This window comes from Melopsittacus undulatus, chromosome 9 (genome assembly GCF_012275295.1).
Source record: "Melopsittacus undulatus isolate bMelUnd1 chromosome 9, bMelUnd1.mat.Z, whole genome shotgun sequence".
Classification (NCBI taxonomy): domain Eukaryota; kingdom Metazoa; phylum Chordata; class Aves; order Psittaciformes; family Psittaculidae; genus Melopsittacus; species Melopsittacus undulatus.
Window position 1 is genome coordinate 32,311,910 of NC_047535.1, and position 288,358 is coordinate 32,600,267.

The following is a 288,358-nucleotide window of genomic DNA, read 5'->3' on the forward strand; positions in this document are numbered from 1 at the left end:
TTTTTTTAGCTGGTCACCTCCTGTCCTGGCTGAATTCCTCTTGACATCTGACCACTGGCTGATAGTCCTGAAGATTTGCTTTTCTGTAGTGAGACCTCCCACAAGACTGCCACTCCTGAGAGAGGACCCACTTCAGACTGGCTCAAGGTGGGGAAGAATCACAAGCTAGCATACAGATCCTGTGAGAGGCTTGCAGTTGCTGCCTTTTGTAATATTCTCTGTTCACTGTGGGTGCTCATTTCTAAACCCTTTTAGCCCTCTTGCATGGTGTAGCTTCATCAGGCATTAATTGCTTTGGAGCAGTTCTACCTCTGCAGAGGAGAATAGGGTACCTCTGCCTGGGAATAGATTGTTCCCTTTTGCTTGCCACAACCATTTATGTATTTGATGAGCAGATGAGTTCTACCTGGTGTATCAGTCTTCAGAGAGTATTGACTTACCTTTCATAGGAAAGTGCTGGCTGCATTTGTGAGCATCATTGGAGTGAAGATTCTTAATTTGGTCCAAATGGATTTAAAAGAATTTGTTAGTACCTTTTCAGATGAGTGATGTGCTTGGTCACGGACCTTGTACATGTAAGTCTGTAAGTTGTGTTCCTGTTTGTTTTAACAAAAGAGTTTTGCTGCCTGAACTGATCAACCAGGAAAGTGACAAGAGAGGTGAGAGATGTTTGAGGGGTTGCTGGCATAGTTAAAGGAAAAAGGAGAATATTATGAAGTACTTTGCTGGGTGCCTTGCTACTGCTTGTGGGTTGGCACGTGGGTAACCTGAGTTGGAAGCAGGTTTCCTCCTCCTACTGTGGAGAGGATGAAAGTCTGAACTGCATTTTTAAGGCCACCTTGTTGCCTCAGATGTTGATGATGGCTTGAGGTTTAAAGCTGTGCTGGGAATACAGAAGCCCTTTGGCAGGCACTTGTTATTTAGCAGAATTACTGCATTTTGGGCTTGTGTACCCTGGCTGGTGACACTAATCTCCATGTCAGGAGACAGAGTACCAGCTGTGCCTGGTCCTGTTTGTACTACTTTAGCCACATGTATGTTCATCCATTTAATTTGGAAATATTTCTCTGCACTCATCAACAGCCACACACAGGCAATGGAAATTGCCACATTTATTCTGACTTAGTTTTGAAAACGACAGATGCTACAATGCCGTAAAACATGGTGAAAGGGTTTTCTAGCTTTGGTTTTGTTTCTCATTTGTGGGTGTTTGATATATAAGCTATTAATGCTCATGAGTGAAGCTACTTTTCTTCAGCAAGGTCTGCTCCCATAAAGTCAAGTGAAGCTTCCATTGTGGATGGGGACAACTGGTGCTGTTTATGCTTAGACAAAGGACTTGGAAACTGTACTGAGACTCAGGGAAGAGGAGAGTTGGTGCACATGTGACTCACAAATACACACAGATGTCTTGTATGATGGTTATTACTTTTTCTTAATAATGTGACTTTTCCCCCAGCCTGAATAATTCAAAAGAACAATACTGTTATGTGCACACCTGAAGGTGTGTAACCTTCTCTGTCCTCTGGGCGTGTGGTGTGTGTGCTGCTTCCAGTGCAGATATTTAAACAGGATAAATACAAAACCATCTGCCAAGTCTTGTGTGTCAAGTGCGAGCCTTGCATACTGCTTCTCCTCATGCCTGGCCGCATTCAGGGCTGTGGTACAACAGTTCTGCAGCAAGATGTGAAAGCCTGGCTCCCAGTCCTGGACACAGGGACCAGCTGTGGGGTGCCTGTGGTCACCGATGGGGACAGGGATGGTGCCACCATGCTGCTTACCTGGGTCCTGAGACCCAAGGGACTCTGGTTGGATGAAGCCTTGGGTGATATGGTTTAGTGTGAGGTGTCCCTGCCCATGGCAGGAGAGTTGGAACTAGATGATCTTAAGGTCCTTTCCAACCCTAACTATTCTATGATTCTATGATACAGATGAAGGGCCATTCACATCACCTTTCTAAAACTTGAGGCTCTGCCACTGTCTGCATTAGTAAAGCTGGTACAAAGAGTGCTTAATGAAAAGCCTGGCATGACTAGGACATGAAGAATATGCTGTAGTGTCTGGCAGAAAATGCTTGTGGAGAAGAGAGCTAGAGCCTGTGTTGAAACTGTTAATGCCCCCTTTAGTGCCTGCTTCATTGTGCCTTTGGGCTTTGTCTTAAGGTGTCACAGATTGCAGCTTTCTTTGTTTATCTCATGTTTAGTAATCCTTGATAATGTCATGTGGGAGCAGTGGATGGGGCTAGAAGATCTCCAGACCTTCCAGCCTCAGTTATTCTGTAGTACAGATGGGCAGAGATGCCTGCAAAGACTGCCAGAAAGAAAAAATGAAGGAATATAGGAAGGGTCAGTATTTCCTTACTAGAGATAGTTTTTGATGGCTTTGAAATAGAAATACTAAAAAAGGCTTAACAGTTCATTATTGAACACTCATGTAGTGCTTGCCTCTGCCTTGAGTTCAGTTTGTGAACAGAAGTCTGGAGTTTCTTTGAATCAAATTTCAAATGCACTAGAGCAGAGGTGCATTTTCTGGAATAGCTCTGTAAAATTGGCTTTGTTTTTTGTTACATTTGGCATCTGTGCTTGCCGGACCTTATGATATAACTGAGATATGCTGCTCGTGGAAATTATTACTGCTTTTATTTTGGCTGCTGCCTCGAGCCCTGTGGACTAGTAAATGTTGGATGCTTGCATTTAACTGGAGCTAAGTAGAAATTTGTCAAAGCTTGGGTGCTTTCAGTTCAGAGCCTTTTGATTTACTTTTATTAAACAATTATAGCTGGATTTGCCTTTTGGGGAGTCTTTGTTTATGGCATTCTAAGCTAACAAAGCCCAGCTAAGCTGAAGGATGGATTATTGAAAATCAAAGCTTGATCTCCTAATAGGGACAATGGAATCCCGCCTGGTCCGAGCCTCGTCATGACACCTGGGAGGCCTCCACTCCAGTATGATAAAGTATTTTCTTTGAGAGAAGGTCAACAAAAGTTCAGTTTTACAGAGAAGTTCTTTCTCTCGGTTAATGGGGCTCCCTGTTGCATGGTCCTGCAGTTGCTTCACATAAAAAGGATGGATTGTCAAAGAAATTACCTTTAAAGTTCCTCCCTGACAAACTTATGTGAAAGGACAGACCACGTGTTCTCTCCTGGCCAGACAGAGCAGTCCATGACCCAGCCAACCAAGCTATCACGCCCCTTTGCACTTCTGCAGTTTAGGATTTGTCAGCATTTGGATTTCAACCCCATGTTTCTGGGCAAGTGCCATTTCTTTAGGCTTGTATTATTTTATAATAGAATCTCCTACCTGGGTTTCAGAGCAAGCCATTTAATATTTTTATGTTGTGGAAATGAAGGCATTTCCAAGCCTTTGAGGATTTTTCTAGTCCCAACACAGCAGATTTATAATTTAACGTTAAATATTTTGTGGTTATCATATCACATGTGAGATGGACTAAATCCTTAAAGGCTAAACACAAAATCAAAACATGGAAGCAGAGCCAGACTTGGCCATGGTTTTTTTTTTTTTGTGTGCATGTTATGTATGTGATATCCTGCATATGTAATTGATCCCGAGTCATTGCTGGGCCCAGATCCAACTGCAAACCTGCAGGGATTGTTCTTTCAGGTCCCTTTCTGACTTCGCTGACTCATTTTTCCCAGTAAAGGGAGAGATGGGAGTAGGGTGTGAGAAAGCCATTACATAAGGCCAACATTACCTGCTGGGAGAGATGAGCATGGGCTGTTAGGGCTTGCTTTGACTTGATTTTTCATAGAGGTGCTAGAAGAAGACTTTGGAGAAATTTAGTTATCTTTTAAAAATCACTTTGATTTTATATAGAAAGAAAAGGTGAGACTGTCAGCCCAGAGTTTCATTCGAGCTTTGACTCTAGTGGAGCTACCCTGATTTTCTAATATTGGCATTATATTTGTGTAAATTAAGCCCACAGTTAGAGCATTGCTACTAAGTCATTATTTTCATTATTAACTGATTTGATAAAATCTCCTCTAAGAAGCATTCTGTGCCTCAGAAGAGGACAGTTTTCCATTGGAAACTAACAGAAGTTTGTTCCTATTTTGGACTTGCTCAGTTAAGAGCATTGCAATTATGCTGTTAGATCCATGATGCTGATTTTGGTAACAGAACTCAGATGGAGCTTTAATTTCCAATTTTCAAAGAGGTAGATTTCATCCAGTAGAGTAGGCATGTAGCTTTTAAATTCATTTTGATTTTGTTTTCTACCTAGTTTTCAGAGTGGGCCACTGCATGTTTTTCTGCCACAGAAATGAGGCTATTTCTAGTGTTCAGGACATTGTAGGATTCCGCAAGAAGGTTTAGGACACAGGTGGGAGGAGAGCTTGGCACAGGAACACTTGTAAGCAGCACCTGCTAACCTGTGAGCCTGGTTTATTGTCAGTCCTGCAACAGGAATAGTTGCACCGTTTATTTTGTAATGGGAGCTCTAACACAGTTCTCCTGGAGCAGGGCACAGCCTGGGGTGGCACTGTATTAGTAGGATGATTAATATTTTTAAGTGGCCATTAGCTGGTATGTGGGAGGTGTGGGCAGCAGCAGAAATGCAAGTTGTGCTCTGGGATACGAGGCTGTGATGGCCCTTCTCTTCATACCCTTCACTAATACAGTTTAGGATAATTAACTATGTAAGTTAATAGCCTGTTTTCAAACCCTCTGAGATTACTTGGGGTCTTTCAGATCACATAAGTGGGCTTTGAGTCAGGCCTGTGTATTAAAGCCTTCATGCTCGAGCATGGAATCAGCACAGCTAAACCTTGTATGTACTCCTCCTTCTTTTTTTAATGTATAATATACCACTGCCACGACTACCATCAGACCAGTCATGTTTCCAATGACATAAACTGGGAGTGAGATTTGCCCACAGAAGCCCTGAATCTGGTACTGTGTTGTGTCATGACAGACGGTGAGAGAAAAGAAACATTAATTCTGCATGTGCGCATTTGAACAGTGAGCACATCTTCACAAACCCTTTGTGGCTGAGGAGCTGTACTCATGCAAGACAGCCACCTCCCTTCCAGATTAACTCTGGATGGAAGCTCTTCTGATGGAGAAATGAAGCTGCTGGGATAAAATCCCAAGCAGAACCTTTGCTATTTTGTCACATTAAAGAATTTACATCTAATAAACACAGGGGCCTTGGGCTGGAGGTGCAATATCTGCTGTGACAGTTTTGGTCTTTCTTTTGTTTTTTTGAGCTTTCTCTCTAATTAGTTTATGTTCCAATAAATCCTTAATACAACAAGTGCTTTAAACCCAATTGAAAATGAAACAAAAAGAGGAGTTTAAATGGCTCATGGCTTGCTCTGTATGGCTCCCAGGCATCCGAGCATTTCTGCTAACAAGTATCCTGCAACCTATTTGCAAAGGCCACTAGCAGATAATTATATTTGGTTAATTTACATACTTTCAGTTTCTAATCCTAATGAGTTCTCAACCAGCAGTCCCTGGGCAATATGTTGTCTTACCTCATTCTATTTGCCATCCCTACTGTGCAAGTTCTCTTAATTTACAAAACAATGCTGTTAGGTTTGGTTCAGGGCTTTCCCATTTCAGCACACATCTACACTGGGTGATTCCATGCCAACTGAAACACTATTTGCAAATAAGTATTTTACATTTTTATAGATCTTCCATCTGGGAGCCATTCTGCAGTTTAGGGAACCTGACCCCAGTTTGACACAGAGCCTATTTTCATTGCAAAGAATCAGGCTAAATTCTGCACCAGCCAGTATCCAGGGCATCCGGGTGACATCTCTAGTTTGCTGAAGGGGGGTATGTGTTGGTCAAGGATGGGGACTGGGGTGTTGGTCTGTAATAGTGTCATGCTGCTACCACAGCAAAGGTGGAGTTGGGATGTGGGGTAGTAGGAATGAATAATGGCTGTGTGAGAGCCTCTGGAACATCTCAGGCTGCTTGGCAATTGCTCGTTCCCATTTTGTGCATTTAGGATTTAGGATCTTTCCCTGTGTACAGACTATTTTGGGATCAGCTATCAGCCAAGTCTGAGATAACACTCAGTCAAGTGGCTGAGGAGGAAGGGAACAGTAGGACAGAAAAGATTTATACTTTCAGGTGAGCAACACTCCATTTTGCTCCTTCCCTTCAAACACCACTTAGAATGGGCCCTCCTGATGAAAGGAGCACATCTGCCAGTGCTGATCCCTGCAGGAACCTGAGTAATTGGGATTGAAGCTGAGTGTCCAGCCAAGGACAATCCAGCACACTGAGTCAGCATCTTGCAGTCAGGCCCCTGTGCCCAGGCTGTGAGGATGGCTCTGTTGCTCTGCAGGGCTGTGCAGCACTTGGTGGAGAGCACTGGATTTCAGCTAAAGCCTGTTGTAAGACTAGTTGCATGGAGATTTCTTGAAAGTGATGTCCTGTAGGCAACTAGAGTAATTTCAGTTGTTACCTTTTAATCACTGGGGTACTTACTACGATGCAATCTTTTGAAAAGCTGTTGGATGAAATATTTCCTCTCAGGCATCAAAGGCTGCTTTCTGGTCTGATTTATTTCACTGTAATGAGGTCAGCTTTGGACTAACATTATGGTAATTTCCAATGTTCCCTTGCAAGCAAAAGAAAGACCCCAAACCTCCTTTTACAACACCACATTAAGTACTCTGATGAAAAAGAGTGTGTGATAAGGTACCTGAGAATGGGAAAGGAAAAGCTACAGTTCGCAAGGCTTTTGCCCAGATTTCCAGGAAAACTCATAGATTCTGTGAACTGCTGCTAGTTAATAAATCATCAGGAGAGGGGTGATTTTTAAGTGACCAAAATAAGAACAAATGTTTAGTGAGGAAAAACTCAGTGGTGTGAGAATAATTCTTATCCAATAATTTTATTTCAACATGTTAAAGAATGTGAACTTTATACTGTTGATGCTTTGGTGTAATTTCTGTATATCACACTTGAGTTCCCAAATACGTTTCTGTTGTTACACACATGCATGCAATGCTTGGCACTTAAGAACTGATGCCTAAAGGAAACATTACCTGTGAAATTATTCTAAAGCAGCCTGTTTTTGTGAGGAGCATCTTGATGATAATTCTTTCTCCTTAGAGCATTTAAAATCTTACTCTAGTATTTCCAGGTGGACTAAAGACGGCTTAACTGTCTTTTCATGCCTGATTGTTATTCCATGCTAATCATAGCTGTGCCTGTGCATCTGAACTTTAGGAGAGGCAGTATTTGGCAGTGGTTCTCACACCTGCAATTGGAATGAAAAGAACATGAACTCTGAGTAAAGCAGATTTAACCTACAGACAGCAAGTGTCTTAGGTTGAAGAGTCAGAGTGCTGTGAAAACCATGTGTTTTTCCTATTGTAACACTAATGATGATAATGGCTGGTAGCATGTCAGGTGAAATCTTGGCTCTAGCAAAGTCAACATAAAATCTTTCATAGACTATACCAGGATCAGTACTTTATCCCAAAGGAAAATATCATCTGAAGATAAATTTACAGAGGCTTATTGACAGGAGTGCCAGATTTCAAGGGGCACTGGCAATTTATAGGGCTGAAGATACACTTTTGGGTAGTAGTTTTTAGGTGGGTTTTAAATACCACTAAGAAACCACAAACCAAAGCAGAACAGGAGAGTAGAGACCTCACTTGGAGTATTGTGTGCAGTTCTGGTGTCCTCAACATAAAAAGGACATGGAGCTGTTGGAACAAAGCCAGAGGAGGGCCACGAGGATGATCAGGGGACTGGAGCACCTCCCATATGAAGACAGGCTGAGAAAGCTGGGGCTGTTCAGCCTGGAGAAGGCTGCGTGGAGACCTCAGCAGCCTTCCAGTATCTGAAGGGGGCCTACAGGGATGCTGGTGAGGGACTGTTCATTAGGGACTGTAGTGACAGGACAAGGGGTAACGGATTCAAACTTAAACAGCAGAGGTTTAGATTGGATATAAGGAAGAAATTCTTTACTTTTAGGGTGGTGAGGCACTGGAATGGGTTGCCCAGGGAGGTTGTGAATGCTCCATCTCTGGCAGTGTTCAAGGCCAGGTTGGATGAAGCTTTGGGTGATATGGTTTAGTGTGAGGTGTTGCTGCCCATGGCAGGGGGGTTGGAACTAGATGATCTTAAGGTCCTTTCCAACCCTAACTATTCTATGATTCTACTTCTTTCTCACAGGTCATCTTAAATGCCTTGTGAGTTGAAGTTATGCGTTGCTTGATTCTACTTTTAATATTCTTTGTGCTTCTTTCTTGCCTCTTACTTCCATCCCTCCTTCCCTCTAGAAAACCTCAATCCAAATTCCCCACAAAGTCATGATGCAGAATATTCCATCAGGTTTGTCTCTGGGAGGCTGTCGAGGCATTTCTGCAGCACAGGAGCTATGCTTGAGGGAAGAACACTTATGTGGTGAAACCTGAGGGGAGTCAAAAGAATTTAAACCAGTTTGAAATACAAAACAATAATTTATTTGACTTCATTTTACTTGTTAACGTTTATAGCTAATGATGATTTTATGGAACTGCTTTTATAATTCAATACATTCAAATCTATAAAGCAAACAGTTACTACCATGGGCTTTTCAAATTCCACAAACTGTCTTATAGAAAAAAATGAGCTGTACATGCACATCTTTTCAATAGGTTGCAACATTTGCAAACATGCTTTAAACTCCTTTAAAGCTGCAGGATAGTGTCCTCTGCATCAGGCTTTTCAGGTGAAACCTGTAGACTGTTTTCAGAAACCTTAAAAAGAAAACTGTTTAAATGTTGATCATAACTCTAAAAACTGCTGTTTGATAAATGTTAAATATTACAAGAGAATGACTCTGAGTTTAAACCATCAGCTAAATATTGATAAACAGCACTCTGTGTAGAAGTGAACAACAGCATAAGAATAGCACAAAATATGGTTTCACAAAAAATACATATGTGCAGTTGCCCCTGTGGGTTTTTGCAAACTTTTAGGCAAAGAAAAGCATGGGTACCTTTTAATATGAATATAGTCTAAGCAAATTACCTGTGTAAGTATGGTTAATACATTTCTGATATTTAAACACTTCATGTAAAAGGTAACAAGTAAAAAAGTACAATCAGTATTCCAAAAAGCACTGCTAGTATTGCCGTTGATGGACATGGGCAAGCTTCCTCTCCACTTTATAATGGAGATCCTGGCACCCACAGTTGTAGAGTTCAGTATTTGAACTATAAATTCGATGACTGTATCTTATATACAAAACTCTTGCCACATTGAACGAGGCATTGATTTCTACCCCAATGGTAGTGTTTTATGTACATAACTTAGCAATGGTGATTATACAGTAGTCACTGACAGGAAGGAATTGTACACCCGTGTGCCATCTGGTGACTTAGTGCCATGGGTTAGCAGTTCCTGGATTGTCATCCAATTGTCAAATATTTTTTTATTTCTCTTCTTCATCATTTTTTTGTGGCTCAGTTCAATGATATTCATCTCTTTCTTTTCTTCTGCACCTTGCTGTTCCTTTAAGCAATCTAACCTGCTCTGCATCATAAACTCACGCCTCTTCCTCTGCTCCTTCGCTTTCACTAAATGCTGCTTCCGCTCTTCCTTGCTCCAGTAACGGCCCATCTTCATTTCACTTATGGCATCATCATCGGTTGTCATACCACTGCGCTCCTCCTTAATCTTTATGGCACGTTCTCTCAGCAGCCTGTCCCTCACTGGCCTCTTCGTAATGTAGCGGGTCCCATCGCTTCTGACCTTGACTTTCCACTCCATCCTTGGTTCACTCTGGCTTGAATTAAAGTCTTTGCACATACTCACCAGACTCATTTGGCTCTGTGCATACTCCACTGCAGATTTCTGTTGGATCAGCTGCATGTAGCTCTGATAATGCTGTGCATGGGCAGGAATATGAGCATGCTTATACGGTGAGTGATGGTATGGGGAGACATAGGAACCAGAAGGCTTCTGACTGTGAGTAGGGCTTTTGCTTCCATCACTGGCTTTTCTCTCCTTGCTTTCCAGCTGCTTGCCAAGGTCGGGATCTTTCACAGAAGCATGGCATTTACCAGTGCTGGATTCATGACTTTCTGAGCTAGCAAATAAATTCTTTTGGGAGACATTATATGCCACTGCCCCCTCATTACCTTGACAGTTAATGCCTTCTGCAGTTCTGCGCAGTGAATTGTCAGGGGAGATCTCCAGCGTGAGTGGTGTGCTGCGGCAGCTTTCGCCTGTGTTATAGGCACTTGAGCTATCCTTGTCAGACTTCTCGGGGAGCTCCGTAATGTCTGAGAGCTCGTGCCTGCGAACATCGATGCTTGTGTTATAGTTGCGGAACCCGCTGTTATGCAACATCCAGGGCTCCCGGTACTGATCCTTCAGCTGCTGCATTTTATGAGCTCTCACAATATTCAGGCACTCCAGCTCGATATTGCGCAGCTCCTCGTTCAGCATCTCCAGCTCTCTGTCAACACTTTCTTGGTCGCTTTTGCTCATATCCAGAGTGCTGTTGTGGTAATACAGGCTGTAAGGGTTGGCAGACTTCACCTGGCACTTCAGTTCCAGCAGTTCCCGGAATCGCTCGCATTCATCCACAGGGATGCCAAGGAAGTCAACGTCTGTGCAGTCGGCCGAGATAAACGACTCATTGCTGAACTGCATATCACCACTTCCAAGGGTGTCATGACTGTACATCAGCTTCTTCTGGCTCCCTAAAGTGTTGGAGGAGGTGGTGTGATCATCCGCGTTGTTCTCCTGCTCGGAGCTCTCGTCGTTACGAGTGCTGTCATCTGTGCGCCCCACACCGCTGTCTTTCTCGTGATGGTTAGATAAGATAGTGGCTGTGTCTGTGGTACCTCCATCCTCCTCATGCTTCTTCTAACAGCAAAAATGAAAAGACAGAGTAATTATTGCAAGGACATGAAATGTTTCAGGGTGTTTATTATTCAATCATTTTATGAATCTTTGTTACACTTGCTGCATCTTTGCTTTTACTTGCGTGGTAAGAATACTATGAAGAACTTTTAGAAATGCTGACCAAACCCACAGCCTGCTGTCGAGGTCCTTTTCAGAAGAACCTGAGGTCTGCTTTTCAGCAGTTATATAGCAACAGTGGTAGAAGTCACATTTCCAAAATGTTTCTTCTCCCACTAAGAAGCACAAAAGTATCCAGTTTTGTCAGTGCCAAGAGAATATGGCTCTTCAAAACAAGCAGATGCCACAGAGGATGCAGTTTGAGAAAACTCTAGATAAAATTCTAGCCAAAACCACAGAAACTATTAATGAACTTTTATGATTGCATGAATTGTGGCAGAATGATGGGGAATAAAAGCCCATATCTGTGGCCCTGTATATAAACTTTGCTATATAAAACCTTCTTCTTTGCCTTACTCCCCATACCTAGACCTTACTTGAGTCATTTGCTTGAATCCTCTATCTGGATTTTAAGGTTTTGGGAGGTAGGGTGTTTTCAGTATGTGCACGCATATCAGATAGGGGATTTTATAAGTTAGCTCTCTGACTGCTCTATCTACTGTACATGTACCTTATACTGTCAGTGACCACAGACAGAATGGGTGGGTTTCTAACTGTGACCATTTGTTTTAGAGGCAAAAGTAAAAAAAAGGTAACATTTTAAAACCTTCTGGTCCCCAAGATGAGGTTTGGGGCAGTTGTGTAATATCTTGATTTTAGAGAAAGCCCTTTTGCCTTGATCGTCATTTGAGACACTAAGTGTATTCAGTCAAGTTCAGTGCTGGAATACGGACTGCAACGTGAAATTCTGACACTGCTGCACAACAGAGTGGCAGTACCTGCTGGAGCATGCTGGCAGTAAATTGCATTGCCTGGTGGTGCTGTTCCTCTAACATGTCCATGTGCAAGTCATCCAGAAAATCATTTCTGTCATCATCCATCCATCCTTCATCCAGCTATGTGAAAAGGGAGGGAAAAACCAAACCAAATGTTGTCAAAAGAATGAAGACTGACTTAAATTACACTCCTTTGTGGAAAGTGATTGAGAAATCTCAGGGGATTCCTTCCTGTGACAGTGCTGCCATTTCCTGAGGAGGAGCACACATCTCCTGTGCTAAGTGTAGGTACTGACTGTCCTACCTCCCCCCACAGCCACCTTCATCTCCAGCAGCATGGTTTTACCTTCAACAGATATAAAACAAACCCAGCTTTTTCATCCATGGAAATAATTCTAAGAGTTGGGGCTGTTCTGGTTTGTGCATGACTTGATTAGAATGTATAGAAATACTCCTGAGCCCAGAGCTTGAACACACCACATGCAAGGTGGCATCAAGGGCCAGAGGGAAAAATGCTGGCTAGGGGTCTGTGAGACTTCTTTGCTCCCAGCTTCAGTCATCCCCAAGGGGAAGATCAGAAACATCCAAGCTGACAGGATAGCCATGAGCCTGATCCTGTGTCTCCAGGTGTATTGGCAAGGGTTGCTCTCTCAGCAGGGGCAGCAGAGACAGATCAAAGAACAGTGCTCATGGCTGTTTGTTCAACATCTTTGTTGTGCTAATTCCTGCTCTACAAAGGGATCTGGTTCAACCTTTTATTACAGCTGAGGATGCTTCTTGACAGTATTTATCTACATTAAGAGATGGTGTATAAAGGGCTAAATAATAGGTGTTTTAATGAATGGATAATCAATAGCTATAGGAATTAAGAGTTCAGTATGTTCTTCAAAGCCATGGCTTGAAACCATCCATAATACCTTGCACTGATGTTTGTAATAGCATTGCAGCATATATAAATCACCAAACGCCTTATAAATTGAAGTTGAAAATATAGACATAAGTACCATGACTGCTGAATTCCATTATTTTAGATCATGTATATGTCCAGTCAAACTGTGTAATATGGTTTTGGGTAGATCTGGTAGATTTAAATAGATTAAAATTCTTAAAAAAAACCCTGCTTTCTACAAAACAGCAAATCTTTTGATGGACTCAAGAGAGGGTTTTTTTTATGTACTTCCTACAGTACCTGAAGTTCTGGTCTTGCAACAAGCAAGGAGATATTCTTGCTCTCTTCACTGGTGAGAAGTGCCACTGCTTCTTCTCGGTTCTGTACTTCTATGCCATTGATCTTTAAAGAAAAGAGCAACACAATGAAATCTTTTCATAAGGATACTTAAATGCTGCTGTGATGGTTCTACAGAGTGGCATGGCTGGACAGATCCCAGTGCTGTGTGGGCCAGGCACGCACTATGTTCACATCTCCAGCACGTAAGTATTGGATAAATGTATTGGTTTGGACATAAGAAGCTGTTCCACACCTCTGCATCTGATGTTCAGAGCTTTGTTACAAGAAGAAAAACTGGAGAAGCACAGTTAGGCAGGAGCAGAATCGTAACAGAAGGTCTGGTGGGTGGGAAGGAACAGGAGCATCCTAGCGTGGGACAAGTGTGGTTGAGGCTGTGCATGCTGCTGCCAGAGACTGGATGGGATGTGGACCTCTACTCATGTTAGTGTCTATGCAGACTTCTGACAAAGCCCCTGTGGTGGAGGATTGTTGCACTTGGAAGACAACCCATGCCTGCATACAGAACTGGGCATTCTGCCTTCTGAGCAAATACTAACATCCCTGTTAGTGCTGGCCAGGACTGTCAAAGTCTGACTGGGATATGGCAGAGGAAAGGGAAATACCCTCATAAAATTAGAATGAAGTACATGAATACCAGTCAGAAGGGAATAATTTGTAGAAATTATGCTGAAATAAAGGCATTGCAGCAGGTTGCAGTGTGTTAGCAGATTCCAACCATTTACACATGTACCTGAATAATGCGGTCCCCTTCTCGGAGTCGACCATCTTTTGCAGCAATACTGTTGGGATCAATCTGCAAAATAAAGAGAGCTGTGAGTGCTTTGGAGGTTTGAGAACTCAGTATTTACTTCCTGTTGTAAACCCAGTATTGGTAATATAACTGTTACTGTAAGCTAGTGTGTCTGTTGCTGCTGCTATATCTATAGTGTTATGTCCCGCTTAGTGATTGTAGGACTTACTCTTGCTTGTGTCAAAGTGAAATGCCGGTTAAAATGATGAAGTCAAACCCATTTCTTCCTGATATGTGTCTTCAGAGAATGTAGATTTATTGTGTTTGCATGATACTGAGTTACCTCATAATTTAACTTTTTCCTTTACAACACAGTGCTCTGATTAGAACCACTTTTTGCATACAGAACAGGAAGGATTATATCTTAAGTGATGCATTTTAATGGCAGATTTTAGATTCAGTTATGAGTTTCTTTCCCCAAACTGCTGTTACTAATTTGAAATGGATCTGCATGCTAAAAAGACTATGTATAAAATGCTACTCATTGCATGAAAGAGAGCAGGGAGAGACAAAAGGGCTCCAAATCTTTGCAAATAGAAGTGCGGAGTGGTGATTTTCTTCTTTATTTTATGTTGTTTCTGGGATATTAAAGGGGGAATATATATATGTTTTCAAAATATTTTGAAAACATCATCTGAAACTGAATGCTGAGACTGTGTTAGGGGAAAAATGAATACTAAATGCTAACAGAACGAAGTTTGGCTCAGTGGATGCAGGATTTCACTCTGTTTGGAGGAAAGGAAAAATAATTAGATTTCTTCCAATTACTGCATTCTGACTGCTTTTCACACATGGTACAAACAGAGGATGAATGTCTTACATGTCCAACACTGCAATTTTAAAGACAAATTGTATCTTATGGAAATCAGCTCAATCTTACCTCACTCACATAAATACCCATGTCATCTTCATCATCTGTTCTGTAACATACAGTAAGGCCAAGCTTGTCCTGGCTGTTCACTCGATGTAAATCCACTTCCTGAGGTTTGAAAAAAAGAAAGAAAAAGGGAAAGCAAACCCACTGTCAGTGAGACACTGGTGACTGATGGAAGCAATTTTTCAAATACAATGAATATATTTTGCTTAAGTGATATAGTGGATCTCTTTTCATTTCACTTGTAGACGAGGTTAACTTACTGAGCAAAACGTGATTATATGCAGACAATCAATACCTGGGGCATTTTTGACCCTTCAATCAATATGAAGTCATTTTGAAAACAGACCCTTTATTGATCTTAAAGAAGAAAAATTACCTATATTTCATGTAGTGGTAAGGCTTCAAACACTAAAATACTTATAAAGTATGATTTCAATATTTGCCATAGCTGATATATATTTCCTTATAAGCAGGGAAATTTTCTGGCTTTTTAGAGAAATACATAATACTTTATTACTTGAACTTGTCTAATCTTTATGAAATGATATAATAAATTTCTTAAAAGTGTGACTGAAGATCAATACATTGTCAGCAAAGCATTTGGTATTGGTAATAGAAATATAATAAGCACTTTAATCTCTTGCAAGGGTTTGTTTTCAGCAGGTCATGGTTTATTATTCTAGTGCTCTTTGGTGGTCTTGTTAAATCTTGGATACATTTAAGTGATCTTAAAACTATGTGCTTCCTCTGCTTTTTTTTTGCCATGAGGATTTCATGTGGGTTGTTTTTTCCTATATTTGCTGCTGCTCTGTGACATTGGGTTGTAAAATCCATGTAGATGCCCACAAGCTGCAGTATGCTCCTGCCTAGTGCACAGTCAGTGTGACCGTCCACCTTTCAGCTCTACTTTCTTGCTACTGAGGGACAGCCAGGAGCCTAAGGACCTTGAGGAGCCCAGTATGCTTAACCAGCTTGTTGCCACTACTGTGTCAGTCCTGAGGATATTGCCACAGGGAGAGAAGATGTTTCTTCATAGGTAGAGGTGTAGTTGTGTTTTTTACTTCCCTTATGTCGTGCTTTAAACTCAGTCAGCCATGCAGTCTCTCTCTCACTCCCCCCCTTCCTCCCCCACCCTGCTCCCAGAGGGATGGGAAGGAGAATGGAAAGAACGTAACTCCCATGGGTTGAGATAAGAACAGGCCAGTAACTAAGGTGTAACACAAACCATTGCTGCTACCACCAATAATAATAATAATAATAATAATAATAATGATAATGATAAGGGAAATAACAAGGGAAGAGAATACAACTGCTCACCACCCGCCTGCTGACACCCAGCCTGACCGAGCAGTGATCTAATCCTTCTGGGTAACTGCCCCCAGTTTACATAGTGGGCATGACGTGCTGTGGTATGGAATAACTCTTTGGCTAGTTTGGGTCAGGTGTCCTGTCTCTGCTTCCTCCCAGCTTCCCCTCCTCCCTGGCAGAGCATAAGACTCAGAAAGTCCTTGGTCAGACTAAACATTACTGAGCACCAACTAAAAACAGTGTTATCAGTGCTGTTCCCAGGCAGAAAGTCAAAAACACAGCACTGCACCAGCTACTAAGAAAGAAAAAATTACTGCTACTGCTGAACCCAGGACACCTTAGAAGAGTGCTTGGCAGCAAACAAGGCTCTGAAAGGTCCCACTCCTGTGCAGCTAACACCAGGCAGGATGGAGGAGGCAACTGTGGGACTCAAGCCCTATTACTGAGAAGGGAAAGAGTGGAACCAGGCAAAGATCCCTGTGGGGGATCTGAGGGGTGACCCAGCCCCAGGGCTGACCCTGAACCTCAAGTCTGTGCATGGCCCTGTCCCTTCCAGTGTAAAAGTTCTGATAACATGACTCATTATTTCTGAATGTGTCTCTATTTTGACCTGTGCTGTGCCATTTGTAAGGGGCAAGACAATAAAACAAGCTGATATGAATAATTTATTGGCATGTCTAGATGACAGCTGCCAAGATCAGCAATCTCATGTTATTTACTTGTCAACATTTGTAATTTCTTTTTTTCCCCAAAAAAGAGCTGTGGCTGTAAATGTCAGTGACATTTCAGATGGTATTTAAATGGTTTCAATCAATAGTATCTGTGGTGAACTGCTGCTCTTTTTCTCCCTCTTTTGTTAAGGGTTTGAACACAATGCTTTGGTAGTGGTTTTTTTTTTTTCAGACTTCTAAAGCTTTGGGGGCTTTTTAGAGAGGAGATGGAAATTCTTCAGAGGAAAAGATGAGACAAAGTGGATTCGATTGTGCTCTCATTTGATCCTTGGGAAAGCCACTGCAGCCAGTGCATTCATTCTGTATTTAACCAGGGTGTGAAATGGGAATGAGGTGGGAATTCATGAATTCAGGCCTAAGATGATTCCCATATTTGAAGCATACTTTTACAAAAAGATTTCATATCTTCAGGAAAGTATTTCTAAAGTTTACTGCTTTCACAATATGGCAATGAAATAGTGACAAGAAACTAGTGCTATAGCTCATTCTACTGTTTGTCACACTGGTAGTGAAAATGCATATATATATAACGTTAAAAAAAATCCACAAAACCAAACAATAAAGCATGGTGACCTTGGTCAGTATTTAAATAGGTCCTATGTAACCATAAACACTTGCCAGCACCTTTTGGAGCAGAAAGAATGGAAGGAGTAAGCTATCAGTTTCATTACTACCTGCCGCATGTTTTGAGTAGCAGTAAGTGTTTTCCCAACAGTGTACAACTATAAAGGGTATTACTGAAATAACTAAAAAGTACGCATGGGTTTCTATGTAAAATGCACCATCCAAGACATCACTTGTGCTATACTGGAAAGTAATAAATCACCTGGTAAATGAAATAATATGTACCTTAAAAGGAAAACAAATATATATTGTTTAAAAACAACTCACAAATAAAGCAGCAAAAAAGCTAAAGCAAACAAAAAAAATTTAGAGCAGGTGTTTAGAGCTTGAATTGTTATGAGTAAGGAGTTGACAGACCTACCCTTGGGTACAATCCCTCTAGTCCTTTGTTGGAACAGAATAAGTGGGTTTGATGCTACCCAAACATGATAATTTTGGGAACTTCAAGATAGAAACAGCTGCTTTCTGTAGGTCTTTGCGTCAGTGAAGTTTTAATATAATCATAAAGGTTTGAAATGTTTGAGAGATAAAAGTATGCAATTCCAGTTGGAGTTGAAGAATCAACACCAGAGTCTTCAAAGCAAAGATTATTTTCCATATTCAGAGTCAAGTCTGTATAATGTACACATACATGAAAGGGGGGAAATAGAAAACTGGCAGCTACAAGTACAAGGTGTTATGATTGGTTGTGTAACTGTACCAGAAATTAACATGGGTCTACAGAACTTTGTAGGTGTAGTTTTGCAGTGCCACAAGACTTGCTGTTTCTTACTCCTGTGTCTTAGTGCTGAGCATCTGGACAGCCCAAGGGCCTGATCCTGCAGTAGTCCTGCTGCAGAGAGCAGCCACTGCATGCGCAGAGACCCCACCAGGCCCTGCTCTTTCAGATCAGGCTGGTGCACTGTACAGTCACCATCTGAAAGCGTATTTACTGCTCAACTGGGGCTCTTTATAAAATAATATGAAACCTATCAGCCACCTACATTGCAGAAGGGAGACACTGAAGTTATTCAACACCTGGTCTAGATGTGCGGAAATTAATTAGCAGACAACAGTGGTATCCACAAAGTGTGATAATGCTGGGGCTGCATTAATACAATAAATGTAAAAATTTCATATAGGATGTAACTTTTAAACACACAAATAATGAAAAGCTGTTTCTGTAAAAGGTAAAAAAGTGACATTTTGAGAGATGTTCACGAGAAGTATTTGTATGCTATTACACAATAGAGTCTGCACAAGAGAACTGGCTGAAAGATTACTGGCTCTTTATCAAACGTTGAGTCAAGGAGGGCTCAAAGAGCTAGCTGCTGAAATCCATATGGCATTTGTAGCAAGACAAGAAGAAATGAACATGCTCTATGACATTATACCTGTAACCGCTCATAATAATGAATTATGAGTAAGTGATAATGGTAAATTAACCTCTCTAAGCTCAGAAGATCCTTCATTTGCAAGAGATTATTGAATTATTGTACTGCTGATTTAAATTTATGGCCTGCCTGTGAAGTTTAAAAATCTACGTCCTTTCTGTAACAAGACAGGAATGAGCAGTGGAACTCTGAAATGAGAGGACAATGGGTTAAGTAAGCTCAAACATTCACAAAGCATTATCCAAAGCCTGCATAGTAAGTACTCTGTCCTTTTGTGTCTCTCTAAGAAGTGCTGTTGTGTGTCCTGACACACCTGACCAGCAGAGTGCAAGTTTTTGCTATTCCATTAAGAAGTTTCACCCAGAAGAGCATGTCAGGGAAATAACTATCGATAAAGAACTATTTCCTTTTATAATACATGAGGCCTTCTCACTCATTTTGGCAACTGACCCTGATTCACCAGAAGGAAAAATCTTGTTCTTCTGTCTTGAAGATACAGAAAGTGATCTTTATATTTGTCTTTGCCCATAAATGTGGTTTCAATGTAGGTAAAAGCCAAAATCCAACCCCTCCAATTTTCAGAGAAGAAAATTTTGTAAAATAGGTTTTCTTTCAAACATTCTTCACACTAGAGAAGAAGTAAAAATCTGCCTGGAGGTTACTGTGCCAACCCAACGTTGGGATATTAGTTCTGTGATGGACCACAGAGACTGGTCTTAAGTCATTAGTGATGCCAGGGAAAGCTGGAGAAAACCGTTTCTCACCCTGGTGAAAAGAGTTCTAGGATGCCTAAGTAAGGTAACTTGAAGGATGCCCAGGCTCTTTGCCAAGCAGATGGCCAGCAGTCCGTGATTAAGACCTTTCTCATGCAGTAAGAAGTGTTAAGGCCAGTTTGAAGTCCTCCAGAGAGCCAGGGGAGAACAACCTTTCAGTATTAGCTTGTCAGCACATTGGAATGTTTTACCACTGTTGGATTTGTTCCAAACAAAGAACATACAAATACTTGTCTCAAAAAGCACAGTTATGAAGTTGAAGGAAGGTACTGCTTTTTAATCCTTTACAAATTCAATCACTGCCTTAGCAGCACTGCTACGGCTGAAGTCCTTTGTATTCAGAGACATTAATGACTTGAGAAGCTCCTGATCAGTGCAACTCCCTGCAGAGCAGGAGTTTTCATTGTAAAGAAATATATTCACATAAAATATGCTTTGAAATGCTTTACAGCCAAGATGGAATAAAAATTGCAGAGTGTGTGACGGAGCCTACTGATTCCCATGTGTCTTGCAAATAGATGGGAGAAGTAAAAGCAAACTTTCAACCAAAGTACTGAAGTACACAGTAAAGGGCAGAGCTTGAAACCCTGGTACTCAGCTTTATTTATGGTTTCCTGAAAGCAGTGAAGTATTAATTTCAAATTTTGAAGCCCAGATTTTCGTGCTCAGTGTGTTCATTTCTTGCTGATCAGATGTTATGGGTTCATGCTTGGAACACTGAGCTGTGTGCTGGGAGGGCAAAAAGCTATTTGCATGTATCTGTTGTACTTCACTCTTCTGATGTGAAGGCTCCACTTCTGTCCAAGATCGAGTGAGAGTATCAGAAGGGAGGCTTCTTAGCAGTTAGCAAACATTTAACATATTTTTCAGCCCCAAGTTTTACTTAGTCGCAACTAGCCATCCAGCTGAGTTCAGTTCTCAGAAAGAAAGCAAGACCTAAGTGCAAGTTGCATATAGGAAAGGGTAAAGACAGAAAGTCAAATGAGACAGAACAAGCTCCCTTTTTGATGTGGAATGTTCTCCCTTGTAATGTGAGAAAGTGAACACAGTGAGAAAGGCCTCACTTGGGCTGTGTGTCTAACAGCTGGACAGACTTGTTTGAATAAACATATTAAGGCATAATGCTGCCGAGGAATCCTGGAGTGACATTATTCTTCCTTTATGAGCCTGAAATGACTTCTGGCTGGGCCTCTGTGAAGAATGAATATACTTTTAATTTCTAATAAAACAGTAGTTGAGGATTTAGTCCCACTTTCCTTGCGGCATGGAAACTTCAAAGGAAAAGAAATGGTCTTTATTTATTTTTGTAGTAGGGAATATATGGTAGTTACCTCTGAGTCATCCATTTTAAGACAAATGTTGAGAGGTAAAACTGAGAGCACAATTTTGACATCTCAGCAATACTGCCAGCCTAAATTCTTTCCTATGGATATTTACATTAGAAGCTTGTCGTGAACTTGGGTATTTCACTGTTTTTGCCTTGTTTACTTGTTACAAATCACTAGCCAGTCAGTTATAGGCCATAAAAGTTTAGATGAGGAGCTTCTGATTGAAATTCAAAGCACACTTTATGGACACAGGATGCCAGAAGGCTGACTTGATGGCTTTCTTACTTTAGACATTCCTGCTGCAGTCAATGAAACAGTGCCTTTGTGGTCTTTTAAAACATATCTATCAAAAGGCAAACAAAAAAGCAACTAGCCAGTTGAGTCCCTGTTAGCACTTTGACCTTCCCATTGATCACAGTCTCTACAATTTGAACAAGAATCTTTAGTGGTTTTTAAGAAACACTATTAGGCTACAGAGACTTTCCTAATGTTCATCTCCCTGTGTTACTGAGCTGATCACCTCTTGCCATGAAGTACTATATCAATGTCAAAATTATTAATGTTGTGGTTTAAGGCATATTAACGTCTGGCTACTGAAGTGCATGTGTTTAAACTGTTTCCAGCTCAACTGGTTGATGTTCTAATGGAAGCAATATAATTTCTCTTCAGTATTAGATTTCCTAAAAAATAGTTTTTGAAAACACTGGCAGAAAATACTGATTTGTTATACATTTTCCCTTAAGACTGAAATCTATATTGTATTTGTTTTTCTTTAAGAAAAAAAAAGGCACTTGTTTGAAAAGTAAGGCCTTGAAGTCTGCTAAACAGCATTTGTTTTACTGGCACTTTGATTTTATCCTGCCTTTGATTCATGTTTGTATACTGAGATGAATTGCTACCAGATCTGCAGCATTTGAAAACAGCTTGCAAATTTTTTATGGGGTTTTAGTCCTTGATCCCACAAACACTTTTCGAGAAGAGAACAACTTTGTGCTTGTAGAACATCTGAACTCTGCTCCCACTGAAGCTGATGATAAATGTACCACTGATTTAAACAGAGCTACAGACAGGTCAGCATTGCTTGCTTTGACAAATAGGCATTAGCAGGGCGAGGATCTAAGAAATCAGAAGTGCAAGCAAGCTAAGAGTAAACTATTCACTTACTGATTATCTTGAATGGATTAGCTGGGTCAGACATTGCTGGCAGTATTTGAAGTATTGAGATACTTTACTGCTATTTATTACAAACAATTTAAAACACTTCAGTGGGTCAGTACAGCTTAAGTATCTTGCAGAACTAAGGCCCACAATTTATATGCTGTGCTCTGAATGGGTGGGAGCAGCTTATTAAAATTAAGTATGGGAAAGCTGAAGATGAACTTCTGATGGGATATACAAGTACTAAAATCCCAAGTGATGTTTAAAGATTTGGCAGGGAAATGGACTTGCATACCTTTGTGACTGGTTCAACTTTTATTATCTATAATTTTCATTACTTAGAAGTTACATATGTATACATATGAAAAGGGAGGAACAGCTTAGTATAGTGGCAAATCTATTCTGGTCTTGTCTTGTAAACTTACAATACTTCTAAATTATATGATCAAGAACATCTGTTTCTCAGCTGGGGAATATTTTAAGGGAAACTCACATTTTACTATGACTATGTGGAACAGTGCCTGCCACTCACAAACTTGGAAAGTCTAAATCAGCACAGTTATACAGAATTTAATGACTGGAATCAATGACTTCATTATTTATGTTAATTTCTTAGCTGAAGTTCTAGCTCATCAGTCCACAGTGCACAGTTAAATACACTGCTAAAGGTATCAATAAGGTTTGCAACCTGCAAAGTAACTAACAAGCAACTTTGTAAGTATCTGCTTTGAAATGTCTTTTTGCTTTATGTACAAATAAAAACCATGACAAGTGCATGTAAGCTGTCAGTGAATGAAATAGTTACTGAAGACCAAGTACCTCTAATTCCAACTCATCTCGGTCCATTTCTTGATGAATTCCTCCCATGTAGTCATTTGGGTCATAGTATTCATGCACTGATGGATGGCTGGGAAAGAAAAGGTGTTTTAGAACAGCACTCAGCACTCAGTACTAACTAGAGTTAGCACATTAATCCATTCTGAGCTTAGAGCAAGTCATTGTGAACATGATGGACTAACAACCACACCAAGAAGTTGCCACCACTTACACCAATAAATGTATTAAACAAAATTACATGTATTGTAAGAGAAGTCCACAGCATTTGGCACCTGTTGATGAATGAGAGACTTGGAAAAAGCTTTAAAATTTACCAATAGGTTTTCTCCAAATGTAAAGCTGACTTGGGGAAAAAATACACAGCCAGGTAGGGTCAGGGGTACCAGGTGATTGCTGAGAGGGCAGGTATTTGCCAGGTTTCAAGATGAGAGGGAATACTAGATTATTTATTTGCGAGCTCAGGTTATTTGCAGACATGAAAGTAAAACCATTCCTGGCCGGCTGCTTGGCATTTCTACTTTGCCTTAAAGACAGAAAACTTTATCCAACTGCTAAGTATTATAAAAATAATTTGCCATCCAACTGTTTGGATCAATGGCATTCTGTTGATTGGTTTGAATGCAACAGGCTGTGCCTAATGAGTTAAATACTATTTAAATATGCATCACTCTTCATATTGCCACTCACTACTGGCATGTTGCTTTTCACAGCTTGAGCTCTCCAACTCTTTGCTATCTATACTTTGAAAACTGTAAGCAGTAACACTCTCGTGATCACTCTTTTCTATGCTGGAATTACTTTCTGCAATGAAAGTAAACTCCCTTTAATTCTCCGTTAACTAGATACATGTTTCTTTGTAAGTGTGAGGCTATTTATGTAACAGCATCTGCTAACTGGCTGAGATACCCATCTTGTTATATGCAGGCTAGATTAATGTGAATGGGATTTGGAGAAGTTACAGGAAGCATTAGGAAAAAACAACTCTGTTTGCTTGCACATGCTGGGTGACAGCACACTCAAACAGCTAATGGATTGCCCTTGTGTGCAGGGAGAGCTGTGAGGCAGGCTGGGTGCCTGAGACCAAGATCTACAGCTCAAAGTAAGGCCACTGATAATACCAGCAGTTGCAACAATTAAGGGGCAATATGAAGTTTCTTGATAGAACTTATCAATACCAATAACACTGGTATTATCAGGCATGTGGCAACCTAAATAATTCATCACGAATTAATCTTTGCTGTTTTCCTAATGTATTGGTTTTGCAGTTGGGAAGTTGCAGCATTGAAAGTGTCTATTGTTTGGGGGTATGCAGGGTAGGTGATCTTTGTATAAGTGTGTCCGCTCCACAGTGTGCTAAGCTCTGCTGCTTGTTCACAACAAACAAGCTCAAAGCTACAGCCTTTTGTCAAACATTTCCATTAAGAAGTGCAGCTGCACTTGAATTTTCAATGGGCTGGGAATAGGTGGCCATGCAGTAATATCCAATGGAACAGTCTTTCAAATAATCAGCATTACTGAGAGTCGTGAAAGGAACAGACATTGTACACAGATGCCCAGTTCCTGTTAACATGCTATGAAAGTCACTTAGGAGCAGTACAGCATCAGTGCCTGTTGGTAGTCAAAGCCTATTTTCTAGGAGTGCTGACTGGGATGTCTGGAGGGGTGTGCTGGGATGTGTTTGTGTGCTGATCCAAGTTCAGAGCTTGTGCTGCTTGCAGGCTCCCCTTCCAGAGCGGTGCTGTGCAGCCAGGACACGTGCACACTGCTACTGCCTCTCACCAATGTACAGGATCATCTCAAAACTAGGTACTGCTGTGGACTGACCAGATCAGGGTCTCTCATACACAGCAACTGAGATGTTCAGAGTCCTTTCTATTCCTTTTTCCCCTGTGGAGATGCATGGCAAGATGACAGGCAATTTGCATGGGTTCCTTGGGGAGCTGTTTTCCTCTTGAACAGCATGTGAGGGCGTGGGGTGTGTGTGCCAGCAGATAATTGTCATTTTTATTTGTAAGCACAAAAGCATCAAACTACCATTAACAATAATTAAAATTTGATTCTAAAACATCCATGACAGCACTGGTAAGTAATTTTAGTCCTAGAAAATAACTTATTTGAGTAACATCGCTGCAGGGTTGTAATAAAGTAATTAATACACTGGAACAGAATGTAGCAGCTCTTAGCATTACACAATTTATGGCAGCCATAAAAAATAAAGTTAAAACATAAGCAACCCAAAGAGGCAGTGAGAGGAATTATAAGAAGCAATAACTTTATCCATCAAATGCCAGCAAAAAATAAGCTTTATGAGGCCATGTTGTGACTTAGTGGCATTACTCATGTGAGTAATGGCTTGCTAATGTGTAGGAAAAATGAAAATGTTTTGAGTTATGGCTCAGTGGCGTATGAATTCTGGCTACGCATTCACCAGCGAGTGAAGGTGAGTTGATGAACTATTTCTAAATGTCACATGAAGGAATGCAAGGATTTTCAGGGGCTTCACAAAATGGTACTTACTCTTCAGGTAGGAGGTATGGGTCTAGCACAGAGACAGGTGGTGCAGGTGAGCCCATCTTGCTTAGAGCCATGATGTGTTCGAAAGTGATGTCTGTCTGTGTGCCCACATCTACGAGCTGACAGTCGTGAGCAGGAGTGAAGCCCTTGGTGCGTGGAGTTCTTCTGAGGACCTGCACCACAATGGGCTCCTTTGCCGTCTTGAATGCTTCCACTGCCTGCTCATGTGTTGCTTTAGATAAATCCTTCCCATTGACCTGCGGGAAGAAAGCAGGCAAAGCAATGAGAGACACAGTCAGAAAGTAAAGGATGTCTTTGTTGGTTTTGGCTGTTAATGCAAAAGTCTCAGCTCTAAAGGTATATACAGCAAGAACTAGGAGCTATTGATATGTTGTTATGCATCTCTCATTTCCCACTTTCACTATGTAACTTTATGAATCTTGTGGTCTGCTTTTAATTTTGATAGTTTTATTTTACTGGACTCACTCTTCTAGCTAAAGTATAAAACAGCATCCCATTTGTTTCTTGCAGATTAGAAACCCCTCATCCCTTGTTTAAACAGAACAGTTACTGATTCTCTTGTAATTTTTCTAGATTTTGTTTATTTTTTAATCTTTTAACCTTTTTTGCTAAACAGAACTCCTGGGTCAAGACCTAAAATTGAAAAACTACGTATTTGTGTCTGATAAACAACATTTCAGATGAAGCACCATGGTGGTACCCAGTCACTGCAAGAAAAATCTGCATCTTAGGGAAGGGCATGAACATCATCTGGGGTACTGAAGGGAAATAATAAGGAAAAAACAGTCATGGGCTTTTTGGCTTTTAACTAATTTTTTGTCTGTGTAGCTTAGTCACTTCCCATCCCCAGATCTCACCACCATTCTCTCCTGACTTAATGAATCCTTGTACATTGCAAACCATCTTTGCTAAACATGACTGAGACCCCACTGAGACCTGCAAATACTTGAGATGGAAGGTGGGGGTCTGAGAAGATAATGTGAACACAGATCCCTCCTGTCTCAAAGTAGTGAAGCTTCTGTTCATAGCAGCAAAAGTAAAATGAGGTGTTAAACTCTATACACAGTTTTCAGTCTTTGGCAAGCAGAGGTGTCCTTCCTGATCCAGAGAGAGGTGTTGAGCACTTCCAGCCCACTGTGGCTTTGCATTTCACTCATGCTCAGCTTCCTTCCGCACATGGTTTCTTCTAATGATCTTTTCCGTAAGTATTAAAGTGTACCCAAGGGCTGTGAAGGAGATGAGGTCACATTGGTCAAAGTTTTTATAAAGCTGCAGAACTCTAATTCCCATTTTGAGTTCTGGTTTGTGAGAGGTTTTAATGTTTCTGTGTGTCTCCAACTGTACAAACTAATTTTATGGAAGCTAAACACAATGAACAGTTTGGAATGAATGGAAAACTGGCAACTGTAGTGAAAAGACAGTATGCCCACTTCCTGCTACTTCCAGCTCAATGTGAAAATCTCTCTTGAAATCTGGCCTGTTTATTGTTAAGATATCCACAGAACCAAATGCTCTATGGGCTCATATGCAAAAACTGTCACAGAAATAGTGGGAACCACTGGTAACTCCTGGAAGTTTTTATACTCTTTTAATATGCAAAGTGTTGTTCTTTGGACAGGGGCAAGCACTGGCTGACACGCAGAGATAAATTGCAATTCGAGATTAAAAGATCCTTATAGCAGTAACAGCAAGGACCCCTGTCACAGAAGTCCTTCTTATCAAGGAGCATGCTTTATATATAGATTTTCTTTGTGAATGATGTCTTGCATTGTACTCCTTGCAGTCAGACAGCTAATCACTCGATAAACTGCATTACAGTTATCTGTTATCAGAGGTGTGGGTTGCACACTGGAAACTGTTGCTGTCTGCATGGAAGAGTATAATTTTCTTTCCAAGGCATAAAGATAATGAATTGCCTTGATTGGACATAGATGCAATAGTGTCCAGCCTCAGGTATTATGGTGTCTGCTGCTCTGTCATTTAATCAGTTTTATCCATGTCTGAAATGTACACTAATGTGGCAACTCTGCCATATCACGTTCTTGAATATGACTGAATCTCTAAAATGTATGCCCAGATTCTGCTATCTTTACTTGTATCAGGTCACACTTAGTTCACATTGTCCTATGCCATGTTTAGTTCCATTAAAGTAAGTTGGGCAACTGAACGAGTAACATTACTCAGCTCAGTAACTGAATTTAGCCCATACTTAACATAATGCCTACAGCAAAATGCTGGGTGATAATGAAGAAGGTTAACTTGAGTGCAGAATAGATTGAAAAGGCTAAATTCCTGCTGAATTACCTTGTGCACATAACACTTTTTATGCTGTCATCTCTGGTTTATCTTAGAGAGGTGATGACACCAGGTTTTTTGTTAAGCCAGCCGAGAATGGAACGTGTTAGCATTACATTTACATTACAGAAACACTTGCACTGAACACAATGGCTCACAGTAATGCATGTAAAGTTTGGCCTGGTCGAATTAAATATCATTAACTCGCCCAATTGAGCAGATTACTTTAAAACAATTTGTACAGCTGTAAAATTAAGTTCAGTGTAATGTTTTCTCTGGAAAAAAAGAAATGCTGATTATGGTTCGAGTTTTATTATTTGCTGCAAATTAAATGTTGCACATTTTATTGTGTGCATCCTAATGGGTGGTTGTTTTTTTTTTTTGTACAACTAAATACAGCAAGCAATCAAAATCATAGAATCTAAACTGCATCCAGTGTAGTATTCTTCAGAAATGTGCTCTTGAATAGAATAACTCTTGAACAGGAAACTTTTCACATGAGCTGCTTTCTACATCTTTATGCTAAAGCCTGGCAAAATCAGGCAAAGGATATAGCTTCCTGGTTTATTCCCCAATATTGTGAGGAACTTGGATTACAGATACTTTGGTACAGGCCTGCATTTTAGTTCAGGTTACTTAGGACACTTTGTTTTTGCAAATCCATACACTGGCATCCTCTGTGCTTTTGTATGCAACTGCTATATAAATAATTGTAACTTCAAAGTCAGGCTGATATCGTGCAGGGAACAGGTGGCAGTCTGAATGTATCATAAGTTGTTACCTACAGGAGTTATTTCTAAGCAGTATTCTGACTGCTTTCTACAAGCTGATAATGCATTGAAAAAGAGGAGTGCTGCACAGCCAGGCAGAAGGACCTGAAACCATATTTTAGACTTAGGGATGAAAACCAGCTAAGTGTTAATCTAATACCTCTCCTCCTGCAAAGGAAACCTTGTGTAGAAAAGGTTTGTCACTTTCTGGCAATACTCAGCATTTTATAGGCCTGCCTACTGCATCACTGAGTGCCCTCTCTGCCAGCAGAACTGATACCTACAGGTTTCCACAAATGCTCATTCATCAGTGGCTTAACTGTAGGTCCTGGGCAGTGAATTAGACTGTTGAGGAGCATGTGCTCATCTCCTTCTGCTTCATTCGCTACAAGGATAGCCGCAGTGGAGGGGCTGGAGAAAACCTGCAGGCAGGGACGTTACAAGTGCTGGAAGTAATGGCATCAGGTCTGCTCTGTCAGAGCCTTTCATCTAGTATTGCTGGCTCCAGGTCAGAACTGATCATTTCTGTGGGTATTTGTATTCAACAATCTCTACGTGGGCATTTCAGAATACTAGGACTCTGCAGAGCATGATACATAAATAACTCTAAAGGGGGATTTATATTTGATGTATATACAATTTTATATCATGGGTTTGATAATATGGCAATGATTATAGTAAAATGAAAGCATAACTCACTGTACTGTTATTATTATGGGTTTCTTAACCCAATGCTAAATTATGATTGGGGATTTTGTCTTTATAAGTTAATAATTCTATGAAACCTCGGGAGTACCCACATACTATCAGGCTAGCTGTCCTATGGACTGTAGCCGTTCACACAGGGAATGGTTTCAGGCTCAGCCTGTGCATCTCTTCTAAGAGACCAATTCCTAAACCCAAACTGAGTAAAATCCTTTTAGCTCTTCAAGTTTCTGTTTCTGTCAGCAGTCTTGGTCAGTGTGGTGCACTGCTGACCTATTAGATGTGTTCAGAACTGCACTAACAAAATAAGAGTTAATGGATTGCACAGGGCTATCACTATTAACCATTTAGATTCTGAATGTGGAATGATGGAACAACTAGTAATGGTGCAAAAATGTGCTCTAAAGTGATTTACAGCAGGAAAATGACACTCTGAACCTGGCAACTGAAAAAATGGACACATTATGAGGTAAATACCAAGTAGTGAATAGTTTGTATTTACTGTGTTTTTTTCTTTTTAGTAATTCCCATCCCAGCACATCAATAATATAATTTTCCATTGAAATGAGGAAGGGAATGCTGAAATATCTGGATAACAAAACCTCATCATTCTCAAGTCAGCTTATGTATAACAGAGCTAAATTGCTTTTTCCAGCTAGAAAAAGTATCAAGTATTAGTATTTTATTTTTAGTAGTGCAGAAATGATGCAGAAGAAAAATATGATGATCCTAATGGCCTTATTTCTGGTATCCATGTAGAATTAGTACTTGTGGCTAATCCTGAATCCTTTGACACTTTAGCAAATAGATGATATTAAGATGTTTAGTTTCTGTCTGGAAAATTCATCACAATTGACAATTATTCCCAGTGCTTAAAAGCCAGTAAATATATCTGTATAGTTTCAGTTGTTAAAAAAAATCCCAGTGGTTCTATAATCATAGAATTCATTCCTAATGCTGTTCAATTGTGCTCAGCAAAATTCTTCCTTAAAAATAGTTACATCTGAAATAACACAGGAAAATATATCCATGCAAATGAATGCTTCAGAAGAGCGCCAAAAACTACGAATGTGCATAATTTCTTAAGAACATGCCATGTGACAGAGACAATGGGTTCTTTCATGGCACAAAAGATGGATAAATTAACTTGTCTGAAATGTTGAAATGCTGAATTTTGGATCTTCTTTGCATTGGAAATATACTGAATATGGAGAAAGCTGTAGTTATCTGCAGTGTATGATGTCAAACTGAACTGAATGGACCTTGATGAAATTTGTGGTGGAGCCAGACAGGCTCAGCATCTGCATGAGACACAGAGATAAATACTCTGAATTAAGGCCATACAGCAAATAAGGATGGGATGCTTATTTTTTTTTAAAATATAAATTATGTAATGATTATGAAATAGAATAGTATTTATAATATTTTAATTTATAGTATATACTGTATATTATGTTCTCTTGCACAAAAGTAGGCTGCAGAGAACACACCACCTTAAAATGTACATTGTAAAGGCAGCAAGAAATCTATACGTAAACACGGCATGATCCTGTCTGGGAGTTCAGTGTCTCCTGGAAGTTTTCTTTTAATACTTGGAATGAAAATAAGAGAGTGCCTTCAGCTTGATGTCAGGCTCACTAAAGTCGTTGGGAGTTTTGCCTTTGCAATAACTTAGTTCAGGCAGTGAGTGAAACAGAGATGAGTCTAATAAAAAAGCAAGATGTTGTGAAGCTGAGTGTGCCATCAGTATTCAACTGGCATGGCCAAACTGTGATAATGGAAAAAAAATGTCATCATAGCCAAATAAGGTAAAATTGCAAAGTAAAACTGTATGCTGTATCTGGCCAAAAATGGAAGCAGCAGATGAACTTCAGTGTCCAACCTTAAAGACCAGGTGAAACTGCTGAAGAACAACCCATGACAGGAGATGCAAAAGCAGTAAGTACAATGTGACTATACCTTAAGACCAAGCATCTAAGAGCCATGAAAAAGGCTGGAAATGTTTTAGTGCTGTCTTGGAGATAAAATGAGTAAAAATGTGCAGCAAGATCTTGCTGGGGGTAGTGTTGGTAAGACCCAAGTGCATTCTTGAGTCTCTGTTCAAACCTCTCTTGCATTGATAGCTACTTATTAAGTACGCTGTCAGATACAATATATTATGAACCTGCATCATCTAATGTTTTATATGTATTATAGAGTATACTAACAGTACACATGGCCACTAGAGAGGGAGAAAGAACATGTCAGTGGTGGGCAAATCAACAAGGACAAAAGGAAGTAAACCAGGAACTGACGTCTTTTTAGGCCTGTGAAGAATTTGCACTACTGAGCTAGGACATGGCTTTCCAGATAATTTTACGGTGCTGCAAGAGTGTAAGGCATTGGATATACAACAGCTTCTCCCTCTGTCAGAGCTGTGTGAAATGTTTGGCATCCATCCTGTGGAAATCTATTAATTCTGGCTATATGTCACGGTGAAATTCCTTTTGTGAGCATGGACTTTCTCATGTTGCTTTAAACTGTACGTACGTGCTTTTACTTTTACTTAACCAATTTTTGTACTGGCAGGTTTGGGATCCTCCAGCAAACCCTAAGCCAACTGCCGCTGTTTAGATGCTAATTTCAGGCCAGATCCTCCTGAGGTCAAATTTGGCACAGGTTCTGGATGCTGGGAGCCTTCCAGCCTTCTCACGGCAAGGACAAGGCTGGTCCTGGAAAAGGCAGAGAGAGTTTGCAGCCATGGCTGAGATTACAGAACTGCACTCTCTTCCTAGAAAACACACTCTTACTTTTGTCTGAGGCATGAGGAAAGTATTTTGATAGGGCAGTACATGGTTGTGTAGGCTACATACATGTCATTTTATCAGTAGCTGCTGTTTAATCATTCAGCAAAGTAAGCAATTTACATGTTTTACTTTTCTGAGTGGGTAGAGAAGCCTGATTGCCACTTTCTTGATGGCAGACATAAATTGTGGGCTTTCAGGTGTATCAAAATGTGTCACTTGTTTACACAGACAAAATTTCCCCCTGGTTACCACCAATTCTTATTTTCTGTTCCTTCTGATACAATGCTTATAGAAAATGTGGTGTCTGTTCTTTCTCTGTTCCTGTGCTAGCAGAATATACACACCTGTGTTACTTACACAAGAAAGGTGTTCCTTGAACTGACTTGGAGAGGTGATATATGAGCATCAGGACAGGGCTGTGCTAGAAAGAGCTCTGCAGAACCTAATGAGTCAGGATACTCAATGTAGGTGAGAAGTTCTGCATGCAAGCATGTGCAAACATCATTTGCAATAGTACAGATGAAGTAACTCTGGCCACTCATGAAGTAGTGAACTGAAAGGCTGAGCAGGCCAGAAAATCTCTATGCATGAAGAGTTTACGTGTGTAGTTATAATTATTTTGTATTTTATTTTTGCTTAAGTTGTTTGCTGGATGTTGGCAGTACACAACAGATACTAAAAAGGTTTTCAATACAAGAAAATTATTTTTCCATCCATCAAATTAGACTGATTTATATGGGTTTAATGTCATGAATGGTAAACATTTGTATGCATTGTACGGCTTGTTGGTTCTTCTGTGCTTCACAAATGTCACAGAGAAAAAAAACTTTTTTGCTTAAGAATGAGTAAGCAGCTTTTCTTTGTAGAAATTCATGCAAATCCTTGGGAAGTGCACTATAAAAATGCTAGTTCTTTTAGACTACAGACGTCTGTGCTCCATTTAAAACGCTCTTTATGGTCTGATTCACTTCTTTAGCAGTTCTTAAGAAGTCTGCATATTAAGAAAAAGCAACAGAACTTTAAAGATTTTTATAGAAACTGGAGCAGCAAAAAGCCCATTTTCTAAACCCCCTTTTCCTCAGGAATTGGAGAAAGCAGGTTCAAAATACAGGTTAATTCTTCTTGCAGCTCCATCTAATCCCTCTTTTATTTCCCTCATATGGACAGTCTCTCTCTTTTCCAAAAACCAGAATCATGTTGTTTAGTAATAGACTGTTTCCATGTGTGTGCATTTCCTTTCTGCTTTGTGAGCCATCCATGACAAAATAGTTAAGACCAAAGAAAAATTCTTTACTTCAGAGTACAGAATACATTTGTTCTCTAAACCTTTAACTTCCAAATGGAAAATCTTGGGAGAAAGACCCTTGAAATAAAGGATTTTTTATTCTGCTAGTAATTAGCACATTTACGTATTAACAGGGCAATGCTAGTACTGTTTATAGCATACTAAGATGTGCCTGCTTTTGGTTGGAGTCTCGGGCTCCACCCCTATGTATCACAACTCAAAACCAGAGGGAATGAAAACAGATTTAGACTAATGCTGGGGATTGTGAGACCTTGTACTTTCTTTAAAAACAAAGTTTATTTTGAACCCTTTTCCTGAACTATGTATTCATCATGTTAAATGGCTTTCTATCAGGGCAGAAGTACTTCTCTATATTCTTTCAGCATTAAAAAAGTAATCTTTCCTGTATCTGTTCATGGCTTAATAACCCTGGTCCATGTGAAAACCAGAAGTTTACAGGCGCTCCCTTTTTAATGACTGCCATTTCAGTAGCATGACCCTGAGGGAGCCAATCAATTATATTTGTGAGTGAGGTACAAATGACAGCCATAACTAATCATGAATTACTAATGACCAGAATCAGCAAGTGCAATTACCCCCCTTTTCTCATTCTTCAGATTTACCCATGTATAGCACTGTGCCTCCAGTTTGGCACCTTGGGCTGCTGCTGCTGGCACATTACATCGAAATGCTCTTGCCCTTCTCCTATGCACTCTTCCCAAGAGGCAAAACCTACATCTGTGTATTTGCCTAGTGAGAAAATTATGGTATTGGTATGAAGGAGAACTTCTAAAATAGCTGTGTTTTCCTATGTTTATGTTTATTAGAATACACAATGATAGTAAATAGCATAAAAGATTAATCTGTTCAGTTGAGGGTGTAATGTTACATGGATTTAAGCTATATTGGAGTAACATAAGAAAACAGTTACTTCCCTGACTCAGGCCAAAGTCCCTGTAGCCCTTTCTCCAACAGTGGCATGCAGAGGGTGCTTTGAAAATGGGGTAAGATGTATTTAGAGGGAGTTTTTCCCTGCCATGCTTTTGCAGCACCTACAGCTCAAATAGCTGATAGCCTAGAACTGTTTAACACCATACCTCAATTATAAACAGAGTAGTTCAAGTTGGTGTATAGACCAGGCCTTGAAGTAATACTAGTATTATTTTAGTAGCATTATCAGTCTATGCAAACAGAGAACAAAGTGTCTCCTCTGGAAAGCCTGCTCCAAGCAAAAAGACACAAAGTGTATTGTACAGATGAGAAAATGAAACACAATCCAAGTCAGTGATCTACCCAAGGTCCCATGAGAGTGCACCACAACAGAAATCTGGACACTGATCCACAAGACATTGTGTTTAAGACCATTTCAATTCATGACATTCCCATTTCAGCACTGTTGCTCATCGTTTGTAGCTTTTAAGTCCATCCTCCCACTCCCCCCTTCTTCCACAAATGTCTCAGTGATGTAAGACAGGGAAAGAGCAGTTGTGGGTAGCTCTGAAGATAATCTGGATTGAAGAGGGTTATTGAAGTTGGTGCCAAGAAAAGATGGAAAAATCACCCAGTGCTGTTATCTGGCAACCAGGCAGCAGTGACAGGTCCAAGTGGGTTTGTCAGTAAGAGGGCCTGCTGCTTCAGTAGCTACCTGGTACCTGCAGAGTAGGCTTTGTCATCTTGGGCCATATACTTCCTGAAGTAGAGCTGTGGTTTTGGCTGAAGAAAACTAACCTCAGAAGGTGTGTAGGTAGGAGTCCCACCACCTCCTCACTTTATCCTTCCAGTCCGTGCTGCCTGGCCATGGCATAATGTTCTCATAGTGTCCTATTGATAAAAACACCTTCATTCTCCTTTTTTTGGCAAAAATTGCTGGCAGTTAGGCAAATACTGTCAGGCCAGACACATTACTCACTGTAAATGCACATGATCCAGGAAAAGTATGCATAAATCAAATATGGTTTTAGTCTGACCATACAATTATTCTTTCTGTGAAGCAGAACACTTATTTCTCAAGGGTTCCCAGGGAGTCTGATGGTAGTGTTTGAGAAACAGAGTGCTACTGAATGCAGGTAAGGGGGCATCTCAGTGTAAAGCCAGTGGACAATGTGTCCAATCACCTACAACATGTCCATGTCCAGAATTATTGATACGAGTAAGAAAGCACTGCCATGATGTTTAACCGTGGGGTGGCCTCTGTTTTTTTTTCCTGGAGATACAATGTATTGACAGGAAGGCTTCCTTCAATAGTCAGTGTTTAAAGTACTGAATATTGTAGTCTTGTTTAAAGTTTATGTGTATTTTCTATTATTTATTCTGTCAAATCCCAAACTCATACTGAGCTTTGAAGGGCTGGCTGGACCTGTCTACTGACTGAGTTTCCAAAAGTAACAATCCCTATGTACGTATAAATGAAAAGTTGTCCCATCCTAGTGAAAATGAAACCTGACCTTTTGTTTCATTATTAATGAACACACCAAAACACATTTATTAAATCTGCACTTTTTCATTACTCCATATGTTTCCTTTTTCCCAGTCCATGTCTGACATGTGACAGTAAAGCACAGCGTGATTGTCCCTAGTGCCTTCTCCCTTGTGACTTCCTGCCACCTGCTTCATAGCGTTAAACAGATGTGTAAGTGTAAAGCATTACAAAACTCATCTTTTCAATCATTTATCATCTAAAAAAAATCCAAATAAATCTATGCTTTGGTTAAGCATTTTATCTGCTCAATGTGAAGAAGAAAGGCACCGTAGATTTTAGGAAGATTATGTAGCAATAAAATATTCCACATGCACAGCAAGTCAGATTATCCATTTATATTACAGGTGACCGTTAGGCATTTTATTTCATATCACATCTTGTTTATTTTCCTTTAGTGGCCAAAATGTTCCTCTAACATGCAATAAGATTTCTCTGGAAGATACTTTTTTGACAGAGGCATTGCATTATTCATCATCAAGTGAAGAGGAAAATTTCAATTGCCAGTTTCTGGTAAATGTCTAATTAAGAAAGGGGACTTCTGAGCCACAGACAGGCGCCACAATCATTAAAGGGCAGTTTTCTGAAGATTATGAGTCTCCAGTCTGTCAAGCAGAGTTTTTCTTCAGCTGAACTAATTCAGCAGTAGAAAACCTTGTCTAGAACAAAGCCCTTGGAATTAACATCTTGTTTAAGCAAACACATGCCTACTTTGAAGTAAGTGTGGTAGGTTCGCAACTGTTATTGAGGTCAAGTTTAATGGTAGTGAAGTGACAGAATATAACTTCAACACTACTCTTAATTTCAGCTGTGGCACAGATTGTACATACAGAGTATCTCAAACCATACAGTGTATTTCAAGCAGGCCAGTTTACTATAATTGGCACAACCAGTCCAGTTTTAACATGGAAAACTACTGATATGTAGACCAACTAATTCTCTGGCTGCCTAATTAAATTTGAGGGTGTGAAAAGTGCATGTACAGAGGCAATTATTTTTGTTTCCCAAATCTTACAGTTTTGATTAGAATTTTTTTTGAGCTGCATATTTATTTTGTCAACCTTCATTTTAGCCCTGATTTAGGATCACGTCACTGCTCAGTCGGTTTAAGTCTAGTTAGACTACATCCTTACATCAGGCTTTCTTAATGACTGATTATTTTAGTCTAATTTTTTGCAGATCTAAACACGTGAATGGAATTCTAATGGTGAAGGGACCTGAATCAATGATTATCTCAGTGCAACTGGTTTGTGTGCGAGTTCTGTTGAAGGAATAGTCTTCCTTGCAAGTGAAATATAGTGTCAGTTAGTTCCTCATCACTACCATCTTCTCATTAGAACAGCAATTTGTATGCTGACCTTGGTGCTTTATAACCTTGGCTGTGTCGTATCTTAGTCTAGTTTAAAAGACAAATCCAGCTTGCCCACTATTGTTTTTACCCACAGTCATTTGTACTTGTCTCAGAGATGTGCCAGGCCGACAGCATGTGAACGGGGCTTTCAAGTTACTAAAACACTAAAAGGTCACTACAACTGTTTATTTATATATGAACTTTAGTATTTGTGGAAGTTGCCAGCTCAACAACCATGGAGGCAGAAATCTTCTGACCTCGGCTTGTCTGAAGCAAGGGCAATGGCAACGTGAGCTTGTCTCCTGCCAGCGTCTCTGTCCTTATTCTGGAGGGACGGCCTGGAGGAAGGAGTTAGTCTCCATACTCACTGATTGCATGATTTTTCAGCTGGAGGTGCCAGTTTTGATGGGTAATTTTTATGGTATACTCCCACCATGAGAACTGGATGAACTCCCACCATTCTGGCTCCCAGGGGACAGCATTTTGAGCAATATTTGTGCAGTTTTGGTCATCTGTGATTTAAAATTCTATGTTCTGATCCTTGAAAATACCAAGTGTCCATTTATGAAACGATTTCACACCTCCCAGACTGTGTGTGAACATGGGCTTAGTGGGAAACAGGTACTGAGAAAGTTTCCTAAGCTGAGATCTGAATCTTTTTATTTTACAGACTCAGAAGTGCTCTCAGATGATTCCTTCTTCCGTAAGTTTCCTTCAATAAAAATTACGTTTTGGTCCTCCAGGAATTGGCCTTCAAAGGGAAAAGCCCTTATTTCTGTTATTGTTTGTATAGGAGCTGATGACATTGTGAAAAGTGAACTGGTCTAAAACACCCTCCCAATTTTCTGGTTTTCTTTCTTCCCCCTTCTCCTTCTATTTTCATAACCTTTAAAATCTTCTGAAGAAATTTTCCATTTAAGTAGAACCCCAAAATCTAATAGCATGTCATTACTTCGTTTCATATGCTGCATGCAACTGGGAAGCAAACCTCAGGATACATCTAAGATATTATGTGCATCATGTTGCTGCCACAAGCACGCTTATTGTCAGTGACATTGTTCTGCATCAAGATTTCAAGCTGCCTCAGTCCCCTTTGTATCTAATACAAAGCACTGATATGCACAGCCACAATAGACTTTAATGACGAGGTGTCTTAATTTGGTTTTTATGATGTGATTAAAGGTACAATAAGGTATGTGTTCAACAAGAGGGAAGACCATTGTTCTGCATCATTAAGCTCACAGCAGCCCAAAAAGAAATTGTAGGCAATGTGCCAAAGCCCTTAATGAAGAGGATCTCTTTGAATTATCTATGGATGAGGAAGGGATAAAGCCTGAGCCCTGGTATATTTGATCCTCTTTGTGCTCTCTGTTATGAGGACTTACGGAGCCAGACGTACTGGACCTTCTGGAATTGTAATTTATTGAAGCATTAATTTCCCAGCCACGCTAAAGCTCTTGGCCTAATAGAGAAAGTGCAGTTATGTCCTATTATTAATTCTTGCAAGTGTTTTCGGAATTCCCACATCTCGGAGTCATGAACTTATACAAAATAAGGCTAAGGAGATTTATTTGTAACAATGCTCGGTATTTCCTAAAACCAAGTTATGCAAATTGTCTAACTCAGACTTTAATAAAAGCTTCTTCTAGCTTTCTCAGAAATGGCAATGTCATCTTATCACCTGATATTAGGGTTACATGGATGATACCAAATAAAATCACTGTAAGAGGTCTTTGTTCTCACTAACATATATTGCAACTTTTGTCTTTTATATTCTGCTGTTTTACATGACAATGATTCTTCATTTCCCTCACCATTAAATTTTAAGTGATGGCTTTTATGTGTAGGTTACATTAGGATGCATTTTTATAGTTCCAGTGACATTTAATTATCTGGATGTAGTCCATAAGGTATAGGATTCCCTCCCTCCTATCTTGTGAAACAGAGAAATCAAAACAGCACCCTGCTAAAATAATTTTATGCAATAATTTATATTCTGGAATAATCGGGGATTATAGCCTTAAATAATTCAGCTTCTACTATGTTAGAAATCCCAGCTTTATAGGATTACATGCACCTCTCACTTCTGTGGAAGCTGGGGGTATTCCAACCATGTTTCCCAAAGGACTTCCCTGCTTAAAGTTAATCACAAGTGCTGTGCCCTGTGCTCCACACATTGTTGAAACAAGGCTGCAGCACTTTGCAGGTTCATTTCTAAATCCAGCCTAGTGTCAGGGGATCCGCACCTGCAGCCAGCACCGGATAGTTCAATCAGCTCAGATATCAGTGAGACTGTTCCTGTGACTGATTTTTAAGGATGTGTATTTAAAGAATGTTGTCCTGCATCTGTTGAGAGATGTCAGTAACTTGCAGAGGTTCTCTGCCACCTTCATTTCTCAGTAACAATTGTGCAAGCTTCCTAAGCAATCAAAACATTCATAAGTTGTTGCTGTCTGAGTTTGTTCTGGTTGTTGTGCTTCTGAATGTGACTCACAATCCTTAAACCCAGACTGAATGAAAACTTGGTGATTTTGTGGGTAAGTAACTACTACCACAGCCACTGCCTGATCTGAACAGAACATTCACACAAGTGATACCAGGCACCAGGTCTGCTGCTGTAGACTGCATCTGAAACTAGTTGTCAGTACTGAATAAAGTCTGAGAAACCTGATTACCTATCTCCGAAATTCTTCCCACCATCACATACATAAGAGCTTAGCAAGTGGAAGTGAGCCATTATAAATAGAAATGACAGTAGACATGTCTTCCTATTTGCTCTCACAAGTTTTTTTACTTCCACAAAGCATGAGTGTCCTTTGGGTGAGTGAGCAAAGATTAGATCAGACCTATGCCTTTAAAATTTAATCACTTCCCTACCAGCATAACATACAAACCACATATTTTATTCACTTTGTTGTCAGTGACATCAGTATCTGGGATGAGATGCAGGGGGTGACACAGCGAGGACACAGGATTTCTTTCATTCCACTGAGCAAACCCCTCTGCCGGTGAGCGCTGAACACAGCAGCGCAGGGAAATGCCAACCAGCTCGACACCCCTGTGACTGCCGTCATTGTCATTTACTCTAAACCACCTCAGGAGTGGCAAGGTGGCAGAGTACAGCTGGAAGGAGCTGGGTAGCTTCTGTGTATCATCTGGAGCGTTCATACAGAGAACCCACTTCACGTTTTCAGAGGTTAATGTAAGCTATCTGATTATTTCAAGAGAAAGCTGTAGGAGTGTGATCCTAAACACCTGGCCATTGCTATGCATGATTCCATCACACTATTTGGTCCAAACTGTACTGCAGATGTGACAGAGTGAGAAGTTTCAGAAACAGACAGAAGGAAAAAGCAGAAACAGGAATCAACATTTTTGTAATAGAGGATAATGTGTTATCACATTTTTAGAACACTTATCAGATGCTCAATACGAGCAAGTTGATATATAAAGATCTGTAGAACTGTCTTTGCTGTCAAATCTAACTTTTTTTAGCTGGCATGTCTACAAGGTGCAGAAACTACAACAACTAGACATAAACTTACATTGACAAGAATAGACACTTAAAGACCAGACTGAGCACTGAATGAGTGCCTTGCACAGAAAGAAGTGTCTGTATGTACTCCTAAACAGATACAATTCATTCCTTGCACATCTTCCCTAACTTGTTCAGAGTGTGTGACCAAGCCATGATCCTTGTTAAGAAATTTTCCCTAATGCTCACTGGAGAAATTAACAACAGAGTCCTGTTTTGTGATAGAAAGTTTTGTAAAAAGTCTGATGTATAATAGTATACATTTAAATACTGCATATTCTGCACGTGGAAATGGGAAGGTACATCATAAAAACATAGTCATTCTCATACCCTTATCAGTAAGGCAATCCCCCTTTCACTGCCACTTGTGTAAGCACTTTTTGGTATTCTGTTTTCCCTGTCACAATGGTGGTCACAAGCCCAAAAGAGAATATTTGTTTCTAGAAATGAAATCTAATTCTTTACCTGACAAACTTCATACAGTAACTTGTACTGTTCCTCTTGCTTCTGCAGAGTGCACAGGCTGCATCCCATGTTTAAGTAAGTGGCAGAAATAATCTTCCTTATTCACCAGAGCAGCCACAGCAATCTCTGTTAGCAAGCATGCATGCAGGTATCCCTGAGACCCCAGGTGAGCGGGCTGGACCGCAGCGCTTCCCGGTGGTCTCAACACAGGCTGCTGCAGAGCGACTGTGCTCTCTCCTTCCGTGCTCTCCCTCCGTCCTTCCCTGGCAGCACACAGCACTCCCTCTGCCGCTCTGCCGGCTGCCGCACTGTGCTCCAGTGCGCACACTATATACTGCTACTCATGCATATTAATCAGCTCTCATTGACTATTCATAACAGACAGTGATACAGAAGCTATAATTGCCAGCTATGACAGCTGAAATTTCTCTAATTAACAGGCAAGTGCTTCAGTAGCTGGCATAATAAAAGACACTAACAATTTTGTAAACCGTTTTGTAGCAATTACAAATAAACATGACTACGCTTTACTATGGTCCCTCAGGATAATTCTTAACATATTTAAGCAGGCTGCGAGTACAGTTTAAATGTAAGTCACAATGAAATGAATGTAATGGTACAAAACTCAGTGATGGCTGTGGCAAAGTTGAATATGCTTAGTAGCATTTATTTTCCTCTCCTACTGTGGTGCCATCTGAGAGCCTTGGTTTTACAGCAGGAGATGACTGAACAAGGCATTTAGCAAGCAGAGAAAGGGCATCTCTGTCCCTGAAAGCCTATGCGCAGCCTTAGGACCTGCTACAAAGCAGGAGAGACCTATGTGAATGTATATGAATCCAGGGAAAAAAAGAAAGGAAGGGGTGCCTTGGATTAATATTTATAATTTTCTTTAATATTTATACAAGTGGAAAATGGGCATCTATGCTACTGACTCTCACTGTATTTGAAGAGTGTAACTAATAGCTTCACATATAATTTGTTACATTAAAAATACGAACTTTACCAGATTATAAAAAGACATGCAACAAAATAAGGATGGCATTTATAAGTACGCAGTATGTGAGTGCCTAGATCCACACCGAACCTATGCCATAGATGCAAAGGATAAAACATCAGGGAACTGCTCAGTGAACTAGAAAAAGTACTCATAAGTCATAATCTTTATGGATATTTTCCAGTCTGTAGGAAACACTGCCTGGTGTTATGAGTTTGGATTGACCATGTGTTCTCCAATAGTTCAAGCATTCAAAAGGTATGCATTTTTACAATCCTTATTTCAATTCGTTCTGCTACAAAGAAGAGCAGATGATAGAACAGCTAGGAATGAGACCAAAGGTACAGTTCTAATGCAGGTGTTGCATGGCAGAGGTCCTGGATCTTGTGCTGTGCTTATCTAACTGGTTTCTGCCTATTTGCTTAGTGAGTTTCTGTGGATGACAATGGAAATGTTGTGCAAGGATTATCTGCAGCTTTTATGGCCAAACTCTGTACATAGATATCTTGCTGTAGGTATCTTGTAGGATACTCAGCTATTGCTATGCTTGTACCAACTCAAAGTTTGCATTAATATGATCAGCTCCTGAAACATGGTTCATGATGGCCATATGTGTTGGTACTAAGCTTCAGTAAACAGAGGCCGTGACAAGAAGAGGTCCCTTAACTCTGAGCCTGTGTTTTGGTAGCAAAATCCACCCACCTACAGGAAAAGAAAGAAATGAGACCTCTTCAAATTCCTGCCAAACATCTAAAAGCAGGTAGGGACTCCATCCCTGTGTGTGACTGGGATATTTCCCTGGCAAGATCACTGCTGCAATGGTGGTAGAACTTGCTTAGAGCAAGACAGATGTAGCCTGGACCTTACTCTTGGCCCTGTAAGCTGAAGAATGATTCATGTTATCCTGGTTAGAATCACTGAATACCAGGTTGGAAGGTCCAGTGTTTTTTAGCAAAGCTTATCTCAGTTTGATATAGCAACAACATACTACGGGCTTCTCCAAAGGTGGTTGAAAGCCGGTGGATGCGGATCCTGAACAACTGGAAAGTTCTTGCTTGAGGGAACTGGTGTTCCCCAAGAGCAGAAAAGATGATGATGATGATAACTGAATTAAGAAAAAAAAGAAGACCCTAGTGAAATGTTAGGAAAATCTATGGCTTTGATTAGCTGGTTTCTGATTCTGTAATTTAATTAAGCAACTTTGGATTAAACTTTCAAAACTGTTGTCTATGATTTGGAGTCTTTTCATGCAATTCAGTTTCTTCTTAAATACTATTTGCTATTGAAGTGTTATTGTTCAGTTCAGGTGCCTGAGTTCAGTCAGGATTTTCTTTAGCAATAGCACACAGCTGGATGTGATTAGAACAGAAACATGCAGGATATTTCATTTCCAGTTTCAGCGGAAATGCACCTATTGGTTATTTTCCTATAGTAACATGATAGACTACATGAGGTAACACTTCATCTGATTCAGAATGATAATCTGTAAATCAGGAGAATAAGCACAGGACTGTTGTTTTGATGTAGGAATGGAGGGATCCCATCCATGTGATGTTTCAGATTCTTCAGCTAACAAAGCCTAAGCATGCTGCTCAACACCAAACTGTGGCTTATCGATGCAGTTGGTTTCATTGCACTGTTGCTGTGGTAAATAAGCTATCCTGACAGTCAGGCCAAGGCTTATCTCAATGGAGATGTTTTCCATTATGGAAATCTAACTTGTATTTCTCTATTCATCTCATAGGCAGAAATGATAGTATTGCCTCAGGTTAATATAGACTAGTTTGGACAGTGCTTTGCCAAACTTTAAACATTTGGGCTGTAAACTTGTGTTCTGGGCATTGTCCAATGCTGATTTTTGCTTTTAATGGTACACTTGAGCCAAAGTGTTTCAGTCATTTCCAAGAGTAAGATTACAGAAAAAAACAGCATTGTTTGCCCATGTTAAGAAATTCTGGATATGTTTTCTTTGAGAAAGTTTTACTATCAACATAATTTGAAACAAGAATTTGAAGTTTGGCACAGGGACAGTTTGTGTTGTTCCTGTGAAATCTGCTAAATTTGGTCAGCTTTTAAGCTGTTGTGGTTTGCATGTTCTCGGTACAAAGTTCCTACGAGTTTCTGGTTTAATTCTCATGAGATTTCTGCCACAATAAATGAGTTTGGTGGGTGATGCCAGAAGGTCTGACAAGACCAGTTCCATTTCCTAATTGCTCTTTGTGAGGTTTGAGGACTGATACCAAGAACAAAGAGATCTTCTCAGTGCTCCTCACTGCTGGACCCAGCCAGCCAGAAAGAGCCCCCTGAGATGTCCAGGATGGAGCGGATGTTAAGTGTGTGATATTATAACATATGTATGAGTTACAGGAACCCTTGCCCGTGCATGCTGTACGTGGGGAAGGTAAATAGTCTTCCTTTGGTTTGTCCACATAAAGCAGCTTGTTACAGGATCTGTCATCTGCGTTAACAATGTGTCATGTGTGGTCTCACCAGTGTGCCACAGATAATGAGCTTAGCAAAATGTACGTGTAGTGGATGGCTTATATCACGTGTAATGTGAATATTATAGTGGTCCCAGCTGAATCTGAGCAAGCCAGACTGAATGGGAAGTTGGTGAGCCAGCTGACTGGGAACAATAGTAAATAGCCTTTGAATATACAAGGTGCCAGCAAAAGCTTTCATTAGCATTTATCTAGATTACTTGCTCCCTGACTGATCACATGTGACCAAGTCTGTGATAAACCCTTTTACCAAGATACCTGGCTCCAACTATCAGACATTTGGTTTTGTGTGGACAAGCTAATTCCCAAGGAACAGGGGAGTGGAAAGCAGCCAGCCTGTGTGGGCCACCATGAAGGGCAGGGTGCTGCTTTCATCTCTGGGAAGCTGGATGCCCCAGACAGACGGTGGGTGCTGGTGATGAGGGAATCCTGACACAGACCATAGGCTGGTTTTGCTATTTGTATTTGTCTTAGTTACAGCTCACAATTTCTCAGCTTGTAGCTACAAGCCCAGTATATAATTCACTATTTAAATGTTTTATTTATGTTACCATTAAGCCTGTCAGGTGTTGGCAGGTAAGGGGAATCTACAGGAGATCAATGCACTTGAGGCATCCTGCCTGTCTGCACGGGATGGTGCATCAGAATAAAGAGGGAAATAAAGCACTCATGAGGGACCTGCACCCTGGAGGGGAGCATTATTAGGGAACTCAAAGGCCAAAAAGCACTCTCTGCCAGCTTTTCAAGGGTAGGGGCTTCGGCTGCCAAGTGTTGGCTCTTAGACAACAGTTCCCACCAGCAAGAATAAACTCATGTCCTTTGTGCGAGGAGCAGATGGCACATAGCTACTTCACAGATCTGGGCAGACACCAAACCCTTGCACTCAGTTCTGGGAGTTCCTAATGTTTGAGTGGCTGAGTGCAATATTAGTAATGGTTTGGCATTGTTTATTTTGTTTCTTTAAATGCAAGTTCGCTTTCCCAGTACGCAGTAACCATTTAATGTTATATTTTTGTAGACATACTTAGCAAATTCTGTTTAAACAAATGATTCCTATTTAAGCCACACTATTAGGGAAATGTTTGCTTAATGTATCAATACTTTAATTACTTTTCTTGTTTTTACAAATATTTAAGACGTGAGAAACAAAAGCTAGGGAAGAGAACAGCTGTGACTATAAATAATTCTAACATTGGTGTGCTGTATAAACAGAAGTCAGGAAACTGTACAGATGATGAGTACATAGAGTGGTGCAAAAGGAAACTGTGCTACACAACTGTGCTTTAAAGTAAGTATCTGGAATTTTTTACTGTGTTAGGGTGCTTCTCAATTATAGTCACTGGGTTACCTCTATTAAAGCTTGAGTACCTCTGTTGAGAATGTGGTTAGATTGGAGTTGTTTCCCTGTGTTTATTTGCAGATTTTCAGTATTACAATCCACTGATAGCTCTGAAGTGTTGGATTCTTAATAATACATTTAATTAGTGTGGATCTCCTTTAAAAATACCCTTCTGAACAGTCCTTTGTTGAATACGTGAAAGCAAACCAGGATTTTCTATGGCATTGTGCAGACACACAGTTAAATGCATACGCTAAATATAACAGCAAGAAGATCTCAATTCTGTATTATTTTTTGCATGTGGGCACAGCAATCTGCCTGTGCATTGGAAGCCTCAAGTCTGGAGCCAAAATATTTAAACTAAAACATACCACACGAGAGGATGTGAAAGCAAATGTAAAACTTTGGCTTTATTCCCATCAGTTAATGTTGAAGTCTTGAGATCCTTATTTGCTCCACTTAGCATCTCTGAAAGGGTTCCAATTCTCAGAAGTAACTTAAATGAAATGATACTTCTTGTTAAACCACTGAAGGAACTGTTCTGTCCTGTGAGCTCTTTAGGGAGTCTGATACCTCTTTAATTTATGCCACTTGAGAAAGACAGTAACATTATAGGAACATTAGAGCAGCATCGCTGTAAGTGCTGCAAAGTCAGTAGATATGAGAACGCTATTGTGTTAATTCAGTCTTTCATGAAGCAGAAATGATGAGGTCAGCATAGGGTAAATAACTGTTTAATATGCCACTGAGACCTTACGATGGGGAGAATTAGGATGCTAAGAGCTGACCTATGGGCTATGAAACTCCTCCTACTGCTCGCTGCCTCTTTGGGTGTCTGTAACAGCAGTGCCAAGAGGCCTTGGTCAAAGATTAAGACAAAAGGTGATCTCTGAACCAGTGAATGTGCACGCTGGATTTACAGTGATGACATTGTGATGGAAGTGGGTGAAACAGGGTTTTAGCTACTGAGGACAGAGGATGAACTAATCAAAAGGGAGTGCTCTTTCACCTAATCATAAACCAGCTCCAAAATTACCATCTGCTAGCTACGATACTTCAAGCCTAGCAATGCGCAAGTGAGGGACCTGGAGGCAGATCACATCTTAAAGAGCTGTTCTTTAGCTCAAATCCCTGATACACTATCCTTGTCCATTTTCCCATTCATGACACAATGTAGTCAAGCCACTATGAACCACAAAAACAAAAGTATGGAAGACTTGCATGGAAATGAGAAAATCTGATTATAGGCTGGATCTGTGCTCTAAAAGCTTCTTAGCTGAAACCTCAGCTTCCTTGCAAAAAAGCAACTTTGATTTCCTGGGTTTGTTACTGGAACAGCCAAGCTCATATTTCTAATTTGTTACGGGTTATTTAACTAGATACATTCTGTTTAAGAAGAATGACAAATTTAAGCTTGGACAAATTGTCAGTTTTTCACATAGCAAAAGAGTTGTGATTATCGTTAGCAATTACATGAATAGGAAACAGAGAACTAAGAATATTTAAAGGAAGAAAGTCATACACTTGTGTTTATAAGGTTCATGTGCTCTCAAATCTATAATTACTTACAGAGCACGTATCTCCATTTTGATTTTGCTTTTTGCTATGAGATGTCACTTTAGAGGTATAGCATTGGTAAGCACAGACTGTTGAAAGTGATGGTTCATTTTAAAAGTGCTAATACACTTTTAATAATCTCGGAGCAAGCAAAATGATTCAGTGTGCTTGAATGCCGCATAAAAACTATTGACATAATGCTTAATCTTTAAAACTGATAGACACATACCCAAAAGCTAATAAAGTTCATTCTAATACAAACGATCAAGTAAAATAGTATATCATAGTCTGTGTTAGCTTTGGATCCTGATCATATAACTGTAGCCCAGGGACAAAGAAAATTGAAGTGATTTAGAAAGGTACCCAGTAGGATATATCTGATATTAGGCAGTTTGCTGAAGCAAAACAGTAATGTCAGAAAGATACAAAGGTGTAAAATCCATTTGACTGTGTCCAAATGCTTCTACTCTTTGACCTTTATGTCTCCGGATGAACTCCCATTAGGGTCAGCTGAATAATGCTTAATAATATATGGCCAGAAACTGCCAAGACCTGCTACGGATCATAGCCTCCACTTACTTCTGTATTTTAACTACTGTATTCATATTATGAATTTGAAGCCATTTCTATTTGAAAAGATATTAACTTTCATTTCTCAGTTTTTACTGCTCCACACTTAATTTGGAACAGAGCAAAACAGGAATCCCATCTATGGTTCATCAGGTTTTATACTAACCATCTAATGAAAAGTGTATTTGGAAATATTAACTATTAATAGTAAATGGCAGTCAAAATGGAAAGAATTGCTTATCTGTTTGCCTTTGTGTTCATTTCTAGGTTCAAGTGGACAACAAGGAATCTGACTGCAAATTCACTGGTAGAGCTCCTATGCTCCCAGAAGTTGAGCAGACCTTGAATGAAGCTGGATTTAAGACTTTTAGGAACAAAGGAAACGTAAGTGTTCATTTCTAGCTTTTGAGTTGGGAAAGATGCATTTGTGCTGAAGGAGACTGGCATTAGCTCCAGCACTGCTCAGTGTGATTAATTCCACTGTAGGCACACAGAGAGGCCAGCAGTGACGGCAGGACTCTGCTGGATGTGTAAAGCAGCAGTCATCTCTGCTTCAGCAAAAGTACAGTCAAGAGATTAGACATATGGGGTAAGAGGAAGGAGCAATAGAGGCAGTTTGCAATCCCAGAGGCAGGCTGTGCCTGTGCTGCAAACTTCACCTGTGCATTCACAGCACCAACTATGACTTAACCTTGAAACTGTGGAAGAATACAGAGGATGGCTGAGGTCCTATTGAGTGCTCAAGTGTTTAGCATATGAAATACATTAACAATATAGCATCATATTTGGCTTCCATTTTATCCTCCTTACAATATAATCTTACCAGCATATGAATTTGCAGCAAAGCTGGTTCATTTCTTGTTTCTTTATGAAATCAATACTATTGCAGTAACATTGATTTGATAAAAGACTCTCTAAGGCATTAATCTGATCTCTGATACAAGGAGGATACTTTTAATGCTAAACTTGGTTCATCTTGAATGAGGAATTCTAGTTCAATGAGTAAAGTCTGCTGTTGGAGGGCACACAGTGTCCAACTTTGTTCCTTTTATAGGTAACATCACTGAGCTTTATCTTCAATGGCAGTGGAAGTGATTTCCTCCTGTTATTAGCACTGTATTTCTGTGAAGTCCTGTGAATCAATGGGAGCTTACATGTTTACCTTAATGAGAAAGATAAATTACTTCCATAGGTTATTGTATTGGCCAACTGCATAGAGTTATTATGTAGATACACTTCCTCTGCAATTTCTTCCCTCAAAATACATATTCCAATAACCACTATTGATTACACAGTATTGAAATGAACACAGAAATAAAAACATCTGATACAAGAAATGGGAAAGTACACAGGCAATCAGACACAGTGATGAATAACAATAATAACCCAGGAATGCTCATTCCTATTGGAAGACACATTCCTCCACTAATCTTGTAATTTCCAATGAAGTTCCCGAGCTGCAGGCTTTCTGTGATGCACAAACTGTGCTCCACTTTTCCTGCACACTCGTCTTACTGAGTAAGTAAGACACACATGTGTTTCTCTGCATTTCTCTGCAGAATGACCAGTGTCCTTCATGAGAATTTTACAGGCAGAATGTAAGTTAGAAGACAAGTATTAATTAATTTATCTCGTAATGCACAAAATAAATGGTTGTGGTTCTTCTAAAGTCTTACTGCGTGTCTGGAGTTTCTGCCCTGCTGGTTATCTGCAGTATGACACTGGGCTGGGAAGCTTGAAAGTTTTTATGATTTATGGTATGAGTGTAGTTTTCAGGTTAGTTTTCTACGTTGTGGTTACTGTTATGGTGGGTTGTGGCTTGTCTAGTTTGGGGTATCAGGTGTAGTGAGAAATAAGTTAATGTTTGAGTGAAATTTCTTATCCCCTCTCCACTTTCGTTATCCTTTGTTGCTCCCCCAAATAAGAGGGTTCCTGCACACCTCCCTGCTTTCTGTTCAAATCATTTTTTGTCTCCTCTGACCATGATGATGATACAAAATTCATGCTTTTATTAGGCTAGTGCAATGTAATGAATGTACTGGATTGCATATACATGTTTAGAGGCACAATCGGTTCATGGCCAGGGGAAGAGACTCTAGATTTATCAGAAATACACCTATGAAAGGATTAAGTAACTCACAAATAAAGCACAGAAAATGGGGGTGTCTACTTAAAATATGAGACTGATTGCCAATGTGACAATCAACACAATTTCCTATGCTACTTATGATCTTTTTCTGTTTATCTGCTGTAGTTAGAAGGTTATAAACTACCAAGCGTGTATTCCTAAGTCCTTGAAATTCAGGTTTCTGTGTGCTTTCTTTGAGTTTCATGTTCTTAGAGAAGGAGAGAAGTTACAATAATTACAGCTTAAAATATTCTCATTTCATGGTGTGGCTAACAAGTGAAACTACAAGTAATGATGTAATCTAACATGTCAAAAACAAAAATGAAAAGAGGAGACAGAAGGCAGGATGGAGCCAAGGGATGCGATGTGCCATGTCATCTTCTAATTAACTAACTGATCCTTTAAACTGTCAAAATCAGCAAGGAACTCCATGGCCCAGTGTCTTATTAATATTCATATTAGGCCACTAGAAGCGATGATTCCAGTCCCAGTGGTTATAGTTAAACATTAAAAAAGAAGAAGCCAGGCTAGCCAGGGCTGCAACAGCTCCACATTCATAAAGAAATGAAGGCAGGCCACCCTGCTTCCGCCAAACCTCTGCTGGGGGATATTCTCTGAGGATGCATATTGATTTCTGGATTATTATGGGGGTTGTATATTGAAAAAAACAATTCTTTTTTCTTTTTGCCATGAGCTGCCACATTGTTAATCACATTGAGTTCCATGTTGTCAAATGGAAGATGCATGCAACTCTTTGTAATATGAGCCCATTCTTAATTTTGCACACACCAAATGAATCCACAGTTAATAAACCCGTCCTTTAGAGGAATGGGTGAACTCATTTTGCCTTGTAGGATGCAGTTCAGGATTGGTTTAGCAGAAATCTGGGGCCTGCAAGAAAAATAATTGTCCATAATCTTCTTATAATACAATTACTCTCTTACATTTCAGACTGCCAGTCTTTTCCTAACTCTCAGTTTCCTGAACCTTGAAGTCTAAGGGAGCAGCTGACATTTGGTTTCTCCATTAATTTTTTGTTTAATTCTTCATGGCAGGACAATGCTTTAAAAAGTAGAATCCTCTCTGCTCTTCATTACACATACTATTTTGGGGCCTCATACAGGTCTGCCATGGACAGGGATGTGCCTGTGTGCAGTAGATGGGGATGAGGAAGGAATTCATCACGCTCTGAAGTCAAAGGCAGTTTTGGCATCAGCCTTGTATAAGTCATTTTAACTATGAGGGGCAATTTAATAGTAATTTTAACTATTTTGAGGGCAGTTAATCCCATTTTACACTTGCCATTTCTATCTGTGCATGACACAGTAGAAAGCAATATATTATGCAGCACTTTATAGCAGTATGATCAGTAAAGGAGTAGCTGAGCCATAAATCAGGTGCTATACCTCTAAATGAAAAAGTAATTAAATAGTTTGAATCTCATTAATTGATATCTTTGATTTAATTGATCTACTAAAGGAAAATACCTTGGGTTACCACCCTGCTCCTGTTCTCTACTGTGCCCTTTACCAGTTTCCTTTGATCTAACTTTTTCACACTTTCACACAGCATCTAGAGGACATAAAGCTTTGCATCAACCACCTTTCACAGCCCTCTGTAGATCCTTGTCCCATGGGAGCAGGCAGGGGGAGGAGCAAGTGCTCCTCCTGATGCTGTGCATCTGTAGCTCTCCTGCATCCCTCACCAGCCACCAGCACCATAACAGACTGACTTTGGATTCTCAACACTAAGTCCTCTCAAGCTTAAGTCACAGGAGGCCAGTTTTTGGTAACTTAACTAACTGCCCCTGGGGCTTCTCTATCAAGCCACAGGCCATGCCACAGGACCAGCATAGTAAGGTCCTGCACAGGCCCCTGGGACCTTGGAAGTGGTGTGGAGCTCATGTCACTTCCTTGAGGACAGTCTTCCCTGATCATGAATACACTAAGCCTGCACCTAAGATGCGCATAAAAGTGTATAGGCTGTGCCTATGGAGATCTGGTATTTGTCTGGGTAGGCTCTCAGTGCTTTCTCACCCAGGAAAAAATGTAATCTCCAAGCAAAGATATCAACATCACAGATTTTATTCCACTGTTTAAGCTCTGCTATGGGTGAAAGGCTGGCTCAATAGGAAAAAAACAGAAATTAAATACTCTGTGTATCAGCCAGGTTAACATCAGACACTTAGCTGGAACTAAGATTTGTTTGGGATATTAAGGTCTATCTGTTTCCCTGCTGGCCTTCATATTAAATCTATTAAAGCGGTTTATAGTCGTTATCGTGAAAGCTGTCTGAATGAAACTATCTATGCACATTGGTAAATCATTAGGAAACAAGAATCTGGAGTCACAGCAATGCTGTATTCGGAGCTAGACTGTTTTTCTCCAGTGGTTTGTAGGCTTATTTTGCATTTCTGTCAAGCAGTTTAGTAGAATAGTATCTTGTTCACGTGCAGTTTTATAGCGATCCTTTATCTGAGAGTGTTGAACACCCTCTACTTGAAATCTGTTTTAAAGGAGAGGAAGCTGACTTCACCTTTTTTAGTCTTATCCAGTATTTTTCATATAGGATCACATACAGGTACAGTCATAAACACTTCCCTCTATTTAGTATGTGTTTCTTAATTAATACATGCTTCAGAAAACCTTCCCCATAGCTTGCATCGGAACATTTATGTTTCAAACATTATCCATTTAGTTTCAGTGTTTACTTGAAAGCATTTCAAACATTTGCTATCTCTGCACTTGTATTTTCTTCCTTACTGTAACATTAATTTTGTTTTGAATTAGAAAAGGGTAAAAAAACAACTTTGGATAATAAGACTTTCCTAAATTCAAGCTTTCCTGAAAATACTTCTTGTGCAGGAGGTAGCAGGGCCAATAGTGTGTGGGGATCCTCTGCTTGTAAACTGGGGGACCTGTACAGGTTACATTCAAATGCATCTGATTCTGTGGAAAGAATGGGATTCCCAGCACTCCTCTTTCTAGCTTCCAGAAAAGTCTCTGATTAAGCTCTGCTGAAAGGCTCCCGGTTCTGCCTGTCATTCAACAGTATTTTAATGTGTCCCCTACATGTTGAAAAGACAGCCGTCTTCTCTTCATAACAATATCCTGTTGATGCACACGCTATAGTTGTAAGTTAATGTATAATTTATGAATTAGGTTTTTCAATAGTCCATGAGGGGGTATATTAACTATACATGTTTTGTAAATTTTCCATCTCATTTTGGCACAGGATAAGTTATCAGTAATCTCAGAAGAGAGATCTATGTGTATGAGTGCATGTGCATATTTTATGTTGGTAATATGTATTTATATCATGGTTATCTAGAGAGCATGTCAGAAAATACACACACCTGCAATTTTGCCTGGTTTTATTGCAAAATGATATTAAGGGTTTTCTGAAGGAATAAACATTATTGTGTTTGGTAGATTTCTTTAACAAGCCACTGCTCAATTGTATTTGTCCTCGGTTTGTTCTTCTGCATAATTTAAAAGACAGCTGTCATAGCTACATGCTATCCTGTCTAAAATCTGACATTTGTACAGTGTTAAATAAACCCCATACTGTGCTCAGCACTCTAATGTGAGCCTTCCCCTTGCCAGCAGCCGTGGCTGGGGATGCCCGTGCAGGGTGGTAGGGCACAGAACTGTGCAGGCTGGGCTTAAAACAAAGCCGGCTGTACTTTGGGAAAGGGTTAGAAGTTAAGGGTGAGATGAGGCTGTACATTGCTGTTTGCTGGCTGAGACATGGTGCTGTGTCTGCCAGGGAGGAGGTCTGGGTGGTGAATGGCTGTGCCATCACTGAGCTACTCAGGTAGCACCCCATCACCTAAAGCTCACCCCAGGACTGGGGTATGTGGCTAATCCACAGACTGAAAATGATTTAGAGGAACAATACTGAGAGAGCTTGAATGGAACAAAATGCTGGAAGAATAACAGCAAAAACTCATCAAATCACATTACACTATGAGAATGACCGTGAGTTTCTGCAGAAAAAGAGTTCAAGTTAATTGCATAGTAGAGACCATGAGATCAGGATCCTGGGACTCAGGATCTGATTTATGCACTGCAAATGTATATATCCTTTGGAGAAAAGGCCATTTCCTGTTTAAAAATTTAAAAATGCTTGATTAGAATCTGTGGATACCAAACCAACACATTACACTACTTAGTCCATTAAAACTCTAAAAGCCCGTTACTTATCGTACAGTGATGGATTGATTGTATTTAATCTTTCCTCCTCTGAAGTTGTTTTCATTTCCTGCAGCAGTGTGCGCTCCCAGCAACAACACCCCAGCAGAGAGTGTTCACTGGCCACCGCTGCAGCTGATTATAAAAGTCTATTGTCACTTGTAGCTGTTTTCATATAAATATTGTCCATTTTATGAATCCTTATTATTCTCATTGTAAAGCAACATGAAAGCTGGAACTGGATGGTAATAAGGGTACCTGAGCAAGCAACACTGAAAACTTCTTATCTTTACCATTAAATTAAGTCAGTGTCATAAGCTCTAATAATATTCAAATGTTTGCTACACTACATTACTTATGAAAAGCACTCTTATCCTGAAGCTAACCACAGAGTAAGCATGTTTCTTAGAGGGGAGAGAAAAAGAAAGGCGATCTTGACATTTACTATATTTGTCCAATAATTGTTATTTACCAAGTAACAAAGGTAAATACTCTTCTTAGATTAACTTTCCCTGCTGAATAAATAACACACAGGCAATGCTGCAGCCAGACCCTTTCCTTCTCACACCTACTCGTGGATGTTTTGTACAGCTGAGGCTCTCTTAGAAGTGATGCTCAGGCCAGTTAAAAGAATCTGTGAAGTAGAAACAATCACTAAGTTGGAGCACAGTGCAAAGCCCTGGTATGGAACATTAGTGTCATAGATAATTCATTTCTGTACAGATAAAGCTCAGAAATTTTCCTGTGGAGTTTCTCAGTCAGGGCTAATTTCATAGAATCATAGAATAGTTAGGGTTGGAAAGGACCTTAAGATCACTGTTTATCCTTAGACTGATGAACATACAAGCTTCTTAAAGCTGTTTTCCCGGGCCTGTGCTTCTAAGTGATTTCCTATCCCTCTACCGCTCACACACTTAAAAAGACAGAGATGTAACAACAACAACAAAGTACTAAACTACAGTGTCCTGAGCTTACTCAATTTTAAAATAAGAGTAGTTTTTTTAAACAGGATGTGTTCTCAAAAAGGTGGAATACATACAGTAGGGATCACGTCCACAGTAAGTTTTAGACTGAGGTGGAAGTGTTTGCTTGGGTTTGGTTTTCATTTAAAGTATTCCTATTAAGCAGCATCCACCCTAATTTTCCTCTTAGTACCTTCTGTATAAATTCATTGGGAACTTTCTCTAACAAATTTGGGAAAAATGATGCCAGAGAGTCACTGACTTCACAGTTCAAGGAACAGTAAATCCTGTGCTTTTTCCTTTCTCCTAAGCAGAAATCTACCTGAAACTCAGGATTTACGTTAGTGCTTTTTCAAGTTAATGTGGTGATTCAGTAGGCAGAAATAAACAGATGGCTTCTGAGTTCTTCTGCAGAATCTGGATTTGTTGGGTTTTAGTTCAGACATCAAGAACAATAGGGAAGAAGAATGGGAAGACTTATTGTTGTTCCACACATCATCTCTGAATGTCAGGAGGGCAAGAACTGCCATTATAAAATATAATGTAGTCAGAAACCTCCAAAGGGTGTCATATTGGGATTTTTAAATGCCTAACATTGATTTAATTCAAAATGATGCCCCTATGGAAACAGGATTATTATATCTGTTAACATATCTCCAGGAATCTAAAAAGCATTGACTCATCAGTCAGGTATAGTTATTGTTGCATCTTTAAGTCCTTCAGTAAGTAATTTTTAAGATAATTCTATCTGATTGTGTGGTTTTTAATAATCGCCATTTGTTCAAAGAAGTAAATCAGCAAGAAGAAATCGTGTGAATCTTTTCCTTGCTACTGCAGATAGAGCCTTTTAGTTGCTCTGGTAATTACTCAGATCAGTCTACAGGACCTGTATGATTAGCCTGCAAACTTTGCTCCTCCCTAGAAGAGAAAGGATTAATCTTTTCCCCTGTCACAGCACACAGCCAGCATTGTACTTTTGCTCAGGGTGGCAATTTCTTAAGTCTCATGCTTAGAGTTAAAATCTTGCTCTTGAGTTACAATATGAGACTAGGATTTAAGTATCTGTTTTGTGTGATTAAGAGTAATTCTGAGCAATTAAAGAAAACAGTTCATTTGTGGCAGGTGGCAGAAAGCTAAAGCAGATAATTACTCTTTTTAGCCATCTGTGTTAACTGCCATTAGCGGAATTAAACTGAGATTCACCACTTTGAAATTTGAGGCAAAGTTCCTTTCCCTTAACTACATAATAGAACATTGTCTGAAGTCTAATTACCAAACAAAAGTAAGTTCCCCCTGCTTGCCATGAGGTGCCTATTTGTTATTTTTACTTAAAATGTTGGCACTTTGAGACATGATAAATTGAAGAACTGCTTGTACTGAATGTCTCTGAGTTACATGTTGGCTCTGAAAAACTGTTCAACTTTGAGTGAGTTTATTCCAGAAAGTCCTCATCTACACCATCAGCTACTGCCGAAATAAACCTTCTATTCAAAAGGAGAAACATTTCTATGCCTTGCATCAAGTGTCACAACTCTGAAATAACCCAGTACCCCTCCCTGTGTCTGCTGATGACCTGAGTGCTTACACTGCTGCTCGTAACGCTGTTAAATGATCAAGAGTCACATCACCGCTGAGGCATCTATGCTGCAGAAGGGGTATGAGCAGTTTTGGAAGTATTTGTTGCAATATGGAAAATGCACATCATCAGAGCAAAAAAGCGAGCATGGGAATGGGAAATCTTTCCTCATATAAACAGCAGCGGGAGGAATGTACACAGAGCATAGGTATTCCTGCCTCTGGAAACCACCAGAAGCTGGCTAGGGAATACAAACCCATTTTGTATCTCTCTAGCTCCATAAAGAGTATATAGCACCCACCAGTTACAGACTGATGTAAAGGAAAAACACAACTGTGGCAAAGCAGTCACATCTGAAATTCTAGTGTTTCTTCTGATGTCTCTAGTTCCTACAAACTGTAAGGAGGCAGCTTTTCATCCATATAGTACCTGGCTCATGTTTAACCCACTGGTAATTATCAATTCTGTCTCCTCTGTACTTTCACTTTGGGTATCAGCATTCTTATAAAATTCGTGTCTCACACTTGTAACCACACAAGAGACAGACGCAGGAGCTGTATTAGCTGGAGAAAAGGTTACTCTGGAACAATTATGTAAGTTTTCCAAGTACTAATGATACTTTTGAGTACTGAAGTTCTTGGGCTTGGGTTTTTTTATGGTAAACATTACGCTTAATCACGAGTAGGAGTTTCATTTTCACAGGATGATCCCAGCTAATTACTGAATCTTTCTCACTGATTAATACCAACTGCATTTCATTGAAAAATGGGTGGATTATGTTAAGGAAATTACATTGGACTTTAATGACTGTAATGACCATTTTTAAATTTAAGAGAACATTATGATTTCTCTCTTGTGTAAAATAGTTTACAGTTGTGTTTTTCAAAACCCAAATCTGTATTTAATGTCAGCACTTGTGTAATTGTGCTACAATTACTCTTTAGCTAGGAGAGAAAGAGAACACCTAGAAGAATACTGTACAACAGGTCTGGCTGCAGAAGGTACTGTTCTGTAAAGGCAGAACAGAATGGTCACCTGAGATGGTCTTTAAGTAAGGCATATGTTCATAGTCTGGTCTTTATTGTGAGCGTGGGGAGGCACTGGCACAGGTTACCCAGAGAGGCTGTGGTTGCCCCATCCCTGGCAATGTTCAAGGCCAGGCTGGATGGGGCTTGCAGCAACGTAGTCTAGTGGAAGGTATCCCTACCCATGGCAGAGGGTTGGAACTGGGTGAGCTTTAAGGTTCCTTCCAACTCAAACCAGTCTGGAATTTAGCTGACATAACAGACATACAAGAAATGAAGGACTGAGGATGGAATCCCCAAAATCTTAGCTCTTACCAGTATCTTAGGTATCTCTTAACAGCATTATTTGTATGATGGGCTCTCTGATGATAGCATGGGCTACTGCTGCTGGAGCAGCAACTCTGACTTTGCCAGGGTTTTTTTCTTTTCCTTTTTCAGCAGCATCAGTAAGAAGACAGTTCTGGGTGATTTGTAAATACATAGTCTGTGTTGGAAAACCGGGATTAACAAAAACTGCTTTCTGTTGCCAAGAAATAGGAAGTTTCTCTTAGCATAGTATTTGAAGTGGTTGGCAATATGTGAGGAAAACATATCCGGTTAGTGCAAGACCTCTTACTCTGTACAGTGACTTTGGGCATCTCTTAGATGTACCTCCTCCGGAGAAACAGTGTGCCTTCCTGAGTGCTTTTAGACTCCAGGTTTATGCAGTCTGAGGTGGAGACGCTATGGACTCTAATGGAGAGAGTATTTATCTTCATTTTTGCAATTACTGACAGGGAAGCAAAGGCTTGTACAGTTGGGTGTGCAGAAATAAATGATTTACAGCATAAAATGAGCCATGTTCTCAAGATGGAAATCTGGAGGGTTTATTCCCTTGCCTTCATTTCTGTGCCTTGTGAGTCACTTGTGTAAGGAAATAACATATTCTGTGTTTTCTCCGGAGTAACTTCACTGTTAGTCTATAAGGGCAGGGTTCACTTACAGAAACATAGATACAGATACCTGGTGCCATCTAAGATGCCTTAAGTCATCCACACACCTGGCAGATAAGATGCAGGACTTAGGAGGACCTGCAGCCATTTGCAGCAGCATCTGGGGGCCAGTCCCGATACTCCAGTGCCCAAAATGCTGATAAACTTGCAGCAAGATCCCTGTTTAGGTGTTGTATAAACACTATTGCCAAGCTGATCGGGCAGCTGGAACGAGCTGAGCTGTAGTTACATCTAGACAAATTAAATACGTGTTTGCATAGGTTAGATGTGGTTCTGTATAAAGCTTCTCCCTGTGTTAATTGTCCTTTGCTCCAGAAGTCATTGCAATGTTCCGTTAGCTAGTGAGATGTCTTTGTTTGAAATAAAGAAAATATTTGCTATGGAGGAAATATAAACAAGTTGAATTATAATGAACAGCTTTGTGTTAAATACACAGGACAGTTATTCAGATCTCCTCTATGAACCACAAATGCTGGAAGTGATATTGCTAAGCTTGCTTTGCTGTGTAGCTGTGTGTCCTTCCTAGATACTCCATTATTCCCTTTCTGAGCTGTGTTCTGGGACTTTAGTACAAAAGAAAGAAGGGAGGGGGAGGCAGAATTTGTGGAGGAGAACAAAAGCCCTTCAAATAACTCTTTTAGACACTTTTCACATTCTAATTTAATAAATTGTACAGAAAATCCTGTGCCTGTAGTATACAACTCCCCAGGTGCTCTCAGCTACTATATCCACAGCTGTTTATATTCAAACTAGGTGATTTAATACACTTACATCTATCTATATTGTACAGTGTCTTTTAAAATCAAATGGCTTTGAGTTTTGACTTAGAACAAAGCAAACACCCTGTGAAGAGACACTGCGTCTCTCCTTGGACCTTACTGCTCATCTCTGAATAGCTAAGTAACGTTAAAAATAGAGCATTATGCTGAGACATAAGCTCTGTTTTAAACCAGTGCGTAATGTCACTAACATGACATACATGCACAGAAAAATGTATGTATCATGTCAGTTGGCAAATCAGCTACTGCCTGGTGCTCCCCAAGGGCAGGGATTCATGCATGAGGCTGCCAAAAGAAGGGTCATGATTCAGTTTGGCAGGGGCATAGCCTGTCCACATTTTGCTTTAATTGCTCCTTGTCATGTGAGATGTGGTTCTGGGTGACACTGTGGCTAGAATAATACAGAAAATAAACACACATGATCTCATATATGCCAGAATCCCGAAATGCTCTGTTTATTTTGCCAGTGATCATTAAAAACAAAAATAATTAGTGTTTCATTTTTCTCCCATTTTTTTCCCATCATTTCTTCCTGAGTGATGCAGGAGTCAACATAAAGAAACCACAGTACATTAAACCAGGCTCATTTTTCCTGGCTGATTTCTAATCTTACAGCCAAACTGCTTGTGCCTCACTTTGTAACTTCATCAACCCAGGGAAGAAAGGCTAAAGATACTTACGTCTCCCTGTGAAGCCTGATGGCTAGGAATGTCCTACAGTTTATTCACAGCAGGAAGCAGTGTAATTGTCAGCTCCCTGTTTCTCCCCTAAAGAGCTGTTCTTTGGTGAAGGCAGGGAAAAAAACTGTGAACAAGAGTTTACAAATTTGGCATCTGGTATTGCAACTGTAGAGGCTGAAAATGGCTCAACAGCTACAAACTATGGAAAAGAACAGCACTCTGCATGTCATGACACCTCTCCTTTTGCCACTCTGCTATCTACAGAACAGGCTGGATTTATCGGAGGTGCAGTTTTTTGAACAGGGTAGACTGGGGAGGAAGAAACTGCATGGACTTTGGTGTGGCTTTGGAGATGAGGAAAATTATAGGAAAGACTGCAGGACAGTGGAGGGATGGAGTTTTTTTTATTAATGCATGACTGAGATACATTCACAGGTAATACGTAAGGCTTTATGCAATCCTATGGTGTGTATATTATTACAGTGATCATATAGTCCCTTTACTGAGCTCAGATCTCATAAAATGATGTAAACCGACCATGAACGACTGCAGAGGATTCCATTGTCATTACGGTACCTCCGGGTACAAATACATCCCAGCCTGTTTTACGTGTCCTACTGAGACAGGAGTGCTGCTTTGCGATAGGACCTCTTGCCTTGCCACAGGTCAGTGGGACATGTTATAGCCCAGGGCAAAGGTTACAGTGGCAGCAGATGTGGTGGAGTGGCAGAGGATGGCAGGACCCTTGGCAGAGCAGCAGGGCAGGCAAGCAGAGGGGGAACTTCGGGCACAACATGAGTGGTGATCCTAAAAGCTGCCCAGGACCTGGACATAATGTTCTGAGTCAAGCAAGGAACCAGTGCACAGAGCCCAGACACCCTGATTCTCCAGCTGATCATTTATAGGCACCAAGAGAAAGGTCTTTGTTCCACTTGTCCCCAGTAAGCTGACTCCTTGTGCAATTATCATTAAGAGTACATCCAGTGTTTGAAGGAGTCGGCCATTTAATTGTATAAAAGCAAAGGTTTAACCACAAAAGCTGCCAGGCACTCCCACAATTATCATTTATCAGCCAAACAGAATGTCCTCGGGTTATGTATTCATCAGATGTTTATTGATTTAAGCTTTGGACATTTTAAAGGATTAGAAATTATTACTTCTGATTTAAATAGCGTTTAGGCAACAGAAATTAAACACAAAACAGTGTTTTATAAAGGAACAGATTTTAAAAGAGTTGCACAACAGAAATAATAGTGAACATGAGCCCCTCTCCAGTGCTTTGGAACTAAAAGATGGTCTCTATATACAGCAAGTAGCCCAGGATTAAAGTAGGGCCATTTTTCACTTGAGGAGAGACTTTGCTCATCTCTGTGACTCCGTTCACAGAGTAGTAGAGGGTATTATATCCCCTGAAAATCTTTGCAATTAACAGATACAAGGAGGGCAGCTTCTGCTGCTCCTTACCCTGATCTGGTTCTAGCAGAGTAATTACTCATAAACACTTGAAAAATTGCAAAACTTCCTTGGTTTTAATTCAAAATGCAGACAACAATCATGGGTTGGGTATTTGAACTTTACTGGGACCAGTACTGGGTCACACAGGAGAGATGCTGTCTGCTTAGGAAGGAATCTTCCCACCCATTTTGGGGGAAGCTGATCACCACAGAGGTGCAGCCATCAGCATGCAGTCTGAAACAGAAATGACACATGGCTTGGGAAAACAAAGCACTTGCAAGCTTTGTCCAGGATGTACATATAAATATATTATCTATTGAACTGTGTCTCTGAAACAGCTTAATCAGATCAAATAATCCCCTGGACATAGAGCTGATCTTTATGGAGGGCTCAGCAGTGAGGAGTCACACGGGCTGATGAGCCACCAAACCAGCCCAGGATGGCCCCTGCCACCAAACACACATCGGTAGAACCAGCTGTGCCCTGAGCAGCCTGGGTACACTTTCTGCCTCACCTGCAGCCCTTATCTTCCCTTAAGGAAGTTCATCTAAGGATGTGTTTATATATACAAAGGGCATTATCATTTAACGTTTTACCTTGGCCTTTATGGGCTTGTCTTACATGTGGTGTGAAATTCATTTATAGCTGAAAGCTGTTTTGAGTGAAGGGCATCTTACACAGCAATTTATCACTGGCTAAAGAGCCTGGGGCTAGGAGTAGACATTTACTTACAGAATCTTTAGACTATTTTAAACAGGCCTTTGGGACCTCCCTACGACCAGCCTATAACATGCCCTTCTGTAGCATCTTTCTGTGCTATTTCTTTTAATTGACTAACCTCAACACTGGCTGTTCAAAATCACTTTAACCTAAACATGCCCCCGGTCTGAAGCTCCTAATGACCTTCCCCTGGCCCTAAACACATACGGCTGAGACAATGCAAACATCATTTGTAAGATGAGTAAATTCAATAACTCAATTACCACTGCACCAAAATAACATTTATCAAACACTGGCCACAGTGGTTTGTATCTTTAGCTCTCTCTGTTTCAATGGCACAGCATTTGGGTGAAAGTAACTAATCGATTTAGGAATGATTAAATAGAAATTTGTAACACTTGGCATTATTAAACCTTCAATCTTCATTACAACTGCTTAACAATTACATCATGGGCTGTGTAAAATAAATTAACAGTAGCTGGAAACAATCTTATCATAAATAAAGACAGCAAAGGTATTAGACTAGTGTTCAATAGGAAGTCTAATAAAAATACATATATTGTGGCATTATTGGTAGGTTGTAAATAACGAGGCTTGGAGGAATTTCCAAACTGGAGGATTTTTAAATCCCAACCTCCATCCCCTCCCCCCCCCGGCTGGTATCTAACATCAAACTCATTTATTTTAAAAGGTCTAATTTAGTGGTAGAGCCAGCTGCCTGAGGGCTAGAGATGAATAACAGGTCACCCCCTGCATCCTCCTCTGAACCAGAAGAAACACTCGTCTGAATCCCAGGTCCTCCTCATGACCTCCATGCTCTCACCCTCTGCCTGAAGTTCACTGAGTTTCTAGTTCTACCTTCTCCTTCAGACATCCATGAGGGTCTCTCCTTTTCCTCTTTCAGGACCAAATCATTCAGCATCTTACCTAAGTTAATTTTTGAAACAATTTGGGAAGTCCTGTAAAATTCTTTCACCTGTTTTCCTACATCTTTGTTCAAAGCCTGACTTTTCCACAAACATCCAAACTGGGCAAATCATTCTGCATATAAGGCACCTATTTTGAAACCTTCACTTCCCACTAAATGAAAACACAGCATTTCTTTAAAAATAACATTGGCGAGCTATTAAATAGATAGTGTTGGTCTGGGGACCACTACAGCTCTCTACTTGTTTATAACATGCTAAAATGGAAAATTATTGCGAGCTAAGCCAGACAGAAAGATGAGCCCAAGAGCACATTCAAGTGATGTGAAAGCAGCTCATGAGTACTGCCCTGTTTTACACTGTCAGCCAGATCACTCTGAGATCTGAGAGGCACTTTCCAGGTGCTGTAACCCATATTTGCTCGTCCCTCTTTGGACCTCCCCCCGGTATTGAAGAATGGTGACCAAAATGTTCCGAAAAGAAACCGTAATCTCTACCTCCACATGTAGGTTCCAAACAGAAAGTAGCCTTTTCTTTCATTTCCTATTACCACCGCAATGACCCTGATCCTGAATGACTAACGAAGTAAAAACAAAAACAGAAATAAGAAAATTTAGCAAATATTTACCGAAGAGTATTCAGCTGTTTTGATAGCTGAATGTTATAACATGTGTTATACATGTTATACATGTCTTATACAATACAGGGAAGTTTTCCAACACATCAGCTGCTACTATTACAATAAAAAATAGCTTATATCACTGTTCTTTTGTTAAAACTGGAGTGTAAATTTAAGCCACCACATACCATGACATATAATAAATAATAAATCATATGTTATCGACAGTGGTAAATACAGGCCCTTGCTTCTTTCTCAGAGATGAATTGAAATATGTCTACATTAAAACAGCTCAGGCCTATAATTTTCTTCCAGTCCCAAGCATATAGCAAATGCTGCTATTGTGTTCAAGTTGTGTTTTTTAAAAGCTCAGAAACCAGGTCATTAAGCAAAAGCCATCAGCATGGGGTATGACCACTCAAGGCCCTTTATTTATTTATTTAATTTAAAGAATTTTTTCTTGAATTAATGGAAAGGGGAAAGAAAAGCCCCAAAGATGAATGTTCAGGTGTAAAGGCAGCAAGCTGTGAACTGAGCTGTAAGATAAAACAAAGTAGTTCTTAATCCTCTAAAGTTACACACACATGCCTATGCTCCAGAAGGATAAATGAAGTGTGCATGTAAGGCTTGAATTCAAAGCTTAGCATTATTCAACCAAAGACCATAAAGTTAGTATCACAGTTCTGAACTGATTAACTGATTGTACACCACTTGATTAGAGTTCTTGCTTGTTTGCTTCTATCAAACCTTGCACGTGTATGTGCTCAAATCCATGCAAATATATGCTGTGAGAGTCCTTGCTATCAGGAGGGGGCCTCTTTATGTGAGTAATGCTTTGCCACAAAGGACACCAGTAACTCCTTTTAAAGTGAACGCATCCACTTCAAACTTTACTGCTATGGGTTGCTACAAGGTTAGCTTTTGTCCCTTTATCCCATCCCATAAACATCTTTAGTATGAAAATAATATGAAGAATGGATAGAACAGAAAGCTGAAGAAGGCTTTATTAACCTTTATCCTCAAGGAAGTACTCAGTGTTCCCAGGGAATGCTGCCCACTAACAGCCTTGTCATTACACAAACCTCTGGTTTTTCAGAGGAAGCTGTAGCACAACTAACAGCAAGAGGGTGTCCATATAAAACCATATCTAGAAAGATGGCACTGCTTTGCAGAACACCAATAATGCAAATCAAGGTGCTGTAATTAAGAAAGTGTAAGGTGACAGTTACCTCTAGCTCCTTGGCATTAGAATTTCAACAGTTAACTTTAAATATTTTAATGTATGTGTTTTAAATAGATTTAATCTAAAAATATATTTTGTCCTAAAACTTGGATGCTGATACAGCAGACTGCAAAGTGAAATATCTGCCTCAATGAAATCCATTTAATATTTACATTAACTTTTGGGTATCCTCAGTTAGCCCTAAACCAGCTCATTTCATAAACTGACAGATCTATTATTACAATAAAATATTTGGATGCTAGAATATTTCCAAAGCATGATTAACCCCCCCCCCCCCCCAACAGCATATTTAGACCATTTAAATTGAAATTTGGTATAAACTGTTACTAACTGTGTTGCAATTGTTAACATAAAATCCATAAAACACTTTCCCCATACAGAGGAACATGTGTACCGTATATCATTTAGTGCACAAGAAGGCTGTTATTAACTTTCCACAAATATGATTTTGGGAAGTTCTGCTCCTCTTACAAGCGAGTTCTGCTAATCAGCTGTGAAGTCTCACATGTTAAATAGAGCAGTGTTAAAACTATGGGTTGTCTGGGGTCTGGCAATTGGAAAAGCCTTGTTTTATCTCAAGGCTAGTGGTTTGATTTATCCCAGGCCAGTGGTTGCTGAAATTTGTTCCAGCTGTCACTGTCAGGGCCTGGGTGGGCTTGGATCAGGATCGGGGGATGTCATTAAAATCTAACATGAATCAGTATCCTGAAAACATATCTAAAATGATAAACCCCAAAGTATTAGCCTATTGTTCCAAAGCAACAGGTTTCCAAGTTGTACTGAACTTGGATGAATGGGGGAGGAGGTTTCTGCTGTTTCAGACTGTTTCATATCGTGCCATATTTCTCTAAAAACAGAGCTTGTCCTTAAAAGGCCAGGAAAGCTGATGACATGGATCCAGAAAGATGAAGCATGTTTCTACACCCACACCCTTAGGAGCCAAGTCCAAAGCTGTATGAAGTCAACAGAGGAATTTCCATAGACTTCAAATGCCTTCACATCAGGCTCTGGGGAGCACACATGTCCCATGAGAACCTGAGGAAAGAATCAAAGAGTCTAGAGATTCAGATGCTTCCACTTGGTTTATTTTATGACCACACCACACTGTATCAGAGATTATCTCTCTGACTGATATAACTGTAATTTGTATAGGGCAGGGCTAACGTCATCAGTGCCACAGCCTAAACAGCCCCCGTCCCAGAGCTGGCATCTCACTTCATTAAACCCTGCTGAGACAGATTTTGTTTTCATTATTTTTTAAAATAGTAATATCTCAACCAGAAAACGTGAAACATGTGCTGAGGTGTATTTGCATTAAGTCCCCAGGCTAGAATATGAATTTAGGATTCAGCTGGTGGCCTGTACTAATTCCCACTTCACTGTCTGCAGTCCTCAGGTTTTGAATATCGATGATTTCCAGGTTCATTACCTAAGAGTGATCCTGTATTCTGTTTCTTGGGCATTATAAGTAAACCATTTATGCCATACACCCGCGCTGCAGGAAGGTAGGATTCTGCATCTGAATTTTTGAATCTTTGTTTTGGTTAAAATATTTGCAAGATGTTACAAATCCCACAGTATCATGGCATCTAGTCAGTAGTTCAGGCATTGAAAACAACCAGTGGGAAGCAGACAGTTCTTTTGAAGTGTAGCAAAGGTGCTACAACCAAGACTTAAGAATCAGTAGTTGACCCTAGTCCCAAAGCTTGTAATCATGTGCATTATTTCCTCTCTCTGACTGGAAGGTGCTGTAACACCGAATTGTGTCTACTCGGACTTTTAGTTCAGTCCCAAGATGCTTGGACAGACAGCTGAGCTTGGTTATCAGTGACAATGTCTGGGCATCTTTTCAAATGTTTAACTTTGTTAAGCTTTGTTTAGCTTTTGCAGACAGTTTTAAGACTTGCTACTGACGTACATCCCACTACGTTTTGCTCTAAGCTAACTGCAGAGTAATTGGTAGCAGATGCAGGCCAATACTGCAACAAGCATGATTGTCGTGTTATCGGTTCACACGACAGCAGATGATCCTTCCTGACTTGGAAGAAAGAATCACTTTGAAATGATTACTAAACCAGAATGTGTCATGGTCATGGGGTGAGGCACACAATCCTGGGGATACTGGGCACGGTTAGGACTCAAACATAGTAAAGATGTTTGAGTTCAGCTCTCCACGCTTCCCTGTGGTAGTTCTCCTGGTTTTGTTTATTTATGGAGAAATAAAGAGTATAATGTGGAACAGTAAAGCTAATCTAAAACATCTCAGCTAGATGTGTTTTAGTTGGCAGGATAATAATAACTTAGTAATAAACTCACAACAGCACTAGGTGTATCAGAGAATGAATACAGCCTGTGCTCATAAATGTCCAAGTGTTTATGGAGCAGGATAAATTTATTCCCAGAGTTCACCAGCTGCTACTGAGCAAGTTATCACTATTCTGGTTCAGATTTTCTATAGATGTTGCTGGGGAGCTGTGCCTACTCAGACACTTCAGTCATCAGGATGCTGGGAGAAAGACACTACATGCTGCTTGCAAAGAACCATTAAGTTGTCAGCCGTCCTACTACCCGACACTGTTCTTATTTTGTGTAGAACATACACACCTACTCTTGTCAGTCTGGTGTTTGGAAGATGTTAGCACAGATACTCTGATTATGTTTGAATTCCAAAGGCAATGCAGCTACAACAGGGGATGCCTGTAATCGCATCTAAACTCTGAGAAAGCAGTACTGCAGCGTGCCTTCTCTGTACTGTTGTTATTCTCTAACTTACATTGGAAACGATGTTTGAATGCACAGCTGGTGGTAGATTAAGCAGCACCAAAGAGACATTGTCATGGGATATCCCGATCAGTTCAACAGTATAAAATTAACAAACTGGTTAAAGCAGAGGAGCACTAATGACTTTTCCTTGAGTTTCAGCTTCTCATGTTTCTTCTTTCTTCTAAACTCTTAAGGTTGGGTCTCAAAAAAGAGACAAAGACCTCAATTTAGATGGCTGTTTAAGTTGGCACATCTATCTCATCAATTTGCTAGAGCCTATGGTTGTTCTTAAAGAACATACAGCTCACATGCATCTGCGACCTCACTCTTTTTGTAATGCCTGTTTAAAGTCCAGTGTTACCAGGTGAACTTTGTTTAAAAGCAATTTTAGTTTCAGATGTAATGTTTGTATTGACATCTTTGGCATCTCAAAAGAACCCAAAACTGTAAATCTTAATTACAAACCCATGAAACATGAAGTTCCTGTGTAGGTACCAAACAGCCATACTTGTGTTGGTGCAAATGAGGCCATCCTGACACAATAATCAAATGAGTTTCTCATAAACTCTTCTGTAATCCAATAAAGTCACAGCCTTTTTTTTCAACCTTTATCAATCTCAATCTGCAGTATTTACATACGTATCACATATAGGGGATGAAAGGGAACTGGAATAACTGACAAGCAAACTGAGATAAATGAGAAATAACCAATCATTATGGCAAAGAAGCAAAAGGCAGCATTATGGAGAAACTTTATCGAGTAATTAATGATCTATCTGGGAATAATTACATATGACTCACTGCTACCATTTTCTTAAATGGATTTTAAAGCTATTAAATATCCCCTTAACAGTAAACAGCATGTGAGATACTGCTTTGGCGCTTTTGTCCACAAAATTTTATCTTAATCAGTGAATATGGATAGTCTTGAGGAGGAGTGGATGAGCGGATACAGCTGCCAGGTAGTGAGGGATGGGCATGCTTGCAAGAAAAAGGATGAGATAATGGATAAGAAGATACAGAGCCTTGCATATTAACAGTGTTAAAATCACCTACATTATGCAGATCCAACTAGCAGACTGTCTTTTTATGGCCAACACAGTATGGGTAGGAAAGTCCCAGTGAACGCCTGTCACAAACACTCTGTAACTGGCATTTCTGATGTGCACACACAGAATGATGTTGGAGAAGGAGGTCCCACCAGGGTCATGGGTTTGAGTGACCAAAATAATCTAAGGGGAATTTAACTGCAGAAGATGCTCTACAGAAACCCCTCCAAGAGTTTCAGTGCAACACTCATGGCATTACACTACATTTTTAATTGAAAAACATACATTCAAATGCTGATGAATGTAAACATGAGAGGGATCCAAGAGGACCCAGACTAGGGAGAATCTAACTCAGGGAGAGTCTCAAATTCCACAGAACAGCCAGAAAATGCATTTTCAGTCCCTTTTCCTATGCAAAACAATAAGGCATTACTCTAGTTTGTGGGTACTGCGGGTTTGAAGAGAGTACTGCATGTAGGTTTCTTATTGAGTATACTGAAGAGTAAATTATTATGGAAGTATTAGCTGCATTGTTTTAAAAATAAACCAATTCAACTAGTGTTTAAAGCACCCAATGCTTTCAGCAGGGATAGGGATGGGGGGAGATTACCTGACAGACTAAACTGCTCAGGTTAGGCGACTCTAGCAAGGAATGCTTTGTTGCATGCTCTAATCATCCATAAAGAATGTAGCAATCCAAAAGCAAAGAACATACCCCTCAACACAGAAGCCATCCTCATGGAGCAAACCTCTTGCAGCATACAGCTGTTTCACTTAATGGCTACAGCTGTTTTTTAATAAAGCTAAAATTTGCTTAAAATTGCACAGAAATTTCACTTGTGAGTCTATTTGAATGCCATTCACACACGAATTGAACATCCCACCAAAAATAATTCCATCGAAACATCAGCAACCTTTAAATGCTCTATTTCAAAAATCACAGCCTTTGCCATTAAATTCTTCCTTTTTCCCCCCTAAAATAGTGTATTATGCAGACATGGTAAGTATATGAGATGGGTTAATGTCATTATCGGTGTTCTGTATGAGTGCTAATGACCTTGCATAAAGCAGACATAAATTATTTTCACATACCATCCCTCGAGTAGCTTTATGAAAATGCATGTAGTGATTGTGTACTTAGCTCTTCAATTAAATGCCCGAGAAAAAGTGACTTTGGTATGGTTTTGCCACTTGATTTCATGGAATGATCATTCCCAAAAGTGACAGTAACCTACGTTTATGCTAAAGGGCAGTGATTTGAAGGACCATATTAACAAATCTTAGCTGTTGCATTTTGCATTTAATTTCAACTCCAAATGCAGTTTAATTTGGAAGACATTTATTTAAATATCCAAATGCAAGCAAAGACAATTTTTTAATCAGAAAGGAAGAAAAATTAATACTTCTGTATTCATATCATACATGATTGTCCTGGTTTCAACCACAATAATGATGTATATGAAATATGCAGAAAATATATGATAAAAATATGACTGAGTTTGATTTTGACAAACTGAAGGAAATATAGTGTATAGATCAGTTTTGTAGCTATTGCCAAGGTCATATAATGAGGAAAAGCCAGTTTTACATAGTTAGGTGCTTTGCATTCTACAAACTAAAACAGATGTACCAGTAAATGCATCAGTTGAGATCAGCTTTAACTGCAACTTTTAGATGCAGATGTGACTTTCTGTTGTTGGGGCGTTCACAGCTGCAGTGCAGGTTTGACCATGTGCTAACCTTTCACTTGAGCTGCCAGCTTTAGAAAGTGGCCTAAATAGTATCTCACTCAGATAAGCTTCCTGGAAGTCACATGCTGTGTTTAAAGGTTTCTTAATCAATTAAACAGAAATGCAACACAATGCAGGCACATGTGTGCAATCCTGCTTGTGAAACTTCTGATTCCACAGATGTTAGTGGATTAAATTCTCCCACTGTCAGCATTTTTTCTCAAAACCCCCTCAGATTTCTACATTGAGAAACAAATATGCAACAACTTGATTTATATTGCTTTAACTGTTTCATATATCAGGATCAACAAGAGCATAAGTGTAAGAAAACAGCTGAATTAAACATTTTTCATAATAGGCAACATATTCTGGCATATCCTCACAAAAGTTAGTTTTCATCTTGTGTCTGCTTAGTTTGAAGCAGAGCAACCCTCCTATGAAAATAACACCTGAGCTGAAGTGCAAGCCAGCTTGTGAGCTTCACTAGCTCAACCTGCAGCTTATAACAACATGCAGTTAAAACCAATGCTACACATGGACTGGGAATTAGTGTGTGGATAAACTTGAGACAGGGGAACACTTCATTTAAACTCCAGTTAATAGTGAGCAGCTGAGCTCCAAAAGACATGCCATGTGGGCTTAGGAGCAATGCACTGAACCCAGCCTACCTTGGCCAAGTCTTCTAGCTTCAACTTGAACACCCAGCTCTCAGCTGATACAATAGATCACTCTGTTCCCAGTGCCGGCTTTGCTAGCCAAGAAATGCATGCTGAATTGCATCATAAGTAAAATAGAACAGGGATTATTTAATTTTATTTCTATTTCTCCTGAATTCATAGCTGAACAATTGCATAGCGCAATGTATGAGCACCTAAATGTGTATGCTTTTCTGTATGTAAGAAATACAATAACCAGCTTGGAACAGTGTCGCCTTTTCTGCTTCCCCAGCATATAGGGAAAGTATGGCTAATTGTTATCTTTGGCCTCAGTATGACTTTATAAAAGCAATGCATAAAAATTGTGTTGACAGAAAGCTGAAGTGCCATGGTCTTTTCTTTTTGATCAACTTAACTTAAAATAGCTTTGACTCTATGTAATTCTTCCTTTCCATTTAATTCGTTGGTTGAAGACGTGAAAACAACTGTTTCCAGAGATAAACCCAAAGAATTAAAATTATAGTGTCCTTTAGTTCGTTACTCCTATGCTGGTAAATTAATTCATAAATGGGAATATTAATACTTCTGATGAAAATACATCCTATAATTGCCTTGCCTAATAGATAAAGGCCCAAGAGAAAGACAAAGGGAAAAAATGTATAAAAGAAAATTAGTGTTTTCATTTTGGTCATGAAGTTTTGAGTTGCAAATGAAGATAAGGAAATGAACCGTATTTCCTGTTTATGTTACCGAGATTCTCATTAGGTGTCTCCTCTTTGACCTGTGTTGTTATGAGAAAGAAACTAAGACAAGGAAGCTTATACTAATGAGAGGCAAGAATATCCCTGCATATTCACAATTAGAATAAATGTACTGGGGAGCCAGATGGGACCTTTAAAATCTTCCACAATTATATGCCTGCCACAGATAATGGCAAAGATTCCGCAATGGCTATTTAAAAGCAACAGTTAAATGAATAGATTAGCAGACTACTTTTGGCTTTTATTCATCTCCCCCCCCCCCCCTTGGTTGTGTTTTGATGTTTGGTGAGTTCTGGGGAAGGGATAAGGGTGGGAGAGAGGTGAGAGGTGATTTACTGCCATGTTGTCATTTAAAATGATGCATTTCATACAGCCCAACTGGAAACAGTTATTTGCTCGGTAGAAAGAGAGCTGAGGAGCTGAATAAATTGAGAAGAAAAAAAAAAAGCCTATGGTGGCTTTCATAAGCAGCAACTAATTCTGTCATTTTTATCTAACTAAAACACCAGTGTCCTTGTTTCTACCAAGCCTACGATATTGCTTCTGTGCTTATAATCCTCCCTTTCCTCATGCACCTTTCCTCTGAACCATATCATTGTTGGTTTTTGGTCTTTCTCTGTATTGAGTGCCTTTTGCATACGTGAATATGATTTTGTGCGCCTGCATCTTGCTGATCAAAGAATACCCATTTTTCTTCAGAATACACGTTTCCTGAATTGGTTATTCATGATGTTTCAAAAAAATCTGCTTGTGCTCAACTCTGTCACTTTTGTTTGGTGACTTCAGAGTGACTTGTACATTAGCTATTAGCAATCTCTGAAAATCAGACCCCTTCAAGGTATCTGTAACTGGACATGACCCCATAAAGTGGAAAGAGAGGTTAATCCCTACAGAGAGTGAGCGACCATCTTTTAATTGTGTGGTCTAGTGTAGTTCAAATATTTATTTCCAAACCCCAAAGATCCTGCCTGGGCTTCTGTCAGAGAGCCTGTGCCAAGAATTGGTAGGTGCGAGTGTGTTCAAATGCCCATGAGGAGCAGAACACTCCATGCAAGACATCTGTATCAGTATGAGCACAACAGAAAACAGTGAAAAACTACTTCAAAATTTGAAAACCAGTTGTGCTTCACTTGATTTAAATCTGAAGATAATGCAGAAGCAAATAACCAATACTAGTCTTAAATCTCTCTGTGGTATACGGACCATGGGTTTATTTAACTGCACCAACTGCTGAAAACAGTCATTCAGGAAAACATATTTTGGCACCATAAACAAAGTCCAATTACTTTATTTTACTGTGGCATTCAACAAAATAACCAATAAATAAAACCATTGGCAAGGCTTTAAGATCCACAAGAGTATCCAGCAGTGCAACAAACAAAACAGTCTAGTTCTGACTGTTATAAAGTGGGTAATAGACTCAGTGGGCCCAATTTTCCAAACTTTACAGTAATTTGAAGAGCCCTGCAGAGTGCTCACTTTTCACTTGTTTGCCTCGCCTCCTTCACTGGGGCTCATAATGAATTTAAACTGTATAATTCAAGAACAGTCGATTCATTGTACAGTCAACTTTGTGGAGTTTCTAAATTATAGGTACGCTCATTGGAAATAATGACGGAAAACCTGAAATTGCAATTGTATCTGCCTTGGGTCACTTGCATTTGAATTCAGCAGTGCTCCGTGAGCTTTACGCCAGCTCCCTTGGACCCAGGGCAGCAGACCACTGACTGCGACACAAAGCACAGCCTGAGCTCATTAACTGCGATGCTCAGTAGTGTAAATTAGACCACAGAGAGCACCTTGTTGGCAAAGCTAGATTGCTGCCTTTTTTGGTGTACCCTCTATATACTGTCCAAAGATAGCCCGAGAGCACACTGGCTTTCCATGGAGTAGAGCTAAGAAATGACCTGCCAGTAGGTGCTCCTCCCAGCAACTCAGCTTGTGCAGGCTTCATCCATTAATTGGTGGAGAAATAGATTTGTTTCCTTCTCATAAGAGATGCTGTTTGTCTAAAACGCAGTGTTGCCTGGTGGTGGCCCTGAAGGTGAATAAAGGCTGTTTGCACAGAAGTCCACAATAAGTGCTTAACAAATTTTGGGCTAGTCTAAACTTCAGAAGAATGGGGTAAAATTCAGAAGAATTTCAAGGCCATCAAGATGAAAAGACTACTTCCAGTCAGCTAGGCTGCTTGCCCTGTGCATGTGTAGGCTGTCAGCCCCCCACAATTACAAGGCAAATCCTGCAACGGTGGTGGAATGGGAGCTTATAGCCAAGAAGTTATTGACAGTCAGCTGACGAATGGTAACTCATTAAGCCGTGGTAATATTATTGCTTGCAATGCTCTGTCCATAGAGTTAATCAATTTTTCTAAGTGAATGAAACTGAATTAAGGCCACTTTAATTCCAAATTAGAATGTTGACACAAGCAGTTAGTGAAGTTTGACTAATCCATTTAAAACAAACTTATATTTGTTTCAGTAGCCATATGTAGGTAACTCTGGGATAGGTTCAACACAGCTACTTCAGTCTTAGTCCCTCTAAACAGCCCAACTTAACCCAGTCCTCACGCTATAAAAATGGAAATCCCGTACCATAAGATAAAACTATAAAGCTGAATATCTTAGCTCAGTATCTACTTGGCTGTGATTTAATATATGTTACATATGACAAATATTTAGGTATTTTTTATCAAGTGGATGATGAACAGGGCAAGATGAAACACTGAATGCAGAAAAAGAATATAAGCAATCATTACTTAAATCAGTTTATGCATTTACTCTTCATGTGTCATTGGCATCTTACCTCAAGTGTGCATGGACAAACAAAACCAAGTTGCAACAACAAAGCAGATTTGGTTAAGAAGTGATGCTGATAAAAATACAGGAAACAACACATAGCAAAAACTTACTGCAAGTTTTTTCTGTCCCTGAGGTATATTGGCCATTCAGTCTTCATTTGTGACCACTCTTAGAAATGTATGCACCTTGTCTCATTTTTAACTGCACAGCAGTGGAAGAATAATAGTGATACTCAGAGTGTTAATGCCCTTTGAACTACCATTATGCTTCAGAGTTAACAAGCCATTGCAAGGAATTCTACCATGTCTCATTTCTCTGAAAGCTTGTCTCACCTTAACATCTTTTAGATACAGCTTCAAGCATCTGCCCTTCAATTTATATGTTGAAGATTTACTTCAAATATAAGGCCTACAGACTTACTTTGCCTTCATGGTCGATATTTTACTTTTTTTAGTAAAGAAGGTTTAATACAGACCAGTAACTGTCATATCAAATAATTCACAGGAAACACTGGTAAAGTAAAAGCATTGGCACAGCGTGCCACACAGAAGAAATATCACACCAAGACTTGAGAAGACACCCTTGCCTCCTTAAAGCTGATGAGAATTTTGCCACTGACTTAGTGGAGAGAGGTTTACACCCACAGCATCTTAAAAGTGAATGCTTAGCTGCTGAAGCACATGATGGCAACCACCCCAGAAAAACACCAACTTGCTGAATCATGACATATGCTGACTCGATCCAAAACTTGTTCTTAGCTCATGGACTGAGGTTTTGGCATGACTTTGTACCTGCTCTCATTTGATTTGCCACAACCTTACGCAGGGATGGCACAAAGCTAAGTGAAGGAAATCTTCTAACAAACACAAAATGGAGATGACAGCATCACAGAATAGTCAGGACACTGAACAATGGCAGGACACAAGATGACTGGAAGCAACAGCTAAAGGAAATAAAGACTTATTTCCTGCCCTGAAATATGTGGAAAAAATCAATTTATTAATTTTTATTTCATCCCATGAGAAGATACATTTCTGAAATGCATTTCCTGTGTTCAAAATATTCTGAACACAGGCTCAGATTATTCTTCTCCATTTAGTTCCTTTCTACAGAAGCAGTTTGTGTCACTCTCCTCTGTGTTCTGGTACGCAGAAAAGTCTAGTTAGGGATAAATAGTTTTATTGTACTGACTATTAAGGGAGCCTCAAAACACAATGAGACCTGGCCACTATCCTATGTCTCACTAATGCCAAACTTATCCCCCCAAGTTACACAATCATTCTGTTGGGTTAATATGGATTTGTATAACAAAAGTATCAGATTATTTTAAATACTAACCTGCCTCCAAGGAGTAATTAGTCACAAAAGAAGCAAGCACCTGAACACAACTGGGTATCTCTTATCTCTTTTTGTTCATCCCTATGGCCTGAAATAAACAGCAAAATAAAGGGGAGCAAAGTCCTTAATTAGTTCTAAGCACTCTGTGGGTCCAACTCATAATGAAACTTTTAACTCACTCACAACAGACTTGTTGCACCACAGTGAAAACTTTTTCATACCTGCCTACCCTGGAATAGTTCAGTGCAAAAAGCCTGGAGTTCTGAAACCATCTTGAAGCCAAGTAAACAGACTATTTGCAATCAAAGAAAGCATTGTCCTGTGTGGACTGAAACAACTCCAGCCCTGGGCAAAGAGGAAAGGTTTTCCTGAGAGGTATCTATAGCAAATGAGATATAGTACAGAAATCTAGTAAGTGCCCTTCACACTGTTTTCTCTAAAGCAGTCTCCAATGAATACATTTCAGGCAACCTTGTCAGTGCTCAATGTGAGATGGGCCAGAAGGTGAAAGACTGGTACTTCTTCAGTCCTCTGGGATTGCCAACCCCTTAACAAAGACTATTCAAATGATCTCATTAACTAACAACCCTATTTCCAAAGATCCTTCCAGGTGCCCATACAAAGACAGTTTCTGTTAGGTTGGCATCATTTCCATCTAATATTTTTTCTCTTAAAAAGAATTTTGCACAGTTGTCTGAAACCTTTCATGCTTACCTGGGGATAAGAATCCTGAGTACTACAGATGTGGGGCTCAGCAATGTTCTTGCTACCTGCTGATGTCTGTTTCGACTATTGCTCACACAAGTAAAGATACCTAATTCTAGAAAATAACTGCAGGTTTTTTGATACTGTGCATGACATAAGCTTATATGTAGCCCATTACAGGCATGAGAGAGAGTCAGGTATTATGAAAGAACAGGATTTGCTTTAAGGTAATGCGTTTCTTTTTGGGCTAAGTATTCCAGCTCCACTCCCTTCTTGTTGTTTTGGATGCTAAGAAGCTATCCATCTCTGTGCCTCTATAGCCTGAGTAAATCCCTTTCCCAGGAAAGCCAATGCCATTGATTAAGAAGAGAACTGCCTAGTTAGCCACCTATCCATTCTTCGGCAGAGAGAGACTTGACCATGTGTTATATCCTAATTTCTAGTGTTACAAACAGGTCCTGGTTTTCATAGAATTAATGGTTACAGACATATCGATCTAGGTGTGAGAAAGGTCACACTCCCAAAAGCCAGACACATAAATGAGAAAAATGGAAATGAAACAGCTTCACTCTTCCCACTGTGTGTTAACAGCTGCTGAGCTGCAAAGCATCTTTCCAAAACTGTTTGTCTGCATACAGGGCTGAGACAGGGAGTTAGAATTTGCCTTAGGTACAGTGTCCCAGTTTGCTATATCCCAGATTGCGACATTCCAACTTGTACAAGCCTCACCATCATTACAATAATACTGTGTTTTAATCACAGAGAATGTCACCTTCATATTAAAACAATCCATGCAGTTTTCAGCATATGTGATTCAGCAGAGTCCTCTGAGGCTGAAGTATGCCCATGATATTATTCATTGTTTTATACTGAATGAAGAGAGAAACTAATTCAGCGTCCTTTTGTACTGGGAATAGTATAATGCATGTGATTTTCCACTTTGAAAAGATATTTAATAATCCCATTTAATGTTGAGTTAAACATTTCATTGTTTGCCATGACTAATCCACAGATTTGAAGGGAAAATTCCACTTTAAAGTGTAATGGAGCTTCTCTGTTCCTTCCCTTCTGAATTAGTACTAACGCAATTTTGAGAGTAAGTACCAATTTGTGGAGCTATTTTGTAGCATGTGTCCTAACACACTTATCATGAGCACAGTGAAATAGAGGGTGCTTTGGATGACAAATGCAAATTCGGTCAGACTGGTAAAACCAGTGCAAACTTCACTTAGAGAAACCTTCTAATTAAATGAATAAACTTATTCTGAAAGATGTTCAATGGAGGATGCAGAATAGGATTATTCTACTCCATCAAGCACCCTTTTGATGTTTAATGAAACTACAACAGCAGGTAAATTATGGGTTTGTGTTCACTGCACACTTTTTAATGAGATTATAAAGAAAAATCCAATATATTACAAGTGGGTCAAATATATTTTTGTGTCTCTGTCTGGAGAGAAAACCTCCAGAATGATCACTTAGAAGTATGCAGCTGACTACTGACAGAATGTTTAAATAAACACAGTTATTAAATCATAAAACCAGTGAATGTTGCTATTTACTGACACTTTCAAGCATCAGAATGCTTTTGAGTCTGTCATGGCCAGTGAATATGCTCATAAAAGTATGTAAATATTTATGGGTACACAGTAATGCACTTTAATAACAAATTCTACTATAGTATTTTAAAGAAACACAACTGCCGCAGCCACTGTTGATAGTGCTGTCATTTAAGAAGGAATAACACTGTATGTGTGAGTGTGGAGGCGAAACAGACACTGAAGCGTGTGCCACACTGCATGGGGTTACAGCCCTGTTAACATTTCCAAGTAAATGAGCCTTATTATTCAAATACCTCAATTACAGGAGCTCTTTGTCAATGTGAAGTTATTGTATATGTCATACCTATATGTATGAAGGTGATACTGGTACAAAAGTGCTTTCTGTTTAACTAACCCTGCTCCTGGTGACAGCAAGCATCAAGCTCCTTTTGACTTCCAGAGGAGCCCAATTAGGCTGAATGAAAAGTGGAGCTCTGGAAGCTCCCACCTGGAATAAACCATGGCACCAAGCCACTGATGCACTTTTGAGTCTCATTTGCTCACTTAAACCAGCTCCCAGTGCTGTCCAAAGCACTGAGGTGCTTCAGTCACTTTTGCAATGATTGTTTCCTTCTCCTGAGCAAAAGTTACACTGGCCTTTTGTCCAAAATGGGTCAGTGCCCACCTAAGGCCTGAAACAAACATAAAGATTTCATCACCTCTAACTCTGTGGTGAGGAGGAGCCTGCAGCGCTGGATCCTTGAGCCCAGTCGATGCGTGTGGGCTCGGGACCCATTCATCTGGCACTTCTGCAAGCCAGGCATTCTGTTTGCAAAACAAAGTCTTTCAATCCTGGCCAAATGGCTAAATCACTCTTCTTCCACTTGTCAATGCTTCTGGTTGTAAAAAGACAAGTTGTCTGGGGAAGGCTGGATGCATGTCTCAGCAGTCTGAATTGGACATGAACTAATTGGAAACTTCACTGGAGATGAACTAATATCACATGTGCTGTCTGCCAGGCAGGCAGCGGCTCTCAGTCGCTCTGCACCAGAAGTCAAAGGAGGGCCAGATGAAAAAGAATGATTTAACAGCACAGAATTCACGTTGCATTTTCTCCCGAGATGACTGTGTTTGATGGCTCCAATGCCACATTTCAGGACCTGCTGGGACGTTGTGACTGGAGATGGACAAACTGACATTCACAGGCTCAGACTTCTGGAATTTGGGAAAACTTTCTGTTTCACTTGCCTCTAAACCCTCCAGAGCTAAAGTCAAGATCGGTGTGACAGCCATGTGATGTAAACCGACTAGTACATGAATTCAGCATTTACAATTTTGATAATAGTTTTCTTTTACTCAGAGACTTACAGTCATCAATAAAACCAGTTCCAATGGTAAAAGCATATATCATACCATGAAATTTGCATCTTAGGGAAAAATTAACACTCTTTTTCACTGAACCAAGAGGAAAAAACATGATTACCAGGCTTGCTAATAATGGCTTAAAGCATGTTTTTTGTTTTCAGCAAAGAACAAGGTTATGCTTCAGATTCATCTACAGCCCACCCTACTGACTCTTTGCTGTCACTGCAGGACAGCCCTCACAGGACAGGTCTTTACATTTGCCTAATGTGAAGTAGTGTTACAGCACTAAGGAATGTGACATACTGCAGTAATGTGAGAAGCCGCAAAATTTACAGTAATTGTTATAATGAAATGGAATGCCTTTATTTTAACTCCTCATTCAGATTTGATTAAAAGTTAATCAGTGAGGTTTTATAGGCTTTGGCTTAGGTGTTAAGACCCATGAAGTCAATGAGATTGAGAAGGCACTCAAATGTTTTGTTAACAGGCCTGGATTGAAGCACATACTTTATAGGTTTGCTGGTGCCTTTGGCTCTCATTCCCAGACTCTGTCAGGTTTAGCTGTGGCAGTTGTTCCTACTCCCAGCTGTCTGCTTTGTGTTGATGCTTATCGCTGCTGTTGCAGCAGGGAGTATGCGTCTGTACACCAGTGTACCTCACGCTTGTATTCCACACTCCCCTCATCAGTGCTTTAGGCTGAAATACCAGGCTGTGAACTGGGGCACTTGAAGTGCTGACATGTGTCCCATTCTGTCAGCCTTCCAAAAGGACGCTGATGCTGTAAGGCAGTTATTAGGTGAACAGCTGGAGGTGGTCATGTCTTAAGCCATTGCACCTAAATCTGCCAAATCTCATCTGTCAGAGCATGCAGTTTATACATTTAGCTTGATGTGTATGGAACCTTTGGATTACCAAATTACTACTTTACATACAATGCATTAGCCCTGATGAGATCAACTAAAGCAAAACACAAGTAACAACTGGAACATCTGAATGCTTCAATAGAAAACACATTGTTAAGATAACTTAGTGAAAATATAGGATGTCTAAACTTTGGACATAATTTAATAATATTCTTTGGGAGAAAAACTAAAAGATGCTATCTGCTTGCTTGATAAATGCTTCAAACTTACAAAGGTCTGATCTTCATCTGTTTTAAGTCAGAGTGACTACACTTAAGTCAGAGGAGCCACGAAAGTCAACAGCAGATGAAGAGCTGGCCCTAGTTTGCTATTCACTAATCTTCAGGGAAATAGGAAGATTATGGACAGAATACTTTCTTTCTCCAAGATAAGGAAATATAATACTCGTACAGTGCCTCTTATCCACCCTCAAATTCAGTCTGGAAAGTTCTTCCTATTTTCTGAGCTTCTCGTAGTATTTCTGTTCTATAAACGTAGCCTTTCCAAGTTTAGGGGCATTTTTAATGTGTTAAAGCTGTCGTTCCATTTCTGGCCACAGCTTCCTCTTTCCCCAGTTCCTCTCAACAAATTGAAAACTGTTCTTTTCCTGCTCCTTTCACTCTTCAGAGAAGTTTCTTCCCCTCTTTTGTGAAAGGAAATACTCGCTCTAGTTACCATTCCCCTTGAGTGTCTCCATTGTGTCCCAGCTTTTGACCTTCTCAGTGCAATGTGCATGTGTTTGTGTCCATGTGTGGGACAGGGCAAACCAAACTGAGATCTCAGCGTTGTTTGCTTCATGGTAATTGTCATCACCATCACACCTAATATGTATTATAAAAGTAAACTGGGATATAGATGAACTTAGAGGCAGGAACTGAACTGTGTTCTCCCACTGTTTCTAGTGCTGTAGTGCCATCTAGTGAAATATCTACAGTAATCATTCTAGCATGAGTCAAGTCCATTTTTGCATTAATAGCATATTTAAATGTAATGCTGAGTACATACACTTCTGTTCTCTATGAGTGTGCAAAATCCATACAGTGATCAGAAAAAAATCAACTTTTAACTCATGTAGTTTCTTAGAAGTACCCAAAATGTTTCCGAGGCACTCAGGTTGTATGCAATCTAACATTCCATTGCATGCATAAAACTTGATTCTGAAGTCTTTGATAAAGCCATTCCAAGTAGAGACAAAGGAGCTTTGGTTAATGGACCCAATTTGTAGACTAAACATCTAACTTGTGTAACTGGTCTCCAAAAGCTGTTGACACTATTTGCCACATATGCAAAGGAATGTAAGGGCCTGTTATTTACCTACAGTATTTCCTTGAAATCTTCAATCCTGCACAGCTGCTTATTTGTATGAGATGCTCAAAACTGCCGAGCAAAGCAGCTCATGAGTCAGTGGCTTCAAACAGGAAATCTCACAAGTAACCCTTCCCCATTCCTCCAGGTAGGATCCAGGATTTCTTTCACTAGTGTTTAACCTCCTTTGAGAGAACAGCACTGTGAGTCAGGGCTTGGCACAGCACAGGCAACTGACTCAGTGCCCAGGACTCTGTCCAGGACACCCCGCTGGGGATTCCAAGATGTGCCCCTCTGCCAGCGATGGGCATCAGGGTAAGAGCTCTTGGTGTTACGCTGCAGCCACCAAGCACCCCTTGCAGCTGGCCTGCTTCATGTCCAGCTTCCTTCCAACCTGACCCTTTCCCCCACCATGGTACCATGAGCATTGCAACCAGTAGATGACAGAACTGGCACATGAAGTACCACTGCCATGGGGGGACTGGAACAAGGTAAGTGGGGCAGCTGCAGAGTGTGCGTGAAGGAGGAGTACCCCAGCAGGGATGTTGTGTGAGTTTCAGGAGCAATTTGCCAACCTGGACAGATCTGTTTGTAGGTGACATTGCTATCCTTTAATCAGTGAAAGAGAGAAATGAAAAGTCATTGTCCACCTGGTCCTGTTTGATTATGGATATCATTAGTCTCAAGTACAAATAGTTGATAATATGTGAGTGAAATAATACAAACATTGTTTTTAAAACTCCATCATTATGTCATCTTAGTCTACCTTAAAACTCCTATGGAGAATATCACATGATCAAAGGTGCTTTCTTTTATCTTATATGTTTCCATCTCACCTCTACTATTACTGCTTTTTATGGTACTGTGAAAGTCACACTGGGCTTACAAACCAGCTATACTGTGTGATGGGCTGTCACAGATGGAGACAGCCTCTGCCCAGAGGACTGCAAATCATGGATTGGATCCAGAATCAGTTAATGAATGTCTTTTCACCCATCTCAGTGAGCTCTGGAGCAGGCCTAACAGTAAAGATGTTGTCTATTAAGTTGAATTTTCTTCTGGATGACATTTTGGAACTGTTAGAATAGTTCACATTTCAGTTTCCATTGTCTGAAACCATACGAACTTAATATTTTATAACAGTTTTACATACAGATTGTAAATCTGATTTCAGTTACTCCTACTGCTGCTTTATTTCATTTAAGGAAATTGGTATTAAATCGTTGGATGTATTTACGTGTCCACATTTGTTACTACTTTAGCCTGTCTGAAGTACCCTGCAACCTACAATGCTTCATTCTCAGCATTAATTAAAACCCTTTCAGTGTTAACACGCCCAGGAAGGATTGGTGAGCGAGTGTTGTGTAACACATGAACTCATATAAACTCTAAATGTGACTTAATTAGTTGATAATGGATCATTAATTACAAAGCTAGTGAAATGAAACATATTGTTGTGGGAACACATAATGGAACTATTGAGAAAGAATAGATTTGTTTTCACTGAGTACTTGTCTGCTAAGAAAACCACCTGTGCAAATAACTGGCTCAAATCAGATGACAAGCAGATTTTTTATTGCACAAGAAAGATTTTGGTTTCCATGACAATGCACTTAGGTCAAAACAGCAAATTCTATCTTTTTCTGCAATAAACATTTCATTTACTCCAACAGGTTTAACTTGCAGGTTTATAATGTGTCTAAAATATATTTATTAGCTAGCAATTATTTAATACAGCAGCTTCTGCCCAGAAATTGCTGTCCAGTAACTAGGGATTCAGCTAGAAGTATATGGGATCTATCCTAAGCCCTCTGGCATTTTCAACAAATGCTGTAATGCTGTTTGGCTCACAGTAACCTACTGTGAGCTCTGGGGAGAGCTAAGCAAACAGTTTAAATGTTACACAAAAGTTTCTATTTAATTGAATTCAAGCATTTATAAAATTATATGAAATTAGGTCATATTCATAGCTTGTCCAGTATTTAACATTTTCACCAGTAACTGCCTGTACATCTAATTTAAAATTTAATGACATTACTTAAGAAAAAGGTTTTCTTGATCTAAGGGCAAATATGATTTATTTATAGGCCCTTTCTCAGACTGAGAATGGAAAGTACAAATGTGTTACTCATTAAGCCCCACGTTCTTACGTGGCTGGATGACTAAATCACTGCTTCCCCAGGGTGCCTACACCAAAAAGTGCTGGAGTCAGCAAAAATAGAAAAATAGGTGTTCTCATTTCCAGTGTTCCCAATCAAAGAAACAATTAGTAACTCTCTGAAATAATGAGGGGTTTATTCACCAGAGCTGCCTGGAAGCAGCTCTGAACTCCAGCTCCGACCGCTTGCCCAAGACCTGATGGAATTACATCTCAGCCGGCCAAACAACTGAATGGTGCTTCCATAGCAGGAGCTGATCCGAGCCCAAGATAGTCACCTTTGTTTTGACTTGGCAAGTCATTGAGTGCAGCACTGCTTTTTCCGTGCTTTCTGGGCTGGTTTCTTCTGATTCTGGCCAACTCTGTGCAAGTGGTGAGTGTGCAAGGGCTCGCAGCCATGGCTGGGTGCAAAAGCCAAGGACATGCCATGTATTGGAACATATATTTGCATTAGGTGTGACATTTTGCCTTGTTAAGGACTAGTACCTAAAATACTCCCCTTCTGGAAACACTCTGCTTCCTGCAGGAAGGAGGAGGAGCCTCCATGAAGCTCCTCCAGCTTGTCCAAATGTGCTCTCTCCAGTCCCCTCCCAGTACATTTGGAAGTTCTTGGCTGGTTTCTGCCATCCCTGGCAGATGATGGAAGCACAGAAGACAGCCCAGCTGTGGTGAAGGCTGGCAGGGGGCAGGAGCCTGGTGACTGAGGAGCACATATGTGACTCTGGGCAAACCTCAGCATGCAGGAATATTGCTTGGTGGCTATGTCACAGGGATATGTCACAGGAGAGGCTGAGGCTTCTGTGACAGAGGGAGACAAAGGATTTAGGAAAATCCTTTAGGAAAAGGGGCTTTAAATTATAGAAAAATGGTCTGATTGGCAGCAGCACAACCTTTTTTGTTTAATGTCATCAGCCTAGGCTACATGGTAGATAGAACACATCCAGTTCTGCCTCCTGGCCACATAGTGACATTATTGGCATCCATAATTACGGACCATCTTTTGAAAACAGCGTTTCTTTTACAAAGATTTTCTTCCCTTGTTTCAGTCTGAGCCATGTTCAAGAAAGGGCTAAGACAGAGAGAGGTGCTGCAGTTGCAGCCTTGGTCTGGAGCTCTGTACACATGCCAGAGCCTGTTGATTTCTAGTGGCAGTTCTTTGTGTAGAAGGCCACACTGGACCTTTTCTGTATTAAACAAGCTAGAGGTAGGGATGAGTTAGCACAAAGGAGAATTCATGCAGCAGCAGTGGGCAGGACAGCACGAACTGGATTACAGCCACAGTTCTGGAGTGGAACAGTCTGAAGATACTTAACAGTATTTTATGGTCACTTTGGAAAATGAAGTGCAATAATCACCTTCAAGCCCGTAATTCAAAGGTAGGTTGTTGTGCTGTGTGTGAAAAGAGGCAGCTGTATCAAACACCTTTTAATGCACAGATTTTTTGGAGCAGAATCTCTGAAGACAGCCTGTGTAAACTCTGTTCCTTTCCCCTCAACTTTCAGCTAAAAGATGGTTAGAAAGATGTTTTTTTCCCCTTTCAGTTAACAGTACATGAATACAAGTCACATTCTACTGAGGCTTCTTTAGGACAAAACCTGAGTATAAGGTTCTTCATAAAAGGTGGAGTATGTTTTACATAATTCTGCTCCCAATATCCACTATTCCTAAGTGAAGAAAGAATAACAAATTAAAGCTTATAAGGTGAGAGTGAAAAAGAGCTAGTGAGAGGCAAGAGCTGGTGGAAGTTGGGAAAACTCCATCATGCTCAAACATCAGAGATGTTGCTTCCCATCCTCGCAGCACATCTTTTAATCTGAAGATCCCCTGCACACAATGAATGGCAGTTAAGTGTGGAAAATGTTCCTAGGATTAGCTATGCCCTACCCCTACCTCCGGTCCCGCCTCTTTAAACATTGCACAAGCCAATGCAGACAGCTTACTCTGTTTCATCACCTGCTTTGATTAATATCTATAGCCAATGTGTTAATTACTATTCAAAATAAGAATCAAATTCTGGGAGCAGTGACATGCAAATAAGCAGAAGAACCAGAACACATCAATACAGGTTTCCAGAACTGGACACCAACTCTTGTGATAGTTGGCTGGACACGTTAGGTGTCCTTTTGTTTAGTTTTGGGGTTGTTTAGTTTTCAGTCCGGTCTGAGCTGAAGGGGTGAGACCAGCTTTCCCCATGCACAGAGCAGGCTGGCACTAGATGGCTCCCGAGCGACAGGCTTGGTTGGGTTTTTTTAATAGAGCTTTCTAATAATATCCTCACTTCCTGGCTTAGAACTTTGCCCAAAACTTCTGTTCCCTCCTGTTCATGCAGGGTTTTTTACAGTTCAGCTTTACATTCATAGGCACCGTGCAGTTTGCTGCTTCTTGCAGCAGACGGGAGAAAATAGGACTCTGCTGTGCCCTTGGCATGGGGCTTAAGAGGGACTGGCTGGAACTGCCGGAGTTGCCGTCACAAGACATAGCTGTGGAAGCAGGAAGCATGTCCTGACTCCCACCAGAGCTTTCATGAAGACTTGCAGAACTGAGTTAGCTTCGCTAGGAGCCAGCTTAACTCGCACTAATTGGCTTCTCTTGGCTGGTTATGTCTCTTCGGAAGTGATTTTCATGTTCCTTTTCACAGAGAAGCACGTATACCTGGGTCCTGAGACAGTGACGGCAACCTCCCCATTTCAGGAGGCAAACAGCTACCATCAAGCTTAGGTTTTCAAAAGAAATGGACTTTGTAAGCAACTGAAAATGCTCTTGAAATCTCCCTGATGTGCTGTGGTGATCACACAGAAGTTCAAGTTTTGACAGCAGCACAGCTCTGAGCTCCCCAGAAAATCGACAGAGATTTAGTAGCTTATCTCCAGTAAACAGAAATAAACAGAAACCTACTTTCCTCTCTGTGAAAACAGATAGAGGAGCATACTTTCTAAACACAGCACGCACTTACAGTCCTAAGGTAAAGCTTTCCATCTGGGGAATGTGTCATGGAAAAGTAGGTCAGTTTGCCTATCACTGGATATGTATTCAGTGGCTTGGACACATGCACTAGTGATGCAGAAATGTTGGCGCAATACACTCGAGAGCTCAAGCTCTCTAATGACAGGTTTCAGATGTAAGTAGAGTTTTACGAAGATTACAAGCACTGAGATCACTGCAGTTTCTAACCCATTTAATGATGGCTGTATGGCACAGCGGTTGGCCTTGGGAGCTGTTCTGCTCTTGGAATATGGCTGCTCCCACTGCTGAACCTCAGACAGCATCAGTGGTACCCAGGTGCCTATTTCTCTACTCCTACTCTCCTGTTTCTCCTGGAAGCAGAGGTGCTTATGTGGGCAGAAGGGGCCCAGGGGTGGTCTGACAGCAGGAATGCAGTGTACCAGCATGACCTATTCTTTTAATCTCTGCTATCCAGAATTGCTCTTTTGCAATTTCGCAGTTCTCTGGGTAAGCAGAAGTGTGCCACTGCCACCTCCTGCAAGTACAATCATCCTCCAGACTTCCTGGATGTGTGGAAAGGGTCTACTTTACAGCTCAGGCAGGTTGCCTTAATAGTCTTGCAATCCTGTGCTGAGATGCAACCTACTGAACAGTCCAGTGCCCCCAGCTGGACTGTTCAAAAAAGAACAAAGCGCCAAACTTGAGAGCATTACCTGCAAACATTTGTGACATTACCATCAACTTGAACATCACGCGGAGGCCCAATGTAGAAAATACCAATTTCTATCAAGTTCTTCACTTTCCCATTCCATATTAATGAACCACTTTATTGATGGTGGAACAAAGAACAGTGGCATTTCCTTGTGCATATTGGATAGATTTTCTCAAGTCCATCCTCCCCATTAGATTAGGCAATACTAGCATTTAAAGCTCTTAACCATTGCATTTTGAGGGATGAGGCAGAGTAAAATGTTCTTTTGGTGCACATTAAACTTACCAAAGCACTGCTCAGTAAACCTATTGTGAGCTAGCAGCAGACAGGAAACACCTGGCCTTCTGTGGTAAAACATCACTGGGACTGCACTGTACATTTTGGAACAGATCATTTTGAATTGTTAATAAATATTCATCTTATTGCATTAAAACACTGTGTGTCCAGTGTATAAACACTGGTGGAGCTAAATTAAATATGTGTGATGTTAGTCATCTTGACTTCTTCCCCCTAAAATGAATATTTGACTTCCCTTCCAAGAACATCTGAAGTTTTAAAACCTTAAAACCCCAGAAGATAGTTCTATCGGATATACAATTTAAATATCTCTGTTTCTGTTATTCTTTGTTAACACATTTCTCCCATCTTTTCTAAATGGCTCATTATAAAGCTAACTAAAATGAAGCCTTTGTTTCCTTTCCTGGGAAAAGCCTTGCACCTTGGCAAACACAGCCCTGTAGGCTCAAACAGGCTGCTGCTCCCCTAATGGTCTCAATTTGAAAAACAAATCTAGAGATGTCCCTAATTATGTGAAAGCCAAAGGGCAAAATGCAAATGGTATAGCAAATTCTCAGGCCTTTCCTCAAGAAAGACACAAAATGTGCGTATCTATTTCTGCTGCATTGGCATCACTTCTGCTTGTGATAAAGGGCTCCAGAATCATGCCCCAAATTGAGAAGGATTTCCTGGTTTTAGGAATGATGATTTAATTATTTCAAATCAGCTCTGAAGTGAATGAAGACCTGAACCTTCTGCTACAGTGTGTTACCTCCTGAAAATGGGGGTGATGCGGCTGCAGGGGACACAGCTGACAGAAGATCCAATTTGGACTCGGCTCCAAATCATAACATAGATTCATTAATAAAGGTCACGATAAACAAGTCTTGCATGCATCCAGCTGTAGATGCTTATACATAAGGCTAATCTTTGACAGATAATGTGCCCAGGTTTGGGGGCTGGTTCCATGTTTCTCTTGCCTAACTATCATTTTTAAAGCATGCCTGCTAATACTGTGTTTCCATGTCCTAAGAGCTCACCCTGTTTAGGTTTAACATAAGCATTCACCAATTTTCAACTAAAGTATATTGCCCATGGAAAATTAATATCTTTTTCTGTCTTTTCTCAAAGCATTTTAGCACTCAGGAAAACAAGGTATCATAAATCTAAGGAAAGAAAAGCTGCTTCCAATTGAACAGGAAGAAAAAAGAAAAGGCAAAGTCTGCTGCGCATGTGTGTCAACAGCTTTCAAAGCTGCCATCTGAGCACAAAAAAGCAATCAGAAAAGTCACAGTGCTCATGCAAAAAAAATTTCCCTTGGTGAGAACTCCACAAGCACCGAAGCAGCCTTAAAACTTGGCTTATTGTGTCTGTCTGTAGGCCGGCGAAGATGACTGCTTGTTTCTATTTTCTGAATGTGTTGAAAACTAGAACATGGCAGCTGTAATTCTGCTGTACAGCTCCCCCAAACAAACACCCAAACAACCCTGACCACCTGTTTTGAGCAGACTTCAGCTGTGGAAAATGCCTCTCCAAAGGGAAAGTGCTGGAGAGTATTTGTCGGACCCTGACAGCAAGTGGGTTCTAGCTGAGATTTATCCATATGCATAGTACCGCATTATTTATTAAATACCTATTGCTCTGTCCCTTCTGCCCCAGGGAGGGTATTTATTTGTGCTGTCATCAGTGTTGTAAAGAGGAGTATTTCTTTACAGTGAGGTGCATGATGTAGGTAGGACAGAAATTTCAGCTTCAGTCATTCCTGCTGTCCTATGGGGCACCAGAGCCCAGCACCCATCTGCCTGCATGAGAAGCTCAGTGCAGACCCTGCTGCTGGGTGGGTAGAGCATGCTGTGTTAGAGGACGGGAGCTCATTACACAGTCAGCTCCTCCTGAATCTGGCCCTTTGGGCACTTGATGTTTCTTTGCCTGGCCCAGGTATTTCATTCGTATTTGCCTCTAGAGGGGATGAAGGTCATCTGGAATAGACAGCACTTTGGGGAGACCTAGGCACTGCTCACAGACTCCTCCTTTTAAATACTCGTCACTCACCCCACGGAGCATACCCTGTATGCTATGGCAGTCACAAAATCAAGTACTATGATAAATGAACGGGACCATACTTAGTACAACATCTGCTCTGCAAATTGTCTCTTTTTCATGACATACAGAGCAGTGATGTTTTTTAACTAGACCTTTACAATGCTATGGTTAAGGAATGCCATGACCCCCTGCCTGGCTCCATCAGCTGGCGCTGCCTGAGCAAAGCCATGGAGCTGCTGTGCACACAGCTCCTTATGGCTGCTGCTCCAGGCACCCTCCCAGCCATTGCCACAATCAATTTCCTGTTTTCTGTTGACACACATAATCTTGCAAAATCGCCAACATTTGGAAAGGCCATTGTGTTCAACGGGTATTAGTACTTCCATAAGGAATTAGGCAGGCTGGTGTTTAAATGACAGAATACAAACACTGCGTGAGACACCCAAAGCATTCAAATAAATTCTTGTTAAAACGAGTGGTACAAGAAGTAGAAAAGGTACATGCAAAGCGTCCTGTGGAAGTTTGTAACCTTCTGTTTAGCAGCATTGCCTATAAAATAATAGGGTAGAGTAACAAAACCAGATACCAAATGCTCGGCTTGAAGATGGATAGACAGGGTGGGAGGGCTTCATAAGTGGATGAGATGCTATTTCCCAAGCCATCTAACCTGAAGCAATTTGCATGCAATAAATAGATGACAGATCCTCTCACATGAGGATTGTTTTTGTTAAGTGGTAGCTAAGCAAAGCATTCAGTAGCCTGCTTTTCTTTTTTTTTTTGTTTTGGCTGATCATGGCCAGTGTGATGCCAATGAAATGGATGTAATTGAAGATTAGCTCATCCCCCTTGAACAGATTTAATAATCCTCATTATCTTTTTTTATGCCAACTCCCTCCTCTAGTACAGAAAGAGAAGCTCCCATTACTAACAGACCATCTTGACTCCCAGCCCAGCAATGCTGACTATCCTCACTGCCAGGTATCCTCATGTTTTCCATCTACTGTCTAGAGGCTGCCAGGGCACTGAGGTGACTTCACCACACCACAGACATTCATGTGGAGACTGATCTTCTTCCCTGCCATGTTCAAAACACTAATGGTCTTACTTGGTATCTGGAGACCTTTCATTTCAGAATTTACTCCAGCTGGACTGCAGGGCTGGATTGAGATTTCCTTGATAGCCTTGCCCCACACTGCAATGCTGAGAAAAAGCTCAGACTGTTCATAAACTCTCCTGCTCTCATGAATGGCTTGTTTGTATGGGTGGTTTTGCCACCAGGCTTGGTACTATGAACACTCTCACTGTTACTGTTTAACTACAGTAAATCAGTTAAAGAGTAACTGTGGTGTTCCGGAGAAATATTTTATTTCATGCAATGAGACTGGCCTACAGTCATGTATCTGACTTCCAGACTGGAAAGACTATAAAGAACAATGATTTTGAACTTTGCTGCATTTTTTCAGTGACTTATATACACACAGAGTAAGGAAGAGAAGGCCTTTGTGCTTTAGCAAGCTCAGATGTGAATACATCTTCCTTTTCCAATACTCTACTGGCAGAGAAAATATTCTTCTGGGTCTGAAAAATATTAGCAAATAGGTGTAACTGTGAATGTATTTTTAATGAAAGATTTCACTGTGCCTCTCTCTAGTTAACTAAATACGCACCAAAGAGCTAAAAGCAGATGTTATTATGATAACTCCTAAGTGACCAGTTCAAACACGCCCTGCCTGGCGGATGTTAGGGTAAATGCTTTTCCAATAAACTCTCCAGATTCTAAACTACAGCATTTCATTTTTCCAGAAGCCTCTCAAGTATGACCATGTGGATTTGCAATGGCAGAAACATCCTGCTCACAGCTGATGTTTTGTCAAGCTGTTTGCTTCCCCAAGCCAAGTCAGGAGAAAAGACATAAATATTCTTACAAGCAGGTCACTTATTTTCCAGCTGACATGCGTTTTGCATGCTGCTATTTTCACTCTATTTTCCCTACACACACACAGAGTCCATATTGTTATAGGGAAAGAAGTTTATATGAGAAAATTGACCTGGCACAGTTTAAATTCTTCTGGCAAAACTGGAGTAAAAACCTGTGTGGACACTCTTTGCACTGGAGATTGGGTATTTTTAGTTAATGGAAAGCTATTAGGAAAGGATTCAGCTGAACTAAATGAGAAAGTTTAATTTGAAAGTTGGAGTTTGGCATCACTTAACCGTGTTTAAAAACAAACAAACAGATTCAAACTGTACCATGGTGACTTTTCCATGCAGAAAACCCCTTAAATTCTCCATCATTTTGAGATCCTGTGCTTTTGCAACCAACCTGACCGGCTTTAGGACACAGAGAGGATGGTAAGTCTGTTTTGCATTACTCACCATCTGAATAGGGACTAATCCCACTAAAACATGTAGACATAAACCAGTGAGAGATGAAAATCAGTGCAAACTGATAGGCAGCATGTAAGGAAAATCCGACATGCAAAATATTAGAGAAAATGAGTTTTAAATCCCTGTATGAACAGAATTAACTTGTGACATCTGAAACATGATTTAATACTACACCAGATGCTTGTGTTTTTAGAAAAGCATGTGACAATTTTGTATAGAATTTTTGCTTTAATTATTAGTGTGTGAAAACAGCATGAAGGAGGTGATCATAGTAAGTCTGAAGCTTTGCTCTGATTAACAAATTAGCCAGTTCTAAACAGATCAACAGTTCTAAACAGTAAGAAAAGCTGATGACCCTTGAAAGTGGGCTTAAGCTTTCATTGGGTCACTTATTACAGACCAGTTGCTTTGGATGCAAACAATATCAGGTGTGCCCCCTTGGACCAGAAAATCTCTTTATTAAAAAATGAAAGAGCACTCAGTTTTCACTAGCTGCTTTGAAGTAATGGCAGTTATTCCTAGTAAGAGGGATTTTCAGGACCCAAAGGATCTGTATTTAAAAAGAGATTGCTTACACTGGCATGCTCCAATTTAATTAACTCAGATCTGTAAATGGAAGATCTATGTTAGTTGTGTTTGTAATAGGAAATACAAAAGTAAAAAGAGTTTGTAATCAAATGAAACGTATAGAAAGGGGGTAGTATTTCAGAAGTTAACACATCAGAAAATATGATGTTGAAATGACTTCCTCTTCTGACACTGTGATGTCATATGCTGTAACATTAAGTCAATCACAGAATGGTTTGGGTTGGAAGGGACCTTGAAGATACTTAGTTCCAACCCCCTACTATGGGCAGGAACACATTCACCAGATCAGGCTGCTCAGTCTTCATAACTTGAGTTTGAAAATGCTCTTGTATTTTTCTCTCATTAAAGCTGTTTCAGTATTAACACACAGCTCATCTTTGCTACTTTGAGCAAATGTAGGTCCTGACCTTGCAGGTACTTTTGCATGAGTAACTTTGTCTATATAAACAAATGTATTGCACATATAGTGCTGGGAATCCAGAATGCCTTTCTCCAAGAAGAGAGGGTGGCTTGTGAGTACACCTCTTAACTAGAGAAAGGTGATATCTGACAGAGCTACCACAGCTGAAAACACATCCAGAGTTCATTTCTGTAGCCCACCCATTGCAGAATGCACCCTATGATAGGCTACCAACTCAATGGATCGGTGAGTTTATGCAGAGATAATGCTTAGACACAAGGGTTCAGAACATACTTTCTCAGTGTCCAGGTTTCAAGCTGCTACAGAGTTTCAGTTCCAAAGTATGACCTGGTCTGGCTTGGGAATTTTCACATGAAGGTTGTTAGTGCATCTGGTTTGATTTGTTTCTAATAAACCAATGTGGATTTTTAAAATGCATTCCCTTGGGAAGTTGAACTGATATTTTCAAGGAAAACAATAAAGAAAATTCAGCTTTGACATGCACATTTTTCCTGCTTATACAACAAAACCTTTTGCTTTCAAGTCTGTGGTGTTCCAGAGACGCTGGGGAGCAGAACTATTTTCTTTATGCCAAAGTATGCATTTCTTTTGTAAGTAGATTATTTAAAGAAACCTGTCCTGTTAAATGGGACTTCTCAGTGCATCAGTGCTTAAATGAAAATTGTATCAAAATCTGAATTAAACAACAATAATATTGCAGATCTATGTATTTTTATCACCTACTGAAATCACCTGTGGGAATGTGAGTTTTCTGTGAGTCAGATCTCTGCCCTGGTAGGGTGGAAGACCTAAGGAGGCACCCAGGGAGCAGATTCCAAACCTGGCTGCAGTGGACACTGCTTACCCTTATCCTACTTCTGTGGCCCCTGTGGTGAGGCCTGATTCTCTCCTGCTTGCGTTTTCACTTGGCTTCAGCATCAGAGTCTGCTGGTTTCCTGTTCTGTGTCATGTCTCAGTTCCCATTTTTGCCTGGATATTTATCATTCTACTGGTTGCCCTCCAGTATCAGTTGACTACTATAATTAAAGGGTTTGATAGCTGTCTTGCTCTATCCCTGCCATTTTCTGGACCACTAAAATACAGCCCTTCAAAGCATTAACCAATATCCCTATCCTTTGGTTGATGCCTGGCTGCAGAACATGCAGTGCTAAGTAGCACTTCCATCCTTCCTACCTTTAATATAGAAAAGTTATGGAGGTTTCCAAACCAACAGTATTTCACAGAACCTAGTAAGATCAATAAGCCATTAGCATAATCTCCCCAGGGAAGGTGTGGATTCCCCAACACTGGACAGTTAAGATTTGGCTGGACAGGGTGCTGCAACATCTAGCCTAGGTCCTGCTTGCCTAGAAGGGTTGGACCAGATGATCTCTGAGGTCCCTTCCAGCCCTTCTATGATTTAGGCTCTTGTACATTATATATTTTAGTTGAGATTGGTAAAAATACCTGTAATTAGTCATCCCTAGCAGCTTTTCAGCCCATCTTTCCAGTTACTTGCACTGCACCAGTTTAATGCAGGAGGCTGAAATGATCCATGCTGGATATCTGCTTCACATAGAGTTTTGTGGAAAAAAAATCAAGCAAAAAGAAAAAAGCTCCTGTTTCTGAGAATGAATATAGGGGGAAACAAGCTGTTTTGCACACAGTAAACATCAGGACATCAAACCTCTCACTTCCCAGGTGGGCTGTGGTGACATCCTGCTTTAGCTAGGATGTAAGGTCACCTCTAAGGCCATGCTAGGTATAAGCCAGCATCAGTGTTGCTGGTCCACGACCAGGGGAAAGGAACTGGAAGGACATGTGCTGCATGAGAAACCATAAAGACTGGAGATGATGATGGGAGAGGTTTTGTGGGATGGTGTGCTGCAGATCACTCAAAATGAGCTTTCTGCAGGTGGACACAAGCTGAATATTCCCCAGAAGTGTTAATGCCCAGCAGGAGGCCCCTCATCTGGCTGCTCTGCTGGAGTGCTGTCACCCCACAACCTCCCACTACAGTAGTGTCCCTGTGCTATGCATTCAGAGTGATGCTGCAACTCTAAATACTCTTGAGAGATCAGGTCTAAGGTTTACAACCTGTCAAATCTGACCTGTTACCCACCACAGGATGACTTTTTTCCCTGTACTTAAGGTTCCTACCTCTTAATATCATCTCACTTTGCAGCTGGGAAGATTAATTCATGTTTGTGAAAAAGCCACAAAAAGGGACAACCGTGGCAAAATCAGCAAGTCTGTTCCTGAAGCGAAGTTTAGGCTGTGTCAGGAAGTCACCCATGTGAAACACCCCCTGAACAATACAGATAACACAAAAGTGCTGAAAAGCCGCTCATCCCACCCAGCGCCACTAGCTGTGTGCACAGAAGGGAGGTTTGGGAGACATGATGTGATCATAAGAATAAAAGAAAGAATATACAGCTACCCTGGCTGTTGAGCCTTTCAATATACAATTTCACAATCTTTTAATGCAGTCTGAACATGTAACATGCGACACATGAACTCAAATGTGGAAGCTGTTTGTATGTAGCACATTATGTAGCTCCTTGCTGTTTGCTTTAGAAATTCCTAACTGCCTGACTGATGCAGACCCTCACACACAATAACCCTCAACAAATTGCTCTTGCTGATAATCTAGGTGGCAAGGGCCAAGGTCAGAGTTCAGCTCTTTCTGATGTCAAGGGCCTTCCACTAAAGCCCAAAGCAGCATGTGATGCAGGAGTGCTCTTTTAATGCCTGCTGCCATTAAAGGCTGCGCTCCTTCATGCTTCGCTGGAAGCTAGCTGGGACACTTGCTTACATGAGTGGGTAGTTTAAAGCTCCTGTTGGTTAATCCCTCAAACAGCCCAGTGACTGCTTTCATGAAGTACACTGGAAGATTAAAACTGCCTGGGTTTTTTCCCCTCCTGAAGTTCACAAGAAACTGCCAGTTTAATTTGAAAAGCCTAAAAGAGCACCTGAAAATGCATTTGAGACAGAAACAGACAGATGAAGGGTATGGGCATTAGAGTTTCATGGTTTCCAGACAAGCTTCAAGTGATTATTTAACACATATTATACAAAGCATTAGAACAATATAGATTATATCTCTATTATAGTTGGGGTAATGCTACGAAACCAGAGGGGGAAAGGCTAGTCTGATATTGAAAGCTTTTCTTCTCCTCAGTCAAGCTTTTATGTTCTCTAAGAAAAGCTGGCATGCCTAAACAGATTATAGAGGAATATCTGACACTTTTATTATTGCCTTTTCAGGAAGAAGCTAATATTCAATATGAAACAATACTTTTATCTTAAAATTTAGAAACCTGAATGTTAACTGTGAAGTTTATAATTCTAACCTCAGCAGACAAAGTCACGCTCACATTTATTACAAAGTGAAATCACAAGGAGCTGGAAGGCAGCGTGTCAGTGTTCAGCTCTTCTGAATGTTCAGGTACTTATCTCACTGTTTCTTACCATGACCAAGAACCAACATCCCTTATTCTCACATTTACATTCTCTAGATAATCCAAACACTTTCTGTTACTAAACCCGAAGTTAGAATTAACTACAGGAAAAACAGGTTGTTGAACTTCCCATTCTTTGAAATCCTCTCTCTGCTTCCTTATGACTCCAATCAGTGGTGCAGCATGCAGAGTAAGTTAAGTTAGTACAAATCAAGATGTGTGATAATCTGCTTCATGAGCTTCAAACTAATGGTCTCTACACTTTCCACTGTGATTTCTTAGTCCTTGCACAGTCTGGTTTCTATTGTGAGGGTCTTCCCTCAGATCTGATGCAGAACATTGGAAAAACATGTAATTTGAAGTGATACAACCAACTTGAAATGATCCTTCTCAGGACTGCTTGCTATGTTTTTTTTATGGTGGTTCATGCTTTCATCTTACTGCTTGGGAACAGCATCGGAAGATTCAGCAGTAAAGCACTACCACTGATCTGAACTGTAACTAACTGCCCAGGCTTGCTCCTCAGGGTTGCTGTACTTCCTGTTATTTTGGGCATACACTTTCTTATGGGTTTAACAGCATACACTGATGTTTTAATCCCAGTGCCCTTTATAAGATGTGAAAGTGCAGCCTCTGAGTGCCGCTGTGCCTGTCTGCATTGCGATGAATGGCTGGCTCCTTGACATGGGGCAATGGAAACTCCCTTGGAATCTGCGCCCTGTGCTGTTACTGGGTGTTTTGATGTGAGCTTGGAAATTTTACAACTTGCTTATTCATATTTGTAAATGGTCCAGAGAAATGAGCCAACTTCTTACCAACACATTGGCCATTCTTCTGGAAGTGTGAAAAGATGACAGCATTTTCTTCCATCTCAGTAGAAAATGTCTTTCCCAATGTAAATATTGGCTAATGAAATGCACTCCTCATTTCTACACCAGCATCTTTTTATTTCTTCAGACTGCAACTTGAAGTATTTATAACTTATGCAGATTACAAATAGCATATTTTTTTTTAGTTCCAAGGGAAAATTTTCACTCCCAGTCAACTGCTTTTATCACTTTGTACTCCATTAATACATTTACTTTGTACTCCACTAACTAGTAATGAAGAAGTCTGAAGGTATGCAGAACACATTAATGCAATCAGAAGGTAAAATAATGCTACTTTTTGTACTAAAATCTGTAACTAGTTACTCTAACAAAATCATATGGGAAAGCAATCTGATCCACATCTTGCCTGTTCAGAATTGTTTATGGTATGTGATTAGCCTTCAATAAGTCAAAGATGTGAATTTGTATTTTCTTTTGCACCCAGGCAAGGCAACAAGTAAATATTATATGACTTCAGAGGAATTTAGTATATGATAATAAAGCGGATCAAAAATCGAGCCAATTGCCTAGGCAAATAAACAGTTCCCATAACTCCACAGATCTTTAATTGGAGTTAGAAAGTAAATAGTTGTGGTGGGTTGACCCTGGCTGGATGCCATGTGCCCACCAAAGCTGCTCTGGCACTCCTCAGCTGGACAGGGGAGAGAAAATACAACGCAAGGCTCGTGGGTTGAGATAAGAACAGGGTGAGATCATCCACCACTTACCGTTAACGGACAAAACAGACTTGACTGTGGGTAAATTAGTTTAATTTATTACTGATCAAATCAGGGTAGAATAATAAGAGATGAAAACTAAATCTTAAACTCCCTTCTCCTCATCCCTCCCTTCTTCCCAGGATTAACTTTATTCCTGATTTTCTCTACCTTCTCCCTGCCAGCAGTGCTGCGGGAGAGGGAATGGGGGTTGTGGTCAGTCCATCCCACATTGTCTCTGCAGCTTCTTCCTCCTCAATGGAGTGCTCCTCACACTCTTCTTGTGCTCCACCATGGACCTCAATGGGCTGCAGAGGCACAGCCTGCCTGACCACAGTCTGCTTCATGGGCTGCAGGGGAATCTCTGCTCCAGTGGACCACCACTGTCACTGATGGGCTTGGCCTTTGCCAGTGGCGGGTCTGCCTTGGAGCCGGCTGGCATTGGCTCTGCTGGACACAGGAGATACTTCCAGCAGCCTCTGACAGAAGCCACCCCTGAGGCCCCCCCGCTACCAAAACAGCCACACAAATCCAACACAATAGTCAAGCAGCTTTCAAACAAATTCAACTAAGTAATGTGAGACACGAGAGATCTCTTTTAATTTAGTTAGAACAAAAAGGAAATGATGAAATGAAAACAAAAGAATAGAACTGATCTTTTGCTGTCAGTGTTCTTTTTTGGTTGAACACAAAAAGCAATGATTTACATGAACTAAAAATCTAACCCATCATTTTTTTAACTGACCATATTATTTTCCAGCAAACTGATGAGATGATGACAGCTTCTCCAGGCTTTCCCATAAATTGCATTCCTCAGAATTTTACTAACACAGCACTGAACTGCTACAGTATTTCATGTGTATGAATTAATCTCTGTGAATTAATGTTATGGCTGTGCTTTACTCATTTACTATTACTTACATGCACATATATTCCATGATTATTTATAAAGGAATAAAGTTCACATTTTCTACATAAATACATACTCTTTATGTCTCTCATGACTTACTCTCATTAGCTATATACTGAATGATGTTAGACATGAGACTGAGTTAGTAAGTTGATTCTGGAATGCAGCAGTTACACGTGGTTGACTGGCCTCATTGCTAAGGTTTATAGTGTAGTTTCATAGTTCATAATACAGCCCATTTTTACAATATAACACCCCTGCTAATAAATTTGTTACATAAGGCCAGTACTAAATAATGAAACCACTACTATGTTTAATTTACCTATTAAATTCTGTGCAGCAGTAAATGCTGTTACAGAGTTTGTTATTAATGTGAGTAACCTTAAGATTGCTGCCAACACTTCAAACATAACATTTCTGTAAAGATGCTGCAATTAAATGATACAGTACTTTACAACTTACTCCTTATTACAAAATCAGGGTGGGATTCCCTATAGTTATATGAGATCCCCAGTAATGTTACGGACTCAACAGAATGGACCAAAGGGCATAAAGTTGAATCCAACTGCTAGATCCTTTCAGGTGCCTCTTGCATAGGACTGCAGCATGAGGAATATGTTACACTGCTGTTTGTTTCTGGATTAACTCAGTTAAGTAATTTATGTTTAGCTTTCAAGTATGCATTCAATGCAAGGAAGTATCACAACTGTGACTATTTACTTTCAAACTTCCACTTCCATTAAGGACAGTAGAGGAGCTCTAGAGAAGATGTCAGAGGGGCTGGAAGTCCTCCTGAACACAAAGATGCAGTGACACCCTGGGGACAGCCCATTCACAGAACATAACCTTCTCTAGCCCCAGACTGAACAGATTATGGATGACAAACAGCTTTTTGTTATTACTAAAAAAATACCTAACTGGAAAAACATAAATATTACCTACCGTCATCATTAAGGAACTCTGAAATAAAAGCTTTTTGAAGTAATAAACTCCGTAAATAACAGCTTTTGGTTTTCTAAAATAAGTCAACTTTAACAAAGATCTGCCTTAACAAATCTGCACTGTGACCTCAGGATTCAGGTTTAGCAAGTTGGTTTTAATCCTGTTAGTTTAAGATCAAAGAAAAAGATTCGTGGGCAGGGTTAAATGGAGAAACATTGAAGGATTCATAAAAATATGGCCAATGCCCACACCAGTCCTTCTGTCCTAATTAAGTTTATGTTTTTCTAAGTATTGCTGGCAGGAACTGATACTCAGAGACCTAAGCCAAAGCAGCTCACTTTAACCCAAGGGCATTTTTTCACTTACTTTGACTGTATTTTAGGTTTTCCAGATTGAAGTATTTAGCTTAGTTTCCTAATAGCTATCTTTTGGATTTTCAAGCTACACTTCAGGGCAAGTTAAGCACTTGTTACTTCTCCATCTTATTTCTACTTTTGGCTGAGTAAAATCTTCCATTAACTTTCATTGATCTCATTATATACAATGGTCTGAACAAATGCTATAGGACTTGCACTTCTGATTGCCTCTTAGACCACCTGAAGATGAATGATAGTTTCTGTTCTTAAATGACTTTCCTTGTCTTTTACACACTGTAGTGCATGATATGACACTGCCCTGAGACAGAATGAAGAGGCCAAAATGTGCTTAAAAAGGTTCTGGTGGTAAATTATGCAGTGTTGTAATGTCTTTGTGGCCTTTCTGGAAACCAGGCAATGAACAGTTAACTTGGGCCATCCATTTCTGCATCTGTATGTATACATGCAATGTATAGACTTAATTAAAAGCAATCTAACTGCTGAAGTGTAACATTACTGAGCATGACATGTATTTTGTCATGACTTCAAAATGCAAATGTGCTTTTTGACTTGTTATGGAAGTCCTGCTTGCCACACATTTCTAAATAAAGCCCAAGAGGCTGGATTTACATCTTCCCCCTCTTAACCCTTCTCTTAATCACTTCCCTCTAATTCCACTTTTTTCAATGTGTGTGGCTTGAGCAAAGCCTCTTCTCTGTAATTGTCTTCTAAACTGGCAAAAGGACAGTGCAGGGTGTGATCCTCCTCCAGTTTTCTGTGCACAATTATATTCTCCTGGGCCCCATTCTCCTAGGAGCTCTCCCACGTCCGTGCTAAGTAGCCAAGATTACACAAAGCAGTCAGATTTCTGTTTCACATCTGTGTCTTCCTACAGCAACTGGAGCCATAAAATGAGTTGTCATCACAGGATTTGATAATATTCGAGCCAGAGGTATGTTCACATCTGCAAGTGAGTGGGCTCCCTCCTTTTAGGTACAAAGGATGGTACATCCCACTGCACTACACTTAGTGTTAAGTGGTACCCTTAGTGGTGAAAGATGCTGCACAGAATTTCAGAGGAGCAGAGAAAGGTCCACACAAAAGATGAGAGCACTGTCACCAGAGAAATACTGGAGTAAAGAGTTCCTCAAAATGCTTCTCTGTCAAGGATTCATTTTGAGTATTGTATTTACTGTGTATTTTGCAGCCACTCGTAAGATTTCACTGAGTATAGGTGTCTCAGTTTATGTAAGCAGTGACAATGCTTTGTAGCATAGCAGTGCACACTAGGGCATGTATAGGTACACACCCTAAGTCGTACACTACCCTTGTTTACAAGTTAAAGTGTTACACAGTGTTATGTATAAGAATGCTACTCCTAAGCAGTCCTAGCTGGTACCCTCAGAAAAGACTGGAGAGAATGTGTGCTTAAACAACAGTCAATATTGTATTCCTGAAGACCTAAAGACCAATTTTATAGAAAAAGCATACCTTGTATGTTAGTCTAACATTACTGGTGTTGCCTTAATTTTCTTCTGTTTGTTAAACACACATGGTTTTGCCACCCGTTATTCAACACCGAGCTCGTCTGACAGCTCTTGGCATACAGTGATTTTTAATAACTACCATCCATTGGCACACACTTACTTCTTTAATAAGTACCATCCACTAAGCACACATACCAGAGATATAGAATAGTTTTATTAAACTAAGCAGAGGCACAAACCATTAAAATTATTTTCTTACTAATAAAAGTCAAATGTTTACATTTATTAGCACTGTATTGAGTTCAGACTGTATAAATGAGAGGCTATTTTGCAATACCTCCCACACCAGTTTTTATGGGGTATTAGAATAAATCTTGAAAAAGACAGCATTTTCTTACAAAACATAGCATCTTCCAACATTTTGATTGTTCTAATGAGGGAGCAGCCGCAGCAGCTGCCCATTCTACCCCCCTTGCTCCAGCATCACTTGCTCTGGGACCAGATGTCAATGTGTCACCTCCATCCCTCACCAGTCCTCTGCTGCAGAGCAGGGGCTGGGCTCACCATGGTGCAAACTCAGCAGCACTGCATGCTCAAGCTGCTCTGTCACCTGGACTACTCCTGATTCCATCTCCTGATAATCCAATTTATCACCTCAGTGACTGAAATTAACTGTCAACAGAAGCAAGCCAGCGTGAGCCATGCCCTGCAGCCAATCCTAGCCATGCGGAACTGGTTCTCTGAGCCACCAAAGAAGCAAAACCTGTTACTTTTGGCCAGACTGATTCAGTTTCTGTGGACAGTCTTTTGTTCCTCTTTTGTGATCATCGGCAGAGAGGCCAGTTTGGCTTAACTGCTTTTAACTGGGTTTTAGTAGAGTAGTTTAGCATACTAGACCAACACAACCATACTGAGCCCTACCTTAATTGTCTGGGCTGTGCAAACCAGTGCAGGTGACCTAAAAGTGAATTTAAATGATAATGAAAAACCTATCTAGGCCCCTGGCTATTTAATTTGCTTTATGACACCACAACTGCAACATGAAAAGCTTCAGGCCTTCAAGACGCATAATGCAACTTAGTTTCATTTCTGTCCTTTAATAGAAGCTTATAGAAAAAATGGAAAAACCTTCACTGTTCACTGCACACTGAAATAACAACTGTATCTGCTTTACATGGAAATTAGTATCATCAGCTATTGCACACTTTCCCGAGGAATCTCCTCAAAAGAACTAGTCAGGAAAGCATTCTTGCTACGTAAACAGTCAATATATTATGCTAAGCTACAATAACAAGCTATGTGTAATGTCCCGTGTAATAGTTAGAAATAATTGTTGTTAAAAGACAGCATTCCCAAATACTTCTGATTCTGACTGGTGTAGTTTGGTATTTAAGAGTTGGCATCATGAACAGGGACTGTTAGAGCTATGCTGACTTGCGTCCTGCTAGTAGGGCACTTTTAAACAGTCTCAAGCAAAAGAAATCTCAGAATCTGCAAATGTCATTATTTTGGAATTCATCTCTGACCAATAATCCTAACCCCTCATATCCAACTCCTCCTTTCTTCCTCACCACTCTCCACCTCTTTGTAAGATTTCTGAAGTACCAGGCAGAAACAGGGGCAGGACATGAGCCAGCAGATCTCCCAGCATCACTGACAAAAGCATTTTCAGACTCAAGTATCACTGTAGTAAGTAAGAATGTTGTAAAATATACCATGAGTTCTCACTGGGACATCCCAGTTCCTCCCTGCTGTGAAACAGCACTGTGCTCTGATATATATGGTCATTCAAAACACACCAAATATGTAGCATTTAAGTCATGCTATGGATGCTGCTGCAATGTGGATGATGGTATACGGAAGCATGAAGCACTTTGGTACCTCTTACTGCATTTTTCTTCTGATGTTCTGTTTGTTTCTTTTGGGTAACATGGAATCAGGTCAGCATCTCTATCATACTACATATCTCTATAGTACTGTATACTTATTAAAGTCATCAAAACATAAGATTTACTTGTAGGTGCTTGTACAACTGCAGCATTGTATCAACGTTTTACACACTGTGCCTGGAACTCCTGATTTCTCAGATGTCTTCAATTTTCGGCAGTAACGTAGGTAAGATTCAATGCAAAGCCTGGTAAACAAACCTCTGGCATTGCAATAACTATCTATAGTCATTATATGGATAATAATCTGTATTTCCATTTCTATTCTGCTAGAAGAATTTACAAAATGTGGGTTTATTTTCTCCCCCAACTCTTACACGATATTTACAAAGTTTCAGACTTACACCCCTATTTTGTGTTAGATGTTTCTGTACTAGAGAGTCCTATGGCAAGAGACACCTGGTTCTCTCAAAGGATGCAGCAGTCTCATGACTGCACACACATGCCTCCAGGGATATACAAGCAGAGCTCCCACGCTGTAGTTCCTGGGGAGAAATAGCCTTGAACGTCCTGCCTTATGCCTCTGCAAAGATACCGCAGCGCAGGCTTGTTCTCAGATGGTATCTGTTGCAGCTGATTTCCTTTTGCCAAAGAGGGAATGGGAAAAGAAAAAATGGGTTATTGTCTTCATGCAGCTAGTGTGAACTCAGGGAAATGCTGGGGTGAATTCCCAGCTGGTGTCAGTCCCACAGCCCTTGATGTCAGCAGATCTGCGCTGAAGAATTGCAAACTTGAGCATATTTGGATCACATGCTGTTTCTTTATGGTTCTATAGATGTGACAGATTTTCTACTGAGTCCCAGCTGCTCTCACTTTCCTGTTTCATGCACCAGATCCTCAACTAGGGTAAAATCACGGATGACTGGGTCAAACCATGACTACGCCAGGTTACACAGCCTAACAGCTAAACTCCCTGGAAGTTGTTGTGCGAGTGTAAACAGCGCAGTGCCGCTGTGTACAAAACAGGCAGCAGATATTCTGGTCTTGGAAATGTCTGGAATGAGTCGCAGCGTGTAGATGGCTGGCTGGAGGAGGCTGCGGAGCCTGCGGAGTGCTTGGGCTGACTGTGATTTATGTTTGCTTCCAGGTGCATGTAAATTTTCCATCCCCCATATAGACTCCAGCACTGTGCTCCACAGTCACAGGAGATTAAAATTCCTGCACATTTTCTAGAAGTATCAGCCATGCTGAGAAAGCAGCATTGGGCAGCACCGTTTGTTTTATGCTCACAAGAATCCTCTACAGATACATGTATTTTCTTAGCATTCCATATTAGCATGAATTAAAATATTCCATTTGGGCAAAATGTTATTTTAGTTAATTTCCTACAGACTTGTTTTCAGCCCCTTTCCAAGTGAATGGTGAATAGGTCTTCAGTTGAACACAGCGCTTTCAGAGCCTCCTGCTTAGAATAGCTCCCCGCTTCTCAAGTATTAATTGTATCTGGTTATGTTTAAATGTCATTAAAATATGCAGCAAGTGATCTATGGGGATTCATATTTCTACCAAAAATTGAGCCTGCACCTTAACTTCCCACTGCAGGAATCTGGGATGGGTTTTTCCCACTGTGCCTGTTGCAAACATCTGCCACTCCTCAACACTGACAACAGAACTTGCAATCCACATTTTCACATTGTAGCTGCATGCTTTTAAGAGAGAATATTCCGATTTTACCCATAAACTGTTTCAAGAAAGGAAAGGGGGGAGAGGAGGCAAGGAAGTAAGCCAAAGCGCTTTGACTTGCTTTCTGTTTTCAAGTGTCTCAGTGAGCGCTGTGCCAAGAAAAACAAAATCCAGAGCAGCGGGGAGATCCTGTTACAGCAGCCGAGCACCTCAGGAGATGGGGCTGCATCCAGCGAGGGGAAGGCAAAGAAGGGGAGAAATGGGGACCTGGCTGCCCATGAGCCCCAGCAGCTGCCTCCTGGGGTGGGGTAAGGACAGGGACCGCATCCTGCAGCATGTCCTTGCGGGATGGGGATCACTGGGTCGTTCCTGTGAGCAGGATAAGCAGAATCTGGCCCTGGCAGGAGAAGAGCTTTCAGAAACAGGTAATGGGAGAGGGCTTATTATTATCAGAATAATAGTAAAAATAGGAGAAGTGTAAGTGAACATACCTACGGGACTACTAACTGCTACCCAGCCAGTGTGGCCAGCTCTGGCTTTTACAGTTTTACCCATGACCTTACAGTAAGAGAAGAAAAACCAAAACCACCGCCTCCCCAGCATACATATGTATTTTATGGGTATATTTGTTAAGAGAAAGCAAGTATTTTTGTCTAGTTAGGGTATTGATGGTAGTGAATTACTCCAGTAGAGTACTGTTGTCCTCCAGTGAAGAGTAAGGCAGCAACTCACTTGTCCTATACATTAGTACAGGGAACTGGGACAATCCTACAAAGCCCCCATTTATCACCCTTTTAAGAAGAAAGCAGGGCTGGTATTTCTTCCAGACAGGCAGAGAGGTAATGGGAAAAATGCATGGAGCATGTAACATATCAGCATACAGACGGAGCCTTTTACTGCCATGGGTAAGTGCCAGACTGTCCCCCACCTTACTCAAGCTACACACGAAGCCTCCGTCTTTCAGAGGGAAGATAAAACAGCAGAAGGAGTCAACTGGAAAAGCAGAACTTGTGAAACTGTTACACTGGACCTGCTGTCACCACATACTGTCACTGAAATGGGGCAGAGCTGCTGCCGCTGAGCACCAGGAGCTGAGCTAAACCTCATGTGTTTCTGAAGTAGCATTACTTTATGAGGGGCAGCCTGTCAGGGATGTAGCAGGTGGTGTGTGAACTTTCACGGTGGTGCAGTGACCTGCAACAACCCTACTATTCTTGTCCTTTGCTTCTCCAAGGGGGAGCTGCCAGTCTCCTGGTGACATAGACTTGTCTGGTTGTGAATGCCAGCAATGGCACAGGCCACTTGCAGAAAGACTGGCACCTTCAAGGAGTGTGCAGAAAGAGGGACATCAAGGGCAGGAAAGCAATGCTGCTACTTGACAGAAAGAAAGAGATGTGGCACTGTAAGGGTTTAACTGCAACAAGGAACTCCAGATTTAGACTGTGATACACTTAAAAGCAGAATAGCGCCCCAGGGCCCTAAAGTCATCCTATCTGATCAACTAAAGGAGACCTTTGTCATACCCTGGGAGACACAGGGACTGCCTGTGGCATCCAGAGGCCTTGATTGCCCTGAACAGCCTCACCTGGGGTCACCCCGCCCACAGGCCCAGGAGTCCATTTAAGCTCAGCTGTGGTGCTTCTCCCTGTGCTGAAGGGATGTCCTTTGTGCCCTTGTTGTTGAGGTGTTTGGACTTCTTGGCTTGACCTTGGACCTGCCTCTGCTACCTTGGCTCTGCCTGGTGATCACTGAACTGTAGGTAGGGCACGTTATTATTATCCTGCTTTTTCAATAATGGTTTTATTTTTAATGCAGTGTTTTACGTTGCTCTCAGTATTACATTTAAGTTGTAGTAGTTCAAGAACTGCGGCCTGTTACTGGTTTGATCCTTCTGGGTTTTGGCACTTTGACTGTTATGTTGGTTGCATTCCAGTGAGCTCCTTTGCTAAGGCAAGCAGCAGGCATAAAAATGAACTGAAAAAAGTTGTGTATCACTGTGGATGAAAAGGCTTGTTTCTTTGATCCAGTTCAAGACCTATAGTTTAGGCCTTAGAAAAGCCTTTCTGGTGGGTGTTACTTCTTACAATGGAGATCCTTCTGGAGGAGGAGGCTAAACCAGCACTTTCACGTGCTCTGGTTGGAAAGGCTGTTTGAGCTTCTGACAAAAACTTGGAGTAGCTCAGGTTTGCTCTCATTTGTGCCTTGCTGCCCAAGGTCCCAAGGGGCTGTTCAAGTTGCTAGAGATTACTGCGGAAGAATGAGTGATAATTTGCTTAAGGCATTTCCATGAGGTTTCAGTCTGCCAGCTGCCCCTTTGAAACTGCTCAAATCATCCTCTTCCTCTCTCCTGCTTGAACAAGGGGAACCATTATGTGTCCCTTGCCACTGGTTCACAGATGAACCACTATGTGGATGATAAAATTGCTGTCAGTGTTGCCAAATACTCCCTGGATCATCTAACTGGCATAACCCAGTCTGACTGCATGAGGATCTTTATTGTGGTTTCCCTGCCATTACATTGTTAGATGTTGATACTTATTTCTGAACACACCAAAAATAGTCCCTGCAACTTGAATGCATTTTGTGAAACTGACTTTGTTTACAGCTAGCCCTTTACATCTATATGGAGACAGAAGAAGCCAGTGTTTGGAGTGTAGAAATAAGATCAAATAAACTGGTTTTCTAATGCTGCCTTCTGTCCCTTCCATCATCCTCCCCACCAATACACTTCCATATGTAAAAACATGGCCACCTTTATAAATGGCTGAGATGTTCTGATGAAAAGGGGTTTTAACATATGAAAGACATTAATGCAATTGCATAGAGAGTAAAAGACATCAGCCAATGCCTATGCCATGATCCACGCAGCAATACAGTAAACTATAATTGCTTACTGCTGGCCTTCTCACATAGTACCTTCCAAGACAAGGTACAAAACACTGCAAGAAAACCAGTCCAGAAACCCAAACCTGAACTCTGATAATCAAGGGAGAACCAATTATTCTGAATTACGGAAGTTGATACACTTCAGGATCAGGTAAGTTAAAGATTACTCCGACAGAAATCTGTAATCCAAAAGAGAAGTTCCTTTTTTTTTAAAGGAGCTTTTCATATTCTAAAAACCTTGCATACGGTAGTATGAGGAAAGCTTATTGTATATACATGTGTGTGTATATATACTATCCAAATTCTGCTGTCAATTACACTGATATGAATCTGGAAAACTCCAGTGCTATTTACATGTGTCTAAATTAGAACAGACTGTGGTTTGTTAATGAGGTATATACTTTCCATTGCTGTATATTGCTCTGTGATAGCAAAGATTTGTTGAGATCAGCTTTTCATTTTCACTAGTGTTAGAAGGATATCTTCTGCTCCATAGCAACTGATACAGTTGTAGTAAATCTCTATAATATTTAAAATGCTCTCCTATGAAAACTCTTTGGTTGCTTGAATATAATATGATGACAAGAGTTTGCATGTATAAACCTAACTTGGTGGTCATAGTAAGTATTTTTATGAATTTTGTACTGATGCTCCTGTGTTAAGATTGTTCATCCTATATCTTAGCAAACAAAGCAAGGTGGTGATTGTTTTGCAGAGCAAAACATTACCTCACACTGGGTTTGCCTTTAAATCAGTGTAGTAGATTTTAGCTTATATATTGTTCAGTAAGGCAATTTTGACATTTGAATGATCTACCAATGGAGAAGACAACACCTGCTAAGTGCTTGAAAATCAATTTATCGGTAAAATCCCAGTGGTGCTTCTGTTTTCATTCCTTACATTCAGCCAGTGCTGGCTGTGCTTCATGACATTCACATGGTGCTCTTCATACCACTAAAATACATAGTTGGTAACCATGTAACAAGTTAGTGCAGTAGCACTAAGACTATACAGCCATTTAAGTCAGGGAATGTAAAATAACATCTTATAAATAACTCACTACAACAGTTCTTAGAGGTGGGGGGAAAGGAATTAATAAAGGCTGTAAGAATTACTGCTTTATTTTATTTCTGCTAAAAAAACAGCATTGTTAACTGTTTTATTGAAAAGATGGAAAGACATTACAGGTTAAGCTCTTTCACCGGTATGAAAAAGGAGCACCATTTTAGTCATGTAATGGTGAAACCAATTTAAGACTCTAGTTTTGTGCTACCTTGATTCAGTGTGTACTCTTCAGCACTGTGCATTTTGCTGTTTAATACTGTTCTAACAAATAAGCTTGTGAAAGTCAGACTGTTTCAAATGAACTTTATTTTATTCACTCAAACCCAGAGTTGAATTTTTTTGGCCTTGTTCACACTTCTCATGACCTTTGTGTGCAGGCAGTCAATGGACTTTCATACAGACTAGGACAAATGTTTACAACAACAGTTATATGAGCCTGCAGCTCATAAATCACAGGAATGCACAAAATATAAATCAAACCCCTATTTTTAGAATAAGCTACATTGCAAATATTCTATGTTCATAAGTTTGCCATGCTGGCATAGGACTTGAGAGATCTGGGCTTACTTTACATGTCTACCACAGATTGCTTGTATAACCCTGAACATGTCTGTGTATCTTGGTTTAAAATCTTTTGAAAGAGGGATAGAGTAACTCCCATTCTCCTATCATGGACCAATACGAACACAGGAGCAGGTTTGGCTAGAGTACATGCATGGTGTCTAGCATAAGGGAAATGGAAGGAACTAAGGCATACGTACAAATCTGACTTACTTAGTGCAGAAAAACTGCCAACTAGACTATTTGCCTTCAGTCAAATAAGATACATATTTTGAGTACGAACAGTATCTTGCATCAGAAAATGTCTCCCAGTGCCAGGAGGGAAAAGCCAAGAGTTGAATGGCAAGCTGCATCGAGTCCTACTCATGCAGAGGAGGAGGGTGGTTCGAAGTTTCCCTGCTACTAGTGAGTCTGAGAATAAACTGGATGGCATCTCTAGGGCTGTGAAGCTGGCCCCATAAGTAACAAACTGAAAAACTGATGCAGGAGGTAGGAGAACACAATACCAGTGGAAAATGTGCACTTTCACAGCATGCATTTATGCAATCTGTAACTCAGAAATGAGAAGAGGAAGTTGACAAAGCATGTTATGCTTAATAATCACACTCTGCTAACAGCCCTATCTTGTATGGTTTAGATACTGAAAGAAGAATAATTAACATGTCAAGCAAGTGTTAATGGGCTTTGTTAGAACATACACAACCACACATGCCCTATTCAGGACATCACACAGTACCATTTAATGGAGCTTTAAAAGTGTCATTTCAGAATATTTTAAGCGTTAAGCTGCAATGGTTTTTAAATAACAAGTTCACTAGAGATAAATGACAGTTGTTTCAAAACTAACAATGCAAATTCGTTCTTCAGTATGCTCAGTTTTCTGGCCTGTTTCTGAAAGGAAACATTATGCTCATTTCAAGACAGCAGCTGGTTTGCATTTAGAAAATTTGCATTATCTTTTCTTGGAACAGGATCATCAGCCTTGGGTTAGAAAATCTGGAAATATTTCACGGAATATTTCTGAGCTGATTTCCGTCAGCATGTTTCCTCACTCCGACTTCAGGAGGAAGATTGACCATGTGGTCACAATTTATCCTTGATTTCCATTAGCAGAGGTGAATACTGAAACCAGGACTTCATGTGAAAAGTTTCAGGGCATAGTTCTTAAATATTAAACATGGTAGATGTGTTCAAATTGCCTTAAGTGCCTTGTATCCCTATTAGAAAACACTGTATTGCCATAGGCCAAAAGGATTAGTGTTTTTTTTTATTCACTTGTGGTTTTGCTGTAGGTTTTTGTCTTGTTTACAGTTTTAACTTTACAGATTTCTGTGAGTAAGGTCCCTTTCCCCTCTTAATCCCTATTATGAAGTCATGAATAAAATTATAATTGCCCCATTCATTCTTCCACTGATACAGGTTGCTCATTAGAAATACCAGTTATTACAAAAATACCCTGATCTCATCAGGCTGGAGCTGCAGGCCACATCTCCACCTAGTGTAAATCAGCCACGGGCTTACACTGAAATCAAAGCAGGTCTGTTTAATCAGAAGATAACTAGTCCCAGGAGATAAATAACCATCAGGCTTGGCAGAAAGACTTAACAGTTGCAGTGGGTAAAGGAGCTTTTTCTGTACATTTTTTTGTAGTTTGCCATTAGGCCAAAAATGAAATAAAAGGAAACATAAAAATGCTTTGGAAAATGAAATAACCAAAAATTAGGAGATTACTAGTGAAGGCTGAGAATGTATACTTGTATATCACTAGTGTATTAATGTAAGCTTGGTCTGCTCTGAGCCATGGACTGAGGGCTTTTGTATAAGAACAGAACTCCATTCTTGACTCTGACCTTGTGCAAGTCACAGGGGTTAGTCTTCTGTACGCTTCTGAATGTTGGAAGCAAAAATATTTACAGGGAGACATCAGAAACACAAATCAAGGTCTGTGTTCTTCAGATCAGTTTTGTGCAAACACCTAGCATGTTGGACAACATCAACTCTTAATAGTGACTTCATCAAGGCAAAAATATGGTTTAGGACAGTCAAAGGTTATGCTGATGGCCGTGCTGAACTTTGTCAATGGTCCCATTAAAACCAGAGGCTACATAAACCAAGCAGCAGAAGTGGGATTTTAACAGGCTACCATGATCAATAAATACCAAAAGTAAATACCCTCTCACATGCCAATACTGGTGTATTTACCTGTGAGATTTAGGAAACTCACTCCTCAGAATTCAGCTTTGAAGGCTGTTCTGATAGGATTTAATCACAGCATATTTGCTCTAAGGTGTATACACTGCAAAAGCCAGACCCCTGCCCCTAAATGACTCTCTATTGGCACAAGTAACTAAGTGGACTTACAAAAAGCATCTCAGATCTTTGCTCACAGTCCCAGGAGAGACAGTTGCAGTTGATTATCCTCAATCTTGAGAAACTTTGTAGCTGTTTTCTCAGTTTTAGGCCACATATTTGCTATGTACATGAATAACTTAAAATGAGAGGAAGTCCTGATTTGCATTACATGACTTAGAGCTTGAGATATTAGAAATGTTAAAGCAATCAGGATTTTTCCAAATCTCAATCTTGAAAACCTGAAGTTATTTGGATGAAATAATAATAACTGTTCATACATGTTTCAAAATAATAAATAATGACATATAGGGGAGTATGTTTAGCCATCCGGAGGATGGAATACTATATATGTGGTAAGAGCTAGGTTGAAAGCGCAGTATGTTGGGCAGTTAATGAGAGGCAAGACCGAAATCTGACACTCGTTGATCTTGGGTATCTACCTGGCAGAGTAAAACAATTTAATACTATATTTAGCCATATACCATGTGTAAATTGCTATTACAATTGGTAACTCTTTTTCTTTAATACTAACAAGCAGTTGTTAAATGGACCAGGTAGTGTAATGCAGAGCCCAACTTGAACACGTGATAGCCTGGCCATTTACTTTCACAGAACTTGGATAAAAGCCATAAACTTTATTTCTGAAAGCATGCTGGCCGTGCCTTGGTTGAGTCAAATGGAATGTTCTTACAGCAACAAACTCCCTTAAATATTTCAGCACAATTGGATTACAATTATTTCAGTGCGCTTAGCCCTGGAGACACTGATGTATCCATAACAAAGTTGAGTGCAATAAGATCCCAGAATAGGAAGGACCTTCTCAAAAATGTGGCATGATTATACGTATCTTTTAAAACTCCTAAGGGTAAGATACTTTGAGTCTGCAGATGAATGCAGCTATTTTGGGAAAGTACTAAATCATAAAAACATTGTTCTGAAACTTGTGTTCAAGATGTATATACACATATATATGTATTGTGTGTGTATATATTCAAAAGCTAATGTAATACATCTGGTAGTCAATAGCTGGCTTATCTAGGGACAGTTGTTCAAGTATTTGAGGCACTGGAGCTTGACATTAACCAGACTGATCTTTGATAATACAGACCTAAACTTGCCTCATGTTATGGTTTTTCATGAGAAGCCAAGAGTGTAAACATTAGAAAAGCTCATTGCTGTGCAGGTGGTATTTCCACAGAGCATTCTGGGTGCACAGTATTTTTGTCTTGGGGGTGTTTCTCCAACTGGCCACTTCTAAAGAGTGAAACATCAAATGGCTTTGTTGAAAAGGAATGTTAACAGTTGTCAGCAAGGAAGGGTTTGAATAATTTTGCCATACACCTGTCTGGATTAATTTTGTTTTCTGACATATTTATTGGCTTAATCATTCAGTATTTTATACTTGTAAAATAGTACCATAATCTGCAGCATGTAACAATAACATAAACTTGGTGAATTTGTTGTGGTATTCCTTCTGCCCCAAACCCCTGCTTGTTAGGTGTCTCTATCAGAGGTGCACCTGTAAAAAGTGTTTTTTGGTCAGTACAGCTCTAAAATCCTCTACAGCTGAGGATCAACAAAACCCACGTTGAACTGTTTCATTTGAAGCATCACTTCGCTGACATGCTTTGTAATCCTTCTGTGTGTGAAGTCTGAGAGCTCAGTACCACCTGCCTGGTAAATCTCGATGTAGGTGCCTCAGTCAAATGCACATGTCAGCTGCAAGTGGCATTTTCATGAATCAGAACACCGTTGTGAACCAAACTCTTGGATGGTGTTGCTGAGAGCCAAGCAGTTGCTTGCAAAAGATTCCTCTTGCTCACAATCTTTCATAATACTATATTGCTTTTCATGTGTCAGCTTTGTTTCTAACACTTTATGGTAAGTTCTGCTTATTTTAATAATAAAAAGGAGACTAATAATTAGACTGAATGTTCTGGATTATAAAAAAAGTATTCATGGCATTAGTCTAGCATGATAGAAAATACTGTAGTGTTACTCATTCACTATGATATGTTACAGTCAGCAAATGGATAAAGATAGTGACTGCAGATTGCCTTGAATATTGGATTGTGTAGGCACACACAGTTTCACCGACTTCAGCTGAAAATGATTTTGGTCCCTGCTTGTTGAGTTTTTGCATTTTCCAGTTCAGTGAATTTACTGTAAATAAGAAAAAATACTGTTCACACAGGACTCAAGAATTCCCTACTCTTGAGGGCTGGACTTGCTACATGTATTTTCCCATAGATCTTTCCATCTTTCTCTTTATTCTCCTGTAACACAGTATGTATTTTTCTTGGGTTCTGTGAACAGAAAGTTGTGCATATACTTTAATCAAGCTTAAATGTCTCGGTGGAAAGGTGTACAGCATAATTTCTTGCTCCCAAACCTTGTCTTTGGTGCCTATATGAAAATCCTGAACTGCATTACAGCCTGTACCCTTTGGTAGATGGCAGCCCAAGAGAATGAACACAACACGTGCCTGCTGTGCACAGCCACAGTGACAGCCTGCCCCGTAATGTTACTGTATCTGTATTAGAGGGACCTGGGGAGTACTGCACTTTGGTCACACATTTCTGACCTGTGGGATGAGCAGGTGACACTGTCAGACAATGGCACAGTTCTGCTATTAGAACTACAGAGAGCTGCTGTAACATTCTTGGAGGAGAATTAAGGAATAACAAATTATCATCTTTGCCGGAGAAAGTGATGTGGTTTTATGCTTTGGTTCATTACTTTGCTGGATGATGCAGTCAGCTATTGTTTCATTATATTGAGGAAAAAATCAATTCCTGAGTCTACTAAGAACCTTTCTACACTTGCTGAGTACTTAGGACTTTTCATTGGCTAGGCTACTGCCTAGGCCTGTTAACAAATCCTCTACCACTCACTTCAGTAGATACATTAATTTCCAAACTAATAAAAGTTAATGGGGATAATCGGAGTCAGAAGTTGCTTGACATCAGCAAGAGCAGCAGGAAATGTGCCCTAGGTATTCATGAACTGTACTGTCTTTTTACTGAGTAATGCCTTATACGTGAATTCAAAAACAAGACCTATTTTCTATATGTATTAGAATACTTTTTGTTTTCTAAGGACACACTGTGTTTGTACACCTACTTAAGTACAGAGATGCATCTTTTGTGCCAGGATGGTTTCTGTTCTACCTCAGAGTTCTCCAAGACACTTCTTTCCATAAAGCACAAATAGAATATTTAATTATAGAGGCTCCAACCAGACATAAGCTAATAACAAACAAAACATCTCCTTTTGCATTGGTTTTATATTGCCATAGATGCCTTGAAACTTGGCGTTATACTAGCATAAACTTGTGGAATAGAAAATCATGGATTTCTTGCAATTGAATAATATCTAGTGTTGTGAACTATTATGCCAATCAGAGTCATGTTCTGTAGAACTTCATGCATTAATTTACACTAATGTTGCCTAGAAAGGGCTGTGCAGATGCCTCTATGGCTTTTGAGGATAGCAAAGAACAATAAATCAGGCTACTTTGGATTTGATATTACAACTGGAAAAGATTATACAAAAAGGAGAGGCTAGCATTCTGATGCACAGCATTTGATGGTTACCACTCATTTTTGTCATGAAGAAAGGAGCAACTTGTGCATATGCTTTTAAATAGTACTGTCAACATACTGTATTTCTAAATCAGCTTAATCCATTTTGCTATAAATGGAAACCATGCTTTCAGAATTTCTGGTGGGAATTAGTTAACTAAGTGCTACAACTTGCCAAACTGCATTTTACATAAAAAAGGAGCTTCATGAATCAAAAGCAGTGTTCAGCTGTATATAAATAGGCTTCCAGAAAAAACGTATGCCTTGTAATCACATCTTGATAGTCTAATACCTTGTATAAAATCCAGAAACTATTTTCTGCATCTGACAGTGTTTACAACATGGAGCCTGAAGTCTGCCCTCCTATAGCTCTATTTCATAGAACTTTATGGCAGAACACTGAACTGTCTTCCTATTTACAGCTTGGAGGATATTTATCTGTGAGGTGAGCACCAAGTACTTAATTCCAGTCACACTTCCACACAGGATGTGAGGAAAAATGTAAGCCAAAGTAGAATGTAAATTGTCAAATAGTTATGAACTTGCATCAGGCTTAGCAGGCAGTCCCACAGAGTTTAGACCTTCTGTGCAAGGACAAAGCTATGTTTATTCCAGGGTTGCCTTCTTTTATGGCGGTGGAGGCAGAGACTGCCTGAAACCACATCAGCAATCTCAGCTGCCCATGCAGCAGACACTGTGTAAATGTTTTACTGCATTACCTGAAGCAAGAATGCAAAGTAAATGCCAGGGAGGGTGATGGAATTAAGTTTTAAAAGACTGGATAAAGTGTTCCCATTTGAGGAGAACTTGAGATATAAGAAGGGATGCTCATGTGATTTGGACTTGGCTGGACAGAGTACCCTGGTGTTCCAACCTTTAGATTCCCTCTGGCTATTTTGGCCTGATATGCTGCAGGTATATTTATATCCTGCAGGGCTTGCAGTGGATTATCAGGTGCTTGTTTTGCTTTCAGCTAGAGAGGCCCCTTTTGAGGGAAGATACCTTTTACTAGCTACTCGACAGCAGTAGATTTGATGGATGTGATTTACAAAGAGGGGGGAAAAATGGAGTAAGTACTTGGAGATGACTGACAGGCACAATAAATCTAACCCAGTCTTTGAAGATAAATAATGAATGGTGGTGCAGATGCAGCGTTATCCTTTCCCTCTCTGTAAAGGCATTTCAGCTTGTGAATAGTGCCCTTACTTTTTCATGTGTTGTTGAAAACCGAACATATGGTTATGCTCAATGAAAACAAGTCAGAATCACTGTCAGATGAACACAGATTAAAACCATAAGAGAAATCTGACCCACTCAGATGCTGTGGCATTAGTGCCCTCCCACTCAGCTGTAAGCACCACCATCACCAAATGCCTAGTTCCTTCTTGCAGGCTTTGCTGGAAGCACCCTTGCAGCAGGATAGCAGGAGAAAGCCATGTTGTTGATGATGCCTGATAATCAAACACTTTCCAAAAGAAAGAATTTGGTATCTGTGATTATTTGCTATGAAGAACATGCTATCACTGCATGTAGATACCTAACCTTTGTAAGGAAGACATGGACCTGGCACAGTCTTGATACTTCTTCAGAAATCAGTAGCCTAAGTTCTGCAGCACTCCTGACAAAGCAGTAAACCCTGTGCAATGCAGTTTGAGTCCCCTCTTTCACTGCTTTCTTTCCTAAGACTAATCTTCCCCTTCTCAGTGCTCAGTTAGCCTTCCCTGTAGTTCAGTGCTCCTCCTGCCAAATGCATTAGGTGGGAAAGCTGACTCTTCTGCGATATTCATATTCCAATTCCTCTGCCAGAAATGGAATTCGGGTATGTTTTACAGGACAAAGTCAAGACTGGCAATGAACAGTGAGCCTCTGGAAACCTGCAAAAGTCTTCCTCAGCAAGGATTATTTTAAAGTGGAATACAGGGATCCTGTGTCAGATATTAGGGGTTGGCCATCAAGTGAGTGCAGCTTTTGTCTAGGTGCTAAGGCTTTCTAGGCACATCTTGAATTTGCTGGGACAGCCACACCTCCTAAATCCCATAGGAAGGCTGCTTCAGGTTTTCAGGGTAGGTTGATACCAGCCTCTGACAGGCTGCTGCCCCTGCCTTCCTATGGGACCAACTCTTTCCCAGAATGAACCTTATCTGTAAGAATAAACATATATGGAGATGACTGCATCACAAGCAGAAAGACTCATGGTTGCAGTGCTTTTGAATTATTACTGTAAAATATTTGGAAAAAAACTTGCTTTATACATGTGCAGTATATTATGGTTTGTAAATACTTGATAATTCTGCATTCTGCTATGGGATGCTAATACAGCAGATAGCAGGTAGTGGCCAAGATTATTAATATACCAGTTCAGTGCCTGTATATGGGTTGGTATCACCATCTGATGTCTTTCCTGTGTCTGATTTCGATGAGTCTGTGTTATGTGATATGCATCATGCTTTACAGTGTTAGATCATATGTTAGAGGTCTGCAACATTTGTCAGCATCTTTGTAGAGGAAAAAGAAACTCAAGGAAATGTACCGATTCATTACTAATGTTTAGCCAAACATGCAAAGCTGATATATTTAGCAAGCACTCTTCCAAAACCCAGAGGAAAGCAGTGTAGTTGGTAGCAAATCTGCTTCAATAGCTTGCTTTTACAGAGAAATATGAATTCCCATTTACAAGAATCAAATCTTAAAACTTTTCTTCTGATTGTCCAGAGGTTTATTTGCTGGAAGTATAGTGACAGTATCTAAAAAAGAGCCCCAAACTATTAACAATTTAACAGAGCAAAGGAGGACCATCGCTGTTTAAAGAGGAGACTCCCAGGAAGAGCTGAAAAGCATGACATTTTCCTACACAACTTCACTTAAAAGGAGTTATTGAGTGAAGCAGTTGAAATCCTTTGACTAAAAGTATATAGTGGTGTTCTGCACAACACTCTTAAAGGTTGTTAGCTGTCAGTGTTCAGTTCCACAGCATACTGCTGCTGGGGGAAGGGAGCACTAACTACTCTATTTTTCCAGCTCTGCAGCCAGACTCTCTAAACAATTTCCTGCACTGGGTTCATGTAAGAGACTATATTGTTTCTAATACAAGGAATGTAGTTAACCACAACTGATAGACAAATACCTTTTCTTATCACTAATGGATTACAACACTTGACTGCAAGAGTAATTTAAACCTTACAAATGGCATATTGAAACCTGTAACAGCAGTTATGCAGGGAGAATTGTTACAGTGGCTTTCCATTGTATCTTTCAATGTTTGTACTGAGAAGTGATTATTTTTACATTGGCAATATAGCTTTGCTTTTATCCACTGTGTCTCTGAAAATGACAGCTGCATTAGAATATTCTGTTGTTCTTCAAGCTGTGGACAGTATTTCATGCTTAACAGTCCATAGTGACAAAGAAGTGATGGCTCAACAGTTTATATGTTTAGAGCAGGGGAAAGAAGTTCATTGTGTTTATTAAAGCATGAGAGACCTCAGCAAGATTAGGGGCCCAACTTCATAAATCTGTGCAAATGTGGGTGGATGTATGGAACTGTAATCCCCAAACATATGCAAGTTGCACAGGCAAACTGATCTGCCTGATGTTAGCTCAGGGAACTGGGGCATAGAAACAAGAACAGCAGATTCAGACTGCAAAACTCTCCTCTTTCATGGACTATGCACCTAGAGGTTGGCAGCAGAATTAGTCCTTCCTCCTCCTCTTCTGGGCCTGTCATTTGTATTCCTGTGAAAGTCCCTTGTTTCCAATGGAAGGATCTTCCACTTTCTGGATAAAGAAACCTCTAAGTTTCTTTGCTGTATTTTTGGAATATCTATACTATGATGACAATGAAGCTATTAATGCTTACTTCTGCCTACTGAACTCCCCAGCATCTGAGCCCACAGGGCAGGCTTCATGTACAAAGATGAGATCCACCTAGGTACTGACCTGTCTAATGTGTAAGCTCTGTGCATGTCCAGGATTTTATAACATTATACACCACTTCCTGGAGGTGCCAGCAGGAGCTGATGCTCAGGTAGACCCTCAGAATAACCTTTCTGAATTGCTCTGGAGGCCTTGGGTGCATGAACTCTCCATCTCCCACTCACCAAAGCAAACTGAATCTCACCCCATGAGACTGACTCAGGCTTATGCATACACAGCCCCCTTCTAGTTCATGTTTCCCTTTTAGAGCTCACATCTAGGAATCATTGTCTTAAGTGAGAACATCAGTCTTCACCCTAAAATTGTCAGCTCTTGGACAGAGGCTTGAAACTGAAATGTAAGTTCAAAGGAAAATTCTCACATTCTTGTTAGAGCATTTCTGATCTCGAGTCAACCTCATGACTTTTTACCATGCTTCAACAACAGGCTCAAACAAAATGGTTAAGTGATTCTTGCATGCTTGTCAAACACTGTCTTAGAAATATTCACTAACACTGGGAGATATTTTTAGCTTCCCAGTGACTTTGGGAACAGTGTGTGTGAAATGAATGAAGGAATGATCCGGTGATGAGCACACACGACAGGCTGTGTCCATTCCTTGCAGTGGCAGCACCTGCATGTGGTTTCCTTCAGGCACTGTGGATTCCAGTGTGAATCACTGGATATAAGGACATGTGGTAAGCTCTGGGAATTTTCTGGTATTAATTAAGCCCTGTTTTTGTGTTTCTCTGTACTTACCCTGCTCAAAATCCTAATTACTAACAGGTCAATTCAGCCACGTAATTGCATCAGTTTTACTGTAAATCTCCTATAGTTTTTATATATGCAAATCAATACTTCCTAACATAAAGCACAAACATGTTTTCCATCTTCCTATTATTTGTAATTCATATATTCTCTGCAATGTTTTACCTGGCATAAGTCAACTCCCTACTGAAACATGTTATTCAAGCTACTGGACAGTTGCCCTGTTTTCCCTTTTCATGTACCAGGAGACCAAGTGGCACTGCCTTTGCTAATGTATGCTTGAAGGACTGAAGATGGGATTGCTACTACTACCAGGCTGTAAAGCTCCTCACTGAAAGTTAGGATCTGGAGATATAATTAAGAGCAATTATGTTACTATAAGTTATTTAACAAATAGCCATAGCTCAGCAAAATGATGGCAACTTCCTGCATGTGCACTCTCTGCATTCACCAAGTACCATGTGGAAGCACACTGAGCCAAAATAATCCTGGAGGTGATGATTTCAGCACAATGGGGAAATAAACCCTGAAGTTTTAATCTGAATTTGTTACCTCAACTGTCTATTCAATGACTCACTAATAATTTTCAGTTAAATGAACTGGAAAGATGAACTGGATACTGGAAAGGTATAATTATATTATTATACAACTAAAGTAATTAAATTACTTAAAATATAAAATAATTTTTATCAGAAAGTATCTGGGGAGATTCCAGAACTCAGTTCAGTTTACATTCCTATTTCTGACTGCCTTTATGGCTTGGAGAAATCCACCCTCAGTTGCCTAGAACCTGACCCTCTGTTTGGTAACATTGTTCCTGGGAATGCTCTTACTCACAGGTTACTTCTGTGACCCTGCAGCAGCTGTGCCTCTTCCTCCTGAAACAGCCTGCAAGAGTCTGTCTGTTGCAGACGACTTCTGCATCTTTCAATGGGAATGAGTTTTGTAATGGAGAGTACTGGGTCACCCTCTCTGCCTGCTGCTGCCCTGCAAAGACAGATGGTTTGGCTGCAGGCTGTAACCTGCCCACAGGGCAGGAGATGGGACCTGCAAGGATTGAGTATGTACAGGGTTTTCCCATGGGGTTTTGGAAGGTTGCTATGGAGCCAGCCCTAGGGCTCTCACAACAGGCCATGCAACAGGTAAATCTACGTGGAGGTTGCTCTAAGGCTGCCATTTGTGCTAAGGCTGCCATCTGTAACCAGCACAACTGAAAGCATAAATAACACATCACTTTTTAGAAGTCAGAATGCCTTGATTAGGGTGGCACTTCCTGGGGTTGTGAAGGAATAAGCCTTAAAGTTTTATCTTGTATATACAGATCTTTACAGCTACTATATGTAGCTCCAGCAGTGCTATTAGGAGTAGGCAGACTGCAGTACTGAGTCAGCTCCCAGGCTTTCTAATTAAGAGACAAAAGTCAAAACACTGTCTAACAATGTTTTTCCTGTGTTGCAAAACAGCATGAGTGTGAATCATGGGGTTCTGGTGGGAAGATGAGTGTGAAGTGAGCAATGCATCCAGGGGCAGAAAGTAGGAAACCTGTGAACAACTTTTCTCTGCACAAAAGTCTAGGAACACAGGGACTCCTTCCCTCCTACCCTGTACTGTGTGCAGTCATAGTTAAATTACAGTGAGTGTGAAACACTACAAGTGAGAACAACAGTGTCTTACATGCTTTTCACATTAAATAAAATGACCACACAAGGGACAAGGTAATGGAAAATATGGCTCACTGGAGAACTTATCTCAAATAATGGCTTCTTCTGAGTTTGAAAATCATGTGTATGGCACTGAGATGGTCTGAGAGTTAATGTTTGATTTAATGACTCCTGGACTTGTTAGGAGTGTGTGTGGTCTGGATCTCTATTTTCCTGCTCTTCAGAACCTGCGTTAGCATCCCAGAATATGGGGCTAGTTATGAGCTTCAGGTCCCAGAGTCATACACATTTTAGCTATCACTTTATCACTCTTCTGCAAGTCATCTTCTCCAGTATAAATAATACATACTCAGTAACTGTACCACCTTTGGTTAAAACCAGCAGTGTGGCAGTGCTATAGATTGTGTATCAGCAGACCCTTCCTCAATAATGGTTCAGTGATTATATATTTTCAAATACATTTTCTGAAAACATTTTCATGTTATTTCATTTCACACCATAAAAACTCGAGTTTCAACACAAATGTCAGGCATAACAACAATCTGATCCTTAAATAACGAGTTTTTTGGGGGCAGTTCTGTTAGAAGTATGCTCCTCAGAAGCGGGTGCCATTTGTTGAAGCTTGCCCTGAACTGTCAGCATACCTTTTCAATCAAAGCAACAGCTGCCAGACTGATATAGTCCTGCAGCAGAATGAGAACCCTTCAGAGCTTACATGCCCCTTGTCTTATCTCACAAGTCTGTAGCTGCTGATACCAAATCACTAAAAATGGCAGCAGAAACAGTGTTTCAAGGCTAATCTAGTATCATGGGCTGAAGGGAAGCTGCAGTCCACCCCACCCTACATTCCTTGAACACCCAAATTTCCCTCTGGGAGTCTTAGGTACACAAAGAATAGATGCTTTATCTGTAAACTGATTCCCATTCATTCCTTTTTAAAAGGAATATTATTAATTGCTGTTAGAAATAGTCAAATATATCAAGCTGGTGTTGAAGAGAGAATTTGTGGATAAAATACTTTTTGTTAAAACTGGAATTTTAAGCAGTTGTTTTCACTACTATGGATGCTTCCTATACATGGAAGTGCAGGTACATCTTGTTCATAGGGTTTGTAACTGCAGTTGATGTAGCTATGGCTTAAGAAGCATTTTAACACTTTTAAGTATTCATTTTCAGGACTTTTTCTGAAGACATTCCTATTTTATCTCAGATGCCTCTTTATTTTAGTTTCAAGGTAACAGAATTGTTTTGAGGATTAGTAAAATTCCGCAGAGTGTTTTGGTTATTAATGGAGTGATATTTTGCCTAATTTTGTATCTTGGTAATTTTTCTATCACTTTATGCTGCTGCTTTAGTTCCAGTGACTGCAGCTTTCAGAACTGGTTAGCTAGTTTGTTGCAGCATGACAAACAAAATGTGATGTAGATGTGGTATATAATATAGGTCCAGTTGGTTACATTAGGAGTGATGCTTCCCCAGTCTTTTTGACTAGTTCAGCATATTTTCATTGTCTTGTCAACTCATCTTTAAAATGTTACATTACATTTTGAATATTTTCTATCTAAGTCTTAGTCTCGACAAAAGCATTGCGATGCTACAACAGATTTCCATCTGTACATGACTATAAAGCTTTAGTACTAAAGCAACCTGGAGCTGAGGATTACAATTGTCTGGGTTTACTCGGCTCTCTAGGGAAGCAGACTGCCTTTGTGGTTAAGTAACTTGATGGTCTAAAAGGTCTGGGCTCCATACTCCTCTTAGCCATGAAACTGGGTAAATGAGGCTCCTGTGCCTTGGTTCCCTGATGGCAATGATCAGACATTGTCATAAGGGAACTTCACTTTGTCCTTCTGTACATTTTTGAGTATTTATACTGCATGTTTTTTGAGATAGGCACTACTGTGAGGATTCAATTTCCATCAGGCCCCCCAGGCACTACTAGAGTAGTAATAAGACCCAAAGCTTTGGAGTTCATGTAACTTTTGTGTTGTGGGTTAGAGGTGAAGTAAGACAGAAGGTGCCTACCCTCTCCAGTATGAGCACAAAAAGCATTAGCCCTATCTGAATATGATGTGTGAACTAAGCCCATATGTCCATAGGAGCCCCTACCTTAATGGGCAGCCTCACTTTGTATCTGGTGTGCTGCTTAAATAAACCTTTGAGTTCCTTCTGTGATAGCTGAACAAGTAAAAAAACCTCTCAGATGCTCAAGTGGCATTAATACAGACTCACAGTTTCTTAGCACATCCTCCAGGCATGAGTAGTTCTAAGGATGTGAGAAAGCCAGGAATGGAAAGAGCAAATGCTCTTTATTCTAATGCAACAGTTGTCAGAAATAACAAGCCAGTTGTAAAACTGTCAAATATTTGATGCTTATGTAAAGCACTATGTAATTTACCTTCTGTTGCTAAAGTCTGTTCTGCTCTATTCATGCCACTCAGTTCATTTCTCCATTTAGTACTGGCAGTAGTAATACTAAATTAGCTTTAGTATGTTCTTGTTATTACCAGTATTTGATCATTTTCATTAGGCATTCTACCTCCTACCACTGGAAAAATAGTGTCAGTATGACTCCATGCTGACTGCAGCAGGGAAGACTTATAGGAGCTGAAAATATTCCATGAAGCATTGCTATGCGGACTATTACTTAAATAAGTGCAAGTCATTTTTGATAAGGATTTCAGACTTGGGCTCTATGGATTTTGGAACTGACAGTGGACATGGCAAGAGAGCCATGAAACCTTCCCATGAGGCAATTTTTGATGCTATTTGCTCTATTTAAGAACAGAAATACTTCAGACCATTCTGATACTGCAGAGCTGAGAGGCATCCTTAGTTCAGTTTTTAGGCCACAACTGTAGTCTTACTGGGGCCCAAATCTAGTCCCATCCAGAGGAATAATAAGAACAACAGATACGGGAGCAGACCTCAGAAAATCCCACAGTATCATACCAGGCCATGAAATAAATTGATACTGATTCAATGTAAATATAAGAAAGTTCATACAAGACCTTGATAACAGTCTGTGTCTAGCTGTATGGTGTGATGGCTCATCCAGCTCTATTAGGAATCTTTTAACTGTATAAATACAAGCTGACCATCTTTAAAGTGGAAAGAACTTTTAGCACAGGCTTGAACAAAAGCGTAAGCAAGACATGTGTTATTGGGCTGCTCCTGCATATTACATTTGATATTTGTTTGCTCACATGCATTTTTTAAGCAGAAAGAACAGAAATAACGCTTGCCCTGACTGCTTATTTTAAAAAGCATATAATAACTATGAACACAACTTACTGAAATGCCTATCTATCTCAGTAAGAAATAATTGATGCAGCTAAAATGAAGCTCTTGGAAAGACTACAACTTTTATGCACTGCATTTTGACTCTAACCACCTGTTGCAAGGATTCAAAATAGTTTCCAGTGTCTTTCCACATGCCAGGGCTCTGTAAAAAAGGTCTCTAAAAGGGGCATTTGAAACAATAACAGTCCCCACCTGGAAAGGAAAGTTGGTGTCAGCCTTTGCAGCAGCCTGGCAGCTGCTGATGTGAAATTCTTCCTTTACTGATGGGGAGGGGAAAATGGCCATTTTTATTTAAACTGAAATCTTACTTAGGTTTAGGCATATGAAGTGAGAAAGCTTTCTCTGACACCTGTCAAAATGCATCGGGCATCACTTTGCTTCATTGAACCTATCAGCCTTTGCAGTCTAAGAACAGATTATATTGGTAGAAAACAACCTCTACAAGAACATCTGTTTACCAAGAAAACTTTCAGTTCTATCTCTAAGAAAAATCAGCTTTGACTTTTCCCCTCAAACATCCCTTGTGTCCCCTGCAGCTGTTCTCCCCTGAAACAACAGATTGATTCAGCCTTGCCAAAAAAGAGATTATAACCAAAAATTACAACCCTTCCAGGGCTACCAAAGCAAGTGGACTCTCACATCTTGCTGCTGCAGCACACAGAACTGGTTGTTACATAAATGGAGATGTATCTGCTTGGCCTTGTGCACTTGTGCTCTTGGACTCCCAGGTGATTGCGCCCGAGATAAAAGTGTTTGGGAATAAAAGGTTTTAGGCCCCTCTGTGTAAATTCCTGTAAAATGTTATCACAGAAGCTGAAAGCCAGACTAATCACAGTGATGGTGTTGCCCTTGTCTCTGGACAGTATTCAAAGTAAAGTTAAACTTCAGTTGACAGCTTTTTAATTTCTTTAAATGATAGTTTTTCACTACACTAAATGCCCTAAACTAATTGTGATAATGTTCTATGTTGAGTACAGTAATCCATAACATGCTGCAGCTTCACAATCAGAGTCTACTATTTTGAGAAAATCCCCATAGACAACAGCAAAATTAACTCAAAGGATGATTTTACAGAGGAATTAATCAGGTATGAAACACACTGCACAATGCTCCAAAGTAAATCAGCTTTTTTAAGGGTGATTCTAAATAAAGTTGTTACATGATATTACAGTATATTATTATAAATAGATAAAAAGCTGGAAGTTAATTTTAAATACAACTTCATTCTTTTCAGCAGCACAGCAGCTGCTTCACACTAATTTGTCTGTAGCAGTTTGTGAAAATGTTCACTTATATCAGGTACTTGACCACTGGCTTATCTGCAGTACTTGTGTTTACATGGACTGGCATTATCTCCCTAGATGATTGCATTGATGTCTTCAGTTGAAAAATCCCAATTCTTACTCCTTTGCATTAATTTGTTAAATTTCAGTTAATCTTTTCCTACTTGCTTAATACTATTATAGAACTTCCTATAAGTATTACTGCTTACTGCACACCCAAATTCTGGAGTTGAAGATGTTTTCAGGTTTTATAGGGAGGACTAGAAATACAGTTCTTAATTGTATGCAATGCAGTGAAAGCTGCATCTATTCTTTGCTAACTTCCAGATTTTATCCAAAAGAAATACTTTCTAGCTAAATAAATTGCTTGTTCAAGTCCAAGAAGAACTAAAGAAATCTTGTCCCTTGCTTTTCTTTATAAAAAAGCCTCTTCTGGAGATGTGTATGTTTTTTTTCTTTCCCTTCCTTATATATTCACTTATTTTGTCCCCTATTCAATAAAGGAATTATATAAAACAACATCTGAATATACACAGCTTTTACAACAGGGTGATAAATGTATAAAATTACATTAGGTCTGTTAGGAAGTCTTTAAATGCCTGTCTAATGGCTTTCCCCTAAGTGGCTCCTTTAGCTTTGTTTTCTTACATGTGAAGCTATTCCAAGTACCAAGCTACTAACAAAATGGAATCATATTTTATTGTTCCTTTAATTTTCGACTGAGTTTTACCTATTTGTTTGTTGCTGGTCTATAGCTATTTTGTTTCTTTAGAATTTCAATTTGGCTCAAGCTCTCAGCCTTCTCCAAGTAGGTGGTCTGTAACATTAAACCATCAAGCAATCAGTTTTATGCTTTCCTTTCTAACTTGAGCCCCAGCTTTCTTTTCACAAACAACAGTAGGAAATCCTCTGTCTGACACAGTACAGCATAAAGCAAAACAAAATTCAGGCTCATTTGTGGTTCAGAGATACTTAGTGCTCTTAATGCCTAAAATGCCATGTGTTTTGATAGTATACTTTAATCCAAAGGCTTTTTAACTAATAGACAAAGTAATGGCTGGGAGAGAACAACAATGACAATAGTAAACTGTAGCTTTAAATTGACCTTGGTCTAGAATTTAATTTGTACATCCATCCGAAAGGAAATTTATAACTGTTCAGTTAAACTATAAACTACTATAGAGTAAATTTACTTAGATCATAATGCAAGAAAATTATATTCAGAGAAAAAAAGTAATTTTTAATAACATACATGCTTGATAATAATGCAAACTATGATGTCTCTAAATTGGAAAGAGTGGTAGAAGTCAATGTGTTTCAGTGGCAAGTCAGTATTCCAGGTTCCAAGCCTGTCTCTACTCTGCAATTAATGGTAGGAATAGAAATCAGCAATAGAAAATGAGTGCAGTGTAACAAAAAAGGAATATTCTGAAGAGGTAAAAATAACAAACCAACATTTTTTCATTGTCAAAGCCAATCCTGAGTTTCAGTTTCTTAGAAACAAAATCCGCAGTAATCCAACATAACACATGGTGGTTTGCTATATTGTGCAAAATTTAGTTTGTCAGGAGAATAAAAGCAGGTAGTAACCAGGGTGTTATGAACTGAAGAAAGTAGAGGTTGGGCAGTTTATAACCGGGTTGTTATGAAGCGGGACTGAACTGAATCTGTTATTGTTTTCCATAAAATTCTTCTCAGGTGTCCAATACCACAATTTGGATTGTTCAGTGACTGGTTAAGGTTTTACAAACTCAAAGGAAACGTAAAATGAATTGGTGTTTTCCACAGATCAGTGGATATGCCATTTGTGGATTATTTTCACATGCTTATAGACTCTGACACTAACTAGTAGTACCCAAGACCTCAGTTTTTCTTATTCGAACACATATACTTAAACAGATGAGTATTCCCTTTGGCTTTAGTAAAACAAATTCCATACTTAAGTACTACAATACATGTTTTGTATTTTCAGGCTTCTTCTCCCCTGTAATAGGCATCTTATGATAACACTAATTTCTTCCAGGACAGCTTTATCCAAAGGGACTCCTGCTCACCTACAGATCATACTGTAGGCTTGTAGGGAACTTAGAGAACAGTTTTAAATTTACTTTTGTTATCATTATATTAGAACAGATGTTACAAATGTGGCCATCAGGTCTCAAAACTCACAGTGAAATCCTCATTGCTGGCTTTTAGCTCAGCAAGACTTCTGCCCTAGTAGATACCAGATTAATCAGACACTGCTCATTACTTCAGGTCAGGATTTGTCTTTCCTTTAAAAATACTTTCAAAATACTGTTCTACTGTCCTTGGCTGCTTGCTTTCTCAAAGACAAATTCCTTTGAGAAAGAGCTTTCATGGTTTGAAATGTCATGGCTTGCAGTTAACAATAGGTCATTGATTAAATACATTAAGGACAGATACAAAGACGTTTATTCTTGAAGCACGTCTGACACATACTTATTTCCATAGTCCTTTTTTTTCCCTTGCAAAAGATGATGTACATAATCTGATTGCGTGAGAATATGGATGACTTGGTGTGATTATTAGTCTGGTAGCAAAAAGCAGTCAAGACCTTTCCCAAGACCTCCATTGATAGCGTTCATTTGCATTCTTCTACAAGGAAAAGTAAATTCTCCCATGGTTTATTGCTTCATTGACAACTCACTTTAATTAAGCAGCCACGATAATTGCATTTCTTCCTGAAAATGCAGGAAAACACTTTCGAAGGAGCTAAAAGCTTTTGGACTTATTTTTCCCCCCAGAGGTTTTCAAAGGAGTGGAATGAAATGATTGCAGTCAGACACAACCAAGTAGTAAGGGCCAGACTGCAATCCTTGTTCATACTGAACAGAACCTCAGACTACGGAATAAACAAATAGAAAGCAAATTATTTGTAGGGTTATTACTCAGGACAAAGTGACAGAGTTAGCAACAAGTGCATCATCCTAGTTCAGGCTGTGGGGTTTTGGACCCTTTGTTCAGTAAATCTATTCAAATTATAACAGTATTCAAAAGTAAGCAGAAAGTCTAAGCAATAGACTAATAGCACATCACTCAAATATGAAGGACTGACAGGACCACTATTTTGCCCTTAGATTATGCATGAAATTAATTTCATCCTTAAAAACTCCACAGCATCTTCTTAACCCCCAAACTCCTCCCTATGTCTGCCTGAGATACATTACTAAAATGCTTCTCGTTAATCTAATGAGTTTGGGTGTCTAACAAAGAACTGCAGCAGAGCATCTGGGGAAGGCAAGCTGGGAAACTGAACTAAAATGCACAGTGTCAGCCCAGTGAAAGTAGCCTTTAATAGTCTATAAAGCTTGGAGATTTGCTAGACCTGACAAGAAGCTAATGTATTAGCTATTGTGCTCTTTGACATCTTTGCTAATTCCTGTGTTTATTACTTGCTTCTAAAGTAGGCTGCAAGTCTGCAAAAACCTTCTGCAATGAGAAATCCGCAAAGCGGGTGAATAAACTTGCTTTTTGGTAAACTTAGAAGGAGAGAAAGGGAGAGAACATTTTCATTAGCAGCAGGAGGCAAAACTGGCTAACACTGAAGGAAAAGGTTCTAGTTGCTAGAGAAAGGTTTGTAATAGAAACAGTCAGCAATTCCCCTGCTGCAGAGGAAACTTTGCCTACAAAGCTTTTAGGAGGAAAAAGGGAGGCCAAAATGAAGGGAAAACAATGAAAGGTTATATTAAAAAAGAGCATCGGTATGTACTGGCTCCTTCAAGCACAGGAAGTAATCAGAGCAGGCTGTGTGAACTGTTAAATTAAAACAAGAGTTGCTAGCAGGACACTGCATCTAAAGAGAGCTCATTGCTTGATGTTTCAAATTGTTTGATGCTTACCACTGCTAAAGGCAGGCTGTGAGAGGCCAGCTCTTCTCTTTTGCCTACAGCATGAAAGGTGCCAAACTTTTACTCCAGAATGAGAGCTAGGGATTCTTGACAAGCTAGCCTGAAAAGGAGAGTAATGCTAGCAGAGAATGGGAAAATGCTAAAAGTACAAATTACTTAAGATTTAATTGGAAACCTGTGGTTGAGAACTTCCTCAAATAAGGGAAATGAACTTGGTGCAAACCAGTGACAGTGCCCCAAGAAGTGTGGCTCTCAGAGCTTTCTTGTGTGCCAACATGCTCATTATGTTAGCAGCATTTCGTATTCCATGATATTATCATTACCTGGCTTTTGTTTGTTTGGATTTGGGATGAATTAAACTTTAAAAAGTTTATGACATATTTTTCCCAAAGAACACTGAATGACTTAAGAATTATTCCTACCTATAGGGTGAGGTTTCTTTAAGACTTACAATCTATGAATATTAGCCTTGATTCTGATTGAGCTACTAGGGAGACATAAATAAACACACAGCCAGTGGGGTCTCCTCATTAAGCAAAGATTATTTCTTTCTTTGCAAGAAATTTGTCAGGAAAAAGCACTGTACGTTTATTTATTCTTAGGTTTCAGCAAATGATTATAAACTTCCACACATAGTACACATTCATGTAAATTCATCAAATGTTTCTTCCAAAAAAAGGGCTTAAAGAGAACTGCGGTAAAAGGAAGTAACTGTGGTAATGTAACTTAACTGCCATGGGGTCTGCCCCAGCAGTCACTCTGGTCAGGGGACAGGCTGCTGTGTGCAGGATTCCTGGTGGCTCTGGTTTAAAGCCATGCCCTTAGCCATGTTTAATTCAACAGGTTAGACTGCATCTTCATGTAGAACAACATGAGGTCTGCTAAGAGATCAATCCCACCTTTGAGTTTTACAGTAGGTAGTACTTCTTCTGCAGCAGCAATATTGTGCTGTTGCTGACTCAGCATTTAGGGGAGAAAAATGAGCCAGAAAGCAATGGTGCATCTCCACATGCCACATGGGAAAGATAATTTCAACTTCCATCTGCTCTGTGTTTGCAGATCAGGTTAGATACTCTGGGATTTCCAGTGAATTAAATGGGACCTGGTCTGAGCCAGCAATCTGTTCAGTTTCACATGTACTATGGCCATAAGGGTCCTTCCTTTCTCACCATGACTGTCTCTTTGTCAAAACACAATCTCTCTCTATCCAAATGCATTCTCTCAGAAATCAGCAACAAAAGATTTCTTGGGTTATCTATCCTTTGTCCATGGCTTCTTACTGATAAACACTAAGGAAGTTTTAAGTAGCAAAAATAAAACCAATCACACTATTCACTTAACTCACAAAAGCTCAGCCTAGAGCCTATCACTATTAATAATCAGATGTTGGTCTTAAAAAGGGAAGATTGCTAAAAGAAAGTAGAAAACTGTTTTTATTTAGAAATTAAGTTAGAGAAAAACACTTTGGAGAATGCTGCGAGGGTGGAGATCAGATGAACTCTTTGTGTGTTTCCTTTGGAAGAAAAAGAAGTTATGCAATTCCAAGCAATCATGGGGTATGGCAGCTGCTAAAGTTACTGCTAATTTTTATTAGAGCTGGCCAGAGCCAGAAAAAGGTCTGCTTTATAAGCAAGACCTTTCAAGAAATAAACTAAATCTTCCTGAGCTCAGAGGCCAGCAGAACTGAGAGTACAAGAAAAAATAGCACTAAAGTTCCCTTTCCCTCTCTCCCCCACATACTTCAGGAAACATTTTCACTCTCCCTTCCTGTTGCTGGCTTCTTTCTGGTATTTGTCCAATCAAACATACATAATATTTACTAGTTTTCAGTTCAAATTCTGGCTAAACCCATGGCCCAAAAGGACTATTCTCATGCACAATGTGTATGTGTACACCCAAGGCAGAAACGTGATCCTGTGCTACAGGCTTTAGTTGACCTTGCTGTGAAGACAGGGGATAGACTGGATGTCTCCAGAGGTCCCCTCCAACCTGTGCCATTTGGTGATCCTGTGAAACATTTAATAACTTTGTTATACCTGAAGATGAGATTTTGAAATTGCCAATATCCTTGTGGTATTTTACACGACTGTGCACCTGTGGCTCCTGTCTTTGAAAATCTGTGCCTAAATTAAATTAAACTGGATTCTAAGCTTGATTACCAAAACTTGATCTTGGTTACTTGCTTCCAGTGATGCACATCTTTGAGCACTCCAAAGTTATGGGGATGATGGTAAAAAAATAAAGATGAAGGCAAGTACTTCCAGATAAAATACATTACAGACCACTCATGACTCTTCATGTATCTCAGATTAAACAGAATTAATTCTGTACTGCTGTGAAATAGAACATATAATTAAGCTGTGGATCACAGAATCCCAAGGGTTGGAAGGGACCTCGAAAGATCATCCAGTCCACCCCCCCTCCAAGAGCAGGGTAACCTAGAGGAACATTCTGGATGATACCTATGTCAGAGTAAAATGGTATAAAAGAGCCTGCTGTAGGGTGTACTTTTCCTGAGATCCACAGGCCAAGTCCTAAATAAATGAATGATTTTTATTTCAAGATTATTTTAACACCAGGCTTCAGTAAATTATTAAAAAGGGGCTTGCACCAATGAAAGATACTGGTTTCCGTATTCTGACCCACTTCATACAATGAGGTACATTTAAAGTGTAATTTAAGTTACAGATAAGATGCTTGCACTATCTGGGAATTACATGGCTCAGAGTACAGCCGCATAACCTGGTCTTTCACAGAAGGAATGACTCTTTTCATGTACAGAGGGATTAGGTGTATGTCTCTGCCATCTGCTGATCTACCCACACAGCCCATTTGTACCACTTCTACTTCCATCCAGAACAATTTCTGAACTTTCCTTTTATTTGAAGTATTGTTCCCTCGGTCTTTAAAACCCAAATTCCACTTTCTGAAATAAATTCTCTTCAGAGGTGTAAGACTTCACAGACACAACCTTCTTTAATAATTTTACACTGCTATAAAAAAGCCTAACATAATACAAATTTACTTTGGGTACTAAAATGCACCATAAAGTCTTAAAAGCAACTTAAAATACTATTCCCATTTAAAAGCCCCAGTACTGAAGCAAAAACTTCTCAATTACTATTACTGGCAGCCCAGTACCATTTGTATTTACAAGTATCTAAAAACTTTATAAGTCCTGTAGTTGCATTTCATAGTGCAACATGAAATCGTGAAGCTGTATTGGTATGTATCCAAACATCGTGCATAAAGGAGCAGTCAACAATGCTGGAATTATTTCACAATGCTGATAAGTTGTCACCTCTTAGTGTTAAAGCACAGAACTGCAGTTAATTCTGAATGGCTTCCAATTTTTAATAGTGTCAAAAATTATTTAATTGGGCAAAGGAAGAAGCCTTATGTATGAGGAAAGAATGATTCTAATGCCTTTATTGCTATACAATTTGATGTAATAAATTGGACCAATTTCTCAGCGCTCTCACTTTCCATGTTTTTCTGCCTGTAATGTTTCATGTCCCATCATAGATTTGGCAATTTAGAAACAAAATAAACTCCAGACAACCCCATGCCTGATATTGAAATTAGTTTGTTCACTCTCAAGCGTAAGACCTGATCTGTCTTAAGACCTACAAATACCACTGACCAAAAGTGACTTTGTATTATACATCTTACTGGGACAGAATCCAGGATTTAATTTTGGTTTCTGTATTTTGCATGTGGAAAAACAGTGTTGGGCAGAAAGTAGAACTAAGGTACTCGTGCTAAGCACGTCTGCATGGCATGTTCTTCGTGTGAAGAAAAATCCCACCACCAGAACAAACCAGGTTTGAGCTGCAGGATCAGGAATCGGGATCACCAGGAAGATGTGGTCAGCCACACATCAGTATTCTTCACATTTGTTGAATAAATTACATTTTTAATTCCAAATGAGAACTTATGCAAATTTTCCTCAAGTGTATTTTGAATAGCAATGGTCTGAGCTTTCCTTTTTGCCAGTTAATTTGCACTTGCTTTATGCATATCTTTTAGTACAACTGGCATGCTAATGTACTGCATATGTACTAAATTGAGGATGATTGTGCCTGATTGCCCACTTATTATGACACAAACAAAATGTGTGAAAACAGTTGATAGGACATTCTGTGTGTTTTCTCTAAAAAGGCTCAGCACATCCAAAAATCTAAAAATAAAAGCTAACAGTTAATCATAATGGTTTGGCTTTCAAATGTGGAAAACCAAACCGATGACTTTAAAATGCAAGGAATTGTGCCACATGTGAAAAGAAGATTAAATTGTCTTCTTATATGCTCTACATGCACCCTCTTTAAAAGAAGCATGTTAGTCTGGCACATTTCTCTCTGATTAGGTACAGAGAATATGGAACAGCTATTTTTCACTTCTCTGAAGAGCAATAATTCATAAAACCAAACGGTGGGTTTCTCAGGTGGTTTGTGTTTTCTCTTCATCATGAGTGTCACGGCCATGGGCTGATGTTCAGCATAGCGAGTGCTCCTGGAGCCCACAAGGCAACACACCAGGCTTGTCTTCCAGCACAGGACCACCTCCCCACCTCACTGTTCAAAGGAGGGAACAAACTGTTTCCCTCACCACTGCACAGCCTGGCAAAAGGCAGGCTAGGCACTGACCAAAGCCTGCTTTATCAAGATAATTAGCATGGATTGGTTTACCAGAGAATAGTAAACACAGCTGAAGGAGAACAGATGAGAATTCATGAGCTATGTGATCAAGCAATACATGAGTCAACTGAGTGACTCCCTTGCTTAATGTGAGATTTGACAGGCATGGAAATTATCAAAGTGGTTTGCATTTCCTTCCCAAGTCCTGTTCCTTGTAGTACCAAACAAGTTACTAACCACACCAAAGAGAAAAAGCTTTTGGGGACATGACATATGCTACATGATCAGTGACTTTCACTGGGTTTTAAAGCAATATGAAATGCTATCCTATCAGAAGAACTTTTCTTCTGCTTTTTCATCCCCATAGTCATGTAAAGTTTGATGCAAGAGAATGTGACATGGAATGTATATTCCCTTTAATCATGTATTTTTCTCAAGCACTTTCCTGTTTAACTGTGCAATTCCAACACAAACTTGAATGATGTTATTTAAGTTTTCTGCAAGCACAGTGGATGCTACATTTCAGCTGCAGAGCAGCTTGGGCTTACACCTTCTGTATCCATTTCCCTATAGCAGGGATGTCAAAGGGTTCCCATGGCTAACAGCTGTCTGTAGCACCTGAGAAGAAGAGGGATTTGTCCTATGTTCAAGACTGTAGATTATTCCCACAGGAAAAAGGAAAATGGTGATGTCAGGAGGAAATGCTGATGATGTGAAGATGTGCTAGAGGTTGGACATGGCTTTGAACAACCTGACCGGGCCTAGTGGAAGGTGTCACTGCAGGGGGTTGAAACTGGACGAGTTCTAAGGTCCTTTCCAACCCAGGTCACTCAATGATTGTATGATTCTAAAGCACAAGAGCAAAGTGACAGATTAAATATTGAGGAAAGCTGAGCAGCTCTGGGGGCTGCCAGCAGGTAGAGGGGAAGAGGGAAGTGCAGCATAAAGGGCTATAAGCAGGGGGAAAGGGGAGAGACGCCATTAATTCCATTAATTTCAGCAGTCTTACACAGATGGGATCTATACCTGAGTTGAGAGAGCTTTTTTTGGTAATTCAGTTATCTGTTTTTCATTCAGCATGCCCTTGAGCAATATTCTAAGTTTCCATAGATTCCAAATACCCACATTATATTTAGGGTCAACATGCTGTGGACTTCTGCTAAGAAGAAAGAATAAGACGGTGGGGAAATCTGAGGGGAACCCATGCAGAACCTTTTCAAGAGCTGCAGCATGGAATGCGCTTATAACTTGTGCATTTCAGTTTATTTATCAGTGAAGAAGCAGAGACTGTAGGTCTGTAATATTGAAGCTAACACTGCTCTCTTTGTTTGCAGCACTTACATTTTGATCCCATCCAATATATTTTCTTTTGTTTGCGGGAAGGACATTAGTACAGTAGTTAGTGCAAAAATACTCTTTATTTTGTTTTCTGGCTCCTCCCCCTGCTTCCCCTCCTCCCTGCCACAGCTTAGGCTGTAGTGCTGGTATGAAATCAGGCAAATACATTTATGAGAGGAAAAAATGCAGCGATAACCAAGTCTGCCTGGTTTCATTTACATTTTCCTCTTAAGGTTATTATTATTCCCTTTTGACCAAGCTGTGGATCCGTGTTTTAGCACAGGCACGCTGCTGCTTTGTAAGATACCAGTAACAGATACGGACAAAGGGCTTGGAAAGTTTTCTAAGAGTATAAACTAAAAAAAGCTGACTCTGCTGTAGCTGTACTCACTGCCCCATTGTGTTGGCTCTCCTCAAATACTCCAATGTGCCTGCGTGTCCTGGCAGGAACTTGAACAGCCAATTCTTAGTCACTGTCTGAAACAGTTTTCTTCTAGAAAATCAATTCCTAAGTGTATGTAGCTGCACTGTAAATCTTGCTTGCAGAGCTGAACCCCTTCCATTCACGACAATGAAAATACTCTGTTTAACCTATGTGCTTGTCAGGGTTCAGCGTCTGCAGCGTCTTCCTTGCAGGAAGTTTCCTGCAAGTAGCTATTGGCTTAGGTTTATCCTACTGAAGTGGGCATACACTTAGAAAGTGCTCACCAGCAAATGAGGAATTGAAGGCTGTGTTCAGTTAATGATTTTATTTACTGATTATTTGTGGGAGTTTCCTGTGAGCTGTCTGTGAGTGGTGGTGAGTGAACAGGGCACACGGGGTAGGGACAACTGCATGCTGACAAGAAAGCCAGAGCAGCAATACACTGAATCCTTTCAGCCCAGAGACTCAGTCTTGTGGAAAAACTAGACCCCATCACGCACCAGCAGACCACATGAAATGTTTCTTCATTTATTCATTCACTCAGTTTTAAAGCCATCCTTGCCTCGGCAGCAGATCTTTCTTAGGACGCTATTGACAGGGAAAGGTATGCCAAGTGCCTGCTAGAGCATCCTTTCTTGCCCTTCCTGCATGGCTGATGTAGTTTCTCTATGCTGATTCTACTTTTCAGGGGCTGTGTTGTTAACAGAGCTACCAAATTAATTTTGCTGAAATCTATCTTAGCCACCTCATGTGAGCTGCAGCACACTGACTGCAGAGTGAACAGGGAACCCACAGTGAATTGTGGATTTTGTACAAACACAGATTCGCTAAAAAGTGTCATTGTTCTGATGTGCGACCTGTGAAGAAGCCCACATGATGGAAAAGCAGCCTGTAATTTGTAGCACATGAGTGTGCTTTGGGGAAAATCAATCAAAAGCACTAAGACATGTTCTCAACTCCTAAACTAATGATCCTTCCTGTGAGCAGCATGAAACACTGGGCAAGTCCCAGGTGGCATAAATCCTCCAGGTTTCAGTGGAGCTGCAACAGTTTGTGCTACTTCAACAGTACCCTAATTGTGCTTGAAACTCTTTAAGGTGGCAAGTGGTCAGCATTTCAAGGGTTCCCTTCTTTCTAAGCATTCCTGAAGCTAAACAAACAAGTTTTCCAGTTAGTGAGAAGAGAATGCCATATTTAATTTACAGTCTTGCAGAGCTGATGTGCTCTGAAAATCTAATTTTGTCTTAAGAAATGCCAAGCAGCTGCGTAGAGGCGGCTTTCATGGCTGGAGTTAAACCAACTTCTGTTAAGAGAGGAAATTAGGACCATTTTGTTACCCTGACAAAAACGAAATCTATGAGAACAGTAATTCCTTTGCATAAAAATCAATAGTTTCAGCATGCTCTTAACATGGCAGTTTGCTAGGGAGCATCTTAACAGTAATTCAGTAAATCACTAGTGTGGCATTAAATCAGCTGCTTGCTTTGAATGTGTAAGTACAGAGCTGCATGAAAAACATGGAATCAAATCAGAGAAAATCTCATTGTACCATTAATTCCTCACTTCTGAAGTAATTATGAAAGATCTGAGAACAGGTATAGGTTACGAAGCATTGGTTTACATAGAACAGTTACAAACAGATCCAAGATCCAAGCCTTCAACCCTAAACTGACAGGAATGTCTAGAAGCTATTTCTCTGTATACCTCAGATTACCCATTTGGAAAGTCTGGATAGTATTATTGAGCAGTGAGGGGGAATTAGTTAGCAGTTAACAGCCATAACATGATCTGCATAGTCCTACAGAAACACTGAATATCATTATTATTTAATAGATTCTGTGAAACAAAGTACAAAGAAAAAAGGATATTTCCCTGTATTAGTGCTACATGCTGCTTTGAAAACTGAGTAGCATAGAGCATGCAACATTCATCTTGATGTATGTCATTTAGTAGCAGAAACATGTACTTCACGGTGGCATTACTTAAGTCAGTGATATGCAAAGGGCTAAGAAACCACTTTTTCAGAAACTTCAAGACAATTCTTAAGCCTGATTAACTTTACATTTAACCTTCTAAAAATACAGAACAGGAAATCCAAACCCCATATGGAAAATATGTTTAAAAATTATCTCTGACATAATTCAGAGTTTATCTCTGTATCCATTTGTCAGGGGATAGAACTGCAAGCAAATATGAATATAATAACACATTTGCTAGCAGCTATGAACATTCCTGTGTGTGTCTGTCCAATCCCTGCTCAGTAATTAGAGTTGTGACAATTCTGAAAATGAGAAATGATGCTCTTCTTCAATATGTGATCCAAACCATATCCACCAGAAAGTCCACAGCAAAGAAACATTTTCCAAAAGGAAATCAAATAATTCATGTTTTACTTCATTGTAAATTCTCTGTGATGGATGCTGGAATTAATTTGGGAGATGTTATGCTCAGCAGCTTACATTGGAATGTATTCTTTGAAAGAGTACTTAAAATCATGCTAGCAATACATAAAACCTTAGTATTGAATGAACAAGTCAAAGTTTGAGATAGCAAAATTCAGTTCTAGACAGTTAAGTGACCATCCTTCTCTACCATCTTTCATGCTTTTGAAAGCAAAAGTGATCTGCTACAATGCTCAGCTCTCTATGCCAAGTTCCATCTGAATCCTCCAGCTGTGTCCTGCCAGTTACCGCTAAGTCTGTAAATGAGTTTTCAGCCAAACTGCCAAAGTGAAGCTTTGGTTGTGTAAAGGTTATTAACAAAATTTGCCTCTAGAAGGCCATTATTACTGGATTTTACCTTATTCCCATTTAGATAATCTGCAGGGTATTTCAATGATCTAAGATAACTGGAGATTAGTACAATAAAGCTCATTTACATGTCTCAATTGAGGAGGTGTCCCCTTTCTTCTTTAACCCAGACCAGGGTTAGATATAGTGCACTAAATATAAATCACACAGAATATGGAAACAAACAGTTGCTTTCAGGAGCTGATGTCCACACTACACATACTTTGAGGGCTCTGTGTTAGAGCACTCAAGTCTAGTTCTGTGAACTAGATGCCTGCAGTGGCTGGGCTGCATTAAATGCACTAATATCTGAAAACAAACCCCAGTGAGCCTGCTTTGGGACTGCTCCACAATGGGACCTGAACTGCATTAGCTGGGCACCATTCAGAGACTTGCTTCAAAAGGACAAGCCTAATAGAAACTCAGATGCTGATGTGGAGGCACCCAAGGTCAACTCTTAGCAAACTATGTGCCAAATTTTCATCACTATTGTATATATTTATGTATATATTTAGAGGTGAGAAGAGTGAATAGGAAAATGAGTTTGTGGTCAGCACAGTAAGAGTTGTCAACACATGGGTTGCTGCTACTCTTGGTGTGTTATAAATACAACTAATTGCTCTAGTGTCTTTACTCTGGGGTTTTCGTTTATGTGAAAACGTAATTTGAACTGTGGAGAAGACCCTGTGCAAACATGCAGCATCCAGTATAATGGTTGCTTAGCTTGGCCTGTGCTAACGCTGCCAAATGCTAAACTTGTGGAGAAACGGAACAGTAACGAGGGAGTGGGGAGAAAAATAAAAGCAGTAATGAGGAAGGTTCCTTGACACAGAGAGCTGATGCTGCAGAGTCCATGGAAGTTAGCTGCCCCTGTGCCACTAGTGAGGGTGACTTCTATGACTCCTACAGACAAATGCCGTATGAGTGCAATTACAGACCAAGTTACAGTGCTTACACTCAAGGAGACTGAACTGAGTTTGCAGAGAGAGACCAGGACATTTCCTAACTTTGGAGTATTTGGTTTTCCAAAGTTTTGGTTTTCATGAAGTTGTTTGCTTTATGTGACTATGCACTACTTCAGAAACGGATGTCGGCTTTTCAAATATGCTTTGGGGAAATACATGCTTATGGGAAAATGCTCACTTCAAACAAAACTGCACCGTTCTCACAAAATTGTCCAGACCTTTTCCCAGTTATGTTACATCATATAAAAAGTTGAAGCAACTCTGGATCATTTCACAGCTCAGCTTCTTATCTTTTTATAGTTCTGCTACTGTGGCTCCATTCTTTCCCATATGAAGAAACTTCATTATTATTTTATATCCTTACTAAATTGTGAATACCATTTACCGTAACAGTACAGAAAATAGCAAATACACACTGTCTCCTGCCAACAGAAAATCCTTAACAGCTGTTTATTGCTCATTTGCAAAACATAAGAGCAATGGAATTCCATTACTTAGAGAAACTGGCTGTTCCATGATATCCTTGGCAACAAACACCGCACTTATCTTTTTGAACAATAGAGTCCTGAAGTTTCTCCAGCTTACAAAAATAAGACAGTGAAAAATACTTTTTCTTAACTGTAAAATGCTAAACAATGGGAACTGACTCAGGATCAGCTGCCTTTTGTTTCACTAAAACATTTTTGTCTCTCTTTTCCCCCAAAAAAAGAAATCAACTCGCTGCAAATTGCGAGAAACATTGCAAGCAACCACCTCTTTCACAGGAAGGACTTTTTATTGAGGTCAAGACTTTGGCAAAATGAGAAGAAATTCAGACTGCAATATGAGCAATGTAAGAACTTACACACAACATCTAGGGGGTTTAGAGAGGTTTATAACAAACCGTGCAGAAAATGCAGAGCAGCATGTTTTCTGGCTCTTCAAAACTTTGTCTTAAATACCAAGAAAAATAAAATCATGGTTTACACTACAGATATTTCACATATGGTTTTAACTAAATAAATTAGAAGTTGCCAATAGCTTTAAAAAGAGGTATCTACTACATACCAGATAGATGCAAGCTCCTCAAAGTCAGGACATGCACATACCATCCATAATCTGGTTTCTATATTTAGGTAAGAACTACACCTAAAACCATGAAGGTCAGCATTGAATCCAGTCAAGCATATTTTAACAGACATGTCTTCTAGACAGTGTTTACCACAGTACATTTCTTCTAAACCCACACTAAACATCATGCCACTTGAAGACCTGAGATGGAACTTGCACTATTAAAAGACAGTGTATTCACATACCTCAATAATCCTGTCATGAATCTGTAGCCCTCCTTCCTTAGCTGCAGGCCCCGTGTCAACTATTTTTGATACAAAAATCCCTTCACTAGATGAACCATCTTGATTATCCTTTAAAGATGAAAAGAAAAATACATTATTGTACCTTGAACTAACTCTAATTTGCCCTCAGCTAAAACTTGTCCATGTCACAACAGTGCATGTGATTTGAAAGAAATATTACTATTGATATTTTAATATGGAACTACTTTGTGCTGATGAGACCACCTGATACTCCTATTTTGAAAGCATAAACAACCAGGAATGGGCTTCCATTAGGCACATTAGTTGCATGATAATGGCTCTCCTCTGACTCAGGCCAGCTCAGTAGGACCTATCATTGAAATTATTCTTAATGTAAAATCCAGTGAGATGGCAGCCTGCCCTCACAGCAAACATAAGACAACAGTGCATTTTTCATTTTAGTTGCACAGCTCTTAGAGGCTTAAAAATAAAACCATGAAAACCAATATATATGAAAATACCTAACAAGATACGTTCATACTCATTTCATACAACATTTTGTGTCACCAGCTTCTACCAGTGCAGACAATGTTTCAGAAAACTGAAAAACTCTAACTATAAATAAAGAATAACTTTCAAGTGAATTTACTAGGAATAAATCATGATTAATGTCAGATTTCCAAGCAGCCAAGAAGTAGTTCTGAATGCTTTCTAAATTACTAGGACAAGGTATAATCCATTCCTTGATCTAATTAAAGTCATATGTAGCAGCTCCAGCCAACACGCATCCAGAAAAAATACATTAGTGAGTGTATGGTGCAGGAAACATCTGTTGAAATCACAGAATTCAGAAGTAGGCGAAGTTCCATCCCTTCACCTGACAGAGGGCTGCTTAATCTCTGGTGGCAAGGAGAATAAATAACATTTTCTTAATGAACTGTAAGGGACCTAAAGCTTGTGGGCCCTGAACTCGTGCAACACCTTCAAAGCAGTAATGGTCTGAGAAAGAGATACCATGGTTTCACCATTCTGAGAGTGATGCTGCACCAGTATTAGTATTGCTGTAATGATGTGCAAGAATACACGCATTGTGAGAGAAAAGACAGTGTAGTTAACAGACATCCAATACAAATCTGAATACAAGATCTGCTCTGAAGAAATCCCAAGAGACCCAAATGCTTGTCAGCAGCATTTTTCCTCTAAGTGTTGACCTACATGCTTTTCTCAACTGGAAAGGGCAAACATATTTTAACAATTAACATACCACGCATGGTCGGCCACCAATAATATTAAATCCAAGAGAGCCAGAGTCACGATGAAGGATGAGAGTCAGTGCTTTAGTTTCTTCACCCTACAAAGAAAAGATAAACATGTTCAAAACATTTGTGTGCTTTGGTGGGTATGACAGCTAAAAACGCCTGTCCAGGTTTGTTGGGTTGATTGTAGTTTAGAGACGAATGTTCAGAACAGCTTTGCAGGAGCAAAGTCAGCAGCTCCCAGCCACCCCACTGTTCTACAGAAGTGCTTCTCTGTGAAACCCACCCTGTAAGATTTATGTGTATTTTTATTGAGATCTACAGTGAGACACTTAACAGCAACAGAAGAGTTTTATATGTAATACTGGTTCCTGCAACTACTTGACCTAGTCATATGTGATGTGTTATGTAAAATACTCCACGTTTCCGGTAGTCAAAATTCTTGACTTTTCCAGTGCTGGAGGAGGACTGAATCTTAGGGCTGTATTTTTACATTGCTCCTCTCTAGTGCTAACTGCATGGCATTGTTTAAACAGTATCAAACATAGTGTTATACAACAGAAATTCCCTGGTGAGTTTTAGAAAACAGCATTAAGCAAAACTGCTATGACTTCTGCAAAAGGCCTAGGGTGCCAATTGCTATTCACAGTGCCTGCCACAGAGGCTTTTTCTTTGGAATTTTAATACTAGCAAACCAGAAATCTTCCATCATTGAAAATCTGTATGTTAATTCCTTAAAATACAAAGTTCTGCAGTGAACAGTTCTGATTGTACAAAAAAATGTACAACAAAGATAGATTGGATGGACCTATAGTATCCAGAAGACTGTGTAAACATGGTGTTTTCTTGTCCTCTTACCTCAAGCTTGTTCCTAACTATAAACTATAAACCAAAATGTCCCTTATGACACAGTGATGTTACTTAAGTTTGTTAACTTTCATTAAGACAGAAAAGTGTGTGTACTGTTAAAGACAACTAAATCCTCACAATGTACTAACTATAATCTCAACCAAGCAGGTGTTCTTTACAGCACATTACAAAACTATACAAGACACAGCAGCATAACACCACAAAAAGCCGAGTATCAACTATTGGTATGTTGTGCCTCTATAGATAGATACAAACCTTGCCTCCTTCAAGATCTTTTTCTTTGTTTTATCCAAAGGGTGAAAAAGTTATGAACACAAAAAAGCCTGAGGAAGTTATCTTACAAGTCTGGTTTTCATAACCAATTAATGACAAAAAAAATTACAAGTTACATTGTAATTTGATGCAGATGGTTTTAGTTTGCGCATTTTTCTTCTAACATGTCAATTTGAAGTTGTCAATCACATGTTAATGTCTATTAAACTCATAAAAAATGTCAAAGTAATCCTCGATCACTGAATTACTCCTACAGATTTGGGATGGTAACAAAGCCCAGTTCCCTGCCAGTGTAAACTGGCAGAGCTCCACTGACCGCATGCTCAGAGCTCTACCACAGGGGAGCTGCACAACATACTCCACCTGGAAATCTGGTTTACAATCTTAGTGTCAGTTTGTGATCACTATCTTTCCTGCAGGTTGATAATAAATAGACTTGGACCTGATACAGAGAAACATGAATGAAGTCCGATGGATGTTATCTGAATTTGCCTGTTGCTGGCATCAGTAAGAATCAGGTACCCAGAAGTGGACTGAAAAACAAAATAAATGCTATTTCCCTGCATGCCTTCAGACCCAGACCTCAGACAGGATTTCAAGGAAGAAATTTCCAGTCCTGTGAGACCACTTTCAGGGACTGATGATTCAGGATTTGAAAGACAAGGCCATACTATTGCCACTGTGTACTTCCCCTATTATGCCTTAAGAAGGCAAATCAAAGAGAACAATGAAGAAACAGTTATGACATTGCTCTCAAAACACTTCCAGTAATTAGAGTTGAATGTTTTCATTAAAGCTACCTCACATGACTATGATACAATGCTTTTTACACCTAGCTGAACAAGTATTAAAGCAGGTAGGTTTGAATGACTCAGAAGTTGTGTGTGAAACTAATGCAATTTTTAGTGGGCAGTAAATGAAAAACATCCATGGGGGCTTTAAAGAAACTTTCCAGCCAGTTCAGATGTATTTGTCCACTCTCTCCATCTTCTTGGTGGCAGCAGTCATGTTATAGAGCACACGTGCAACTGCAAAGCACTAATCCCCCCACCTGTGCTGAACTGCCCCAGCACCAGGGAGGCTGCAGTGCGTTGCTTTAACAGTTGGTTACTTTTGCAGATTCATATCTTGAGATGTAACAATTTCTTTAACAATCTCCTTTGCTTCATAAGGAGGCCACAATGCAAATGTTTTTTCCAGGGCTCTGCCTTTTTTCCCCCTCTAACATGTCTCGCGTTCCAGAGAAACAATCATCAAACAGTGAAGTAACTGTGGAAATGCAGTGGCCAGCATCCAGCCCTGCCCCGTCATCTGGTTCGGCAGCAGACCTGATGGTTGCTGGCATGTTGTATTCCCACAGCTGAACAGAACTCTTACACATAATTCTTGAAATTACTGTACTTCCCAGTTGAGCAATGTGGAGCTAATGGACTGCCTTTCCTTGTAAATATTGCAAGTCTCTAATTTCCTTGGTAGTGCTGTGGCTAAGAAGGTCTGTCATCATTACAGGAGGCACTTCACCTCCTCATTTACCAGCAAAAGAGCTGCCAGGACCAGTCCAGTGGATCCTGCTTGGGGAGTCTGAGGAAAAAGTATCATCTTGTTGTAAAGGACTTCATCTGGCTTTAATGGAATTAAAACTTGTTACCACTTCCACAGAGGTATTAAACCAGAGGTCCTGAATACCAGATCATAAACTGGTCCCTGTATGTGTGATACATTTACTGAAAGTTCAGCCCTGCTTTTGGCTGTCAGAGCAGCACACGGGCTTCCACTCCTGGCTGCAGCCAACACAGAACTGCTTCCGATTCGCCCTGACTCTTTTCTTCCTAAAGGACTTTGACAGCTCTGTACATAAAGGAAGGATCAGATCAGCTTATCAATAGGTGTGAACAGTGGTATGTTTCAGCAAGGATTAAGCATTGTTTGACTAGCATGAGGTTTTTCTTGACTATTTAGACTTTGATGTTTCAGGACTGATGTGTTTGATCAAAAGAAATACTAATTTCAGGTAGGACACACCACCTTCCCTACCACTCCCTCCTCAAGTTTGTCCACTATAAGCCTCAACTCTTCTCACTGAGGAATGAATAGTTGCACTCTGAATAAACCTTCAGATTTGGCTTTTGATCAGACATCTAGTAAATACACAGTGAAATGAAAGTCAGTAGCAAACAAGACACATAGAGAACACAACTGGAGTCACTTATAGCACATCTATCTTTTAAGGGACTTACAAAACTGTGAGGTATTTACAGATGACTATGTATAAACCACGTATTTTATGTATATCTTCTCTCAATACAGTTCTGGCAGTGTTAGAAAACTTCAAAAATGGGGATCAAAGTGCAGGGCAGCTGTGTGGTTCAACCAGTATCACAAGGGAAGTCTATACTCAGGCAAACCCAGATCTGGGTCTCCAAAGCTGCTGAAGAAGTTTGAGTCAGCCAAAAAACCATATATTTGGTCTTTCATGAATGGCCTAATATCACTCAACATTGTGTTTTGCCTTTCACTAAGCGTTTACAAAAAGTTATATGTGAGTGTTTCTTCTGTTTTGACCTGAGGATGTCATCTGTTTTATTCTAGATTGGTTCTACATCTGTAGCAACAAGCAGCCATCAGGCAGGGAAGTCACGCAATGCTTTTTCTTCATCTGCTGAGGAGCCAGAACATCCTACGGTAAGTTCTGCAATCACATCTAACCTATGAACCTAGTCTATTACTGCACTTGAGTTTTCACATAGCCTGAACCATCACATCTTATAATAAAATTCATGAGATATGACTAATGATCATAATTAATGATAGCAAAGGTGCTGCCTGCTTTGAATACACAATTGCTTCTGAAACTGAAATTGACATTAGTTATTCCACATTACCATATGTGTAATCCATGTGTTCAGGGACCTAATCCTTGGGCAAGTATGTATGCCCTGCCAAGTGTTAAAGTCTGTGCTGCACAGTGCAGAGTCTCTGCTAGAAAATAACCCCAGAGTACAAACTTGGAAGCATGCCACAACCCCAAATTGGGAAAGCATCTCCTGCACAGGGGTCTTTTTAAAAAGCCTCTCTAGTGCACAAAGATGCAAGTTTCCACATTGTACTTCTTCTGGAGCTGGGCAGAGGAGAGCTGTTGGTATTGGAAAGCTGCCCAAAATGCTGTGAAAGACATGTAATTGATTGACCACTAGACCACATGTCTGTGGTGACATGACACCTTCCAGCTTTCTTCAGATTCAGCGCCGCTTCAGAAAACTGCATAACAGGCTTTTGTAATAGGACTGAAAATGAGCACAGTTGTCTCAGCCAGCTGTATCCATACATTTGATAAAAAGTATTGCTGGAAACTACATACCGTGCACATTTACAACTATTTGAAGTATACCTTTCACACTAATAGCAGCTCACTACACTTTAGACAGTTAAATAAAACAGAAACAGCATTATCAATACCAGCCACAAAGAAATGAAGGAGGGGCAGTGTGAGAATAAATGTGTGCTGTTTAGGAGCAGATCACAGACGAGGAGGTCGGGGTTTACTGAGATGATTTCCGACAGCGGGACTGTTTGGAAGGGTTTACTATCAGCAGCAATGCGAGAGGGAGCAGAGGCAGCTGTGGGCTAAGCTGCAGGATCAGAAGGCTCTGCAGCATGCCATTGTACAGGGGCTGCAGGAAAACGAAGGTTCACAACTGACATGAACGTGAACCCCCAGTTTCTTTCAACAACTGTACTAAGATTTTAACTACCACCATGTCCAGTATTGCCAGAAGTGGAACCCGTACATGCAGTATTAAAACACTCTTTCTGGTTTGAGTTAGCAGAACATAGTAGGTTGTTTTGCTCTGAGTTTTTGAGAAGAAAAACAGGGGGAAGAGACTCTAACATAAAGTTTTGTTTCATTTGCACAGTTTTTAGAGCCTTAACATTACCAAAGGTGTGAATACAGACGTTTGACAGTTTTGAACAGTTTAATACTGCTGTGTCTGCGGTAGCACATTCCAGGTCACAGGGAGGACTCTGAATGTCTTCATTTAAAAGATAATTGGTTTCTAGGGCTTCCCTCGATGGGGAGCCTCATTCCAATTAAAACTTAGGGATTGTTGTAGCTCTGGCTTTTGATTCTGGTCATTTCACAAATGGTGTCATTCTGAGGGGCTGAAGTCAAGTTAATTTTTTCCTCCTAAACTGAGCTCTTAAAAGGACCCAGTGCTGCTCTGGGAAAAAAAAACCCATGCAAGTCTGCAGCTGAGGTCTTGTATTTGGACACGGATGTTACAAAGATGATGGCTTCAGATCATGAAACAGCTGCTGGCAAGGTGTTCGAGCTGTGTAATAGTTAATCCTAAACATCGCATTTTGTAGCAAGCCGGATTGTGGGACGCGAGGTGAGCTTAGGGGTCTGGAAATCATTGGGTCACAACAACCTCTTCCAATTGACTCTGCTTTGTGTTACTCTTGGGAGTCTATTTCTGGTGGTTTAATACCATTTCCAGCCCTGGAAATTCCATTTTTGCTGTTCAGTTTTCTTTGGGGAAAGAACCAAGGCGAAACAAAGTAACAATACCGAGACCTCGGTATTTTGATGTGTGAGCTGCCATCTGGGGTCCAGATAGTGATGATGGTCACATTAGCAAACATACACATATGGAAACCGGTACATTTCGGCTACTACACCCCACAGCTCAGACGTTCCAAGGGCACGGGGCCGGACGGCTCCTCGGCACGCCTCCCGCGCCCCGACAGCGGGTCCCGGTCACCCCTCTCGGGGTCCCACCTCCACCGGGACACACGCGGGGAGGCGTCCCGAGGTGCTCGCCCCGCGATGGGGAGGCTTCTCCCGGGAACCCCCCTTACCTTGCCGGGGGAGGCGGCGCGGGCGCGGGCCAGGGCATCGAGACGGGCGCTGTACTGCGTAAAGCGCTTCTGATATCGCAGCGCCGTCACCTGCAACTCCAGCTGCGCTGCCGCCAGTCGCGACAGCAGCGACTGCTCCCGCTTGCCGGCGCGCAGCGCCTCCTTCTTCAGCGCCTTCTCCAGCGCCGTCGCCCGCGCCTGCAGCGCGGCTCCGTGGGCTCGCAGGGCTCGCAGGCAGCCGTGCCCGCCGGCCCGGCGCTCGCCGTGGGTGAGCATCAAGCCGCAGCCCTGGTCGCAGAGACCGGCGGGTCGCGCCTCGCAGCGCTCCCGCATGTGCGCCTCCACGTCGCGGAGGTTGAGCACCTGGCGGCAGCCGCGGTTGCGGCACTTGGCCGGGGAGAAGTCGCAGGTCTCGGCGTGCTCGCCCAAGTGCTGGAGCGGCACCACCGCCTCGCAGCCCCGAGCGTGGTTGTCGCACTTGATGTCGAGTTTGAGGATGAGGCTCTTGAGCGGCAGGACGTGGTTGAGCTCCTTGGTGGAGATGCGCTGGCAGTTGACGGGGCAGCTGCCCTGCTGCACCACCCAGGGCAGCACGCAGCCGGCGCAGAAGACGTGGCCGCAGGGGGTGGTTAGCGGGTCCTCCAGAACTTTGTTGCACAGGTTGCATTTGAAGTCGGGATCCACGTCCCCGCTGAAGCGATCCAGCTCGAACCCCATCCTCCTTCCGCTTGGCCAAAAACAAGCGGAAAGAGGAAAAAAATATAGATATAAAAAAAAACCCAACGAAAGTAACCGAAGTGCGGACCCGGGACGGGAAAAGGCGAAAACAGCACCAAACACGTATCCGCGGGTACCACGGAAGGAGCCCGGCTCTCCCCCGGCCCCGCCGCCGCCGCGGGCTGCTCTCCCCGCCGCCCCTGCGCACAGCGCCGCCGCCCGCCCCGGCACTGCCCGGCCCCGCCCACCCCGGGGGTCCCCTGTGAGGGACAAGGGGGAGAAGAGGGCGGGGAGCGGGGTGGGCTCTGTCCTGTCAGCCCCGGCCCTGCCTGCGGTGCAGGTAACCGGGAGTCCCAGGCACGGGGCGGGCCTCAGGAGGCGAGAGTGCCCGGCCCGGGGAGGGGGAGAGGAGGAGAGGGCGGGCGGTGGGTGAGGAGGAGGAGGAGGATGAGGAGGAGGGCCGGGTGTGAGGTGAGGAAGGAGGGGCGTAGGCCGTCCGCTGGTGTACCGCGCAGCCGGGAGCAGCGGGGTGCTCCGGAGGGGGTGTGGGGCAGCGCGGACGGGTCACTTCAGAACCGGGACTGAAGGGGCAGGAGGAGGAGGCGCTGCTCCAGGACCCGTCCTCGGGCTGCTGAGAGACCGGGCTGGGTGTTCTGCCCCTCAGCGGGGCATCATCACCCCACAAGTGAGGGGGGTGCGGGCAGGAAAGTCTGCCCCGCTGCCGCTGTCCTCAGGGGAAAGGGAAACTGTGCATCGCCTGTTAGTGCCACGTGGATGTAAGTGAGGGTGACCAGAAAACGTTACCACTTCTGATATCTGTTCCTGCGGGGAGATGATTTAAAAGCACTCCAAAATATGCTATAAAAAGCTAGCCAGACCACACCTGAAGTACCAGACATAGCATTAGGCAAAACCAATTTCTCTTACAAGGCAGATATTTGAGCGCCGAAAAAAAAAAAGCAATAAAAGCGAGCAGCTTTGTTCATTGTGGATGGTAGAGCAGAACTCACATGCACTGAAGCCACACACCAGCTCAATTGTTCTTTTAATAATGTGTTTTGCTTTGTGGCAAAAAAAAAGCCCAACTAGAAACTTTAGTTTCAAATGACCTTTAGTATATGCCTATTATATCATGGTAAAATGATTCTCTGAACGTCTGGAATGATTATTTGTCTGTTAGTGACCTTTTCAAGGCAATGGACTAGTGCTCACACAACTGTGTTCCCAGTTCAGTCTCGGGCAAGTAGATTTTAGCATGAAGGGTTTTCACTTTTCAATATGAATTCCATCTGTAGTGCTCATTTCATTCTAGTTATTAATGTTCCATAAAGCTTAAGGTTGCACTTGGCTGTGTAGCATAGACCTACTGAAGAAAGTGTGCAGCACATATTTAGGGTTATATACCTAGCTAAGGAATTTTTTGTGTATTTCTTTAGGAATTTTCTCAGAATTCCTCTCTTCATCAGTCTCTCTTTTCTCCCTCCAACCACCCTGACCTCCAGCCATACACACTGCTGATTCTCCGTGCTCGGTATGGAATGTCCGTACACTTCACTAGTGGGACACTGTTGTCTCAGTCTGTCACAAAAGCTCAGGTAGCTGTTACTAATCACAGCATCTATTTTTCCATGGGCATTTTATCTGAGATAAAACTTCAGATTAGTGGTCTGAGGATGCACATGGTACAAATGAGCAATGAGGGTTCGTTTTCATTTTCACAGCTGCTGTATCAGACTACATCCAATGGGGAAATCCATCAATGCAACTGACCAGGAGTTTATAAAGTGCCTTGTGTATTAAGTGTGTTTGTAAATAGAAATAGAAATACATTACTTCCTTCAGCCATAGATGTAAGCAGTTTTGGTTTAGTTTCAAAGCATTTGGTTTCAAAGATGTTGCTACAGGATGGTCAGGGCCATTCCTGTTGAAGCCAAAGGCAGAGCTTTTATTGATATCCACAAGGATGACGTCAGTACCAGGTTTCTTGAGCTATTTGAAACTATACAAATATTTGGATGGAAAATATGGGCAAGAACTTGAATAACAGTTTCATTTGGAGTCATGGCTGGGCAGATGGTGTGCTGGGTTCTGCGATACACTTTAATGTAGCACTTATGTGCTAATAGATTCTTTATTTATAAATGAAAACTTTTGAAGGCCACTGCAGTCTTGCATTGAGACTACACTTTGGAGTGCTGACAGGGAACTGAAGTTCCCGTCTCCCTGCTGCCGTTATCCACGGGAGAAGGCATGAATGGAGCTTTCCCTACTGGAGACGCGTTTCAGTTCTCCCTTGAGAAAAAATGTTTACAAAGCAGCCTCTCAACATGAGCCTTTAATGTTATTTTCAAAGCCTGAGGTTGGAAAATGAAAAGAGGTTTGGTTTCCAGATATTGCCACCAGGGCTGAAGTTACATTGCCACAGCTTAGGAAGGTCCTTTTTATTTAGTCAGTTCTCTCCTCATCAGAGATCCTGTACTGGCGTTGGACCATTACTGAACCGTTTGGGCTTTGTCATTTAACTTTGCTGTTAAGAGGGGCAAGAGCATGTCAGTTTATGCTTTGGGATGCAGCAGACAAAGTGCCAAGTTCTTTGCGAGAAAATCTATGGGGTTTTTTACATCATTTACATGCCTTTAAGAAAGTAGAAGCCATTAGGTAAAGCAGAGAAAAAGTTGTATCCTTCTCCACGGCAATGATATGTGTCGTTCTTCTACCTTACTCGATTCTAACAAAACCCCTAAGGTTAAGAGGGCACATCCAATGTAACATGGTCTTCCTCATGCACCTAGTTCATGAGTTGGAGCTGCTTGGAAACCAAAGCTCACAATGGTCCTGGGCATATTTAAAATATGTTTAGTGTATTAGGAATAGAATCAGAATCACAGAATGGTTTTGGTTGGAAGGGACCTTAAAGATCATCTAGTTCCAGCAGTATGTGCAGTGTATTTAAAACGTATCTAAAAAGTCAAGCTCTTCTCAGCATTCAGTTCATTGCCAAGCACTGTACAGTTATACATTTGAAAGATTCTGTATTCTATGACATTTTATGACCTTTCTTATACTATGTATGTTTTACATGTTTTTATTAATTTATCTGTGTAGCTCCCATCATTAAAATTCAAGGGAACTTGCCTCAGTCTTTTATTTCTGCTGCTGGTAGAAATACAAGTTTGCAGTAATAGAAGATACACAAAAGAGTTGGCACATGTGGACAAAATGAAATGTCAGTCTTGTAATGGTAGAGCGCCATCCGTATCAACCGCAGTAGAGATGCTTCATAATGATAATGGTTTATATGACATTTATATTAAGTATTTTGCAAAAGGTTAGACTCTGGCTTGGCAGTTGAGCTAGGATTTCTGGGGTTTATGTGTATGAGTAGAAGGTCAATACAATATTAAAGTGGACACTTAGGAGTAAATTTTATATTAGCAACAGAACAAGCCACATCAAAAATCCAAATCAAATCCCTGTTTCAGAAGAAACACTTAAGCAAGAAGTAGATGGCACATGAGCATCCTTTCTTGATCCATACATATTTTTGTGTAGTTGCTTAAGAGCTATTCCATTGCTCAGCAATCTAGCTGTTTTCAGACACATGCTTGGAGGATTGGCATCATTTGAGCTTATTTCATAACTGGCTTCTTTCTCCTCATCTCTTCACACAGCTAAAGTCATAGTGAAGTTTATTTTTTATTTGTGAATAATTGAGATGCAAGGTCCCCAAGAATTTTGGTTCCAAGTACACTTTTCTACATTAATATGAATAAAGAAAGATGTAGAATAATGCTCTTATTTCTGGGGCTTTTTAGGAAATTTGATCAGTCAGCTGTGTTGAGTGCTCTTTGTATAGTTACATTAGTTCACCACTGCAACATCTGAGAGTGAAGTTATTTATTATACATTTTATTAGGAACAAACTCTTTGTGGTAAGGGAGAATTAGCCATATTTTAAAGCTAGGCTTAGTGAAACGTGGGATAATGGAAGTGCCCATTGTAATTCAGTAAGTCTTAAGCTGAGTGCTAGAAATTGAATTCTGCTTTTCCTGAGCCATTCTTCACTTGATATTGGAGCCAGTTTTGGTGAGCTGTTGCTTTTTATGAGCAAAGCTGTGATTTGAGTACAAGACTGAAGCCCAAATATGACCACTACTTGCCCAAAACTACTCAAGGATTCCAAATTTCAGTGGAGGCTACATCCCAGAAAGCACTCAGTATCCAGTGCTACAACCACAAATGCTGCATCTTGAATTTCTTGAGCAACACAAAACGTGCAGTAGATACTGAATTATGATGTAGACACCACATTCTGTACTATGTAATTTCTTTGTCTTTTCCTCCCTTATTTAAACAATTTAGAGAGAGAGAACTGACATTATATATGCCTAATTCCCTTTCACACATCTTGCACGTTGTAAGTAATGATAATGTTTAAATCCAGACTGCAATTAACTCAATGGTAATGGGTGGGACATAAAATGCAAGCCTTAATTTAGAGGCATATTCTGTAGGAGTTTGTATGGTGAATTCAATAATAGTGGAGGTCAGTCTGTGTCTCAGGAAAGAGAGTGTAGTTAGTGAACACAAATTTCTGTGGGTCTTTTCCCCATTTTCCATGCATATGGATGTAGCAGACTTGCCAGATAGTACTCACACACATAGCATGTTGCATGGATAGGTGTGTTTGGGATTGTATTTAGCTGACAAATCTGTGAGCCTCTGTATTGCCCTTCATTGACAGTCTGGCCCCATGAAAAAAGAGGTGAAGCTGTATTTGTACATAACTGTGTGTTCATATATAAGCATTTCCAAAAGTGTTTAACGCTTTTCTCCTAAAATGTGAAAGATATTCCTGTTTTCAAGCACAGGAATGGAAATTTGTTCACTTCTCATACTGTCAGGATGATTGTGAATGATGTGGAATGTTCTGTTTTTTTTCCACTGTTTTATCTCAGGATGCTTTTGTACCATTTCCAAATGGAACAGTTCTTAATACTTGCACAAGGTGTATTTGACAAGCAGGCTTTTGTGATCATCCACTGTTTCTTAGGAAAACAGTTGCCCTGCTTATGTATTTAAAGCACTATTGAAATTTTTCTAAACTAAGGAAAAATTCCCTATTCAAACATGTGTCTTAATTCAAAACCAGAAGCCTTATGGAAAGCCCAGTCTGTTAAGTAAAAAAAACTTCTGGGCCAGGTGAGCCCCAAGATAGAAGGTTAGGAGAATGCTGCTTTGGCTGCTGAGTGCTGCAGCAGGATGTTGTAGAGACCATAGCTGTATGTGGGCTCAGGGAGGGCACACATCATCTTTGGATGGTAAGTCCAGCTGTTGCTGCTGACCTCTGCCTCTGGAGCTATCTAAATTACTGATTGCCAGAAGCTAGGAGAGAATCACTGCAAACAGACAGTGCCATTATCTGTGCAAGATGAGTATCCCCAACTGATTGCTCTTAGAGACAGGATTCTGGGCCTTGTTGACCTTTAATTAGATCCTAATTGAGCTTTTGCCTTTTTTGTTTTTTTGATAGCCAAGGTATTTTGAAAACCTTTTCATTTTGGTGCTCTTGGATTTTCTGTGGAATTTGTATTGCTTTAAAACACAAGTTTGTAAAAAATGAGTTCCAGTACTTAGAAATAGTAAGCTCAGATTTCAAAGAGTTATTTCCTTATTTCTAGTTGCAAAGGGAGTTGAGGTGAAACGAAGCTGTGGGTAGAGAAGTGTAGCAGGGCTTTGCAAAGCTGAAGCAGGGACATGACAAAATCTGCCTGATGAAAAGAAGTAAACATGGTGAGTGTGTGGAATGTGCCGCTTGAAAAACATTGTGTGCAGATTTAGAAAATTAATAATAATGAGTATATTTGATTTTAAATGCTGCAATAAGTTTAATCTTTTACAAATAAACTTTGTATGATCAGGCTAGGATAACCATCAAACTGGGTATGCAGGTCAAAAATGGGTTGATGTAGTCTGGACTTGGATGGGAAACATTGAGAACTGCTCTCTTGAGTGTGCGCTCTTCCTTTAATTCCTTTTGGGAGTGATATACTTTACATATATCAAGTGTTAAAAGATTTCATATAGGAGGATTTTACATCAGCATTCTGCTTAGTGTGTTGAGGTTGTTTATCCCAGCCTATGCAGAGATGTGCAATAATATCCTAGTAATGTTTTGGAGAAATTGTGAGCTTGGAAGATCACAGATTCACTGTGCAACAGAAACTAAAGATGTCTGTAGGAAATTTCAACATCAGAAAACCATACAGCTGGAGAGCTCATCCCCAAAAACTTCATGTTTATGTTTCAGGGATCCTAACTCAGTGACATTCTTGCCAGGGAAGTGCTATCGTCAGGGAACTGTTAAGCCACTGTTAAGTGTGCAAACCTCTTGATGCAAGTTAAAGTTTTCATTAATATTAATGATCAAAGATCTTAGGAATTTAGTCCCCACTGAATTAGACAGTCAGCAGATTAGTAAATCATATGCTAAGAAGCTTACACTAGGTCAGGCCATTGTTTTCCTTATTAATATGCATCAATGTTTACTCTTAATTCAGAATGTTGCAAGGGGTGGGAGTTGTGTCTGTTCTGGAAACCAGTCTTTCAGTTTAGAAAAAGAAGGTACATCCTAGCTATTAAACATGCCCAGTTTTGCTATTAAGAGACAAAAGGTGGATTTTTTAAACATGAGGATGTTTGGGGTTTTTTTTCTCTTGAAAGGAAAAGAACACACACTTGTAGTTATGAAGACTCTTTCTCTTTGCATGCGTAGAGTCCTTTGGGAGCTCTAAATCTCTTTAGGAGTCATGGCTGAATAGGTACAGAGACCCCCAAGGCCTCTCTGCCATGGCTGGTTTATGTAACTTTCCAGTTGTGCAATGATGTGGAGAGTCAGGAACTTTAAAATCTGTGCTTGCGCTCTGAGCTTGCATGTTGTACTGCACAAGATGCTGCACCAGATCCATCCAGATTACATTGTTAAATATTAATATTCATCTCTGTCTTGCTGTAGTGAAAAACATTTTGCGGAGCTCTCAGAACTGTTTCAGGTTTAGGCTTATTTTTGTTTCTCAAATATTCTGATGTAGGCAGCTTCCAGCTCCTTTTCCTTTTCTTTCTTTTTTTTCTCTCTTTTTTTCCTATTGTGGTTTTGTGCTACTAAGTCTGCCTTGAAATTTCATTAACATTTTAGGTATTGAATGAAAAGTACAGGTGGTGTTCATAAGATCTTCTCTGAACTTTAACAAAGGTTTCAAAATGCAGAAGAGTAGTTGTCTTTGTATTTTGGCAGTCTGTGCTGCATTTGCAGTGACAGAATGTGAACCACTCGCAAAACAGGTTTTAAGGTAAATACTAGATCTGACTGAAAAAAGTAGAATTTTCTGAATACTCCTTGAAATGTCAAATTTGTTGTCACTGTAAAAATTCAGAAAGAGATCATTATAAGGAAATACTGTCCTCTTTTCTTTCTTGTTTACAATTTCTAAATAAAAAATGTAACTTTTCTGTACCATTTGTTTTTAATTGTATTGAAATAGATGCTTACATTTTTTATTTCTGAAATAAGTAGGTTTGAAAAAGCGAACATTTTATTCACCAGGATGCCACATAAAACATGCAAGGAAAATGTGTTATCTGAAAAATTAGCAAAGTAATGGTGATAATACAGCTAATGCTTGCTCTTAATTTAAAAATAGATTATTTTCAAATATACCGATATAAAAATGGTCATAACTTTTTCAATCAAATCTAATAATACAAAGGACATGTCACCAAGAACATGAAGGAGTCAATTTCTTATTTCTTTTTAGGACTTACTAATGATGCTGAAACTTCAGATTCCAGACAACAGAGGATGGTTTGGAGCAGGGAGCAGCGTGGATTTCCAAGTAAGTGAAGTTTGAATGAGGATTGTACTCCATGTCCGGCATATGGCTGATTTTTCCTCTTCAGGGCATACATCTGTGAGGATTGGCAGCTTTGATCATGTGGGGGATAGAGATGAGGATAGAGATTTCTGTCCTAGGAAATGCTGTGGGTGTCATATAGACAAGAGAAGGAAACAAATGGAGGCCCCAGAGGGAGTAGTTGACATCCTCCAGGAGGTGAGGAGACTCCTATGGAGAACAAAGTCTGTCCCATGTGGGAGCTGTGATGTGTTTGTGTCCTCTGAGATCTGTGTTTGTATCTGGGTTAAATGGTTTCAGGGACACCCACAAGGTCACAACCCCCCCTATTTAAGGTTATTCTTTTTCACTTGTTTTCCTTCCTTTTACTAATTAATGTCCTACACAGTTTGTTCCCAAACCTAGTATATCTATAAAGGAGTAGAGACGCTTGCAGGACCTGAAGATAGGCTAAGATGTCAGAAACACATGTCAGAAACAGAGCAGAAGTCCATGATCTAAACATGCCAGTCTCCCAGGCCCACTCTGTGGCTCCTTTCGACCAAGCCTTCTTCCAAGAAAATGGCTGGGAGAGGGGCAGGAATCCTTCTAATGTCATATCCCTATTTTTTCCAAAAAGATGTGTTGCTGTGGCTAGCTCCAGAACTCATCAGAATTGCTCCATGAACATTGCAATGGGAATAATATTTTGAAAATGACCTCAATAGCAGTTCCCCAGGTATTGCTTCTCCTCTCTCTTTCACTGCAGCTCATGTTTTTCACTCTGTAGCTATAATAGGAAGCTGAAATTGTAGCAATTTATTTAGGATCAAGGCTTTCTCCCAAATTGCAAAGCAGAGAATCCTGCTAAACATCAGGAGAAGATTTGACTAGTAACTAGTACAGGGTGTTATGTGTTTGGTAACAAGTCTCTTTCTGTAGCTGTTTTCTGCTGCAGGCTATTTTAGGAAGATGATTGTTTTGGTATAATGGCTTACACTGTATGTTTGTACATTGCTTTGTGACAATGAGGACATTATGAGATTGCTCCCATACCTACTCTTTGTGTACTGGTAATTCATTTTCCATTAGAAAGCATTTATAACGACTACATATTTTTTCCATATTCCAATTAAAATAACTGCCCTTTGTGGAAGGACCTTGTGCCATAAAGTCAGGGAGACTTCACCTATGGTACATAACGGCAACACAAAACCTTCCTACCATTTGCAAACAATGACTATGACTGCTCCCAGCATCCTGCATGTTCAGAAACTTGGTGCAAGGACCTTCTTGACATTTGCTACTTAAAGAGCTGCATTTGGGGATCAAAGGTGCTTTTCTTACCCAGTCTGTTGTTTGATCATCGGAACTGTGACTAAGAGACATGCTGAGGAGAGCAGACTGATTGTGTCTCCCTGAGACATGTTTATGTAAGATACTGGTTGTGCTGTGTCTCTGGTTATATGCAGTCAGAGTGAATATGTGCTGCTATAGCCCTAAGTAACTCCGGTTGCAAAGCCTGTCCCTCTAGCCCCGTCTCTGAAGACTGATTTATTTGGCTCTGAAGGCAGGTATCACCTAAAGATGTGGGGTTTATTCTGCAACAGCTTTATGCCTTCCAATATTTTTTTCATTAGCCACTGTGGAAATTGATTTTTCCCTCTTAATGTAAAGAGAAATTCTGTCAGATTTGTAAAGGAAACTGGGCTGAAAAATCATGAAAAAATCATGTTATAAATAGTTGGTTTATAGATTATTGAAGCTTGATGAAGTAGGATCTAGTGACTGATTTAAGTCATTGAATAACAAGATAGAAAGTCATGGAAAAAGCCAAAGGTAACAGCCTTGATGGTAGAGTTAAATGATTTATCTGACCATAGCTATTCTAAAGGCAAAGGTTAGTGTACAGAACTGCTGTTAGGAATTATTCCAGGAGGCATGCAAAGCTCTTTCAAGTTGCTGAAATGTGTTTAAGTTTTACATTTGCCATTCTCTTAGTATTGCCCTCAGTTATCATAAAAGAACAGCACTGACCTTTACAGTGTAAAGGTAGCATGTAGGCAGTTATCAGGAATTTATTGAAGACAAACAGATTGAAATAGGACAGCACCAATGGCAACAGTAAAGGTAAAAACTGTAGGTAATAATGGTAAGGTCATGGGGTTTTTATTTAATATATATAGTGAAATACTATGATTCATACTTTAATATTTTTCCAAACATTTGGAGATCATTTTTCTTGTCTAACAGATCCCAACTGCTCAATTACCTCTGATGGAGGCAAAGTACCACAGCTAGCAGTAGTTTGGTCCTTTCTGTCTAAAATCCATTTTTCTACTTTTTGCACTGACACCTGCCTTCCTTTGCTTTCCTGTATAAGAGTGCTTGTCCTGTGCTTTTTCATACTGCCCAAGTCACTTTTCTCCCTGTTGTTGCTTTTTGTTTCTTTCATTTCTCCAGTCATTTCCTTGTATTCTCCTTGTTTTCTCATCTCACACTGTCTACCAGTGTGACTTCCATATCTTTCCAACCCACGGCATCTGGTTTTACTTGGCTGTCCTTGGCAGGCCTTTTATGTTGCTCAAGGGGTTGGCTTCTTACTGGAATATACACCCTTCTGGGGCCTTGGCTGGTAAATGTTAATGCTCAAACTGTGCCTGAACACTGTTGGTGGCATTTTGCAGAGTTCTTGGTCTCTGGAGTCAAGTCTGTCACAAGGAGAAAGACTGTGTTCGCAAACACTGAGGTTTGCTGTGTTGCACAGGAGGGCAGCATCTAAGTGATCTAGAGGAGGCTGCAAGACATGGTCTACATACCTTTAAAAGTAATGAACCTATGGAGACAACTTTAAAACAGTAACATAGAAAGTGATGGAGGCAGGTGCTTTGTTGAGGAAGATGCTTCTCTCTTTTGGTTAGAAACATTGTTCCACCTGGGGCAGGACAAGGGGAGAGGAGCATATAATTGTACTTAAAATAGCTGTGAAATAAAAATATCCCAAGTAATAACATCTGAAGAGAGAACTACAGCTCTAGTGAATATAAAATGCTTAAACGCTGCTCAGTTCTGCACAACAGAATCCATGCTGTTTCCTTAAAGCAGTGCATGCATTGTTGAAAATTCACAAAAGGTGAATGAAGGTAGTGCAGGTAATTTCTCCCAAGAGGGAGGAAGGTAAGAGAATGTCAGACTTCTTGAAATGTGTGGACACATTGATGCTTCTCATCTGCTGGAAGCTAGCAACTTGGTGGGGGTAGTAATGAAGGGAACTGATTATAGAAATAACACGCAACTTAGCCTTGCACTCTCCTAGCAAGAAATCTTGTTGCACACAGGGTATTTCTGCTCTAGCACTGATTTATCTGGGGGATAAATTAACTTCTTTATTATTTGCTGTTGATTTTTTTCATATGGCTCTACTGCTTGACTGTTATTTTCCCATAACATTTGCCCAGCATGCCTTCAGAAATACCAGATAATGCTCACAAACGCTCCAGAAAAGTGCCAACTAAATATTCCACAAAGTACTTGAAGATCTTGTGCAATGTTCCCCCTGCTTTTTCCCAGCTGTTTTTTTAGCATTGATTTAATATTTCCCCTGTGAGCAATTAGCATTTTTGTGACATTAAACATAGTGGGGAGGTTGTGTTTCCACAAATTGAGTAAAGTGACTGCTCTGATTTTTCAGAAGAAAATAAATGTTCAGTGTTCCTCTTCACCAGAAATTGCTGCTCCAGAGTGCTTCTGAAGGATTTGGTTTCTTACAGTCTTTTGGGGTTGTCTGTGGCTTCTCCAAAGGCAATAAGGTACTTTTAGTATTACAATTCAGACTACTCAAAATACATAGTTTATGACACTTTGGTTTTCTACTGGCATCAATAGGCTTTGCATCAGGCTCTTAATATTCCATATAACATTTAAACAGATTACCTGAAGTATTTTTCAGTCTACCTGTGTGCTAAAGAAGAGATATTTATGCCAGCTGTCTAGAGCATGAGGAATTTAGGTTGTATAGATGTAGAGCTATGCGAATCTTACCTGTCTCATGGAACAGTTTGCATTCACTTCAGCAGCAGTTCTTTTCTCTTTACTTCCCTAGAAGTTGTTCTAAACAACATGACCCAAAGAAACACTGATGAAACTTAATAGATGCAAGTTTTGTGCTGCTTGTTTACTGCGGCTTGTTTAATTATGAATCCAGTCCTGACTCATAGCAGGACTGCAGCATTGCTTATCACCTGTTTATCTGATGACTGTGACTTTGGGAAGCATAAGAGTCATTATGCAGAATCAGGCCTCTAATTAAACTAGTAACATCTCAGTAACACAGGGTTGCTTTAGCAGGGCAGGCAAAACACAGTGCAGTTTGCAAAGCGTGTTGTCTTTTGAGGCTAAACATTTCTGGGATGTATCACAGGCTCTTAAAATCCCATTCTCTGTGAATACAATTGATAGAAATCAACCTGTACCATTCTTTATAGAGCTAGTGGATGTCATAACAATGTTCCAGGTAGATCTCAGTATGATCTTAATGCAACATTGAAAGGAGCTGTCTCTTATCAGATATAACGAGCTCTTCCTTTTTTCTACTTCACTCAAAAAATTACATTTAGACTTGGACTATACAGATATGAAATAGGTAAAGTCTCTATGGACAGGACAGGGAATTCAGCACTCTCATATCTGTTGAATGGCCACTTATCATGAAGCATTTGAACTATGAGAGTTAAAGTCATGACAGTATTTCAAGCATTCAATACATTGCCTATTAGGAACATGTTCTGTCACCAGTAAATTCTACATTAGTTAAATTATTAAGCTCTGTGATGGATTTCTAGGCAAATACTTGTTAGTCCAACATCATGCTGTGCAGGAGAACCTGCTCTATGCACTCTGCATGCTCAACTGAAATTCATGATTTCTGGTCTAAAAGATACATCTGTGCTCAGACAGCTGTGCTCAGTCCATCACCTACCATCAAAATCAGCAGCTTTTGCTTCAGATAATCAATGAACTATTTTCTAGCTTATTTTCTACATTTTTGAGGTGGGAGGAACTGGAAATGTAATACATTGATACTCACTGTGGGTTTTTGATGGAAGTACACGTAAATACAGTAATACGTTCTTGCTCTTGCTATACAGAAGGTGCATTTTAGGTTTAATGAGTTTTTTAATAATAAAGGAAATTTTATTGACTCTGTCCAAGATTTGGCAAATAAAAACTCTTGCTACTCTTACTGGTGTTAGTTGACTGCTGCTGCTGCTCTTGTCCCTCTTTCACTGTACTTCCTCTGCTGTTGCATTTGCTTGTAACAAGTTACCATGTTTATGGCTATTCTGAGGAGTATTGTGTGAACTTCAGCTTACATTAGGACAGAGGCATATAGGCAGAAATTGTGCTTATATTTATTATCTTTTTATTGCTTATCCAAATGCCTGTGAGCTGTTTCTGAGGAGAAACCCCTACTACCTCTTTATCAGTCAAAGCATCCAGAATATGGGACATTTTGTAAATCCAAATGATGTTTTAGTAAGAATCTTGTCATACTCTAAGACATGTATTGCTGAATTGCTTTTGTGACCACTTAGAATGTTTCTTTTACCTAGGAGCCCACTGATAACATCAAGCTCCTTGACAGACTTTATTGTTGCCTGTGGGCTTGTCATGTCACTGGTTCAGGCAGAGTGCTCAGTTTGCTGTTATTTAACTTTGCTTCCAGCCACCAATATGTCCACTTTATCCATCCTGAAAATAATACCTTCTCCACTAGCAGAGTTACACAGTTTGTGAAGAACTTTCCCTTGCAAAAAGGCAAACAGGTAAGTGCTTGATTCGTTCAACAAGGTAGATGTCTGCTTAGAAGAGAAGTCAGCTTTAGCCTATGCAGCATACATGGTATTGCACTTGTGCTTGGATAAAAACCAAGGCAAATAAGTCAGCCTTTTTTTTAATGTAACTCTTAGTTCAAGACTTTTCTAAAGTAATTTTTAGGATGAAAAGATATTCTATTGGAAAAACAACTCCAGAACACATCAAGACAAGTCATCGCAGGTGTTTCTTTTCAGCTACAACAGATCCTTCTACAACTGACAGGCCTATTCAAAATTATAACAAATGGATGTCTGACATTTTAATCTATAACTATTAGTTTCATATTTCATATGAAAAGATTTCATATTTTCTTTTAAGAAAACCAAAATAATGAAAAATACAGAAAGGCATCATTATTATTATCCATTTTCAAAATGAGCAGCAGACGCTGCATGTCAGCCTTCACAGATTTAAGCTTCAGTGCCCAGCTTTTACCTAGAAAGCAGCTTTTTTGTGCAAGGTGTGTGAAATTACTTCTGGAATTGTACAGCAGTTAAGTGGAACAGCTTAGTTAAGTCACAAGTTACTCATGTCTAGTCTTGTACTTTAGCCATTTATCCACATTATCCCTAACTTTACCAAGAAAATGTAGACCTAGTAGACAAAAACCATTAAAGGCAGAAATGGTAGACAGCACTTTCCTTGATATCTTCTGCAACCTACATCTAGAAATGCCCAGTTTCAGGAACTAGCACTAAAACCTGACATTACTATTTTCAGCAATAGTATCACATGAGTGAACATGGAGTTTGAGTTAATCACTTATACCTGAGGTGCATACTGTACCTCTAGAACAGGACTGCAGTGGTCATACTGGGTAACAGTAATACATAGCAATTTTTCTGTATTAGTAAGAGTATATGTATAAAAGTCATAAGAAAATTTAATACAATAAGAAGTACATACATAGAATAAGAACATGTAAGAGAAAGGCAGAGAGAACAGAGCTGATAAATAGGGACTCAAAAATTACAAACTGTTGTAACTGTAGTGCCATACTTAAATAAAATGAGAGGTCAGGGGGCAATCCCTGGCTGTAAGTGGTATCCACAAACTTGTGCAAAATCTTTATGAAGAATGATTACTGTTGACTTTAAAAATGACTGGTACTGACTCATGCTGGTTTTGAAGTCTCTTTTTTCCCGTGATTTGCTTATTTATTTTCAGTACTGATTAATTGAGAGGAACCATAATAAGGCAGGCTTCAAGGCTCAGCTTTTGAGTTCCTTAATTAAATCTAGAGAGATCATTGCTCCAAATAAAACTAACTGTATAAATATACCATTGTATAAATGTTTGAGAGATACTATTGGACTGGAACATTATCCCATACATTACAGCTAAGATTTATTGTCTGGGAATCTGAACAATAGTCTGTAGAATCTCTATTATCAGTATCAGGCCATGATCCGTGTTACTTTAATTGGCTGGCAACATACACTGCAGCATGTTATTCTTGCTATCTACTTAATCCTAACAAGAATAAACTAGTCTCTGGAAACAGCAGTCTTATGAAAGAAAATATCAGACTTCATATACACCAGACTTAGGGTTCATAGAGAGGAGAGCCCTTGTCCTCACTAGACTAAGTAGTTGTTGCATGAATAACCCGTGCAGGCATATGGAGCACCTTCGTTTTCTTTGTTCTGTGATGAGCTGAAATGAGATGTCAAAATTAATTTGCCTCCTGTTGTGCTCAAGCCAAGGAAAGAAGCACCTTTTTGTGCTCATGGTGATAATTGAATGTCCCTGGGCTTTAAGGAGCACACTGTGTTCTGCAGCAGTCACTGTGCATTTCTTGTTCAAGGTTGATTTAGTCCAGTTTAGTTTGCTGCTTGCATGTTTTGACTTTTTAATTTAGTCATTGTGAATGTACAGCTGAGGAAGAGATCCAGGTTGCAGATGACATTGGGATGCCTAAATGAGAAGACAAACTGTTCCGTACTGCCGCAGGGTGATGGCAACTATGTGAGTTCACAGTTAGTTTTCACTTTTCACATACATGAGTTTACATTTAGATCCTTCCGCAGGGAACTGTTTGGCATCCTTGTGTAAACAGCAAGGCCTTCCTTGCCAGAACAGGCATCTATCCTAACCTCAGCAGGCATCTTACAAAATCTGTGGAAGTCTGAACCGTCCATATGAAGGACTTGCATCTCTGCATAGCTCTGCTTTCCTTGCCTGCAGCAGAACAACTTTACTGTCATTTGTGCTGCTGCCACAACACCTGAAAGGTTTCAGTGCCAGGACTTGTCCAAAAGCAGTACAGGAACCCCTGCTGCTCACAGACACGTTTCCATCTGGAAACACCTTCAGGGTGGAGAGAGCAGGCTGCAGAACACTGCAGATCCTGCTGTCTTGTTAGCCCCATTCTCTATCACCGCTTTGGTAGTGAGCTATTTGGGGCTACTTGCCCTTGCACGGAGCACATGGCTGTATCTTCTCATTGTGTGTTAACCATGAATACATAGGAAACTAAATGATGACTGGTGATGGGTCAGAGTTCCTCTAACTAGTTAGGCAATTTAGTTACTTAATAATTAACTGCCTAGACTTGCCCCAAGGAAAAAAACCTTTATGACTAATTTTTTTAATGGAAAAAGGTATGGTTGCCAGGTAACAACAGCATTAGTTTGATGGGGTTTGACCTAAGCAGATGTATTTTAGGTGGATTTAAAAGAGGGAGGCAGGTAGGAAGATAAGGAAAAGTAAGTACAGTACACAGTGCACATACTATGTTATTTCAGAATCAGTGCAGAGGTCTGTAAGTGGTTAGCCTGTGTAATGCTTGTCACCAAAGACTGAAGGAACAGTTCTACATATGTGAAATCCTGGGGTTTTTGGCATAAGGCCTGTGTGGAGCAGGACTCTGCACAGTGTGTCTTGTTCTTAATACTAGTCAAACAAGAGTTTTACATGACAAATGCAGAGCATTTTGATTTGGACTCAGAACCATTTTGTTCATAGGCTGGATAGCAAGCCGCAACAGACACCTCTGAATTCAGTACAAACTTCTCATTAAAACTTTTCCAAGGAATAATTTTCCGCTGGACCTGCTTGTGGTTGCTAATGATTGCACCAACTGAGCTTAGGTGTTCAGAATGCAATTCAGGTCCTGCTTTCACCAGTGGAAACGTGCATTGTTGTTTATCAAAGGCAATGGTCCACGTAATTGCTACTTCTGAGCGCACTCATGGAGATGTTCTGGGATTTGCAAATCACTTAGAAACCACGTGTATTCTGGTTATCTTGTCCACTGGTCATATCCAGGCTCTGTGTAGATACACATGGATTCCTTCTGGAGCTGTTTGCAGTGTGGTAGGGTGTTATTCATGATTGGGTTGAATGTGGTATCATTGTCCAAAAAACAGTGTGTTTGGAGTGGCAAAGTCTTTTCAGACTGAGTAATTTATTGTCTTTTTAGACAAAGTAATTTTCCATCTGTTATTAGAGCGAATGGTTTAGTTAGAAAGAACACAGAGTCTTCTGGCGCTCAAGCCATTTTTAACAGCTTTTGTGGGATTCTTCAATGACACAAAGAACAAATTATGTGCTTCAAATTTATGCATTTTTTGCTATATCATTTAGTCTACTAAACGTTATTACATCTTACAGACCTTGCCTCCCTTCTACTCTTGGAAACATTGCAATTTGAACTCAGAAACCTCCACTCGGGGATTACAAAACCTCACATTACGTATCTTACTCATTGCAGAGCTTGAAAGGAATCCCTGGAGTCTTACTTGCTACGTTTTCATTATGTTTAAATCTGATTTGTTGTAAAATTCGACAGAGCTTAATTGAAAGAGTCTTAAATTGGATGGAGAGAAGATCTGGGGATTTTACTTTAAATGTATTGTGGAAGTTGCTTTATTAGTTATAAGTAAATTGTGGTTGGACATGAGCCTGAACTCTCAAACAGCAGTGCCTTCGGCTGGGTCTGGTAACAAGTTTCTGAGCTGGTGTTTAGTGACCATGGTAATTAGAGATAGTGTGAAAGATCAACTTGATTTTCCAATCATTTCTTTAATTCCCTGTCTGCTGCTTAAAAATCTCTCCTGGAAGAGCATTTTTTAATCTTTTCAAGTCTTTTTCAGTAATTGGAAACTTTTTTGGACTCAGAGTTGCTCTGGTGTCTGGGTTCATGCTTATGGGTGAAATCCTAATATGAAACTGGCTTGAAAAACTGATTTATTTCCAGAAGTCATCCCTCTCCCCTATCTGAAAGGGTGTTTCAATCCAAATCAAATTGAGACATTTGCATTTGGGGGGCGGGGGGGGGGGGAAAGAAGAAAGATTCAGTGACATAATTTTCCAAAGAAAATATTGCGGTATTGCAAAATGTATCTGAGAATAAGATTTCTTGTTCTTAAGAGAAATTAGCTTGCTAGTTTAGAAAATTCAATCTTTTAAAAAATAAAAAATCAAACCTGAAACAAACATTTTAATTATTTTATTTTTTCTCTGAAAACAGTGAGGTTTTGTTATTTAACTCTGTTTGTAACTAGGAAATAGCCCAGAAATGGGAAAGTCAGTGTCCTGTCCATCTTAGGGTTCCCTGGAGGATTTCTCTTCCTCGTTTGCTGGTGGAATTCTGACTGCTTCACTGAAATCATGACACTAGACAGCAGTAGCATAAAAAAGAATGGTCACATTCTGGTTTCCCTTCAGGGTATCCAAGAAAACAATTTATATCCATTGCTGTGTCAGAAGGGGAGCAGCCACAAGTGTCAAATTCACTTGCAAGGGACTTGGCAATGATGAGATCTGCCTGTGGTTGTGTTCTGGGTAGTTAGAAACAGTTAATTGTGTTGTTTTCTTTAGTCTCACAATCTACCTTTAGATAAAACTGTAGCAAGGCTATATGCACTGAGAGAATACACACAAGTATTGTGCTTTTAAAGCATATTGCTTGCTAGAAGCGCTCATACCAGGATCAACGCTGCCTGTGATAGTGCACAGATCCATCTCACCATGCAGTTTATCTCAAAGGGATCCAGTTAAATGGTTGAGTAAAAATCAATTTTCTGTGAAATGGAACCAGGTTACATTAGAGTGGACAAAGTCATTATGCTCAGAAATTTTCCCTTCCAAAACCCCATGCAACAGGTGAATGCTGAGATAGACCATAGATATGCAACGAATTATAGAATGCTTTGGGTTGGAAGGGACCTTAAAGATCAGCCAATTCCAACCCAAGAACATGAAATAGTGTATGGAAATTTATTGCATTTTATGTTGGCTGTGTGACATTTTACTGCATTAAAATATCCTTGTGGCTTCTCCCCCCCCCTTTTTTTAATGGGAGACAAATGTGTGTGCCATACTGCTGTGGCCACGCAGCTCCCAGAAAGCTGTCAGCCATTTCCCAAGCTACTAATGCTAGAGGAAAGCTAGAATTACAGGGATATTTAGGGACATTCCTTTTCAAAATAGTAGGATACTGAATGGAATTGATCTGCAGAAGTAACTTAATAAATTCTCAGAGAACTTTCCTCACATCAGAAAAGCACATGTACGTGGGCACAGATGTGTGCTAAACTGTATATACTGGGAGAGTTTGCACCCTAGTATTTCATATACCAGTGAGCTGATGATTATATATGTCCTGCTAATTTCCCCTTGAGCTATGTGGAATACCAGAAGCCTAACTGAGATCTGAAAAATGTAGCAGAACTTTAAAGAAAGCTTTCAATTTTACCCTTCTTTGTTGCTTGGTAACAATAATTTTAGGCCAAATAAAACCTGAGGTTTTTTAATCTTACTGGTTTTTAATCAGAAAAAAGTTCAGCCTAAAAATAGTCCAGACCCCTTTGCATAACTTCACCAGTTTCCCCCAAATGCTGCAGGGAAAAAAAGCTTTGTCCCTGACTTGTTCCAGTGGAAAAAGTTTGTGGAGTTTGCATGGGATGTAAATTAAAGCAAGAGAAAGTCATAGGAAAGCTGACAGCAACTTGGTCTGTTTTAAAGAAAACAAAGTGAAAGTCAGTGGGAGCCTGGCTGCCCTGGAATGCCTGCCCCAGTTGTGAACTGCAGAATCCAGATGGTTTTCCTCCCTGTACGGGGAGCGCTGCCGCAGCCTGGCCAGGCCACAGCTCACCAGCACTTATACCTGCGTCCCACACCACATCTTTGGCAGAGGATGGGTTTGTTCTATATCCGTACTGCTGGACTGCTGCAGAGAGGCCCTGGCTGTGCATGGCGTCCCAGGGAGGTTCAGCAGTGCACAGGAGCTGTGCCTGGCTCTCCTGGTGAGGAAGAGGATGAGTGTGATCCTGCAGCTGAGCTTCGGCACACAGGGACAGCACATTTCAGTCAGTGCCCCATACATTGGGCTTTTAAAAGTTGCTACATTGAAATATTCCAGATATTTAATAGATGAAAATGTCCTGTGTTGTGCAGAGACTATTTCTATTCAGTAGCAATAAAAACTTTCCAGTGCTGCCAGTATTATTAAATTTACTTGGACATTAACATGTAAGAGATGATTCAGATTTCTCCAGTATCAGGAACTGGATTATAGCCATATAGTTTACTTTGGCCATGGCTAAGCCAACATTACTCCAAGTGGAGAATCTGCTAGTTAGAATCACTGAGTTCCAGGGATGGATGAGCAGAAGGACTGGAGTATGCTGCACATAGGAATCTCTGGATCCTTAGTGTCAAACTGCACTTTACTTATAATTGGGAAATAAATATGTCATTGTTTTCAGACACATGTTAAATCCAAGTATATGCCTCCTTTATGATAGGGTGGGGGAAAGAAGGAAGTAGCTTCCTAATTTTGGAACCCTCTAAAATGTTAAAGATTCCTGTTTCATAACTGTAGATTAAAGAACGTGCCTAGTGCACTCCCTGCCTTCTGCAATTGCCATGGGCCGTGGTACTGCAAGGTCACATCTGATGCTGGAGATATTCCAGTATTTTTTCAGAGGTATTGATGTTAATCAGTTTTCAAGGGCAGGATGACATGTTTAATGATAATGGAAGTGTCTATCACTGGTGCTTTTGCTAGCTATCTCTTGCATGCCTTACTTCCAACCCATTCATCAAGATTAACTAGAATTTACTATGTTCATCTTCCTTTCAAGAGGTGTCATTAGAGGTATATAACCGTTTGCAAGATTTATTCTTTCACCTCGAGGATCCTGCACACAGGAAAGGTGTGCAAGCTCAAAGAAAGCCCACGTAACATGATTTGGGATGAGGTGAAGGCCTCACCTTATCAGAAACATTGCTTAATGAAGAATAAATACAAGCCCAGAGTACAGTTCTACCTGACATCAGTTTCCCTCCAAAGCAGGTGCTATCTGGTCCTGATGTAACTGTGTTTATATGGCTGCTTTTAAAGTAAATTTGGTTGCCACCAGGATGCTCAGAATACCCCCAGTACTGCCAGCAGCATGTCTAACTCCTCCATGATGAATCACTTCTCAGTACTTGATCTGCCATCTCCCTGACCTGACTAGCTTGCACCCCAGGAACGATGCAGAATCCCAGAAACATCTCTGGTTCATTTCGGTAGCGAACATATGCCAGAACTGATGCTTCTGTAAATGTTAGGCTTATGATATACAGTGTGCTACAGAGATGATTTGCACATGCTCGATAAATCCATCAGTATCCGTTTACCCACGCATACATCATAGCCTGGCAGTCCCAGAGGCACGGCACTCATTGCAGGTGCATGGTAGAGTTGATCCATATGTGGTCAGGCAGAGCTGCTTGACATCTGGAAGTGCCAGACTAATTTACAGAACCCTTTAGTTTTTTTCCCCAGTGACATTTATGGGTGGGAAGGTGAGATGTTTCCTCATTCATTCGTTCGTTCATTCATTCATTCGTACCTACACTTGTAAGTAAGCCTGAGCCAAATGCTAAATCTCTCTTACTCTAATGCTGTAATTTCTGAAGTATTTCTAAAAGGGAAATTCCTTTGAAGGGAATTAAGGAAATGGAGTATTAGTAGCCGCTTCCTTTGTTTCCAAAATTTTATAGAGGTCTGAATTTAATACAAGATGCTTGAGTAACATAATGACTTCTTAGCTCTGTTAAGGAACTGCAAGTAAAATGTGGGGAAATCCTGGTGTGCTTAATGTCTGCATGGCTGACTGCTGCATTGTCTCATTACATTCATGTTCTTCAAACCACATCATGGCGTTGGGAAAATTAACTCAGGCCCTTAGTGATGCTGTCGATATTCCCAAGTCTGAGAAACCGCATACCTGAGTAAAATTTTGGAAAACCTAAACAGTGCCTGCATCAAGGCGACCTCAGAGAGGTTGCCTGGAGCCCATATGTAAATTATTAAATACTACATGTAATGGAACCCAATATTCTTGGAACATGAAGCAGCAGCTAAATGGAAACTTTGGCTGTCCCCATATTGATGTTTCATACTGAAATATTTTCAAGATCAAAGTTCTGTTATTAAAACAATGGGCATAAAAATAACAAAATTACTTTTTGTAAAACAAACAGATTCTTTGTATCTGAGAGGCTTTTCACAGAAATCTTTATTTTGAAGCCGTAATACGTTACAGATTTCTGGGCTGTACTACTTTGATTCATTCATTACAATATTTTTAATTCTGGCATGTTGCAAAGGTCTAAATAAAAGCATTTTAGTTACATAAATACAGACTCTGTGGACTCAACAGTAATGTAGTACGTTTGGAAAACTGTCATTTACTCTGAAAATATACAAAGACCCAACCACAGGCAGGATTTTCTGCACATTGTAAACATTCTCACAGTACGGGTATAAATATCCCTTTTTTGATTCATTGCATGCCAGGTCTTCAAGTAAAGAGATAGAAAAAGAAGCTAAAGAAAAGGGATTATAAATTTACCAAGACACTTACAGGCAGTGAAAGCCAAACAAGAAAAGAGCTTACAAAGTTTTAAGACACTGTGTACAGACAGGACCATAAAATCCTAATAACAATACTAGATAATATAATCTCATATTTATATCACTTCCATCTGCCAAGATCCGCACAAGCTGTGGTGTGTTTAAGAAGTTGTTGTGGAGGTTGTATGCAGTGCTCACTGTGTCTGGTGGGTCCTGAGCAGAGCTGCGCCAGTGTTTGATCTCAGGGGAAGTTAAAAACAATTTAACATGGTCAGTGAAAAACCCTTTCCAGTTTGGTGCAGGGAGTGTGTGTGTTTGCAGCATGAAATGTTTCAACACCAGGTTACCAATTCTCCTCATTACTTCCACAGCAAAGGTTCCTCCCTCCTCCCTTTCGAAGTCTTTGCTGCATCAATTCCTTTCTTTGGTTTATGAGCCATTTTGTCCAATATCCTTCCTCTGACAGTGCAAAGTGTCTCTTGCTTTACAGGGAAGGAAACCCACGAGTGGGCAATGATATAGTGTGTTTCTGAAGCAGAAGATTTGCCTAACTTTGGTTGTGTGGCAAGCACCAGGAAACACGAGCACTTACAACATGACTGCATTGAGCCTATCTAATGTAGTGGCAGATGGTCTCACTCTAGACCCATGTCCAGTTGCTGATTTGCAACTGCTAGTATCTCTAATTTTGCAATATCTTGCTGCAAATAAATATGTTTAGTGTCCAGAAGTACTTAACTTTGCTGGTCAAGGGTTGGTGAGCGCATGGAGATTCCCCCTCCTATAAACCACATCCTTTTTTAAGGAGAAGGTAAAGATATGGGCAGTTTCCTCCCCCCCCCAGGCCACACCAGCAGAAGCTGCCCATTGGCTTCCCCAGCCCAGCCAGGGGAAGGAGAGGAAGGAAGGTCCCGGGGCCATGGGGAGGAGGTGGCTGAGGTTCCTGGCTCCCTGCAGGGCTGCAAGATAGGTGACCTGGATAATGCTTCATTTTACATGTAAATGTATGTAAATTTTTGTGGCTCTAAAGTAAATTTAGAGCTGAGAAACTAATGATTTTGGCACCTTTTTTTTTCCCCCTTTTAAAAGCATGTTTTAATTGTCTTTTAAACATGCATTTAAAAACACACCATTTCATGCCCAGTAGAGTAAATCCTGAAGCCTTTCTCAAGCTGAGCTCCTCTTAGGAGACTTGTTTGCTCTCTTCCTGGCAGAGTTCCCAATGCCTTGATAGCAGTTTTATGTGAGTAAAGCCCTGTGTATTTGCATGACATTGAAGAGCTAAAATTATCTCTAAATGGAGCAAAAAAAAATTGCCAGTATGTATTGTTCTGAGAAAGATTGCTCTTTGGTTGGCCCAGAGGGGACATATTGTAAATATGATTTAAACATGTCTCTGCTACTACTGTCTGATCTTATCATCAGATGTTGCTGTGGAATTTGTCTGCGCAGACCCTAGAAAGGAAAACCAGATTGAGAGCATTAGCTTGTGCTGTGAGAAAATATCTTCAACTTGCTTTGTCTGGCACAAAACCCCCCAACCAACCAACTGAACCAACCAACCCTGCATTAGAAATATGCTATTAAAAGGGAAACAAACATTAAAATGCTGTCTGTCTACTTTGATTGCTCTGAACTTAAAACGTAAGTGCTGCTTATTGATTCTTTGATGTCAGGAAAGTGACATTTTTCTCCAGTCCTGTCTGACTGTTGTGATGAACTTCAGGTTTTAATCTGTCATCCTGACACTAACGGTACAACATGCCTCTGAGCAGAATCACTGCCTGGAATCCAATTACAATAGAGAAGAAGAAAGCACTTTTCAGGGTTCTTTATGTTAAAAATCTTGTATTTGTCCAATAAATCATTAGTCATCTCACAGATTGGTCTACAGAGAGGCTGGCTTCTTGTCAGAAGAGGGTTTTCTTGGCACGAGCCAGCAGTGTATGTCTATATGCTTATAAATGTCTGAAATTAAATGCAGTTTAAGAACTTGAGTGTATTATCAGGCAGAGGTCACAAGTAGTTTTGCAGAGCCAAAGCTTTTTATGTTTTGTCATTTTCTAACCACTGAAACATAAGGTAGCCCTGGAAAGTGCTGTGTATTGAGAAAAATGGTTGCATTTTCAAATTGGTTTAGACATATCTAAAAAAGATAGGAAGATGATTAAACATAAAGGAGTATTTACAGTAATCAGACAAGATTAAGAGCATGTTTTCTATTTAATTCATACCTAGCATATCTTTTTAGATACCGAAGTTATGATTTCATAGGTAGAGCACCTAGGACAGGTAATATCATTTCTATGGGTCATAGCAGCATCGAATGCAGAACAATGAAAATTTCAGTACAGACATGCTCTGGATCTGTGGGTAAGCTCAGAGAGCCAATACACATGAAAGACCACTCTCATATCTTCATATTACATGACCTGTGTGTCAACAGTAATGTGAGTTTGCCTACACTTGTTTGCAGTCAAACCTGCTGAAGTAGAGCCATCCTATTAGGGAAGCAAAGTGAGATCCCCCCTGAAGGCCAGTTACAATTAAGCATCTAATGAAGATAAATGGAGAAAAAAAATGGCCATTTTTCAAGCTTTTTGCATCGAAGGACATCACCTTTTGCATCATCACTTCCATCCATAGCCTGTGTGTTGTGCAGCTGTGCATAGTGCAAAGAATCTCTTGTTGCTCAAAACGTGCTAACCAGGCAAATGCTCAGCTTAGAATAGGGACTAGTGACCCTAAAAGTTAAGTCTGGGACTCAGGTCTTGGATATATTCCCAACTTTGGCACTTTCCAGCTGGATGACCACTGGGATTAACTAGGTTGGGTCTACATGTTCTTCGAGCTCATTTCATGGTTCTGGCATAGGTAACAGCTGAGAGAAAAGACACAGAAACAAATAACCTGTCCTTGTCTTCCTCATTGGTTATCTGTTTCAAAGATACCAGTTTAGCACAAAGTGTTACCTCTCCATACCATTCTTCTCATAATTCCCATGGTCGCATAGTCTTATTGAAAGAAACCTCATCAGTCAAGTCATCAACCAACAATAATATCAGAGCATACAGTACACAGAGAAGAGACTGAACTCACTGCATGAGCTCTGCAGGTACACTGCTAAGTGCTCTGCAAGGCAGTTGAGGGTGTGCTGTGTGTAGGCTTGGGACAAATATAGGAATGAATGAAAACACAGGCTGGAACAGTCTACAGTTTAGGCTTCAGACTTCAAACTGCGGGACAGGAGAGGTTACAAGGAGCTTCTATGAGTAGATTTGCAGAATTTAGGAAAATACTTAGCAGAAGTTGGAGTGGTTATTAAAAAAAACAAATTTTACCTGCAGGAGCTCTGAGTAAGACTAGAATCAAAACTAGATCTGAAGGTACATGGCTGTGTGTAGAACAATAAATGAATGAATAAGCCCTTACAGATTCTATGTAGTCCTTATGCTTTCATAGAAAAATATTTATGGTCAAAGGAGTCTCACACTTGTGTAAACAGAAACTTCCATATAGTAAGAATCTTGAAAAGGAGGGAGATTTGTCTATTTGGTATTATCGCAGCTGCTTTTATTGCTTCTTTAGCTGCTGCTGCTGCATTCGGTAACTCATCTTTTTTGTCTGACTTGATTCAGAGACAAAGGTGGGATGCAGCCAGTACATTGTAAGGAGGAAACTGGTTTTGGGGCACTTCCCAAAAGTGCTGTTATTTTCAGCAAAACTTGTATGATCAAATATTTGGAAAAAAGCCATCACCCTAAAGCATTCCACATTTTGGTAATGTATCTAATCTGCTTCTTCTCACATTTTCACTGTTTTATTTCAGGACAATGGTAGAAATCAGTGAAGTTGTTATTATTTCCTTCCAGAGAATAATCAGACTAAATGACAATGGTGAGAAAATTTCATATACAGCAACAATTGACATAATGGCATTAAATTAAAGGGTTGTTTTTTTCTTTTTTCTTTAAATTCTGATTTTTAAATTCTGAAGTTATTTTGTTTCTCTAAAGGAAGCATAAGAATAAATTTAAGTTTATCCCCATTGAGAGTAGTTCTGAAGTCAGTCATAGTCAGTAGCTGTATATACCTACTCTCTTTTAGTCTGACTATTTTGTGTATTTTGGAATGCAGATCTTATGTATAGTGTATCTCAATAAATACCATTAGAAATGTCCTTTCTTTTACCCTGGTGCCTGTTTTGGAGCAGACTGCAGAATACCAGGGATAGGGATGTGTTATTTTGCCTTTTGTTTTATCTATTTGAATTCCAAATAGAACATGACAAGGGCAAACTAGACTTTTGAACTCTGACCTCTACTTTAAATTGAATGTGAAGTCTAAATATCTTCCTTTTTGACTGTATCCAAAGAGAGGTTTGTCAGAGACATCTTATAACCTTGTGGCTGCAAGGGTATCCTCTATTAATTAAAAGAAGTTTTCTGAAGAAGTTCTGGCTGGGGAGAATAGACAGGGGGCAAATGTGGAGAAGAAAGGCACATTGTTCCAGGAGACAAAGGCAGGGGATCCATTTTCATAAATCTGCATTCCCAAGACAACTGTTCAAATCTGGTAAAAGGTCCATTTCTTTGAACTTACATACCAGAAAGCTTTTATTCCTCTGCTCTGCAGCAGACAAGAGTACAGGTTAACTGTGTCTCATCAGTGTTTTGCTTTAGATGATTCAGTGAGGAATTCTTTAGTTTAATGATGGAAGGTACTACCTAGTTCAAGAAAAAAATCAAAAAGAGAAAGAATGAAAGGGTTACCTGTGGTGCCAGACAATGTTTTAGAAGATTCAGTTTCTCCAAGTTTTCAAAGCCCAGCTTTAAGCTTCATGGTTTTCAATTCCTAGATGTTATAATTAAGGATTTAACATTACTAAAAATTGCTAATTTATTCCTGGAATAGCACATACCAGAATTCTAACCATGAATGTCCACCCTAGGCTGAAATCTTTTGGTTTGGAGCTCTCATTGCTATTTCTTCTCCCTTTGAGACTAAATGATAGTGTAAAAATGGCCATTATTTAACCACAGCATAAACCAGACACAGAGCCTCAGCTTCTGTTATTTGTACTGTGGTATGAAGCTATCTTTCACTGCTAACACCAAATCCACACCAGTTAAGAGTTCTCAGCAGCATTGCATCAGAATTATGTGCTTGGCCACTCATGCAGAATAAGCATATTTCACCAATTATTCCCAGTGCTTGTGAAATAAAAAGATTTACCTTAGCATTTTCTCCAGCAATTTTAAGATGTTTTATGTATTTTTGTTAGAAAAGCCTCTGGTGAAAAGAGGCCTGAGGTACCTGCGTTCACATAAGAAAAGCAGTGCCTACATAATCTAAAAAATGCCAATCTGAAACAAAGTGAACAAAGAGTGGAAGAAAACAGTTAATTCCTAGATTGAAATTCTTTTTGTCTCATATGATGCTTGTTCCGTGTTTTTGCAGTATCCTCTTTCTTCTGGATCCTTGGATACGGAGATGATAGGATAAGGTTATAGGTAGTGGCATAACTACAGTGTGTAGAGGATTATGAAATGTGGAGAAATTACTACCGCTGCAGTAATATGCAGTGAAGTCCTAAAGCCCTTGTGCTTCTGTTTCCCTACTAGTTTTCAGTCCTTTTCTTAATGTTTTCAAGCATTTTGCCACCACCAGAAGAACTACTATACTTTTGTACTTTCCTAAAAACATTAAGTGTCCTGGCACAATCCCAGCACTTCCATGACTGGGACTAGAAGACAGATAATCCATCAAGATTAGAGCTGTAATTGAGATCTCTAGATACAAGTTTGTCACTGTCAGGACAGAAAAATGCCCTGAGCTCAGGTTCATAGGACAAAGAGGCAAGCAGAGCCTAACTAGAAGTTAGAACACCAATAACTTAATTTGACCACCAAGAAATAAATTTATACATTTCCTGGTCTGAGTTTTCAGGCTGCAGAAATACTTGCATAAAGGGGATGCAACCTGTGAAAGAAAAACCTGCTGAGATTTAAAAATGCAAATGTTTTCCATACTTCTTCTGCTGTTCTCTTTCCTAGCTACTTGCCCACCCTATGAGCTTTCTCCTCAGCTATTTAGATGATGGTTCAGCCATCTGTAATGATGTTTGTCTTGAGAACCTGGGAGAACCTGGTATTGCATCACCTTTGAATCTGCTGATAGGTGTGTGCACCTCAAAGTCTTCTACAGCTGCACGCAGCTACACCAAGTAAAATGTTTCATGGTTTTTAGACATGTTTAAATGAAGACAAAATCATATCCAGCTTCTCTTCAAATGACTGTAGAAGCCTGCAGAGGAGAAACCAGCATGCCAACTCATTTTTAATCACAGTGCCTGTCTGTAGGCATATATAAACGTATGTGCACTTACAATTTAAAGACAATTTTATAAATAGAGTAGCTGATCAGAGTCTTTACTGTTTTAAACAGGAGTGATTTCTTTGAATTAGTGAAGTTTTGACCAGTCACAGAATTAGCTAATTAAATCTCATGTCCATAAAGTGGCCTGTAATCAGTAATAGTTAGACTCTGAATGTGTATTCCTGTATAGCTGTCCCACATTGTTGGTAATTGCAAATGCTTTTTTTCCGAGGATAAAAGGGCACATTAGTAGAGTGTAGCTAAAATTACACTTCTCACCACTTTAGCTATTTGTCCTTTGATCCTTGTATCATCACAGACCTTTGCACAGCACTTTGAGAAGTCATCCTAATTCTCAGAAATTATTCTTGGGCACTTATTCTTCTGCTTTTTCATATACATTTTAAGGTTTCTTTCATCACACCCTATCACTGTCTTACAGCATCTGCTTGTCTGAAATATCTAAAGAAACGTTGAGGGATCAAATCTGTTCTTTGTCTTGTAATCTGCACACTGGTGCACTAATTTTTGTGCTTGCTCCCCTTGACTTTGATGAGGTCTAAGCTATTTGAAGTCTTGCACAGGATACTCAACAATTATCGCAACCTAAATAGACTGTCAGTTCAGAAGGATCATAGTTTCCTTTGAAAGAAATTTAAGAATATTAATTTAAGAAATTAAAAAAAAACTCCAGAAGACTATAGCCCAGGTAATGTCTGGATGATGGAAAGTATTTGGAATATTCCACAGGAAAGAAGAAACTCCAAAGCAGAGGATTTATATTGTCTGACTGAAGTGTATGTGGAATTATTATAAATGTTTTTTATCAATAGGAAGAGTTGAAACATGGAATTAACTCCTAATGAATTGGAGAAGGGTATGCTCTCCCAACTGGGGAATGTAACCTAAGCTACAGTGGCCCTTTAATCTTCAGGTTCATAAAGTAAGTAATGTGTTCCTGACTTCACATACTAGGTCATTTGAAAGGCAATGATTATTATGTTTTTCATTAGGAAAGACTGAGCGAGATAAAGACTAAGTGAGATAAAGGAGATTCATAGGCCTTGTAGGCTTTAAACAAACACGTAACTGATTTGTTAAGGGAATATCTTTTTCTTTCTGGACAAAGCAATAAAGCTGCAGGTAAGGGAAAGGAAGCACTGGTCTTGGAAAGTATAAGATGTGTGAAATGGGAAGGTTTCCAGTATAAGAAGGTGAAAGATAAGGGTATGCATGGTTGCCAATTATTTTAATGTGCTATTGGATTTCATTATGTGTTACGCTATATATAATAGGTACTGATGGGTTATTAAAGTAGCAGGAGGCTTGCTGGCAGATCTAGGCAATATTTATGGTGTGGGTTTCAGAGAGAAGGACCTAGATAAGGTGTAGTAAATAACAGATAAATTAGATTGTAAGAAAGAAAGGTCGTTTGTGTATTGTTGCCCAAGGACTTAGTGTAAATGGATGACCAGGGCTGGCACTGCTCAAGAAGCAAAGGGGAGAGCTGGGGAGAAGTTACAGCAAGGCTCCAGGCTGCCTGGGGAGTGTGGGAAACCCAGAGGTCTGGAACAAAGGCTCTTACGAGTGTCACAGGAACTGTTTGTGTAGTTTGTGCTCACTGTATTTGGTGGGGAGGGTCAGTTCAGGGCTTGCATAGCTGGTTACGGATTTTATCCTTCACCCACACGCAGTTTGCTGGGCAGAAATCCCAAGATCTTTGTGATTTCTCAGTGAAGTGTGAGCCCACTGACTGAAGGCTGTCCAGAGCTCACAGGAGAATGCACTGGTAACTCTGCATGTCCTCATAGGCTGGTGTGAACTTAGCAGGGTCAGGTTTAGTGCACATCTCCCCTTTCCTATTGCCACTCCCTGCTGCTCCCTCTGACATTGTGGTTCTGAATATGGGAACTGCCCGGCAAACAAAGCCTTTTGGGCAAACAAAGACCCACCATTGTCTTCCTGAGGCCAATCCATCATGGGTATGTTGAGAGGGTCAGGGAGTCTGCTTCAAGACAGACACAATTGAAATGTTGAAGGCTTGTTAGGAAACCTCTTGGGTCTCTAGTACAGCCCTCTCTGCTTGGCCAGAAGTGACTGTAAATATCTGTGTCTGACACATACAAGCCGTGTTAGAATGGCAGCTGTAAACAGGAACATAAAATTTGATTTCAGGGAGAGCTCTGTTCTGGGAGGTCTGCTGGAATCCTGCTGAACCCATGCTCAGCACACACCCTACAGAAGGGTCATTTCAAATTAGAGACACTTAATATGAAGGGGGAAAGAACTTGTGGGAGTTGATTTGGGTTTTGTGTTTGAAAATGAAAGCCACAGTTTTTGGTGTTGAATATTTGCTTGCAGCTGTTGTCAAGGAAGGGAAACTGAGGCACATCTGTGATTGTGAGTTAACGGCACAGGTGGTTGTCATCTCTCAAGCTAAGCATCCATTAGAAGTCTATGGTGAAGGCATAGCTCTGATCCCTGAATGCTCAACAGCATGATGGATTGGGAAAGCAAAGAAATAACTACAGTAGTAAGGAGATTTGATGGAGAAGGGTTAGTGTATGGGTAAAAGAAAGGAGAAACTGGGTTGATGTAGAAGTGTCTATTTATTTATTAATATAAGGGCCAATTCACACTTTGGTCATGTATATCAGTTCAGAACTGTCAACTCAATGCAAGTATCTGTCAACAGTGGAGTCCTCTTTGTTCCAGCACATTGAACTACAGCTAGGACTGCTATAAGCAGCCTGTGCTGGCTGCTGGAAAGGGTCCATTTGGATCTCCATTATCACTTACATTTATGGAATTGACTTACAAGAAATATTTATCACAGAAGATTCAGGTTATCATATTCTCATTAAAAATGCTTAATACTTATCACAGTTATTAGCATTTCTGAGTGAAAGAGTTACAAAATTCCATGTATTTTTCAAGTGAGGCTTCCCTGGCATGATTTTGGAGCTACACTTTCCATGTTTACAGAGAACTTAAGTTTTAGAAAGTGATTTCATAATTCCCAAGGAGAACAACAACATCACGCTTCTGTCCAAGGGGAAATGGATCAAAGGGGTTTTGTTTAGAGAGCAGTCACATTTCCTAACACCACTTCCAGTTGTTACAGGGCTGTTGCCACATCATCACTCCTAGATGTGCATCAGGCTTGGAATGTCATTAAACGTTGTGTTGTGGCTTGCAAAAATGTATTTTGCTTTCTGCTCTGTGTGAAGGGAAGGAGGGAATTTTTCTGGAATCATTAAAATATACCCAAAATGATAAGGGGTTTTCAAAATGAAATGTTTATACAGAAGGGAAAAGCTGAGTGGCTTCTTTCTGTCTGTCTTAGGTGTCAGAAGCTTCACATTTCCCTGAAATAGGGCAAATCTTACTGCTGTGTGAAATCTATCCTACCTAAGTGATGTACAAATGCTTTCTTCTGCAGAGGTGTTAGAGAAACCCTGAAGGAAACGCTAACTGTGTAGCCCTCCTCTTCTGCCCCAGCTCCAGACCATTAGTCACAGGAGTGGTATGCAGCTTGCAGGGGGAGTTGGACTGGCTGCATCTGCATAACCACAGGCTTTGGCTGGCCTGTGGCTTTTCTGTCTCAAGTACATACTGGCAGCTTGTGCCAGCCAATTCTGGAGCCAGCTTGGAGTCCCAGCTGTAAGATGTGGGAGCCTTCTTCAATTGGTGTGAAGCTGTGCTGGACTCGAGTGGTAGGAAGGCTTTGGATCAGGTTTTGTCCTGTGCAATTTGTTCCAAAGACCAAGTGAGCTGAACAGAAACACTGCCAAGGCTGCAGGCCTGCCTTATGTGCTCGCTCCATAGGAATTTCACAGCAGCAGCAGTGCTGGCTTTGGCTGCTTTCTTCACAAAACCCCCACACTTTACAAGGCTGTATCTCCAGTTATGGAGGGATTCTGGCTGGTAGGTGAGCTAGAGAGTCGCCTGTCTGTAGAGGGGCTGGAGGCTGCCGGTGCTCCTCTGAGTGCAACTAAACAACCTAAGCAAAACCAATATTTGTCCTGTAAAGGCTGTGAATAGGTTTAATAGAAATTGCAAGGAACATTCAGTTTATGTGAAACAGGATAACCCTTGAGGTCATGCATTGGCCTGAGTTTTGCTGTGGGTGCAGTAAAAGCACGGTTTTTGAAATGAAAAAGTGATGTTTTCTACATTTATCATCAATGGAAAAATTGTTTAAAACTGGACAACAGTACGTTTTGTTTGCTGCTTGTTTCACTAAACCTTAGACTATTTTGGGAGGCCAATAAAGATGCACTGACGTCAAAATGGAATATTAAAGGCAGATGTTTCTGGTTAGCTTATTTATCCTAACCAGTTCTCCTGATTTTTCTTTTTTTTGGGAGATAAGTCTAGACTCCACAGAACACATTCCCAAAGTGTGTTTTTGAGCTGATTGGTTGTTTATTCAAGTTTCTGGAATAAGATGATCAATTTTATCTCCTCTACCTGGTGTCATTACTAATTAAATTAGTATGTTGTACTTTGATAAGCCAACAATATTAATGTTCTTGATCCAGAAATCCAGAAAAGAAGTCTCTTTTGTAGCAACAATTATCAGTAACATTATTAGATGCAGATGCAATGTGCCACCAGTATGAAAAATCAAACATCTGGAAAAGATGAATGTTCAGGTAAGGGATACAAACGAGCTTTAGGATTTAGATAAAGCCACAAGATTAATATATATGAAGAACTTTGTCTCTGTGGACTATTTTTGGTTCATTCCCTGCCATAACCCCAAATGTATTGTACACAGATTAGTTTCTCAGAAGAGGCAAACTCAGGGTTGGATGTAACAGCAATATTGCTTCAGATGAGGGTGAGGAAAGTTGTAGAGCATCATGACATGACACTGCTCTGCCACAGGACCTAGACTCTGCGGCAGCCAGTGCTGATAGAAGAAGAAATATTGCTCCATTAGCTCTTGCAGTAAATATGCTCTGGATTGGGAGAGCAATAAATATAAATATAGACGTTGGTTGCTGGAACCAGTCTGGCCCACTTGCAGAAGTAAAAGCGCTCAAAGCTGCTTCCAGTTATGCCACCTCTTTTTGGGCAGCTGGTATGGCCCTGTCTGCATTTCTTTTCCACCAGAATATGGATGTTGCCTCCAACAGAGGTTACAAGAGATTAAGGCAGCAGACGGAGGGATGACAGGCTGCATACTTCCCCTTGCTTGAGGAGATGAAGATCAGCTGTTGCAGACTTGAATCTGTACCACTGCCTCTGCCTGTCCTGTTATACAGCCCTTCCCTCTGCTGGGAGACCACTTTAGGGACCCAGGACAGCCATGGTCCCCTGGCAGTGGGAAGAGCTGTTGCTTCATCAGAGGGGGATGGTAGGGGAGGGAACTGGAGGATGGAAAGAAAGCATGAAAGAGATAGGCACATCCTCACTATGCTCACGCTCCAGACAGCCTGAAACACCTCAGACTCTTCATAGTCTTTCCCATCCTTTCCTCCTCAGTGCCTTTCCTTACCTACATCCCCATCCCCTCCACCTACTTCAGATCTCACTGGCCTCTCCTAGACTTTACCCCTTTCACCTTCCCCAGGAAAACCAGTGTCAGCCTGACTTTGTGATCCCTTCCCTCAAACCCCCTTATACACACCTCCCACCCCAGAATTTGGTATGAATTTTGCCTATATTGCTCAGCAGCCTCAGCACTGCTCCTCTTCTCCAAAGCCCATTGCCTACTCAGCCTGACTTCACACACAGCCTTCTAACACTTCCCATTTCTCAGCTGCTCCTGCCCATCTTCATCTCCTTCAATTCCTGCTGGCTCTTTGCTGGCTCTTCTTCTCGCTCCTGCTGTCCACAGACTTGATCTGTGACCAGCACAAAATTAAGCTTAGCCAATATTTCTGGGAAGCCTTTAGTTAGATCTGGGAATAGAAACAGCAGTGTCAACTTCAGACTAGCAAAGCATCCTTCTGCGCTTGGCTCTAGCACTGCTCATCTTTCCAGTGTGCTACAAGAGCACCCCGGATTTGGCTGAGGATGTGGCTTGGTCATGGGGCTTTTGACCTTTCTTCCTTCCTAGCTTAATGCTATTTTTAAAACTCAGCCAGGATTTTCTCTCTTGACAGCTGGATTTGGCTCAGTATTTCCGTATGATTCCATAACATCTTTTTACAGTCTTATCGTATTACTTATTTTCGTTTTTAGCCTAGGGCTTCATTTGAAGGCGCTGAAGGAGTCATTGTAATAACTAACATTCCACCAGATGTGTAGCACAATAGCCAATAGCTTCAGACAAATCTTTTTATGGTTTTTCTATAATAAACAATAAACCTTCCGTTTATGCGAAGACACATTAATGCAACTTTCCACATGTAATTCAGTTTATAGGAATCCAGAAAATAATGCCTAAGTAGATTACCATGAGCCTTACTGGACATTTAAGGGAATATATTTATTGAAATCTACTTTTGTCATGAGAATTTGCTTGACTTTAAACAAGTAATTGAAACCATATTGGACCGGACCCTGCCAGCCTTGTGCTGTTGGACTGTTGCCTTATTCTAACTGAAAACAAAAGGTCACTTCTGGAGTCTGTGACCATTTTATCTGAATTTGGGTGCCAGAACTGGGCACATTCTTACTAAGAATTATTTGATTATGTGGAATGTAAGCAGTTATGTCTAGACATGACCTGTGTAATTCAGGTGATGCTATGTTCGCACAGGATTTACTCATTGCTTTCCTACAGATTCTTTGTATGGGGACTCTGCTATCCCATGAGCAAACTGGGAATCAGGTTGTGGCTCTAAATCCCAAGTGTTGTCCATTTTTCCCTACTTCAAGTGTGCATCTGCTGGTTTAGGATTGGGTAACACACTCATCACCTTCCCATCCATTGGTGCATTTTACTCCTTAAGTACTACGAAATTCTCCTAGTATCAAAACCTGCTACTTTACAGCCCTAGAGATCCTCTGCTCCTTAGCTGTGTTGCTCACTCCACACAGTGCTCAGGTTGGGCAGTACCCATTTGGCATGCCCTTCACTGTTGCTGATATCTTTTTTTCTCTGAATGTAAGGGGGAGAAAGGGATGAAAACAAGGACCTCAGAGACCACTTTGCCCTATTTTATATGACAGTAAGAAACCCTGTATCACTGCAGTGTGGTTCTGTGGTCCTGCATCATCTGAGTGAAAACAGTGGGGACTTTTGACCTCTAGAACTGAGAGCTGCTGAGAAGGAGTAGTGTTATGAGTTACAGAAACCTGATGGGAATGTCTTTGTAAGGCAGATAACTTCAAAGGTCAACTGGAGTGCTAATATTAAATAGCAAATATACTTCTTTTAGGGTCCCCGACTGCTTACTATCATCAGTCCCATCTAAATAGCCCCACTAAGTGTATATTCCAACTTCATAAATAAGTGCTTTAAAATGCATAATGTGAGAGCAATATTGAAAGTTTCCACGTGATCCGTGCTTCTCTGTTCTCTAGGGATGTGTATGGAGTTAGTGTTCATGTGAGAAAATGGCAGGTGGATTTAGGGCTAAGTTCCTGCTAAAATACTCTGCAAATATTAAAGAGATTACTTTTAATTATATATATAGTTATATATATTGTGGTTCTGTATCCTGAAGCAGTACGGGTAGTGTGCATCTGAGTTGTTGTAGTAGTATATATTTCACTCCTGCACCTGTATCATTTTAACTTCTCTTGATCCTCCACTCAGAGAGACTGGCCCTGCTCAAGCAGTATTTTCCTTTCCTTTCTAGTATTACTTCAGTCTTGTAGTTCTTTATCTTCATATTAGGAATGCCAGAATCTGCAAACAGTCTGCTCTTAACTGGAGCAGCAAGGAAGTTTTGATTGCAGTAAAGCTTGGGTAAAATATATAGCATGAAATTATGGAATGATCCAAGTAAGTGGGAATTTTGCCATTGGCTCCAACAGAGCAAAGATTTAATGCTTGTTTAAGTTTTTAATCTGAAAAGCTGAAGGAAGTGAAAATGCCATGAAAACTACTGGGAGGGAAAAAAAACCAAACAAACCAACACAAACCACTTAAAAAGGGCTAATTTTCTTTGAAGCTCATCTCTTGATAGCTAAACTGGGCCTTGGGTGAACATCAGGGTCTCCAAGTAAGTAAAAGTTGGGCTTGATGGCAGAAGACTCTTCCAGCAAACATAAAAGAGCTGGGAGAGCCAAACATGGACATTTCTACTCCTTCATCTGTTGATCATTCATGTTTTCAGTGAACCCCATTTTCTTACTTTGAGCTCTTCTAAAAGGACCAAATGGCAAAGGTTAATGCCTGTGAAAAAATACTGTAAATGTACAGTTGCTCCACTGAAATCCAATACATTCCTTCACATTTCTGGTGATTTCCTTGAGAGCAGAATTTGGTTTTACTTTCTAATCCATCATGTCAAATTCTTTGGCACTCATACATAAATAATGACTCCCAGGCAGTTGTTGAAGTGGGCACTGCACGAAATACTTGTTTATCCAATACTTCCACAGAGCCTTCTATTCAGCTGTAAATTATTAGGGAAGAAGAACGGATGTGATTATCTATGATAGCTGTTTCTGCTCAGTTGCTGCTGTTACTTCAGATAGTCTTGCTCACCCTTCAAAATCTAAAGGCCCTTCAGCTTCTTGGCTGCTCTGTACAGCTTGTCCTCATGGTTTTTCATCCATCTCTTTTACTGCTGGTAGTTCAGATTAGGCAGGTGTATGTTGTTTTTCAGTTATCTGCAGAATGCTTCATCAACCTGGAAACACCTTAGAAAAGCTCTTCCAGTTTGTATCCAGCCATCTAACACATAGTCTCCCAGGTTCTTCAGTGTGGGAGCTGAGGCTGAATCCAGGGAAGACATGCTGTAATGCTTGAATTCATTAAATCAGTTATGTTTGGACTGTGGTCCCAGACTGGGCCTTTGCTCAGGCTCAGCTTTTCAGGTATTGCTGCTCAACAGAAGCTGCAGACTGGATGATACTGAAGCATGAGGAGACATATCTCTTGTCTGAAGTCTCACTTCAGGAAGGGACCATGTGTGGATAACCCAGCTTACATTCAGCAGTTACTCTGGTGCTTTGATTCCTTCTGTGCAAACTGATTTTGGTGTAGGCTGTTTGATAAACCTTTGTCAGAAAGTGGTTTACCTGACTGGATTGAAACTGGGAGAGATTTTACACTTCCCTCTTCCACCCTCAGTTGTGCAAAATGAAAGAGAAATTTTGGGGATCTGTTTTCTGGATAGCTTAAAAAAAATCTTCCCTCTGTGCCTTCCCTTTTCAATGTGATAAATCTCTCAGATTTATAATGAAAATTATTTGGTCTGTTTGGGTGGGTACTCCTTATCCCCAAATTTGCCTGTTTGATGATTCCTTAAAATCTGCTATATTCTCTCTGCTTTCTCCATTTCCATCAGTTCTGTGTATTCCTATTTCCACTGTAAACTTTATCACCATCCACCCTGTCCCAGCTTTGCTCGTTCTGGGATGGCCTTGGTCTGCAGGAGCCGGAAGAACTTGTGTCTCTTCCCAGGCCAGCAAAGGAATATACAGCTGCTGCCCAGTTCCCTTAGTCTTTCAAACCAGGATGGAGAGGAGAGGGAAGCAGGGTGTTGAGGATAGAGGGGGAGTCCAGAGGAGCTACTCCCTGTGCTTGAAAGCTGATCCTATTTATCTGCTGTTATTTCCTGTCTCTGTTCCCCCTCCTTCCTTCCAGACTGTTATTAGGTTACTGATGGGAGTGAAGAGGCATTGCCTACTTTGGGGAACATTGCAATTGCTTCGATCCTGGGAAGCAGACACGAGGATAAACAGCTTGTCGAAAGGTTGGTTGAAGTTTTCCTTAACTTGGCTAAAGTTGGAGGTTCTCATGTGATGGGGAGAACAGATTCTTCTCCTGGCCAAAACCTACCACTTGCCAAAAATCCATGAGACTTGGCAACCTGGACACAAGTGTTAAAAGCATGAAGGCTGGTACTGTTACACATGTGTTGAGTCTATATCATCCCTTCTGGTTTTGAAATCCGGGAGTTGCTGGGTAATTGCAAGGACACAGCTTGTTTGTGAGCATGGCTGGTGCTCACGTGTGCTCTCAGGTTAGAGCCAGCAGAGTGTGAGGAGCAAACCTGGAGTAGAAATGTCTCCAGATCCTTTCAGAGCTCTGGGGTTTTAACACTGCCATTAGCTGTAGCTTTAAAATATCTTCCATAATGAACTATCTAGCATTCTCATATAGATACCCTATCCATGAATCTACAGTTTTATCAGTATTTCAGACCAGCTGGCCTGTTCTCCACTGTACATTCTGTTCCAGTTGTGAATTTAACTGAAAGCCATGAAGCTGTGCTGGAACAGAGGGTTCCATTTCACAGGAGTTTACTGTGATTTCCAATTACTTTCTATTCCAAAATGAGGATGTAACACAGTTTTGAATTCTTGTGGCATGAGCTTTTGGGGGGGGGGAATTATTTTAAAACAACAGAAACTTTCAGGTTTAATATAATTTTGGTCTAAAATGGATTTTTCTGTTTTATATTGTGTAAAGTAAGATTAAAAGGATTGAAAAAAAACATATTTCAAAACAAAGAAGTTCCACTCGAAGGAACTCTGAATGTTCAGTCTCAACCTAAGCCCCATTCCAGCATTTTTCAAAACACAGTGTCACTGAAACTGACAGATTTCTGCAAACATTTTGCATTCAAGGAAACCAAATTTCCTCCTGGAAGAATATCCTGCTGGTAAACTCACAATCTCCATCTCACATTACTTGGCAGATTTCACATTAGACACTGCTTGTTTCCCTGGCCTTATTTAATACTTTTCTTGGAAGTATTGCCAGGTTTTCAACCCAAATGTGGAGAACCGTAGCATGTGATGAAATTCACATCAATACTGCTCAATAAAAGCCTCCTGAATGCAGTTTGTCTGTGGCGAGTCACAGCTGAGAGACTGGAGCTCTATATTCAGGCGATTGAAGGCAGGAGTCTGCGTCATGCTCCACAGCACCCCCAAGGTGCGTGTTTTATGGCACAACAGTATGTGCTCCACTGTATTCTAAGTACTGCTCATTGTGCAAGTAATTCTTCCAAACCTGTCCTTGCGAGGAGGCTTATAGGACATTTAGAGTAACATTAAACTCTGGAGAGCCCTTAGGAGATATTGCAGCAATATGGATACTTCAGCTGAGAGAGTTGGTAAACCAGTGACTAGGTTTAGTCACCCTGTAATAGCAGCAGTCCCAGTGCTCTTGGGATGTAATCTGTTGGTTGTTCTCTTCACCTGTGTTTTTTACCCATCATTAATCCGTTTTTTTTGTCTTACGTAACAATTCATCTTTAGCCTTCACAGTAAGCCACCTATCATAAACTAAAGTCGATCCCCATCATTGCAGTGAAGACTACACTCTCTGCAAAGATGCCTGTGCTTGAGCAAGAAAGCTTTCCTCCTACTTCATAGCAAGTCGGAGATGTGAAATGAGCAGAGGTGAACAGGGAAGTCTGCTTTTCTCCGGTCTAGGGTAAAACCAGCATGCACATGTGGACTTCAGTCTGCAGGAGAAATCACGCTGCTCATGTGATGATCTCAGCACAATGTCTCTTTCTAGATGTGCATTCCCCACAGTCACCTCTGCCCTGGCTCCTGCAGCCACTCTCTCATCACAAGGAGAGGCCTTCTTTGACTGTGGTGGTCCCTGCATATCCCTTCAAAATTCAAATCAGCTGGCACTCCTCAAGCATGCCGTTAACACACACAAGCTATGAAAGATTAAAGGGAATTCACGTTCCTCCTCTCCACATGAAAAGGGTTTGTAAACGCTTTCAGTGCTTTTTTTTTTTTATACTCGTGGTAAGGAAATAAAGCTGAGTCAAACAGTTTTCCAGGATCTAAGAAAGAGGGCTCGGGGTTATTTTGTACCGTGCCTTGGGTAACATAGCTAATAACTCTGGTTTCACAATACGCGGTGTTAGGAGAGAGCCAAAGAGAGCTGTTGTCAGAGAAGTGCAAAGAAATACAGGAGACTTCAAGAGACACCTTGGAGCAGAGCTGTGAGCTTCTCAGCTGCTTCTTAGCAGCACTGGGAGTGAAATTCTGCTGTGAGTGTTAATGTCATCACCTCCACAGACTTCGCATATTGTAAAGTGACACTTCCTGGAGCACTGGGTGTAGTTGTCTGCCTCCATTTGGGCTTTTAGAAGTTTGCTTTCTGGTTTTTTCTTCAGCTTTGAAGTCTCATTTTTGATAGCTGGTATATTTTAGAGGCCTTTGGGTGAGTGGGACCAAGCCAGAACAGACCTTGCAAGGCCTCTCTAAACTGCCAGATATAAAATATAACCTCCAGTATGCCTGCATGAGCGCAGGCTGTATTCAAGCCGCGAGACATTTCAGATGGGCATGTCTCAGGGGTAGACATGCAGCATCCACCTCTGTGCCAGCTGTTGAATGCCCTTTGGATCCGCAGCCCTCTCCACATTAGCAAGTGCTTCCCTGCAAATTAACTTTCTGGGATGTGCTGAACCTTCAGCTGCAAACACAGCATTGGGAGTCATAAAACCAAGAGCAGTTTCAGGGCATGTCAGCAGGTTGTGTACTTTCAGTGTGATTTTGCTCATGGGCTGTGGTATGCACAGGGATTTGTGGTTGAAGGGCCACTGCAGTAAATCCTCTTCTACAGGCACAGCCTAGGTGTGAACGTGCTCCTCAAACCTCTCTTTAGATCCAAACTGGAGCTGACATCTGAACTTCAAAGCTAAACACAATGTGTCTGGTTTAAAGGAAACTTCTCAAGTTGATTATGAAGCAAAATTAATCCCCTCACTGCGTCTTTCTGTGGGTTGAAACCAAAGGCTCCTGAATCAGAATGGCTGAAATTTGTGATCCCGTCTCTGAAAAGTAACTTTTTTTTTTTAGACTAAAGAAACAAAAAAAAAAAACCCAAAAAAAAAGGAAAAAGCAAAAGAGGAAATGTAAGATGATTAAACAGGATTCTGCTGTTCCCCCGGTGTTCAACATTTGCTGTTTCTGTTAGGTCATCAGCCACCATGAAACCAACATTAACTTACAGACTGATTGCAGCAGCTGCCTGAAGCCCTGCTCATAACCTCAGAAACCAAACTAGAAAAAAACATATCCAGATGAACTTGGTTTAATTTGCTCAGTATATTTGTAATGGAACATGGTATTGCAGATGGGCATTGAAGTTCAAGATCTCATCTGCATTAGATAAGGGAAGAAAGTGCTACTTTAGACAACAGAAACTATTCTGTGTTTAATTCAATAAATTGTAATCATGTGCAGTATACTGTGTTCACAACAAATGTCCCACATATCCTGGAGAGAAAAACATGAAAGGCTCCACGTCTTTAGCTTTGGAGTTGTTAATCTTGTTGAATTCGTTTGGTTTCACTTAGTGCAGCACTTGCTGTATTTAGAGCATGACAGTTGGTTCAGTGAGCATGACTCTGTTGGGTCACAGCAAACAGTGTCTGCCTAGTTGTAAGAAAATTCCCATCTAACCCTGGAACACAGGTTCTGCCCAATGAGGAAGGAAAAAAAGCCTTCTTCTAGCTTGTGTTGGTGCAAGTCTCCTAGATCTTAGTACATTTGTCTGTAGATGGATCATTTTGTTATTGTAGTTTCTGTGTTTATTTAACAAAACCATACTGAAACACAACTGAAACACTGATTGAAGCAGGCAACAGTGGGGGACTGAGGTGGAGGGGGGCATTGCAGGAGGTGTGTACGTGACCCACCGAGGGTTTAAATCCTGGCCTGAACTGCTGCTGATGGGCTGCTGGACTGTTTTGTTTCTTCCTGTGGCTCGGCAAAATCAGGTGGGGATCTGTTGTTACTCATCTTGAAAGGGGAATGGAGCCGGAGGAGACGGATGGGAACTTTCTCTGTATTATTCCAGGAAAGTAAAAATATACAGGCTCTTTTCCTGTGTGCTGGTTGTTGGACAGGAGCCACCAAAAAGACTTAGCAAGTCCCTAAAATATGTCCCTGTCTTACTGATGTTTTCCAGGAGACCCATGTAGTGAGATTATCCTTTGCCACACATGCCTGCAACTCATGCAGGAGGGTTATACAGGAGGAAGACCACTCTGTGGGCAGAGAAATGCTGGGCTTTAGTAACTGTGTTCCAGTTTGCAGAACCGGCAGGGTCCTGGCAGCCTAAGCTCCCCATCCCACAGATCCCAGTGTTTCATCCCTACTGAGGCTGTAGCGGAGCTGATGTGGATGCAATCTGGGTGGGGAGGGAGCATGGATCACAGCACATGGGAAGAGGTTCCCTGATCTCTGCTACTGAGGCTCAGCATTGAGGATCTGCTGCTGAGACTTGCTGTGTACTGCACACCCTTGAGTAGCTACAAAGAGGTACAAGAGCTGTCTTGGAAATCTCCTCCAAAGACTCTTCCTGCCCTGGCTCTGTTACAGAGTGAGGTCAGTGCTGGGCTGCTGGACTTTCTGGCTCTTTCCATACAGTGAAGATTTTGGTAATTAGGATGATTCCAAGAATTTCTCTTTGCCTCATGTGCTTTTCATTATTTGTTGTTTATTTTCCTGCATGAAATTGTTAAGCTGCTCATGGCAGGAAACATTTGCATGAACAAATATTTTGCTGGTTGTGTTCCGATCAGGAAATCACCCAGCAGGGACAGTGTTTTTAGTTGCTCTCACTCTCCCTTTTTAAAAACTATAACAGAGCTCCGTTACCCAGCATGGGGTACCCGTCACTGGCATTTCAGTGTGAAATCTGTGATGATAACTGAGTAGCAGTTGGCTTTCTATTGAAAGTCATTGAAACATCCCACCTGTCACAGCAAATTTACACATTCATATGCTAAAAAGCTCTGAATCAGCTGGTGTTATGTTTCCTTTCTGAGCCAGATTGTTTGCCTCTTACTCTCACTGAGCAGCAGATAGATTCTCCAGTATTTCCACTAGGGTAAATCCAAGCGGGTGAGCAAGCACTTACAAGCTGGTCTTCAGTGATTTGGTCTTTCAAATGTGACATGAGGCAGAAGTTCACCACCTGGACATGGTGTGCTATGGTGGAAGGGAAGATGCTAGGGCTTCTCTGCAAACCCTGGATCCAGTGCTGATCTGGGGACTGATTAAGCCAGATGGTGAAGTCTCTGTGCTCATACAGCTCAGGTTTTCAAGAATTCCTAGACACTGCTTCACTTGCAGTTGCAAAGCTTAATTGTCTTAGAAACATGCATCTAATTTTCAGAAGGTGTTCCTGAGTCTGGCAGGTTAAGACATTGCACCCTTCATGCTGTGCAAAAGCACCTGCCTCAGCTCCCTGTGCATCCTGAAGCAGTTGGGGTAGCTTGATGATTGTGGCCATAATAATGCATTTTCCCCCTGTGCAGTGCTGATTACCTCTGGTGAGGCACCTTTCAGTGCAACCGCAGGCTGCCCAGGCTGGAGCTGGCCTCTGGCTAAGTTTGGGCATGGGCAGAGGACATCCATGTCTGTCTGCACCCCGCAGAGTAGTCAAAACTTATTTGAGCTGAGTCTGAGCCTCCAGGGCTTTGGGAGGCTGCAATGCTTCTACTGTGACTAAACTGCTTCACAACTTTGAGTCCATCAGCCTTTCCCTTGGCATTTGCAGGATCAGATGCTGTCTGACACCAAGGACATTACTGCTACTCACATCGTGATGTGACCGAAGGCTGAAGTGGCCCTGTTGGGCACAGGACATTATTGTCCTGTAACTCCTCTGCTTTGCACTGAAAAACCTCAGCCCAGAGAAGCAGAGTGTTTGTGACTGCCCAGGACCTGTGAGTCCCCATCTCCCTAGTACAGTGTGAGTGATTTAGGCTTTTTTTGACAAAACAGCTAATTCAGTATTAAGGATTTTGGCTGTAGCCACCTGATGGAGGACGGGCTCACGACATGAATGAGGACTAATTAGGCGGCGGATGTGTAATTTGTCATTATTAAAGCTGCATTTGTGCTGGCAGCTGCTGTTTGGAGGCTCGGCTGGAACTGAAGGCGATGGTGGGTCCAACAGTGCCACCTTCTGATAACGCAGCAGAAAGGTACGTGCAGGTTCAACTCCTCGCCGTGACAGACCCTGCAGATCCAAGCTGGGACACACAAGGGGAGCTTTACGGGAGCTGCTCTGCCTGCTCTCATGGGACCGCAGCGCTCCTGCAGTTCCCCAGGTCAGGCATTACCTCTCTTAAGTCCTGTGTCCTGCAGCATGTCAGCCTGCACAGACGTTTGGTGCTAACTTGTGAGGAAAAATAGATTTAGGCTGTTAGGCGATAGGAACAGGCATACCTTTCAAATGTTTCTGTTGAAGAACTGTATCAGGAGATACTGCTGATACACAAAACTTACCACATATAAATCAGTTTAGCTTGTATTGGAAAGTCACTGGATAATGCAAAACAATTATAATGAAGATTTGAAATAGTTTAAAGTGGGAATTTGTCATCAGTTTATGTGGACTGTTGAGATAAATTGGTCTGTTGATCTAAGACACACTGGGCAGTAGCCGATATTTCTTTGGGCTGAATTTTAGCATCAGATAAAAAGGACCAGCTGAGAAATGTTTGGGCCTTAATAGATAATACAGCCTGGAAAGCATTCTTGTTGAATCCTAAGTGATGTAGGTTGATAAACTGAAGAGAGGTTGAATGGACTGTTAGTGCTGATAGATCCTCAAAGAAGATGTCCTCTGAGGAACTGTGAGAGCTTCTGATGTGGTGCTGGCCTGAGAAATGCTGACATGATAAGTGTTAACCTGCATTGGCTTCCACATGTGTGAGGCCTCTGAAGAGGTGGTTGTACATACGTGCTTTTGCAAATGGATCTGCTAATCTAAAGATCCCTATGCAACCATTAGCACTTGAGAGTGTGTGTAAATTTATGACATTCCCCAAGGGACTTGGGTTCTATAAAATTAAAATACTGGCAGGCTGGGACAAATATAATCATGTTCCATGTGTTTCCTGGTATATAAAAAAGAAAATAAGCATATTTCCTTTACACCCACATATGAAAATTCAGGCCACTAAAACACCTCTTTTCCATTTGAAGAACAGCAATTCATTTGATACCTTAACATCAGGCTTCTGGGATGAGCAGATCTAGCATGGCATTAGCTGGTCCCTAAGTCTATAAGCAAGATGAGAACAGTAAGTGAAATAGGGAACAGGATGGAGTGGTATCTTTGTGTTGCACAGTTGTCTTTCCAGACTTCTTGCAGTGACTCAAAGGATGATGCTCCCTTTCTTCATGAGGAAGAGTCCTCTTCCATTCAGACCTTTCTTCAGTTCCTCCCCTAACCTTCCCACTCTGTGTCAGCTTTAGACCTTGTCTGATTGCACAATGAATTGCTTCAATCTTGTATATATTTTTTATGAGTAGCAAAGGTCCTTCCATGCTGTCTGCACATAGGGAAGAAGAGAAGAAGTGATAGCAGGACTCTCCCTTTTCAGACAAAATAAGCTATTTATCAATTTCTAAACCTGAAATAAAACAACATCCTCATCAGGTTTCTTTCATATTGCATTTTGTTTACTTTTCCCTGACCCTCTGGTACCTGCACCACCATCTGCCTTGTCCTTCTATTGACATCTATTCACCAAGGTCCCTTTCTCACCTACGAACATCTTGGCTTTGCTACTAAGACCTGTTGTAGCCTGTCCAGTTGGTCATGTCTCTGTGCTTGCCAAAAGGCTGACTCCCAAATGCATATGGCCCACGGTGCCCATCTCCATCCCGCATTGATTAGATTCACACTTGCATTGCCCTCATGGGAGGAACTTTTCTTGCACATTCACAAAGTGCATATGTTCCTTCAAAACTTCCATAAAACTCCCTGTGGTGTTTTGATACTCATCAAAACTCTGCAGGTTACAATGAGGAACAGCTTGGCTGGATGATCACGGTTACCTTGAATGCCCTGCTGGCTCGCCTGTATCCCTGGATTGTCTTTCATCTTGTTTTAATTGCAGATTGCTTCAGGGTGGGTTTTGTCTCCATTATCTTGGTACAGTAGGTCAAAGCACTTGACCAGAGCTCACAGGTCCTGCGGTAGTAGGACTAATAAGAACATTCTGGAGGTCTGACAATATTTAAAAGGGTCTCTTTGGATACAAAACATTGCTAAAATTGTTCTCAGATCAGCAGGATTTTGCCTCTCATGTTTGCTTTTATATCATTAGGTTCTTTTGAAATATTTACTGTGTTTTGGAGTGATTAAACAAAACGATTTTGTTTGAAGCTGTTTTTCTCTTTGGAGCATTGTGTTATTAAAGCTGCTTGTATAAGGCCAGACATTGCTATTGAGGAAGGCAGTGCAGAGCTCAGTCAGCCAAGCAGAGCTGTTACACATTGCACCTCCACCCTGAAGTGCTCTAAGGTGAGCATGAAGCTGAGTACCTGACTCTTGGGTCTGTGCTTTAAAGTTCATCCTTGTAGTTTAAAAAGGGCTCAGATACATTTTTCATCAGTCTGGAAAGGAAGGCTGCAGTGCCTTCCCATAACTATAGCCTTCAAAGTTTATGTAATATGAAGCAATATTAGCAAAGCCAATGTGATGTCAACACTATAATCTTGTTGGGGTTTACATTTTCATATTTTCTGGTATTCTGGTGTTTGAAAATAGGCACTTAATGACTCTGTGGGAGTGTTAGGAAGACTCTGGGGCTGGGAGGGTGAAATATTTATCCTAAGCTGAGTTGCCCAAGCACAAGGGAGTACTCTGGTCTCTACCCACTAGTCAGTGGTCTCAGAAAGACTGTCTGTCCACAACTGGAGAGGTTGATTGCCTTTGGCAGTTGCGATTCAGTCTCAGTACAAGAGAACTGATCAGTGAGAGAGCCTTCCTGGTGTGTGTGTGTCTCTCATGGCATCAGTGATGTGAAAAGCTCTTAGGAAGTTGTATGCTTTTGAGTATGTTTATGTGAGTCAGATATACACAATCCTTATGAATACTTTTTCCATACTTGTCCAACACTTACATTTTTAGCTGAAGCAAAACATTTGTTCTTTTCACACAGAATTTTCAAGGCCTGCAGTGAAGGTGCAGATTGCTGTAATCTGTTTTGCTAAACAAGACATGTCTGCTACAGAGTAAGATGCAGTTAGAAAGTGAATACACCCTAATATTTGCTGCACCAGCAGTTATGACCAGCCATCCGCCAAGGGCTGCCCTCCAGCTTCTCCATGGATTTGAAATTCAAATCGCTTGGATGGCCTTTACTGCTGTTATTCATCCCAAAACCTCAAAACCCCAATCTGCATCTGTCCATCTTTGAAATGATGAAGGGTGTATTGGTCTGGGAAAGGGAAAGAAATACCCTGAAATGGCCCTGAAGGGAGTTGTTACGTGCAGCGGGTAGAGCCAGGATATTTGCTGCTCACTCTCTGTCCTCAGCTCACCTCCCATGGAGGGCTCTGAGCATCAGTGACAGGCAATGGCAGCATGTTTTTGAAATGAGTGGGTTTTGCTGCATTGCCATTCCTGGGCCTAGTTACTGTGGCTCATCAGATAATCTGCTATGGAGAGGCAGTTTGTGTAGCTACAGCTGAACACACTTGCTGGCCTAAGCCAGATGCAAAAAGATATTTAAAAGCATGAGACTTATGCACTGAGATTGTGCCTAACTGTTGCTTTGGGTCTTTAAAAATTTGACCTGAGTTTCTAAGGCACTTGGGCATTATTGAAGACAATCCCTTGGAGATGTATGAATTCTATTTCTGGTCAGCTTTGTATTTAATTATCAGATGGTGGTTGGAACATATATTACCGTGACCTGGAAAAAGAGAATTGCATTAAGTAGTGATGGGGGCACTGGGGCTATTTTTCTTGCTGTATGCCAGAAGGTGTTTGAATAAATTGACAGCGTATTTTCTTATTGTTCTTCATCTTGATTTATTACCATTCTTGAACATTCTCCCTTTGGAGAATCCAGTTACATTTTTTTTCCTTCAGAGCTGTACACAGAGAGCCAGCTTTCTGTGAGTGGTCTCTAAATGTATGTCAGCAGATTGAATCACTGTTTTTTTTCCATTTGTGTGCAACAGATAAGACAAAAAGAGCTTACTCTGAACCACTCAGTTTTGGAAAGAGAAGGGGAACAAATTTAGGACAAAGACCACCCAAAATATTTTCAAGTTCAAGATTCCAGTGAAAACAAATACAACAAAAATTATGTGCTTCTGATTAGTTACATGTATTAGCTGGTATTGTTCCTCTTTCCAGGCCAAATGATTTATTGTTTTCTCCCACACAATGTTAAATGTAAATTGGAGATGTGTAAAATTACATTTGACTGCAGAGCACAATATGTACGCAGTTGGTAAGCAAAGTTAGCCCCATATGTTCTATACATTAAGAGTACATAGTTACAGTGTTATGGCAAGAAATGCCAGCTGTTAGGTCATGATATGAATGATTTGCAGATTGAGAGCTATCAAATGTATGAATCTGTGACAACTGCATAATGAACATATTGAAAAGATTGTGACATTAGTAGACCAGCTGTAGGGTGCCCAACTGCTCAGTTTTCCTTTTTGCTGCATAATAAAAGTGAATTATATTCCTGACTTCAGGAAGAATAGGGTCAGATCTGCAAAGTAAAGGAAACTTTGCAGGGGGAGGGGTTGGCACCAAAATGCAGAGTGGGACCCCCAAGTCTTCTGCACACCCTCCTGCAAACCTGAACAACCCAGGCTTTTGCAGCTTCTCCTGCTCTTGGCTCAGGGTTGAAAGGGTGATCAATGCCAGTTCTTTTCCTTCCCACGCTGTGTGTGTTGGGAAGGGGAGAGGGGGCAGCTCGGAGAACAGCTTGGCCAAGATAAGCATTATGTTGCTTGGTTTGTGAATCCAGATTGGCCTTAGGATATAGGGAAGTTTGCCTGTAGGAGTTAGGATGTAGCCTAGTTCATGAAAGGCTTCAGCCAGTTCCCACTGGAGTGAAAGTGGGGCTCTGCTGTGTGAAACAGACTTTCACACGCTACTTGAAGCCATTCAAACAGGAAGAGGGCACACAGAAAAGTGAAATTAATTGCTCAATATGCAGCTGTCACATCATATGCTTTTAGTTTAACTTCATTTTTCTCCCATATTTTAATGCAAAACACTGTGACTACGACTGAGGCGGTCACCTTGAGCCACCTATTCTTCTCTTTGTTTAACAGTGAACATCAGGATTTCCTGGTCTAGTGTTATTGTGTGTGTGCGTGCATACATACGCATACACATGTACATGTCTGTGTACATTTGTCAGTGGTAGCTGAACAAGTCCTGCTGTTACAACAGTACCGTACACCTGCATTTATGCAGAACGTTTACTGATTGATGACAGTTTTCAAAACATTTCTCTTTCCCATGCATTGGATTTGTGCTGTATGTATTTATTTATTATATAGTTTGTGCCTCTTCCAATTCATTCTGTCTCATGTTTTCCTTACCAGTGTCAGTTGTAGTCAATTACTTGTGTAAAAAGATTGAGAACCTAATTTATGGCATGATGACATACAGTAGATACACTGCTCCCATTAGAACCTGATGAAACCTGTCCATTTGTCTTCTTAGTGTGCCAAGTCAAGTCACAGAGGGTAGACCTTTAACGAAGAAAGCATATTTTCTTACTTAGCTCCATTCCTAACTAGCTCAACTTCTAGAAATAACATTGGTTGGCCAATGAAAATACTTCTTTGATAGTGGTAGGAATTTAAGATAAAAAGCAGCTGGGTAGGTTTTTTTAGACGAAAGGAAACAACTTTGAACTCTGCAGACAATGTAGTTTAAACCCAAACAGATGTGGTTTAATCTTGGTTTTGATCCTCTTGTAGATTTTCTTTTAAAATGCATGCATGTGCACAGAAATGATGACTTTCAGATGTCTCAACGTAATTTGTTAAGAGTATCACCTTGGTGCATAAATCTTCTGTGCCAAATGCTTCACATCTTTGAACATAGACTGAAAGGTACCAGAGAGAATTTATGTTGGTCTTTTGGTGCTATCCTGCAACTGCGTAATACGAATGTAAAGTCTGTAAAATGAGAAACTCAGATGTGTTTTTCTGGTTCCCAATAAATCTTTTTACCGTGAGGGCCTAAAGTAACTCCAAGACAGAAAAGACAATATCAAGCTTATTCCAAATTAGCAAACCCCTTTGATCTAAGCCCAGCCCTGTCTTACTTTGATAGTTATTAGTTACATCTGGCATTTTCATATGCTAATTTCCCTCTCCTTTCCCCATATATTAATAGAAGTGGAAGTAAACATATAAACAAACTTCTTTTCAATAGATAATCAACTTTTGATATAAATGTGGTGGTGACACTGTCTGTCAGAATATGTTCCAATCACCATTAAACTTCAAAGCGCTGTGCAATCAAGACCTGCTTCTTCCCTACAGTCAAATCAGAGGATTGAATACAGGAGGGCTGGCTAAAGATGTGACTCTGCACAGATGTGAGCATCTCTTTCTCCCCATCCCCTTTCCTTACTAAAATCAGGGATGTGGGATGGAAAAAAATCAGAGCTGCAGGAGGAAAAGAACAGGAAGCAGAGAGCATCAAGAACAACCTCTTTTCTGCTTGACAGAAGTCAAGAGCACTTGGGAAAAAATGGTGATATGTTGCTACCATAAACTGAGCTTTGAAAGCTGAAGCAAGTGCCAGTGGGAGCTGAGGAGTAACTTACGGACATTTTTGCAAAGGGGTACATAGTTTTAGCAAGTCTTCTATTTAGCCTAAGGTTTCAAAAATATTTAGGCCTTTCACACACATTGAAACTAAGGGAAATTAGTCATTCAAATGCATTTGTAGTATTTGAACCTTGCTGTGTTTTCCTGAAGTCTCTGTTTCTGGGTTGAAGATGTTATGTGACACTCAGCAAGCGAAGATTTTATTTTTCTTAACTTTAGGGTGGGAGGGAATATATTGAATAGGTAATGGAAATGTGTCATAAAAACAGACCAACAAACAGAACCCTCCCCCCCCCCCCAGATTCGTTATCTTAAAACATACAAATTTTCTGATTTTTTTAGGGGGGTTAATTTGTGATTTTAGAACAGAATGCAAATGCTGTGCATTTCCCATGTCTTCATCATGTTGCAGTAAGTACTTCTACAAATGACCTTTACTGCTGAGCCTGAGAGAGCTCGAAGCTTGCCCTGTGCCTGGGATGTGTTGTGCCACCTTGTTGGCAGAGCTCTGAAATTAGCCAGGCTTTTCCTGCCTTACCTCTTCTAACACACTTGCTCCAAGTGCAGGGACCTGGAGGTAAGTCTTTTTAAAGCTAGAGATAAAGCCATCACATGATTTCTTATAAGATTAAAAACATAGCTTGCAATAGAATAAATACAGCCAGATAGCCTGGCTTTTTACCATGACCTAGGCAACTGTTGTTTTAGCAGATAGCAGGAAGCTATTAGTAACCCGTTCTCAGTGCCTGGTGGAAAAAAGCGTAAAGCTGCTGTAGATCTGACTTTTGAAGCTCATCTGGACTCACATGTTATTATGTATGTTGCCAGAGGAGGCACCTGCTACTGCTCAATTTCTTTACAAATCTTCAGGGTGGCAATGTGTTTTGTCAATATTTCCATTTTCTTCTTATTTGTTTCTCTATAAGTAGTAAGAGTTTATGGTACATAAATGGATATATTTTAAGTGGCCTTTTAAAATGAATCCACTGGTCCTTTTTTACAAAGATCTTTGCCTTATTTGCTGTGCGGGGTAGGAGTTACAAAAGGAAATACCATAGAGAGCTGGCAGTCCAGGCAACCAAACGGCACCTATTGCCTTCTGTGAACAGAATGAAAACACTTGGTGCATGGGATCTTGTGAATAAAGCACTCCAGAGTCACTGAACAAGCTGATACTATAGTTATACTTTGTAAAGCATGGCCCTGTTTTGTGTGTGTGAAGCTGCCAACTACCCTTGAATCAGCAAGAGTTGGGTCTCGAAAAGGATATGGCTCTGTGCCTTGTGTGCATGGAAAGCATTGTGTTTAATAATTCTGTGTAGATCAAACTGTCCTTTTTACCTTCTGTACCTGCAAATATGAGAGCAGATGTGCAAAGCACTGAAGATTTGTTGGGGTTTCTGACTTTCTGCTTATAGTCTGTTCATCCTGCGCAGCAGCAGTGTGTTGTGTTAGGTACTTTTCACAGTGTCTTCTGAAAGTGCCAAAACCCCAGTGAGTATCGTGCATCCCAAATGGCAGCATCACACACCTGAGAGGCTACAGAGCTGTTGTGTGGGCCCTTCTGCTTGTGCTTTCATTTGAGCTCCATCGCTCCACAAGCAGCACAGAACTGAAGTGTTATTTTGGCATCCCCAAGAAGGGCTGATTGACAGGCAGGTGGAATAGGAGGCAGTAATGAATGGCAAGAGCAGTCATTTGCACAGATGACTACAAAAAACCCGTAATCAATTAATAATTTGCATGTTCAGAATAAAAATGAGTTGAGGAGTAAATTATTAGCTGCAGTCTAATAGCTCCAGCTAGATGATAGCAGATAATTTGCTATGCTTACATTAGCAAATAACTGAGGTAGTCAGCATGCATCAAAATCCAAAACTGTTGCAGTGGAATCTGAAATGTACCTATTCAGCTTGAATAAACCTTCTCTATTGGCATGCCTTTTGAAGAAAAAGATCTTTTCCATTAAGGAAAGTGCTTTGCCCATTATTTTTTACTAAAAGTTCTTGCATTTGAGAAGATGGAAAAGCCAGAACCCATCAGACATCCTCCCAAAAGGCAAAATAAAAACCAATAGTATTTGAATTTTGATACACCCTCCCCCCCCCGAATTTTCCAAATGAGTTCTTTAAACCTGCTGTTACATGTTTCATACATTCACATATACAGTAAGGTGCCACTACACTTGACAGTTGCATCTGTGAAACATCCTGCCATGCTCCTCTTAAAGTCTGGAATAAATCTTGTGTGGACATCAGTGAGACCATTCTAGACCTTTCATTTTATTAGGGGTGGCCAAGGTCTGCAGCAACTGTTATCTAGTAGCACAAATACAACCAATGGGGGTTTTCTATTAAAAGCTGTGTATAAATTGCAGGAGATGTACTTTTATGGCAAGTGTGAAAAGTCAATGAATATGTTTTAGGTGAGTAAGGAACAGGATTTTGAATAATGGATTTTCTTTTTCCTTTTTTTTACATTTTCAGGTTGATTTCCCTTATTCTTCTGGTTTGGGGTAACTCAGTTTTGTGATGCACGCTGTAAAAGCATAAAAATTGGGATTTATGAAGTAATCTGAAGCATTTAACCATTAAGCAGCTGCTGACTCTATATGGCAACATTAAGTACATGAAGGAAGCCACTTGGTTAGTATTCTAAAAGATGTGCTTATGACTTGTAATTTATGCATTACATCCACTTAAAATTGGTGCTTTAAAGGTTGTCTCCTTGTATGCAGGCAGCACCTCCCTTCTGCATTGCGTTCTTCAGTTTTTCAGTGGTTACCCAGTGTTATGATAATGATACTCAGAGATGCTGGAATGGTTTGAGCAGCCAGATGGTGAGATTGGTGAATAAAAACCTGGGACTGGGATGCAATCATCTAGTGCTTTTCTGATAACAAGTATTTATCCTGCAATGCTTTGCTTTTAATTCAGCTCTTCCTTGCCAGCTAATCAGAGCCAGCAGTAGACGTCCTCTCTGCTATAATGGGCATCAGGAATTGCATTTCATGGGTGAATGTTTCTGTAGCAGAACTTCCCAGTCTCTGCCATGCCCTCAAGGAGCTTTGCTGCTGCAATATGTGGCCCAGACATCCTGTTGTAGTCACCTTAGGATAATTCCTGGCTGCATTGAGAGCTGAGCTAGCCCTTACTCTTCGTAACTGGTTAAAAAGTGTGTTTGTGTCTATACACACACACACACATATAAATGTGTATATATATGTATTCTCATTTTCAGATGGATGATTAGGTTACTGAGTCAGAACTCCAGATTCATTGTTTTCTTACTTTTAATCTTTCTGAAAGACAGGAGCTTTAGCCCACCTCATTATCCATCATTACAGACTTCTTTCTCTCAGAAATGCTTTCTAGGCAGTGTTGTCATGGGTAGACTTGCTGCAACCTTGGGGATGCAAGTCATATCAGGCCTGCTTATTTTTAAAGGTAGGTAGCTGCCTTTTGTGTGTAAATGTGGAGGGAAGTTTTGTAATTTTATGGAATTGCTCTTGATTTGTATCACTGTTAGCTAAACAAGCAAGCTCACTGTCTCACATCACCTTGTCTTGCTGTTGTATGCTGGTTCACATTGCCTTGCGTGACGCATTTGGCCTGGGCATCATTCCCACTGCTGGCTGATAGCACAGAGCACCTGGAAAACTGTCTCGCCAGGGTCTTTGCAATCTCCGCCATCCCTGGGTGACACAATGCTGGCACTGTGGGCTGCAGTCTCCTGCTGGGCTTCCCCCAGCTTGAGGTGCTCAGTGAATGGGCCCTACAGGGGCTCTGCTGGGCCGGTGTCTGTTCCTGGAAACCTGGTTTGCTCCAGTGGATAGCTGCAGTGGGGCTGGAGTACTTGTGTGTGTCCAGTGCAGCTGTGTTATTGGCAAAATGGGAGAGGAAGAGCAGTGTTACAGAAACAGTATTTCCTGTGCTTAGGAGTCAGTTTGCAGCTGCAGGGATTTCTAAATTTAAAGGCCTTTGATGATGATGGTGTCGAGTTAGAGAGCAAGTCTGAGATACCTGCTTAGTAATGGCCATGCATTTGCCTGCTTCTTTGTGGTGCATTTTATGCTGTGTATTAGATGTTGTTTCTCTCTCATTTCCTACTTGTTGGTAGAAATATTTTTGGACAGGAAGCTGAGAGGTTCAGGATGTACAATTTGGTTTTAGCTCAGGTATGATTCAGACAAGTTTGTAAGTAAAGTGAGATTTTAATAAGCTCCTAAGTGACTTTGGAGCTAAATGGTGTTCTTATAGTCACTGCATCTTGTTTTCGGGTGCTGCTTGTGCCATGTACTCCCACTGCAATCAGAAGTGCAGTCACTGTGAAACTATCTTCTTCATGAGTGCTGTCATAGTGTATATGTGTGAGATACATTTCCCTGCTCTCTAATATTTAGTATTTAATGGTTTATTATCTTACCAGATTGACAAGAATGTCATACTCTGGAAATGTTTGTTCCAGATGTTAAAGCAACGAAGTTTTATTGTTTTAGTGATAACATTTGACATGATTTTATGTTGTGCTAAGGAATGCCAAGTAATTACTTGCTGCCATGGTGATAATATTTGTGAAAATGCTAATAATATTATAAATAATCCAGTAGGCTTCATGATGTTTCTTTTTCTCTGTGGGATTTTTTTGCTATACTCAAATTTGTTTTTCTATAACTATGTAGTCAAAATTGTTTGTAGTTACACTGCTATGGGTCCTAGTTGATGTTTTAAATAGCAGATGTTCCAGCACACTTCTGGAGGTGCAGGTGTAAACCCACTTACCACCTTTGCATTAACACAGTTGTTTCTGGATCAACAACACAGATCCAGTTTGCTGTTGGAAACTTTGAACACATGACATACTTTGGATGTAAACGTGCTTAGTGACAAAGATCTGGAGTCTCTTAGTCCACAACTGTCCCCTAGGGACAATGTTAATATTCCGTTTTGGAGGGACATGAGGAGCAAATGTAGAGAGGTGTGCTCATTTCTCTGCACTGGGAGGGCTATAACAGCTCAGGACCCAGAGTTAACTCAAAACCAGGAAAAGGTAGGGTTAAATATGCCACTTTTTCTTCAGCTATGATAGAAGAGATTTGAGATGCAGCCCTACAGCACTGGTCTCAGTTTCTGGTCTCCCAGTCTTGTGCCATAATCGCTGGAAACAGTGCTGCCTGACTCTGGGAAAGTTAATTCAATTGGTTACAGTCAGCATATTTTTTAAAAGTAGCAAAAGGTTAAATCATAAAGTGTTGAGAGATCATCAAAGTGGATTTTAGGGGAAACAGAGGAGTCTAAATGCAATGGGGTGAGAGTCCCTGAGGACTGAAAAACAGAGCCAAGGCTTCTCACAGGAGCCCTGCCTCACACCCAGCTGCTATGTGGCAACAGTCACTTAGCGTGAAGGAGCATCCAATCATGTTCATTAGGCCAGAGCATGAACTCAGGCACTCCTCCACTGAAAAAGCTCTTACTTGTCCTGTGATTAGTGGGTATAATTAGAAAGCCTGTGTTCACTGGAAGGAAACTGCTTTGGCCTGCTCTCTGGTATGGATTAAACTGCAAACCAAAACATCATCGTGTTTTGACTAATTGCTGTTGAAACTTTTCAGCAAAATGTCAAAACTTGAAGCGAGACCACATCTGAAAATTAAAGTACAGTAAGTACATGGCTGGTATTTAAAAAAACATCAAATCGGATGGATAGATCTAAGGAAAAATAAATTGCCTGGGTTCCATCAAATGAACTTCAAGTTCAGTACATTTAAAGACATGTGGACTATATTTGGAAACATCCTATACCAAGGCCTCACAGCAAAAATGGAAAAGATGTGGCTGCAGATAAGCAATCATGTTGAGAATAGAGTGTAGATCATGGATCAAGCATGAGGAAGGAAAACTAAAGGCAGGATCAAGTGTTTGACAGACTTCAGAAGGTTTCAGAGAACTCATGGAGTATTTCTTCCCAAACTTGGTGAAGGAATGGCTCGTGTCATCCTCCATGGTCTTTAATTCAGGACTACACTAAAGATTTATGGGAGAGGTGGTTGTAATTCTCATATTCTGCTAATTCAGAGATTCCAGAGCTGACTGTCAGCAGAAGATACCTGGGCAACGTTTTCTGGTTGCAGTAATGAGTCAGGCAGTTAAAAATCTTGAGTTTTGATTGCCAGCTCGAGTGGAGACATGATACTTTCTCTTACTGGTCTGTGTAGATGGTGTATGGTGGTACATACCCTAAACAAAAGCTCTGATTTTAGTTGGTCTCCCTGCAGATCAAGCTTTCAAAAGCTAATCAGGACCCTACAAATGAAGGCAGAAACATAGTGGTTTTGAAAATATATACCCTACTTGGGTACCAGGTGGGTAGCAGAGTTTATCGTGGGCAGTTTTATTATACCTCATTAAAGACTAATGAAACACAGCCCTAAGTATAACCAACAGTTTAATGTGAAACAATTGGAGGGAATTGTCCTGTGATTGACTGTCTGCTGGAGACAGGGAAGGGCATTTCAAATGGTCTTTTCTGCTGAAGCCTGGTCTCTGGGGATGCTCTCTGTTAGCCCTTTGTTCACAGTCCTCCAATATCTCCCATGATGGCTGGTATTTTTCATTCCTCTGCTTTACACCTGTTTTGTGTTAACAACCAGCAAAAGCTGAAGCATGACGAAGAGAATTTGTCATATTATTGTGGCTCTGACACATCTGGGGTAGGATGCTGAACAATCATGTACGGGTGGCTGGCTCGTCAGGTAGCACAGTCCGTGCACACATATCTTGTTGCTGAAAGTGAGTCAAAATCATCATTGATTTGCAGGTGGATTAAGGGATGTAATAGCATTGCCTTGCTGAAAGCTAGAATGTGGCCCCTTGGCAAATGTGGTTGGATGGTTTCAGTGGACTATTTTCAATGTCTCTGTTCCTTTTGTTTTTATAACTTGAGGAAGGGAAGAATATTTTGGGTACCACTTGGGACTTTCACTTAGATTTAGATCAGGAAGTAAGCACTGATGTAAGACGTTGCACTCGTCACAGTATTTCTAAAGGAGGATATTCCCAAACAAACAGAAACAGTTCCTGCTGCTTGTTTAGTCCTTGAACAGCATATTTTGTTATAGACTTCATCCAGTACTACCCATCAGATAAGAACTGACCCTGCTCATGCTGATATAGTCAGCAAATTACATAATTTTAATAATACTGTATACCATACTTGTGTTTCTCACAAATGAACTGCTGTCTCTAGATGACTGAAAAGCAAATAGGAAATGTAAGGGAAGGACTCATTGCCAGTTTAGTTTTATTTATAAGTCAGCAGAATTTCCATCTGATGTGAATTAAATCCTATGCTTTATATGTCTTTGTTTGAAACTAGCAGCACTAAAAAAGTTTGGTTATAGCAGATTCTTATCTTATTTTTGTCCACGTGCATTGTAGTCTTCCATTTAATGAAGGAAGCCTGGAATGATTTAAAGAAAGTTGTTTAAAAGGGAATAAATAATGTTCATGAGTTGCCTTCTGTCCTGCAGAGGACAGATCCTACAGATGCCAAGATTACAGGCTAATTCTTAGAAGTAACTTAAGAGCATCACAGCCTGCCTTGCTAATCAGTTCTGCAGCACCTGAAAATGATGATACTGGGTGGGAGCAACAAGAATGGGAACTGTTGTAGTAAGGGACAGAACAGGTATTTGGAGGTTTTTTGCTTCAGAAGCAGTGGTGTGCATTAAGCTGTGCTGCTGAATCTGAGTCACAGCTGAGGGTTTGTTGCACTGTTTAAATTACATCAGTGTCGCTTACGAAGTTTTAGTGTTTTTACCCATCTACCTGAACACTTGTAGTTTGCAAGTGATAGACTTCTGAAACCTTTTTGTTGCTGTCTGCGTTTAAGTCCTACATATTCTTCCTGGTACAAATCAAAAAGACTGCTTCAAATCTTAAACATTTTATCACGTTCAGAATACAGTATTTCAGCAACTGATTCCGAGTTGGAAAAAACTTTAAATGTTAATAACTGTCACAGAATAGAAGGGTCACAATGCCTTATAGAGAGCTGAAACCCCAGTGCTGCGATCGCTGTAGCTGCATGCCAAGTTCTTTGTCAGGTACACTGAGTTTCTGTGAGCTGCTCCCCAAAGGGAGAGGTGCTGGTTGGTGGATCCCCAGGTCTGCTTAGCATGGGGATGTGCTCAGCTGGTGGGCACAATGAGCTGATCACTGGCAGGTGCTGAGGCTCCCACAGCTGCAGGGGATGATTAGGAGCTGGCCCAGCCACCACTGGGGCTTTCTGGAGCTGTTTGAGGGTTTCTTTGTTCTTTTGGAGGGTGCTGTGAAAGTGTAATGCTTATTTCTGCCTCCAGTATGGCAGGGTTATTTTTTTCCTGGATGCTGCCCCTGTTCTTGTCCATGTGGCTAGGTGAGTACAAGGGTTTTGTGTGTGGTGGGTGCTGTGCATGCAGGTTGCTTTGGGGTATATAGGTGCTAGTGTGAGAGTGGCCATGGTTTTGTTTTAAGAGGAAAAAGCCCTCAAATGGCTTCAAGTGTTAATTCTACTGTAAGCCTAGCTGTGATTCCAGTTGTTCAGAACATATTCTTACAGATCTATGAGAGATAAGCTTACGAATTAATGTTTAAGTACCCACATCCACAAGTACTCTCAAATTGCTCTTTCAGCACAGAGTAATTCCAGGATTCAATATCTGAAGGCCTTCTAGCTCTATTAGTAATACTAACAGGGGCTCTTTTCCTTTCTTTCAGAGGTGTTTAAAGGTGAAATTTCTGAGATTAGAGTTGGGAATCTCTTATTGGTGCAGCCTGAAATCTGGCTGCTTTTGGTCTTAAGCCAGTGCAGGTTTCTTTTTGGGGGGGAAAATGCCTTTTCTATTCAATGGAAACTACTGTTCTTTTTTTCTAGGGAAAATGGGAATAATTTTCTTTTTATGCTGAACTGATCCGGAGTGTTTGAGCCCTAAACACAATTAGAAAGCATTTAACATCTAATCTCTGTAAAAACATAATTATCAGCTTTAGAGTAGTATTTCATGCTACCCAGGTGGATGGTGATGTAAATGGAAAGCACTTGTCCAGAAGAATGGGGGATTTATTTAAAATGGTTTTAGACTTAGCACTATTAAATATGGCTCCTCTGTCCCATTGCAGCACTTGGGGGTGCTCACAGCTGGCTCGTTTGGAGGCAGCATGGACAAGAAGGGCTTGTGTTTACTCTTTAATGATTTCTTGCCACAGATGTGGACCCTGCATAACTGCAGAGGAGCTGTAACTTGCTGTGATTTTTCTGGAAAATCAAATCATTTGGCTGTAGATCATGCAATAAGGAAATACTGAATAGTCTGTTTTGGACCAAAGGGTTTTCTCATCCTGTCCCAGCCCATCTCATCCTGGGGTGTGTTATCTCCCAAACAGCCCCTCTCCCTCCAACCCTTCTGGCCCCATGCAACACAACTAGTTGATACCAAATCTACAGGCTTCTCTTATCTCTTGCTCTGTCCCATTGTCTCCCTCCATCTTCTTGCCGTGCGTTTTCCACATGGCTGCGGAAGATCCTGCCAAGGGAGGGAGCAGTAATCCCTCTGGGTGGTGGGTCTGGAGCCAAAGGACCCTGAGGCTCTTACTTCTTGATCAATTTTATTGCAGTTGGTGAAGGAAACAGGTCAGGTCTTGGTTCATGGGTTTGGAATTGTGTTTGCAAGGAGCAGTATTTGGGTATATTGTCTGTTACAATTACCGGTGTCATCTGGACAGATGATCTTAAGTGTGACCTTGAGCTTTAGCCTGTTGGGAGGGAGCAGAATTCAGTGAGAAATGATGCACTTGGAGGCAGTGCTTGGATTTAAGACCAAAGGAGTTACGGAAGTGCAAGTATTTACTGGTGTGTCTTCTGTAGGAGAGTGTGGAAGAATGATGGAAGTGTGGACCACAGACTTTGTTTTTTTCCTGAAGCTGAAGAGAATACAGGTTGTCATTATCGCTTGTCAATCCTGAGTTGATAAGGCTTGGAATAAACATTACTAGCTAAAATGCATCTCCTTATCCAACACACTCAGGTGGCTTTCTTGGAATGACATGCAGAGGTCTTAGTAACACTATGTCTTGTTGGGAGAAATCTGAAGAATGACACCTGGAAATCTGGACTGTCTATCAGTGGAGGAAAAATCTCTTTAGTTGGCTGGTATTTCTTGGATTTAATTGTTGCAAAGAGTAATAAGCAGTGCAAAACTTGCTTCTGCTTCTCCACTCTTGGCTGAAAAGCAAGAGTTGTGGCATGCAAAGATTAAAGCGTGCAAATGTGTTGAAATCGGAAAGATACTTCTGTCCAGACCTGAAGAAGCATCTGGCTGCATTTAGCAATTTTGTCATTCTTTAGCATGACCACACAAGCTGTTCTGTCACTTACAAGACTGAGTGTGGAGCTGGGACCCTGCTACTTCTGTAGCTGAAACAGAGGGTACTATAAACAGAAAGACACTGCTTTTATTCTGGCGGCCAACACCAATGTAACCATGGGAAGTGTAGACAAGAAGATGATGAGGTACTGGGAAGCCTTTCCAAATTGAAATGCCATGATACTTTTGCCTGTTAGCTACGCTGTGTGTACAGCTAATGAGAATTCAGTCATTCCTACTTTCATCCCAGTCAGTGAGACAGGGATAGAAAAGATGGTTGGAGCTCAGGTGTGCCACAGACACAAGGAGTAGGAGAGGAGGGATGAAGCCAGGCAGTGCTGGTGTTGATGGCACCCAGGTGAGAGCAGCTGGGTGTGGGGGCCATGCTGTGGGTGTCAGGGCTCTGGAGGAGCATGAAGTCTGGAAGAGGGTTTCTGGCGTGTGTTTACAGCTTGCTGTGACATACTGTTATGGGTGCTCTGCTCTGTGAGAACAGAGCAGTGACAACTGTGTTATTCTGGCTCAAATCCTGCTGATCCTAAGAGCGCCTTGGCATCACTGCTGTTATTGCTGTTATTCTGTTATTTCCTCCCTGTGGCTCCGTGACAGCAAAGTTTTGTCATGCAGCTCCTCAGTGTGGGCGCCATCTTCTCAGCTAGAGCAGTAGGGAGGAACGAACACAGTGCTGCCACAGCAGGGTTCTGCTGCTTGCAGTCCCTCAAAACCACCATATGTAATGTAGTAAGAACTTACAGAAAGCTTGGTAAAGGTGGAGAGGAGGTTTCCTGTTCCTTTGTTGTTGACCTCTGTCAGGAAGCTCACAAGCACTTGAGCTAGGCTGGCTCCCTGGTATCTCCTGCACACGCCATGGCTTTTCCTTCAGGCCTCTCCCACCTGAAACATGCTCTTTTCTGGGTCTGCAGTTTCCCTTGCACTTCAAGGTGCTGACCCTTCCCAGTTTGCTGCTCTTCTCCAGCTTTGTTCCCTTTTTAGTGCAGGAATCCTCCCGGTGTGAGAGGAGTTAACAGCAGCATTGTACAACTGCCACACAGTTTGGTTTCTTGTGTTCTTGTTAAAGAGGAGGCACAGGCTTGTAAATATTCAGCTCTGAGGTACGATTATGCCTTAGACCACAGTGACTACAGACATCTTCCTGTAATATATTTTGTTGGGGCTGAGGTGATTAATGAAGCTGGAAGCATGAGAAAGAAAACTCTGGGCAACTCCTATGCTGCACTTAAAATATCTCATGTAAATTAATATTTATGAAGCATGTTGTCTGCTTTAAATTTAGGCCCAGGGAAGAAAATATGCTGATATATATAAGTAGTCTGATTTCCTTCCCAAGCTTTGCAAGACTCTGTGCCAGAAAAGGGCAGCAAGCAGCTTTGAACAAAGAAAATAGAACCTTAATGTTTCTAGCTGTTGAATGAAAGAACTGGGCCGTGACAGAAATGATGGAAGGACAGACTATCAGTATTTCAGAAGCCCTTCAGCATTTCCTAATCCTGTCCCTTTAGGAAGTGCTGTGTTGATGTAATGAGTTCTTGAGGTAATGACTTTTTAATATATTTAGGGGAAACATGACCACCCTGATGAGCTGTATTTTATTTTCCAAAGCAGTTATGGTTACTGACATGTTGTAATCGCTCAGTTCTGTGGCCAAGGTAGCACAGGCCTGCTACAAAGCCAGTAATTTTAGTGTTAGGCCTCAAAATTTCCTTCTCATTTGAGGCAATTTGGTAACTGAACCAAGTGTAAACATACTGATGCATATCTTCCTAGTGGAATCAGTGACCTGCTAGCTTCACTGTAAAGACTGTGAGATCTGATATTGGGCTGGGAAAGGGTATGCTGTGAGCATTGAGGAGTCTGAGGTACGCCATTATGTTAGTGCTGGGACTATGGTCGATGGCCCTGCCTCTGCAGTGTCCCATTGTCCATCCCTGTTAGCCATACTGACTGATGTGTCCCTACAGCTGTACAGCCTGAAAACCTGAACTGAAAAAAGCTGCTCCTGTTTGTTTTTTTTTTTTCCTTTATTCCCTGGTTGGATCACTGTGGAGGTCCTGTTTGCCATGAGAATTTATGTAAGAATTTCAGGTAAGAATTCATATGGGTGAAATCCCCTCAGAAGCTGTGTAATGTATTTGTGGGGAAACCTATGGAGCAGGCTCTGGCTCAAGAAGTGCACTGGAGCATGTTGTCTCTTAACTCCCTCGAGTCACTCTGCAGAAACTTTTCAGCGAAGTGCTGTCAAGCTACAAATACTGTTGAACTTCAATTCTAAAACTGGCCCTGCATCGTTATTTGAAGATGTTTGCTACTTCTGTGATCAATATGAGCTCTACTTCTCATGAGCCTCCATGCTCTGCGGTGCTTGGTGTGTATTTCATTGTCAGTCTCCTTTAACTCATTTTGTGTTCTCCAGCATTAATCTTTTCTTGTCAATGTTTACTGAATCTAATCCAGCACAGCTTCTGGAAGATAAAGCAATTGTTTAAATTGATGGGTTTGAACAAAACAAATCATAAACGAGTACATAAGCTTTGAAACCTCTTTTCATCTGGGAAGTTGGGTTTATTTATCCCTGGAATGTGATTATGGAGCACAGATTAGAGATCTGCAAGGAAGACCGTGCCACCTGCAGGTGCTGGTGAGGGGTGCAGTTCTGCATTCCCCAACAGTGTCCAGTGCTGGAAAACCTGCAGAGCTGCCTCTCGCTCTGGTCTGTAGGGGATCAAAATAAACGTGCTCAGTTTTCTTCCATGCTTCAGCGAGTGAAAGGCATGGAATACAATAGAGATGGTTCTTCTAGAATCCCCATACTAATCAGTCTTGACTGAGTGTAATTAAAATGGCTCAGATGAGGTGGGGTCATCAGAGAATAGTTTTTCCTTCTTGTTGCCTTCACAGAAAACAGCATGTGCAGCTCTAGGCCTGAGGTCCCCCATGGCCAGAACCCTGATGCTGAATTGGCTTATGTATTAACTGATGCTCTTCTGTTAATAGGAGGCTGATGTCTTACAGTTAGTCTGGGAGATAGAAAGATGAAGCTGTATTTCTGCTAAGAGTGCACTGGTACATAGCTCAGTGAAGCCAGTCAGATTTCTTACTGCTCACTGTCAAATTTTCAGCTCTTTGGGACTACACTCAGTCTGAACCCAAATGTGTCAGGTTGCAAAACCAGCACAGTGGTGTTGTTGGAAGCCAAGCTGCCTTTCAAGCTTGAAGCCTTTTATAAATAAACCTTGAAAACACTGGGAAAGAGCATGGATGGGAAATGATATAAGGAGAACAAAACAAGTAATGGAAGACAGCATGTGTTGCTAATTACCTGCCATTCTGATTTCTAAAGTAATTTTTCATCCATGAGCTACACGGTCAAATATAGCAGCAATCCAGGAGTGTATGTTCTAGCTTGTGGGCATGTTAAATACTGGAATTGACATTATGTCATTGCTGCTACAGGTCTTCCATTTAGAATCGTTTTGCTGTAGCTCTGGGAGTGCTGCTGGAGCTGGGTAGTTCATCATAAATTGTAATTGCATAAAGATGATCTGCAGTAGCTCCCCAGACTCTATTTCCACTTGTAATTGGCAGATGAAAGAAGACTTTGAACAATTATCTGATATTAATTATGTCAAAGACTTTTTGGATTCTCCTTGTCTTTAAAGTCTCGATTCTTGACATGACCAGAGAGCTTTGTGCAGGGCAAGGGGGGAGTGAGAGGGTAATTCTTTCAGCAGTTCTAGTCAGAAGCTGACTTGTGCACCAGGCATCATAGAACATCCTTCAGGAGCTTTAGCTCTGGAAGTCTCATGATCTCCAAATATCACATCGGGATATTAAGTCAGCAATTATCGGAGCCTAAAGTTTGACACTGGACTTTCTGGAGGAGAAAGCGCAGGGCTTAAAGCTGAGCACAATGTGCCCTGCTAGGCATTCACAGATGTTGGTGTAGTCCTGCCTGCTTACTACACCTGTAAGAAAAATTTCATCCCTTCATGTAAACATTTTAGGCAGAGTGGGCTGAAAACTAATAGCAGGTACTGAAAATTCAACCCCTGAAACAAAGTAGTGGTTCCATACCTACTGAAACGAAAGAGGAACATTCCACAACTAAGACTTTTATTGGATAATCTATGCTGTGAGGAGAAGGGAGATGCAGTATGAACACCTCAAGTGTACCCAAAACTTTGAATCCTAATTTTGTAGAAAAAGTATTTATAAAACTATAGCTACTTCTGTGGGTAAGACTGGATAGTAATGCAAACCTTGTTTTGGCAGCATGCTGTCATAATGTCTGAGAACGTTAAGGAGGAGAAATTCTGACATAACCATGTCCTGATAATACACCTCCTCTTGTTCTTGGCCATCCTGTCTGCTGTTAGAGCTGTGTGTACTGGGAGGCAGTGAAGAGTTCTGTTAATTCCAGAGAAATTCTGGATCGGATAGGTCTCTGTTGGAGGTATGTTATGCGTAAGATGTGCAGTTTAATCTTCTGGGCTTGTGTGGACTGTTCTTGTACTCTGACAGCCCTGATTTCTTTTTTGACTTTCCCTCTCTGATGTCTAGTTTTGTAGGAGCTGTGTTACAGAACAGCACAGGAAAATGTGACTTAATAGTCCCTATGTTAAAGAACTACTCTGCAGTCTGTGAGGGCCAAAGGATGCTTCTTGTCTTGTTCCAGAGGGTGTAAAGCCTCTGGGAGGCTATCAGTCATTTGATGTAAAGCTGGAGTAAGCCTGCAGGGAAAAATGGACACTAAGAAGAGCTCATGCCATAGGTGGAAGTTCCAAACTGAGTTTTCTTGGATTTTTCATCCTATGGTTTGGTCTGTAGCAGGTGTAAGGACAGAGCTGGTGCTTCTGCCTCACAGCATGTGGGGCATCGAGTTTAGTTGCTTTCATTTCTTCATTCCAATTTTCAGGAATGCTGTCAGCGTGTAGTATACTTGCCACCTCTACTTGTCCTTCAGGCTTACTGAAATCCAGGCAAGGGCTTCCGTGCTGGTGGAAGAGGACAGGCAGATGCACGTGATCAAATACAAACTTTGTTTTCACAGAAATCCAGACAGGGAAAGCAGGAGTCAAATATAAATGCATATGTCACTTGTATTGCTTCTGCTTGATCAAGCATCCCAGTTTCTGTGGGAAACTGCCCACTAAGGGTAGCATGAATAATAGCCCTCGCACCTTTTTCTAGAGGGGTAATAATATGCAATATTTATCGTGTTTGCTTGAATGCTCAAAACTTGTTTTGCCTGGCTGCTATACCCGGCATGGCCCCTGGAGGGCACCAACAGCCAACATTACGTCTTTTTCACTTGCTTCACAGCTATTACCCGCTGACATAGAGCACTATGAAGATGGCAAATATAACGCTACGTATAGATTTAAATGAACTGACTTTGCCTTGCATAATTTGGAGATGCAAAAGACCAATTTCTTAGTGTGATTGAAACCCACTGCATTTCAGCCTTATTCATTGAACTGGTATTTCCAGTTAGAATTCAAATTAATCTTTCTACCTTTAAACAAGATAACGGTGTAGTTATATTTATTCAGCCTTTTAATAACTGGGTTCAGTGTAGTTGTATATGATTAACTACACATACACAATTGCAGAAGGTTAGGTTGGGCATGACTCAAGTCAGAAGGGAAATTCATCTCTTAAGGCTGAAAATCTGAACCGACAGTTCAACGCTCAGCCTAATGCTTGAGTCCCTGCAGAAGGGAAAAGTAAAAAGGAAGAGGAGAAAGGCAAAATAACTGGCTCAGTATTAGAGCTGTGTTGGCTTGTGTATGCTTCCCTCTGGGTTTATTTAGCCTGGAGTCATCCTGCTTTAAAGTTGCATTAAAGCAACTACTGAATTACTTCCATCGCCTGTCAAAAAGAGACATGACATCTGAGTGTGTTTGTGGAGCACATCTGTATGTCTGGATTCTGTGTGGGGCACTCAGATGGAAACACAAGTTATGGATTTGTGCATAGAAACATTCAGCTGGAGCACACAGTGCTCTGCATCACAGGCATCTGATGTGATGGATACATTGGTAAAGATCCCTAATCCTGTGAAATACCAATAGAGAGGTATTGAGAGCTCACCTTTATAAAGGGAAGGCTAAGGGATAATTTGACCAGTATCACCCTAAATTCAGGTGTCTGAGACTTTATGTGGACTCAGTTGGTCTTTGGAGGGCCTTGGACTGATTCTTCTAGTCATAGATTGTGAAATGAAGCAGAGCTCCTGAAGCTCAGGAAAATTTAACTGGACCCACAGAAATGATCATGTTTTGGTAAGGGAAAGCTTTCCTGTCTCACTAGTACAGGGCCCAGGGGCCAAATGCCCCAACCTGACAAATCTGCAGAAAATGAAGCAAGGAAGCAGCTGATAGAGGTTTTGGTGAAGTCTGCATGTATGACCATGTCCAAATGGAGATCCAGATACCTTTGTGAACTCTCAGGTCTAATTCCAAGATTAATTATGGGAATCCCATTCTTCCCTGTGTTATACAGGAGGTCAATATGAAGAATGTGATACATTTTTAATGCATTACTATGAAAGAGAAGCTGGCAAAGCTGCATCAGACAGGTTTGAGGGCAGGCTGCTATAGGGAAGCAGATGACTTGTATAATGGTTCAGCTGGCAATGGTCTTTTTGCAGAATGTGGGATGTTTCAGGGGATTTTCGATTCTTATTTCTGGGAATGGCAGGAAGTGGAAAGATTCTCAGTTGGAATGGTTGGTGCTCAAACTAGCACAGCTGAACTGCAGCAGGCTTGTGCTCCTTGACAGAGTGCCTATAATCCGTGCGAGCTGATGCTCTTTCATTGCTGGTGAGCCTAAGTTGTATTACCTTGCATTTGCAGTAGTCTAAGCCTGTGTACGTAAGCAGCTGGTGCACAGTAACTGCTTAAGCAGGACTTACTTGATTTGTGTATGAGCATGAGGTTGCATATACAAGGCACCCATCAAAATAAATGGTGTTAATTGCTAGTTGTTTTACCAACATGAGCAACAGCCATACAGAGATACCCTGAGGTGGGGTCGAAGGTGCGTGTTTAAGTTGTGCTGTCACAGCTTCTTAGCTGAATCTGGCCTGCCAGCCGGCTGCTGACAAACAAGCAAAAGGCAGGTTTTTTTCTAAGCAAAAAGCAGTTTTTTCTAGGCAAAAGGCCAAGCAGGCCAAACAGGCAAAAGGCTTCTGCTTTGTGCCCTATCAAACAATCTATGGCTTGTGCTTCATTAACTGAAACTTGCATTCTCACTTATACTTGTGCAAGAAGTGCATACTCAATTTTACATGTGCTTCTATTTAAACACCAATTTAAACACTGTAAAGAAGGTTGAAGTATTTCTTTGTTGGCTGCTCTGCTAATTGTTCTCACTGTCATTCATTTACAGATCCGGGCTGAATTACCTCTGCATCCCTCATCAAGCACAAGACAGGATGGCATACAGATTGTTTTCATTTGCACTGAGGACTGTCTTTGACTGCCTGAATAAGAAAGCATCTTTACGCCTTGCTTCTAATGAGCTGAGAGCTCCTGATTTCCAGCTCTGCAGTGCATGCGTGAAACTGGCCAGCAGGATCTGAGGTGGGCCTCAAGGTAAGAGTGAGCAAGTTTATAATGAAGTCATTACGTTTATGCAAGTTGTTCTTCATTCAACAGCTCAAATTGGACCACAGGCTTGATATTGCAAGTAGTACCATTACTCTGCTGTTGAAATACATGGTGATGTTGGGTGGGACTTGCCAGTACTGTGTCTTCACTGTGGGCCCTGAGTCTGTGTTTTAGATATGAGAAGAGGCAGGAATAGAATTTGCTTGAGCAACACCACAAGCAGTCCTTGTGCTGCTTAAAATTTGTGGGGACTAAGTGGGCAGTCACCTGTTTCTAACCTATCCCCTGAATTACTCCACTGTGCCCAGCATAAACTGGAAAGAGATGAGGTTTGTCCTAATATACTTTTCTTGAAAGACTAGCAATTGAGCTTGCTGTGTGAAACCCTCCTCTTTAGTTACTAAGAGGTTTTATTCTGGATAGCATCCTGCATATGTTTTTCAGTCACAGCCAGGCATAATTCTGGGGAAACTGCTTTGCTCTGTTGCCTAATTAATAATGCATCACTTAAAAAAAATAAAAATAAAAAAAACGATGCATATTTAACTGATAAGCTAGAGGAGCTTCAAAAGCACTGTTTCAGTCCATGAGCTGCATAATGCAGTTCTGTGTGTCTCTCAAAATCCTAACTAGAACAAAACTTTGGATGTGTGAGTTTGCATTATGCTTCTGAAGTAGTTGGATGGTTTAATGTATTGACTTCTCATGACTTCCCCCCCTGCCCTTGGAGAGAAAGGATGAAAAATACAAAGCACAGTAGCTTAGTGAGCTAAGTGAGCTAGTGGAGGTAAAAACCTTCTTCTGAAAGGGATTTGTAACTAAGATGAAACCTGAAGCAGCGAGGTGAAGTCGTAAAGTCATTACCCAGTATTACTTCTTCCTCAACCAGCTGTTAGTCAACAAGCTGCTCTGGAAAGCAGCTTATGTGACTGTTTTCTTTTGCTGAGGAATGCAGGGGAAAATAAGGTATAAAACTAGGATTTGGGAAAGGGTTTTTATCTACTGCTGTTGCTGTCACTGTACAGCAGTGGCCAGTGCTTTTCACTGTGTACTTTCTCATAATGAGGTAAGAATTCAACTCTTAGTGTGAACTTTTGCCATGGTCACTGCAGCTGTTTGTAGTAAAAGCTGCTGATGCCTTTATTTGTAAACTGAAGGAGAAGAAAAATTCATTATTACAAAGACCCAAGTACTTGTGGTAAAGCCTGGTTGCAAGTTCTTTAATTCGCTCCTGGCAGTTATTCCTCACCAACACAGACTTCGAAGAGGAAATGACAGGGATGCAGGGTACTAATGTGAGCATCCGCAATACACACTTTCCTCTTGTTAGTGGATTTTGTGGGACTTTTTTGTGTGTGTGGTTTTGATTTTGGTTTGGTTAGGGTTTTGTGTGTTTGGTTGTTGGTTTTTTTTTGACCAATCTGCTTTTTGCTCATTACTGTATCAGTCTTTAGATTTGTTTTCCTCTGGAACTGTGTTTTCAAAATCAGAAGCTTCCTTGATTTCTAGAAGCCTTTTGCAGAGGTGCTGGTAAGGTGCTGCTTGTTTGCCTGCCTCTGCCATGCTCCCTGGCTGCCCAGCCTGGCACCCTCTGTCTGTTTCCCAACCTCTTGTTCCAAAGAGGTATGCCCCCAAACTCCCAGGACACAGGGGATGTCCTGTGTTCTCTGTTTTTCACATGAATCAAGGAACAGCAACAAATATCTATCTTCTCTGATACTCAAGAGTGTACTTCAGGAGATAGCTGTAAACAGGTGAGCAATATCAGGTGCTACTTGTGGCTAAGTGAAGTTGGTGTTAGATTCAAGGCTTGGACTTTGATGAGATCAAAATACACATGTTGCAGCAACAACAAGGATTGGTGTGATGAAAGCTGATGCTTTAAGTTATTTTGCATGAGATGTAGAGGAGTGGCCTGTGTGGCCAAAACATACTGCATTGTAAATAGGCTCACAGAGAGGCTGAGCAATGCCAAGTGAGAGGAGCTCAGAGCCAAGACCTAATCCTAACCCAGAGTGGGACTGTGCAGGGCATGATGCTGGCAGTGCAAGCAGTTTTTCATCTTCTGGTCTTCAATCATGAGCTTTGAAAGCCTGTAGACAGTTCAGCTGTGTTATATTTTTGCTTGAGGGTAGAGGTGGTGGAGATGTAACTGCATGCCATTCAAGATATAGAAATCTCATGTGGTGCTGTATAGACCTCTGGAGCAGAAGAACTGCTTTGATGTGGCTGTACATGAAGTGCTCTCATGGGCTATAATAATGGAAGTAAATTCTAGCTTCAGTTAACAAACAAAACTCGCTCATCCTGAGGATGTCCAAAAAGGAATATATTACAGACACAGAGGCCATTGATTCAGGAAACTCTAAAACCCATCTCTTCCCAGTGTCTGACAGATTAAAGAGAGTTCAGGTTGCAGGTGTTTAGAAGCACTGGTGGTCAGTGTATACCCATGACAAGAATCATTAGGAGGAGAGAGTCTTTCAAGTTATTACCAGTGCTTTCTAGAATACTTTTCTTGGACAAATGACTCCTACATGCAGAGATAATTTTTATTTAAAAGACACTAAATCTTCCTATTGCTGTGAACCCAATCTCAAAAACGCTGAAGATTCTGTTTTTTAGTAATCTGGTTCAAGGGAGCCTTCTGGCTGCATTAAAGGTGTTAATAACTTACTTGGCCAGGAAATTAATTGATCCTTACGGGTCCCTTCCAGCTCAAGATATTCTATGATTCTATATTAAGCAAGAATGATTTGGGAGCCTTGCCAGTAAATGACTTGGAGGAGATCTTGCATTTAAGTTCTCCAAAATGGTGTTTAAACTCTGTATTTGTTTCGCCAATATCTCCCAGGTTGGGTATCAAGCTGTGTTAGTTAAACCTTTATCACTTCTGTGAAAATTAAGTCTTTCAAGGGGACAGCTTTAAAGATCACTGCATTTCAAGGGTGCTTTTAACAGATGTAACTTTGCTGATATGCTCCTTAGCACAATTGCAACACAGTTAATCTGCCACCCTTCAGAACTGGCTTCCAAGCTGAATAATGGAAATTACCTTAACCTCTATGTATGTTCCCAGCTACCTAAAGATGGTGATTGCAGCAGCAGGGAAACCAATAGTTCTGTGCTACCTGAAAATTAGTTTTATCTTGTACCAGCTGTGAGTCCCTAAAGAATCTCTGAAACAGCATTTTCAGTTATTAAATCCAGTTCCTGATTTTGTGAGCAACTGCATAACAGAATAGTGGTGAAATAATCTGGAAGGACATCAGAGAGGTCGTGAAACTCATCCATCAGCCCCAAGGCAGGATCAACTATATATTAATCCTGACAAATATTTATTCAATGTGTTCTGAAAGATCTCCAATGGTAGCAAGATGCTCAGCTAATCTATTCTGTCTCCTCATCTCTGCTGTTAGAAAGGTTTTATTGAAGTCTAACCTGAATTGTTCTTATTGTAATTAGACAGGATAACTGAATAATGTGTCTTGTATGTCCCAGGTATGGGGAAAAGATTCTGTTCTACTCTGTGTCTGAAGCCTTTGAGGTACCCCCTTGAGTTGTCTTCTTTTTAGGGTACACAACCCTTAATGTTTTTAATCTTCCTTCAGGTTATGCTTTGCAGATCTCTGATTAGCCTCATTGCACTCCTTTTACTCTCTCCAGTCTGTACCTCTCTTGATCTAGAATATATTTTTCTAGTGCCTAAAATAGCATCCATCACAGGCTTTTGAATCATTAAGAGTGTTTATGTTTTCTATCAAGCTTGAAATAAACAAGTACTATGACTTAAATATTACTTCTTCTACCTGGGAGATTGGTCTTCCACAGTAAAAGAAGTCCTGGATAAAATTAGACATAATACTAAATATTACTTAAGAAGTAAATGTGTATTTGGAAATGAATGTGCATTTAGAAATTAAATTGGGGTTCTAACCCAGGCTTTAGCAATATCCCATCTTAGTACTTTGCTACAGTGATTTGGACCCAAACAGCTCCAATGCCAGTTGAAAATGACGTTTCTCTACCCCCACCGCTTGTTGGCTCTTCTGTCATGTCGTGGTTTAAGCCCAGCTGTAAATCAGAACCACAGTCTCAATCTCACTCTCCCCTTTCCCCCTCCTCCCTCCCCCCCCCTAGTTCCCCAAGGGATGGCAAGGAGAATCGAAAGAATGTAACTCCCACAGGCTGAGATAAGAACAGTAACTAAGGTGTAACACAAACCACTGCTGCTACCACCAATAATAATAATGATAAGGGAAATAACAAGGGAAGAGAATACAACCACTCACCACCCACTGACCGATACCCAGCCTGACCCCTGCAGTGATCTAACCTTTCTGGGTAACTGCCCCCAGTTTTACATCCTGGGCATGACGTGCTGTGGTATGGAATAACTCTTTGGTCAGTTTGGGTCAGGTGTCCTGTCTCTGCTTCCTCCCGGCTTCCCCTCCTCCCTGGCAGAGCATGAGACACAGAAAGTCCTTGGTCAGACTAAACATTACTGAGCACCAACTAAAAATATTGGTGTTACCAGTGCTGTTCCCAGGCTGAAAGTCAAAACCACAGCACTGCACCAGCTACTGAGAAGGAGAAAAATGACTGTTACTGCTGAACCCAGGACATGTCAATACCCTGGGTTTCAGTTGTGATGGCTATTTGTGCATGTGTGTTTTGGTTCTTTGAACCAAGTTCCAGATCTTGCAGACAGTCTGCAAGTACTTTCTTGTGGAAGATACTCATTTGCACTCACTCTGTGGTATGGCAACTTATTTCCTGAGAAATTGCATTTGTTGCTGATTTTGCCTCATGAAACTTCTGCAGTCTTTTTTCCCCTCCTGCAATTAAAGCCTGCATCTTAGTTACTGCCTTTTGTTTCCTTTGAACTCATCAGGGGAAGAATATAATCAGATAATATTTGAAATTACAATCTTGGCTAAGAGAAAACATAAAAATATGAGGTAGTCATCACCTTAGATTAGCATTTCAAAGCTGATAAGTAGACAGGCCGAATAATCTGCACTCATTTCTGAGCAACAATTTAGGATCCTGGGGAATCAGATACCGCACTAAGCAGCTTTGAGGAGTATAAGACTCAGTTAATCAAGGTAGGAGAATAAAGCTGCAACATCAGAAGCTGGAGCGATTTACCAGTCACTCACAGCCAAGGAAAGCATGTATTCTTCATACCACTAGAAAATTAGGGGTGTGCAGCAACAGAAATGGCAATGATAACATGGAGGTAAAAGTCTGGGATTAGAGGAGACCATTTGATCCCTTAAAACCAGTCCAGAAGGCTTCAAAAACCTCTGGCTCTCCCCCAGTAAGCCTCACCACGTGCCCAGTGTGGGCACAGTAACAAACTCCAGACCTTCAGCACCAGTGGAAAAAATGTGATGTGCCAGAGGGAAGCAAGAAATAGGAAGCTCTTCCTGATGTCTTGAACTACCGAATTAGCAGCAAATTTGTTAGCTAAAAGAAATCCAGCTGGTGCTAAAAAACAAGTTGCTTTCCCAACTTCAAAGCTTTTACCAGGCTGTCCAGGGAGGATAATTTCTTCTGGAAGCAGTCCATTTAACTCCTGGGTGTGTGAGCGAGATGGACTAGGTGAGCTCCTGACAGAGGTTCTGGGCTTCTTTTGTCTCCCAAGAAATGTTTAGCAGTTTGGGCTTAAGGTGAGAGAATACCTTTTTGAGAGGTTTTTATGGAAATTGCTTCTGTGACATGGCCAGAGATAAATCTTTCTGTGCTGTGGCTGCAGAAGGAATCAACCGTGTGAGTTATAGCTTAAGGAAATGTACTTTATTACCTAAACCACAGTCATTTTCTCAGAAACTTTGTTCTTCAGGATGCATGGCAGGCCTTCTAGAAAAGTTTTTTACTTGCAAGCACAGCTTGATCTTGGCACATCCCTCCTGTTGTGGGCCTGTTGCAAAGGAGGGACAGTGGGGTTTAATTAAATGGGTTACAAAGATGTGTGTTGCACCAAAGCGGACAAGGGAGAGACAGTTCGTAGGGTGACTTGGGCTTAGAGTCTTGTGTTTATTACCCCTGCTTTGAGCATGAGAACATGCTCAAAGGTGCTGAAGTTGGTAAAGTTTTGGCTCAGTTTTGTAGCAGTGAAACTTTCAAAATTGCCTCATCTTTATGCAAGCTGGCTTTCTGAAGCGTTGGCACTCCGTGACATTCTGCGTGCTGTGCTAAATTCAGCAGGGTTTTTTCACGTTGCACTGGAGCTACAGTAGTTTCTGAGGTCTGTTGCTTGTTTCAGTTATTTATTCTGCAAAAAGATTTTTATAAATCCTCCTTTCCCTTTCATATTATTAACTTTCTTGTCAAACTTTTATTTAAACTGCAGAGACAAAGATGGATCTTTTCTTTATAGCTCTGTAAAGTTAGATTTACTTCTTTGACATGTGATTGAAAGCTAATCTGTCTCCTTTTTATTGGCTTTCGGTAAAGCATGTATTTCTTTGTTTCCCTTTTTCATTCTGTATTGTCTTGTGAAAATATGTAACTGTACTTCAGGCTGTAAAAAAAATTATCCTCCTACAGGAAAGAAAAAAATGACAGCCCTTTATCCAGTCCAGAGAAGGTTTATGTCTTTAATTAGCATCTTGGATTGTATCCGTGTATGATTCACAGTGAACTAAGAGCAATAATATAGGTCCTGTGGTTACCTCTGACCTTGCAGAGAAAAATGCTAAAACCAGAAAGCTTTCTTGGCTCAACATCAATGACAACTACTTGAATTTGTCTGTCTTTGGAGCTAACTTTTTGCCATAAAAAGCATGTAGAGTGCTCCCACTGCAGTTAACTTGCTTGGCCAAGGGCATGGTTTGGTTTGTGGGTTGTTATCACCAAAGACTGATATTTTAAATAGCGTTGGACTCAACTTTATAATTAGTCCTTTCAGTGCTCTAATCCTGCAGTGTCTGTTTTCAGTCGCTCTGCAAGAATTATTTCCTATTGTTTTTTTTTTTTTAATTCACTTGAGAACATAATATGGCTTTTGTGTTATGCCACAGTTTTAAAGATAATATTGCTATTTATATAGGTTGTTAATGTTTTGCCTTACTCAAGCAAATGATCTTGTGATCATAGAACCGTAGAATGGTTTGGGTTGGAAAGGACCTTAAGATCATCCAGTTCCAACCTCCCTGCCATGGGCAGGGATGCTTCACACCAGAGACCATGTTGTCTAAGGCTCTGTCCAGCCTGGCCTTGAACACTGACAAGGATGGAACATTTACCATTCCTTTTGGCAACTGGTGTCTCACCACCTTCACAGTAAAGAACTTCTTCCCTATATCTACCTGAACTTACCCTGCTTCAGTTTAAACCCATTACACTTTGGTCATCTGTAGTATTATATTAGGCAGAGAAAATTTTTCCCCCATATCTATAGCATTCTTCTTGGTTCCTGAAGAGCTGAATGAGCATAAGGGTTATATCCAGGAATATTGATCCTGGGACTGATGTTGATGGAGAGTGCTGACTCACAGCAGGCACCCAAAATTGATCCATGTTTCTTGATGCAGGGAGCATCTCTGGTCTCTCTAGCAAGCTCCTGACCCTCTACAGCAGAGCTGGCACTTCAAAGATATGTTGCCAGACTTAATGTATTACTATTTGCAATGTGTTTGCAGAGTTGCAGGTAGGGAGCACCAATAAGATCAGCATTTTCTACATGTAGTAGCTAAATTTATGAAGGTGTTTTGCTACATTTTCTATTCAATGGTTTTCACAGAATCACACAGAATCCCAGAATCCCAATGGTTGGAAGGGTCCTCGAAAGATCTTCTAGTCCAACGCCCCTGCAAGAGCAGGGTAACCTCGAGTACATCACACAGGAACTTGTCCAGGCGGGCCTTGAATATCTCCAACGTAGGAGACTCCACAACCTCCCTGGGCAACCTGTTCCAGTGCTCTGTCACTCTTACAGTAAAGAAGTTCTTCCTGATGTTAACGTGGAACCTCCTATGCTCCAGTTTACACCCATTGCCCCTTGTCCTACCACTGGATATCACTGAAAAAAAACCTAGCTCCATCATCCTGACACCCACCCTTTACATATTTGTAAACACAGATGAGGTCACTCCTCAGTCTCCTCCAAGCTAAAGAGACCTAGCTCCCTCAGTCTCTCCTCATAAGGGAGGTGTTCCACTCCCTTAATCATCTTTGTGGCTCTGCGTTGGACTCTTTCAAGCAGTTCCCTGTCCTTGAACATTCATTACATCAGAGTGTAAATAAGTACTGTAGCCACTTTTTGCTTGTCTTCAGGGATGAAATACTGTTTCACTGGCATGAAAGGGGAGGTTCAGGTGCCTGATAGCGCAGGGCAGTGTACAGCTAATATTCACTGCTTTTCTGTTACTGAATGTGTGGAATTGCATTAAATACAAACAGAATTGTAAACAGAGGAGACCAAATGCTGCTAAAATTAGCAGCTGTTCAACTTGCCAGTTAGCAGTAGAAAAAATATTCAGGAGACTTGTGTTTCACAGGGGTTTGAACATGCTCATTGAGCTCTGTACATCCTATTTTTGGGTTGAAAACATATGGGTGCATATTTTCACTGATGTTCCTGTTCATTCTTTAGGTGTATTTTGTTCTGGTGTTCCTGAGGTTTAATCATGCAGTCCTGATGTCCATTAAATACGTACTGTTTTTATATGGGGTTTTAAAAATCATTGTAAATTGCAAATTAATAATGTTTATTTAGCACCTTCACCTTATTTATGAAATCATAATGTATTTTGGTACATTTGTTAGTGCTGTCTATCTGCAAAACTGTATTGCAGTTGCCTGTTGTGCAAAAGGCCTATCAACAAATCTCAACTAAAACTTGACCAGAAAACCCCCAAAGCCCCTGTTTAAACCAGGCACGTTGATGTGTAAGGCACCTAAGTACTATAGTAACCTCCATCCTGCAATAAAATGGCTAGATGACATAACCTTGAGGAGCTGAAAAATATTTCAGAGCACAAATGCACATTTCTGAATAAGAAGTTGGGTTCAGAAAGCAGCTATGACAAACTTCGGCATCCGAGGTTAATTCATGAATGTTGAGGCAGTTGTGGGTAAGTAGAAATTTCAGCCTTGTGAAATGGAAGGCTAAGGAAATAAAGCAAAGAGGGAAACTGGTCAGAAATGGATGATAGAAGAACATAAATATTAAACAATAAAAAGGAATGTGTGTGGATTAAAGCTACAAAGGGAATTCATCATTTTATTGGTTTAAAAGCCCAACTGACAGAATTATTTTCTGCACTCTTTATCTAGCTGTGGAATAGCAGTGATCATTCACATACTTTAGCAGGCCAAATGAAAATACCTATTGGAAAAATTCCCTGATTAAAAACCTGGTCCTGCCTCAGAATGATGGCAAAATTTGCTTGGTGATGACTTGGGAGCATACTAAGGGCATAAATATTTATATTTGTTGTGAGGTAAGGATACACATTTGTGTGTTAATGAATATATTATAGGGGTTGCACCCAGAAGTTGATGTGGTTAGTACTAATGGGCTTGGAGATAGGTTGAAGTGATGTGGGTAGTGATTTGAGGTCATGAGTTCATTTGTGTTTTCCTTAAGGGCACTAATGTGATATGAGCTTTGCTGCTTCTGAGCTGCATACCCACCTGTTTTTCTTATGTCTGTGCCTGTCTTGTTGGTAATGCTTAATGCCTCTGTGTAAAGGAGCACACAGCTAGTAAAAGATTTGGGGTTACTAGTCATAGTTGATATGGGTTATTTAAATTAATTTATGGGCTGGGACTCAGCAATGCCAAGTGCCACATAAAGACACAAGTAAGTATAAGAATAAGTATAAGAAAGTATAAGAAAGCATAAGAAAAAGCAACAAGTGAGTATCGTTTAGGACAGAAAAACTAGAAACCACTGCAGTACTTGAAGTGATGATGAAATTTCAGCGTCCTAAACTTCGCTTTCTCTACACAGAAGAGTTTTGTATGGAAGGAAGTCCAACTAAAGTTGGTACTTTGGAATCTATTAAGTAGGAGACATTTTCATGGGACGAAGACAATCTGATGACTGACTAAAGCATTGCACATTAGAGACTGACCGTCACAGGCTTTGAAAATCACCTCCATTGGCAGATGCTGTTTCAGAAGATAGTTTGCTTCAGCTTAGGGCTGCTTTTAAAAGAGGGGGAATTCTTAGTGGAGTATGTTAATTGAGCAATGTGTGTGTGGGCAAACTGTAAATCTTTGAGTTAAGGGAGGAAAGGCTTTGCTATAATTCTCATGAATTAGGGGGATAATGCCTCCTGATTACTGAGGCTGAGTGACAGTCAGTTATATTAATAGGTGAAAAAAATGTTTTCCTGACTAACCTCTGCCTTTCTGTATCGTGTGCATTGCACTGAAGTCAGATCACCAGCACATTGACTAATATAACTTGGAATTGCCTTGGCTTTTCTTTTTTTGGTAGCAAAAATTAATATATATTAAAAAAAGGCTGACTAGGAAGAGTAAATAAAGAAAATGAATGCAGCCGGATATAGCAAGTCTTTGATCATAGATTACAAAGATTATTTCAGTGCATATAAATGTAAAGAGTAATGATGTCTTTGAAGAGTTTGTAACACAAAAGTCTGTGTGCATCACAAAATACAAAGAATCGTGAAGGGTAAAGTATTGAGAAAGATAAGACCTCGTGCATCATTAATGAAAGATGAGTAACAGACAAATGAAAAATCTCACTGCATAGAATGGCCACTTTGATTCTTTTACTGATCTGTTTGCGTAACACAGCACAAGGATTTAAAGAGGACAAAAGCACAAAACTACTGTATGTGTATTACAAAGCATAAGGAAATGGTGGCGATTGTTTCCAATGTGAAAAGGAGCCAAGAACAACCTATTAAATTGTGATTCATATAAAGTGAACCATGAATCAGAGTAGAAATCAGATTGTGCTACAGGAAAGCGAGTAAAGCAAGTGGCTATGGGGGGCTCTGCTTTATGGCTGCTTTCCCAGTGGGAAGGGCAAAGGGGAGGCTCGATTTAGTGTATTTGCTGGCATGGTCTGCCTGGGGGTTGTGAGATCCACGTATCTGCCAGGAAGATGCCTGCTGGCAGCAGGTGTGTTGGAGAGGGGGAGCTCGTGTTCCTTGTTGCTGGGAAAATCCTGGTCTGCAGCACTTGATGCCTCAGGGCTGCTGCCAGACCCAGGGCTCACCTGGTAATGCTCCTAGAGCAGCTTTTCCCGTATTCCCACAGTTTTGTGTTCCCTGACAGAAAGTTTCTAGACGTAGTTATCTCTGCTTATTTTTTGCTTCACTGTCAAAAGCAACACACAGTAAAGCAGAAGGCCTGCCACTTGCTTTTATTATTCAGTGTATTCCCAACTCACTGTTTCAGTTGTATTATGTTACTACATTGCAGAGATCAAGCCCAGATGGTTATTTAGCAGCGGCTGTGGGCTCCTATGCCCTATATGATGTGTTACCTTAGAAATATATTTACTTTTCAGTTATTTCACAGCAAGTATTTTCCTGTCTCTCGGGCAACTTTGTAAAAGATGATATGATGAATTTTGCTGGCTCTTTATTGCCATCTCTAATCTCTTCTCTGAGGAGCTTTATTGCTCCTGTTTGAGCCAGGCAGTGGGGGAAGGAAATCTCTTTTTAATCTGTAGACTATGAATCATTGGTGGAATCAATAGAATTTAATCCAAAACTTCTGCTGAAGGTTTTAAGGAGTCTATAAAACACATACAGTGTGCAAAAAAAGCCACCAAGACCCCTCTCATTGCTTGAGATATGAAGTAGACTGTGTTGCCAGCTCCATCTGAGACAGTAGCTGCTCCAAGCCAGTGCTGAGTAGAGGCTGAGTAGAATTCTGGTCAGCTTTTCCAGCTCGCACAAGACTAGAGAGAGCTCCATCATGGTCAAGTAATGCAGCATCTGTGTAAGTAGCTTTGCACCAACTAATCTCTCATTTCCTTATAGCAAAGGAGAAGGTGGGAAAGGGAACGGTTGTTCATGCACAGGATATTCTGGTCTGGTGGATGCCTGCATGGGCTGAAAGCATCATTGCGGGGGTGTCGTTACCTCAGAATGTATGCTAGGTTCAGGCAGCTCACTGCTCTACATTCTCTTAGGAGATACTGTCTGGTCTGGTTGTAGCTTTAAGTAATCATCAAAGGGCTCAAATTTTCACAATATGGAGTTCACAACATAACAAATGAGTAGCCTTAATAACTACTTTCTGCTTTTAATATCTAGCACCTGGAAACGTAAGTCCATAGTAGCGTGAGCTATTCTATATAGCTGTTAGGAGATTTAGGAACACATATGGCTAAGCTGTAGGCACTGAATTAAAGGAGTTGTGAAATGCCATCTGCCTGTTTGTATTGTGTATTCTAAACTGGCAAGCAGCTCCTGCTTGGCTTTGCTGAGGTTCTTATCTCATTGTTATGGGTCTGTTTTCTTCTTCAATAGTTTTATTTTTAACTCTGTCTTCAAGCTTTACTCTCAGCATTGGTCTTGGTTGTTTCTAGAAGCAAACTTTAAAGGTGTGTGGACAAGACACTGCCTTCTATTCCCTCCATTGTACTTTAAGGTACATGTTTTGAAATTGTTTTTAAATACAATCCGTGACAAAAGTTTTGCTGTGAAACATGAATCAAAATTAGTATCTTTTGTACAGAAACTTCTAAGTTGCATAAAAATAGTACAACTGTGCTGCATTGCATCAGCATGTATGTTTTGTGAATTAAAAAGTATACTTTCTGTGATGATCTCCCATCTGCTGCTACCTCTGATAAATTGAATGCTGGCTCCTGAATACTGAAACACTGGGATACTTTACTCTGGCATGTGCTTGACAGGTAGATCTCTCAGGCTGACCCTCTTGTGGATGACTACTGATGAAATATGGAAATGACTGGAGGTTTGGTGAAGTTAAGCAAGAGAAAGGAAACATGGTTTATTTGTAGCTTTAAAAAACCCAACCCCCCAAAACCTCCCACTTTTTCTGTTAGTCTATTAATGCCTCTCCTGTTATTAATTTAAGATTAATTTCTCAGTAGCCTGATAGGTAAATGATAAAGTTGCCATTGAATCATTGCAGAGATACCTCATACAAGTGATGAGGGTAATCTGCTCTCCACTGATTTTATGGGTGTCTGGTCCAGCTCCTGGCACTGGACTAAGAGGAGAGAAGGATGAATTGACAAATCCTTGAGAGGAGACTGGAACCAGTGTGGAACTGTGTTGGAACTAGTCCTGCTTCTGGGACACACTTCAATGCTGGTGTATAACCCAGCCCATGGGAGATACCTCAGTGCTGGCAGGAGCTGTTCCAGTATTTCTGTCACTGGGTTGCAGAGTGGTCTGGGGAGATTGGTGCTTCCATTCTGGGCAATGCTTTATCCAAGAACATCAACTGTACTAAAAAAGTCTCTGATCTATGATGGTGAAGATAATCCACTGGTATTCTTCACTTCTAAAAGCTGAGTGGTTCACTCCTACAAACGTGCTTAAGGATTGAAAATGACAGTGCTCAGGACACAGGTGAATCAAGCATATCATTTCATTGTATCTCTCTTTCCTTGCTTCTCCATTGTAATGCACTTTTGCAGTCATTTAATACCTTGTAAGCTGATTGTAAAGTGATTGCAAAATAGAACAAGCAGGTGGTTCACGTGGCACTTTACACTCATTTTAAGCTCTCTTCTTGTAGCTCCAAATGAACAAAGTACAAAGTGGAGCTGAATTGGGGCCCCAATCATGTATTTTATTAGAAGAGTTTATTTTTAATGTGTATCTAAAGAAAAATATTTATGTATTATAGTAGTACTGAAAATCCCTGTAGTGCAATGAACAGCAGATTAACTAATTCAGGAAGGTTCAGAGCATTTAAGACACCCCCATTATTGTTCTGTAGCATTTTTTTCTCTCTTTAAAATGGTACCCAAAAGTGCCTCCACAGGGTCCTCACTGACCTCCAAGTCTGAGCAAACATGAATGAAATGTAATGCCAATAAAAAAGAATGTGAGGAGAGCAATTTTCCTCTCAAATATTCCACTTGATGTGCACAGAAGAGGTGAATTAGAACCTCAAGATGTGTGGCATATCATCATAAACACATGGATTATTTTCTTGCTGCCTGGAGATGGTGTTTTGAAAGCTGTAGCTGAAAATAGCTTAGGGCAAAGCCATAGGAGTTACTAAGTCCAGTGGGGTTGGTTGTGATTTTTTTGGGGTGGTTTTTTTTGGATTGGATTGTTTGCATGGGGTTTTTTAAAGTAATTATAATTGTCAGGATTAACCAGAGAATAAAAAGGTTCCCTTTAAACTTTTAACTCTTATTAAAGTGGAAATCATCAAAGTAAAGAAATCCCTATGAACAAGAGTCCTGTCTATGTCAATATCTCCAAACGTGTTATTGTCTATAGCTATTTGACTAGAAATGTATACAGAAGCAGTGGAGTGCTCGATACACAAAATTAACTTTGCCTTCAGCAGCCCTAAGATCAGTAAACAGAAAATAGACATTTGGGAAGTACAGATAAGGTGAAAATACTGAACATCTGTGGTAAATCGGTACCAATGGAACTGAAACACTAGAAAAGCTCTACAATGCCTTCCTTTCCTGCAATTACGATGATAGCTTGGGGCAAGCATATAGCTTAAGGGAAGTTCATCTAAGATTTTAATCCTGGGCAGCTGTCAATAAAACCAGGAGTTTCATGTGCTTTGAAGGAGTAACTTTAAGAAAGATTATCTTCCTAATAGACTTATCTTACTATGTGATAAAGTGTGCAGAGGGGACAAAGGCTGTAACTCAAACAGCATGGGAGCCCAGATTATCACCTTTCAAAACATTTAGGCTGTCTCTACTGCAGAGTTCCTGTTGATGCAGCTCTCTGGTGCAGGTATGATATTTGCTACCAAATGTTACCTGTTTATCTTATCCTTCATAGTTTTATCCATGCAATTTGAAAAGATAACAAAGAAATTTTCATACAGTTATAACTACATTAGTGGTTTTGTAAATACAGTGTTAACTGTGCTTATGGGTATCTGGTTTTAGTAGAGGGTGTAGCTGCCTGGTAGAGCTAGGTAATGAAGACTAAGCCCTAGGTACCAGTGGCATATAGTATTTAGGTCAGCTATAATAAGCATATCTGTGATGTGTGTATAGTTCCATATATCTTACAGAACATACCTACAAAATATTTGTGTTATTCCAGCAAAGCTAGGCAACTGAGCAGTACCTAAATAAACTCAAAAGCTTGTAACAGGTAGCCAGTCTTTGTACGTGAAAATGCCCAGTATGGTTTTTGGATGCTCAGAAGTACTGCTGAAGGCGAGGCATGAGACATGTTTCACTGGGCTTGGGGAGAATTTCAGATAGGACTTAAAAAAGTAAAGAAGTCCTATCAGAAAGAAGGTGATGCTGGGTAACCATATGGATAATCTACCCTGACTGCTTCAGTTTGGTGAGGACTGGTGGGAATCTGCAGAGGTGAGTAGAGATTGGAAGCTGGGAAGGGGCAATTGTTTTAACTAAGAGGGTTTAGCAATAGTCTTGACTTGAGGGTACTGTTAGTATTACCTTTCACCATCCAAACAGGTCTTCACTGATTTCACCATTCCCTTTTCTTCCAGCCACTATGTAAGTGAACTGTATTTTAGAAAGGCAACTGGGAGAACTGGATGCTAGTGCTGAAATGATCCAAGTTGGGTTTCAGATGATGGAGCACCTATAACAGGCCTTTAAAAAAAAAAAGATTTAAAAAAGAGAAAATCCCTCTGATAATTTTACTGCAAAATGGATACTTCATCTCTATAGAGAATAAAAGTGTCATTGATCTGTATGATAAATTGTATCAACAGACCTGGGGTTTTTTCATTATAAGAATGACCTTGCCTCTATTGTAAATCAAAAGCAACCAGGGATTTGTAGCTCTTACAGAATCTGGTAAAAATTACTCTGGAACTGCAGCCCATTTTGGAGGTAAGGGCAGAACTCCTCTGTTACATCAGGCTTACATGAGGATAGATTTCACTGTGTTGGATGGATGCTGTGTACTGCCCACTTTCAAAAGAATGAGAAGAAAGGACAAGCAACATGGGAGAGTTTGATCTCTGGCCAAGAGGAGTTGTAGAGACGTGGTGATTCTTCCCTAATCAGAAGAATTTCTAGAAACATCCTCCAGCCAAGGTTCGTGTGCCAGTTGTGTCCTGTTGAGTGACTCTTCTGTTAATCCTTAAATACTTTGGTGGCACTTGATAATGCAAAGCACTTCTTATGTTGTTTCTTTTAGGCTTTGAGTTAAAACTGAGCAGTAGTACTTTATTTCTTTTGATAAATGGAAAAAAAACACACATAAAGTCTTAAGAATTAAATGGTTTTGAATCGTAGCAAATTTCAGAGCACAAACCCCTTTGCCTAAATCTGATGCTAGAGGGGCATCACACTTTGAACTGGAACCCTAACTGGAAAACCAGCCTGCATGTGTTAAATAATGCTAACTATTTTACTTACCAGTTTCCAATCAGTTATCTCTGATTTCAACCAAAAAGCGTTTTTCCTGTCCTCTTTCTTAAATGGAGAAACAAAAGCAAAGAGAGCCCATTCTAGAGATGGATGGTGGTTAGAGCTGGGATGGTTTACAGACCAGTGAGTCCGCCTGCTGCCACAGGATACTGGTTTAGTGGATACTTTAGGTCTGGCTTGGAAGTGCTTGTGTAAGGAACAGTAAGGACAAAACAATCTTGAAAACAATTTGCATCATTGGGAAGAAGTTTCTGGTCTCAAAATATACTGTCAGGAGAGGAAAACCTTCAGGAGTTTCAACCAGAACACAAATGTCTGAGTGTGAGACTCGCAACTATGGAGGCAGCAACAGAGACAAAACAGGCCAAGCTTTTTCCTTTAATTTCCTTCCTGGGAAGCCAGGAATCATTCATACAAACAGATAAACTTTTTCCCTGGTCTCAGGTAGTATAATGTTGTTTGGCATATGATGGAGTCCTTCATATTGTGCACCAGACACAGCCTTGTTAGTTGTTTTTAGAGTTAAGTACCAGTAGATAATTGAAGTTTAAGTAGGGGAAGAGTTAGCACTGGCCAGTCTTCTATGTCACTGTTCACATCTGGTCCCTTTGAGATGGATAAGGTTTGAGCTAGTGTCAAGCTAGCAGGTCAGGTAGTTACTTCTTATTAGTAGATTAGACATGAATTAGGCTGGCTTGAGGGGACACCAGTGCCTGTACATGTTTATCCCTGCAGTTTTTCCCGAAGGCACAAAAAAATGTAACTCCCAAAAAATTCAACTCCCAAAGTTTGGAATGTTTTACTTTGCTCCCTTGATCTCGATGAAGACAAATTCACTCTGGTGCTGAACTGCCTTATTCATGAGACCAACTTTTTGCTTCCCTTGTGTTCCTCCTCTTGTCATTTGTCAGGATTTCCCATTTCTATGATATAAAATGGTCCTACAGACATCAGTCCTCATCCATCCCTTGTGCTGAATAAGGCAGGATCTTAAAACTGAAACTCCTGTTCATGTAATTAAAAACATATCATTATGCAGAGGCACAAGGGGGCAAATTAAGGTTGCACAGTCAATTTTGATTCTGGCATTTCCAGCTTCTCTTTGACAGAATGTGATTGCTGTTACTTTCTCCCCTGTATCCTCTTACCCATGTTAGAGGACAAGTTTGAATTGGCTAATAAACCCTGAGCTGGTAGCATTTTGTAGGGAAGTTGTGAGGTAACTTTGCAACATAATACTCCGTCAAAATAAACCTTTGCTGCTTTTTTTGAGGGTTCAGTTCCAGCTACCTGACCCCCACAGGCAATGCATGTGCCCTTTCTTTACTAATCCTGGCTTTTAAGCTGTCCTGGCTAGTTGTTTGGTTCAACTATTTAAAATCCTCTCATCAGGAATGCTTACTGCTTGTGCCATTACTGTTTCAGAAGTTGCTTATATTTTTCAGTCATCTTCAAAGCTACCAAAATACCTCTGTGTAGTTTTAGTAAGAGAGGAGCAAAGATGCAGTCAACCTTGATTTTGGCAACTTCCCATCAGAAGCCTGCAACATACCTCAGTTAAAGGGGAAAAATATGCCCCAAGCTACACCAGAAAGCATGGAGTGCTTTTTCAAACAGCTGAGGTGGTTGTGCTGTGCCCACTATTGCTATAATATTACTAATACTCTGCTTCACAGTCCGCACGAACACTGTCCCTAGAAAAGAAATGGGGCTTTGCCCACTACTGCATTGTTGTTAGCAGGGAGGTTGCTGTTGGCATTGCAGGAGGATGTGACTGGCTCATACCAGCTCTCTGTATGAGATGCCCTCCACTAAGTGCGGGGAGTGGGAATAACTCATGTCTAAATCACTCAGTATCATACAAGTCTAAAGACAGGCTATTCCTTCTGCTACAGGCATGTCCAAGGTTTGTTCATGGATTCAAACCTGAAATGCAGAATGTCTAAAGAGAAACAACAGTACTTTATATTCAACAGGCATTTTTATTTCTTTTTCAATATGCTGCTGAGCTGGAAGACTGGGTTGTACCAAGAATCTTGGCAAAGACCTCAGAGCAGAAATGGCTCATCGATTTACAGAGCATGACTGCAGCAAAGGTGTTAAAAGTGCTGTGAAAGGCAAATGTCAGTGCAGGGCAAAATGCATTCGTTAACTCTGTTTATAAAGAAGACTAAATCATTGTTCTTTGAGAGTGAAATCATGTATCACAATACAAGAATACCAGCTGAACAGGAAGCCCTTTCCTTGACAGTTGATGGTATAATCTGGAAAACCAAACCTGTTGCATTAAAAAGGCCAGAAGAGTTTCCCTTCAGGAGTTGGAGGAGTCTGTCTGTTATTAAGCTGGTTATTGCTACCAAGACACATATTGTTCATAACCAGATCACAGACTTTATATCTTGAATGAGAAGAAGGTAAGCCAGTGCTTCTCTGCTATTCTCATTCTGGCAAGATCCTTTGTCCCTTGCAAATGAGCCAGGTCCTTTCATCCAGCAGTTAGCTCTGTGCAGGGTGAGTTCCCTGCTTCCAGTCAAGATGCAGGACTGGGAGCATTGTGTGAATATTTGTTTAGGGTGTTGTTGAGGGGTGAACAAATGGGTAGGAAGGACAAAGCTCTTTGAAGTTTCTCCCTGAACCCATTCTGACTGTGCGTCCTGGGGACAGAGAGGCTGGTGTGTAACGTCTTTGTGCCTGGGATGATTACAGAGATGAGTAACTGGGGCTGGAGCACAAAAGTGTCAGGAGGCCAACACCAATAAACTTGGTAAATCACTTTAAGAAAGTAATTCAGTGGTAGTTTGCATGTATGATGTCATGTAAAAATCTGCTGTGATAGAGATTTATTAGCTCATAGCTAATGAATAGCTATTTTACAAGGCTTGTGCTTAACTGTTTTGTATAGAAGGATTTGCAGTTGTTAAATAGCAACATTTCTTTTGGATTGTTCTTGAAGTGCTGGTAGTTTGCAAAATGCAGCAAACTGACACAGAGCTTATCTTTGTACTGGGAAAAATACTCCAGTGGGTGTTGGGATATTTATCTGTGTAAGCTAATCAGTCATTGCAATTTTAGTTGATAGTTATGGCAGCTTCATAATAATAAACTTTTATTGTTTTCTATCTGTGGGATCATATGCTTGAGTAGCTGTCTTTGAAATACCTGTCATAGGGAGTAACCATTGCACTTGTGTCAGTTTGTTGTTCAGAGCCTTTTAAGAATATTGGCATAGGTTTTTAGAAGCTAATTGAATAGCTGCCTCCAGAGCACAGTGAAATAACTTTATTAGGCAATATAAGTAGTGCCATTGAGTTTGTTTTGTGTGTTTCTTATTAAATCAGTTCAGTTAGCTGTTTGTTTTAAATCCCTATAGTTATTAAGCCTCATTCTAGAGCAGATCCAATTTTGTATTAGCAAGACTACACAAAGTTTCTGAAATCTAAAGCAGAGATGCTGTTGCTTGAGCTAAGGTATAATTAGGATCCTTGTGGGTGAAGGCTGCTGAGCATCAAGCCTGGTTTGTTTGTCCCAGACAGACAAAGGGAATTTCTGATACAGGTTTTGAGGAGCTGGCACAGGCTGCCCAGAGGAGCTGTGGCTGCTCCACCCCTGCCAGTGTTCAAGGCCAGGTTGGACAGGTCTTGGAACAACCTCTTCTAGTGGAAGCTGTCCCTCCCCATGACGGGGCTGGAACTGGGTGAGCTTTAACACCCCTCCCAACACAAACCAGTCTGGGATTCTGTGACACTCCTTGTGAGTGGCTCTGTCACAGTGACCAACACTCATGTCCCGTTGATTGCTGGTGGCAGAAGTGGCCACTGAAACTACTGGCAGCTTGCATGGGTTGAAGCAGCCAGTCACATGTATCTGAAATTATCCTGGTGGCCATGAACAGGCAACATGGTTTAGTGGGAGGTGTTCCTGCCCATGGCAGGGCGGTTGGAATTTGATGATCTTAAGGTCCTTTCCAACCCTAACCATTTTATGATTCTTTTAGATTCATGACTTGCTTCAGTTTATCAGGCTTACAGCCTGGAGTCTCTCTGGTGGGCATCTGTTCACCTCTGAGGTACTTTCTGAGTGCTCTTAGATACAATTTGTAATCAAAATTTGCCAGGTCCAGATGTAGTAGTAGTGCAACAGAGAGCTTTGTTCTGGCTGTTGGACCTGCACACCTTTAGCATGGTGTGAGCAGTCTTTTCAGGTTGGTTGTGAGAAGTGTGGGAAGGACGTTTGGATCCAGAGGATGTTTGACTTCTGCAGCATGCATGAATTAGAAGTTCAGGAGCTTCACATGGAGCAGCTGTTGCTAACGCCTCTGCTGCATTGCAGGATATTTGTGCAGTGGATGTGGGAATGCTGAAGGGTTGTTGATGGTTATTGGGTATACAAGGCACCCTTTTAATGAGGCAGTAAGGCTACTTATGAAGTTTGGACTAGTAATTTTTTTCATTTTTTTAGAGTAACTTCAGGACTTTAAATCCCATGTTTTTTATGAAAGTCCTATAGAGCAAGCTGCATTTCCCTTATTGAATGATTTTTTTTTTCGCTTGGAAAATAAATGTAACAAAAATTTAATAATTCATGAATTGAGCTTCAACATCTTTTAAATAATAGATAGACTGTCATGCCAAGTTCAGCTGAAAACTTACCGAGCATACGTTTTTATGTTTTTTCTTTGACATTTCGAAGAATTACAGAGCTACAAACATTTATTTTGTATTTCTGCCCATGCAATATTTTATTCTTTTCAGGTTGATTTAAGAAATAAAAGCGACAGTTTAAGAAAAAAAAGGTAACTAGCTTCAGTTTCTGATGGGAAAAGAGAACTGAAGGGAGAGAAGCCCTGGGTACATGTTCATAAATGATTCACTGGACTTTTGGCTGACAGAACAGTTTTATAATAACTTTATTTTTCTTATCAGTGAACTCAAATGTTAAATAGCTCTACTGGAAAGTGCTGTAAGGGTGACTAACAATTACACCTCTGTCACCTCTGCTTTGTCCTTTTCAAAGTAATCAGCCTGCATTTATTTTATTGGTTATTTCTTCCCCCCTCTCCCCCCAATAAAACAGAAATGGTTTTCATTAGATGCAAGCAAGTCACATTTTGTTTTGTGGTATTTTGTCTATGAGGAGGGTGGGTAGCCTCTTGCTTAAAGCCAAAGGAGCCCAAAAGTTGTCCCTACTGCTGATCTATGTGACTTTGAGCCCTGTTGTGGTACACGACTGGATGTGCAGTGTGCCAGGGAGGTGGGGATGGAGCCCATCCTGGTGTGTGGTGGCCCTGTTCCTCTGCCATGTGTTAGAGCTCAGTGCTGTCCATGTGTGTTATCTGTAGGGGCACAGCTACAGTAGGAAGGCCAGGTTAGCTGCTTGGGGGTTTTAGCACTGTTTCCTAAGGAGAAGAGCAATGTGTGACCAAGGTGCCCGTGTGCAGGTCTGTGCTAAATGGTGTGCTCTTCTTCTAACCAGCACTTTATCTGCAGGCTGGTTTTGGCCAAATGCAGCAAGAGGTGGAGCTTTCAGACAATTTAAATTCCTAAAGTTTTTTTGTGAACCTAAATGTCTAGGATTTCTGTGCTCTTTTCCACATGTACTCCTAGTCAGGCAGAAACCTAAAACACAGGCTCAGCCTATTAGACAACAGATAATGTACAGTTGAAGATGATGTCATAGATATTACAGATGTTGCAATCCAGAGGAAAAACCAAACCAGAACACAAAACTTGTAAGGTCTTAAAGCATCCAACACAGCATCAAAAACCCATAAGATTTTACTTGTTCTGTGTTTCACACACCTACTTTGTAATATCAGTTCAGTGGAGGAGCAGCTGACTCCAAGGTGATGGATTGCCTCATCTGTCTTGGCAAGACCTTCTGAAGTTGGGGAAAGACTTCATGAATAGATTGCCTTTTCTCTGCTACTTTGGAAAACTTGTCAAATGCCAGAAATGGAAAGAAAATTTTCTTTCTTTTGTTCCCATGAATCTGTGTCTTTCAATGGTGAGAACAAAAATATGTAATTTTTTATTAGTTGCAGTTAAATATATCTTATACGATGTCCTAATGTGAATACTGTTCAGTTAGAGGTTTGAAGCTTTTCTAACAAATGGTGTCGAACTGTTCTGTTGCACCAAATGAAGAAGCAGGCAGTAGGGGCTTGAATAGAGGTAACTGCCATTCTGTAGTCATTTATGGCTCTAGTAATAATTGAGTATTATTATTATTTTAGCTTTACTTCTCTGTGTGCAGAACTGAAGCAGCAGAATAAGAAGTGCTTAAGAATCCAGTGCAGATTATTTGAAGTGGCAGTGCCTATGCCTTTGTCTCATGCTATTTACAAACTATGAGCTTGTCTTATTAATCAAATGGGAACAATAAAAATTTAAGAGAGTCATTACCTTTCAACTAGATATTCCAAGTGTAGAAGGATAACGTTGGCAGATATAATTTGAAACTTCACTGTGATAAATGTTCCCACTTGTGAAATTACAGCAAATCTACATTCAATTCCAGCTGTTCAACTCCATGGAAATAGTTTGGTAAGCTGGTTGGTTACTTGCAATAACTCATCAAGCTGATAAGACTGTTTCTTGCACCATATGTTATCACTTAAGTCTTGACCTGAAACTTTTGCAATTTCATTGAAGGGGAGCTAGGTTAATATTAAAAGCAGAAGCGTTTGTCTTCTCCTTCCTTGATTTTAGAAACCTGAACTTGCTTCTTGGAGCCTGCAAAAATGTAAAAGGAATAAAAAATTCCTATCAGCTCCTTTTTGTACCAAGTTGGGCTGATGTCACATGTTTTTTTTTGTAGAGAAAAGGCAGAAAAAGTTATTTTCTGATTTGGAGCTAATAAATAAAGCTTTGCTCTGCTTTGCTCATAGTTTGGAGCTCTGAGAGAAGAGTTGGCTAAATTAGTTTCTCGGCTCTATTACAGGTTGGGCTCTTAGCCTGTGAAGAACCTCACAAAAGGAAGAAGGCAGAATCGGCCTTGGCATTTTAGTATGGATCACCTGAATATTTAGGTTGTAATCAGGAGTTTTGTAGCATGATCATGCTTAGGAGCATAATTTCTGGCAAAGATTTCTTGTACAAAAAGCTATTAAAAAATCATTATTTATGAAGTAGGCTCTGCCCCAAAGCTTTTCTAGCATAAGTAGTTTAAGATGCAAAGTGCTTGATCTGGCATAACACCATTTTGTTCCCCTTTGTTATGTTATGTGAAAGTTGGGCCCCTGGGTTCACTTGTGAGCATTTATTTTGAAGAGGTTTTTTACAAAAAGAAACACCCAAAAGGTTTTCCTCTGTCAGTCTTTTACGAAGCACTTTCCACACAGGACGTTTGCTTTCCTCTTGTGAAGCATTGCAAGCAACTTAATCCCAAGGGGAAAGGAGTGCTAATATTCAGTGGCAGAAGAAAATAATTTGAATGGTATGGTGCAGTGGTAGGAACATTTTGATTAAAAATGCAGGAATATTCAATCATTCTATCTGGCAAACCATATGTACATGAAAAGCCTATCTTCATTCTTATCATTCTGGGTGCTCATATTCAACGGGATGATTGATTGGCGAGATTCCTATTTCTACACCTTTCATCTATCTTCAGTACTTTCATAAATGTTGAATTAAGCAATATTTATGAAACTTATCATAAACTGGAGTGTTCATTGAAAGTGACTGTGACAAAGTGGATTCCCCTACTCTTGAACTTCAACAGCAATATTGCACAATACATTTATTTCTGCCAGGTTAAAAGCAAAGACTTTTTTTTTTCTTATACATTTTTCACTCTAAGAAAAATTACAGAGAGGGGAAGATTAAAGGGCTTTTGAGAACAGGAAAGGAGAATGTCTGGCACTGAAAATTTTGCTCCTTGTTATCAGCTTTGGAAAGCGAGACTGTTGTCTTTGTGAAGTTGACTTCTTTCTTTTGTTCTTCATAACATTTTGGTTTTGCCTGTTACTATCTATCTTAGACTCTTCCATGTCTCTGGAGCTAGTACAGTGTTAGGGTTTGTGCAGGTTATTTTTGGGTGAAAGTAAATTATATTAACTGATGTCGCAGATATCTCATATTAACACTGTTAAGTCAAAGTCAAGTTGTTAATTCTTATTTGTTGCCTGTGACTGATGTTGGGCTGTAGGAAGTGAAGATGATCTCTGTGCAGATCTGTGGCTGGACAGAACCAGTGACGGCTTGTTGCAGCTGATAAATTTCCTCTTGCGTGAACCTCATGAATCTTCCTGTATTAGAGCTGGACAGGGCTCTATTTTCCACTTATCCCACAATGATGTGAATCCATGGGCATGTTCAGATACTTGGTGTCATCAGGCAGTTGGTTTGCTCTGGAGATGTTGGAGCCATGTTACATTACACCTGCTGGTGCTTCTGCTGCTGTGATATTCCATTAAGTATCTTCCAAATTGAGTTTGTTTTTCCTGGGGAAAAAGACATATAAATGCTTGATTTATGAAAACACATGGAACCTGCAGATGTATCTGTGTCACTGCTTTCCCCAGTAACTGAATTAAATAGCTGGAAAAGGACAATCAAGGTGGCTGTCACATGCCATTGCATGAAAGTTAGTACAACATCTGCTTTGCCTGCTGTTTCAGAAATCACTGGTGCATGTTATAATTGGGAATGGGATCTCTAGTACTTTTTTCTTCTTACTGGTGAAGGCTGTGCATGGGAAATGTTCAAGTTCTGCCTTTTGTAAGTTATGGTAGCAGGTTGATATTTCTACCCTGTTCAGCATTTAAGTTACAAAAAGCTCAGAAAAAATGCATTTCTCTTTTTCTGTAGTCATTCTGACTTTTATCTTTTCATTGTTTGCCCAAACACCTTATGCTCTCCAGTGCTTGCTCTTGGGACTGCCCCACATTCATTGCCTGATTAGTATTTTTGATACATACAGCGAGTTAATTGCAGCTATAATCACTGCAAGCGGTTGGTGTTTTGCTGTTTTAATTTGGTATTTTCTCACAGAGCCATTAGAAGCGGATGCGACATAAACCGCTAGTTAAAAGTGGTATGATGCATGGGCTTTCTGAAGGCATGAGGGAGAACTAGCTATTGGTAGCAGAACTTCCAGTTAGAAGCATTTATGTTGCTTCCCTTAGGGAGTGTGATGGGAGGGTAAAACTTTTATGCTATCAGGCACTTGCAAGCAATTCTCCATCTGGGATTTTAAATTGGAATAGCTCTATTATTCATTTGTACCTCAGAGCTCCTTGGATAATAATCTGTATCTTCTTCTAGCTGTGAGTGGCCATAGTCACATGTGCTGCTGGTGAAAGCACAAATTAAACGCTGCTTCCTGGGCTTAGAAACCTCAAGCTGTATTTCTTGCACTACCAGATGCTTCCTGTACCATCTTGGACAGTCTCTTGCTAATAAAATGAATTCTAGATGCAATTAACTCACTGCACACATCAGCAATACTTAAGTGACTTGTTACAGAGATGATTTCTGTACTAGAGTCCGCAACCATGATTTGGGACATAATGCCAGATATGTGAGAGAGGTGGAGGGAAGGTGCTGAACCTCTGTCATCCCTGCCCTGGAAGAGCAGTTCAGAAACTGCATGGTTGTGTAAAAGAGAAGAGCACAATCTCCATCTCCTTTTTACATGCTTCTATATGCATTTTTACGTATGCATTTGGTGTATGCATTTTCCAGCAGTCTAGCATGTCTTTCTTTCAGGTAGGCTTATAGCAATGGGAGAGGATGCTCACTGATAGCACTAGGGCCCAACCATACTCTGTTCAGTTGCCTGCATGAGTAGAAACTAGTGATAAACTCTTTTTAAAGTGTGCCTTTTCATCATGTTGTGTTTCATTGTTTGGATAGTAATGCAGTGAATAAATTGGTCAGTACTGATCATTTTTATTCAAGGAGCAGGAGAAATCACAGAATCCTATTAGAGACTGCATCTCTTGAATACTATAGCTGGGCATCGGAAGGAGGCATCACTCACTCTTTAGATGTTGGTTTTGACCTATTGCAGGTTGTATTGGTGTTTTCGCATTATCCCAAATGATATTGGTAGATCGATGAGTAGCAACTGGAAAAGAAGCAGAATTCACTGGGCATTGGATTTGGCTGCCCTGATTACTGTGGGGCTGCTGACAGCCAGGAGTACTGGTAGCATGAGCTTAAATTATGAACAAGGTCCCTGAATTGGCAGTTCAGTCAGCTGTAAGGTCAAAGAGCCAAATTCAGTCTTAGTATGGAAGTGCTGTTGACTACAGTAGCCCAGTGACTGCTAACACTGTGGTTTTGCAGCAAAAGTAGTTTTAGGAGAATGAGGTTGTGCTCAGCTTATCTGTACTACAATTTCTTGTAGAGTACCGCCAGTGGCTGCATATATTGTCTCTCACAGCAAGTGCCTTTGAATTATTTATACCTGACTCGATTTGCAGTCCTGGAATATGAGTGTTTTCCCACCTAAAATTAAGCTAAGCAGTTTCTCTCGAAAGCCCTTCCTGGTTATTAGAAGTCATTGCTGATCACCACTCTCAATGTATTATAGTGGTTTGCTACCAGCTTCTCATAAACTCACTCAGAAACAGGACATTTTGCTGCAGCCTCCTAGTCAGGCTCTCAAATTGTGTAAAATTAGTATTTCAACATGTGTGGTGGTTGTATCTGTGTCATACCCTTCACCAGCATTCCTTGGTGTGCCTGTGAGCAGAGTTACTTCCCTGACAGAGCCAGCCTGGTCCCCAAAAGCTTGGTTTGGTGACTGGGAATGCCTGTGGTGACCCTGAGGATTTTGGGTCTTTTTTTTTTTTTTTGAGGACATTGGTGTCATGGTCTGAGTGTCCGTAAATGAGCTACAAATATCCTCAGAAGTACTTAGCCCTGTGTTGGACTGCACTGGGCAGTAACTGTGGCTGGAAAGGGTTCTTGGCTTCACCCAAATAAAAAGGTAACAAGATGCTGAGTTCTGCGTCTTGGCCTCCTGCTTTGAAGAGATGAGTGCCTGACGCTTGTTGAACGATTGGTTTCCTTCATGAATACTGACTCAGTTCATGTTTTTTCTTACCTTGTGGGTAAGGATGCATTTGTGAGCCTATTAGCTTATGAGCTGAAATTAATTTGTGAGTTTATCTTTTTCCCATGTATAGCACTGCAACATCACATCATTTTTCTCACAATTTAGCTGAACACTGATTCCTCATTTAGTTAAAAATTCTGAATCTTACAGGCTACACAAGAAATTAGGTTCTTAATGGCTGTGTTATTCAATTATTACGGAGATACTTGTCCCATTGTAGTTAATGTTCCATTTTGAAATTGGCTTGAGAGGGAGTGTAAAACATTACTGTTCTCTCCAAGTCTCCACTATCCTCACATGCCATCTTAATGCAATTTTTAACCATGTTATTTTTTTTGGTACAGTTTTATTTTGTTTAGAATTTGAACCAATAAATTATTAAAATGCAGTTTAAATTTGATACTTTTTTTTTTGCAAAGATTTTTTTCTTAAAGTTTTAAGCACTTTTTCCATAAATTCATTTTAGCAAAACTTCAGTGCTGCTTGTCTTAGGGAAAAAAAAAAACAACAAACAAGCAGCCTTTGAATTCTTTGTTATTTCTCAATAACAGCAACATTATTGTTATTGCGATCCTTTCTGTTGATGGATACCATTCTTTAAGAGTTGATTTACAGGGAGCTGGTAGATAAATCTGACAGGAGATAGAATTCAGCAAAGAATTTACAAGCAGGGGGTGGGAGGAGAAAGATTTTAGGTTAATTTTTTGCCTTTAGTCATTCTGACTGGAGGCTCTTGGTCACTCCTTAGATGAAGAGGCAACAACTCAAGACTTCCCAATTTTCTTACACCAGATGACTAACACACTTTTTTGACAAAAGGGGAAGATTTGATCACATAAGGAGAGGAGGTATTGATGAGGAGAGGGCCTTAAGAAAATGGAAGCATATGCCATGAGATAAAATGGAAATGCATTTCAGAGAACTGCATTGGCCTCTCTAAGAAGTGACTTCCATTTAAATAGTGAGACAGCACAATGGGATCCAATTCAAATAAATACTGAGTATTAAGGTGACAGCTCAAGTACATTATGTTTGGTTATAGTAGGGGCTGTTAAGGATAGTTTCTTTTAAACAGTATTAAAGTGTACTATTAAAGTAGTAAAGTGTTGTAGCAGAAATTGAAATCTTTGCAATGTAATAAATAAACTGCTCTGCAGAGTGATACATCAGGGAAGACCCTTTCACACCCAAGGTGTCACTCCTGTATTGGCACCTATAGGTAGAGAAACAGGCAAATTATCCATCTAAAGGTGGTAAGAAGAGAAGAGGTGGGTCCAGAGACCAAGCTACATCGTGGTGTATTTCAGATGGTTTCCAGGTAGCACTAAAAATACCATGTTGTGTGTTACTTTGGGCAAAATGAGCAAGTAATGTCTTGGATGTGGCAGTCGCAGGGGTGGGTGTAAAAGGGCAGGTAGGAGCCTAGATAGAAGGCTGGGAAGATGGTTGCAGCTGAACAGCTCCTTGCGTTTGCGTTCTTTCTGAATAACCATTAATTGGTGATAAATCACTGGAATACAGCAGTGGTCATCTCTCTGGTGCGGTCCAGTCCAGCACATGGGTCAGGTTTATCTCTTCTGTAAGTGTACAGGAAATATTTTGTCATTTGACTCTCTGGCAGCAGGGCTTTTTGTTCTTTTTTGAATCAGAAGTATGGGGGCTTTGGGGTGTTTTTGTATGTGTTTTGTTTCTTTCTCCCCCCTTCCTGTGAAACATACTGTGCCATACAGTGCACTCTGGAGTAGTTTCTGTTCTGTGTGCCAAGAGCCTCCTGGTGTGCTGAACACCTGGAGAGCTGTGTCCTGTGGATATGTACCCAGCTGACAGCTTTAGTACAGAGAGTCTGCAATTAAAAAATTCACAGGACTGTTGATGGTAAATGAGGGTCAGCTGCACGACACAAAATTACAGGCATCTTCCTACCTGATCAAGTGCTTTTGAAACAGTCATTTGTCTGCTGAATCAAAAGTCGTTTGTCTGTTGTAATTACAACCCATCAGAGTGATTTCTGCAAAGAGGTGCTGGGTATGGAGAAGTGCTTATGGAACAAGCTGTATGGAGAACAGGAAAATGGAGCTGCAACCAGAGTGCCTGGGAAATGCAGTCCCATGTGTGCAAAGTGATCGTTGTACACTGGGTCACTGTAATACTTGTTGTGTAGCTGAGAATAACCTAAAGGTTATCTGAAGGTGGATCCTTCTGACATTCGCATTTTCCTTCTTGTGCCTAAAAAGTGTATCTGTTGTGAAAGACAATATCCGTTTATTTCAATGTAATTAGGACAAACCCCAACCTTTTCTACTTTTCCCATGTACAAAGGCTCTGTAGGTTGTCCATTCCATCTACTGAATTCTGGCTCCAGTTACATCTATGCTGTCTAATGGAGTGCTTTTAAGAGAGAGGATTACTAAGAAAATGTTGTAGTTCGTACCAATTAAGATAAAAATTAAAGACAGTATTAAACGCATGTCCTGAGAACTTCTGAGTGAAATCGTAAGAACTTTATGTTCTAGACTGACCAAATATCTTATGGGAAGTTATATTTTGACATATATGCCTTAATCTGTGGTGCTATCCCACAGTTTTTAAAAGCTCCCTCAATTGCAGGTAGCAATGTTTGTTTGTTGTATTCAGATCACATACAATAAGCAAGGCTTTTTTAATAGAGGGCTTACTGCTGGCCTATTGATTTAATACCTTTTTTACTGTGGAGTGTTACCTTGGCCACCATGGTGGCTTCGACTGAGCTTATCTGTGTGGGAATTGTGAGATATCAAACCTTTTTATAACAGCTTACGTTGCCATTAATATTAAAGACTGCATGTAATTGTCCTATCCTTATTTCAGAAGAAATTAATACATGTTTGTTGAAAGGCATGAGGAATAGGAAGGTAAAAAATGCATTCCCTCACTGTCCCCCCATACCACTTGCAGAGCTTTGTGCATGGACAGCTCTTTTTGCTACCTGTTTTTATTTTAGCTGGAAGTTGAATCGTTCTGTTCATCTCTTCATGTATTATTTCTCTGATGTGCGTCATATGTATCCCTTTGATGGGAAAGATAATGCAGAAGTTGGCTACTGCCTGGAAATACCCAGCAGAAATGCACATACATATTTGATTATGTATTTCTTTCTATCTATACAGGGAAAAATAACAGCAGTAAATGGCAGGGCTACAACAAAGCAATGCTCTCTTATTTAAGAGTAGATGGTGGATAGCTTATCTGAGTGAAACATGGTTGCAGGGAAAAGGTGGAGAAGTGGTGGGAATAACTGTGGAACTGAAAAGGGTGTCTAATGCAAGCAAAATTTGAACATCTGACGGTACTGATATGAACATCATCAGTGGAAAGTTATATTTCTTTTAGTAACGATGGTTCTAGCTGTGTTTTATCTTAATTTCCCAAGTTGTGCTTACAGAAATAATGATGCCTGCATCTTCTAAATGTTGGGGTTGGTCCATAGACCTATTCCTTTTGAGTTTGTTATAGTTTACTTTGAGGGATCAGTCAGAATACTGGCAAGGTTAACTCATTTGTTTAGGTCAGTGTAGTATCTTTACTTCTCTGGGTAAATCAGTTTATTGTGAAGTTTCCTCTTGTATACCCAGAGCTCTCAGTTTGACAGAAGAATTTAAATATGAAGTCTGGAATTAATCTGAGTGCTCTTTTCTGTATCCTGTGAAGAGTAATAATGTGCTTAAATGTGTACCACACAAAACATGGACCACAATAATAAGTACTGTAGGAATACCAACTCTTCAATTTACTGCATATTACACCAAATAGGATAACAGTCTGTTTTGTCTTATACTTTGCTTTTGTACGGTAACCTTTAAACCCTGGCTTATTTGTTCAAACTAAATCCAAATCTCTCTCTCTTTTTTCTTTTTTTAGTAACCTGCTTTATTTAACATACACTTCCTATTTCTAGCCTCTTTGCTGGCATTATCTGCTTGCAAATGGATTTATTATCAAGTAATCCTAGTTTTGAACAAAATGTCTTTTGCTATCTCAGAACCCCAGGCTCTTGTGTGTTTGCTCTTTTACCAATTAAGTGGAGTGAGAATGAAAGCCTCATCCAAGTATGTTGTGCAGAATGAAATCCTGATGTCTACTCTGTGGCCAAAGCAGGTGGTGTGTAATGGCTCATTTGAACATAGGGATTGGGAGAAGCAGAGAGGATGGATATTTCTTGCAGTAGATTCCTTTATTCTTTGCCTTTTTTCCAGTGAGCTCTTCCATCCCATACATGTCTTGTACGCTGCAGCAGAATACTTCTACAAATAAGAGGGAAATTTAATAGCTAGTTGAAGCAGACCTAAGATCAACATGATGCCAGTAGTAACCCCTCAGCCATTGCTGTATCATCTGCACTAGGGACTGTGACCACACAACGTTACTGTGTACTCATTCAGAAAAAGTTGATGGTTTAAATACAGTAATAAAACAACCATGAAAAGTGTTTTTGTTTGTTTTTGGTTTTTTTCTATGTTAGTTTGCTACTAGGTCAAGTATTGTATAAAGTTATGGCATAAGTATACTCTTGACAAAGTAGAGATGAGAGCGAATAGGGAGTGTGACAGAACAGCCCTCTTTAGCAGCAATGTTATCTTAGTTTAGCTTAATTCAAGGAAATTGCTAGGGTTACTTTGCATCTTTGTTAACAACTTTACTATCCCTTCTCTCTTTAGTACACTCTTTTATATGCAAACTCTACCTTGTCTTTCTGCACTGGAAGGTTGTTAGGTCCCTGTGAAAAAGAGAGGGGGAGAGGATTTGGATCTGGTCCCTAGCACACTGGAAAGAAATTCTGCTGACTTCACTGGATGATGTATCAAGCAAATAGAAGATTGTGGATACTTTAATTCATTGTGACTTTCATATTTAACTGTGACCTTCTTCAGCCTTGGGATTCATCACTCTTCACAGAGATAAAAAAGTGTCTCACTTCCATAACATCACCCCTCCCTATATATGGGTTGATGGTGTTTACATGCAGTTATAACAACTGAATAATTGTAAGCAGATAAGAAAACTGCCAGCCATTTATTCATAAACTGGTCAAAGGGACTTTATCTTTTATCCTAGGATAAATATAAAAGTAATCCCAACCTGACAGGTCAGATACTGCAGATTTTTGTCAGAAGGTTGGAGTGAGGGACACAAGATAAACTGAAATGTAATCTGAAATTTTAACAGCGATGAGCAAACACCACTTCCAGGAGAATCTCTACTTATTTTTAATTTTCAGCAGACCTGGGGTGATATTTCTTTCTCTTTCATACACAGGCAGTTACTCCATATATTCACTTTCCTTCAGCTAGTATTTTGTGTATGCAAATGTTATGTGTTTAGATGCATGGACTGTTATGAAGTCTCTGAGGGAGGTGGATTGAATTCCTGGCAAATGCCTCGGCATGCAGGTAGCTTATTTAGCTGTACTGCCTGACTTGATTTAGCATTCAGAGAGGTAACAAGCATTTAGGACTCTGAAAGATGCAGCAGAAATTGCTCAGTCTTCCTTTTTAATGCTGTCTTGACTAGGGGGTGATAGGAATTTCACCAAATGAAACCCTACTACAGATAAATTTGAAACCAATGAAAGAAAAAGCATGATAAACTAAGGCCAGTAGTTACAAGATCGCAACAAGTTAAGGGGAAAGCCAAACAGACGTGAAATAAAGACATCTGAATTTGGGTCTGTTCATTGGGAATGAAGATTGGGGTGTGCCCTGGAATACTTACATACTGGTGCCTGGGTGCATCTGTTTCCTGCCACACGTATTTCACATAGAATGGGAAGCCCTCCGTCATGTAAAGGGGTGCAAGGAAGGCATGGGAAGGGGTAGAGCAAGGCCGGGACATGTTTGGGATCCTCCCCAGTGGCTGCTGGCAAACATGTCTGGACGTTGTATTCCTCATGCCAGAGGCTGTTGTGACTTTAACAGATGTTAAGGCTGCAGCCTCCAGGCAGTGCAGTTCCCAGAGATGATTTCAGATTTTGTTTTTATTAGTTGTCAGTGAGACTGGTTTGAGAAGGTTTTTTGGGTTTCTGTTTTTTTTTTTTTCATGGGATTTTTTTAGCTCTAGAACTCTGGGATTGACCAAAACCATCAGTGACATGCAATGCTCAGCAGCAAGGAGTTTTCTGGCTCTGGTCTTTGAAAGCATGCAAAATGACAGCTATTTTAGAAAGCAGTTGACAACCTAAATGTGTTATGCTATTATACATCTGCATTTTCACAGCTAACAGTCTTCTGTGTCAGTTCATGCCCGTTGTTTCTTGCCTAAGTTGTTTTGTGTGCACCTGCAATGAACAAGATCTTTCCAAGCTTTTGAATAGTCTCAACTTCAGCAAATCAAAGGGTGATGGTGCCTCATCAGCCCCGCACAAGTTGTTCACTTCTGCTTTTTGTATTCATGTTAAAAACATGACTGAGAGAAATATCCCTCTTCAGCCTCTGTCAGAGAGAACAGGATGCTATCTTATAATAAACCCTTACTTACATGACTGTGTATCATTACAGCATCTTACTTCTGAAAGAATACTAAAGATATTTAGGATGTGCCTTTGTAATTGAGGACAGTCAAAAATCCTAAATGAATCCCAACCTATACAGATCCTGTCATGAACTGTGCATAAGATAAGATGACTTGGTTGACATTGTGCTCCCAGAGGAAGTCAGAGGAGGGATGGGAAAGAGTGGATGCTTCTGGCACCTTCTCAGAGAAGCCAGACCCAATACAGCAGCGTTTAAATACTTCTGAAAAATCTCACTTGCCTGGAGTGCAGGAGAAATCAGATGAGGGAATGGCATACTGGAAGGATCTGCCAATAAAGTGGCAGGTGGACCAATAAAGAAGAGGGAATAATGCTCACAGTGTGCTGGTCCTGGGCTTGTAGAATTACCTGATGAGGAGGAGAGAAATTAATATTTTATAGCTTTTCATCACCATTACAGCTACATGAAAAGGCAAAGAAAGAAGTGGAGAGTGGTAGGCTGGGAACACATAATGCTCCTTTAGTGGTGCTGTGGGTTTGCTCTGATGAATCTGTCTTGCATCTCACCCAAAGAAAAGAAATTGGCTGATGATGTGCTTTGCAGATATATCAGTGCTGGCACTTAAACAACTCTATATCTGGTACACAGGTGTTTGATTTTGTTTTTGTTAACGAGCCAATAGCAGGCAGATTTAGGGAAAATGGACCACAGTTACTGTGTAGAGACAGAGTTTCTCTCAGTGCTTGTAATCTAACTCCACCATATGTTCAGTGTATGAGCCCAAGCCATGACACATCTTCCAGTCAGTGAGCCAAACTCACATCTGGTGAAAGATAAGTGTGGAACTACACCTACCAGTGTTACCCAACCTGATACATTGTTCCATAGTCCTGTCTTGCTTTGTTAAGCAGATGCCTCTGACAATTCTCCCTGATTATTCCTCCTGTCACAAACTCCTGTCCCTTTTGTTGCTGCTTGTATGCTTTCCAGAAACACTCTTCACAGCAGATGTTTGCTAATGCAGAAAGCATTAGAGAAGTAGTTGTGAACAGTAGATTTCAGTGTGTTTGTTTTTTTTTTTATACCAGGTGCAGTTATTGAATATGAGGATTAAGCAAAAAAAATTGCTAGATTTGGGAAAGTCTTCAGCTCTAGTTAAAATGAAATGCTGCTCAGGTATTATCTGCAATATTTCTGTAGGAATGGATCAATGTGATGTGTGCCAGAAAACCTAACACAGGTGCTAATGCAATGTAATCTTCTGAGGGACAGCAGAGGGGATAGCAAATTGAGGCAATGTGTAGGTACTCCACTAGATTAAGAATATATAAACTAAGATTTCTTTGCTGAAACTATTAATGAAATTGGGAGGGGGGGAATATTAGTAAAAACTCAGGTGCCTTTTGAGATCAAGTTGTAATAAGCAAGCATGGGAAAACCAATTGAAAGCATAACATTAAATGAGTGGTAGGCTGTCTGCTCTTTCCCATATCTGCTGGTGCTTGCAGGTAGGCTTTGTTAAAATAATTGTAGGGAGCTAAATAGCACGGAGTTTTTCCAGATGTAATAGCTCCAGGAAGTTCTCAGCAGCATGTTCTCTTTACAGGAACTGTTTTCTTGTAGCAGCTTATTTAGAGCTGGAGAGAAGACAGCAATTCCTGCATGTTATTCACCTTGTTCTCCTCAGGTTGTCTTTTTTAAATAAACCTTTATTTCCTCACTTTTTTTCCTATTTCTTTGTCCTTTTGTAGGAAGGGTTCTTTCTCAGTCAGTGTGTGGAAAAGAAATAATGGAAATACCCTGCATCTGCAGTGTACCTTACATTGCTGGGGACCAGAAACCATTTCAGTGTCTGTAGTAGTCATTGCTCACTGCTCTTATCTCCTCTCCAAGACTGATTTACAATGCGGCTAATGCCACTCTCCAGCCTGCTGAGCTACTATTAAAGAACACGCAAAAAACCACACATGCAGTTTGAGTCACAAGGGAGTATATTGTAAGGAAATAGTTCATTGATTCTTTTCTTTGGTGTAAACAGAAGGAGGGGGAAATATAGCTCGGTACATTGAAGTCACAGGTTGCTCCAGGGAGAATGGAAAGGGGATGTGGTAACAAGTGTGGGCAAACTCATTTAAGAATGAAATAAAAGAAAACATGTTCTAAGAAATTCCTAATTCATCAGTTCTTTGTCTCCAAGAATTTCTCTCGCTTTTGCAAGTGTCATTTTGTCTTGAATCATTGTAGCTTCCTGGGAAGGTATTGTAGTGTAGGAGTTAAGGGATGTGCAGTCTGTGTTAAAGTTGTATTTACGATTATACTCTGAACTAGTATCTTAAGTTTTTGTGAGACAAAGTGTCATTTATGAATAATTTATTCATGACATGGTAAGCAGAACTATAGCAATTTCTTCCCAAGAGTTATTTGGAAGAGCTATTGACAATCTGAAAATTAACATTAGCAAAAGGACATCAGTAGAGTGGTTGGAGAAAGGAAGTCTGCATATAGCCTCTTGGGAATATCTTGGGGTTTATAGTTTTTTCTTACTTTCATTAATTTGAATACTGCCCAGAATATGAAATGTACTTTATATTCCCCCAAAACTCCCCACCCCTTAATTCTGTTCTAAAATCTGAATGCAGTACTGTATCCCAGGTGTGCCAGCTTCACAACTGGTTGCCTGTAGCAGGCTCACAAAATGACTGAGTTGCTAAAGTGAGAATTACTTGGAATCTCTTTGTTTAAATTCAAAATTAGCACTTGGGAGCAAGATTTGGTAATGGAACTAGTTCCCCAACGAAGCAATTCAATGCAGCAATCAACCTGTAGAAATTATTAGAACAGAATTAACAACAAAAGAGATTTTACTTGGTTACGTAATAATAGTTTAGTGTTTTTTCTGCATGTTGAATGCTGAGTGAAATGCTGGTCCTTTCTTATGAAATATGGAATTTGAAAGGTTCAGGGAGGGACAGTGAAGTTCACATAGGTACAAAATGGCTTTTGTGTAGGGAGCTGGTAGGACATGCATTACATGTTGCACCTCAGCTGAAGTCACAAGGCTAACTTGGGGGTGCTTTGACTCTGTTTTAATTAAGTTCCACTTTCCTTTTGTATCACTGCATAAGCAACTGGGTGTTAGTGAATACTGAGACACTGCTTGACTCCTTTTCTTAATATCATGGTGCCAAAGCAAGCTGGAGAGTGAGTAAGAGTCAAGATTCAGTATAGATTTAAATTCACTTTGTTCAAATGTACTTTTCTAAGTCAGTGTTTACAGCTCTTGCTGGAGTCCTGCTGATTCGTGAGTGGATTTCAAGTCCAGCCTTTGTCCTCTACGTTACTACAGGTGACCAGAGAGGGAGTCCACCAAGATGCCCCTACGTAGACAGTAAGGGAAACAGACTCTAGAAAGCTTTCTTGAAGTGTTGGGATGAAGTGGGTGGATGTGCACCCTGTGCTGAGGCTAACCTTGCATCAGGAGAGGTGCCTGTGGGATGCTGCTGGGTGGGGGCAGTTCAGTGAGTTGGCAATGGGTGTAATAACCTGGCATGGTAGAGCTACTTCCAGTGGGGAAAGGGGTTTCCTTGACCTACCTTGGTGCAGCTTAGGCCCAGTCTCTCACCCCAGTGCAAATTTACATTCTCTTTAGGAAGCCTACTGCTGGCTGGCCTGAGCCTGCTTTGCCTATGCTCTGCACTGTCTGGATGCAGTCAGCTTTAAACCAAGAGCATGATGAGCTGGTGGGGGGAAGCACTACTGGGAAGCTCTGCATTTCTCTGCACTAACTGTGCATCTCTGCAGGTCCACACAGCTCGGTGCAGGAGTGGAACAAGCCTCTGTCACTAGACAGCCCTGTAAATAAACCCAAACAAGCAAAGCACAGACTGTGCCCCTGTGTTTACCCAAGTCACAGGTCTGGATGTTGCCTCCCAGCAAGCTCTCATGCACTGCAGCATCCCATTTAGCCAATGCTAAACACGTTCCAAATCCTGCTGTAGTATTTTCCTTATATTTGACAGTTGTTTCCTTTATTATGTGGCCACTCATGAGGGAGCTATTTCATAGGGATTTCAAATGCTTTATTTGTAAGAACTGCAACTCTTCCTATATGTAGGAGAAAATCTGTTTTATTCCTCTTGTTCTCTTTCATTTTTCCTAAACTAAGCACTTTGCTTCAAAAGGGTGTCCTTGTAAATCTTTGTCCTTTTAAATTCAAGGGTCAATGATACTTTCTATATGCAAATTCAGTTGTTAAATGTATTGAGCATTACTACTCCTGGCAGATGGGGAGAAACTGCAAATTTATCATGGTGATGGCTTCAGGAACAAAGTAAGTAATTATAGACACAGTATGACAACTAACCACAGTCTCTTTTGTTCTCTAGTGTTCTCAGTAGCTTTTTGTATGAAAGAAGTAGAAGGTTACCTTAGCTGTGTGTGTATTTCTAAGCCACTATTACCAGGAACTACAGTGTATAGCTTTTATTATTACCCATTAGAATGCAATTTAACTTCTGGCCCCCTAATAAAATTCTTCCTAGAGATGCATTCATAAATACAGGTTTATTTTGTGTTAAACTTTGCTTTTGTTTCTTGTCCACTATAGAATAATAGAATAGTTAGGGTTGGAAAGGACCTTAAGAACATCTAGTTCCAACCCCCCTGCCATGGGCAGGGACACCTCACACTAAACCATATCACCCAAGGCTTCATCCAATCTGGCCTTGAACACTGCCAGGGATGGAGCATTCACAGCCTCCCTGGGCAACCCATTCCAGTACCTCACCACCCTAACAGTAAAGAATTTCTTCATTATATATAAGGAATCATAGGCAGTTGGAAGGGGGGGGAATATTGTGCTATTTTTTTCTAGTCATATTTCGTATACTAGATAATACATGCTAATATTCAGAATGTATTTTATAAAGTAGATGGTTTGTGTTTATGATGATGGTGGTGACTATGAATTCTGCATGGTCACAGCTCCATTGTCACAATAAGTGCAGCAGATCACAATCCAAATATGTAGGTTGCTAAAGAGGAAGAGAAATGGAGGTTTGCAATCCTTTTGGAACAGGTGGAGACTTTCTTGGAGCTGCTTACCATTTCTGGAGGGAACAGAAAGTGGCAGCAGAGCCAAGTCACTCCATGAAGCCATGTAGTTTCTGCTTGGCGAGGCTGGGCAGGATCACCTAGCATCACCCAGCTGCTGGGCTGGACTGGTTGCTTCACTTAGAGACATCAACAGCAGATGCCTGGGGGCAGATTGTGTTCCTGTGTCTCCTGTCTGTACCCTCTCAGTTTAGATTTGAGCTTCAGTTATCCTTACAAACTCAACCATATTTTCTTACCAGCTTGCAGTCAGTTACTATATATTGATCCTTAGTGAATGTAGTGATGTGCACTCCAAATGACTAATTAAATATGCCATAAATCTGCAAGGAAATGAGTACTTCATGTGAAAGAATTCCTTTTTTATGTAACAAAATATCATGTTCTAACCACAAGTGATTGAAACATAGTTGGAAGTGATCTGGCAAACTGTATAAACTGCAGTTCAGTGATGTATAAAGAGCCCTGGAGACTTCACGGAAATTCAGAGGTCAAAAGTACAGTGGATAATATTCATAAACAGCCAAAGGAAAATACGTGATTGGGCTGATACACTGTATACCTCAGATGTTACTTTTTGAATGTTTTGGGAAAATCAAAGTAATTCAATTGGTAATAATGTCACTGGAGAAGACAACACGTCATGCTTTCCTGCATGTAACGTAACAACCCATTTTTGGACACAGGCAGAGAGGTTAAATGCAAAAAAGCTGTGCACTGGCAAGCCACTTGCCTGGCTAGCTCACTTTGCAATGATAACTGAGTAGAGGCAGCAAAATATGACCAGCGGCAGCAGAACATGACCAGAGAAGCTTGCCACTGCTGAGCCAGAGGAGCAGATGCCTCCTTGTTAGAGACAGCCTAACGTCAAGCTTTTACTTGGCTTGTTTGAGCTAGTGCCCCTGGAGTCTGTGCAGATCATTGGTTTGACAACATCCAAATCCTCCTGACAAGATATAAAACTGGAGCTTTTCAGGTAGTGCTTATCAGGCCACCTTATTGACTTCAGGGATGTGACTCCTCTTAGACCAGCTAAGAATTTAACCTGGCCTAGACTTTTCTACCATGAAAGCCTGAGAGTGCTGTCTTGCCTCATGATGACAAGTGCAGTCTTCGCAGGAAAATACCAACATGTGGTTGCCAATCCTGCCTTTCCTTGCACACTTAATTTGGGTGGGTAGGTCATTTGCTTCCTCCCCTGGGAAGAGGCACTGGTAACAGAAGAGTAACCCTGCTCCATTTAATTATAGCTGGCAAGCAGAATGCCTTGTCCTTCCCTAGACAGTGAGAAGGATCTTCAGGGTAGTAAACTGTCTGATATTTAATGGCTGCAAGTTGTCAGGACTATACTTTGGTAGGCCAGAGACTCTAATACTGATCTAGTACTGATTTATTACAGAGGTGAGGTATATGGTCTATGGATCTTGTGCCTGCAATGAGCCTTTTCTTAAATGTCTGAAAACAAAATACTGCTCTCATCCCACAGTGCCAGCTCAGGAACTCCTCCTCCTCCTCACCTCCATCAGCAGAATAACAACTTTTATGACATGCTGAAACAAAAGTCAATTCCTAAACTCAGATAGATGTTTTTGGAGGTTTAAATTCCCTGTATCTCCCATTTGCATACCTGCATGTATATATTATAGTTGGTATTATTCTAAAACTCACTGAACAATAATTTAATAACCTGTATACACCCTTATTGAGAAGCACATGAAATAAGAATGATTAGGCTGTTTCTCAGCAAATCCTTATGGCATTATCTGTATAGCAGTGGACTTTAATTGTGATTTACTGAAAAATACCTGTATTCTATGACCCTCAGACTCATGCTGTCACCTGTAAGAGGAGAAACTTGTGATCTTTTGGCAGATCCAGCAGGAAAACAGAAGGTGTAGGCACACTGCCGTGCAGACCTGACTAATTCTTTCTGTAAGATGGCATAACCTCAGTAACGAGAGGAATCAGATGCCTCATTCCTAGGAATGTGACTTGTCTGAAGTGTAATAACTCCAGGCATATGCTGTTAGATAATGTTCTCCAGCACAGTAAGCTCCTTTAGAGAACCTCATCTGAAGAATGCCTTAATATTGCCATTCTAGATGCTCTCTAACTTTTTCCAGTATTCATCTTCGAATACTTTTCCACTCAGGTGTGTGGGAAATGACTGCAATCTGTCTTTCACATAGTTTTTCTGCAGTTAATCATTTGTCTTGAGCAACTGGTGCTGCAATATTATGAGACTTAGGATAAAATCCCAAAGGCTAATTTACAGATGGTAAGCTTCCTATCAAATCTGAATTTGATCATTGGAGAGTTTCAATAAGTGTCTGTATCCAAAGATATGAGTTGCCTTTTTTTAACTGTATGATACAGGTGCTCAAGAACAGCAAATAATAATCCCACCCTTTCAAATGATGTGATAATAGGTGAAAGCTATTAACTGTGGCAGGCTGTCTCTGAGCTGCTTATGCTCTGGTTGTATTCTACATTTTCAGAACCTCTCACAAGGTGGGTTTGGTGCTAACTGAAACAATATGTGATCTTGCATATGATGTGTTCAAATACACAGTCACTACTCACAGAATAAGCTCACTCTGTCTTAAAGGTTCAGGTTTGCATGTGTTGTTTACCAGACAGGTTTATAGAGCTGTACATACAAGAACATGTAAATAATTTTCCAGGACCTGGAATAGCATTAAAATTTGAGTTATGTAAAAAAATCCCAGAGAACTCTTGAAATAAACTGTTTCCCATAGTAATTTGTGGTTAAAATGGTGCCATTCTAAAATTCAGAATATGATAATGCAGGCCTGAAAGAACTTGTATGTAGGAAGACTTAAAATGTCCTTTTCATCACAGGCATGTAATGGGAACTGCTGCAGAATCTTAGTTAATGTCAGTTGTCTTCAGTGTTCAGTGGGTTGTGTTTTGGGCTGTGCATACAATTGAGAAATATCTTTAATTCAAGTAAATCAATTATAACAAATATAATAAATGTATTATGCTATGAATTATGCATGAATATGCATTTGTGAGTATGTGACAAGCATAGGTTTAACCATATAAATAAGTAAACCAGTTGTGAATAGATATTTCCCTTATTTTTGTGACTATTCAAAATAACTTGCTGATACTCTAATGAAGCCTATTCCATTCACTTCATTAGATTGTGATGATTTAATGCAGTTTAGGAGGCCATATATTCAAGACCAAAATATTTCTGCTTTGATATCAGTTGTTATAATCTATTATCTTTTTGCTCTAGTTTGGCTTGGGAGATTTCTGTCTTTTCAGTGACATTTCAGGGCCCATTTTAGTCGATGTGTAAACGTAGAACTCCCAATGATTGATGCGTTTTTGTTACAAAATGTCATGGCTTCAGTGGGAGTTTTAGCTGAGTATAGACTACAGGATCAAGCTCTCTGAAGCCAAACAGCATTTCCAGAAATACTAAATTCCAGAGGGTAGCCAAGCCCTACATGTGGATGTCAGTGCTGCCCCTTGGCTAAATACAAACTGCTCCTTCATGTCTGTGTCACCTCCTTTTTGTGTCCCTGCCCATGGCAGGGGTGTTGGAACTAGATGATCTTAACGTCCTTTCCAACCCTAACTATTCTATGATTCTGTATAATAACACCATGTATCGTCAGAATGCCCAATCAACACAATAAGTCTTTGCTGTTTGCAGGAGTTAAAGGTTGAAGAGCTGTTAACAGGTGCTAGCTTTGTCTTTGGAATTTCTTTGGTAAGTGAAATAATAAGGGAAGGAAGTGTCAGGTTTTCCAAAGTCAAAGTTGGATGCTGCACAGCAGCGGTGGCTTTGATTTTAATCACAAAGATTCTAAAATGAAAAAGGAGCTTTGAAGTTTGGGGGAAATATTAAAATTTGCTCTCCTGTTTGTTCACCAGCATGACTTTGGACGTTCAGACTTAAAAGCTGTTGTTGGCACACACAGATCTCCTTTAAAGTGGATGATGATAACGGTGACTCTGCTCTTACATTAAGCAGATTGGAATATTGCTTTTGAAAAATGACCGCACATGAAAGGCAGTTCCCCCCCCCCCCCCTTAAAAACCATTTTGAACAAAGTGAATGCTGTTCCATCTCATAAAGACAGATGATTGACATTATATAATGCATGAAATTTTTCTTTTCAGAATCATGACATTTTATAATAAAAGTAGAGATAATGCTGGGAGCTGGTAATTACACTATATACTCCCCCAACAAAAAAGATCCATCGGGGAAAGAAATGAAACAATATGTCTTTACAAAGAATGCAATTAAGTAAAGCAAGATTAGAGAAACCACTGAGGGTAAGTAACATGCATTATTATCTCAAATGTGTAAATTCAATTTTCTTTTTTCCTAATAATTCTTATTTCACTAGCATTTTTTTTTCCTCGCTCCATGGAGATCGACTTGCAACAGCTTCATTTTCCTATTGATCTATTTAATATTTTTCCATTGTGCGTACTAAAACACTAAACAGAATTTGCTATCAATGTGCAAACAGCCTTTCTGTCTCAAAGGAGAAAGAGATAATATTGTTGCAAAAATCTTCTCCCTGGGGTGGCTGATGACATTAACATTTTTGTTAGGGGAGGAGGGGCTCAAAATCAAATCTTGAAATTACCAGTATTTATCAGAGCCACTCACAGAAGTAGAGGGGAAAGGTGAGATGGCTGAGTAAACATCATCATCTCTGCATCTCTAAAGGCAATGCTAAAAAGGCATTAAAATAAGGATGGAAAGAGTCCCCTTAGGAATATTTATCAGAGGTGTTTCATCCTGGTGGCAAATCAAGACAAGACTTGCATGGTAATATCTATTGATGTGAAGAGTTTCTTAATAACAAGTTAGGTTTTCTAAAAGTGGTATTTTATCCCTAGGACAAAGAATATCTGTTTTTGTAAATGAAAGGATGTATTGTAGATCAGTTCTACACAACTGGGCAAGGAAAGGAGCATCACTGCCTCCTAAATAAACTGCTTTTAGGTTATAATTCTGTTCATGCCCTTTCCCTGGTAAAAAATCTTATGTTTCTGGAAAAACATACAAATAAGGGGAGTGTGTAAGGAATTATGCTCTAATCAGTAATGTTCACAGCTAATTCAGGTTGTAGAGAGGTTTGAAGACTGTGTCCCAGTTGTAATCAAAGACCTACACTTGTATGCAGTAACAATAACAACTTTGTTCGTGATCTGTGATTCTATGAGTTGCACAAGGTACAGTTCCCTGTGCTTCAGTTTATCTGGGAATTGCTTTGGTGCATGGACTTCTGCTAATTTTGAATGCTGCACATTCAGGCATGTCATCAAAAGGATAAGAGAAGACTTCAGAAATGAGATTTGTTTAGGAAGCATGTCATCAAATGGCCTGATAAGTAGGGACTCATTGGGGTAATGATTAGGTTTTATGTACTATTACAAGGATTGATTTACTAGAAAGGCAATGAGAAAAATCCCATATCTACAGAAGAATTTATCTGGGTGAGCAGATCACCTGAGAAGAGATGCAGGTCCAAACCAGACTTTAAGTTATCTGCAAGGGCAAGATTTTGACTCCTTATCCAGCGTGACATGTATTTTGTGTTGTGAATATCTCCACTTATTTTGATCAAGTTATTTGAAGAGGAAAGTAATATTGGTTTCTACAGAAGTATCTGATTACTTTCAGTGGACGTCTTCATTCAGGGACTTCCTATACATTGGGAGGTTCTCAGTGGCCATGTTTCTGGTCTCTCATTATTTCAGTAATTTATTTTGGAATGTAATCATGTATTCATGAAAGTCAAAGGCAATTTTTGTTCTGGTTATAATTGTTTATGAAGTGGGCTTTAATTTACAACCTTAGGAAATCTTCCATTTAGGCAAGCAGTTGGTATTATTATAATGCATATATTTTGCAGGTGAAAGTTTATTTGGGTGTAGGTGACCAGCTAATTCATTACTTATCAGCTTTCTCTTTCTTCAGCTTCATAGTGAGCATAAATATCTGTGGTTTGTCTATTCTGGAGCTGTGGGTTATTTGTTGGGTTTTTTTTGTGTTCCAGGGTCAGGAAAAAAATGCCATTATTTCCTTTAACTTGGCTTTGGCAAAGTTTTATTTATTTATTCCTTAATGTTTGTCCATTTTCCAAAAACTATGCAATGTAAAGAAGAGCTGAGTGAGAATTAACTGGTCTCTGCACTTTGAATTTGGAAAGGTAAGAGAACAGCCACTGCTTTTGATGTAAACACAATTATAGCAATGTGCCACGTCTTTCAGATTACACTCTGTTAAGGGTGCTAATGACATGCTAGGAAGGCTGCACCTTAGACTTTTTGTCTTCAGAAATCCTGCAAATTCCAAACTGGCAACTTCTGTCTGATTCGAAATCTCTTGGAAGAAATTTGGCTTATATTGTTATAATAGTGTGTGTAATTTGAGCTTATTTCACTTTATGGACTGATCTGATATAGCATGAATTAGTGAAGTTCCATTAGTAAACCCTGGTTCTGTGTTAAAATGACAGTACATACTATATATATATGTATGCACTATTGTCATATGCAGAAGTTTTATAAATCAAAATTCTCATTTTTTTTTTGCACCCTGATTAATGAGACTTTCCTTGGAAATCATTAATATGAATGTAAATCCCATGGAGAAAAATACATATGGAAAACCCCACAGATATTCAACTGGCTGTATTCCCTTCAAAAAAGAAGGGGTATTTTATTGAACCAACTCCTAAAAGTCCACAGTTTCCTTTTAGAGTACTTTATTTCTGAAGATATGCATACATGAGCTGTGCAGCATATAGATTTATGATTGTGCTTGCCAGAATTATACAAGGAATTATTTCGGGAGTGTGTGTGTTGTGATCAATCATATTCATGCAAACTTCCTCTTTAAAACAAAAGCCAGATCTGAGGTGGAGCCATGTGTCTTTCAATGTATTAATGTAAATAGGTATTTGAGAAATTAAATCTTACTACTGAATTATTTATATAGGATGGGGGACTTTCTTTTTCTCCCCTCTTTGATTTTCCTAGTTTTCTACCTAAATTTGCCCTGTGTTAGCAGGGTGATTGCCTTCGCATTTCCCACCTCATATTGTTACCTCTGTATTTTGTGTTTATTGCAACCATCTGAGCTGTATGACACATTTTGGGGTACTGAGTGACCAACCCTGGAGGGAGAGGGCTTTCCCATCACACTCATGCATTTTTAAACAGTTTTGTAAGATTTTGCTGACTTGTAAGGCCATAGTATGTGCTAGTATCTGAGAAAACTCCTGTTGCGTGTCCTGTTTCCCTCAGCTATGTGTTGCCATTAATGCTACAGGCAGGAAGGAAATCCTGAGAGATGAAAATAGGATTATTGCAGGATTGTGCTACCTGGGCACAACTGGTTGGGGAGAGCTTCAGCTCACTCCGACTAGGGCAGGAGGGAGAGGTGAGGCAAATGTTTAGGCTTGAGAGGCTTGAAAATCAGTGGTTTTCCAAGTTTTTTTGTTTGGACCCGATTCAAACTCTTTTGCGGTAATGAAGACCATCGCTATTAACTTGAGTAAGATCTGTATCACATTAAAAAGCCTTAATTCAATAAATGTTAATTGAAATAGTTGATAATTAAGTTTTTCAAAGGCTCTAGAATATGAGCTTAGTCCCCAAATTGCACTTTGTATTGGATTCAGTATTGCCTTTGCCGTCTCATTTGCTTCAGTTCAGTTCTTTTTACTGTGTAGAGTTCTGGAAAATCTGCATTGTGTTATGATAGTGTTCTTTTGATTCATACTTGCAAAAAGCTGAAACAAGCATGATTAATTTGAAAGGATGAGATTTGTCTCAACTTAGCAGATGTATTTGCAACCACTTGTAAAACTGCTGGAGGCCTTGAATGTAAATGGCTGTTGCAAAGATTCTTTGTATTTAAAATATAACCCGAGACAGATATTAATAATGAAAAAGGCCAATAAATGACCTTTTCTTCACTTTTATAAAGTAAATGCAGCATCGAATTTTTCATCTGTTGTTTTCTTTTGAAATGTGAAAGATCACACAAATGAAAGCAGGTGAATTAGATTATATTCTCTACAGACACATCCTTGATGCTGTAACAGTGTTTGGATAGATGAGAATTATTTGTTCATTTAGTCTATATATTTTCTTGATCTTCACACAGTATTACTGCTTCCCATTTTCAGGAGTAATATTTTAATGCCATCTAAATTTATTATTTTTTTTACAAGTGTAATAACATTTTTTGTTTTTCTCTAAGATTTCTATGCTGTCATGCCTATATGCTGGAGTTTGTCATGTGATCAATGGGGCATGATTCTCCAAACATGCTGATATAAACCAGGAGCAACCCTGAGCAGCCTTAGAAAAGAAATAAATTTGTGGGTAGCTAAAATGGCTTCTGTTGTGTGTCTTATAATAATAAAACAGATCCATACATGAAGAGTGGTTCCCAGGTTCAGTTTCAGCACTGGGGAAATGTGGGGTGGGTTGCTGAGCAGCATGAGAGAAAGTAAGCAAAAGGAAAGGGACAAGGATTGGTCTGGTGCAAATCATAGAGTTATAGAATGGTTTGGGTTGGAATGGACTTTTAAAGGCTATTTAGGCCTACCCTGTGCCGTGAGCAGGGGCATCTTGAACTAGATCAGGTTGCTCAAAGCCTTGTCCAACCTGACAGTTGATATTTCCAGAGACGGGGCATCTGGAATTTCTCTGGGCAACCGGCTCCAGTGTTTCAGCGCTCTCATCATAAAATCTGTCTTCCTTATATTGAGTGTTAATCTATCCTCTTTTAGAAATCCACCAGACTCCTTTTGGTCAGACCAGTTTCACACTTCCCTGAATTGTTAGCCTTGGAGATTTATTTCTGAAACATGTATTATTTGCAACGCTACCAGCAAACTGCTAAGTGATAATGTTGTACAGTCAGGGGCACTGCACCTGCCTTAACTAATTCATCTTTTTCTCCTCTCAGTGGGATGCTGCAACTAACAAAGGAAGAGTAGCAAAATCCATGGGGCTTTAGCTAATGAAATGATTTACAGTCCTGTGGAATAAGTTGCAGTAAGAAATAGAGGTTGGAGGGAACTAACCCTTGTCTGGTGATGGGGTTTATAGCCCCACACTATCCAGAGTGCTGTGCGCTGGGGACCAGAGCCCTGTCTGCCATGTACCCACATCTTGGCTTTACTATGGCATTCTGTGCTGCATGTGGCATGGCCCTGGGAGCTGGTGGGATCTGTATCCATCAAGGAAGGAAATGGAGTGTTTTAAGTAACTGTTTCCTACAGAGACAGACTGAGTTGACCAAGGTCTAAATTAGCTCTGCCTGGTGCAATGGACTGAGTTATCTTAAAAACGCCCCGACCCCCACCCCAAAATAACCCACACTGCTGGTGAGGCAGCCTTGAGATGAGCCCAGTCAGTTCTGCTTTCCAGGGTTGCGAGGCTCATGTGTGAGAGGTTAATGGATCTTGTGTTTCCCTCAATATAAGGCAGGGTATTTTGCTCTGCTCTAACTAATTATATAAGAATTTGCTTAGCTTTTAGCTCTTTTATTGCTTTGTTATTTCCAAGACATTAAAATGCTCATTAGCATCACTTTCCTTTACTGACGCGTCTGAGCGTGGCGATTACTGTGGGCATCTCGCCAGTCCCACTGACAGAGACAAAATCCTCTGGGGGAAGGAGCAGGTGGGTGTGAAGCCTCTTTCCATGCTTGTCATGGCTTTTCTGCAGTGCCCGTGTCACAGTTCCTCAGGGCTGTGCATGCAGCATGTGATTTGCTGACAAATGCTGGTCAATAGGTGAGGAGCTTCGATGCCCTTGCTGAGAGGTGTTGAAGGGAAGCGGACACCCAGTGAGTGACTGTGCATGAAACCTAGTGCTTGCCAAGGGAAAAAAACCTAGAGAAAGGTCGTGCAGAGTCTGCCTGTGCTATCTGTCTTAAAGGCTGAAGTCTTCTGCAGGGCAAGGTATTAGCCACAAGTTGGAAGCCTGCACCCTGAGGTGCACTGAAAAGCTGTATCAGGAGCTGATGCTAATCTCAGTGCCCACCTTGCAAAGCAACAATACAAATCCCTGTGATTTTTATTTATTGTCTTTTTTATTTATTTTTATTTTCTTTTAAAGCTTCAGTTTCTGAACTATGGGAGCATCGTGGTTCATATTTAGAAATAAAACACAATGCACATTAATTCTTTGCTGGCAGCAGGAGACAGAAGTCAGCCTTGTAAGCTGCACTTGAGCAGAGCATTGAGTATATTCAGGGGAATTGTTGTCAGTGCAGAAGCATGAAACAGTGTGAGGGGCCAATTTCTTAGTTTCTTTTAATTTAGATCTTGTGTCATTAATGCTGTCCTAGCTGGGGAAGTGGAACAAGGCAGAGAAATTTAAAATAACAAGCTCCAGAGAGCTGTAACAGAGCCTTTAAGTGTCTTGGTCATCTTAGCATCTTGTAGGATCTGGGCTTGGCAGGTGAGAAGGATGTGTTCTGTAATCAAAGGAAAAAAAAGTTCAAAGTATTCTCTCTAGTGATGGCTGAGAAAAGCTTTATCAAGGTATACAAACTAAGTAGCAAAATGAAAAATGCTTATTGCAGTTGAATTTGTGTGTACAAGAATCCAAACCCAAATGAAGCCCATGAAATTACTCCCTGAGCTTCTTGTTTTCCCACACCCAACACAACATAGTAACTTCCCAAGTTTCAGGGAATAAATTCCTGTATCTTTATTTACACCAGCTGATTAGATTCCCTTCTGTAAGCTCCAGTGTCAGTGATAAGTCTGCAGGGACCAGTATTTGCCAATTTATCACCTCCTTATTTGTAGGTAAAATATTCTCTGGTGATTTGTTCCATCACTATAGAATGCTTTTCCAAATAAATTGCATTTTGCTTCCAAAAATACAGTACCTTATTTCATATTCTTATTGTTTGCTTAGTTTATGTCCTTTATCAAATGGCTTTCTGCAGATTTTTTATAACCTTCATGTCCTCCATTATAACTCATGCATTCCACCAGTGCAAGAGAGTGTGCTTTGCATCTCTTGTGCCCTCAATGTTGGTTGAAGCCAAAGGAAAGGATTCCATCTTCTGTCATACCTGTTATCAGAATATCAAAACTTGAGCTTTACAAGTGCCACTGATAAGCAGAATAGATATAACTTCTTTTGATGTAAATCCCACCACCAGCAGAATATTCACTTGTTCAGAATCAGCTGTTTCAGCTTATTTCCAGTGTCTGGAGGATGCTTGAAACCAAGAGGTTTACTTCAACAGCGAAATAGTTCAGACAAAGTGTTTTTATTTGTATTAGTGTTGTATTTTGAGTTGCAGTCACAGACTTTACATCCTAAGGAGCTTCAGAGATAAAACAGAAAAGGAGTTCTTACTTCAGAAAGTTTAAAGTTTTATCAGAAGACAAGAGAGTGTACACATTATAATGCACAACAGAAACCATAAAGTAACATCAGTCAGAGTGATCTCTGCAGTTTCACAGCTGTGAAGTATTTTAAAGAAAGCTTTGTATGGACGCAGACGTTCTTTGCTTAGAGATAATGGCTCATGCTTCTTTGAAACTTAAAGCAGACTATTTTCCTTGGAAAGGAGGTAGATAAAAAAAGCCACATTAGTTTTTGGGGGTATCTTAAGTTGACATAAAAGCTCATTTGTTATGGTTGTGCTTAAAATTTTTCTAGTTGTCAAAAGATAACTATCTCTGTATTATACTTGATCAAATATCTATTTTATGTGATTACAAATGCTGCTTATGGTTTTGGATATCAGCACATTATTTTTATGATCCTTACCTCATCTTGGGATAACAGCTCAAGCCTGCTGCTGAAGGGTAACTAAAAGGTGATGGAGGCTGCCCTGCATCTACATGCTTGCGTGGAACTTGGAGTAACTCCAGAAATCTCGCTGCATGCTTGGGTGATGTTCTCCTCCCTCTGCCATTAGAAATAAATTGCTAGAATGCCACATAACATTTCTAACACCTTGTTGAAAAACAAAGCTCTGTATTCTCAGTTAGTTCTTATTGCTTTGAACTTTAAAGATGTAAGCAGCTACAATCTTGTGATAAATAGCCTCGTACCTCGTTTTATGATGACTGAATTATTGAAGTAGAACAGAAGTGGTGGGAGGATTCCAGCAGACCTTGTCCAAATGACTGCCCTTCAGTGTGTGTATAGCTGCTTGGTGTGGGTGGGAACTGGAAAGCCTTCGAGTGGTAATAGTGGAAAACTTGGGAAACAATGCATTTGATTTCTTTCTTTTCCCACACAAACTGTCTAATTAAAAGTTATGCATAGAAATGCTGCTGCTGTTTCAGAATATGGGAAGTGTGTTTTTCATGGAGCCATGATCTCCTTTTAATTGGAGGGATCGTATGATGTTACATGAAAATCTTCAAGAACTCATTGTGAATGTATTGCCCAGGTAAATGTCAATGGAGAGAAAATGCATTAATGTTCCATGCGTTTATTTGTCTTTCTGTGTTAGGATTAGTCCCATTAGCTCTGGTGAGGTAAGTGGAGAAGCATATGGAGAATTGGCTGCTTAGCTGGAATCAAATGAATTTATGAATGTTCATAGTCTCAGCAATGGGACTTTCATTTTTACTGTGGCTTATTTATATTATCCCATCTGTAAAAAGAAAAGCAAAGCAAAAAAAAAAAAAGGAGCCTTTGACTGTATATGCCATGGTACAGCTGCTGTGAGCAATCAGTACTCCCTGGTGCTGTACCCTGGACACTAGAGTTAAGTCTGAATTGTCTGTTAGGAATGTTTGAGGTGAGTTACAAACATTAGACTGACCAAAAGAAGAGCAAAGAGGAATCTTTCCTAAGCTCACGGCAGCTGGTTCTGTCATTCTTCCCTCCATTCACTTAATGCTGCAAGATAAAAGTGTGCTCTTAACATCAGCATTAGCATACTCCTACGTGCTCTTTCATCTCATACATAATCAATCTACTTAGCCACCACCAGCAGCAATGAAAAAGCAAAAGCTTTCACTTAGCTGAATGATAGCAACACACCAGCACTAGCTATAATCAGATCATTGCGGTGATTTGTGCAAATAATGATGTTCTCCACCTTGCCCAGAGCAAACCCCCTTAACTTGGAATCATGTTCTTTGTACTACACAAGAAGTAATTGAATGTCCAAATGTTTTGTCAGCGGTAGCTGTACAACTATAAAGAGACCAATTGTAAAGCGTTGTAAATGCTTCCACTTCTGATGAATGCTTCCACCAAGCCTATAACCAAAATAAACCCAATGTAGAGAACAGAAAACTAAATATACATCTCTCCTGTACGTGCTGCAGGCACTGTCTCTGCAGCTGCTCTTTCACAGAGACGAAAGAAAACTTGAGTGAAGTTGCACTTGTTGGCAGTATATCATAACATGGAAGTGGTGCTTCTGGGAGGACAGAACTGTTTTGAGACACTAGCCAACATTGTGACATTTCCTTTTATTGAGAGCATCTGCTATCGAGGTGGTACCCAGCCTACATTTGTTGATTTCAGTAGGATTTGTAGTTGCTCAGCAGATTCTTAGGATCAAAGCCAAATTGTTCAAAGTTTAGATCAAATAAGTTAGACTCCAAAGCTAAAATGTTGACATTAATTTCTCCAGCAACACATTTATCTAATTATGCTCACTGAAGTATGTAATGGCAGTGGGAAAAAAAAAAAGAGCTATCTATATATTAATTGTTATTGCAGTTAAGTGAAAGAGAGGGGGTCCAAAGTTTCTTTTTCTGGATGATTGCAAGGAAGAAAAAACTTAAATGAACAAAAAATGGTAGCTGTAAAAAAAGTTTTATAGCTTTCCATCTTAGCATTGTCATTTTGATTCCTAAGAAAATTGTGATGTTATTTATTCACATCATTTATCTTCAAGCATTCATGTTTTTTTATGAGATATCCCAATGGGGAACTAATGCTCTTATGAGGACCAATTTAAAACCCTGAGAATAACTACAAAGCTGAACCCCACAGTACAGATGCAATGCTATACTTGAATGAAAATAGGAAATAGCTTCAAAGATCTTTATTATGTATGTAGCTGGAAGCCCTCGCTTAGCTGGCTCATTTCCTGGGTAATCAAACATGCCAGTCACAGCACCCGAAGCAAGATGGGCACCCTGCCCACCCTGAGTGCAGGTTCTGTGGTCTCAGTAGAGTACAAAAAGTTCTGTATTCTGCAGAGCTTCTGAAGTAATGAAGTCCTTACCTATGCATATTGGTTTGTAGCTCATCTTTCTCTAGGGAAATACATTTCTGCAAGGCCAGAGTACAAGCATAGATGCTCCAAGATCTGTTGAGGAGAAAAAGATGCTGAGATGTCTGTGATTCCAGGTGCAGGAGCTCTTTGCAGTATAACAAGTAGCTAGGTAAAGGGGAAAACAGAAGGATGATGATAGCACCCTGCTATTCATTCATTATGTGAATTTTGTGAGACTGTCTCCAAGGAGGATATAAGAACTGCAGGAAGGCCAAAGGACTGATTTGTTATTGCCCTCCTCACACTGCCATCTGTTGCTTTCTTTTCAGAGGATGAAAGAGAAGAATTCAGAGTTATTTTTCACTCTAAAAGCTGTACTACACCTACCATGAGCATGATAATTCAAGTGTCTGAATGTGTTACTCATATGTTGCAGTGTTGGATCCTTGTACTGATAAAGTAGGCAGTTCTCTGATTAAGATGCAAGGTGATAGCAGTAGCAGGGTTTGTAATAGAATGAAAATGTAGATAAGAACTAATAGATAGTTACGGAAACTTGTAGTTTCTCAAACTGCAATAATATATTGTGGTGAGAGCCACAGGGCATGTAGCATTTTATGTACAGGAAAACTTAGCCTGTGCCTGAAGTATTGCAGCTACTGTCATGTGTGCTATGTGTCCAGTTTCTTTCTGGCACAGTGGACCATCAAAATCCCTGTAATGCTCCTATTTACCCTGGCACAGAAGTCTTTTGATGGTGTTGCTATCTCACTTGGACAAGTGTCATGAGTCATAACAGCAAATGGTCCTCTGTGGCATAAACATTTCTATACTGGCCTCGTTTGCAAGTATAGCTTCTAATTGCAGAGAAGTCCTCAGGAGTGATTTGATTTCAGTTATACTTGCCCTAGCCCTTCTTAATTTTTCAAGGCAAATAAAGAACAAAGGCTGATATTTTACATCTATTCTTTACACTTTTGTTTATTTAAATGTCATTAGAAGTGCCTTATCTGATCCTGTTCTCCTTCTGGTAGAAACAGCTAGCATGTGTGCTTTTGGCAGGCAAAGCTGCTCCGACTATCAGCACAAACTGCAGGTGCTATCAGAGAATGTTTTTCTACAACTGATGATGGGTGTCAGGAGATTTAATGTGGAGAATCCTTCCCTGTGCACCATATGGTTGTGGCTCAGATGAAGAGAATACTGTTGGGGCTAAGAGGCTGAAGGTCCTGCATTTATTGTGCACCCTTCTCATTTCAAAGAGTTAAATGGGGCTAAAGGTGGGGTAAAAGTCTTCAGCATATTAATTACATTGTGAGTGAGATGCTCTCTTCAGCCTGCGCCTTTCTACTTCATAGCAGTGGTCATTTCCATAGCACAGGATCTGCTTTTCTCCTTGTGTGCTTTTTGCATTGAGAATGAACAGTATTTCCATGGAACAGCACAACCATGTATAGGATGGAATAACAACACTGGTAAATAACTGCTGAATGTATTCAGCTCCTGAATAAAGCCTCACATGTTATAAAAGGGTTAGAAAATTGGAAGGGAACTGTTTGGCTAGAATAGGCGCTGATGCTGGGCAGCCACATGCTGTTTCTTTGTCCTTACTAAGCAGAATGCTTTCTTGTGCAGTGGGAGCTTCGCCTGTGTAGGGATTGCAGCATCCAGACATCTTGGGCACAAGGGGAAATCTGTAAAAGCTGCAGATGCTATTAGTCCCAGCACCCAAAGGCACAATAGTAGCTCGTGTATGTTTTAATTTTGTTGATTAATAATTGAATAAGCTTTTATGATAGCTCCAGGACATTGGAGCACTTCAAATTTCCCCGTCATATGAAATGCCCAAGTTCCCCAAGATGGGATTGAAACAGTGGCATGGGGAGAGCACAGCTGTATTTGGAATAGGCTGTCCTAGTAGAGTCCAGTTGCATGAGCTTGGAAAGTCTGTTCTGAGGCTTCTCAGGACTGTCTATGGCTCTGAGACAGCTCAACATTTGCAAAACAGGATATGCCGCAGGCAGCCAGCATGTCCATGCTGTTTGTGTATTTGCTTCTGGCAAAGAGAAGGCAAAGCCTGTCTCTGTGAGCAGGGCTTGGGAGGTTGTGAGAGATCCTTGTTCTGGGGCCTGCTTGTTCCTGGTGTATTTGGCAGAGGAGGATATTTTCCAAGTGATTTTACACTGTGTTTGTACTGATCTGTGATGAACAGATACAAGAACAGAGACACGGATATGGCAGGAGGAGGTGCCAGAAAGGGAGTATTTCAGACAGACTGACCCACGCCTTGCTGGTGTGAACCAGTGGCTTAAACTGTCATCAGTGGAGATTAGGGGACTAAAGCTTCTTCTGTTCAACATTGGTGTGATGACAGCTCCTACAGCAGCTCAGCGGACAAGTAATTATCAGCTGATCTACTCATAACATCTTAACAGCCCTTATTCCCTCGGTTTTGCATCATTTTCTGTAACCGGATGATAAACTGTGCTCTGCAGAGTGGATTCTGACCTACCTGAAGGGTTTAGCAGTTTGTGATGTCCTACAGCATGAAACCATAGAAAAAAAAATTAAATTGGTCTTTAATGTAGATTTTGGCTTTATTCGCTTCCTTACACACTTCAACAGGCCAGTGTATTGACTAACGTAAATCAGGGGTCTGAGACTTTGAAATGTATCTCTTCTCCAGCCTCCCCTATGAAAGGGAAGAAGACAACTTCTTGCACAATATAGTTAGTAGAAGATGGTGGAAAAAATGTGATCTTCTTAAATCTGTGCGGAAGATTCACAGCATTAATTATGAGGTTGTTTGGTTGTTCCTCCTGAAGACACCCTGTGTGGTATCTGCTCTCCTCCTTCACAATCTCCACAGCAGTTGTTAAGTGTTGTGTGTATTCTCCATCAAAGTATTTTCAGGGGTGGAGCTTTCTGTACCAGTGATAACATCATTAATCTGCCTGGTTTGAGGAAAAGTCAAGCAAAAAAACCTTTGTGCAGCAGCCCCAAACAGGTATCATTAATCAGTGATCATTTCAAGGTATTAATTAGAGCACTGGGCTTTTTGCCTAGAAAGCATACTTCAAGGCATTTTTTACACCAATAAACTAAGTAGTTTTCATTAAAGGGCAATTAGCAGAGAGACAAAAGCAGGGAAGTGCTCAGTCTGTTTCATCAACCCCATAAACAAGGTGCTGCCACCATTACTTCAGGCTTAGATGACAAAGGTTTATGAATCCCTCTATTACCTGTATTATCTGTTATGGAAATTTGCAGATGAACCTGTTGAAATTTAGGTATTTTGGGGTTTTGTCCTGTACATGCAGTAAAAAAGTCCTTTATGTTGTTTATTCAGAGTTTCTAAGATACATTTTAATGATGTGAATACAGAGAGGGTTTTAGGGAAAAATGCAGAGTTCAGAGTCAAGCAATCCTACCAAAGCCTCTTACATACTATTACAGAAGGACTGCTGTGCATTTTAATTGTGTTCACCATACTAACAAACCTGAATTTCTTTACAGTGAGCAGTGCAGCACTTTTTGTCAGCCAAGCCTCCACAGGCCATTAGAGATCCTTTTAATTCAATTATTATTTTCTGGATTGGGAAGAACTGAAATCTGATAGCTCCGAAGTTGTTTCAGAAAGATTTGTGTGTGTGTCTGTTCAATCCTTCTGGATATAAAGTATGTGCTCCAGCTTAAAAAAGGCAGAAAATTGAGATGGGGAAAAGCAGGACTGATGCTGGCATTTCTCTTCTACGGCTGCTCTGAGCAGCATTGCTCCTGCTCTGTTCCCCTGACACTGCTGGTGGTGTATCCTCATCCTCGTGGGAGCCTCTGCACAAAGTGAGGCTGTATCCTGCACTTTGCACAGCTCTGGCTTGCAGAAGTATCTTCTCCAGTCTATCAGTGTTGCAGGCACTGGGAAGGTATTCATTTGAGCCTAGTGTTTCTCTGCTTCTCAGGTGACTTCACTCTCGAGACTGACTGAATGTGTTATTGGTAGACACTGCAGTTGCACTTGGCAAAAAAAGCTAGAAGGGAAGCAGAAGAGGAGGCCAGGTCTGGGGTGGTGAGTGGAAGAGAGACTTCTGTATCAGCAGTGGGATTTGTCTAGTAAACTTTGTACACCAGCCCCCTGTGCATAGGAGCAGCCAAATTTCACAGGTGCCCTTTGATCTTCAAACTCCTGTACTTCTTCTTGAAGACTGGTTTCTTTGCATGTGTTGGAAGTGTTTACATCTAGACAGGGCTGAACTGGTCAGTGTTGAGGACACAGCTCCGGGACATTCTTAATTGGATCTAAATTAGCATTGGTGTGATTTTGCACTCTGCTCCCTCTCAGTGGTTGTGTATAGATTTACTGTGGTTTATTCTGCGGCTCCTAATTCAGACCTTTGCAGTGGGTGAGAAGCCTGGCTGTTGAACTCAACAGTGGGAATCACCACCTGAAAGCCAAGCAGGACCATACCCCGCTGTGTCCAAGGGGTCCTTTTTTTGTTGCTGAAGTTTTGATCCAGGCCAAAAGGGACTAGGAATGCGCTCTGATCTTTGAATAGTCCCCATTTACCATGCTTTGGCTCACAGTGCACAGCTGTTTCCAAGTGCAAAAGCTCCATGTTCCTTTTGAATGAGACCAAAGCCAGAAGAACTTTAGCTGCTAACAGGCATTTAGGCCATGGAATTACAATAGAAAGTAAAATCCCTGAAACAGGTACTGAACGGGTGCTGGGATGGCCCATACCACCAGCTGTGTTGCTTGGTAGATCTACTCCTGTTGTGCTGCTCTGCTTGCCAAGATAGATACAGACCCTGATACTCTCTGAAGAGCCCTTTGGTTTTGGGAGGGGACATGGCTGTACTGGGTAACTTCTGGACAAGAAATAGTCTTCTTCCCTTCCATAGAGGAGGCTGGAAAAGAGATGTATTTTTAAAGTCTCAAATCCCTGATTTATGTTAGTCAATACATTTGCCTCTCGAAGTGTGGCAGGAAGCTAATAAAACCAAAATCTACATTAAGCACCATTTTTTATTTTCTGTGGTTTAATGCTGTAGGAAATCACACACTGCTAAACCCTTCAGGTAGGTCAGTAGAGCTCAATTTGTCTGTGTCCCAATACATGAGTACTGGGTGTCCCTCAAGGCAGTGGGAGCTTAGGATGTTGTAAGAATGAATTGAATTCTGTCCTGTAACATCACCAAACATGAAGTGTGTGTGTGTGGTAGGTGATATCTGCAAAGTGGACTCATCCTTAATTTGGTGGCACATCCGTAAGGTATGTATGATAGCAACACCTTGGCTTTACATCCTTGAGACAGAGCAGTGGCATGCAGTAACAGCACCTTACATCTCTCTGCAGCTGAGTCAAAACAATTGGAAAGGTTCATAGTGCATGTTCTTTGGGGATCGTTTTTCTTCTAGCAGGAAGATTTACTTCGCACAAAATGAATCTGGATATTTCCTGTTATTGGAAAATGGATATAATGTTCAGAATGAGTAATCTTGGCTGTTATCTGACAGATGCCAATCATTTATTTTGTCCTCATTCAAAGTGAAGTAGAAAGGAAGCTAATGCAGTGATTACTTTCCTCTAAAAGAGGAAATATCTGCCTGAACCTTGTTTCACTCAGACTACGTGATGCCAATCATCCAAATGAGACCAGTGGAGCATTTGAGTCTGTCCTTCCCAAACATACGCATGTGTACCCCCCAGCTCTCTCAGCTCTCATCCACTTTGCTAGATTAACATGTTCAAGTCTCAGCACTTGACACTGAGAGAGGGAAAGGCAGATTACTGGTATGACAGAACTGCTTTGAACACTCGTTTGTTTGTATCGTTCCTTGTCCTTCACTGTCGTCTTGCCCATCTCTGTGTATATTATGTTGTCTATGTATCTGCATAAACTCTTGTAAACCAAAGAAATAGCATTTCATAGTACTCCAGCTGATGAGCAAAACACCTTCATTTGTCACTATGTCATTTTGACAAAACATAGGAAGTTGCGTAAATGGCACTTGTAGAACTGTGCCTGGCTCTGCAGTGCATCTAAGTTCTTTGTAACCTCATGACATTTTCCTGTAAGCGACTTGCTAAAATTAAAGCATGAAGGTTCATTAGCATTTTAGAGGATTTTTCTTACTGTATCGTGGTTACCCTCATTATATTTGCTCACTATAATTAAGGTTGTGATTATTCAGACAGTCCCACTGTGGTTTTCTTCCTCTGCAGAATGAAATTGATGGAGGACTTTCCTGTCTTCAGGAAAAAAAGAGTGGTTGGATACAAGATGTCATAGTGATTCCATATGCATGATTTGTCTCATAATAATTTTTTTCCCTTCTGGTCCCCAGTATGCACCACAGAGGTCTGGTATCATTAAGACTGGTTTTCTGTAATACAAGAATCATTAAGGGGAAAAAAAACAACCCCAGTTTACTGATAATAGAATTACATTTGAATGGAGACAACAAAGGCATGGGTAACAACATAGGATATTTTATAAAAAAAACACTATTCAGAAATTTTTAATAATAAATAATATTATAAATAAATGTATAGGCTATTTCACATACAGAAAAAATTCACTGACATTGTGCTTGGCAGGAGGGAAGGGGGATTGCACAGCCAGAAACCCACCCAGATGGGAGTATCTCACAGTGAATCAACTCCTATCCTATATTCCATTATGTTGACATTTATAGAACTGCACTTCAAATATATAGTGAGGTTTTATTCAGCAGTAAGTCTCCAGGTGTTTAGTGGGAGAAAAACCATAGTTGTGAGTTTTGTAACAGGAGTCAGAGGTTTGACAAACATCAGCTTTATTTATAAATAGTCCTCTAGGACAAAAATGATGGCCCCTACTTAGAAAAGTGTCTTACATTACCACGATGTATAGTGGAGAGCAATGCATAGTGCAGCATTTTCTGCAAGATTGTTCTCCAGATAAAGCTGCAGCAGACAATGTATCACCAGACAGGCTGCACTGCTTCCCTAAAGAGTCGGGGATTTGCTCCCTAATCTCTTCCTGCAGGACCATTTTCTAGATGCTTTTAATTTACAAAATAGATTAATAAGTCCACAGTGGAGCTGCCTGTTGTGCATCTGTCCTGTATTCAAAATACATGAATGTAAGGTGTTTTTCTGAACACATTTTTCTGGTTGGAGAGAAAATTGAAGTTAAATCATCCTTGTGTGACCATTAAGATTACTGCTGCATTTTGGGCATCTTAAAAACATGCCTCTTGTTCTTCCCTTTCCATCCCTGCTGGAAGATTGGTGTTTTTTAAACCAAGATTTCGATATCTGTCTCAGGGCTTTAGAAAGCTGTAGATTACTTGCTGTCTGGATGTGAAGGTTACAAGTACAGAAGTAATTGCATTTTAGGCTAATACAAATACTGACCCTGTTTTATGTTCTTTGTGATAATTGTGTACAATAGATAGAAGCACAGAGAGGAGCTCTGTGTGTCAGGAAGGCAATGTGCCAAACCGTAAAGGCAGCTGAAATGTAAATGAGTGGGAAGCGGTGGAAGCGAGATGCCATAGGAGACTATGGAAATCACACTGACAGATCAAAAAGAGACTGAACCAGGCATGAGAGAGTGTAATTTAGCTGAAGAACAAACATACTGATTGATAACAAGGAATTGCTGAGAAACACAAAGAAGAAAACATGGTGAAGAGCACAGACCCCGGATTCAATGAGAGGCTGTTAAAGGTTTCGTCTTGCATGAATGAGAGGGGAAGTTGTACAGTGATTGTGCGGGTGGTGTTAGCAGTGGTGTGAAACAATCCCCCTGTTAGGTGGAGCAGAGGTATGAAATTATTTATGTTGTTAGTGCTCTATAGAGCTGGTAGAAATTCTTTTCCCTGAGAGATGCATCTTTGCCAACAAAGGTGATCTGTTTAAAGCAGCATACTGTGTGTTTTGTGGTGTGAATCAAGGGACTGACTTTGCATGAGGGTCATGTAAATACAGAATCCAGGTGAAATTCAGGCATCCGTCTGTTCAGCTTCACATAGTGCAATATGTCCCTGAAACCAACAAGAATTCAAACAGATTCCTAATGTGTACCTGCAAGTTCTTAGCTTGTATAAGAGATACCTAGTTGCTGTGTTGAGTAAGATGTAACTGCTGCTGAAATTTGGAATTGAAACCCAGTAGCTCCTTACAAAAATTCACAGTCCAGCAACCAGGTGTTTATTGGCATGTGTGTGGGCATGGATACCGATGCACAGAGAACCTCGTGTTTGAAAAGTGTGCTTCAGTTTGCACCTAGTGAGAAGAGTTGAGTGGGCAGCTAATATCTTTGATCAGTGTCTTGGAGCAGTGTTTGCCTCTTCTTTTGTTGGATGAGATAAAGTCTCACCCAGGCTATCCTGGCAGCTTCTTCAAAAGATGCTATAAGGAATACAAAATGAAGTAAATTTGAGGCAAACAGAAGAATAAAGTATGATGTTACTGTTACCTGCCCCGTGTTACTGTTCACTGTTACTGCTCAGAAACCAGAGGAGGTTGGAGAATGATGTGCAAGTAGTTAACTTAAAAAAAAAATAGTAAGAAAGTCCTGAGGGAGAAAAAGTGAGAATAACTTCTGTCCTTTAAAGGAGGAGGTGAGCTGCATACTCATTCTCTGAATGTAGATCCCTCTTTATAGTCTTGCTTACTGTGATTTTTTTCCTTCTGAAGAGTGTCTTTGGGCTAAAAAGAGACTTTGCTTCAGGCCTATGCCACTTACTTCTGTGGGTTCTAAAGACTTTTATAGTTTTCTTGAGCATACACTATCAGAAGTTTTTATTAATAGAAATATTACTTGGGAGTATCCAGCAAGTAGAGATCTTTTAAAACAGCTTTTAAAATGGTATCTTTAATATTTCTACATCTGGTAATGAAATTCCAAATGGACTGAACCACTTCAAAGCTTGCAGCACATCTCGCCAGACAGCCTGCCAGTTTTGCTTCTAAATGTTTCTGAATCCAATAGCTTCCACAGTGCTTTTGGTTCCTTGGTGATTAGCTCCAGTAATAGAAAACTTCTACAGAAAATCTCTGAAGCAGTTTGCTTCTGTGCAGGTCTTCAGTGCATCAGCTTTTCACATATCAGCCTTTAAATGGCTCAAAGTTCTTGATCATTCTGAAAGGAAAGAATGACCTGCTTTGCTTCACTGCAGTGCTCATTACTTGTGTAACTCTGTCGGTCCTGCCAGAAATATTTACAAACCAAATCACATCTGCTTTGGCTACTGTCAGTCAACAGATGAAAGAAGGATCTTTGCATCTGTTCAGCAAAACCTAAATAGCAGGCAATTAGAAGTTGTCTTGGAGTTTTCACCTATGTTTGTGCTTTCATTTCACAGTTTTAATAATATCCTCTGGCCCTTTTATTTTTTAACAGCCAGGACAAGTAAAGGCTCAGGGAAAAGATATGATCAGCCTATGGGACTTTCTGGTACATTTTGGTTTCTATTTAGCTACATTATATTTGCATTATCACACTAGTCATTTTCCTGTAATGGGTGGTGTACAAACCAAAATTATTGTCCTGTTCCAAAGAAAATGCCATCTAAACAGGCAAAAGGGACAATGGATAAAAAGCTAGGACATGACTGTCTCCATCTCAAGGGTGATGTGTAAAGAATATGGATGTACTTAATCCGTATAGTGGGGCACTGTGCAGGTTTCTCAGCTAATACTGTGATCCAAACAAGTCCTGATTTAGATCAACCCATCAGGTCAATGTGTGGACCTGGGCAAATAAATTCAGATCCCTAAAAACAGCTTGAAGCTTTCCCAATTACAGTGTTCCTTCTCAGTCTTCCAGATCTACTAAAGCTTATGCAAGGCAAAGTAGTTTATGCAGCCATTGGGTTTTGTGCTTTTATGTGTTCCAGCTGTGGAGTCTGGTGGATGTTCTGCCTCTTTTAAGGTCATGCTTTTTTGTCTCATCTGTACATAGCAGATGCTTAACTCTGATCAGATGTAGGCAAGCACATCAGCCTGACCCATTTAAAACTGAGACAAACTCCAACTCCCTGCTGGTGCAAATTGAACTACTGCTTTGAAAATTGCAGAGGGGCATGCATTTACACCAGAAGAAATTGGCTTCTTGGCCTATCACAGTATGCCTTGGTAGTTTAGATAAGGGGAGAAGTAAACAATTTTGTAGCTGAACTTAACTCTTTGTTGCTGGCTAAGTGACTAAAATTGCCCTTTAACATGTTTAATGAGTGCATTCATGCAATAAATAGTTACAAGGATTCTGTTGCTCACCATGGGCTTGACTTACAGTGGTGCTGTTTCTGTTAGTGTCAGCTGCCTCTGAATCAGCCACAAACTGCCTTTTTTTCCAGGTGTTTCCAGTATTACAGGTTGACATTCAGGCTGTGTGATTCGCCACCTAAATTGCATGCTATTTTTTCCTGTTTCATAATCGGATTACTGCAATATTAACAAATAAAAACAGGAGCTGAACAACAGTAAAGCTTTAATGTGAAATGAGCAGAGGGGGAAGAGAGCAGCAGCAGGCAAGAGACTTAAAAATATAAAAATGCTAAACTGATTTGTTTCTTCCCTCCAGCTGGAGCATTGTGTTAATTCACCTTCACAGATCACAGGACTCATGGTGGAGCTTCCATTTTGAGCAAGGGAGGAAGGCTGAAACTCATAAACCAAGGAAAGTCAGGCTTGCTGGGTTTCTATTTCAATCTCCATACACAAAGGTGGAAGCTTTTTTCTTGTCTTTTTTCCTTTCTTTTCCCTTGATTTATTGACATTTTTGCATGAACAGGTGCTTAATTTATAGAGAAAATAGTCTCTTTCAGAAGTCTGACTAATTAATATGCTCTGTGCCTGGCTGACATGTATTGAGCTTCCATCTCTACATTTGTTCATGCTTCATGAATGTCCTTTAATGTGGATAGAAGTATCCTTGAAAATAAATGAAGGTATCTTGTGAAAACAAGCAAGTTATATAATGGGGTTTAACATTTGGTTACTCTTCCCTTCTGTGTAACTGGAGTTGGCGAGGAGGCTGGACAGACAGCAAAACGATCACTCTTGGCCCAAAACTTTGTAGTCTAGTGTAAACAGCTCTAAAACCACTTACTAAAGTATGGATGACAATTTACTGCTCATAAATTGACAGCCTTGGAGCAAAGGTGCTGAGATGGTGTTTTGGTGGGATTTTTATTGCCTCCCAAGGAACATGCTCTTTCCACCATGGGAATGAATGATGGTGCTGGCAGATTACTCCCATTTTTCATGGGTAAGCAGACACTTCCCTATTCAGCAATTCTTGAATTAACTGTGAGGTGATTTACAGTCTTTAAACCAATAAGCATATACCCAGAAAGAGAAAAACTGTCCATGTCCAGGTTAAGTACTGATCTGTGCATGTGTGCAGGCTGAGGATGTTGTGTACTACCTGTTTTCTAGTGACCACAGTAATTAGGTTTGAAATACAGGGAAGGGGGAGCAACAGGGCTCTGGTCTCCCAGGGCATCAGTGCATGCTGGAGCATTGACTGAGCGGGATGAGGTATGAAGGAACTCTCCTAGGAGTGAACACCTCTACAAACTTCCTGGCCTTCTGCACTATATGAAAAGTGTTTTCTTTGTTTGCCACCTGTGCTGTAAACCCATAGGCATGTTCCTGCAGAATCTCCAAGTGTTACCAATTTTCCACTTAGCAAATTCTCTACTGTTGCAAAGGTCAGAGCAACAGCATCACCTTGCTTGCAGTGGCACATAACAGTCTTCATAGTATAGGCTACACTGGAGAATATGTACTCTGCTATGGGGAATGCAGAGGGAGGTGTTTTGTACACTTTTGCATTAAATTTTTATGATGTTGTTGGTCTGCAGAGAACAGGGGCTGGCATTTAGTAGGATGGCTATGGGTAATGTCAGGAGGGCTCAAAGCAAGAAGTACAGAATGGACCTTGATGTCACTTCTCACCAAGGTTTGCGAGAGATTGCTAGTGAATTATGGATTTGAGTTCCCTCCCATTGGCATGAATGAAGTTCCTCCATCTTTTCCTTAGGAAGAATAGTTAATGTGCATTGCTGAGTGCTGATCATGTTTAACAGTATGCCAACTGTGCCTTATGCCAGAACTTCCCCAAAATTTCTCATGAATTGGAGCTATGTTTTTTGGCTGTTTGTTTGTTTTAATAAACATTCCACAAAAACTGCTTTTATATTCCTGCTAAATAAGACTTCAGCATTATTGTGTGGAGTTGAGAATCGAAGGATGCTGATGAGAGATGCATCAGAGAGATGCAGCAGGAGGACATGACAGGAGAAAAGCTAAACTGACATAGACCTACCATATAGATCAGTGCAGCTGCAGGAACTGAGGTTTCTGTTAACTTAATGAGCATTGTATTGGTCTGTGTTTGTTATAGATTATTTTTTTTCCACAGTCCTTTGCCATAGTTATTGAAATCTCTCTACAGCAAGTCTGTTTTATGTTGGTTTGGTACCTATTTAAGTAGAGAGTGGTTTTCAGAAACACGAGAAGGTAACAGACCACTTAGACTGGATCTTGCATTATAATCTCTTAAATGAGATAATTTAACAGAATATTGATCTGACATTGTTCACTTATTGTGGCCTATTGAATATGAAGCACTGAAAAGCTGTAATTTAGCTGGAGAATTATTCAAGTAGACTATCATTCCTTTTCTGTTCTAGCTGAAAAAATGAGCTCAATAGAAATGTTTCTAACCTGGAGTATGTAGACTGCTGGCTGATAGGTCATCAGTCCTAGTTTTATCTTAAATTCATAGATGGTTAAACATAAGACATGTAATATCTTCAACTTTACAGCAGTAGTTGCAGTTCTGTTTTCTTACTCGGATCTTCTGATACTTAAATTTGAGGATGTTTCAAACCCTTCAGAAACATTTGAAGGTGGTATCATGAATGCTGGCCTACTGTTTGTAACTACACTAAAACCACTGCATAGTTAGTTTATTTAAAATGAAATTTTAGAGAGCTCATTTTATTAATCTTGCTTTTTAATGTAATGTGATTTTATAGACTAAGAGATAATCTATGGCCACTGCTGCAGATTTCTGCTTTTTATCTCCCAGGAATTAATTTAATTTTGATTTAAAACATTTTCTCAGTTTCCCCTCCCCACCCACAGAAGACCAATTTCTATTTTCGTTACCGGAACACAATATCAACAGGTAGCAGCACTACTAAGAAATTAAAGAATATTTTCACTATCACTATGTAAACCAGAAGAAATTAGGAGGTAACAAGTTACGAAGCTTGATGTGCTTTGCAGAAAAAAGGGGAATTTATTCCTGGTTTTCTTCTTGATATACAAAATAACTTGATTTTTAATAAGTATTACCATTTTGTCCAGAGAAATTATGTCTTTTCTTAGAGGACAGATGTTACAGTATTGTGATTGCAAATGGTTCTTAATCCTAAGAAGATGAGAGAGGAAAAGATATTTTGTGCTTTTCTAAATAGCTGATTTGGATAAATAAGAATTTGTTCTCTCTGAAAGATTCAGCAATTTATTTTCTATTTATTGAGAGAAGGAAAAAATTCCTTGTAGTAATTTTTCTCTAGTCTTCCAACAAGTCCTGTAGGAAAAGTAGCAAAGATGAAATTTGAAAGTCTTAATGCTGTTCAAAGATTAAACCCATCAAATCATAAATACATCCTTTAATGATATTTTAATACATTGCAGAGAAGCAAAGAAGTAAGCTTCAGCTTTTGCTTCTCAGTGACCTTTTATTTCTAGTAGTACCTTGAACATCCAATTAGGATTTTGTCAGTTGTTAGACAAGTTGTTTAGTTACATAAAATTAAATACAGCTATCTACTAACAGCGAAACTTAATTGTAGGTGGATTCAGTCTTGAGATGCCCTAAGTCCTATATCATGGTGACTCTTCAACCTTTTTACTTGCCAGTATTTTATTGTATTTAAGGGGAATTGTTCCTAATTTAAAAAACCCAGCAATGCTCTGGCATTTCAGAAGGCCCTATATTAGCACACTACAATGGTGTGTTGTGGTTGCTAGAAAATGATTATGGACAAAGAGATGGTATGTATTAATGACTTCATTGAAGAAAAGAGTGCAGCAGTCCTAGGCAGGAAGCAGCAAACCCTCCGGAGATGTTTAATACCTCTTGGCCCTCTTTAATGAAATCCAGTCATGTTAATAGCAGATAAACGTTTCACACAGAGCAGGGGATAATGCTGAGGAGATGGGTCTTTAAAGCCAGCATGACACTGGAGACAGCTACTCTGTGGTATTATTGGTAAATGTTTAAGAAAGTGTATAATCTATGTTAATGTTATTTCATTTCTCTTACATGGTACTTTCTCGTAAGAAGAGTGCAGTTTCTGTCTTTCTGGTGCCCATAGTCTCATGCAACACAAAAGACATCTGGCTGCTCAGCTAGGGAAGGGTTGCTAGCAGGAGTTTCATCCATCCATCAGCACTAATCAAGACATATTACAAGAA

General features: G+C 40.4%; 1 protein-coding gene across 2 annotated transcripts; it reads right to left on the reverse strand.

Moving 5' to 3' along the window:
* Positions 1-8,432: 8,432 nt before the first annotated feature.
* Positions 8,433-150,846, reverse strand: PDZRN3 (PDZ domain containing ring finger 3). Of its 2 annotated transcripts, XM_034066432.1 has the most exons (10): positions 149,975-150,846; positions 143,980-144,066; positions 142,716-142,823; positions 25,348-25,601; positions 22,813-22,900; positions 14,702-14,800; positions 13,762-13,824; positions 12,972-13,073; positions 11,786-11,902; positions 8,433-10,850 (listed from the first exon to the last, which is right to left on the reverse strand). In XM_034066432.1, the coding sequence occupies exons 1-10, from the start codon at positions 150,689-150,691 to the stop codon at positions 9,300-9,302; spliced, it is 3,186 nt and encodes a 1,061-aa protein (XP_033922323.1). In that variant the 5' UTR covers positions 150,692-150,846; the 3' UTR covers positions 8,433-9,299. The 2 variants fall into 2 exon arrangements, with proteins under 2 accessions (XP_033922323.1, XP_012984581.2); XM_013129127.3 differs by lacking the exons at positions 142,716-142,823; positions 143,980-144,066; positions 149,975-150,846 and adding an exon at positions 41,034-41,259.
* Between the last annotated feature and the right edge of the window lie 137,512 nt (positions 150,847-288,358).

Bases quoted from the DNA above. Each gene is read 5' to 3' on its own strand.
- PDZRN3 (XM_034066432.1), bottom strand. From the start codon at position 150,691: ATGGGGTTCGAGCTGGATCGCTTCAGCGGGGACGTGGATCCCGACTTC. The intron at 142,824-143,979 runs GTATGTTAATTG...TCATCTTTAAAG, and splicing joins TTGGTGGCCGACCATGCGTG to GATAATCAAGATGGTTCATC. The intron at 13,825-14,701 runs GTAAGATTGAGC...TTTATTTTGCAG, and splicing joins TGGGTATTTATGTGAGTGAG to ATTGATCCCAACAGTATTGC.